The 225,000-nt window shown below is 44.2% G+C and overlaps 19 protein-coding genes across 28 annotated transcripts in view; 8 read left to right on the top strand and 11 right to left on the bottom strand.

Moving 5' to 3' along the window:
* The window catches only part of naa60 (N-alpha-acetyltransferase 60, NatF catalytic subunit), a gene marked incomplete at its 5' end in the record, with an annotated part of 5,638 nt that extends 1,884 nt beyond the window's left edge, over positions 1-3,754 (bottom strand). Inside the window, 5 exons of the mRNA XM_079233663.1 lie at positions 1-38; positions 865-1,099; positions 2,085-2,181; positions 2,624-2,753; positions 3,645-3,754. The exon at positions 1-38 is cut by the window's left edge and continues 129 nt beyond it. Of these exons, the coding sequence (XP_079089789.1) occupies positions 1-38; positions 865-1,099; positions 2,085-2,181; positions 2,624-2,753; positions 3,645-3,754 (610 nt within the window). The remainder of the gene's footprint in view (positions 39-864; positions 1,100-2,084; positions 2,182-2,623; positions 2,754-3,644) is intronic.
* A 6,060-nt stretch (positions 3,755-9,814) lies between these two features.
* Positions 9,815-15,919, top strand: LOC306750115 (deoxyribonuclease-1-like; the record flags this gene model as incomplete). Its single annotated transcript, XM_079233510.1, has 8 exons — positions 9,815-9,952; positions 12,808-12,896; positions 13,002-13,082; positions 13,487-13,557; positions 14,154-14,266; positions 14,373-14,527; positions 14,746-14,839; positions 15,869-15,919. The coding sequence occupies 8 exons, from the start codon at positions 9,815-9,817 to the stop codon at positions 15,917-15,919; spliced, it is 792 nt and encodes a 263-aa protein (XP_079089636.1).
* Positions 15,920-33,018: 17,099 nt separating this feature from the next.
* On the top strand, positions 33,019-37,589 carry LOC306750275 (deoxyribonuclease-1-like; the record flags this gene model as incomplete). Its single annotated transcript, XM_079233676.1, has 8 exons — positions 33,019-33,156; positions 33,997-34,085; positions 34,187-34,267; positions 34,905-35,020; positions 35,306-35,418; positions 35,525-35,679; positions 35,863-35,956; positions 37,491-37,589. The coding sequence occupies 8 exons, from the start codon at positions 33,019-33,021 to the stop codon at positions 37,554-37,556; spliced, it is 852 nt and encodes a 283-aa protein (XP_079089802.1). The 3' UTR covers positions 37,557-37,589.
* Positions 37,590-37,857: 268 nt separating this feature from the next.
* On the bottom strand, positions 37,858-42,045 carry eci1 (enoyl-CoA delta isomerase 1). The gene is made up of 7 exons (XM_079232799.1): positions 41,938-42,045; positions 40,498-40,623; positions 40,112-40,239; positions 39,774-39,920; positions 39,568-39,689; positions 38,740-38,918; positions 37,858-38,515 (listed from the first exon to the last, which is right to left on the bottom strand). The coding sequence occupies exons 1-7, from the start codon at positions 41,978-41,980 to the stop codon at positions 38,349-38,351; spliced, it is 912 nt and encodes a 303-aa protein (XP_079088925.1). The 5' UTR covers positions 41,981-42,045; the 3' UTR covers positions 37,858-38,348.
* A 2,036-nt stretch (positions 42,046-44,081) lies between these two features.
* Positions 44,082-50,956, top strand: LOC306750118 (growth hormone secretagogue receptor type 1; the record flags this gene model as incomplete). Its single annotated transcript, XM_079233513.1, has 8 exons — positions 44,082-44,208; positions 44,758-44,933; positions 45,292-45,568; positions 45,941-46,129; positions 46,793-46,872; positions 47,158-47,384; positions 49,694-49,769; positions 50,804-50,956. 8 exons carry the CDS (start codon positions 44,082-44,084, stop codon positions 50,954-50,956), a joined length of 1,305 nt encoding a protein of 434 aa, XP_079089639.1.
* An 18,109-nt stretch (positions 50,957-69,065) lies between these two features.
* LOC306749399 (histone acetyltransferase KAT7-like) lies at positions 69,066-84,537 on the bottom strand (the record flags this gene model as incomplete). Of its 6 annotated transcripts, none has more annotated exons than XM_079232684.1 (15): positions 69,066-69,164; positions 69,314-69,420; positions 71,767-71,913; positions 72,241-72,334; positions 72,585-72,725; positions 73,323-73,412; positions 74,502-74,693; positions 75,555-75,665; positions 75,778-75,876; positions 77,310-77,396; positions 77,854-77,936; positions 78,036-78,317; positions 79,979-80,188; positions 82,438-82,582; positions 84,514-84,537. In XM_079232684.1, the coding sequence occupies 15 exons, from the start codon at positions 84,526-84,528 to the stop codon at positions 69,066-69,068; spliced, it is 1,902 nt and encodes a 633-aa protein (XP_079088810.1). The 6 variants fall into 6 exon arrangements, with proteins under 6 accessions (XP_079088810.1, XP_079088809.1, XP_079088808.1 ...); XM_079232683.1 differs by having other exon boundaries at positions 79,979-80,203; XM_079232682.1 differs by having other exon boundaries at positions 78,036-78,320; positions 79,979-80,203.
* A 791-nt stretch (positions 84,538-85,328) lies between these two features.
* Positions 85,329-95,701, top strand: aldh16a1 (aldehyde dehydrogenase 16 family, member A1). The gene is made up of 17 exons (XM_079232544.1): positions 85,329-85,450; positions 86,871-86,970; positions 87,063-87,189; positions 87,266-87,423; positions 87,532-87,609; positions 88,318-88,505; positions 88,648-88,806; positions 89,402-89,560; positions 89,739-89,895; positions 90,091-90,166; positions 90,542-90,647; positions 90,726-90,865; positions 91,635-91,805; positions 92,770-92,974; positions 93,101-93,286; positions 93,957-94,082; positions 94,233-95,701. The coding sequence occupies exons 1-17, from the start codon at positions 85,361-85,363 to the stop codon at positions 94,398-94,400; spliced, it is 2,394 nt and encodes a 797-aa protein (XP_079088670.1). The 5' UTR covers positions 85,329-85,360; the 3' UTR covers positions 94,401-95,701.
* Positions 95,702-97,699: 1,998 nt separating this feature from the next.
* On the top strand, positions 97,700-99,270 carry LOC306749932 (ferritin, middle subunit). The gene is made up of 4 exons (XM_079233288.1): positions 97,700-98,001; positions 98,481-98,627; positions 98,713-98,838; positions 98,953-99,270. The coding sequence occupies exons 1-4, from the start codon at positions 97,900-97,902 to the stop codon at positions 99,106-99,108; spliced, it is 531 nt and encodes a 176-aa protein (XP_079089414.1). The 5' UTR covers positions 97,700-97,899; the 3' UTR covers positions 99,109-99,270.
* Positions 99,271-101,904: 2,634 nt separating this feature from the next.
* On the top strand, positions 101,905-104,397 carry trir (telomerase RNA component interacting RNase). Its single transcript, XM_079232618.1, has 3 exons — positions 101,905-102,662; positions 103,050-103,121; positions 103,214-104,397. The coding sequence occupies exons 1-3, from the start codon at positions 102,375-102,377 to the stop codon at positions 103,319-103,321; spliced, it is 468 nt and encodes a 155-aa protein (XP_079088744.1). The 5' UTR covers positions 101,905-102,374; the 3' UTR covers positions 103,322-104,397.
* Positions 104,398-104,400: 3 nt separating this feature from the next.
* On the bottom strand, positions 104,401-113,849 carry ubn2b (ubinuclein 2b; the record flags this gene model as incomplete). Its single annotated transcript, XM_079232617.1, has 18 exons — positions 113,309-113,849; positions 112,365-112,493; positions 112,145-112,246; positions 111,102-111,233; positions 110,835-110,941; positions 109,661-110,207; positions 109,415-109,485; positions 109,190-109,319; positions 108,920-109,026; positions 108,707-108,817; positions 108,147-108,290; positions 107,975-108,025; positions 107,837-107,879; positions 107,059-107,469; positions 105,859-106,761; positions 105,151-105,358; positions 104,674-104,742; positions 104,401-104,447 (listed from the first exon to the last, which is right to left on the bottom strand). The coding sequence occupies exons 1-18, from the start codon at positions 113,654-113,656 to the stop codon at positions 104,401-104,403; spliced, it is 3,660 nt and encodes a 1,219-aa protein (XP_079088743.1). The 5' UTR covers positions 113,657-113,849.
* Positions 113,850-116,151: 2,302 nt separating this feature from the next.
* Positions 116,152-118,742, bottom strand: rpsa (ribosomal protein SA). 4 transcript variants are annotated; one of them, XM_079233719.1, is made up of 8 exons: positions 118,682-118,742; positions 117,978-118,146; positions 117,751-117,869; positions 117,202-117,447; positions 116,803-116,931; positions 116,536-116,698; positions 116,404-116,427; positions 116,152-116,283 (listed from the first exon to the last, which is right to left on the bottom strand). In XM_079233719.1, the coding sequence occupies exons 2-8, from the start codon at positions 118,108-118,110 to the stop codon at positions 116,192-116,194; spliced, it is 906 nt and encodes a 301-aa protein (XP_079089845.1). In that variant the 5' UTR covers positions 118,111-118,146; positions 118,682-118,742; the 3' UTR covers positions 116,152-116,191. The 4 variants fall into 4 exon arrangements, with proteins under 4 accessions (XP_079089845.1, XP_079089843.1, XP_079089844.1 ...); XM_079233717.1 differs by having other exon boundaries at positions 116,152-116,286; XM_079233718.1 differs by having other exon boundaries at positions 116,404-116,430.
* Positions 118,743-120,211: 1,469 nt separating this feature from the next.
* LOC306749288 (mitochondrial glycine transporter A-like) lies at positions 120,212-123,165 on the bottom strand. The gene is made up of 7 exons (XM_079232560.1): positions 123,063-123,165; positions 122,181-122,305; positions 121,933-122,017; positions 121,666-121,845; positions 121,282-121,450; positions 121,008-121,168; positions 120,212-120,906 (listed from the first exon to the last, which is right to left on the bottom strand). Exons 1-7 carry the CDS (start codon positions 123,075-123,077, stop codon positions 120,784-120,786), a joined length of 858 nt encoding a protein of 285 aa, XP_079088686.1. The 5' UTR covers positions 123,078-123,165; the 3' UTR covers positions 120,212-120,783.
* A 2,120-nt stretch (positions 123,166-125,285) lies between these two features.
* Positions 125,286-153,975, bottom strand: LOC306749516 (myosin-9-like). Of its 2 annotated transcripts, none has more exons than XM_079232823.1 (40): positions 153,762-153,975; positions 143,404-143,735; positions 141,500-141,656; positions 140,342-140,369; positions 140,131-140,224; positions 137,975-138,067; positions 137,805-137,868; positions 137,532-137,630; positions 137,307-137,450; positions 137,115-137,210; positions 136,691-136,962; positions 136,419-136,592; positions 136,094-136,267; positions 135,868-135,982; positions 134,621-134,805; positions 134,253-134,374; positions 134,090-134,159; positions 133,844-134,004; positions 133,632-133,740; positions 133,420-133,551; positions 133,058-133,264; positions 132,839-132,976; positions 132,485-132,608; positions 132,163-132,334; positions 131,862-132,074; positions 131,623-131,767; positions 131,334-131,540; positions 131,035-131,139; positions 130,413-130,565; positions 130,030-130,278; positions 129,726-129,938; positions 129,421-129,633; positions 128,495-128,656; positions 128,259-128,387; positions 128,077-128,165; positions 127,864-127,987; positions 127,495-127,703; positions 127,292-127,400; positions 127,017-127,189; positions 125,286-126,892 (listed from the first exon to the last, which is right to left on the bottom strand). In XM_079232823.1, the coding sequence occupies exons 2-40, from the start codon at positions 143,728-143,730 to the stop codon at positions 126,784-126,786; spliced, it is 5,859 nt and encodes a 1,952-aa protein (XP_079088949.1). In that variant the 5' UTR covers positions 143,731-143,735; positions 153,762-153,975; the 3' UTR covers positions 125,286-126,783. The 2 variants fall into 2 exon arrangements, with proteins under 2 accessions (XP_079088949.1, XP_079088948.1); XM_079232822.1 differs by having other exon boundaries at positions 143,404-143,738.
* Positions 153,976-159,540: 5,565 nt separating this feature from the next.
* Positions 159,541-163,786, bottom strand: txn2 (thioredoxin 2). The gene is made up of 4 exons (XM_079232737.1): positions 163,738-163,786; positions 162,352-162,629; positions 161,135-161,258; positions 159,541-160,361 (listed from the first exon to the last, which is right to left on the bottom strand). The coding sequence occupies exons 2-4, from the start codon at positions 162,627-162,629 to the stop codon at positions 160,245-160,247; spliced, it is 519 nt and encodes a 172-aa protein (XP_079088863.1). The 5' UTR covers positions 163,738-163,786; the 3' UTR covers positions 159,541-160,244.
* Positions 163,787-173,774: 9,988 nt separating this feature from the next.
* On the top strand, positions 173,775-178,943 carry LOC306749487 (CCN family member 1; the record flags this gene model as incomplete). Its single annotated transcript, XM_079232791.1, has 5 exons — positions 173,775-173,828; positions 175,425-175,641; positions 176,264-176,695; positions 177,216-177,394; positions 178,638-178,943. The coding sequence occupies exons 1-5, from the start codon at positions 173,778-173,780 to the stop codon at positions 178,941-178,943; spliced, it is 1,185 nt and encodes a 394-aa protein (XP_079088917.1). The 5' UTR covers positions 173,775-173,777.
* A 2,269-nt stretch (positions 178,944-181,212) lies between these two features.
* On the bottom strand, positions 181,213-186,226 carry LOC306750051 (ATP-dependent RNA helicase DDX39A). The gene is made up of 10 exons (XM_079233434.1): positions 186,184-186,226; positions 185,074-185,290; positions 184,767-184,894; positions 184,298-184,574; positions 184,066-184,184; positions 183,764-183,895; positions 182,916-183,025; positions 182,540-182,684; positions 182,237-182,384; positions 181,213-181,938 (listed from the first exon to the last, which is right to left on the bottom strand). The coding sequence occupies exons 2-10, from the start codon at positions 185,279-185,281 to the stop codon at positions 181,922-181,924; spliced, it is 1,284 nt and encodes a 427-aa protein (XP_079089560.1). The 5' UTR covers positions 185,282-185,290; positions 186,184-186,226; the 3' UTR covers positions 181,213-181,921.
* An 8,109-nt stretch (positions 186,227-194,335) lies between these two features.
* On the bottom strand, positions 194,336-199,183 carry LOC306750326 (volume-regulated anion channel subunit LRRC8D-like; the record flags this gene model as incomplete). The annotated part of the gene is made up of 5 exons (XM_079233735.1): positions 194,336-195,458; positions 195,552-195,929; positions 196,605-196,855; positions 197,455-198,045; positions 198,836-199,183. 5 exons carry the CDS (start codon positions 199,181-199,183, stop codon positions 194,336-194,338), a joined length of 2,691 nt encoding a protein of 896 aa, XP_079089861.1.
* Positions 199,184-210,437: 11,254 nt separating this feature from the next.
* LOC306750119 (uncharacterized protein) lies at positions 210,438-213,284 on the top strand (the record flags this gene model as incomplete). Its single annotated transcript, XM_079233514.1, has 5 exons — positions 210,438-210,696; positions 210,894-211,063; positions 212,598-212,738; positions 212,846-213,011; positions 213,091-213,284. The coding sequence occupies 5 exons, from the start codon at positions 210,438-210,440 to the stop codon at positions 213,282-213,284; spliced, it is 930 nt and encodes a 309-aa protein (XP_079089640.1).
* A 3,329-nt stretch (positions 213,285-216,613) lies between these two features.
* Positions 216,614-225,000, bottom strand: part of LOC306750120 (transforming growth factor beta receptor type 3-like) — a gene marked incomplete at both ends in the record, with an annotated part of 10,817 nt that continues 2,430 nt past the window's right edge. The window contains 10 exon segments of the mRNA XM_079233515.1: positions 216,614-216,732; positions 216,813-217,032; positions 217,558-218,034; positions 218,220-218,444; positions 218,531-218,614; positions 219,521-219,676; positions 220,648-220,799; positions 221,019-221,217; positions 224,466-224,610; positions 224,724-224,895. Of these exon segments, the coding sequence (XP_079089641.1) occupies positions 216,614-216,732; positions 216,813-217,032; positions 217,558-218,034; positions 218,220-218,444; positions 218,531-218,614; positions 219,521-219,676; positions 220,648-220,799; positions 221,019-221,217; positions 224,466-224,610; positions 224,724-224,895 (1,949 nt within the window).

The following is a 225,000-nucleotide window of genomic DNA, read 5'->3' on the forward strand; positions in this document are numbered from 1 at the left end:
GGCTGGCCAGGGCGGAGCCGATGTGCTGGATATAGTCAGTGGGACAGGAAGTCAAAGAAAATGGGAGCATTTATATTTAGAGATGAAGTCATCGTCAGTTCCTTGGCTGAATCCGTTTTTTCCCGATTTCTTTAAAAGTTGGACAATTACAATTGTCTGTTTTTCGCCACCATCCCGGAATATAATTTAAATTCTTCTGAAGTCGGTGAAAACCATATATTTTGTTAAATGATATTGTTTTACTTTGTTATTTGCACAAAACACACCAATTAAAATGATTAGGAAGTAAATTAATGTATTTGCTTTGATAAAAAAACAAATCCTGTCATCGGTAGTTTTAATTATATCTAAAATAAATTAAATTAAAAATGATTAAATGAATTAATCAAATAAAAAGATAAAAACAGCTTAGACCTGCTGCTCTGCAGTTGAATTCCCTCTCTAATATATATTTTTAGTGCTGTGAAAGCATCTCCTTGAAACAACTGGATTTATCCAAGTTTCTCGTCAAAAGCTACACTTTACATGATTACATTTGAACACATCACGATGGCTTATCATTTTACTGAGTAGAGCTTGAACGCATCAAAATACAAAGTCAATGCAACTTCCGTTAACGTTAGCCGTTTAGCTCTGGGATGAATTAATAACAATATAATCAATGTCTGACTAAGTTTGTTGTTCCACATGTTTTGTAGGTTTTTCCTCTACGGCTTAATTTCGGACTTGCAGTCGTGACAAATTGCCAGCTTTGTGTCTTCTTCGCTCGCGCCGAAGAACGTCCACAGATGACATGACGCGTGTGTGTGGAAACATGAGTGTGTGTATATTATCTCCTCATTGCTGCGTCCACAAAAAGGATATAATATCGTCCAGGGCGGATGACCCCCGTTGATGTAGAGCACGTATGTGAACCCGTCTTTGAGGACGCCTCGTATGGAGTAGTAGTAGGGAAGGTAGTGGTGCTGCCGGAAGTCCCTGTTCTCGTAGAAGTGGATGGCAGTGTTGTTGGTGGTGAGCACGTGCAGGTAGATGGCCTTGCAGTGGTCCTGGGCCGTGGTCGAGATGTGCTCCTTCAGACTGTCCAGCAGTAGGGAGCCTGGATGGGTAGAAAGGAGACGCACAATTAACTCAATTTCTGTTGGCCACTGGACTCTGAAACTTTCCTTTTTATTTAACCTTTACAGTAACAGATAAAAACTAGTTGAGATAAAAACACAAAACAGAAGAGATTACATTTTAAAAAACGGACGATTTATGGTAAAAGCTTTGGTCAACTTTTGTTTAAACCTGGTTGGAGAGATGAGGGAGTCTAGATTTTGTCTAGTTTGGGTGTCATTCCAAGAGCCAAAATAAAAACAGTCGGTCCACAAAGGTGGCACTGTCGATTATTAGCTCTGAGCCCGGAGGCATTCTGAACAAATACAAACAGAACGTTCTTGTAATTCAAAATATAGCGACGCTGCATCCTGTGCACAGCAAGTGAAGGCCGACCGATGTGCTGGAGCCAGAGTTTCAAACACACCTCAAAGCGGCACGATGAAGTGGGTCCAGTAAGGCAAAACGTGGGACATGCAAATGACTTAATGGTATCACTGTAGTCCGGCTGTGACAACCAGACGTTTGCGATGCTGTCGGCTCCGTATCATCTGATGTGTGCTTTCACATTTTAATTTACAGTCTGTCCTCGGTGGCGTATTTATTTAATATATAATATAAAGGTCTGATAACATTGGCTGGACCAGTATTTCAATACATTTAAATCCGCTCAACCGTCATCATTTTGACATCCGTCTATGACTGGGGGCCTGTTTGTTTGTTTTGTACCGAAAACGTAAAACGTTGATGATTCTCAGACAAGTTGTGAAGTCGAGTGGAGTGTCTGTTACTGAACGCATTTACGGGCGAGGATGAAGTCATCGTCGGAGTCACGTCGTCGATAAGCGGCAGAAACGACAACGACCAACTTCCAGTGGGATTCAGCGGTTTGTGCAGGCTGTAGGATGCTCGTTTGAGCAGAAGTGCCAAAAGCGATGCATATCCAATGCACAAAGTGTGTGTGAGAGCCGGTGGGGGAAAGGTACCTATGCCATGTTTCCTGAAATCTTTGACCACTCCCAAGCTCAGGATGTAGGCTACCTGTGTGTCCACAGGGAAACTTGAGGCCAGGATGTCTCCATCCTAACACACACACACACACACACACACACACACACACACACACACACACACACACACAGAGTGAGAGAAAATCACAGATCAAGATGCACATTACAGTTTTCTTCTCCCATCCAGACTTTTCAATTAAAAACTACATTCAATTCAGTACTAATCCTCTCAAAAGGATCTTTCAATTGGCTCAGTCGCTGTCCGCCTTAATGAGCTTCTGTGAGCTCCCTCATCAGCACACCATCTTTATCCGGTTCATCTAACTACAGTCTTAAAACAGATTCTACGATGTGCACGTGTCTCAATTCAGACATTTCCAAACGGTGCAGACTGAGAGCGGATAAACTGAACTAACGACACACTCAATGAGGCCACTTCTACAGAGCACATCCTGTGTGTGTGTGTGTGTGTGTGTGTGTGTGTGTGTGTGTGTGTGTGTGTGTGTGTATCGTACCTCTTTGTGTACTTTGGTCCGGCCTTTGATTTCGGCCACAATCATTCCCACGATGCCCCCTCTGAAGGTGGCCGCGAGGGAGAAGAACTTCTTGTTGGAGGTGATGTCCTGATACCATGAGTCTGGGTACCTGCGGGCGAAGGTCAGAAGGGTAAGTGTTCACGCACGAATGAATCCCATAATGCAGAACCATAGTTCATAAGCACAAATTCTGGCAGGAAACTATGACATTGGTTGTTTAATTTAGTTGTTTCTGAGCTTCTAACTTTGTCTCAAAAGTCTGGATATACATATATTATATAGTAAGTAAAGTTAGTTATGTGAATTTGTGGTGTCTTGTAAGCACATGCAGGTTTAATGCTTAACACAATAATAAAAACTTTTTTAATTCCTTCCTCTAGTCCAGGGGTGTGCAAACCTTTTGTGATGAAGGGCCATTATTAAATGTTCACGTTAATCTTGTTTATTTAACATTAGGTTTAATTATGACACCACATCGAAGATGTTTTCTGGTAATTCAACAAATAAATAGTCTATTTGAAATTGTTTTGTATACCTTTGTGTGAAATAAGTACTTGACAAGTAAAAAGTACAGAGTATTTTCTCATTTTAATTAAGAACTAGAGTACAAATTAATCACAGTCTGATAAATCAGAGTTAGTATTTGTCCATTATTATCAATAAAGAGGACACAATTGTGTATGATTCCATTAAAAGACGATAAACTGTCATATTGAATTATTGCCCCAACTACAGCGTGCCGGGGGTGGCACACCAGATGTTTTCCAGTTTTCCAGTGGCCAGCATTGTGAACGCCCCAAAATACAATCAATATTCGTGCCATCGTCAACTAATGTGGGACACGAGTGCAGTGAATAAGCGCATATTAATTTTGTTGTGTGCCTACGACGTATGTACAAATGTTCAATGACAATTAGCACTTTCGGACCTCGATGCAAATCTGACAAATTATTTTAAACGCTGACAACTCCCAACCGGGGCGGTGACCTGTGACTCTTACTCGATTGGGAACCAATCCCCACAGAGCAGCTTGACATTCTCTATGTCATCCTGGCAGAGGAAGCGGAGCTGGACTTCACTGAGAGCTGTGGGAGACACAACGTCACTCATTCACACCTGCAGGGACCGACAGAGAGCGGGGAAAGGTTTGTTAATAGGTGTGTTTATGTAGTTTCACTTGTGATTAATTGAAATACAAAGTATCACTTTGGGGGTGAAGCATTCCTTTAAAAAATGTCAAGGATTTTCTAAATATTCATTAGTTGCAACCTCAATCTGTACTGATAACTCTTTTTTGTACTACTATAATAGTAAGGCTGCAATTAGATGAATGTATGTATTGTTTGGGGCCATAATGACATCAAAATGTGTCACTAGAAATCCACCACAATGCAAGGAAGCACAGCTAATTCTTACATGCTGCTCTATGTAGTGGTTGGAGTGCAGCATTTAGAGCATTTATTCTACATCTACTGACATGTTGTTTATGGTGTCGAACAGATTCACAGACTAGAAAAAAGTGAAGAGACACCAAATCAGGAGTGAATGGTTATTGACAGCACGCACAAACAATCAATCCTATTAATCCTACTGAAAGCATATTGAAAAATAAACGTCACCAGAGCATGCATTGTGTGCATCTCGAAAAGAAAACAGAAATGATTTCATACAAAACCAGTCCGACTTAAATGAGTCACAATATCACGAGCCGACAATCCAAATAAACGAGCATATTATTTCTGACTACATTACCCATGTACCCCAAACTATCATTATAACGCTTCATGTCATCAACCCATGTCCTATTGTGTTGGTCTGCTTGTGTTACTAGCAACTAGTAATCCTATGTTTGACCTCCACGTCCATGCGTACAACTAAAACGACACACTAAAGCTCTGACAGCAACCAGGCTAACCCTAGTTATAGCTAGCGAAGCTAACATACCTCGTTTCAACACTCGCACCGGAGGAAAGTCGAGGAGGAAGATGCTCCCGGGGTGTCTGGCGGGAATGGCCGCTACTCCGGACACAGCATGACCAAACACCAGTTTGTTCGCGACTCTCAATGCCGTGTCATTTCTGTGGCGGTGCTACACGGGCTGCTAAGCTAGCCGAAAGCTATCCCCGCTTAGGTAACAGCTGGATGTTTTCTTCCTGTTTGTGACTGCTACACGACCGACGTCACGCGGGGTTCTTCTTCTACGCTTAAAATCGGTCGGTGTTAAAACACAGGAGCGCTCTATCGCCACCTACTGGCGCTGAACCCAAATAAATAGACTCGCTTGTCCTGTTTCCTTATTGCTGTGCTGCAACCGATGTTAGAATGAGTAATACTCAAATATTGTTTCTTGAGTACAAGTAGAAATACTGTTACAAGAAAAAAATCCTGCATTTAAATTAAAAGTAATGAAATTGCCAACAAAAAGCTCACTTTATAGTCCGATATAGAACTTTCTAGACCAGGGGTCGGCAACCTTTCCTATCCAAAGAGCCATTTTGGTCTATTTTTCACCAAATAAAATGTGTGTTATTTGCTATTATATCACACCTTATAAAGTTGTATCTATAGTCATATTATATATACAAAAACTATAGTTTGTTGTATTTATGAAATGATAGAACAAAGGTAAAGACAATTCTTGACATTATTGCCTCTTATAACAATATCAAACTCGTATGAAGAGGAGAAACATTGAGGTCAATTAAACACACAACTATGCAGGTCTCGACCCCTCCCCATATTTGTGGCTCATGGGGTAGAGTGGTCATCCTGTAACAACAAGGTAGCAGGTTGGATACCTGTCCCCACAGTTCGCATGTTGAAGTGTCCTTTAGCAAGACACTGAACCCCCAGTTGCTCAACATTAACTATTTTGTTGGTCGCTCATTTCTCACCACATATCAAGCATACAGGTCAGCCATTGTTGGCAGTAAAAGCAAATTAATACGTCCACGCAGAATGAAACTATTTTTCTCCGTGACTTTTCTTTTTTCATTTATTTATCCATTGACAGTTTACTGAGGGCAGGACTCTGCAAATCATGATTAGCAGTTGACGGCGACGTAATAGGATGTGATGTACATTTTAATAAAAAGAATATATGTACTGTGAAAAAATAAATTGCATGCAGAGCTATGGATTACTACCCCTGAACCACATTATTTGATTCAGATATTGTCATAGTACATGCTCTGCATTTGAGTCTGGCATTTTACCAAACTTGGAACATTAGACGATACAATACCAAACCTGGGAGGAAATACAGAAAACTGGACCACCAAAAGAGGACGTACCTATTGCCACAATAGGAGCACCCGCAGGACAACCAATGGGGAGAGGTCCCAACACTACTCGGCAGACACCCTTATCTAGATATGCCACAGTAGAAACCAGCTGTTTCCAACAGCGGCAGGAACGCAGTAAGCTGCAGCTTAAATGACCGATCCAACCCCCCCCCCTCTACAATTCCCTGTTTCCCTTCATTTCAATTACTTCAAATTATTTTCCTTTTATTCCCCAAGACACCAATGGTGATTAGCACTGATGCCCAGACCTGGCTGTTTGGGGTTCATGTTCTCACTATTCGGTTGATCCGGTTTCCTCCCGCTAAATTAATCTAGATTTAGATTAAAAAAATACTCTATTTGTGGGTTTACTCCAGGTGATCTGGAAATGAAAATGAAACAAAATGAATCTAGAATCTAAATCAAAAGATGAATCTAAAAATAAAAATGTTGTATGGACTTCCATTTAATTAAAGCTATTCTGATATCTGTGGCCACCCCGATGTTCAGGCAAAATAATTTAAAAAAGTAGATATCTACAAATCTGAAGAAGCATTTGTTTGTGTCCGGCAATGTGATATGTTGCAGCAAAGTGCTGTCCCATTAGTATTTACATCATTTCGAGCCCTACAGTTTCTCACACGTCAGTAAGTCCCTGAGGGTTCAGGCTTTTAGGCTTTAAGGGGAAACACACAGGCATCCTGGCAGTCTGGCAGTCTAGCATCCTATCAGTCTCTCTTATCACATATTTTCATATTTCAACAGTCTTACAAACAAAATGCAACTTTCTTGACTTACAAAATGGTCTTAAATTGACAAACGTCATATGTATAAATGGCACAATTGAAACAGGATTAAATAATAATTTGTCTCTCGCCATTGACTACCATACATATTTTTCTTAAGTAAGGTCTGTGATGGGCTGGACTTCACCCTCTACTCAACGTTGTGAAAAGGTGAAACACGTGGTTAACGTGTGCAGTTTTTGGATGTAAACCGAACCGTGGAGCTTCCTTTCCTATCCTCCCCCAAAAATATCCCACTAGATATTATTACATATATATATATATATATATATATATATATATATATATATATATATATATATATATATATATATACACGTATATATATATATATATATATATATATATATATATATATATATATATATATATATATATATATATATACGTATATATATATATAAATAAACATACATACATATCCATCTATATACAAATATACATACATACATACATTTCATTTTTAAAACGATTGCTTCTTTTGGAGTCCATCCACTACATGTGTTTTATGGACTCAGAAGCTCATTCAGTGAGAGACTCTGAGTTCTACTGAACCACTCAGAAGGTTTTTTCTTCCAGCAGCAGTTGGATTTTTGAATGAACCTGTAGATGTGGTTTTTAGATTTAGCATCTTTCTGATGTCAATCATGTTTCATATGGCATTTCTTTTGTTATTTATTCTTTGTAATGTGTTTTTTGTCTGTTGTGCACGGTGGACTGTGTCTGTTGTTGAACAACATTCACTAATTTTCACTATGTTTCAATGATGGCACACCTGCTGTTTACCTGCATGATAAAGTCCTTCCAAACTGTTGACACAAAAACAACAAAAGGATCTCCTCCATGTTGAAGAAATGACATTTACTACTCAAAACACGCATACATGTAAAAATACTTTTTTTTAAATTTTATTTCCATTTTTTTTAGACCAATCCATTAATATAATATTAAAACTGAAGGCCATTTCTCGACTCATCTCTGCCCAACTTTTGAAATATGAATGAATTGAACGTAAAATGAAATTATGAACGTAGCTTAATAAATAAAGTATAATATGTTTTACAATCAAATAATTATCTTTAATTACTTTTTGTGAGTTGTTGGTGAGTTGAATAATTCTAGAAACTAAATCGAATCAAAAGCAGAACTTCTTTGAACTTCTGCTAAGAACTTCTTTGAACTTCTGCTAAGACAATAATAATAATATAATAATGCCGAAGGGCCTCCTTGACCTGAAAACACTGCTGAGAATCATAATTCGTGCAGAGTATTCAACACTATGCACACTTTAATGCAGCTATGTTATGTTACAGTAACATATGTTGGACAGCCTGCTGTTTTGATGTGAATCTCTTATCAGGTGGAGCCCTGGCCTGTCACTGTCAGCTTTAACAATAACAAGCTGCAAGGCCTTGCAGTGAGCAGGCCTCAGCCTGACACAACAGCAAGGCAGAAGTCGAGTATTCAGGTTTGGGGTTCTGCGGGGTCACAGGGATGTTTGTTCAGGGGTGGTTCGATACTCTTTACAGTTTAAAGAATGATATGTGTGTGTGTGTGTGTGTTTTATTTCTTTAATATAATCTAGTGATGCTCAGGGTGGACGAGAACGTGTCTGCTTGAGACCGTGATCCACCTTGCATAAGAGTACAGTATATTGAGCAGATACTCTTGACATATAATCAATGCTTGGCAGGTGTTAATATATAACTTGAAAAGGGTTATAACTATGGTGTTTCTTCAAATAACTTTTTGTATTAAAGTGATGATAAAAAGTTGATTTATACCCTGTACATGTACGAGGACTGAGAGGATGAGCGGAAACGAGGCTGATAGGACTGCGGTGTAAAAAAGGAGAAGTAACACAGGAAAGTGCGGGTGTTCAAGAAAGCCCAGTGCTTCAGCCTCTCAGAAACGAGGGGGGTCCGAGTTGAAATTTGGAACAGAATAATGCGTTTTAGTGGAGTTGCGTTTGAGCGAGTTAGGTGAATAGACGTAGCAATACTTTGGTGTAGTGGAACCAATTAGTTTTGTTATTTGTTGAGGTTGCATTTGTAACTTGTAAATCCTTTTCTATCTTTGGTGAAATAAATATTGATTGATATTGAAGTTTAAATCAGGTCCGCGCGTCCGTAGCCCATTTCTTTGATCTCCTTCAATTCTTGGCATCGAGCCATCAAAAGAGCTCGAGGCAGAGATCCACGTCGACCCGCCCCGGCAGCCCCCGAGGTAAGTCTGAGGTTAATGCATCACGGCTACACACACTGATAAAGATACAGGACACACTTACATCACAGCCACATATTCTTTGTAATGAATTAGAGAGAGCGTTACGGTGACTGGTTGACCTCTGACTGTCCGCTGGACACCGCTGGGTGTCTACGGGTAGAAAGCGGGTTTAATACGTATTAAATCCTCTTGTAAGAGTTTGTCATACATGTATTAATTGTTGGTGGTTTGAGAACAGCCGAGCCGCGCACCTGTCCCCTGTCGAGCCTGGATTCGAGCTTCTCTCTCTATCCCTCTTGTGAAATTAAATCCTGAACGTATTTAATTTGTCTATTAAAATATATAAAATAAATAAAGGGTTAACTTGCACTTACACTGCAGTGATAAAGAGCCCACCAGCCTAGACTGTTTAATACAGAGAATACGTTTTTACTCTGGCTGACTAAATGTAACTTACAGACACATTTAATGTCAGATCACCAACACAAAAAGCCACCACACTGGAGTTGATGATGATATTTTACGACCTTTGCACTCGGAATCCCCGCCGGACCAGTGTAACCACAGCAAAAGGATAACCTATTCTCCTGCAATGCCGGAGCAATATTTACCCAGGAGGATCCCCTCATGAAAGGACTCGCAGCTCAATAAACCTGCAGGAACAGGGATCCTGCTGTTGTGTGTCCAGGGGCGTGCAGTGTTGCATGCGTCTCTGATTCCCACCGGGCAGAGAGTCGTTCAGGCTCCCCGGCATGCAGTATAGCTGTTACATGCTGACGGTCCATGTGTCATAAATCAAGATTTACAATGATGTATTTTAAATATCCACATTAATCTGACCTCTTTGGCCCAGGATGCGTTGGGTGTGTGCGTTGGGCGTCTTGCTGGCGCTGCTGCAGCTGTCTGCCTCCCTGACGCTGGGAGCCTTCAACATCCAGGCATTTGGGGACAAGAAAGCTTCCAACCCGACTCTCATGGGTCTCATCAGCAAGGTCTGAACTGTTTTTATCTTTTTCTTTTTCTCAGACTGTGCCTCATTACAAGTACTCACATTTGTAGTGTGAAGATGATACATTTTGAACGGTGTTGAGTAACTAAGCAGCTAGGGGTTAAGTGTCTTGCTAAGGGACATAAGACGTGAACAATGGAGGACTGGGGATAGAACCGGCTACCTTACGGTTACGGGACAACCACTGATCCCCCTGAGCTACAGCGCAGATATTTTGTGTAGATATCCTATTTTACAAATATTACTGGGTAAATTCCATAGCTCAAAAACACAAATACTGACAATTTGTATAATTTATTAATACTATTATAATGTTTTCTTTGGTGGCTCAAGGTGGGGCCAGGCCCCGTGGCCCTCTATTAGCCGCCACTGTACAGCTGTTGAGAGGTATCGAGAGTACTTCCCATGAAGGGCTAGAACAGGGGTCAGCAACCTTTTCTATCCAAAGAGCCACTTTGCCCTTTTTTCCACAAAAAAAAAGTGTCTGGAGCCGCAAAAGCTATTTGATATCAAAGCTTAAGAAGTTGTATATATAGTTATATTATATGTACAACAAACTATAGTGAAATTATAGTTTTAGGTGTTATGAAATTATAGAACAAGAATCAAGACAATTGTTGACATTGTATTGCTATTTGACCTGTTTATAACTATCAAACTCTTAGTCAAAAAAATAGTCATGTGTAGTTTGGCTACATTAAGGTCCATTAAATACACAACTAAGCAGACCTTGAGTCCTATCCATATGTGTGGCTCATGGGGTAGAGTGCTCATCCTGTAACCACAAGGTAGCAGGTTTGATACCTGTCATCCTCACGTGAGGCTTACATTTTAAACGCATATCTTTTGCTACGTTACACTGAGCCTCCTCACTACGGACTTTTAGAGCTCCGCAAACGGAGGAAGAGGATCCGTCTTCACTAGCGGACGCCTCAGTGTCTCATGAGCTGACGCAGAACCAGCAGCAGTAGTTTTGAGTTTGGACACTTGATCCACTTCCTGAAAGTATATCTACTTTGCTCAGTTTGCTGCAGCAGTTGATAAATCGCTCTTCTGCAGCTTGATACTGTTCATCAGATGCTGTGTGCTTGTTCTGGAAGAGTCTTTCAACATTAAATGTTTTGTTGATGCTAACTCCTCGCCACATATCAAGCATACAGGTCAGCAGCATCGTTGGCAGTGAAAGCTAATTAATACGTCCACGCAGAATTAAACTACCTTTCTCTGTTGATAGTTTAGCGAGGGCGGAGCTCTGTGAATCACGAGTAGCACCTGCAGGGGAAGCTGACGTGACAGGATGTGACGCACATTTTAGAATGTTCGCTCTATTCGAATTGTTGTTTTTCGATAACAAATATAAACCTGTGTATGTATACTTCTGTCTATCACGGTGGCCTAGTGGGGGCATAGCGGGTTGGCACGTGAGCGGCCTGGGCTCGATCCCGGGCCCGGACACACTTCAGCTCTCCAATAGACCCAATAAAGGTCAAATAATGAGAGGCAGTGAAGACCAACTCTGTGACCTGACACCTGTGTCTGAGCAATTGCCACCGTGATAGTACTTTTCTTCAGTTGATATATCATTTTTTTTTTTTTTTTTAAATGTACACTTTTTATTGTATATATCGACTGAATTCTCTCGTTCAAATTACACTTTAGTGTGCTCATGTCTCTAAACTAAAAAATGTCACATCAGGGTTGTCGTGCTTAATTAGGTAACAAAATATTTTCAGAAATTCTTAAAAAAAGAACAATTAAAAAAATCTGTATTATTTTTTTAATTGTTCTTTTTTTAAGAATTTCTGAAAATATTTTTTTAAAGAATATTTATGTTTTATTTACTTATTTATTTGACACAAATATAACAAGTAAATGCATAATGACATAACTGGGTTGCAAATGAAACATGAACATTAAAAACCAGAGAAAATAAACAGCATTAAATACGTCTGTATCAATAACCTAGATCAAAGACACAGGTAAATATAACACCTTTACTCTGCGTCTCCTCATGAAGACACGGACCCTTCAGCTGCAGCAGACTCGTGTCTCTGTATTATTAGCAATAGATTAACGCCTGTTGGAGCCAAAATGGGGTTTTATTGTTTGAGGGAATCACGGGGTGGTAGTGGGGACATGTAGTTCCTTTATTTGGACACAGGGTGGCACATTCAGTTAAAAGAGTATACAGGTGAGTGGAACAGGTGATGGGAACAGGTGATGTGAGGCGAAGTAGTTTTCGACCGTGGTCGAGACAGCTTCTCCCTTTCAGCTAATTGTCGTATCCTGTCTCGTGGTAAATTTTCGGGAGACTAATGTAAGATACCTTTAAGCCATGGTGTCACGGATTAAATGTGTGGAAAAGAGACAGTGCTGGAATGGACAATGGATTTGTTTGTGGCAGAACACGCGTCCGAACTTGTTCTCCCGTCCGCCCCCCTAGTGACTCGAATATTTAAATAGGTTAAGGTTTGAGCCTCTACAATAAGTCGAAAACTAAGCTTCATGGGAACGCGTATGGACCGTCGTTCATTGGAACAGGCTGGATTGGAGGCGCTGGACTCAACAGCTGATCAAACGTCACGTGATTCAGCAGCAGGTAGACTTTGCTGGATTCAACCTGCCATGACCAGTGAACTTTATTGTGTAGAATGACCAAAGTAGCCCTTTACTACCTACATTTAATTATGATGAAAAATAGACGATTTGGTGGCTCACCTCTTTAGGTTCTGTTTTCTGCTCGTTTTAGGGGCACGATACTTGATACTAATATAATAAGACCAGCTGCTCCGAGAACTCTGAACTCTCATCAGGTATGTGTTGTTTTGTGTTTCTCAGATTGTCCATCGCTATGACATCATTCTGATCCAGGAGGTCAGAGACAGCGATCTGTCGGCGACCAAAAAACTCATGGAGCACGTCAACAAGTTAGACTGCACCAAGCAGAGCACCAAGCAAAGCACATATGTTTAATGTTACGGTAAAGATAAACAAAAGGGTGTGTGTGTGTGTGTGTGTGTGTGTTTTCGTAGAGATTCTCCTCAGTTCAGGTACATCGTCAGCGAGCCTCTGGGTCGCAGCACCTACAAGGAGAGATATCTCTTCCTCTACAGGTAAACACACAGAAAGGCCAAAACAAGCGATCTTCTGTAGAAGGTCCTCCGTTGAGGCCTCACATCGATGAACAGAAACTGAACTATTTATCCTTCAAAGTTCCATTTATACTTCAGATTTGCACAGTGTCTTTGTCCTTATTGTGAGCGATGGCCTCTGAAGTGAGAGGTATTTGGTAACAGAAATTGGAAACACTCAAATACCTCAACGTGCCTCAAAATTAGTGACATATACTTAGTTACTTCCCACCACTGGTTTAATTAAAGCCGGGTCCAGATACATATTAGCAAAAAAAAAACGCTTCACTTTTGACAGCTTTTTGTATCATTGAATGCAATTCTCAACGAATTCACTTAAAGGGCCAGTGTGCCGTTTTTAGTGGCATCTTGTGGTGAGGTTACAGATTTGAGCCACTGAACACCGCTACCGTCACAGGCGTGTCTCTCTCCAGTCTCTCCCTAAAGCCGATGTTTGGTTTGTCCGTTCTGGGCTTCTGTATAAACATGACGGTGCAACCGAGCATCTCAATATGTAGACATGAAGGGCTCATTCCAAGCTAACGCAAACACAATTCTTAGTTCACGGTGCTTATCCATAAATGGAACTATGTCTGCCAATAGATCTGCTAAATCCTACACACTGGCCCTTTAAAAAAAAAGAAATCACTGTTTTGGGGAAATGAAAATGCATTTATGATATGAAGGGTCACTAAATACTTTATACAGCCTGTAATATATATGGCATACTTTCAAAACAATACTTTTGTACCATAAAATTCAATTTCTGCACAAACTGCTGGCAAATGCAGAATAATCCTATGAAAACTATACCTAAATTATTTTCCTTGGCAAAAAAAGAAGAAGAAAAAAAAAAGGCACGACACATCTGCCCACCACATTCACCAATGGTCAAGTAGTATCTTTCCTCTGCAGGCTGCCATGCATGTTTACGTCAGCCAAATAGTGTTGACATCTCTTTTCTGCAATATCCCAAAATCTAAACTTGTGTCTCCTTTCCTTCACCCGTTTCCCCCCTTCATCCACTCCTTCTTCCCTCCTCCCATTCCATAGCTGTGAGGAACTTTGTTCTGATCCCCCAGCACACCTCTCCAGACTCCGCCGTGAAGGAAGCCGATGCCCTCTATGACGTGGTGACCGATGTCCGCGCCCGCTGGAACACCAATGTGAAGAAAACACACGCAAAATCAATCGAAAAACGAAAAGAATGCATCGGATATTGTTACATATATGAGATGGGGTGTGGTCGAAACTGTTCCTGTCTCCCTGCAGGACATCGTGCTACTGGGCGACTTCAACACAGGCTGCACTTACGTATCCGGCTCCAAATGGCAGAAGATCCGCCTCTTCACGGACAAGAGTTTCCACTGGCTGATCCCCAACGAGGCCGACACGACGGTGTCAGGCTCTAACTGCGCTTACGACAGGTGGGGACACATGCATGGGCACTCAGATGCGCACACACACACACACACACACACACACACACACACCACATCTTTACAAATACCTGAGAAGCTCTGCATACTGTATTTTTCAGACAGATAATGCTAAATCAGATTTCACCCCAGTCATCTTCGAGCTGGTCATCATTTATGTCATCAATAACCATCGTTTTATTCCAACCCTCTTCCTGTATTTGCAGGATTGTGGTCACAGCTGACATGGTGAAGGAAGTGGTGCCCGGCAGTGCTAAGGTCTACAGCTTCATGGTGGACTTGAATCTCAGCCTCAAAGAGGTGAAGACAACCTTTGCTTTAATTCTCCTCTATGATAGGATTCCCATCAGTTGCGATGCAGTAAAAAAGAGTCAATGTCCAAAATGCCGAACTCAAGGCTTCAAAGCGGCAGTCCAGAAACTAACGGGTGACATCACTTCTTATAGACAGTCCATGACCCTGACCAACGGGCCATTCTGACTCTACCGAACCTCTTAACCAATCTGATGATAAGTTAGCAAACTCACGTTGCGTTAGCTAACATTACTTGCGCTTTTGATTTAAATGAAATGTCCAAACGGGAATAATACTTGTCCGTGAACATGATTTCAGATTCACGTCAGATGGCAATGGTGGTTGTTTAACAATGAAGACAACTCCCAAAACAATCTCCCTCTACTTCTCAATATCATTTTGCTATTGATTTGAGAGACTCCTGGATAATTACGTAATGTGTGTTTAAGTTACACTCAACGGTATCGTTCAAGATTTGGGGAAATTATTTGCTTTCTGATGGAGGGTTGGATGAGAAGATTGACTTCACCACTGTCGTGTTTTACAGTCGATATGCAGCTGCAGCCAGCAGGCTGTTAGCTTAGCTTAGCACTAAGAGTGGAAACAGATATCAAAAGTTAGCCTAGCTCTGTCCGGAGGGAACAAAGTCTGCCTCCAAGCATCTGTAAAACTCATTAAATAATCTGCTGGACTGTTTCTTTCCTTTGAGCACTTGCTGGGAAACCGAAGGAGACCCAGACCAGCTGAGCAAATAGTCAAATAAAGCATCTAATCTTTTTTTTTTTTAACCTGTTTTTGTTTGGATTGTTGACTATTCTTTTTTACTTGCACACATACATGCTTGTAATATAGTCAGCAGTTTTGGTTGAAGGGTTGAAACATGCAAAACCAGTACTATATATAGTCCTTTAGCGATTTTGAGGTTTACAACATAATAAACCATTTTGTTTAATCAAGACAATCTTCTGTATGCTTAAGATAGACTAACAAGAAAGGCAAAGGCAAAACCTACTGCATTTTCTCTCTTCCTCTCAGGCAAAGGCTGTCAGCGACCATTTCCCCGTGGAGCTGGAGCTGACTGGCTGAATCTTCACTCCCACAAGTGTTGCAGAAACCTCCAGGCTAAACTGGAATCATGAGCGATCAGTGGGGGTAGCCTTTGCAATCCCACAGCATTAAATTCACAAGACTAAAACAAACTAATAATTTCTGCTATTTTATTATTATTGCTGTTATTTAAAAAATAAAGTTTGATGCAGCACAAACAGAAGTCCGTGCACCTTTTATTGTATCAAGTGGCAGCACAATTTGTAGTGGTAGGTATTGAAATATATTGCACAAAAAAACTGAAGCTTTCTGCATATCATGTGTTAGAAAAAGTGTTACTCGACAGCGGTTGTAAAATCATTAATCAGGCCATTTATTTATGACTTTGTTTGTGTGTGGAGACACATACGGAGGAGGCCGTCTCCCGTACACCACATTTTTGTTCTATTTGACCAATCAAAAGCTGGTATCCTAAGACTGACAGCTTCCCATTAAAACACATGTTTTCCTTTCGCCTTCTTCTTAGGTATTTAACGCTTCTCTCATTTTGTCATATTTGATCTCTGATTTGGGTTTTTCTTCCATTCAGATTAAGCCTCCTCAAAATGTTTTCAGAACAAAATGTTGCTGTACTGCCTGGATCTAGAAAAGCATATGTCTGTATGATTTGGTCTCCCTTATTGGATTTCACCTGTATTGGTACAATGGGTAGAATCCCATCACTTTTACCGGCCCCCGTCTGACCACATGCGTGTAGCGAGACGTGTGCTACTCAATGATGGTTCCTTAAGGTGTCTTGAGTTTGTGTCGACTAATTTCTCTCTTTGGAGGATGTGAAGAACACTGGGATGGTTTAGGCTGCACACCTTGCAAGTCAAGCGCCTATTGAAATCTTTGCTCATATGCCCAACACAAAGGCAGCCGAAACAGGTTCCATTTTTCTTAAGAAAGTTCATCTTGTGCCTGTGTGTCATCTCCTCCAATCGTGGACACATCTCCAGTGTGTGACCTTGAGAGCAACACAAACAACTGGTGTTCTTTGCAGATGAACTCCTTTGTCCTTCTGGCTTCTTCAATGGACGGGGTTGCAATGGGAACAGAAGTTGCAAAGCTACTTGCTTTGAATCTTGGCTGCAGTTCCGATTTGATCCTGTTGATATCTTTGCCTACTGTATGCAGTTGTGTATCCTGAATGTCGCCAAAGATTGGATCAGACACTGTTTTGACTTCATGCTCAATGAATATGACAATATCATTGAAGTGTGCCCTGCGTTTGAGGTTTTCCAGTAGCTCCCATGCAGAGACTCTCCATTTTTCTCTTTGCTTGTATGGAAGCTTCAGAATCACTGCTCTCATAGTCGCTGGCATATCCAGCTCTTTCATGCACTGCATGTCCTCCATTACATTACAGCACTCACGCAGAAAGAGGGCAGAGGCTTGGAGCGATTTGACATCCTCAGGCTTCCCAAAGTGTTCCTGAAGCAGATCCTTGGCTGTAGCATAGCCTCTGTCTGGAGCCATACGCTGACGCACCAGCATGATTTGCTGGTTCTTGAGCTGGTGTGACTTTTTCTGCTTGATTTCCGATTAGAAACATTGGTTTCCACATTGGAAATACTGTTACTGGGTTTTACTTCACTCGCATGATCATTTTCACCATTTACAACCACTTATTCACAGCATCACTAAATTCATGAACACTCAACATTTTTGCTTTGAACCATGTCTCATGTTTCTCCCTTTCTTCATGAGGCAAGATTTGTGACAGATCGATGTTGTTCCTTGGCTTGAGTTGTGTATTTATCAAAGGTACATTACACCTCTGTTTTGTGTTCTCTGTCATGCATTAGGTCTTGAATTGTCCTTTTAAGGTCAGAGGCTTTGTTTAATTTAGCCTTCCGAGTCTTTTGCAGCATGTCCAGTTTGCCCATTAATGCCTTATGTGTTAGTTTAAGAGAACGTTTAGTGACAGATTGTGTTTCCTTTCCACCATTGGCCATGGTGGGATTTGACTGTTTCAGCCATGGTTGGCTCCTTAACAATGGAACCTTAATTTGATACGTTCAGGCCTATATCAGAATCCATCATACATTAAACAATTCAAAATAAACCACCCGTACAGCTCTTATATTTGGCCTACAAGATGGAACCAATGCATTGTATTTATACACAAACAATAAAAGTGCGCACACAACTTTAACATGTCCAGCATGGTAGCGCCACATACCTCTCTGCCTATTCAGAGTTTCTATTGGTCCAAATCGTACCTTGCGTTACGGTGGTGAAGATCAGTTGTCCAATTATACTTCAACGCAAACACCACACACCTGTTCCCATCACCTGGAACTCACCTGTATACTCTTTTAACTGAATGTGCCACCCTGTGTCCAAATAAAGGAATAATACTAATAATACAGAGACACGAGTCTGCTGCAGCTGAAGGGTCCGTGTCTTCATGAGGAGACGCAGAGTAAAGGTGTTATATTTACCTGTGTCTTTGATCTAGGTTATTGATACAGACGTATTTAATGCTGTTTATTTTCTCTGGTTTTTAATGTTCATGTTTCATCTGCAACCCAGTTATGTCATTATGCATTTACTTGTTATATTTGTGTCAAATAAATAAGTAAATAAAACATAAATATTCTTTAAAAAAATATTTTCAGAAATTCTTAAAAAAAGAACAATTAAAAAAAAATACAGATTTTTTTTAATTGTTCTTTTTTTAAGAATTTCTGAAAATATTTTGTTACCTAATTAAGCACGACAACCCTGATGTGACATTTTTTAGTTTAGAGACATGAGCACACTAAAGTGTAATTTGAACGAGAGAATTCAGTCGATATATACAATAAAAAGTGTACATTTAAAAAAAAAAAAAAAATTATATATCAACTGAAGAAAAGTACTATCACGGTGGCAATTGCTCAGACACAGGTGTCAGGTCACAGAGTTGGTCTTCACTGCCTCTCATTATTTGACCTTTATTGGGTCTATTGGAGAGCTGAAGTGTGTCCGGGCCCGGGATCGAGCCCAGGCCGCTCACGTGCCAACCCGCTATGCCCCCACTAGGCCACCGTGATAGACAGAAGTATACATACACAGGTTTATATTTGTTATCGAAAAACAACAATTCGAATAGAGCGACGGGACCAAGCCGCCATTCGGAGGGAGGGAGGGAGGGAGGGAGAGAGAGAGAGAGAGAGAGAGAGAGAGAGAGAGAGAGAGAGAGAGAGAGAGAGAGAGAGAGAGAGAGAGAGAGAGAGAGAGAGAGAGAGAGGGGTGAGGTGAGGCCAGTGACCCGGCCCGGGAGTCGGCCGCACAGGGAGCCGAAGACCGTTTGCCCGCCGTTGTTAGGCCGGTCACGGGCCGGTCTTCAGACCGCTTGGTCTCCTTCGCGCCGGCTCCGGTCTTCTCTGAGTCGGGTTGTTTGTGAATGCAGCCCAAAGTGTGTGATGAACTCCATCTAGTGCAGTAAACCACTGCGATCATCAGCAGACACTCGGGTCTCTGAGGTCACATCAGCTGGAGAATCTGACGTGAAAAATATTCAAACGGGCGGAAGGAGTCACGGGACCCAACATCCGGTTTTCTAAATACTAACTGATATGAATGTGTTCAGAACATTTCTGACCACATCCACATATCTTATGTTGTAATATGCCAAACACGATGTACTGGCCTAACAACGGCGGGCAAACGGTCTTCGGCTCCCTGTGCGACCGACTCCCGGACTCCCAGGCCGGCTGTCACTGGCCTCAGCCCGCCCCTCTTTTTTTTTTTTCTCCCCAGAGTTTGAAAATTAAAATATGCTTAAACAATAAAACCAAAATACGTGTATATTCAACATACCTGTATAATCAACGTCTTTGTAAAGTCAAACACAAACATAATCAGGGAGGAGATACGTTTCTGATCAAACGTAATTGGGAATGCGCATTAGTTCTGGGGGAACGTAATTTTTAGGAGACAGGGTTGCAACGCCTGGAATCCAGACGAGAGCAGGCGGGAGCAGCAGGAGGCGTTGACAAAAAACTGTGGTCAAGTCGGACAGTTTTCCGCTGCCTTCAAAGTAGACACAGGAAGTCACAGAAAAAATGACTTCCTGTTAGTTCCAAACTTTTGTCTACTTGTAGTTTACAGATCACGTTTGGATTCATTCATATGCGTTTATAAATATATATTTATGTAGAAATGTGTGTGTAGCTGCATCCTTTGTTCTTTTTATGTCTGCCTGTGAAATACATTACTACTGGTTTTGATGTGTGTTGGATAAATACGATTTTGTATTAACAACCACACAAGATGTGTTTTTCAATTAAACCGGAGACTAATAGTCAACAATCGAGCGTTGAGTATTACAACTAAACACATCAAATAAGAATGTTCTACAACACGTGGTGTTTGCTGTCCAATCTAAGAGCCAATCAGCTCTCTGGTGTGGCGACAGCAAGGCGTTTCCCATCATGCACTGGGCCACGCAGTCGGTAGAGAGCTACTGCGGCGCCTGGCTGCATCGGCGGCCGCCTTGCTCTCGTGAGATTATCGTTGACCACGTGTGCATGACGTCAGAGCAAGTCGGGACCAAGTCGGACACAAATCTACCCAGCATGCATTGCGCGCTGATCGCCGGCGATCAATTCTGCGCAGAACTGGCTCATCTCAAACGAGCCTAATAGCAACAGCAATCAGCTGTTTTGGCATTGGCAGAGAGATTTGGCACATTTTTCATGGGCGCAACCCACATCCTCAGCTGTGCTGCTCAATGCATGTTCCTCACAAATGAGGCACCATTTAAAAGGGAAATAAACAGGCTTTCCAACGGCATAACCTTTATTGACAAGAAGCATTGTTAGAATAAAGAAATAATCTAGCAAACACAAATTTCCGAGCTTTTTGTTCGTGTGTATATTTATTTTCTGTCACAACAGAGGGGCCGTGGGTTACGACCCCTGAACCACAGAGGTTGCCAAGGTGATCAGCTTGTGTACAGTTTGTGTAGACCAGTGATGTCACAAGAATGTTGTGATGTCACCAACTGTCACAAGCCTGTTCAAATCTTTGACCAAGTTAGATTTGTTCTTTTAACATTTGTTAAACCCCCATTTAAAATATTTTAAATCCCAAAACAAAAACCGGCAAAATGCACCCCAAAGTCCACATGCGTGGCTCCCGTTCTGTTTTCGCCGTGTTCAAACCAACAAACTGGGACAAATCACGTGGGTCTGGCATTTTTCCAAACATGATGGCAGAAATGATACAATACCAAACCATGGAGGAAATACAGAAAACTGGACCGCCAAAAAAGGGTATTTTGTCCAGGCCTGAGTGGGACAGACTGCGGTCCACAGAAAACCAGTCTGGGGTCAAAAAGATCACCAGGCAGGAATCGTTGGAGATTAACCCAAAGCAGTTCTCCAGAGTGGAGGTCAGACGCCGGACCGAACAAACGGAAAAGTGTCAGGAAAAAAGGCTGGACGAAAAGGCGAGGAAGCGTGAGCTGGAAGCAGCTTTGAGACGACAGCTTACCCAGAAGGCTCTTGCAGACTATTATCACCTTCAGCAGATGAAGGCGAAGAAGCAGCTGCTACGACAGAGACAACAGGAGAAGGACGAGAGAGACGGACTCCGGGCACTTCGTCAAGTGTTTGCACAGGGGCAAAGACGCGAGGAAGCCAAGAAAGCGTCGTTAAAGAATAAGAACACGACAGATCGGCTTGAGATCGCCGATCAAAACCGTCTGAGAGAAACGGATGCACAGAGGTACATTATTGAGGAGATGGAAGGGATCGAACCAAAACCAATACGCAGACCAGCCAAGGAGGAGACTGGTTTACTGAGGCGTGTGGCGAGGCCCCAAATCTACTCGGCTGACACGGTGACACCTTTACCTCAATACTCCACCGCGGAAACCCGGCGTATCAAACGGCGACAGGATCTCAATAAGCTGCAGCTCTCGAGGGCTTGAATGGCCGATCCACACCTCCCCCCTCAACAATTCCCTGTTTCCCTTCATTTCTGTTTATGGGCTATAAAAAAATAAACTGAATTGAATTGAATTTCAATTATTTCTAATTATTTTCCTTTTTTTCCAAGACACCTATAGTGATTAGCACTCAAGCCCAGACCCGGCTGCTACGAGTTCATGTTCTCGCTATTCATGGTGGTGCAGCGCCATCAGCTGTTAAACTAAACAGACAGCAGGCGTAAATGCCAAATCCACGGCCCGCCACTGTACATACATACATTTCAATTTTAAAATGAATGTTTCTTTTGAACACATCACATACATATACACATACACACATATACATACATACACATACATATAAACATTGATGGCCAGTTTGTCCCTGACACCAGGCTGAAAGTGTTGGATTCCCTGTCTGCTCGTAAGTCTCCACCCCCGGTTTCCGCCCACTGCCACGCCCCTCTCATTCATCCCAGCTGTTGTGCATTGCCTTGATCACCGGCAGGTGATTTAGGGACCACTGCGTACCTGGCTCATTTGTCGGGTTGTTCCAGTTCCAGTCTGGTTTGCTTCTTCAGGTGAGAGTGGATCACAAGAGCGGTTGAGTTGCCCTCCCGACTCTGGAGCGTAATCCGTCCGGCGTGCTTCAAGAGCAGCCTTCACAAGAGCGGTTGAGTTGCCCTCCCGACTCTGGAGCAGGGGAGGTGGATCTCCTGTGTTCGCTGGACATTACCGTTGGTATTAGTCTGTCTATTCGTTGTGTTTTGTTTTGTCGCAATAAAGTCCACCCTTGGAACTTGAACTGCTGCGTCTGCATTTGGGTTCTCAACACCACACCCCTTCTAACAGAACAACCCAACCAAAGATGACGGACCCAGCCGCCGCAGCAGCATCGCTTGCTGCAGATCAGCTGCAGGGGGCAGTTGCCTCGCAGGGCGCTCTCCTCGGCCAACACCAGCAGGTGTTGCAGGTCTTACTGAACTCCCAGCGTACCATCGGGTCCCAGATGGAGGAGATCGGAGGCTTGTTGCACAACCTCTCGTTGCGCCGCCCCGCCGCCACGGAGCCGGTCCCGGAGGACGAGGAGTCCGCCTGCACCCGTGAGTCCTTTGTTCCCTCTCCTGCGCCTTATGGTGGCGCGTCTGGGGAGTACCGAGGGTTCATGCTCCAGTGTCGGTTTGTTTTCACCCAGCAGCCCGCACGTACGCCTCGGACAATGCGAAGGTGGCATATACGGTGGGTTTGCTACGTGGTAAGGCGCTGGTCTGGGCTGAGGCGTGGCTCCACAGACGCTCTACTCGGGTCTCCTACGAGCGCTTCAAGGAGGCTTTCGAGAGCGTATTCGACCACCCGGTGTACACCCGGGACGTTGTACAGCGCCTGCTCAGTCTCCGCCAGGGGTCCACCAGCGCAGCGGAATACTCCGTGGATTTTCAGATTCTGGCGGCGGAGTCGGGATGGGGGAGTGAGGCGCTGAAGGGAATATACCGCTGCAGTCTGTCGGAGCTTCTGAGAGATGAACTGGCCGTCCGGGACGAACCGGATTCCTTAGAGGAGCTCATCGCTCTCACAGTCAGGATGGACAACCGTATTCGGGAACGCCGTCGGGAGAGGCACTACCGGTCTTCCAGTCCGGTGCGTCAGTTTTCTTCCGCTCCCGGCTCTCAGCCCCCGAGCCCGGTCGGACGGTACGGCCAGGCGCGCGCCCGCTCCCCTTCCTCGGCCCCTCCCCCGTTGGAACCGGAGCCGATGCAGCTCGGGCGGATTCATCTCTCTCAGGAGGAAGGAGAGAGACCTCCGCACAGGAAGCTGCCTGTACTGCGGGGAGTCGGGACACCGCATGGCCGTGTGCTCCGCTCGGCCAAAAGAGAGAGCTCGTCAGTAGGAGTGGGGGTGCTGGCGAGTGGGTCAAGGAGAATTCCCCATTCTGAGTCTCGGTCATTGTTTCCTGCCACCCTGAGGCTGTCATCAGGGCCTGTGCACCTGTCAGCCCTCATTGATTCCGGGGCTGAACAGAACTTTTTGGACACTGACTTCATTAGGAGTCAAGAAATTCCTGTGGAGGCGCTGGAGCGCACTCTGCTGGTGAGCGCATTGGATGGCAGTTCACTGGCAGAGATAACACACTGGACTCAGCCAATTTCCCTGCACGTGTCTGGCAATCACAGTCAGAATACCCGGTTCTATGCGTTTCGGTCCACCCAGACGAGACCCGCCAGTTTGTCGTCGAGGTGGACGCCTCGGACACCGGAGTCGGAGCTGTACTTTCCCAGCGGTCCGCTTCCGACTCCAAGCTCCATCCTTGTGCCTTCTTCTCCCGCAGATTGTCCCCGGCGGAGAGGAATTATGACGTTGGCAACCGCGAACTGTTGGCGGTCAAGTTAGCCTTGGAGGAGTGGAGGCACTGGCTGGAGGGATCGGTGCTTCCCTTCATTGTATGGACCGACCACCACAATTTGGAATACATCCATTCGGCGAGACGCCTCAATTCCCGCCAGGCCCGCTGGGCTTTGTTCTTCACACGCTTCAACTTCACCATCACCTTCCGGCCAGGGCACAAGAACACCAAGCCAGACGCACTCTCCCGTCAGTTTGCTCCGGAGGAGGGAGGTTCTACTCTCGACACCATCCTGCCCGCCTTGTGCGTGCTGGGTGCAGTCACCTGGGAGATTGAGAGGGTGGTACGTGAGGCCCAGCACACCCAGCCTGACCCCGGAGGAGGTCCCCCGAACCTCCTGTTTGTTCCTGAGGCCGCCCATTCCCAAGTCCTGCAGTGGGCCCACGAGTCCCGTCTTTCGGGCCACTCGGGCATCCGCCGAACTATAAACTGGCTCCGCCGCATCTTTTGGTGGCCGTCCCTCGAGGAGGATACGCGTTCGTATGTGCTGGCCTGCACTACGTGCGCCCGCAACAAGGCTTCGCATCGACCTTCCGTGGGGTTACTCAGACCACTTCCTGTGCCCCAATGCCCGTGGTCCCATATCGGTGTGGATTTCGTTACTGGTTTCCCTCCATCTGACACCAACACCGTCATTCTGACGGTTGTGGACCGGTTTTCAAAGGCTGCTCACTTAATTCCCCTGCCCAAGCTTCCATCGGCCCGTGAAACCGCCAATCTGCTAGTTCTACATGTGGTGAGGCTTCATGGCATCCCGGCGGACATAGTTTCGGACCGCGGTCCTCAGTTTTCATCCCAGTTGTGGAAGGCCTTCTGTCACACCCTCGGCGGCACGGCCAGCCTCTCCTCAGGATTCCACCCACAGACTAATGGCCAGACTGAGAGGATGAACCAGGAGCTCGAGGCCATCCTCAGGTGTGTGTCCGCCACCAATCCCTCGTCATGGAGCCGTCACCTTCCGTGGGTCGAGTACGCCCACAATTCCCACACATCTACTGCCACCGTGCTGTCCCCATTTGAGGCCTCTTTGGGTTTTCAGCCTCCCCTGTTCCCCAGCCAGGAGGTTGAGGTTGCCGTACCTTCGGTCCAAAGCAATGCCCGTCGTTGTAGGCGCGTGTGGAGAGAGACTCGGGCCGCTCTACTTCGCACAGCAGAACAGAACAGGAGATCGGCGAATCGACGGCGTGTTCCAGCCCCGGACTACCGTGTTGGTCAATTGGTGTGGCTTTCGACCAAGGACATCCCCCTCCGCACCGAGTGTAGGAAGCTCTCCCCCAGATATGTCGGCCCTTATCCCATCATCTCCATCGTCAACCCGGTGTCGGTCAAACTTCAGCTGCCTCGTTCCATGAGAATTCACCCAGTATTTCATGTCTCTCTCCTCAAGCCCATTGTCTCCAGTCCCTTAAATCCTCCGTCTGTACCCCCTCCACCCCCCCGTCTCATTGAGGGGGGGCCCCGTCTACACGGTCAATCGCCTCCTGGATGTCCGCCGACGGGGTAGGGGATATCAGTAACTGGTAGACTGGGAGGGGTATGGCCCAGAGGAACGGTGCTGGGTGCCCCGTTCTCGGATTCTTGATCCGGGGCTCATTAGAGACTACCATCGACAGAACCCTGGTAGATCCGGTGGTTCGCCAAGAGGCTCCCGTTAAGGGGGGGGGGCACTGTTGGATTCCCTGTCTGCTCGTAAGTCTCCACCCCCGGTTTCCGCCCACTGCCACGCCCCTCTCATTCATCCCAGCTGTTGTGCATTGCCTTGATCACCGGCAGGTGATTTAGGGACCACTGCGTACCTGGCTCATTTGTCGGGTTGTTCCAGTTCCAGTCTGGTTTGCTTCGTCAGGTGAGAGTGGATCACAAGAGCGGTTGAGTTGCCCTCCCGACTCTGGAGCGGAATCAGTCTGGCGTGCTTCAAGAGCATTGACTACAAGAGCGGTTGAGTTGCCCTCCCGACTCTGGAGCGTAATCCGTCCGGCGTGCTTCAAGAGCAGCCTTCACAAGAGCGGTTGAGTTGCCCTCCCGACTCTGGAGCAGGGGAGGTGGATCTCCTGTGTTCGCTGAACATTACCGTTGGTATTAGTCTGTCTATTCGTTGTGTTTTGTTTTGTCGCAATAAAGTCCGCCCTTGGAACTTGAACTGCTGCGTCTGTGCATTTGGGTTCTGAACACCACACCCCTTCTAACAGAGTCAGTATTTGCATCCATACACGTCTGTGCATTGACTTTGTATGTAATCTACTCGCAGCATGATAGCATTAAAATAGTCTGTTTGAAATACCCTCATAGCTTCACTATGTTGAATGGCCTATTTTAAAATAATATACATTATATGACTGGATTATAACTAATGATTTATATGCAAGTGTCACTAACGTTGCAGCTGGTAAAGGCAGAGATAATATTAACACATTTATATATGTATAGCTTTATCTATAAGACAGCATCATTTATTAATTGATTTTTATTTATATTAATAATCAAAATCTACAAGGTATTCCAAAGTTGTCTAATAAACATAGTAGAGTAAAACATGTATTTCTGAATTGTAGTATAGTAGAAGTATACAGTAGCAGAAAATGGAAATACTGAGGCCCACTTAAGTAAATGTTGTCATTTTAGCCACGAGCTGTGACTCCCTGGTTCCATCCATCACGCCGCAATAGAGCATGTCTGAGGTCTCAATGATGGCTCACCTGCTGCTTACCTCCAGGATAAAGTCCTTCTAAACTGCTGACACAAAAAACACAAACATGTTGAAGACATGGCATTTACTACTCAAAACATGCATAATGTGTAACAAATGTCATGTAATATTCCCATAATGAGACCAATCCATTAATATAATATTAAAACTGAAGGCAATTTTTCGACTCATCTCGCCCAACTTTTGAAATATGAATTAATTTGTAAACAATTTGAAAGTAATTTAATAAATAAAGTATAGTATGTTTTACAATCAAATAATTATCTAGAATTACTTTCAGCTTTCATCTTAAAATACATGTTCCACTATGATTGCTACATGACATTGATGTTCATGCATATATGACGTAATTATATTTACAAATGTATCCACTTCTGAAAAAGTAAGTGTATAATAAGTCTATCCTTCAGAAAACAAGTATATCCTCAGGCTGTAGTTTGGGTCACCTTATGGCTCAATACAGGAGAGAGATTTCCTCACACGCGACCTCAAATCAACTCCCATTATCACATATTCACGCCATCTGTTTCCTTCTCACTGCTACTGTGAACGCCGCAGGTGAAAATAGCCTCTGTTGACCACCTGCCCACTCTGGTTCAAGAGGTGAGTTTGACCAGTGGAATTAAACGGATAATAATCCTTAATAACCCGCCTCAGGTGGGTTGTTGGTTGAACAATTCTAGAAACAAAATTGAATCAAACTTCTACTACAAGACTGACACATTGCGACACATAAAACCACCGTGAGCGGCAACAATGCCGAAACTGGGCCTCCTTGACCTGAAAACACAGATTCCCCACCTCCTCCCTTCACCCCTCCCCTCCCGGTCACATGCGCTGTGCAGGTAAATAAAAACCTCCCGAGAGACACCGCCGATGTCTCTGCTCAGACGTTGTGGAGGAGCTTCCAGGGATTCACACACGCGAGACTCTGTGCCCCGCTTACAACAGGCCTTCTCCTTGACCACACGACTCAAGAAGCAGGTAAATATGCACCTTGGACTCTTCTTTCATGCAGAAAGGGTGTTTTGTCACAATAACATGGATGAATGATTTAGTACAACAATAGTGTAAACCTGTTTGCTGCTGCGTAGAATTATGATGTAGAGTATTCAACAATATGCACAGTATCTGTAATGCAGCTATGTTGTGTTACAGTAACACAGAATACGGTTTTTACTCTGGATGACTAAATGTAATTTACAGACACATGTAATGTCAGATCACCAACACAAAAAGCCACCACACTGGAAGCTGATGATGATATTTTACGACCTTTGCACTCACAATCACGGCCGGACCAGTGTAACCACGCAAAAGGATAACCTATTCTCCTGCAATGCCGGAACAATATTTTACCCAGATCCCCTCATGAAACGACTCGCAGCTCAATAAACTTGCAGGAACAGGGATCCTGTGTCCTGTGACCACACTGTAAAATGTAATAGTGCCCCAGACTTACATTAAATTAGTTAACTTTACTTGGCTATCAAAAATATCACTTCTTACTAGTTTTTACCAAGTTACAGTTTCTTGCAGGTCAAAAATAACCAATTTAATAATTGTTTTGAGTAAAGATAACTTGATAGACTCAAGTAATAAATACCGGCTGGGGTCTGAGCTCGTGCAGAAGCCAACATTCAGTCAAGACACGGTGGATCTAGTGGATCAGAAGCTGAGGCAGAAAGACAGCTTGGACTTTGAGTCTCATTTTTTCTTTTGAAGAACAATAAGGTAGGTTATTAAGCAATATAACTGTGTGTAAAATATTGAGTGTGTCTTCCTGCTGCTAATGTTGAGAGACACTTCAACATGTGAACCATGGGGAGACCAGGGATCGAACGTGCAGTGCGTGTTAAGAGACATATTTATTGTTTGTATAGCCAACAACTGATTCCCTGGAGATGTGTTGAAGGTTTGCAAGAGGCTGCAGCAACCGTAAAGTAACATTTACCCAGCATGCAGTTCGGCGGTGTAATTTTATAAATGTACAATTATTAGTGTTGCAAATTGTTTATGTGTCACAAACTGTTGTGTCGTGGTGTTTTGCCCTGTTAAAGAGTGCTAGTTGTGGGTTATTAATTGTTGTTATAAAGTTTTAACCATGACTAAAGTTAAAACCATGACTAAAGCTATAACTTTGACATAAGTAGCTCAGACCACTGTGCCAACACTGTGAACATTACATTTTGGTGCCTGCCCAGGAGGACTGTGTTACGGCTAAGCACCGTATCAGACATGTATCAGATATGTATCAGATATGTCGGTATCAGCACAGCCCTAAGAATACACACAAAGTATATTTCACTTGAAATAATTTAGTTAGAAAATAGTAATTTAGTTAGAAATAGTAATTTGAAATATACTATACTAGTCAAAAGTGAATCTTGAGTAAAGCTTTAAGTACTCCTTACTAATTATTTTTAGTTACTTAAACTCAAGTGTAAGTATACTACACTAAATAAACATGTGTTAGTACAACATACAATACATAGTCAACTTTACTTGCCTGTAACAAGTTTTTAACCGAAACTTGGTTAGACTAAGATAACAGCAGCTGTTCTTATTGAATCAACACCTCCCAACTTCAGTTTCCTGAGTGAAAGAAGAGCGCATAAGAAAGGAGGTGGAGTTGCTATTTTATTTAACCCTAGAACACAAACGTTACAAATAGTCACACTATCACTAACGTTGGGTATATTTCACCCGATATAATGTACCTGATAAAATATACTTTTCATCAAAATATATTAAAATACAACAATACAAGGCAAGTTGAAGTATCATGGGGTGACCCTGAGAAAAGGCTCAAAATATTTGTTTTGTCCTGTGAAGGAAAAGTCTCCCTTCAATGGTCAGTGTTGGGGGTAACGAGTAACAAAGTAACGGATTACAGCAACGTAATTACTATTATAGGCAACGAAGTAAAGTAACGCATTACATTCAACATATTGGTAACTACACTACTTTACTAGACCTCAGTAACGCGCGTTCCTGCGTTACTCAAGACATTTGTACCAGTCCGAAAAGTTTTCTTTTAGTGGCGCGCGAGTCACACGACACTTCCTGATGAACAGTCTGTCACAGGTACGTCCCAAGTCTCTAAACTGCATCCCCGTTTCCCTCAACCAAGCGCGGAGAGAAGACGCGAGGAAATATGTTTTAATAGACATGAGACGTCCTTTCCTCTGAAGCGTCACTGAAGCGACGTAGGTTTCTGATGACTGCGACCGACTGACAGCGGATCACATCTGATCAGCGGATCACATCTGATGAGCTGTTAGTCGCTTTAACAGCTGACGGAGGTTTGTCCGGAGAGTTTTTAGCGAACATTCCAATAAAAATGCACTTAAAATAGCTGATTTAATGGTGTTAAACTACTACTTACATTATGAAAGACACAGTTATCATGAGTGTCAGAGTGGAGATGTTTGTCTGTTACCGTTTAATAATCTGCATTGAGTATTTATATACTGTGATGTGTCCTGCTGACACGCGCAGGATCCATTTCTACTGGCGGAATGAGTCTGATTGTGACATCATTATGAAATAACCCACAATATAAATATAGTTTCTCTTCATTACATGTTGTAAAAAGTGTTTCCTCTCTCCAGCTCTCTGATTTTAATGTCATACATAATACAAGTTATTGAGGGAAACAACAGACACAATCTTAGAAGACAGTAGTGTGTGGTCCTTTTGTGGTTCAGACCTACAATGAACATATTTTAACCAGATGGTGAATAAGAAAACAGATTTAATATATAACTTGAGTTTAATCTGTGATCGTCTTCACTCTGGTATGAAACTCCAGCGATCAGTCCGCTCAGCTGCAGCGTCCAATCACCAAAAGTACCATTTATGTTTCTATCTTTCTTAAACCACTACAATGATTCCTATAACAAGCTGGTTTTGTTCTTAAACATTTGGTTTAGTGGGGTCTCATGTTTCCAAAAGCCTGTTTTCAATGTGTTCTGCTGTTTGACCTGAATGTCCCCACTAAACACAGCCTCTTGTATCCTGTTGTTTGTGGATTTTAAAGTGAGGCATATTTCTTTGGTCAGACAGTGTGAACAGGGTTAATGTTCGTTCAAGTTAATGGCTGAGTTTTATATGCCATTTTGTTTTACATGTTTACAATTACAATACACTATGTGGAAAGGCAAAGGGATGCCCTTTATTGAACATTGAAAATAAAGTGATGAAAGGGCCATGATGTTTGTCCATGTATCCTTACGGTTAATTTGTACATTTGCTTAAAAAAATGGAAAGTAAAGTAACTAGTAGGGTAGTTACTTTTCAAATGCAGTAACTAGTAAAGGAATCTAGTTACAATTTTCAGAAGTAACTAGTAACTTGTAACTAGTTACTTTTTCTGAGTAACTACCCCAACACTGTCAATGGTAAAACCCATCTGGAGTTTTTTCACCCTCTATCAACGTAGGGTGAAAATCACCCGAACACGTGAAGGTTGAGCAGAGAGACACGCCCACCTCCCATAAGACATGCCCACCTTCAATAAGACACGCCCACATTAAATAAGGCATGCCCGACTTCAATAAGACACGCCCACCTTCACTAACGTCAGTGAGCAGCATGAAGCTACATAAAGACCCACGCAACTCAGACAAAAGCAACACAATGAAAATAACGTAACCACAATTGCTTTGGTGAAAATCACCCGACGTTAGTGTTCTAGGGTTTAATGAGTCTCAATGCAAGCAGATGTCTTTTGGTCATTTTACTTCCTTTGAATATGTGGCTCTGAAATCTACTCAAGTTTTATTCCTCAACATTTACAGACCACCTAAATACTGTGCAACCTTCTTTGATGAGTTCACTGAACGGCCGCCTATAAGCTGTATTGATTTTGATTGTGTTGTCATTGTTGGTGATTTTAATATCCATGTTGATAATCCCCAGGACAGAGGGTCTATAGAGCTATGTGGCATCCTTGATAACTATGATCTGACTCAGCATGCAACAGGTCCCACCCACAACACACTCTGGACCTAATCATCACCAAAGGTCTGAACATTTCCAAGGTTGCTGCGACTGATGTTGCATTCTCTGAGTGCAATGTCCCTGCACACAAATGTCCAAACCGAGGTTGTGACAAAGCGTTACATTACTGAAAACACCAGTGAGTGTTTTCAGTAATGTAACCAGTTCTCCTCCACACCAGCCCTCTCTTGCATCTCAGTCATTGAGCTTGTGGATGGCTTCAATTCCAAAGTAAAACATGTTAATGATGCCATTGCACCCACTAAGAAATGCTAAGCCGGTCCGAATAGAGAAAATAATGAAAGATTATTGGCCAATATCGAACCTCCCATTTCTAAGTAAAAAACCTGTTGATGTCTTCCAGTCCGGCTTCCGTCAGCACCACAGTACTGGAACTGCTCTTGTTAAGGTTTTCAACGACAACACAGACCGTGGCAGAACTTCAGTCTTAGTATTACTGGATCTCAGTGCTGCATTCTGCTGGTTTATAAAGCACTGAATGGTGTAGGGCCTAAGTATGTTTGTGATCTGCTGCTACCTCATGAACCATCCCGACCCCTCAGGTCGTCTGGGACGGGTCTACTTTCTGTTCCAAGAGTCAGAACTAAACACGGAGAAGCAGCGTTCAGCTTCAGGTTCCTGAAAGCTGCAGGTCTCTGAGACCCTCAGCTCCTTTAAGTCCACATTGAAGACTTTTCTGTTTGCTGTTGCCTTTAATTGAACCAGATTCAAGGATTTTAATACATTTCTGCATCTCACTACTGCATTTTATTTCTTAAACTGCACTGCAACTTTTATTCTTTTTTTTGCTTTTTGACTGTTTTTTTTATATTTTAAAATGAATGTTCTTAATTGTTTTTAAATCTTGTTTTCTTCTGCATTATGTTTTGATGCTTTTAATGGTTTTATGTGAAGCACTTTGAATCGCCTTGTTGTTGAAATGTGCGATACAAATAAACTTGCCTTGCCTATTTAATGCTGACGTAATGTGTCATAAAATCAAGATTTACAATGATGTATTTTAAATATCTACATTAATCTGACCTCTTTGGCCCAGGATGCGTTGGGTGTGTGCGTTGGGCGTCTTGCTGGCGCTGCTGCAGCTGTCTGCCTCCCTGACGCTGGGAGCCTTCAACATCAAGACCTTTGGTGACAAGAAAGCTTCCAACGCGACTCTCATGGGTCTCATCAGCAAGGTCTGAACTGTTTTACTTTCTTTCTTTTCTCAGACTGTGTCTCATTACAAGTACTCTCATTTGTAGTGTGAAGATGATATATTTTGAACGATGCTGAGTAACTAAAATACCACAAAGTTGACCAACTCCCAATGTAGATCAAAGGGGCACTCACAAAAGGAAGATTAAATAAAACAATGTAAAAAGGATTCTACATTTCCCACAATGCAACCATTTCATAATTTACCCAGACCCTCCTCGCCTGGTAAATTCCCGTTGCTTTTAAAGAATACTTTTCCAGTTTGTAACGCAGGTTTTCCATTTCTACTGTCCAAGCCCGAGCTCATATGACCCTAATGACATCACGGTGACATCATAGGGGTAATGTTCTCCTCCAGTGCCACTGAAGACATTATACAGCTGTTTTGAGAGGTATCGAGAGTACTTCTGCAGGGCTAGAAGGATTCTCTAAAGGGACTCTGGTCCTCGGAAACACTACCACCTTTGTCCACAGGGGCCGCCAAAATCAAAACAAAAATAAAGTTTCTTGTAGTAGCTTTAAATAAAGAATCAACACAACAATACACTTTGGTTTTTGTTGTTATTTTATAACCACTAATAAATAAAACACTTTGTATCGGGGCGAGTAAAAAACAACATTAAAGTTGAAGCCTGCCATGACCAGTGAACTTTATTGTGTAGAATGATCAAAGTACCCCTTTACTACCTACATTTAATTATGATGAAAAAGAGACGATTTGGTGGCTCACCTCTTTAGGTTCAATCAACTCATATAATAAGACGCAGCTGCTCCGAGAACTCTGAACTCTCATCAGGTATGTGTTGTTTTGTGTTTCTCAGATTGTCCATCGCTATGACATCATTCTGATCCAGGAGGTCAGAGACAGCGATCTGTCGGCGACCAAAAAACTCATGGAGCACGTCAACAAGTTAGACTGCACCAAGCAGAGCACCAAGCAGAGCACATATGTTTAATATTACGGTAAAGATAAACAAAAGGGTATGTGTGTGTGTGTGTGTGTTTTCGTAGAGATTCTCCTCAGTTCAGGTACATCGTCAGCGAGCCTCTGGGTCGCAGCACCTACAAGGAGAGATATCTCTTCCTCTACAGGTAAACACACAGAAAGGCCAAAACAAGCGATCTTCTGTAGAAGGTCCTCCGTTGAGGCCTCACATCGATGAACAGAAACTGAACTATTTATCCTTCAAAGTTCCATTTATACTTCAGATTTGCACAGTGTCTTTGTCCTTATTGTGAGCGATGGCCTCTGAAGTGAGAGGTATTTGGTAACAGAAATTGGAAACACTCAAATACCTCAACGTGCCTCAAAATTAGTGACATATACTGAGTTACTTCCCACCACTGGTTTAATTAAAGCCGGGTCCAGATACATATTAGCAGACTGAAGGTGGTGATCGTGTGTCACGTGCTGTGCTAGAAAACGCTTCACTTTTGACAGCTTTTCGTGCCGTTGACAGCAATTTCTCAACGAATTCACTTAAAGGGCCAGTGTGCAGGAGATCCATACAATGGCCTTCAGGGAACATGAATAGCGCAAAAGTCTCTCTCTAGAGCCGATGTTTGGTTTGTCCGTTCTGGGCTTCTGTATAAACATGGGCATCTCAATATGTAGACATGAAGGGCTCATTCCAAGCTAACGCAAACACGATTCTTAGTTCACGGTGCTTATCCACAAATGGAAACACAGGACTTACAGACGTGCTCAAGTAGTATCTTTCCTCTGCAGGGAGGAGACGGTGTCCGTGGCTAAAAACTACACCTACGACGACGGCTGTGAGGCGTGCGGGACGGACACCTTCAGCCGAGAGCCCTTCGTCGTCATGTTCACCTCCAAACAAACCGGTAGGCCCTGGGCCAGTGATGTCGATTGCCTCGTTTGTTAGGCGATCGACTGAGAACTAAACACCAGACTTGTGTGAGATTCTGAGGTCAAAGATCTGTTGGTCACCAATGACCTTTTAAAAACCCCACAAAGACTTGTGAATTCTTGCTGCCATGCATATTTACGTCAGCGAAATAGTGTTGACATCTCTTTTCTGCAATATCCCAAAATCTAAACTTGTGTCTCCTTTCCTTCACCCGTTTCCCCCCTTCATCCACTCCTTCTTCCCTCCTCCCATTCCATAGCTGTGAGGAACTTTGTTCTGATCCCCCAGCACACCTCTCCAGACTCCGCCGTGAAGGAAGCCGATGCCCTCTATGACGTGGTGACCGATGTCCGCGCCCGCTGGAACACCAATGTGAAGAAAACACACGCAAAATCAATCGAAAAACGAAAAGAATGCATCGGATATTGTTACAAATATGAGATGGGGTGTGGTCGAAACTGTTCCCGTCTCTCTGCAGGACATCGTGCTACTGGGCGACTTCAACACAGGCTGCACTTACGTATCCGGCTCCAAATGGCAGAAGATCCGCCTCTTCACGGACAAGAGTTTCCACTGGCTGATCCCCAACGAGGCCGACACGACGGTGTCACACACTAACTGCGCTTATGACAGGTGGGGACACATGCATGGGCACTCAGATGCACACACACCACATCTTTACAAATACCTGAGAAGCTCTGCATACGTAAGACAGATAATGCTAAATCAGATTTGACCCCAGTCATCTTCGAGCTGGTCATCATTTATGTCATCAATAACCATCGTTTTATTCCAACCCTCTTCCTGTATTTGCAGGATTGTGGTCACAGCTGACATGGTGAAGGAAGTGGTGCCCGGCAGTGCTAAGGTCTACAACTTCATGGTGGACTTGAATCTCAGCCTCAAAGAGGTGAAGACAACTTTTGCTTTAATTCTCCTCTATGATAGGATTCCCATCAGTTGCGATGCAGTAAAAAAGAGTCAATGTCCAAAATGCCAAACTCAAGGCTTCAAAGCGGCAGTCCAGAAACTAACGGGTGACATCACTTCTTATAGACAGTCCATGACCCTGACCAACGGGCTACCTTCACCCTACCTAACCATCTCGGCCTTAAACAGCTATGCCAAGAAAAGTAGTGGGATTCATAATACCAGGCAGTGAACTCATCTGATGATAAGTTAGCAAACTCACGTTGCGTTAGCTAACATTACTTTTCATTTCAGTGAAATGTCCAAACGGGAATAATACTTGTCCGTGAACATGATTTCAGATTCACGTCAGATGGCAATGGTGGTTGTTTAACAATGAAGACAACTCCCAAAACAATTTCCCTCTACTTCTCGATATCATTTTGCTATTGATTTGAGAGACTCCTAGATAATTACGTAATGTGTGTTTAAGTTACACTCAACGGTATCGTTCAAGATTTGGGGAAATTATTTGCTTTCTGATGGAGGGTTGGATGAGAAGATTGACTTCACCACTGTCGTGTTTTACAGTCGATATGCAGCTGCAGCGAGCAGGCTGTTAGCTTAGCTTAGCACTAAAGCCTAGTTTATGGTTCTCCGTCAGGTCGACGGCGTACCTACGCCGTAGCTACGCCGTCGACGCAGACCCCTACGCCGTAGCCTGACGCGCACCTCCAAAAAATCCTAACTACGCGTCGCGTTGACGCGGACCGTAAGCGCTGTGATTGGTCCGCTCAGAACGTAATTTCCGGCTGTTGCTTTTTCCCAGCCTCGACCGGTTTAGTGGTCGTACAGACCACCTCCGCAAACGTCTTCTCTGTCGCCTGCGCTTCATCATTTGCAATATAAGCATTTGCTCTTCAATATTGATGAGCTCCAACTTTAATGCAGCCGCTCCAACTTGGTCGCCATTGTTTACTGTGACCGGAATTCGGCTATAACCCCTGAAACCACACAGCCACAAAGGCACACCCCTGGCGGCATGGCGGTTAATTGCAGAGCAACGCGGTCCCTCGACGCAGAACTTCGAATGCTCAACGACGGCGTGACGGAGAACCATAAACTAGGCTTAAGAGTGGAAACAGAAAAGTTAGCCTAGCTCTGTCCGGAGGGAACAAAGTCTGCCTCCAAGCATCTGTAAAACTCATTAAATAATCTGCTGGACTGTTTCTTTCTTTTGAGCAGTTGCTGGGAAACCGAAGGTGACCCAGACCAGCCGAGCAAATAATCCGGCTCAAAGCCCCAAATAAAGAATCTAACTTCACCAGTTTTTGTTTGGATTGCTTGACTATTCATTTTTACTTGCACACATACATGCTTGGAATATAGTGCGCAGTTGAAGGGTTGAAACATGCAAAACCAGTACTATATGTAGTCCTTTAGCGATAATAAACCATGTTTTTTAATCAAGGCAATCTTCTGTATGCTTAAGATAGACTAACAAGAAACTTCAAAATGTTCTCTATCCCTCTCAGGCATTGGCTGTCAGCGACCATTTCCCCGTGGAGGTGGAGCTGGTTGGCCCGGCTGCTGCCGCCTGAATCTTCACTCCCACAAGTGTTGCAGAAACCTCCAGGCTGAACTGGAATCATGAGCGATCAGTGGGGGTAGCCTTTGCAATCTCGCAGCATTAAATTCACAAGACTAAAATAAAATAATTTCTGCTATTCTACTATTGTGTCATTACATTTTATTTTTTAAAGCAGCATAAACAGAAGCCCATACACCTGTGTTGTATCAAGTGGCAGCACAATGTGTAGTGGTATTGAAAAATGTTGCACACAAAAAATTAAGCTTTCACGTATCATGACAGCAGCAGCAGCAGTAGTAAAAATGTCTCCGTTGCATTCAAAACAAAAGCGACTTTATTTCTCAATTTGATCATGGAGATAAGTTTTTAAAGATGAAGTACACAGACAAAACTGAACACAAGTAATGTATTCTTTAATCACAAAAATCAATTATCTGAACACATAAAAACCCCCAATGCTTCAGAAATTTCAGGCTAAAAAGCAGTTCAGTCAGGTTATGTAGATTAATCGGTCACAAAGACATCAACCATGGGCTGTTCAAATGCACCCAAGGTTACTTTCATTAGTTATGGTTTTTAATGGTAGGCACTCGGTAGAGACCGGGTCACAGCTTAGCAACCGTAACCGAGCAGGGTAGGTTTGTGAAGTTTGGGATTTCTCTACATTTCAAAGCAGAGTATTCCTTTGTTTTTCTGCTTTTTCCATAAACTTCAAATGTTAGCATGTTCCGCTAACTAGCTTAGTAAATACATCTCAAAATAAATGGGTACGTGTTGATGCTACTTTAACGAAAACTCTCCTCTAGCTCTTTCTCTTTTTAAGCATCGCCATGTACATGCCCAGCGACTTCTGAATGGAGTCTTTGGTGATGAAGTTAACAAAGTGCTGGATGTCGGCCTCTCTGTTGGACGTCAGCTTGTCGATGGTTGGCTTCCTCATCATGGACTTGGTGATCGTTCTGGCGTGGTCTGTGAAGCGGACAGATGAACCATTAGGCTCACCGATTCCAAAAGTGGAGTAAAATAGTATTTGGCTTTTCGCCCCAACATTAATGCAACATAACTGGTACTTTTAGCGGTAGCATCGATAGGGAGCAACAACCCAAAGTCTTACATGCGACTACTCACACTGAAGCTAAAGTGTGGCTGGACTGGCAAGTTCACTGATCATGCATGAAAAGGTGCCAATATACCTGGAATAGCCAACCACTTGGTCATGGTCTGCGTGGCTGTGGCGAGGACCTGGTCTTCAGGTACCAGCTGGTCCACCAGGCCTATCTTCAGGGCCTCTGCCGGGTTGTAGAGCAGCCCTAACTGCAGAGCCAGCTCTGTGGTTCTTTGGCCCACTGTGTTCATCATGGTGTCCTTAAACCTGCAGACAGCAGCAATTGAGTATTTGCGAAACTGCAGCCTTTTGTTGTGAGCTAATCAGTCAAGCTTCCAGTGCTAGCGTGTAGCCCACACTGTCACTAGCTGCATTTCCTGAAGAAATATACATTTTTTGGGGGAAAAGGGTAAATGTCCGTCAAACCAGAGTTAGCGATTGTTGAGAAAGTGGAAAGATGAACCAAGGCCGTTTGAGAGTTTGATTTTCTGTTGAGTTTGAATGAAGTGTGTTTTATGAAGTAACTTTTTGGTCAATGGAGTCTTGCATATTTGGCTTCTACAGCTGCCGTTTCTGGTTAAACAAAAAGGATTGAACTCGTTAACAAAAAGAGGTAACACTAGTTATTGGTGTGCTAACATACTCTGCTAACGTTAACGCAACATGTTTTTACGTAGGAACGTAACATTTTAGAAACGTACATCCCCTTCCAACCTCTCCGTGTAACAAATACCACCGTTACATTTATAACGTTTAACAGAGGCTTCCTCCAAATGCTCAAAACCAGCATGAACATGAAGATCATGAAGGTCGGAGCTGGCCTGGACTTAGCGAAGGGTCAATTATTTCCGACACTCAATCAGGTGGAATAGTGCAGAGTTGTTTGATTTTCTGGAGTCATCCTATAATTCCTTACCAAAAAGGTGCTACGATGCCCAGCTGCGTCTCATTAAGGCCGATGCTGTAACGCGGGTTGTCGGCCATAATCCTGTAGTCACACGTCATGGACATGAGACAGCCGCCTGCAGGGCTGGAACCCTGCGGAGGGAGGGACAAGGTAGGCTACGAGGCAACCTGCGAAACGTTTGATTTATCAAGTTTCTGATGAAGGTGTTTGCGTACATTGATCGCAGCTATGGTGACCATGTTGGAGCCGTAGATTTTCAGCCACATCTCCTGAACGGCTCTCCAGAACTCTCCACAGCGCTCTGGACTCTTCCCGTACATCTCTGTGATGTCCAGGCCGGCTGAGAACACCTTGGGCTGGCTCTGGATTAAAACACACCACACACACACACACGCACGCACACCACACACAATTGTCACACAGTCCAGCAACAAAAATGCTAGCCACACAAATTAAATAACATTCTAAAACATGAAAGAGTATTTACTATAATGCAACTCCAAATACTATTTCTAATGTCATACAAATACAGAGCAGAAAGTTAAGACTGTACCGAGGTGAGGATGAGGCCTCGGCAGCTCTTATCCATCTCCAGCTTCTCCACGCCGATGCAGAGCTCCGTGAGGAAATCTAAACTGAGGCTGTTGACCGGCGGACTCTGCAGGCGCATCACAGCCACACCTACAGAGAGAGAGAGAGAGAGAGAGAGAGAGAGAGAGAGAGAGAGAGAGAGAGAGAGAGAGAGAGAGAGATGCTGGTCTATTACATCAATACCTTTGACATCACTTCTCTGCAAATTCATGTCAAAAGGTAAATAAATTACGACATGGAATGTCAAGTATTTAAAGGCAGCAGTATCTAATTGACATTTCACTGTCACATTTAAGTAGGGAGCTGGACAGCAGACTTTATTGGCTCATCTGTTGGCAAAAGGTTTACCAGTGCTTTGGTCAAAATTCACGTCGATTTTAGGCGTCGAGGAGTTGTTCCTCCGCTGAGCGGCGAGGACAGGAGTTGCACATACTCTGCCATGACTGCTGCAGGAGGATCGCTGGGAAAGAAGACCTGCGCACACGCACACACAGACCCCCACACGCGCACACACACACACACACACACACAGGAAGATCTGTTACAAGAAGTGCATATCCACTAGACACCTACGCAAATCAGAAACAAATTTAAACTTACGATTTAGCTAAAACTATCAACGCCTTACAGTCGTATTATTACAAACTGAAGGTGGTTCCAATTCTTTACATTACACCAATATGTTAAAATAAGGTTGTTGATGCCGTCGCATGTTATGATTAGGTCAACATTATGATCAAGTTACTAAGAATTACACTCAAGACTGTTGGAGTGTAAAGGTGTGATAAGACAAAAAGAGACAGTAAAGTCTAGGGTCGTCTCTAGGAGAGTAAGTCTATGTGCAAGTAGGAAAAACCCTACATCTGCATTATTATTTTTTCTGCAGAGATCGATTTAAAACATTTTTGAAGCACATCGTATTTGGGTGAAATCTTTAATGTCTTCGGTAATGCATAAGCTTAAACTAACAACAATCTAATGGATGTACATCATATACGTAGATGCATTCATAGGAAAATGGTTGGGTAGAAAAACTAAACTGGAGCCGATCAGAAATTCTGGTGCTGATGGACGAGAAATTGACAACACGTATGAAAAGTGATTGCGAACAAATTACACACACGCTTTATTCTTGTACCCCTTATAAATGCAAGAAGAAAAGGGAAACACTGCAAAAAATTCTGTCAAATCAAACAAATCAAAAAGATCCACAATTTAAAAAGCTTTTGTTTTACTGATTTTTTTTGGGAAATAGTTTATTTTTCGGTCATTAGTTAATCAAACAATGAGATAATTAAACTATTTCACCATGAACAATGAGTTTTACATTATTATTTATTTATGTTTTTTCTTCTTCTTTTCTTTTAACAATAAATACAAAATATGTCCAAAAAAGGGTGTGTGTCCACCTCGAAGATGTTCTCTGAACCAATTAAAAGAGACCTGGAACTCTTAAATGTAAGAGCACGTTTTTTAATTTTTAAGTCCTTAAGTTTGAGAATGTGCACGAGCAGAAATCGAACCTGGCTGACCTGAAATGCCCTTCAGCGCGTTACTTTTAATAAGATACGACACGCTGTTGACAGTGAAAGGTACGGCATCGAAGCACAAAACACTACATTATTTAGTTTGCATTAATGTAAAGAAAGGTGCGCATTAAGACCCAACAGGGGGATGTGACCCAGAAGGGAGCCGCAGAAGGCTCTTCTTCGTGTGACCTTTGCTCCAGTTTCTATAGAGACGGCGCTCACGCGCTAACACGGCAGACACGGCGACGTGGGCACAAACCTGACAAGACGCACTTGTTCCTCAACACAGCTCTCAAGGCCATTTCGTCCCTTCAGTGTCTGGTTCAACTCCAAATTAAAGACAAGAAGGAAACACCTTCCGTCTTCTTCTTCTGCTTTAAGTTCAATGGCGGCTTGCAGCTGTCGCTCGTGATGCACTGTCGCCACCTAGTGTCCCGGAGTATGTAGTACTCCCTGGATTACTTCATATCACGATTAGGTAAATAAAGTAATGATTAAATGATAGTACGAATAATAAAGAGGAATAAACACTATAATATACATATATATATTTATATATATATCATATATATATATATATATATTTGAGGGATATATATATATATATATATATATATATATATATATATATATATATATATCCCTCAAATATTGAGTTATCTGTGTGTAATGCTTCTCATCTCCTGTTGTTCCAGAACACCCTCAGGGGCCTCCTTCCCACCTCCCCGTACCAATATTCAGAGCTTCACCTTGTAACTCTGATTGCTGCTGCCACAACCAAATTTCCCCTTGGGGATGAATAAAGTATATATCCTATCCATCCTATCCTTTCTTCCATGTATTTCTGGCAGTGCATGAGAACAAAGTGCCGCACCTAAAAAAACACACAGCAATGTCACAACCCGTCCTCTGCCGCGTTGTGTGATACACTAAAGGGGGCCTTGTGTCTCTGTATCTGCATGACAAAGCAGAGGTGGGTAAAGAAGTGGCCATTAGACCCAATGTATTGGCTTGGGATTACACATCCATCTTTGACCCAAATGCTCTTTACTGACACCTCGAAAAGTCCTGAACACGTCAAAATAATAAGAAAAGAAAACATACAGGCGAAGAGCATACGTCTCTGCAGATTAAGACCCCGCCACAAATGTATTGTGGGTCATAAGTGATGATTGACAGAGATTATTTTTGTCTATGCCTTTGTTTTGTTTTAGGAAATTCCTTCATATTATACATTTAAAGCTCTTGTATTGTAAAAAGCAAGATATTTATCTTAAAAAATAATAATAAGCAGGCCTAAATTCTATATAAATACTGTGAAAGTATCTAAACGCTCAATCCATTGAAAATACACACAGGCGTACCTGATGGTGATGGTGCCTAGCATAGAAATGCAGGAGTATTTTTATATTGCTGCCTTGTTTTTTTTACAAAAGTAAAGGGTCTGAATACTTCCCCCACCACTCCCTATTGTTACACCGTATATTAAAGGAGTGTCTATGTCATGGAAATTAGTTAGCGAGCGTGAAAACACAATGAAAAGGTAATTTTGCAGGCATTTGCGATAAATAGGCCATTTGGCGAACATTTCTTCCGATAAAGTGACGTAGCTTGAAACAGGTAAAGTGCACGGCATCGAGCAGGCGGTAAAAGATGAGACTGAGAGGAGGAAGAGAGAGGAGTGAGTGAGGGGAGAGATAGATGTGTGTGTGTGTGTGTGCGTGTGTGTGTCAGTCACGGCAAAGTGTGTGATCGCGGCAGAGAGACCCACCGCCCAATGAAGCTCCTCTCAATCAGTGAGTATGCTATTTTACATTACGCTAAAGTGTGTTTCATAGCTGAGAACACTAACGTGCAGTTTGGGGTCTGGATTGTTTTGTAGGTGGTTGCAAAGAAAAGTTGTTTTGAATTGTTTCATTCTTATGGATATTGATGGTTACAATAATAAGAGTATAACAACAAAATAAGAAATTTAAATACAATTAAATCTCTGGTCATTGGACCTTAACTGTGTAGAGATTTAAAGTTGTCTTCCCTCGTATGTGTGTAGCAGTTCTTTTGGTTCATCTTTCATGGATTTGGAACTAATAAGGAACATAAACTGAGCATGAAGAGAGGCATTTAGTGTTGATTTAACTGTTCCAGAGTACCTTTATGCATGTCTAACTGCATGTGTGTTTCTTCTTGTTAAGTATACAGTATTACATGCATTTCTATGTGTCATCTCTTGTAAATGTGCACACATGTCCGTTTTCTTTTCCGCTCAGACTCCCCTTCAGTGTTGGCTGTGATTGAGCGACATAGGAAATCCATCGGTGCGCCCTGTAACCCGGGGCACACACACCTCTCCCCCGCTGCTTTCCCCGCTCTCCCTTTTTCTGTCCGACCCCACCGGGCGCCATCATGGATCTTATGGACATGAGCAGTGGCTGCGAAGATGAAAACTGTGGCCACGCATCTGGCTTACCCGAGGACCACTTGGACCAAAAGCACCACTTGGAGGAATCTATGTTTGGATTGATTGAGTTAGGTGGGTAAAAAAAAACAGGTGACAATGTATGCAGTCAATACAAGTTCATACAATCTTCTCAAAGATTTTCCGTGGCTGCGATGTACTCAGCAGTGTGTGTACTGTTAATTCTGGATGAAAGATCGATGATGCGCTCAGCTGTGTTATCACGAACGAGCAGGGGAGTCAGCAGGTTGTAAATATCTACATAATACAGGCAATCAAATGTGTTTTAAGAAAGTGTGGGTCACCGCAACCGAGCGATGGCAGGCAGCCATAACTCGCCAAAGTATTATTCAGTTTGCTGCAGCGGAATGCGAGATTAGCCGCGGACAGACGCTGAGACGCACACTCACTCACGGTCCGATCGCATAATCCTCTGTCGGGGATAAAAAAGAGAAATTAGATTACAAAGTGGGAATGCAACTAATATAGTCTGCTATCCTTTGACTTTACTCTTGTTTGACTTGTTTGACATGCTGCAGTAACATTTTATTTTCCGTTCTGACAATGTGTGGAATGAATCTAAAAGTATTTCTGATAAAAACCTATCCATATTTCACATTCTAGTGTGTGTGACTGTCATTTACATTCCACTGATGCTCTTCGGCTTTCTGGGAAACACACTGACCATCCTGGTGGTTTGGCTCCGCCCTCACATGAGAAGCTCAACCTACCTCTACCTGAGCAGCATGGCTGTCAGTGATCTGTTGATACTCCTCCTGCTGCCTCTGGATCTGTATAAGGTACACACACACACACACACACACACACACACACACACACACACACACACACACACACACACTACACACAGTGTGTGTGTCTCCCTGCCAATTCTGGATTGACGGCATGTTCACTGTCATTCTCACCTTTGTGGAAACTGTCTAGTCAATCCTTTTCTTGGGTTGAAAAATATCACTATTCTCGTTTAAAAAAGCATTCTAACTCCAAATGAAGCAATCAAATAATTGATGCGTGAACTGAGAATATTTAATAAAAGGTCAGCGCACACGTGAGTGTAACCGCTGTGTCATGAAGTGTTAAATAAAGGTGGAAATGAAAGATGGCGTTAGGGTAAAATAATTGCTGTGTCTCTTCCAGCTCTGGAGGCCCAGACCCTGGCCTTTGGGAGACCTTGTCTGCAAGCTGACAATGTTCCTCTCTGAGTGCTGCACCTTCTGCACCATCCTCCACATCACCTTCCTCTCCCTGGAGAGGTACCTGGCGGTCTGCTGGCCAATCACGGCCAAGACCCTGCTGACGCGGCGCCGAACAAGGGTTCTCATTGGTTGCCTATGGCTGAGCGCGGCCATTAGCGCGGCACCGGTGTTCCTCATGGTTGGAGTGGAGGACGTCGGAGGAGAGGAGGGAAGCCTCGGCGAACGGAGGGAGGATGGAGGGCGGATGAGCAAGGAAGGAGAACAGGGAGGGTTTATGGTAGGTGCAGGGGGAAATGGAAGTGGACACATTGGAGGATTAGAGGAACCGGAGTGGGGAGACAGACAGAAAATGGCATGGGGCGAAAGTGTCGGGGAGTTAAAACGGTTCGGAGAGGAAGGGGAGAGCAAAGCGGGAACAGAAGAAAGAGGCGAGAGGAATCAAGGCGATGGTGGAAAAAAGGAATTTGAAAATCAACCAGATGACGGAGGAGGTGGAGAAGAAGGAGAGATGGGAGTTGAGGGCGAGCGGCAAAACAAGATGAAAGAAGATGAGGGAGGAGGACGGGAAGAAGCCGCCATCGACAGACGAGAGTGCCGCTGCACGCAGTACGCCGCCTCCTCCGGCCTGCTGTCGGCCCTGATGGTCGTCTCCAACTTGTACTTCCTGGTGCCCCTCGGCATCCTGGGACTTGTCTACAGCCTGATCGGACGGACGCTGTGCCTCCGTCCACAGAGCAGCCGCAGAGACCAGAGTCACCGGCACACGGTCAAAATGCTGGGTGAGAAGCACGCGAGAAACACACCCAGAGCCTCAGGCGCTTCTTTTTACGATCACAAGAACTCACAGGAACTAGCGGCCGGTGGGGATGATTAACCGTGGTGGGCCCACAGGCATTGACACACTTCTAGCAATGTGGTTGTCAAGCTTGCATTGTTAAAAATATCCGGCTTGATCTACTGTTTCAATGTTGTTTGTATGTAAACAAATAATTAACTAAACTAGTATTTCAACAATGATATCAATCCATATTTCCAGTAGTCTGTCCTACTAAACCGGTTACGTAACAGCTGAAGTTACGTTAGCTTATGTTAGTATGTTAGCTGTTAGCAACTTACTGTTTAAATAACTGATAGTTTTGATTGGACGATGCTACAGATGCCTCCTAACAACCAGTTTAGACATTACTTATGTCTTTATTAGTTATGACATTTCTTTAGTTTTAAGCTTTAATAGACCACTTCAGTTAATCACTAGTTTGATGCAAGCTAGCTACATATATTGCGCACAAATGTAAAGGATTTAAAGGATTCAATTCTGAACAGTATATTGAGGCTAATAGCAGCAGTAGCATCTGTGTTTCTTAGTGTTGGAGACATCTTTTGCCACCTTCAGGTATTGATGATTCTAACGTTCTCCCCCTCTGTGTCTCCACCTTCTCCAGGAGTGATCGTCTTGGCGTTTGTCCTTTGCTGGCTGCCCTTCCACGTGGGTCGCACCATCTTCTATTTTTCAACGAGCTCCATTCCTGACGGACAGGGAGGGCACACGGACACGGACGCACACGCAGACATCAACCCCCTCGCTCATGTCGCCGCAGACGCAGATATCGACGCACGCGCTAAACCCATCAACTGGTCGGATTCGGACGCGCGGCTCGAGGCGCTCTGTGACCTGGAGCGAAACGCGACGCACAAAAATAACACGCGTCATCACGCACCTTCCACCCACAGCGTGACGCCCACCGGCCCGCACGATGACGCCGCGCTCAATGACACGCGTGTCAACGGTACGCACCCACACCCTGACGGGCGCGGGTACTTTTTATACTATCTGACTCAGTATGTCAACCTGGTGTCCTCCGTCCTCTTCTACCTCAGTGCCGCCGTCAACCCGTTGCTGTACAACCTGATGTCCGCCAGGTATCGGCACGCCGTGCGCAGCCTCGTGCACACGCAGTCCCGCCGCCTGCGTGCGCTCACGACGCGCCTCTCCGCGACGCGCCTCTCCGCGACGCGCCAGTCCACGACCACTTTGTGAGCGGCCAACGCAACAGAAACAGACGCGTAGTAGTAGTAGTGCAAAGGCCGTGACCACAGTGGGAGTTTGATGTGCAGAAAAAAAAGGGTGTTTTTAAAAGATTCTAACCTTTCCTCATTCCCATGGCAGCCTATGTCCATGTGACCATTCCTGCGGAAAAGTTAACCGACGCCTCATGGTGGAGACACACCGACAAACGGAAAGTTTTCTCCGGCAGGTTTTTGGCATTGTTTTCAAAATGGCGGCCGGGGGACAAACTTTCTCATATACAGCTAGGCAGTACACTTCCTGGTTTTACTGTTTGATCTGTTTCGATTTTTTTCCACAAACCAGTTCCCTCGCGATGGACTAACTTAATTTGCGTAAAGTTAAGGGTCGAGTCGCGATTATCCAAATTTAGACGCGTTGAAGGGTCAGTGCGCGGCCTCTCTTGCTCTCCATTGTAAATCTGTAGGGTTTACAACGTACGTCAATGGATTTTGTGTATCTCCGCTTTAACTGTGCTTGCATTGATCTGTGGCGCTGTCCTAGCAAACTGATTTTATTAAATTGTTCCTGGGTATATCGCTAGTCGCTAGTCGTAGGTGGTAGGAATCAACCCAGAGTCCATTCCCCCCCGTTGAAAATGGACAAATCGGCGATTGATTCCAGTAAACAGTAACTCCCTGAATGTACATACAGGACGGGAATATTGTCCTCGGATTAGAAACAAACGTCACTCCACTTATTTTAGCTCACTGACAATCTTGCGTCTTAATGTTTGAAAGTAGGGCTAACTCACTTTGAGGATGTGTGTGTTTCATAGTAAATGAGGCACTTTCCACACTATATTTATACAGGAGAAATGGTAGGTTTACGTAGGTACAGCTTAAATTGTGGTGACAGCAGCCTGCTAGAATACATATGTCCACACACACACACACACACACACACACACACACACACACACACACACACACACACACACACACACACAGAATAGGGCTATCATTTTGATTCATGTAGTTTCATACCGGCTGATGTTTTTTTGACGTAATATATATATTACATTAACGTGTCCCTATACTGATATAAATGCCTTTATTTGATTCACACTCGAGGTGTTATCACCTCTGCGTAGGAGGTTATGTTTTCACTGTCTGTCAGCAGGAAACACCTCAGAATGGATTTCCTATAGTTTGGTGGATAGATCGGCCGCGGGGCTGAAGGACAATTGATCTGATTGTGTTGGTAACCCCGGCCTTTGTGCCATGAGTCTGTACCTATATATATATATATATATATATATATATATATATATAGGTACAGACTTGATGACAAACCAAATCAAAATTGAAAAAATGTGTAATTAAAAAAGAATATATCTGTAGTTTACTGAAAGTGTATAATATCATAAATCATTCCGACCTTTTGTATCTGTAATTTTCTTTCTAGTGTCTCACATGTTTTGTAAAATGCAAAAAAATATTAAATGTTTTGCTTGTGTTTGTGTTGTGAGTCATCTCCTGGGATCAATATAGTTATTATCTCTTAGGTATTGTCTGATATTAGACATACACCTGTTTGGGTCATTTACTTGTTGAACTTTGCTTCATATGTAGTTATGTAAAATGTTGGTCGACTTCCCGAATGCTTTGCATTGCATCACGTCTTCTGTCTCACTTGGACAGCCACATCTGACAGCCAGCAGAACTCTGCTCTCTGTGTGTGTGTTGAAAGATGGGAAGCATCGGTATAAATATGGTTAAAGGCTGGATACGGATTGATTTCTGTCTTCTTCCTAATAAAACCTAAATAAAAATATGTGTGTGTACAAAATAAATGAGAGATTTTATATTTACCAAAAATGGCAAATTGTTATTCTCAATTAAAGGCGTGTAAGCAAAGTAAAGCTTTAGACACCAGAAACAACGTAATGTCCCAGCTGCTTTGTTCTTTTTGGAAGATGTGAAAGCAGAAACACAAAAATAAGTCCTGAATCTATTGCTTTTACCTGCATTCGTATTACTGTAGCCAGCTAACCTTTCAAATATTTAGACAGTATGGGGACATTTTGTCCAACCATGGACTGAATATAATCTATTTTTTTCATCTAAATGCAGATAATTGTCATCATAGTTTTCCCGAAATTCAGGGATGTGTCATGCACTGTATAGTGTTTGAGCAGTTTGTTTGCTGTGTGTGTGTGTGTGTGTGTGTGTGTCCTACGTACTTTGTGCCCAGTGACCGAAGCTTCATTTCCTTCTGAATGGTCAGCGACAGCAAACTCTTTTTACTATTGCATGTTTCTCTGCGTTCGTTTAAGTCACCGTGGACGCCGAGATGGGAATGCACTGCAGTACTTCTCCAAAAACCATAGACTGCCTGTACGACACCGCCAGGTATGCAAAGAGGCAGTAAACTGAACACCTATCCCAGAGGGTCGCAGAGGGTCGCAGAGGGCCGCCTTCACCCACGACCTCCACACCCTCTTTGGAGGAAATGCCACGGTCAGGTCATACAAGTATCACTGTCCCTTAATCGTACCTGGAACATTACGGTATCTAAAGTAGAGGATTCCTAAAAGATAAAATCAGGCAATGTGATTCCTTCTCTGGAGGAAATTATCAGGATTCTTCCCAACAAATGACTTTCAGCAATAAAGTAGTATATATATATATATATATATATATATATATATATATATATATATATATATATATATATATATATAGTTCATTAAAGAAGCATGTCCTCTCCTAAACACATTTGTATATCGTCAATAATTCTGCAGTTACATTGTCGAAAAGGTTTTTAAAAAATGTCCAAATGATATGTGTGTGTTGATTCTGTAGGTGAGTTATGGGGCCGTGGGTGTCGTTGCTCTTGCTCTCTCGGTCCTGTTTGAGATGCTAACAATCAACAATAATGTTGAATGCTAAAATATAGTGTTACACTCAAGTGGAGACGAGTCATACGGTCGGTGAACTGACTCAGTAGGGTCAGTAACACAACAACATTTATTTAAGCTTTTCTGAAATGATCCAACATAAGTTAAAGAAGAACAACTGAGGTTGTAGCAAAAGTTTTCTCACTTTCAAACCCAACGTTGCATTAAGGAAAAGAATGTGTTGCTTCTCCTTTTAAAGGTTACACAGACTCTCTTCAGACATTTTGACAAAACCCTGCTGGTCAGTGTTACTGTTATGCTAATATTAGAAGTGAGCAAATACATACAGAACAATATGGTAAAAAACTGATCCACTGAACTTAATCTTAGTAACATTTTACTCACAGTTAAACTACCCACATCACACATATCACAACATGTGGATTCTTGCAAGTTTTTACAGAGAGTATCTGGTCAAATCGGTACTGCTCCTGTCTTTTGTGACGACACATCTCTGAGGAATGTGAGCCACGGGGTTCCCCACAGAGTCTGCGAACGTCGGCCATCCCGCGGACTCTGGTGGACCGCTTCCTGTCGGACCCGAACCTGCAGAAGGGAAAGGAGTTCTTTCAGAGCTCCAGCAAGCACCGTGACGCTCTGATAGCACAGCGAGGACACTTTCAGCTGAGAGCGGTGTGAGAACGACAACTAGTCGAGGCTTCAGAGTGCTGGGGGAATGTCGTATCTTTGTGGGACACCCTCAAAGGTTAGCATCGCACCACCGGTTAACATTTGAATAACATTTGGACCAAGTCAGGACCTGGGTTGAATCTCAGTTGCCGAAGGCGTAAAGTTGATCCCATATGGAATAAAACATTGCTTGCTCTGTCATTTGCTGCAAAAGTATTATTATGTATTGTGTCAGGTTGATCTAGAAATGTTACGAGTCATCAAACTGGCGATGAACGAGTAACACTGTACTGCGGAGATTATGAGCTGATGAATGGCAGCTGTGTGAGACGATTGTAGGCAGGTGTGAAGGTAGACTTGGCCCAGGTTGATGGCAGGACAGGATGAGCCACACACACACACACACACACACACACACACACACACACACACACGGTGTAATAGATGCTCTTTACCACCACGTGGCGCTGTGGTACAAAGGTCTGAAGGGTTCAGTTGAACTTGTAAAGCTCCTGTGAATTCATTTTCAAATTTATGAAGTTTAAGTGTCTCCAAAGTGAATTTTGACAACCCATTAATTAAGCATTATTGAAGAAATAGGAGGTTATTACGTATTTACATTATTGATGCGTTTACCTGAGACCTGATTATGGAACACACTTACATTACAGTGTTGTTGTTGTGTGTGTTTCTGCCTTTTCATTGCATAACTAGTTAAGCACATATAACTTACTTTTGGTTATGATGAGATCACTTTCACTGTTCAATGATTTTAGATCACATTTAGAAGGAGATTTTATAAGATTGTATTTGTATTATTTTTATATTACTGCACTTCTCTGTTGAATATGACTCCACTGTTTCTTCAGTCAGGTACATCACCTTTATACGTGGACTCTGCTCTGTAGCATGAAGTCTGGAAGACTGACCTGTCAATCTGCCCTGCATCATGTTGTGCATTCACTCCGTACAGGTAGATAGGATGAAGCGCTGTGCTTATTTCACTGTGTGATGCACAGCGTCTCAGTTTGTTCCCAAAGGCACAGCGGGGATTTAATTGCTTCAGCTGACACTGGTGGGCTATGGGAGAGCGCTCTGGTCAGGCAAACAAGGTTCCGCTTGAAAAGGGAATGTATATGTCTATATATATATATATGAATGTATCTAATCAATCTTTGTCTTATTTTCCTAAACAACGTGCCTCACACTGCAGTTTTAGATTTGTCAGGTGGCCACAAACACGACTCCAAAATGAAGGCTAACGAGCACGATGACAACTTCATGTGGTGATAAACTGTATTGGGTTGTGTTTGTATCTCTTTTAGTAGTCTGATGCTCCAGATGGTTTCTCTGAGAAACCTTCATTGGAAACTGTTTGGAAAAGGGCCGGCACCATCAAAAAAAGGTGGCAGGTGATGGAATGAAGCATCTGCGAATCAAACTCTCGCTGAAGCCAGTCGGGGAAAAAAGCGTAAAAATGTTTTCCATCGAGAAAAGCCTTCGCTGTCGTTCTTTGCTCGTCTCTCTCCAGTTCTGTTATAAGTGATGCTATTGCAGCATCTACGCTAACCTCTTCAGGAGCAACCATTGCTGTTGAGAAGGAACATTGCCTCTCTGCGTATATAAGGAGTGGACGTAGCCATCGTGAAGTCACCCATTGGTTTGTGGACTGCCGTTTTGAAGCCTCGAGTTTGGCGATTTTACCGTCGCCATGTTGTTTTATGTTTGCAACTGATGAATGGAGGTTACCATATTTGGTACTCCTCACACGATTCAAAGGCATTACTCGATAGCGTGATAGAATCCAGCTGCCGTGCAATGCTGGTACGTTTTTTCCCCCAAGAAGCAAAGAATGTAAATAAAATAAATAATGCGTCTTTAAAATAGACAAATCTCAACTGCTTCAATGAAAATGCAGCATGAAACCCCCCAGGCAGCCCCATATTTCACCCCAGTAACCACCCGATAACAACCAGATGCTTTACCCAGTGCACCTATTAACCCTGGTACTTTAGTGGCTCAGGTACTTCTCTCATGGAAGCTGTTTTTAGATGCCCTTGTCTCCCACCCTCCACTGGTTATTTAAGATCCACTTAATTTTCTTACATTCTGGTGAAAAGACAACAGATCCGGTCTTCTGCGGCACGTGTGCATAAACCGGGTTATCAGCAGAACATGTTCCCCTTATCACTCACTCAGCCCTCACCCTCCTCTCTTAATTGTTGATACAGCTGTGTGCATTTGAAATGTAGCTAATAAATCAAATCATTTAAAGAACCTCTCCATCCTGCTCTCAAGCCTTTGTGAATGTGACCCGGTGGATGCGATCAATCAAACGACGCTTGGTCTGGACTTCATTTATTCATTAATGATAATTGTAGTGACGATATGTAGCGCAGGTGTTCACCAAACAGTCTTTCACCAGTCAGTCATCTGGCTAATAGAAAGGCTATCACTTAGCTTGACATGGGATTCACTGCAGGGCACGATCTTGACTGTGTGTGTGTGTGTGTGTGTGTGTGTGTGTGTGTGTGTGTGTGTGTGTGTGTGTGTGTGTGTGTGTGTGTGTGTTTGTGTGGAGAGACGTAATGAAGTGGGCTTATTTGTTTTGTTTGTTTTTGCCAAGAAATGAATAAGAAGGTTGATAGCACTCTCAAGTTTATACGGTAGATTTGAAGCTGGAGCCAGCAGTTGGCTAGCTTAGCTTAAAACTTTAGCATAAAGAACTAGCTAGCCTGGCTCTGGTCAAAGATAACAAAAATGTGCCTTGCAGCACTTCTAAAGCTAAATAAATTGCATTCATGCATTATACATTTTGTTTGTTTAAGCCATACAGAAACGTTAGGGTAAAAACACCAACTGTTCAATTCACGGGGGGTCGGACTATTTCCTGGCTGGGACCTGTAACTTTCTAGAGTCTCTGCTTGTTTCCTCGCAGATGCTCCCAGTGTTTTTTGTATGAATTAAACAAACAAGTTAATTAGAAGATATGGTGGAGAGCCATCTGTTCTTCTCCCGTTTCCACTCTTTATGCTAAACTTAAGCTAAGCTAGCAGCGGTAGCATCGTCTTAACCGTGCAGATATTTCACATGATTTTAAAACTATTTTCCTCCGATGTTTGACAGCGGTGACAAATGTGGATTATTGGGCTTATCGTGAAGCTGAGGTGGAAGAGAAAAATGCATGCAATTACTTTCTACTCTCTCTTTCTCTTGCGTGGAAACAATAATGCGAACAGTACTGAGCGCAATTAGCAAAAACAAACCAGCAAGTGTTTCATGGAATTGATCCCGAGGCATGATGCAATGTGGAAATTAGCTGCATGTATCTCTCCTTCTGGCACAAACTCAATACCCCTCTTCCATTCCAGTGGACCTAAGAGCTACGTTTAAGGAGCCGGTTCTTCAAAGGGATTCATTTCTGCTTCCATCCAGCGACATATGGATGTAAATTATCTCCATATATGCGTCAATAAACTCGATGCAAGCTTGCACACGCAGTCAGCATATTCACACTTGAGAGAAATAAACACAAGCGTGTACGCAATGCACGCACATGTACGCACATGGACGTTAAAATGCCCACCCACAACACACAGATCTCTCTCTCTCTCTCTCTCTCTCTCTCTCTCTCTCTCTCTCTCTCTCTCTCTCTCTCTCTCTCTCTCTCTCTCTCTGAGCCCCCAGCAAGACAAAGATCTCCACAGCAAATGATTGAGCAATCTAATTATAAAGTGTGGGGGCCATCCAGTAGTTTACTACCAGTATTTATTACCTGTAGTGGTGCTGCTCAGCAGTAGGGACCTGTAACATATGGAGCAAATTAATGCAATATGGAGTCAGAGCTTCTGGGCTAAAACAGCTGGGATGACAAGTTTGAGGAAGATGTACACATGCATGCAGTTGCGTCCTCTCTGAAGGGAACAATTGTGTTTTTTGCTGCCATTTCTTAGCCTGGGATAATGCTTCAATTGCTTTGGATATATATCTGACTTGAAAGGAAACTTTACCCTACGGTGAGCCAGAATTTGAGTGGTCCAAAACCAGGTCTGGTTTAAAATTTAAAAAATGATTTTTCTAAACACCTCTGATGAACGTATGTATGGCTGGTGGAACAATTTGGACTTTACAGTGAACCTTAAAAATACTTTACCTTTTTCTCATTTATTTGTTTTATGTTGAGACAAACATAAGTCATCTAACAGCATAAACCTACCTACCTACCTACATGAACCTACCTACCTACCTACATATACCTACCTACCTACCTACCTACCTACCTACATATACCTACCTACCTACATGAACCTACCTACCTACCTACATATACCTACCTACCTACCTACCTACATATACCTACCTACCTACCTACCTACATGAACCTACCTACATGAACCTACCTACCTACCTACCTACATATACCTACCTACCTACCTACATATACCTACCTACCTACATATACCTACCTACCTACCTACCTACATATACCTACCTACCTACCTACATATACCTACCTACATGTACCTACCTACCTACCTACATATACCTACCTACCTACCTACATATACCTACCTACATATACCTACCTACCTACCTACATATACCTACCTACCTACCTACCTACATATACCTACCTACCTACCTACCTACATGAACCTACCTACATGAACCTACCTACCTACCTACCTACATATACCTACCTACCTACATATACCTACCTACCTACCTACCTACATATACCTACCTACCTACCTACCTACATATACCTACCTACATGTACCTACCTACCTACCTACATATACCTACCTACCTACCTACATATACCTACCTACATATACCTACCTACCTACCTACATATACCTACCTACCTACCTACCTACCTACCTACCTACATATACCTACCTACCTACCTACCTACCTACATATACCTACCTACCTACCTACATATACCTACCTACATATACCTACCTACATATACCTACCTACATGCCTACTTACCTACATATACCTACCTACCTACCTACATGCCTACTTACCTACATATACCTACCTACCTACCTACCTACATATACCTATCTACATGCCTACTTACCTACATATACCTACCTACCTACCTACCTACATATACCTATCTACATGCCTACTTACCTACATATACCTACCTACCTACCTACCTACATATACCTACCTACCTATCTACATGCCTACTTACCTACATATACCTACCTACCTACCTGCACTGATACCGCCTGTCTGTCTGTATTCCCTTTCGATTCCAATAAACCACAAATATCATCCCGCCTGCCTCACATAGTTATAAAATGAGTATAGTAAAAACATTCAGAGCTAAGTCGTGCACACGCTGGTATTCAGCATGAACCGAAGCACTACAATTGGGTAAAACAATGACATCTGGTGACAGTTACAAGTCATTGTACCAGCAGCATTTATCAACGTGATAGGAAAAATATCACAATACCAGACTATAAACAAACAAAGTGACATACACACATGAGTAAAGAAAGTTACAAACAGTTCAAAATGAAGCAATGCCGCATTAAAGGGAGCAGTTCGCCTCGTCAGCGCTGACGTCGTGCTGTTGTCTGCACTCGGTTCTCAGTATTAGACTGACAGCGAGGGACAATTACAGTGGTGAGATGAACCTGATCGGACAAATGAAAGCTGATCGCATTTGCAGTAAAAAGAAATATTCGCAGCCCGACAAGAAGCTGCCCTCTTGTCACCTCTGGGTGTTCCTGTTCGATTTGAACCTGCCGCTACTCGTTTACAAAGCAGTGCACAGAAACGTCCTATTTGTCTTTTTGTTTGTCACAAAATACATTTTTCAGCTTAGTATGTTTTGGTTGTTCATATGACTGCATTCATTTTCCTCTTCTGGGTAACACTATTGTGTCGATATTATTATTATTATTATTATTATTCTTAGAGTCGGGAGGAAAACGTCGGGAGGAATTTCCCTTAAATGGATTGGAGAACACTTGTAGTGTGTTGGCCTTTCCCACCAGGTGTGTTGTGTTTTTCCCTGCAGGAAGTGGTGACAGACAGTGAGCGACGCCTCCTATTTAGTTTACTGAAAATTGCTCCCTTGGTGGGTAACAGGATTTAAGCCTAGCTTCATCTTTTTGCTCACGGGTCATTGCAAAAAGTGAAAGCAATAAGCAACGAAAGGAGCAAAGAAAAATGAAAAGAAATGCTGATTTTTCTTATATATTGGGCGGCTAAAAATACACATGTTGCTCATCTACAAAGCTCATCCTGCAGAGTCAAATCTCTAACAGAGCTCGGCCAGAACTTGAATCTTTAATTAATTAATTAATTAATTAAAGTTTGACTGAAATATAAAGACATGTATTTGCAACTTGGGCCATGCATTTATCAGTAAAGGTATTTCAAAAATATGATTTCTTCTAAATCTGCTCTAGTCCTTAGTTTCCCTCTTTAACAAGTGTCGATTTACAGTGTTTGTAGTCGTAGGATGTTGAATTATTAATATCCACAAAAACTTCACACTCACATTGTTTATGTAATTCTCTTTCCGAATCCAGGCATTGCCAATAAATGTAGAAAGCGCTGTTTTAAAGTCACATGCTTTGAAGTCTATAGATATGGTAGAATGTAAGACTATGCAAATATTATTGTTAGTATAATGGAAGCCATACATCCTAAAATCATGTTCTAAAGCCTGCTATTGACCTTTCAACAAGTATGTGAGTCATAATCATCATCATCATGGTAGAATGGTTAAACATAACTGAGTCAATGACTTGGTGATTTTGTCCCGTGGACCGTGCAGCAGCCCAGCGTCACGCCAACGCAGGCGGTATTCAGGACGAGGCACAAGTTTGACTAAAGTGTGGACCATTTCATAGTCGTAAACATCAACATTTAAAATGTGTTGCAGTGAAAGGAGGATTAAAAAGAAGGAAGCGTCATTACATCATCGGGACAGCATTCCAATTTCCCGTTGGAGCCAGACGTTGGAGCCAGACGTTGGTGCCAGTTCTATTGACGTTTACGAGGCGGGGATGCCAAGTCCTGCTATAAACCATCATATCTGTGTTGTTTCACCTTTTGACTGAAGAATTTTCACACCATTAAAAATACAAAGCACCGTTCATGATGTTGACTGATATTTAGTTTTCCCTCACCAACACCGCTGCTCCATGTCTGTCTGTTGATTTAACAGAGATTCATAAGGACTTTAAACTTCAGAGGGACGCTACGGTGTGAATACGGTATCAAGGGGCTGCTGTTTATTGCAGTGAAAAATCAAATATCCCTCATCACGAAGCAACATTAGAACTCTTAAAACAGCTACGTCTTGCCACTTCCAAACAATTCAAAATATACAAGCTATCTGAGGTAATATACATCGACTCCAGTATGTCAAACGCTAGCTAGTTAAAGCCAAAAGATTTACACATGATTCTGGCTTCTGTGGTAATAACCTGTTCAACTGACAGATCATAAAAGAGGAGACGCCGTTCATCTCAAAGTCGGCCGAACTGAATGTTTACACACTTCAATGTGAGTTCAGTGATGTAACGACTCCTCCTCCTGTTATATAGTTCTGGTTGCAGTGGATGTCAATGACAAAAGCAGACAGGAAGTAAACATGGACCCAAGCTGTTGCCTAGCATTGCAACACGGGTCCATTCAACAAAAGATATAGACCTCTACAACAAAAGATCTACACAACAAAAGAAACAAAAACATATTTTTTATTTTTGCTTTAACACACATTTAATTACATTTCAAGTGACAATTGAGCATTGTCTGGATGCAAATGTCCGACCTGCTTTCCCCGAGTGTAATCACACCAAGCTGAAATGTGACAATCTCTGATGATATCCTTATCCTTAACTCTCTGTTCGGTTTCACAAGCTTTCGTCTCATTGTGTTCGTTTACCTGTGCAGTGAACCACAATGGTGTCAGCTCCATATCAAACCGTGTGCTTCACACACAAACTGACTGTGATTCTCTCAGATGGTTAACCCCCACATTGGTGATAAGAGTAGACTTTCTTCATCAATATCGTTTATAGTTGCCTCAGGCTTGCCTTCTGAGGATACACTGAGCTCCTCCTGTCCTGCTCCATCCGAATGAATTCATGTCCCATTAATGCAAGTCATACTTTACCTTCATCACCGGAGTCTCTGTGCTTTCTCGTCTCTCTGGTTTCCAGGGTTCGTGGTTATACCCGGACCGTGGTTGTGCCCCCGTCTGACACACCCACTGCTACTATTGTTATTATTATCATTAGTCACATTTCTATTAATGTTACTGCTTATTGCTACTGTTTTTATTTTTGTCTCTTTTCAGAGGAAAGGGACAATGGACAGATGATATCGTATAACGTACAGATGGTAAAAATCCACTGAGGCTAATTTGCGATATTGCGATATACAAATAACTCTTTCATTTTTAACAGTTGCTGATTGTCAAAGGAGACTGATTGCAGCTAGTATTTTTTTCCTTAATCTAAACTCCAACCACTATCCTTAGATAAGTGGATGCATAAATTACTAATCAGTGGAGAACCATAGTTGATGCCGCAGTTAAAGACGACTGATTGAAGGTCAGCTCCATGATCCTGAAGCGGAATTGTTCGGGAATGGAAGACCAAAGCTTATCAATGTGACTCAGGATGTGAACTCCCGGTTGACAAAGGGTGTCACTTTTCATTAAAATATATTTAGAGATAATGCTTCGACAATGAGGAACATGTCGCAGGTTCTTTGGCAAACTTGAATCACGCGCACCACATTGCTTTCAAAACATAATTCCCATAATTCCCTCCATCCCTCTTTAGCCGTGACATCAGGAGGAATCGAGTCCTTTGGAGAAGCTCAGAAAACTCGCTTGTGATCATAAACGTTAAGAGTTGAGAGTTGAGCCCTCGTGAAGGGAACTTGTGTGTTTGCGGTACCGGCAAAATGGAGTGGTTCTTGGAAAATGATTGATGCGAAAGTAGAAACAGAGCTTCCTCTCCTCTAGCCTGGTGGCATCCATTTGTCAAACATGACGTTGCTATTGATATTGATATTTTAACCACCGAGACCACAGCCCCGCTAGTGATTCCGATAGGCTGCAGTGATTTTAGCTAAATGCTAACATCAACATGCTAAGAAACTGATGAATATGATTGGGGATTGGACTACACATAGTAGACCAGTGGCTCCCTAACTCTTTTTGGCCTGTGACCCTTTAAAATGAAGCAATGTATGCTTCGGGCTAAAAGATTATGGCCTCGGTGTGAAGTTGAAATGTCAGCAGTTCAACTAAAGTAGGTATTTTTGTGAGGCCTGAAGAGTTGAAAGTGTATTCTAAAGGTATACGTTGCAACAATTCCCTTCAAAAACAAAGCATATAGACTTATATGAAATAAATCCCTCTCAGTCAGAAGTGTGTGACGGCGGAGATCCATGTCTGTATTTTCTTCTTATTTTTCCGTCACCTTCCCGCTTAAAAAAAACAACCGAAAATAACATTTTATTCTTCAGATTCACAGCTTCGTTGTCACTAACGACAGTCCCTCTCTTCATTCACACTCGTCGCTCGCTAGCCCTACGCTTGCTTGTTGAACACTGTTTACCAACAGCAAACGAACATTTGATCACATATTATACCTTTTTTAAAGATGATAAAAAAAAGTCAGAAATAAATCCACGAATAAAATACACTTTATGGAAGAGATTGGGTTTTTCTTACTTCTTTAACCACCTAGCGACCCCTCAGATTTACCTTGGGACCCATTGGGGGTGAGGGTTCCAAACCACAGGTTGGGAAACTCTGTGGTAGACATAGTTATATGTCCGAGAATGGACCTATCAAAGAAAGTCACAGTGCTAACAGTGTTGACTATAATTTCATGAAAAGCTGTTGCCTCACTGATGATCCAGTATGAATCACGCCATCCTGGGCCACGCACCTGCAGAGGCGCACAAAGGAAGCATGAATACATCACAGCTGAAGGTGACACAAAACATGACGTGTTGTTCAGGCTCGACGGCAGGCCTGAAATCGAGAATATCACCGTGTATTATTTGTGAATTGGTTTGGCATATTGCAAGTCTGCAGCCTGTAGTCTGTAGCCTATAACACACACTGCTGGAGTGTCATGCAGCAGCTTCCTCTCTGTTCTTTCAAACCACATTTAGCTGCTTCAGGAGCTCTTCCATCATGTGCCTCAAAAGAAAAGTCAACACGTCAACACATCCATCCTTCCCAGTTTTTAAAGTGCTCAATTAGCTTTAGATAATAAGTTGATTCACTGTCTATGCACATTACGTCTGAGTCAGACAAAAATGAACAAAAACAAGAAGAAGCGTGGCCTGCAGGATATATATTTACTTTAATCTGAGGTTGGACCGAGTGGGCGGGGCCAGCAGACTTTATAAGAGCAAACGGAGACCTTCGCTCGGGAGCAACGCGCCAAGCGCACAACCAAACACTTCTTCTTCTTCTTCTTCCTCTTTTTCTTTTTCTTCTTCCTCTTGGTGTGAAGCTATTTGGCTCCTGCATGCGTCAGAACCTGCGTCCATTTTTGTTCTGTTAGCCCTGAGGTGACGATGGAGGCTCTGAAGTTCGCCGTCGTGTTGTCGGTGGTCGTGTTCGTGCAGGTGTTCGGCGCGCTGGGCATCCCGCTCTCCAACGAGGACGAGGACGGGGAGATCTGGACGGTGGAGAACTGGCAGGTAAACGGCACCAGAGACGTGGTTAGAGATGGATTCATGGTTTTTTATTAGGTTAAGAAGAAGAAAAAACGTGTATAGCTCTATAGCGGAGTTTATTTGAAGAAAAGGATCTGTGGATAAAAACACTTTCCGTGCGTAATGATAAAAAAACTTGACTATGACTATGACATAATAATCCAAACACATTCTAACTGTGACTTTAATGGCGCCTGTGGAAGTTAATATTGCGTCTAATTTTGCACCATTTCTTCAAACATTTAACAGATGATTTCTCAGTTTCCCCCACTTCAGATTTAAGTTAAATCTCCAAAGGCGCCCCACCCATCCCAAGTTATGGGGGAGTTTTTGACTATTTCAGGCAGTTGAAAAGTGGAACGAGGATGTCGACTCAAAAAATAGAAAAAAAATAGTTTGACAATCTTAAATTGTCAATTTTTTTGTATTTGTATTGATGGATCGAGCATTATTTCGCAGAGACGTCACAGTATTTCTCCTGCAGAGAGTCATGCTCTACGGCTGCAGGTACAACTCAGGGCAAAGAAAGTGTTCGGGTCCGACCATCGCGTTATCTCGGAGACTCTGATGAGTGGATCGATATGTTTATCTTATTTTTATATTTCTGTATCACTTCATCTTTTCTCTCGTCTGGACTTTGAGAGATGGAGAGAATGTTCAGAGACGTTTCAGTTCGTGCAATTAAACTGAAACTTGAATTGTGGGGGACAGAGGTAGGCTTTTTGAAAAGTGTGTGTGTGTGCGTGTGTGTGTGTGTGTGTGTGTGTGTGTGTGTGTGTGTGTGTGTGTGTGTGTGTGTGTGTGTGTCGTTAATTCCAATACTTTTAAATCTGCTACTTCCTCAGTTTCAGCACCATGGACAGCACCAGTTCAGAGGTTGGATGACTTACAGGACTTCACAACCGTCCTGTAACAAACGTTGCGATGACTCACAACGTGTGTGTGTGTGTGTGTGTGTGTGTGTGTGTGTGTGTGTGTGTGTGTGTGTGTGTGTGTGTGCAGGGCTACCCGCTAGAGAGAGGAATAACCATCCAGCTGGCAGACCTCATTAAGCGGTCCAAAACGCAGCAGTTCCACGGCCTGATGGGAAGAAGCTCGGGTAAAAAAACAGAATGAGCAAAAACATACTTGTACTTTGTTGGAATATTTATGGAACAGTGACTGTATTTTTTTTAAGTAGCCCTATTGTATTACCGTACATATTAAAACAATGATATTTCCAGTAATATTTGCACTGAAAGTTGTAGTTTATCCATTGTACTGTTAGGACGAAGACATATGATCCCTCTTTTCATTTCAGGCGCATCTCAACCTGTGAGACTGGGCAAGAAAAGTGAGTGATCCAACCAAACGAAAGACTATAGTGTTCCCGACAGTCTTAATAATAATTTGGTTTCTTTTCACACTCGTTTCTGCATATTTTCATCAGGAAATAAAGGGGAGATGTTTGTTGGACTCATGGGCAGGAGGAGTTTAGGTGGAGGTAAGGAAAACTCCTTGACGTTATTCTGTTTTATGATATTTTTCATTTTGTGCTTGAAAGTGTCAGATCTGATTATTATTATTCATCGCGTGTAAACATTTTATTCTTCATGCCTTGTTGGTGTCAGCTCCTAAGTCTAATATTTAGCTGTTTCGCTCTCTTTTTTTCCAGATGAAGAAAAGGAATGGAATTCTGACTCTTACTAACAAACTACCGAAAATCACCATAATGAAAGCTGAGATTCAACTACAGCGTATAATTCAGTCCCATGTTGTTGATCAACAGGACGTCACACAGTCTGACCAGGGCAGAAGGTCTTAATTTAATCTGCTGAAAATCACCGAAATCATCGCCTATCCATCACTATAATCTTCATTGTTATCAATAATATTCAGTCATATTTAAATCTATGTACATGTAAGCCTTGTGTCTTTCAAGGGATTTTGCTTCTTTCATGCCAGATCCATTAAAGCTGAAAACATTAGCCAAGTGTGTCTTTATTCTGTGTTGCCACTGGAAAGAACAATGCAGGTGAAAAGAGTGTAATTTCATATCGTCAAGAGGAACCAGCGTAACAAATCATTATCTTTATCGCTGATTTGGGTGAAGGATTTGCTTTCATTATTGAGGAGAAGGAAAATCATATAATTCCATGATATAGTGTTTGCATCATGTTGTAGCTTAATGAATAAAACATTATTTTGTTCACATTGTTGTCTGCACTTACTTTTGCTCTGAACGAATACATATTTACACATTTCTGATGTTGTTTTTGAAGAGAAAGTGCGTTACAGCCTGAGCTATTCCTACTTCTAACTGGTATTAAACAATTGGTAAACTGATCTTACATCATATCCCTTAAAGGAGCTCTCCAGGGATTTAGATTTGGGGACACAACAGTCAAAGAACAGTCATCTGCTGACTTTTAGTCAGTGGGTAAAACTCCAAAAACAATGGTTAAATTGATGAAGTACCACTTTAAAGAACAAGTTAATTAATTATGAATGTTTTGCCGCATAGACCTGAAAATATTTATTGACCATTTTCCATAGTATACCCAGAGTTTTACATTTTCTATTGATTGACCGTGCAGTCCTTGGGATGCACAAACAAGGATGTTTTTCAAAAATACCCACGTGACATATCTTTGAAATAAAAAATAAAGGCCTGAATGGAACATTTATTGCCAGCGATCATTGCGACATTGATCATCTTCACAGAGTCGACCGCCATGTTTCTACGGGAGCCCAGAACGGACAAACCAAACACTGGGTCTAGAGGGCCGTTCACGTCCCCTGAAGGCCACCGTAGTCCTCCGACGCGCTTGTGAAGGGTTTATTCATTCGGTCATAATCTGCAACCTCATTGCTCGATGCCACAGAATCTTTCACACTGCTCCTTTTCGTTTGTGATTATCATCATTAAAGAAAGAGGTCAACCTAAAATAATTTTTTGATGACAAGAAATAAATCTCAGCAAGACAATGAGTTAATACGGTCTGTATAAAGACTTTAAAAGTTACTTTTAATAAAGTCTATTTCTAATTTATAAGCACTGACCTCAGAATCCCTGTTGTAAAAAAAGGGACTATAATCATTTCTACCCACAATGCCCTCAACCCTCGCACTGAACCCCCTCCAGAGGGGACGTGTCATGGCCACATTACAGTTTACGCGCACCGGGTCATGATAAAGACCCATGAGTCCACGAAGGCTGTTATAAAGTATTGCCTCTATTATACATGTCAGTTAGGTTATTATTAATACACATTTAAAATGGTTTAAGTAACCCCTTAAATGACCCTCTTATCATACGAAGCAACACACACACGACCAAGCTGCGCCTTTTGTTTCACCACTTGCATTTATTGAAGGGGAGCGAAGGCGGAGAAGCAAGTACAAAAGCACAACCGAGCTACATTTCGACGCCGCGCTACTTTTGTGCGTCGCTGCTTAAATAGGTAGCGTTTGGGGTGCGTTTCAAGTGCTGCGGTACTACAACAGCTCACTGGCGGCCTATGGAAGGTGACGGAAAGCCAACAGGTGTGTTAATAACCAGCGAGGTGCTCTGAAGCCGCTCATCTATAGCTGCCACTGGCTCGGAGAAAAACGGCAAGACATCAGGATGAAAAGACAGACGGACAAACAAAAACAAAAAAACATTAAAAGGGAAATTTCACACGAATACATTGCGATCGATTTGTGATCTTGTAGTGTTCAAATTCATGGTTTAATTAGACTTTTTCCAATCAAGAAAAAAAAAAAAAAAATACATTCAGGTCCCTTTTCTGCTAATGCGAGAACAGAAAGCATTCTCTCTGCTAATGATGGATTGTATGTTAAGTATCCGTACAACATGGCAGCCCAGTCATACCTACGCAGGGAATACAAAAGCTTGACAAAAGCAAAAAGTACAGCCAAGAACAAGATCGGCCCAGTCGTGTACGGTTCATCGTCATCAAGATGTGTGTGTGTGTGTGTGTTTTTATGGTGGATTTTTTCCCCTGTGAAAGTGCACTTTATTTTAAATGCACTTAAGATTTGGCGAGACGACCCACTCCCTACAGCCACGAGTAAATCCAGTAGCCCGTCTCGGAGAGGTTTTGATGAGAACAGGTGCTAAAGTGGATGAACGTTGTCCTTTGAAACGCGTGGCCTGTTTGACCCCATCCACAGAATTAGAGAAAATCATCATAGAAATCTACAGATGGCTGAAAGAAAAAACATCACAATAAAAAAAAAAAGTTAAAAAAGCAAGAGACACAGAAACACTTCTCCAACCTTATAGAATTTTAAAGGCAACCTTTCTTATACCGTGAAGGAAGAAATGTAACTCTAGGCTGTTAAAGGGAAGATTCCTCCACACATGAACGTTGTGACACAAAAGCGACAAAACAAAAAAGCATTTGGAAAAAGAAAAGAAAAGATGATTCAATCTGACATTGTTGGCAACACACCTCCGATTTCACAGCCAACTGCTGTCTAGGCTCAAGTGCAATGTTTAAAGGACTAGTTCCACATATGAATTAATATGAGAAGAATGATTTCACTCTATATTGGTTATATTTGTAGCTAGCGCCAACAGCCTGTTAGCTTAGCATAAGCTTAACAATCCATTTGTCTCTAGTCTTTGTGCTAAGCTACGCTAACTGGCTGCAGCTTTTTTTTTATTTAGAGAGTGGTGTCGATTTTCTCGCCTAACTCTAGGCAAGAAAGTGAATATGCGCATTTCCCCAAATGCCAAACCACTCCAACGATTCTCACAAGCTGGTTGCTAAGTTGACATATGAAGATTCTCAATAAAATACAGTGTTTTCAAATCACACACAGTTTTGCTGAAAAGACCAAAATAATAATACAAAATGCTAATTGGTCTAATTGGAAAAAATTGTTGTATTTTCCAAACTGCAATTATGGTGGTAAAAAGTAGTGGCAATGTCCAAAAGTGACATGTTTCGATTCAATATCATGTCACTTTTGATAAAAGGAGAGGCGCCTCTGAAATGTAAATTACTTCTGTCATTGTCCTTGTTGATTGGTTGATTGGATTCTTTCCCCTTTACCTTGTAAAGACACATACAATTTGGAGATAAATAATCATATTTACAAGGCAGACGGTTCTATAGAGTAGCAATCCTCTAACTGTCTCTTACGTTATACGCAGTTAACATTTTTCTTTTAAGAATATAAATAGCATACTTTTTTTGTATCTAGTAAAAAAAAAAAAAAAACTCTTGCTGGCTGAACACAGCTATATAGTTTCACATGTAAAGACACAGATTAAAAAAAAGGGGCGGGGGGGGGGGGGACAAGCTTAAAATGGGCTGTTCTAGCTTTTATACAGTGGTAAACCTTAGAGGTAGAAAAAGTATAAAATATCATTGAGAACTTTAACACACAACCACCACAAAAGGACACAGAAAGGACGGCGACGTGTTGAGCTCCGACACAGAGGACGGCTGAGATCCCCCATGAACCTTCACTGTTCGCCGCCAGACTGCAGACGTCAGAAAACAACATGGCCGCCCCGAAGATAAAAGGCTAAAGAGAAGAAGGGAAGACAGGTCGGTCCCGTCCCGGAGACACAACAAGGTCCGAGCACGGCCAATGGCAGCTATAGCTTCCTGACTGGTGCGATGGGTTAAATACTGTCTGTGTGTGTGTGTGTGTGTGTGTGTGTGTGTGTGTGTGTGTGTGTGTGTGTGTGTGTGTGTGTGTGTGTGTGTGTGTGTGTGTGTGTGTGTCGCATGAGAGAGATGCTGAGTTATTGATTAGCTCTGGGTTCAAACAGTCACTGTTAAGAGTCAGATAAATGTCTGTACCCTCTGGCCGGTCCAGCACCATTTTTTTACACAAAAAGAGAATCCGTAAAAGAGACCATCTGACTGTAGATATATTTTTTTAAAGACTTATATTTAAATCATATTTAATTGTAGTGGATGCATGATGAAAGGCAACATCATTCTGCAGCTGATAACCCAATCACTCACACATAAAGTACTACAATATGTGTTGAAACAGTTAAGTGAAGGTTATATTTTTTTACAGAAGAAAAAAAACTCTGGTGTTTCTTAGTCTGATCTAAATAGATTTTCTCTCCTGTGTTCATGTCTTAAGAACAGGATATTTCCTTAAAGTTACTATTTTTTCATCCGTGAAAGCGTCCGTGAATGAGTTTTAATTTCTCAATTACAAAACGTAGAAAGGCAAAACCTTTTTGCTCACTTCTTTAAGTCATAAACACGGGAGATAAAACTATTTGGATCAAACTTAAAAAATGGTTTTCAGAATTAGTTTTTCTCCCTTTCTCTCAGGGCTTCCATACATGTTCATCCTGTTCAAATTTTGTTTTCCAATTCTCAAAGAAATCTGTTTGGGATCTCTCTGTTTAGCCATGTGACCTGAGCTCCTTTTCCTATAAACTGCATTCATTGTTTTTTGGCCCAGGCCGTGACCTGTTTAATCACAGCCAGCTGGTCTGTGTCTGTCAAAATGCATCGCATGAGTCAACGCGCTGCAGACCTGCGTTGTGTCGACCACCTCGAGAGCAGAATGAAAAGCAGCACCGGTTCAATACCGGCTGCCGCAGATTGGGTTAGCGGGTGTGCCTGGCTAACCAAGTGGGAGCAGGTACACTAACAACGCACAATTACTTTCACTTCTCAGACAACAAATGAGGTCAGTGGCGATCTTACGTAGACAGACATCACCGGCCGTTTGCTTAGCTTATTATTTTGTAATTTAGTCACACTGTTCATTGGAAAATGTTAAATCTAAAAATAAAACCGGGAACAGCTGATTCTAACCCCAAAGTGGTCACAATTAAATATATAAAAAAAGACATTATAACATAAATAATCATATTAATAATTTGTGAAATAATAAAAATTCTATACAAATGTTTTAAAAAGCACCATGTAATATATTAATGTAATTTAAGTCAGTAATAGCCAGTGGCATACGGCTGTAGTGTAATATATTGTTTATTGCTCGTATTAGTTTAAATAACTATTTAGGGACAAGCTACGATATGACTTTTGTTTCATTTGCTGCTAAACACAACCATGAATTAACCAACAACATTTTAAGTGTTTATTTCAAAAGAAACACTCCCTAATGACTCTTTTTTTCTCCTATTTTTGTGTAATGCTCAAACAAATACTCTGGCCAGGCATCGTTTCGGTGCTCTCGTCTTGAACCTCATGTTGAGCCACGACGGTGACTGCTGAACCCAGAGTTAGCGGCGGACACAACGAGCTGCTGAAAGGGTTTTGTACAAGAGTGTGTGGGGAAGGTTTAGGCTCAGGGTCTGTGAGCGTGACATTGTGCGGCGGAGGATCGGTCTGTGTGTGTGTGTGTGTGTGCGTGTGTTTCTGGGTTTGTAGTGTGAAAGGAAGCTCCTCTACGTCCCTTTAGGCGGTGTCCATTTTAAGGCTTTGGGGTCAATGGTCTTGCCATTGCCGCGTTTGGTCTCCTTGGCCTTCCAGTCGTCGATAAGGTCCTGCAGAGAGAAAACGCACCTTAGTAGAGCTGTGGGATTCAACTTACATGATAAGCAATCAGCTACCAGCTGGGCAAAGTAGGGATTCCCTACCAAACGGTCAGAACGGCATGAAATACATTTCCAATTTGATGGTTTTTGTTTCCTACCTGTCTCTTTAAAACCAGGTGCTTTCCCTTCCAGTATTTGAGCATCTGGAGGGACTGCAGCGTGCTGACAATATCCACTGGGTTCACCGCCGTCTCCTGACTGATCTCTGTGAACACAAGATTGGGACAAGAGATGGGATCCAGACTCTGATTAAGAAAACTTCAAATCTTCTGCCATGCTAGCGGCTCTGTGAGGCTGTACACAGCAGCGCTAAAAGGCTCACAGTGAGAGAGTTAGATGAGAAGATTGAAACCACTCTCATGTCGGTCAGTAAATGTAAGACTATAGCCAGCAGGTGGTTAGCTTAGCTTAGGATAAAGATAGGTAACAGCTAGCTTATTTCGGCCAGCAGGTAGATAGCTTAGCTTAGAATAAGGATAGGTAACAGCTAGTTTGTTTCTGCCAGCAGGTCGTTAGCTTAGCTTAGGATAAAGATAGGTAACAGCTAGCCTGATTAGGCCAGCAGGTAGTTAGCTTAGGATAAAGATGGGTAACAGCTAGTTTGTTTCGGCCAGCAGGTGGTTATCTTAGCTTAGGATAAAGATAGGTAACAACCAACTTGTTTCGGCCAGTAGGTAGTTAGCTTAGCTTAGAATAAGGATAGGTAACAGCTAGCTTGTTTCTACCAGCAGGCGATCAGCTTAGTTAAGGATAAAGATAGGTAACAGCTAGCCTGATTAGGCCAGCAGGTAGTTAGCTTAGGATAAAGATGTGTAACAGCTAGTTTGTTTCGGCCAGCAGGTGGTTATCTTATCTTAGGATAAAGATAGGTAACAGCTAACTTGTTTCGGCCAGCAGGTAGTTAGCTTAGCTTAGGATAAAGATAGGTAACAGCTAGCTTGTTTCTGCCATCAGGTGATCAGCTTAGCTTAGGATAAAGACTGGAAACAGCTAGCTTGTTTCTGCCAGCAGGTGGTTAGCTTAGCTTAGGATAAAGACTGGAAACAGCTAGCTTGTTTTCGCCTAAAGGAACACCTACCAGCACCTCTAAAGCTCACTAATGACCATGTAATGTCTCGTAGACAATCAGAGATCACAGGGAAACTTTTAGTTCGCTAAACAGTTTTATCATTGTTGAGGCTTGAAACAATACTCAACATAAAAAAAACTTGAACTAAAGTATGACCACATCCAGAGCTTTTTATACAACGTGCATACACAGCGGTATAGCCAGAACTAATCAGAAGGCTCCAGAATGATGCCAAAACCCCCTTTGCACAATGTTCGCTAATCTCTACAGCCGTGGCGGACAATGGCGGAGGCAGAGCGGTCGCATCACAGCAGCACGGAGGGCACGCATTTTGAATGTAGAGTGGAAATGACTGCGAAGAGGTATTTGTATTACTCTGTACGAGTTGAAAAGAAGAGGACACAAAGAGGCCTGGACTGGAGGGAACAGAGTGTTATTACTGAACTATCCGCTCCTTTGTCGCACTGTTGTGATTGCTGTCTGATCTATTATTTGATGCTTTCGCTACCTCTAATAAGTGTGACAAAAAGATGTTTGAATTACTGTGAATCAGTTATTTGTGAAGTGCAATATTGTGTCTTAGTCAAATGGAATTGTCAAGTGAAATTATTTCAAACTAAAAAGTAAATAAATCAAATTGAGTCTATGACCATTTAAGACTTAACTAAATGCTCAAAATCCCGAATAATTTATAAATTGTCATAACTTTAGCAAACCCTTCCTCCAGCAGCATCACCAGGTCAAATTTCCAACACTTTATTTTTTTTTACGAAATACCTTCAAAACTAAAGACCCATCAGCCTCAGCTGTACTTTGTGTTTCATGCATATGATAGCGTGCTATCACGCTAAACTAAGTTGGTGAGCATTATACCTGCTTGACATCACAGCTGTAACTGGGAGCATGTTAGCATACGGACATTTGTTGTCTTTTCAAGTTTACAATCATTTTATAGTTAAAATTCTGAAAATGAATAAATATTTGATAGTTTTGATCAGGACTGAAGTTGGTTATCAGATTTAACTCTGTGAAAGTGGAAAATAATATTTATTAGTAGCTTCTAGTGTCTTTGTCTTGTCTTTTCTCTAGAATGGATACAACCAGGAACAACTAAATGTGTTTGGAGATTTGCTTGAGTTTAAGTCTCGGGTGCATTTATCACCTGAACGCTGACTTGGAGAGGCCACAGTGTTCTCTGGTATTCACAAAAGACGACACACATGAATGCATGCGTCCTGCCTCCTGCTCGCCCTCCAGCCTCCTCAGCCTGCTGCAGTACTACAGCAGCTGTGCGCAGTTTAAAAAAAAAGTAATTATTTTTTTTTTTTTACTGATTCCCAGGTGCGGTGGCAGGAGGCGCATCTGATGACTGCTCTCTATTCCCTAAAAGTTCCACACGCGCACGCGCACACACACACACACACACACACACACACACACACACACACACACACACACACACACACACACACAAGCTCTGACCTTTGATGGAAATCTCTTTGCCTTGAAAGTTGTTCAGGTAGCGCAGCAGCACCTCCTTCCAGTAACTCCGGTAGCTGATGAGGCCCAGGTCAGACAGGGGGCGCTCAGGTGAGCCCACCTTCTCCTCCACTTTGGACAACAGGTAGCCTGAACAGGGCAGATCAGAAAGAACATTTATTATTGTTGGCTACACTCCTCCTCAAGCATTACCTTCTCTCCGTGAGGAAATGTAATAAGCATACAGAAAAAAAGACAAATTAATGACTGTAATAGCCAGAAAACAAGAGTGTGCACCGGTTTCCTCAGAAGGGAAAGTGCTCCAGACAGCCTCCTAAATCTGGTGTTATTGTGCTGCGCAGAAGCCCTTGGCCTGTGTTTTAAGTTTATGAGTCAAAAACACACACACATGCAAGAACACGCAAAGAGGGACACACACACACACACACACACACACACACACAGGTCTGGACTCACTGAAGTCTATGAGCATCTTGCCGTAGCCCTGCCTCATGTACTGCGGCATGGTGAGGATGCAGGACACGTTGTAGTTGAGGAAAGAGTTCTTCTCCTGCAGAGGGAGAATGAATCCGTAAACTGAAATGGGTTTTTCAGCGGCTGGCATCAGTACTGATATTCTGGAATTTGAGGAAGCTGATATTTTGAGCTAATATTTACACAGGCAGAGGATATAGTTTGTGACGGGAAAAAAAAGAAGAAGCTTTTCGTCCGATCTTTACTTTTACCGACCTCATTTTGGCTGTGCATATTCACTTAAGCTGATTTCTTTTTTCTCTGGTAAACACTGGACATTTGCTTACCTTGGAGAAGTATCCGACTAGATGGCAGCCTGTGTTGTCAGCTTCGGTCATGACGTAGAAGAGGAAAGGTTCAACATCGTAATACAGAGTCTTGTGGTCCAGGAAGAGCTTCGCCAGGAGACACAAGTTCTGGCAGTAAATCTGTGAAAGAGAGAGAGAGCAGTGTAATTTACTAAAGTCTCCGGGGAACGCAATGCTGGCTAATCTCACACGGACAGATCCATTAGTTGTAGGAGTATCACATTCAGGCACAACGAAGGTAGCATCACCTTTCCTGAATGCTCACACTGGTGATACTACCCACAGTAAAGGAGCCGGTGTGGGTGCCAGTGATTGCATTCAGAAATGTTCTCATCTTTTAAGTTTGAATGAAATTAACAAGTGATCCAGCCCGATTGACACGTTATGTACAGACAGTCTGCCTTTCACTACAGCGGGAAAAACCCTTGTATTAATATTTCCTAATCGTTTCTAGTCCCCTAAAGAGACCACTAAGACATGTCTTAGTTAGCGGACCAGTTAAATCTGTATAGCACCGACTATGCTGATGACCAAATGTAAATAATGCATGTTCTCATAAACAGCTGAAAAAGGTCATTTCTGACACCTTTGTGCAGTTAGGAGTTCAGCCAGTCCGACTTGGGACGAGTAAGAAAAACTTCCGATAAGAATGTGAAAATGTTCTTGCGTGAAACCCGGCGATACCCAAACCTTCCTCTGGGAAAAGCGCTCCTTTACCTTGTTCTTCTTTCCGTCCACCTCAAAGACAGAGATGTTCCCCTTCCTGTAGATCTCGTCACCTGGAGGGTGCTTCCACACACACTTGGCCTTTACGCGACAAGAGATGAGAGAAAGCAGCGCAGGTTAGTTCATATAGAAGTTAGCCAAACATTTTACTTTTAGTTTCACATGGTGATTGTTCTGGATAGAAAGGGAACAGAGCCAGATATATTCTGACTACACAGGATCCTCCCTGCTTGCTAAATTGCCCTTGTCTTAGATGTTCTTAATTTATGATATAAATTCAAGTTAATGTTGCAAAAATGGCCACATCCAAACCATGGAGCAGAGCTCCCGCTCCGGTCAAAGATCCTCTTTGCTTCTCTCACTCCAATATAGAAACGGTGTGAACTGCATCAGGAGGGGAAGTTATACAGTCTATCTAAATAGAGTCGGCATGGTCTGGGAATACAATTATGAGTCGCCTCAGGCGCCGAGATAGTAAGGTTAGAGTTGGAACTAAGGCCCAGGCTCATTTCGTGCCACAGTCCATTTGCACTTTGATGCTTCAACACCACCGACTGGAAGCTTCAAACTTTTTGGTTATCAATCAAAAGACATTTCAGCCCCGATAAAGTACCGCTTCCTAATCTCACCAGGAAGAATTTGTAGTATTCTATACTGTGTTTTTGACGCTTTTACAAATTATCATGAAAATACTGAAACAGAAGAAAGCCATTTTGTTTCACACTTTTTCTAACGATAGATCATCTCCACAGTGGAAAGACCATTGAAACTTCAAAGAACAGCCAGATATATTAAATATAAATATATATATAAATATATATATATATATATATATATATATATATGAATTAAAGACTTTTACAAATGTAATTGGATTAAAGTACAAGGCCATTTCGGTTGAAGTTTGTGAAACTACACTATGCATAAAATAGCAAAATTAGAAGGCAAAGACGAAGGATTCAGAGGTTTGGTGTGATGTATCAGCCCCACTTTGTATTAATCTGATATTGGACATCTAGGTAAGTCCAATAGAGTGTGGCCCGGAGGAATTGCAAGTACGGTTTCAAGACACATTGCATTGTGGGATTGTAAGTAAAAAAGTACATGAGATTGATTTCGGACACAGCCATGCTCTGACTTCAAAGGACCTGCAGAGAAGGAGCTGCTCACCATGTGCCGCCGCAGAATGGTCTGGCTCTTCATATACTTGAGGCAGAACTCGCACATGTAGAGCCTCCCCAGGCGGGCGTATTCCTCTGGGTATGGGGAATGGTACCACGTGTCCAGCTCGTAGCGGCCGAACACGATGGTCTTTATCATGTTGCTGCCCTCCGACACCTGGCCGGCCAGCCGGAGTTTCTCCTGTAGAGGCCAGGACAGGAGGGACGGGGAGATGGGGGCCAGAAGTGAAAAGAACAGAAAGAGAAGAGAGGACAGAAGAGAAGAGAAAGAAGAAAATATCCTGATTATTCAGGGGAGAGGATCCGGGGAACCAAAGAGCATACAGAGGAAAACCTCAGTGGAGGCAACCAGCCAGATAGATCAACCACGAGATGCAGGAAGAAAGATTTCAATGGGGAACCAATAGGAAAAGGCCTAAAATTAAGCTTTTAAACTAATTTACACGCTTACATGTCGTCTGCAAGTGTTTTTAAGACGTTTTCAGAAGCAAACAGGACATAAGGTTTGTCTCACAAGATTGCCCCTTTGGTACCAAAGTATTTCCAAAATCCGTGAAACTGAAATTAAGACTTAAATAGTGTGAACATGATTTAAGGCCTGAAGATAATTTAAGACTGGCTGCAATGATACCTTGATAAAGAAAGTGCACCTATCTTACGTTTTTGCTTTTATTTAGTAGTGAAATACAAACCAATACAGGCTTGAAACGCCAAATCTGAATCTATTGTGCCGTTTGTAGGAAACCAACTAAAACATACAAAGCCGTCTGTGTGATTGGAGGAGATTAATAACTTCTCATCTGAATGGGTCATAAAGTAACAGAGCAGAAGAAAAACAAAAAAAAACACAGAATAACAGGAAGTGATTGTCCAAACTACCAAAAATATCTCAGACTCGTCCTGCGGCTGCAGAGGAGGGTTTGCTGACTGAAACAGAGAAGAAGAGGAATAATGCAGAAAAGGGGGGGAGGAGGGGATCATAAAACAAAAGGGAAGCGGGAAAGAGTAAGGGAGGGAGGTGAGGATGAGTTTTCTCTCTTACAAGGTCCTCCGAGGCACGTGCCTGAGCTTTCCTGAACAGCTCAAGGTCGTAGTCGCTGGTGATGTTCTCCAGCAGCGGCTCCCGGCTCGCTCCGTGGCTCTGGCGGTGCTCCTGGAAGTGGGGTTTGGGGCGTGGGGGGGAGGGGAAAGACTTTCAAAATATGAACGGGTAAGGATACGGAGGCGTACGAAGGAGTAAACACGCTCGTTTCTCGCACACTTACCATGTACTTGTCCTTCTGCTCCTTATTGAGGCCAGAATTCCTCTTCCTCCTCAGCTCCGTCACCTTCTCCTTGTAGCGCAGCTGGCGGTCTGACGGGGCCTGAGACCACAAAGAGACAAACACTGGAGCAGAAGGCTTTGCACTGCCTGATGAGCCGATATAAATAAATAATGTCTCACTGAGATCTATAAATGTTCTATTAATACTGGTGTTATTGATGTTTTATTACTGCTGGGTGTAATGGAAAAATAAACACAAATTGTTAAGGTTCACGATTGTAAGTAAGTTTCTGTTAACACCAATATCGGCGTCCCACAGGGATTTATACTGGGGCCACTTTTATGTAGTCTTTACATAAAAGATATGCCTGCATCTGAAGAGATCCAGCAATATGCTGACGATACAGTGATCTGTACTCGTGGTTGCACAGACAGCCAACTGCTTACAAACATAGCAACGCAATAAGCCAAATATTAAGGCAAATAGTTGGTCTAATCTACAGGACTTTAGATTTTTAAGAATTTGAATAAACTCTCAAACAGCTATGTTTCAGTAAACGCCCTCTGAGCAGATAAGACTGACATATGGTATTTTATTTCAATCTTTTTATCCATTTTTTCCATTTAATTAATTTCTGTTTCAGATTACTCCCAAGGTTCAGCTGTTTCCTGTCTTGTTTTGTTCTTGAAAATATGAAACATGGGAGATATTTGTTACTTTTGGGTACTGTATTTGTCCTTATGACATAAATATACTTTTGAAAAAAATGCACAGCTATGTTATACATATATGAACTTATCGTCTCACATTAAAAAATTGTTTGACAAGCTGTGCACAGATATATCCTTTAAGCTGGCAGAAAACTACCATATGTTATACTTTGCCATTACTTGTATCCTGCTATTCTATAAAATATGTAATTTTGTTCTGGTTTAGGGGTTTTGGAAAAACTCTAGTTCATTTACAGCCTTTCCTCTGTTGATCAGTGAGCACGGTCTCTGTCAAATGAACCAGTGAGTTACATCAGACCAGGAAGTCCTCTCACACTCACTGTGACTCAACCAACAGCGGCCCGTCATCACTCTGCCTCTGACCCCGCTGCACTGAGGAATCACAGTCTGATCTCAGACCTGAGGTATTACTGCTTTTAACAATGCAGGAATCCCCCCTTCATACACACAGGCACACACACCTTCAGCTCATGATGAAGTGAATCGGACAGGTGAAATTGAGGACGGGTCACAGCTTTCAACTGGATTCACTTGCTCACTTCAGTTAATAAAGAGAATACGATTTCCTGATATTCAGTACGCTTACAATAAGACAATAAGATAATATATATATATATATGTGTGTGTGTGTACATGCATCTGTTTTTAGGTGTGAACATGTGTCACCATGTGTTATACCTGTCTGATGCACTTGCTGTTTATATCTATGTGTGTGTGTGTGTGTGTGTGTGTGTGTGTGTGTGTGTGTGTGTGTGTGTGTGTGTGTGTGTGTGTGTGTGTGTGTGTGTGTGTGTGCATTACCTGGTTTCTTGTGGAGTGTCTATTCTCGTCCTGGCGGTGTGACAGCGTCCTTTCCTCGGCCTGTTTTTCGCGCGTCGATGCCTTGCCCTAACAAAACATCAACACTGTGTCAGCCACCAGCGACTCACAACAACCCCAACAGCGGAGACACAAAATCTAAAAAAGAATTGCAGCAACCCCCTCCGTGTTCCTGGAAGCTTCGCAGCGTGACAACTTCGATTTAAGTCGATTGTTCTCCTTCAGTTTCATGCACTGGACACTTGGTCATAGTGCGATTTCCCATTTCCCACTAAAGAAACTTGGTTTGATTAATGAGTAATATCATAAAAGCAGCAAAAGAAATGTTTTACAGATTTTAGAAATAAAAAAAAAAGGAAAAAAAGGAAGATACAGAAAATACATGAAATGGTGGGAGCTTCCCGTGGGATAAATTTCTGTTTTAAAATAGTCTTTCAACATCGTGGTTTCTTACCCTCGAGTCATTGTTGATATGTCTTTGTGTGTGTATGTGTGTGTGTGTGTGTGTGTGTGTGTGTGTGTGTACCTTGCATTCATCAGCAGAAAGATTGTGGTAGAGAGGACATCCCGATATGGAGAAATGTCTCTCATGCCTCCCTGTTAGATGACCTGAGAGAAAAAGCGGCAGACAGAAAGAGAGAGAGATGTAGGGAGCGGCAACATCTGAGCCGATGAAAGAAAGAAACGTTGCCGTGTTTGTGCCCTCACCCAACGAGTTGCACCCAGGCGTGGGACACTTCATGTTGAAGTTGTAGCTCTCGTGGAAGCGCCGCCGTTTGGGCCGGTGGGAGAGGTCGTGGGCGGCGGCCTCTTTGAGCGACAGCTCTTTGGCCAATCGCTCGTCCTCCTCCTGCGACACTACAACGTCGTTGCTAGAAGACACGTGGTCGTTGCCGGGGCTGGAAACGTCGATGTCGGACTCCGAGGACGGGGCGTTGCCCGTCGGGGTCCGGGGAGGGGTCTCGTCCCGGTCGGCCCCCCGCTTCAGGTCTGCTGAGCCAATCAGGACAAAGGGAATGAGAGGGAATGATTGCAAGGACGACGACCTCGGCATAAATCGGTGGGTTTCAACCGCGAATGAAAAGCCCGAAAGTGGGGGAGGCTTTCATGCTGCCGAGCAAGTGAAAAAAAAAATCCAGATTAAAACTGCTTTCTCATTTTTCAATCATTTTACCACAAATCGATCTAAAGGGCGTTCACTATCGTCTGTAAATGAGACCCCAGACAGATGCAGCTAACACCGGCAGAGAAATCCAATCGTAAAGACAGATGTAACCGCAGCAGAAGACCAAACACTGGCAGGTGATTGGGACATATTGCAGCCCATTTCCTCTCCTATGTCTCGCTGTCACATTGGACTCTTCAAGACGTCGGGGCGGATTTCTTTTAACTCAGAAATTGCAAACCCGTCTTGAGATGTGTGTTACGCCCCAAAGCATCTTTCCTATCACCACATACATTTCTAGTCTAGTCACTTTCCTGAGGAACCCTGCAGGAAGTCCAGCGAACAGAGATGCACAGAGGTACAATATGACAAACTCCATTATTTTGTTAAATCTAACCAAAGAACCTATTGACTTTGAGGCGGGGGAATAGGAAAACGCTGACTCAATTCAAGGTTTTAGGACTCATTCCTGCAGCACTCCTATCCCATCAAATGGTCCGGGTCAATTTGTCACCTATGGAGGAATTAGCCCCCGTTAACATTACATCTGGTGTTCCACAAGGGTCCATTTGAGGGCCCGAGATGTTTTTAATTTGCTCAATGTTTGTAAACTGACATCTAAGATTTTCATTTGTAAGCATCAATATAATTGTTTATGCTCACAGGAATCTTGATAATAGATTTATAGCTATTTGGCTCCTGAATTGTGTGGACTTCTCCTAAAGGAGAGCCATTAACCTCTTAGCCGCTTGGCTTTACATGCATATCTGCTACTGTACGATTCTATTATTGTGTTTAGAGTTGTTAGACTTTTGCTTTGACTTTTCACATTTCAGACTAGCTTGGTTTGCTTTGAAAAATAAAAAAATATGTTTAGGCTGTGTATTATGACATTCCTCTGAATATTGTTTCACTGTGACTCCCAGTTAAGGCAAGAAATGATAACGTCGAACAACCAAATGATCTAAGGCGCAGATATATCTCTTTTATTTATTTAAATGGTTACAGATCAGCACCTTCTACAGGGTCTGAAGTTAGACAACGGATCCTGGTCTCTCCCTGTGAGGTAATTAATTCATCCCAGTTGGAGAAAACAGGATATGTGCCGAGACAAATTTGTCTTCTTTATAGTCAGGAACACACTGTGATCACAGACAGGGCTCATGAGGTTAGCTGAATGGGCACAGAATAAACACGCAGATAGACGCTCTTCTTCCTACTTCCCCTCCTCATCGTCATCTCATTCCTTCTTTTCTCTTCCAGCTTCCTTTTACAACTCCTTCATCTCCTCATCAGCACGACCTTTTACTCTCCCTTTCGCGCTCGCCCTCCTCTCTGACTTTACTGCCTAACAGTGCCTCTGTTTCCACTTTCATAAAAACCCCAAACAGCATCCACTTGTAATGGAAAATGGTTGAAAGCATCCCTTGATGTCATGTATAGGTCCAATATCCAAGACTTATACGGCAAACACTGCCGCTCTCACCATTAGCCTCGGTATCCGAGCCAGACGACCTGCTCTGACGCAGTGGGTATTTTTTGGGTGCGGTATTTGTCGCCCCCTGCTGGCTGCGTGTGATCCTGCGCCCGGAGGAAAAGACCGACGCCGCCACTGCTGCCACTGCTGCCGCCGCCGACTCTGCCGCTGAATCCTGGCCGTCGTCTGGTCCAGTGGCTGCAGGAGAACTGCTCCGCACTGAGCTGCAGTTATCTAGAAGGGAAGAGATCACCTCATGATTTCCAATATGATTGTCGGTACCACCTACAACATAAATATACTGATTAAAGATGAATACACTCAGAAATATCATTTGGACCTTCCTGCTCATGTTTCTTTACATTTAAATGCATTTATTTTCCTTTAGAGCATTGCTACTTTTAGTTGGCGACATTTATGATGGACTTTAAATTGACAACTATTTTGATGATCAATTGATCATTTAAGTCATTTTATCCAGAGACAAATTATTTAGTTTCAGCTCCTACATTGCGAGGATTTGCTTCGACAATTTCTAAAAACGGCACAGCTCTTGGATTTTAATTCAGATATATTGTACTTGTTTGTATATATTTTTACTTTAATATTCTTTTGTATCTATGTATCTTGGTTTTAGAGCATTAGGGTTAGTTTATCTAACTGCATTAAAAGTTTTGCAAATTCTAGATCATTTATTTAAATCATCATTATCATCATTTGTTTAACCTGAGCAGCCTGTAGACTAACTCAATTAAAAAAATTAAAAATGGGAAGAAGAAGACAGAGTTACTTGTTTAAAATTGCCTCAAAGATAAAGAAGAGATTAATCCTGCAGCATAAAAGAACACTGAACCTCTGTATCCGCTTCTTCTTGGGGGGAATAAAAAAAAAAGGCATCTGTGCTTTTTTGATTAAGCCTCTACAGGGACGAGGAGGACAGAGCAGCCAACTTCTCTCACAACAATAAGCAGAGGAAACAGTGTCGCCTTTTACTTCTCCGTTGTAAATCCTCCTCCTGACAGCCACAGCGGAAAGAGGTCACACAGGGGGTAGTGTGTGTGTGTGTGTGTGTGTGTGTGTGTGTGTGTGTGTGTGTGTGTATAGGGGGCAATGTTCCCTCTAATTTTTTTCAGCACTGAGCAAATTTTTTTTTTTCTGAGCGCACATTTCAGCACTGTGAGCAATTCTCAACCACGGGATCTGCCAAAAATGACCACAACTCTGCGTTAGCCATAGGGGATTCAAAGAGATGACAGCAAATGCATCAATATGTATACAAGGTTGATATTTATTCAATATCCTTTATAATGGCTGGACTTTGGGAACATTTTAATGATGGTGTTTTACCAGTCAGTTTAGTTGAACTTAAAGGATCTTTGTTGAACTTCAATAAGGGGAGGTTATGACTGGTTCACTGGTTATGACTGATAATGATATATATATAAAAATAAAAGTATCAAAAGGTGTTTAGTCATTTCTCAGCAGGTACAACATTTAAGTTTAACTTAAGAAAAATGCTAATGCAGTGCTTAACAATAATTATAGGCCTATTAAATTGACATGGTGTCATTTTTCCTAAAGGTAGGATATATAAACAATTTAATAACTTCATGAGCTTCATATTTAAATATGTCTGAAAGTTTCATCCTACCTGTGTTAGTTTGGACTATTTCATCTAGCCACTCATGTTTGAACGTTAGTCAGACCTTTTTCCGGGGCGCCTGCTCTGCCTTTCTTTTCGCCATGATAGCCTATAGCTGCTGGAGCAGGGCCCGCCAAGAGGAGCCTCAACAGCGCCGGCCCGAGCTCATGTGGCGCTCTGGGCGAGCTTCACTCCTGGCGCCCGGAGGAGGACAGCGGGGGTCGGGGTGCTAACGGAGGCAGAGCGCTAGCAGAGGTACAGAGAGCGCATGTCGAGAAACGGGACGCTGATTGGCCAGGAAGACTCGCCACGTCGCATGAAAGATCTTATTATTGCGCAGATGGCTCACTCCTATCTCAGAAACACTGGCGCAAAAAAGATTTTTAACACCTGAAAAAAAATTGTTTGTGCGGTCCTGAAAAATGAGCGCGGTCTGACAAATCTATTGCGCGGCCACTTCGACTGGCCTGCTACTGGCCATCATCCCTCATTCAAATGACACTTAAATTAAATTGCACTGTAAATGTGTGGCTATGTAAGGAATATGTGAGATTAAATGTGTATGAAATGAAGAACATAAATGCACGACAAACTAAAAAGAAAACAAGCAAAAAACTAAAATCGGTGATATAATAAATGGATTTAATTATACACTAAAAAGGGAAACTGGCACAACAAAAAATATATATATACAAATTATACTTCTAACTTTCTAAAGTCCAAGGCAAGAAAATACTTGTGTTAATATATTCGTTTTTTATTAAATGGTTGATATAACCAGGTCGCATGGGTGTCCCATTGAAGTTCAGCCTGAAACGTGTTTTACCTTGTGAGCTCCGGCTGAGGCGCAGGGACGCGCGCGTGAGGCGCGTGCTGCTGCGCCTGTGCGCGCTCTCGGAAGCTTCCGCGTGCTCGAGGTCGGCGGAAAAATCCGAGTCCTCCGTCCCGTCCGAGCTGCTGCCGGCGGTCCTCTGCAAACAACAACAACGTTCATCAGCTGGCAGCGGGGTTAAAGTATCAGACGAGTCAGCAGAAGGATGTGAGGCTGATGTTAGAAAAGCTTTGTGTGTTATTTGTTTGTTTGTTTGTTTTTACCATCGGGTAATTCAACAAAGATCCCATGCTGAGGGAGGAGCATCACCCCTTCCACATCTCCTCCGGCCACAATGGACTTGTCAATAAATTCTCAAAAAAAGCCTCATCGCCATTTGCGGGTACAAGCCGAGCAATGCCGCGCGCATCTATTGTACCAACGCAGTTTGATCACAACGCCTCAGGACACCTTCTGCGTAGATTCCCAGTTCTAATCAATTAAGTGGACTAGAAAGACTGTTACCACACCAACAACTCAGCAGAGACAGATCAACATCCTATAAACTTGTGTCACCTCATCATGTTGTCGAAAGGCTGCCTGTCTGCCACACTGAACGAATGGGGTGATGCTCACCTCACCCCACCAGAGACACATCAACCCGGCAGGGTGGGGGTGGGGCAAGAGGACTCCAGTGCGAGCCAACATGGCATTTGCATTGACATAAAAAAAAACATACTGTACCCTCTGAAATAATAACCCAAACGTGATATTCTAGGAGTAGGCAACACACAATGTTGTTATTATTTATTTGTATTTGTTTTATTGCATAGCTTTTAGGATATTTTTAACGATGTGTAAAGTGACTTTGAGTATTATAATATACAATTATATGTTATATTGTATTGTATTGTAATGATTGACTGAATAAAACACACACATTTTGAGTTTTATGAAAAGAGCTATATACATGAAATGCATTATTACAATGTATCTGTGTTCCACTCGTTGCGCTTAATGTTTAGTTCACAATCATATTCATTTATTCTTCTAATTACTACATATGTCACTTCGATTTTACACAGGGCCACCCAAGGACATACATTAATAGGATATGATGACCCGTTATTGACGCGTGTGGGGTTATAAAGACAGAAAGAAAGAAAAAAAGATGAAAAGAGAGCAATTTTTTTTTAAATTAGGAAAGCAACACCATGAAATAAAATTACATTAAAGCTATTCACAGATACAGATCAAATACAAATACGAAAGCTTTGTACAAATTTAATGTGAATTAATGTGGAAATTGTGCTTAATGAATGCTGCTGTTAGGCTACTTGTCTATTAATGGTAACTAAACATTAACTACATTTAAATAGTACTAGAAGACAGTAACAAACAATATACAAAAATACTGAAAACAAACCGAAATGTGTTTCTACACTACAGCGTGCACCACAGCGCACATTCAACGTTAAGTGCGTTCGACAACTTCACAACAAGAAGCCGAGGGCTTCATTTGCATACGACCAATCACATTGGAGAGGAGGCGGGGTTTAAGAGAGCTGCGCCAATGAGAGCGACGCCTGTCCAGATTCTGGCCAATCGCGGCGTTGTTTTGGTGCGGACGCTTCGTTTTCATCCTCGCACTCAAAGAACAGCCTGTACCCTTTTGCAACAGTTAAAGCTGCTGTTATTGACACGAGTGGAGGTCAGGGTCTCCATGCAGCCCGCCAGCTGGTCAAATATCTCACCAGAATTTCGTAAAAGCCCAAATGTCCAAAGCTCTTCTCACCGCACCACGAGGAAGCGACGCGTCATAAACTGCAGCACATTCGTGCCACTCAGCAACACACGTTAGCTAGCATAGCTTGTTAGCAACAACACAAACCAATGGCTCAGTCGAGGGACTCTGCTAACGTCCGTATTTCAACACAAATCACGACTTATTAGCGGCATCTTGTAGAATGGCATTGCAGCTCACAGGCGGCCAAATGTGTTTCCACAGTTATATGTTTGGCTAACATTAACTGTGACGTTATGTTGTTGTGTGTCAGATCTCCGACTGACTGCTGCAAACATCTGTCTTACCTTTCTTCGGGGCATTCTCAAAGGTGTTACGTGTGTCGCCCGTGGCCGGCTACTACTCCCTACTGTGGGGGGAATTTATTCCAGGTTGTATAAATAATAGGACCAACAAATCACCCGCTTTTGATATGAGCCAACTCAGCTGAAAAGGCGCACCAATTTTTTTCCGCACTTCCTTGTGAGTACGGCGCAAACTCGTTCGTTTTTCGGGTCCGTTGACAAAATGCCTCCGTGCGGAACATGAGGCTGCGGCGGTCCCTTGATTCCACATGTAACGGCGAGAGTGATAAAGTATCTCAACTTTGTAAAATATGGAGTCAACGAATAGTAATTTATGCCAGTTACTAACCTATTATCCAATTCTCTTCTCACAGTAATGACTGCGCTCATGAAAACGAATTAAACACACGTCGCGTAACACAGACCGGAAGCACGTACTAAAACACAACTGGTGTTTTAACAACATTTTAAATACATCTAAAATACATATTTACATTTGTAAAACACACACCCACACACACATGTACACGCTTATACACATTAACGTTGTTTGCTTAAATCCAGAATGAACCCGGACACGACACCGGAAGTAAGTAGAAGGGAATCCTCTCGCTTGTGTCACGTTCATTTCCACAGCGCGAGGTTTCTTAAGTGGGAGGGATGCTAGCGGAACGTTGCATTTTGACGTAGAGTGGGACCTCAGTCGCCTTCCTGCTAGACCTCTCCCAGCAATAACTTGCAACTGCCACATTTACAACTTCAAAGTAAACGTTTTCACCCTTTAACGCCACCGAGAAAACCAACACAAAGCGCCCGGGGAGACTTCCTTCCTCACTCTCTTGTAACTATTATGGCTGGCAGCACCGCCAAGACAGTGCACGATATTTTCCAAAGCATGGAGTACGGACCAGCAGCAACTTCCAGCACTGCCACTGCACAGGTAAAGCTATCCGCTCATGTTCACGACAGAGGGAGAGATTGGAAGGCAAAGGTTTCCATAACACTATTTCATGCTATTTCATCGCAAGCTTTTACTGCACTCTTTGGGGTCAGACCCTTTGACTCATGTGAAGTTCATTAACGGTTCTGCAGCTCACAAGACAGACATGTGACTGAGAATGTGCAGCTCTGGTTATGAAACGTCAAGGGCGAGGCCAGATGTTTGGACACATGTTCCCTCTGAAGGGGATCTTCACACTGACACTCGGGGTCTCTCAAATAAATCCAACAATTAACCTAACGCCAAGACTTCCGGGAAAGTAAGCAGGTGTTAAATGTAGGTTGGTCAGATTGGCATATATATATATATATATATATATATATATATATATATATATATATATATATATATATATATATATATATATACATACACTTTGGCTATACTATAGCACATATAGCAGCACTATACGATAATCATTTGTTGGTCCATGTTGTTTTAGGATTACAAATAACAATTAAAATAGGTGCCATGTCCCAGTAGAGTCTAAATGTGTCGTCCTGGTAGTTTGATGAGACACCTCAGATGGTTCTGTGGTTGACCTCGTCCCTGCAGTCTGTCTTCATACTGGAACAGGAGACTGACTTTTTTCAGGTCACCAAAAGTGTTATAAATGTTAAGTTGGCTGTGGAATATGATGATAATGATGATGTCACATCAGATTCTTCTGCACAGAGAAGGTCAGCTCTGTACTTTGGTCTCCTGTCTGTAAATAGGTGACACGCTCCGCCCTGTTCCCTTTATTTCTGTGGCTTATTTGCTCTCCTTCCAAAGTCAGACGAGCAGTTTTCCACGCCGTCCTGCAAGCTGTGAAGAGATATTCCTGTTCTCTCGCACACAAAGTGTTTTTGAATAAAGTTGTCTTTTTTCAAAACCTTAAACCACCTTGTGCCAGCTAGTGCCTGACGTTGAGCTGAGAGAGATTGCATTTCGTTAACTGGAGGTCTGATGTGTCACTTTTTCAATTAAACCAATTTAATCTATTTTCTTTTTTTTCTTCATACCCACTCGCATATCAAACACAATGGTGCACTTTTTTTTTCTCCATAAAAATGACACAGAGCAAACCTTTTCAAAAGAGTTTAACAAAGTAAGGTCACTGTGAAGTATGTGACGTATATATGAACTGACATCATGTTAAGTGAAATAATAGAAGCCTCAGAGATAATCTTGCATGGCTGTGCAGAGGGATATTAAGCAATGTTTTTTGTTGTGTTTAAAAAGTCAAAATGATCAGCGTTCCAGTCTGAGCTCTATTTACAGTCAATACCTCTGACGGCCGTGTTCCTGGAAAAGTCGCCTGCTGGAACGTGTGTGTGTGTGTGTCGAGTGTCCCCTGACTCTTCCTCCTCCCCACCAGGCCTGGCTGGACCACCATTCCCGTTCTCTGGGCCTGTTCATCGATGGCAAGTTTGTCCGGCCGGCAGACAGACCGAGTCGCTCGCTGTCTGACTCTATAGGTGAGAGCAGCCAGAAAAAAACCAACACAGCTTACACCTGAGGCTCCTTTTCATTATTGTATTTACATGCATGTTTTCCCGCTGCTCTCCAGGCGGTAACCTGTGCAGCACAGTGAACGCCGCGGAGGACGACGTCTCCCAGTGTGCCGCCTCCGCCGTGAAGGGCCACAAGGCCTGGGGGGACCTGAGCTGCCACCAGAGGGCCAAAGTGCTGCTCAGGTAGGAACCAACTCACCCTCTACACACCTCAGGAACCTTCGTCCGTTGGTTTAACGGTCCCCTCCTCTGCCGACAGGTCGGCCAGCGCTCTCGGGCAGCACGGCCCGTGCCTGTCGGAGCTGTGCGAGCTGTGTGAGGCGTCCTGCTCGCCCTCCAGCCTCGTCCGCCTGCTGCAGTACTACAGCAGCTGGGCGCAGCTCCGAGACGCACTCGTCCCCGACTGGACGCCACTGGGTGAGGTTAACATGGGATTTGGTGTTAGTGTTCACTTTCTGTAGAGTTTATTTATTTATTTGTAATTGTTTTTTTAAACCTTTTTTTTTTTTTTTTACTGATTCCCAGGTGTGGTGGCAGTAGGCGCGTCTGATGACTGCTCTCTCTATTCCCTTATGCTCAAAGTTCTACCAGCACTGGCTATGGGTAACACACACACACACACACACACACACACACACACACACACACACACACACACACACACACACACACACACACACACACACACACACACACACACACACACACACACACCAACAGGGACTCCAGGGTAAGAAGTAGGTGTGAAACCACGAAGTTGAAAGACTATTTTAAAAGGGCAAAATATCCTATGGGTAGCTCCCACCATTTCATGTATTTTCTGTTATCTTCCCTTTTTTTGTTGTTGTGTATTTCTGCCAAATGGGTTGCTGCAATTCTTTTTTTTATTTTTACACAATGAAAAAGTTCCCTTATAACGTGTAAGAATATCTCAGGCTGCTACTATTGATTACTCTATTGTTTTCTCATGTGGTCGATTATAACTAACCTTCTGAACACTAAGCAGTTTTGCAATTTTTTTGCTCTTCTGACATTTAACTCTCTGTGGCTTTGAGTTTTCACTGCAATATTAAAAGTCCTGCCTGCACCTCTATGGAAACGGCACGACCATGGCTTTAAGTAAAGAGAGCTCAATAATGTCTTCATGCACAGTGTGAAACCGTTACAACGCCATAAATCATCAGAAACAAGCCTGGATGCAGCCTGCAGTTCGTTTTAAAATTAGTATTTTGGCTAAATTTCCACAAATCTTTCGTCCATAACTGCTCTGAGAGGTGTTTTGAGTTCTGATTTATTCCCGCCTCTTTCTAGGGAACTCCGTCATCGTTGTCCCTGGTCAGAGCAGCGCCCCGCCGGCTCTCCTACTGGCGCAGCTTTTTACGGGAGCAGGGCTTCCTGCCGGGGCTTTGAATGTCCTCACAGGAAGTGACATGTCGCTGTGTGCCAGAGTGGCCCAGAACGCCAGCGTCGGCTACGTCACCTACAGCGGCAACAAGCAGGTGCGCGTGAGGAAACTGTTACATTCACGACCAGAACGTTGACCGCCCTACGATACATTTGTTTATAAAGCTTTCAAAACGGCTTTGAATGTTACCGAACAGTTCCGGCTTTGTTACATTCATATTTCCCCTCTCCTTTCAGGACGGCGTGTTGCTCTGTAAGTCCACAGCGGGGATGGGCGTTCACGTTTCCGTCTCCCCTAACATCGGCGCTCGGTGTCCCTTCATCGTCTTTGAGTCGGCTGACATCGACAGCGCTGTGGACGCGGTGATAGAGACGGCCTTCAAGAAGAAAAGAGAGGTGATGGGCACTAAATAAAATCCACAACAGAGGGATAGACGGGTTCTTACGGTCATGGAAAACCTGGAGAAGTCAATTTTAAAATGTTTATTTCCAGGCCGGGAAAAGTCTTAAATGTAAATCCCAAATGTGTGATATTCATGTGTTCATGTCGTTCATTTACGCTGAGTTTGAAATAATTGAAAAGCTTCAAGAAAGACGCTCAAAACAAAATCATCAAAAGTCATTTAAGGTTTACTGTATGCTTTGGAATTCTCATTGTTAGTTTAAATGCTAAATTTTCTCACTTTCATGTTTATCCCCAGATTTCACAAAATGTTTGGTCATGGAAATTTGGTTTAAAGTCATGAAAAAGTCATGAAATCCACTGGTCAAAATGTGTATGAACCCTGGATAGAGTGTCTCACGCCATCCTATTAGGCCGCTTCTCTTTAAAGGGACAGTTCAGATTTTCTTTGTTAAGTGCTGTACTCCTGTCTGTTTCTCCAAACTGTTTCTCTACGCTGACTACGGATCAGTACCTCGCAGAACCAAACTTAAAAAAACAAATCCAAACCATCCCCTTTAACAGTTTTGCCTTCCTCTGTCCGCGCAGGTCCACTGGGTGCTGTGCGTGCAGGAGAGTGTGCTGAACAGTGTCGTTGCCCGTCTCGGGCTCCGTATGGCGGGGATGAAGTGTGTGGCCCTGCACAGTGAAGGGGACAGAGGCCTGGTGGACGCCGCAGTACGGGACGCTCAGCAGCAGGGGGCGACGGTGAGTCAGAATACACAAAGATCATCTGTGTGTGCACACAGCTGGCTGAGAGGAGAGTAGGTTCACACATTTGTTTTATGTATGCCAAGACCCAAACAGTAGGAACATTAAGGAGTTTAACAATAATAATGAGCCGTGACCTACAGGTTTTCTTACTTTTCCTCTTTCTCCCCTCCAGCTGGTCCAGGCCTGCGCTGCGCCCCCTTCAGGCGCTCAGTACCCGCCCACAGTGCTCTGCGGGGCGGCCCCCTCCTCTCCGTTTGTGGTCGACCCCTCTCCCGGACCCCTGCTGCCTCTCATGACCTTCAGAAGCAACACAGAGGCAGTGGCCCTTGGTGAGGACGCCTCCATGGATGTAGATGGACCGCTAGGTTCCCTTTGAACACTTTGTGAGAGACGTCGTTTAGAGAGCGTGTAGTGGCCTCTACACTGCATTTCTATGGTTTTGTGTTCAATGAAACAGATTTCCGAGGAGTAATTCACTTTGTATTCTACTATTGTGCCACAGTAACGGTCTCTGTTCTACACAGGGAACCACAGTCCTCATGGCCAGGCAGCCTCCATCTGGACTGAAGACCTCATCCTGGCTTTGGAGACGGCGAAGAGGTACCTTCTTCTTTTCCTCTTCCTCTTCTTCAGATATATATATATTTGTTTTTTTAATCTTCCACTTGTTTCCTGACTTCTCTTCTCCCATTTTTCTCTCATATTGTCTTTACAGGCTTATATTTACGATTATTTATAGGCAGCTAAAGACTTGAATGTCCATTCAGTTTCTAACTGCTGCAATAATGGTTTCCTATTAGCCATCTCCTCCCTGAGACTTCTATAGACACTGTTTGAATGTTGTTATTTGCACCGGCGCTGTTCCTGCTTTGACACGTCCAACTGTCTGCTGAGAAAAGGATATTTTACTCCCTACTGAAGTTCTCTCCTCCTCCTTCCTTCCTCCTTCCTCTCTCCTCCTTCCTCTCTCCTCAGTCTGGCAGTTGGCTCAGTGTGGGTGAATTCCCCCTCGGTGTCTGACCCCTGTCTGCCGGTCTCTGGTCACAAAGACAGCGGCACCTGCACTGACGGAGGACAGGAGGTACGTTTGACTCTTTGTGACTTATTCACAGCCTCAGCAGGGAACAAACCTAACGACCTGCTCTCCGCTATCTGCCAGGGTCTTTACCAGTTTCTACGCCCGTCCTCGTCTTCCTCTCCTCCTCTTCCTCGTTCCACCCCTGTCTCTATGGACTACTCCAAGTTTGGAACAGCAGCGTCCCCACTGGTGATCATTCCTGATGACTCGGACCCTTCCAGGTGGGTTTATAATGCTCTGTCTTTTTGTTTTTCTTACTTTAAGTCATGTTTATAAGGTATCACAATGCATCATAGCTGCATAATAAGCACATTGTTAATATATTATAAATATCAGGGGTGTACCAAATGTCTATTTTTATTTTTTTTTTACTTTTTCATAATATCAGAATCAGAACCATTTATTTGCCAGGTATGTTTACACAAACAATTAATTTTTCTTGGCAGAAGCTGCATAACATTAGACGAGACAATCAACAATAACAACATTGCAATATATGTTAAATTAAGTACAAAACAAAGTGCTCAGACAAACAGATAACAGAAATAATAAACAAATATGAAGAATCCTCGATTAAAAACCCTCAATTTGAATAAAGTTATTCATCAGATTGAATAAGTCTTTTTTTCTTTATTCAGTCTTTGTTCTTAAATGAATACAACTCATCAGTGCGTCCCTCCCTTTGTGTGCAGCAAGTGGGAGAGTAGACTCACTTGAAACGGCAACAAATATTTAGTTCCATTAAAAACCTTTTGGATTATACGAGGCTCTGGAATCATTGGAAATGTCTGGATTGCACTCGTCGTAAAAAATCAAAGCAAACAGTATAATACGAATAATATTGTAGCCCAATCTTTATCCTCAGCTGTACATAAATACTGGGTTGAAAGAGAATTGGAGGGGAGTAAGTCATTTAAATATCAGCGTGCATTAATACATGCAGGGTTGATGCATAACTGTCCACATGCTCCCTCCCTCCTCTCCCATCAGCGCTCCAAAGGTCTACCAGCAGTTTGTCGGCGGTAAGCCGTGCAAGTCGGTGTCTGGCTGCAGTGTGGCTGTGCGGGCACCAGGGGGCGCCAGTGTGTTGGCCTACTGTCCCGATGGAGGCCGGAAAGACGTCCGCAACGCGGTGGAGGCCGCTGTCAAAGTCCAGCCTGGGTGAGAGCTTAACCACACAAAGATACACAAACTCTCTCAAGTTGGGTTGAGTCCAACCCCAAAAAACACAAACCAGCAGGAGCCGCCATGAGGGCTGACGTCTGCCATCCTCAACCTCTCCATCACCCAGCAGCAGAGGAAGCGTCGGGGCAGAGGGGTTGTTTAGTCGAATGTGTCAGTCTAATATGCATGAGTCATTGGTTCTTTATCTGACGGAGGTTTGTGCCAGTTAGACTCCATGTCTCTGAATCAGCCTCCAGTCTGGCTCAGCATACTGCTGACTGCGGTGCTTTGTGTTTTCAAAGTCACAAACACACAGTGGACACATTTACACATCCAATATTATAAAGAGCACAGCACTTTTTATTTTTTATTTACCACTGTTTAGTTTTTTTGTCTATTTGGATTTACCTAGGCAATATAAACTGAGTAATGATAAATAATACAAAAAGAAAAGTAATTTGTTCACAACACTAAATACACAGAGCACAGTATTCGTTATAACGTGGCTGAAGGTAAAATGCCTTCTTTTCTTTAAAATAGAAAAAAAAAATCAGGCTACAGATCTTTTGAACTTGTTCTTGCCCAAAATACAACTTTTGGATGTGAGATTTTGACATTATTTCATGTTTTTAGACGCTCACCAGGACACACCTACAAACACAGTACAATCCAGAGAAGCAGCAACGTATTTCACAACCCAATGGGCTGTGCGTGTTTATCACCAGTTAAAGTCCAACTTGAGAAATGTAATGAGTCATATGCAGAACATAAACAAAGCACATGATGATTATGCTGAAATCCAATAAACATACTTCATGTCGGTGCACGTGAACCTTTACAGTAGAGCTCAGTGTGTCTGCAGGACAGTTGTAACCCTCAGTCCCAGTTTAGATATCTCAATAACAGTTAAGATATAGATGTATATAATTGTATTTCTTTAAACGTCCTTCCCCTCCCCTAGCTGGATGAAAAAGAGTGCGTCTGCACGCGCTCAGTCTCTCTACTCTCTGGCTAAAGGCCTGGAGGCAAAGAGGCGGGACCTAGCGGCGTCAATCAAAGTTCAGACCGGCCTCTCGCTGGACGAGGCTGATGAGGAGGTGGAGCTCAGCATCGCCAGACTCAGCGATTGGGCGGCTTACTGTGACAAAATACAAGGAGGATCTCCGGTGAGGCTTTTTTAAATATTATACGAAGTCTCTTAAAAAAATCTTCTCTAATGAAGATCAATTGAGAAGATTGTGAGGAAGCTTGGTTGCATTATTCTGACTGCATTGTTGATCAACTCCCTTCAGTCTCTGCCTCAGTCTGGCTCTGCTCTCTCCCTCCCTGGAGCCCTGGGGGTCGTTGGGGTCGTCCTCCCCGACGACAGTCCCCTCCTCTCCATGGTGACGCTTCTCGGGGCGGCCGTCGGCAATGGCAACGCTGTCGTCATGGTCCCCAGTGAGAAGTATCCGCTTCCGGCCTTGGCTTTCATTCAGGCAAGTGATGAGATGTTAAAACGTGCAGCAAAGCAAGTTGGTCAGAGCAAAAGTTAGAAAAATGCTTCACAATTACACTACATTTCATTTAGCTGACGCTTTTATCCAAAGCGACTTACAATAAGTGCATTCAACCATGAGTACAAACTCAGAACAACAAGAATCAAGAAAGTACAGTTTCTTCAATAAAGTTAAACTACAAAGTGTTATCAGTAAGTAACATTTAAGTGCTACTAAAGTGCTACTACGGTGCTACTTTCCTTATTCAAGGGCGATGGAAGATGTTGAGACAATAAAAGCATTTCCCACAAAATATCAAATGTGCTGTAGAAGAGCAGCGGAAATGAAGAAAAGTAACATTAGCAACAAGTACAAAGCATCAGTTAAAACATGAGGGACGAGAAGCGAGTACGACTTCAGAGGTTTTTAAAAAAGGTCGGTTGAATTGGATGATCTAACAGTGAGAGAGAATTATTAGTACTTTAAATGCTCGGTCTGGGAACATTTCTCTAACAAGTTGGTTGACAGACATCAATATTTGAAATTGAAACGATGAATGAAGCTTCAGACTAGTCGGTACATCCCCGTCTCTAACCGACGATATCAGTCATCGCCGCTCGAAACGCATTTTTATCTGTTTATCTGTAACACTGATTTTCCTCCTCCTCAGGTTCTCCAGTCTTCAGACCTGCCGGCTGGATTGGTAAACATCATCACGGGAAGTAGAGACCAGCTGACGGTGGCTCTGGCTACTCACAGCGTCATAAAGGCCATCTGGTACTGGGGCAGTGCTGAGGTGAGGACTAAACACCGACATACACCAGTGTTTACATTTCAATTTAGGTAAAAAGAGGTGTGGGTTCGGTTAAGTCTCCACTTCAAAATGCAACAGTAGCCCGACCACATATCATCGTCTTCACCCCTGCTCTCTGTGTTGCTGCCGTAGGGCTGTCAGTACCTGCAGCACACCTGCACCAGCCCTCTGAAAACCCTGCGCCTGTCCTGCCAGAAGGAGGCCGGCGGGAAGGCCTGGACTCTGTCTCGTCCCTCGCTCCTAGAGGAGGTGTGGAGAAATGCCGTGCAGTGGAAGAGTGTCTGGATCCCGACTGCATAAAAAGACGAGAGGGAGGGAGAAGGAGGGAGGAAGGTGACAGAACGCTAGACAGCGGGTGGGGAAGAGCTTCAGATATCCACCGTTTAACGTGAAGCCTGTAGAGTTAACTTGTGACCTGTAGGATGTCAGGATCAAACAAATGAACTGTGACCATGAAAAGGTCAAGAGGCAGTGAGATTGAGAAACTGTGAGCAAACAAGAAATGTAATACTCAAGGTCTTATGAGATACTTTGTAAATGAACATGCAACTTTTAAAATGAAGGTAAAATATGAAACTCTGTCCTGTTATCTGTTTAAAATAGAATAGAACAAAATGTTTCCTTCAAAAAGATCCAAATGCGACTTAAAATGAGATCAGCATCAGAGACGGAAGGACATGCAGGTCTTTGGTCGGACAGCTGGGATTTATTTAAGAGGTTACGAGTGAGCAGAATGAGATCATAAGAGGTTAAATATATTAAAATAGTTATATAATATCAGAAAGCAATGAAAAATACAGGAAATACAAGGATTTTTACTAAAAACGTAAAATGCTAATACTTTGAGATCCACATGCCGGCTGAAAAATAACATTAAATATAATGAGTCTGGTTCTCGCTCATCAGATCATTGTTGAGTTTTGATGTTTTGACAGTTAAAGGATATCTCGGACACAGAGCTATCACTGTGTTCCACTATGCATGTTGTGCCAAATGTTTCCAGTACGGGTCGACATTACACGACAACAACACAACAGAAGGCCTGCTGTTCAGTAGAGCGACGGCACGGACCGTTTGACTTTCTACCTCCATCTTCTGCTGTTCTCTGCTTTGTTTATTTGTGTTTTCCCGCCTGATTTGCAGAGGAAACATGTCTGAACTAAAAAAAATAATGATCCTCCTGTTTCTGATTTAAGTGTTATTTTTCTAAGGTCTTTAATTTAGTTGCTTTTGTCTGTGAAACAAGTTAAAAGGTTTTGGCATGTGAGTGTTTCTTGTTGTAATACGGACTAAAAGCACTCGTGTTTTCTTCTAGGTGGGTTTTAATTTGTTCTTGCACTCTAAACACAAGGTTCAGTTATGTAACTTTACTGTCTTGTTTATCTTTTGGCTAGAAATGATTTTTAATTTGCAATCAGGGGAAACAGCTGTCCTTTAGTCATGAACACAGGAGGGAAGGCCATTTAGATCAGACTTACCACTTGTCAATATCTCTGTAAAGGTGCCATTTTTTATAACATCCCTTTTTTCAGTCTACAACCTGAAACCACGTCTGCCTTAGAATTCTGTCTGTGACCGATCAATAAAACGATCAATCTTGTGTCAACGCAGCACTAAATATGCACATGTCCTGCATATCTTTATTACTGTACTTTAATACTGCGTGTACTTTCTGCCCGTGGAAGTACACGCAAGCATTGCCTGTGGTATCTACTTTATTTCCAAGTCCAAGTTCACACCGAAACGTGTGTGTTTCCTGAGAATGACTCTGTTCTGTTTTAGTTTAAATAAGCCTACATTTAAATATTCAATCAAATCTCAATATGGGAATTTATATATTTGTTTTCTTCCCCTGGTCAAGTCTAGTGGGAACACTTTGTTTAAATCAGCAATGAACGTCATCATCTCGGAAACATCCCGTCTGGTTTCAGGATCCTTATTTTTCATGGATCCGTTTGTCTTTATTTTATTTATTTTACTTTCTTGTTCCTTTTTTTTTCTCCAACCGGTTCCAGCCAGCACAGCCCTGAGGTGAAGTTGCCGTCAGACACGCTCTTTGGTCACAAGACTCTGGAATGCTGAGTCACAACAATGACACAGCACAAAGCCTCAGCCGAAGCTGCTCTACCACTTTAGTGCAAGGCCGACTAATCGTGCTACGTGACTCAGCACAACAAAATAAGGACGGGTGCTTTCTGAATTGCTAAGTCACTTTGAGAATGTGAGCACAACCACAGATATTTTACTGTAATGGCTTAAAGTTGGAGTCACTGCAAAACATTCTTTCTATATTTTTAGCTGATGCATAACTACCACAATGTTATACTAGTTACAGTTGGGGAGGAAGTCATATTCACCATTAAATTAGCAGTTTGAAAATTAAACGTAGTTGTTGCAAGTGGAAAACTAATGGGCTCAAAGTGCTGTGTCACTTTATGATAGATGATGTCTTGTGCTATTTACAAAAGTATGATAGTTCAAGTCAAGTGTACACAAGGACAAACCTCAACCTAAAACCTCAGTGTGTGTTTTTGAACTCCTCTTGGAGCCACGGTTTGCTACCGAGGCCGGAAATTATCGGAGCGTGGATTATTTCAAAGTCTGTTCCCTACAGCGGTCGACACATCACAGTTTAATTTAACACCGTCCTCCTTAGGGAGACTTAATGTCACTTCTCTGGCTCGCGTTAAACAAATATGAGGAAGCATTAATACAAATAAGTCATATTGCAACAGGGCTGAGGCTCTTTTAGAAGCATGCGTTTCATTATAAACATAATAATCACTGACAATATGCAAGTACAGCATTCTTCCCACTTTACTTTAGGCAATGCTCAGGCTTTTCAGGCTTTTCAGAATCTGTCGTGTCTCGCAACAGTGCTGTGGTATTGAGTAATGCAATAAAAGAAAAAACACCTCGGTCGAAAAGACATTGTCAGCAGTTTTTAGATGTTATGTTGTATTACGATATAAAATGAGTTTGGCTGTTTAGGGCCAAAGTTAAATACACACCAAGGCCTATTGATGGTCTATCAAAGGCCTTATGGGGAGTATTGGCCAACTATCCAGTGCTCGTTCGGTTTGTAGAGCCAAGGCAAAACCAGAACTCAGTATATAATCCCTCTATAAAAGCTTCATAAACATGTCAAGAGCACTATGACACAGAGGATTGGAAGTTATTCTGCCTCAATACAACAAAAAACAGTGAATACAGGAGAGAATCCCTTAAAAAACCTGAATACTCTTACATAAAGGGAACATTAATTTTACACACATAAATTGCACACTCAACCAATTCTGTATTTTAATTTCAATTAAAAATATAATGCACTTTATTGGTTTTGTTTTGATTGAAAAAGTGCTTCGTCATTGCAGGTGTGAATAAATCAATGGAATATCAAAACTTTCCACGAATGAGGAAGTGAGAGGAAGTAGGAGGAGATGCATCAGCCTCGTCCCTTATCGTCTCACAGCTTTGCCGCTGTCACGTGCTATCCGAGCGCAGTGATTGGCGGAAACGCGTAGTGACGTTGGTGTGTCACGAGCTCGCGCAGTGGTATAAATACAGGCAGCGGAGCAACTGCCATTTCACATCAGGGAGCCTCAAGTAGTTCTTGCTTCAACAGTGTTTGAACGGAACTTCTTCCTTCGTCCCCCGTACTACGACTGCTGCTTCAGCTATCCTGCATTCCGGACACGAGAACAACCTTTACTACTTGAATACACTACCGAGAAAGAAGTCGACGTAAAGCTTTATTTTTGTACCGTTTTGCTAGAAACCCTCAAGAAACCCAGCTAAAATGGAGTCTCAGGTGCGTCAGAACTACCACCGCGACTGCGAGGCCGCCGTCAACAGGATGGTCAACATGGAGCTGTTTGCCTCCTACACCTACACGTCCATGGTGAGAAAAACGGGAATAATGCACTTTAATCTTAAGTAGCAACCTACGTATCAGTGTCTGCTAAGTTAATTATCTGCCTCTATTGTTTAAAAAAATAAGTGGCGTACCGTCATGTTAAATGAAGAAATGTAAAATACAATTGCTTTTATATTAATTTTCTAAGTAATTCAGTGTCCCAGCACTTGCATTGTAGCTTGCTGTTTTCTGTGTTTCTCACTTGTTTATGATGGTTGCCACATAAGGAGTTTTATCCACCACTTCCAGTCGAACATGCTGCGTCGTGCAGCATGGTTTATTATTTATTTTATCCCCAAACTCGATGCTTGACTTGTGTCCAAACCGACTAGACCTTCTGAACTCATGACTCATGTGCCTGACCACTACTAACTACTATTTGTCACAACCCTTTATTTTTAAATGATGGGTGACTTCTGCTAATCACCAGTTTTCTAACCTCCACCTTCCTTCCCTCTTCACAGGCCTTTTACTTCTCCCGTGACGATGTGGCCCTCCAAGGCTTCGCTCATTTCTTCAAGGAGAACAGCGAAGAGGAGAGGGGCCACGCCGACAAGCTGCTGGCCTTCCAGAACAGCCGCGGAGGACGCATCTTCCTCCAGGACCTCAAGGTCGGTGCAGACTGCCGCACGTGTCATTTTGCTCAATGTAGTGTCCGCTCAGTCTGCTATAATTAATTGTTTCCCCCCTCTGTAGAAACCAGACCGCGATGAGTGGGGCAGCGGGCTTGAGGCCATGCAGTGCGCCCTGAAGCTGGAGCTTAGTGTCAACCAGGCCCTGCTGGACCTGCACAAACTGGCTTCTCAACACGCCGACCCACATGTAAGTATGAGCTGGTGCCGAGAGGGCTGCCAGAGAGGGTCCCGGCTGAACCACAAGCTTGTATGACTTGTCGGTGCGTGTAGTAAACTCTTTCTCTCTCGTCCCGTTCCTCAGATGTGTGACTTCCTGGAGACCCACTACCTGAACGAGCAGGTGGAGGCCATCAAGAAGCTGGGTGACTACATCTCCAACCTCTCCCGCATGGACGCCAGCACGAACAAGATGGCGGAGTACCTGTTCGACAAGCACACCCTGGGGAGCAAGCACTAAATGTGCAAAGTCGCAGGATCAAGCCTGGAGTGGAAATGTGGCAGACTCGCAGGCTTTAAACTCATGTTCCATTGAGCGTGTCTTTACATCTAATCTGCTAAAAAACTACTGTGACGGAATGTTTCTAATCTGTTCCTAATCTGAATAAACTTTGAGCTGGAATGTGTTGTCTGATCTGCATCTGTTACGCAACCTGTAGTGTTCACACACAATCATTTATCAAACCAGAGTGCTAGTTAAATTCTCAAATAACTCTTAATCTGTCTAAACTCTTCATGTGTACATTAACGACTACGCCTCCCTAAATTCAACAGAAATGTAATTTAGTCAAAAGAGCGTTGCTCTAGTTTTCTCTTCTCAGCGGGGGCTTTTATTTTCCCCTCGGTTCAACCAAGTGACGGTCCTGATTCCTTCCTTCATTTTTGGAACTGACTAGATCAGGGGATTTTAAAAAGGCACACTATCACTGACTCCAACTGTTAAAGTGGTGCAATAGTTTGAAAGTTTTTTTTTTTTTTTTTTTAATTGGCCTGTGTTGCCAGGAACACACTATACTAAATGTCCAAGTCAAAACCACTATTGTAGTGCACACGTCCAAAGAGTTTTTTTTTTTTTTTTTTTTTAACAAAACTGTCTTATGTGTAGGCGCTGGCATCTGGTGGTTTATTGGAACCAACTGAAATGTCTTTGTGCCAAGCTTGGAGATAAAGTAAAAGTTGAAATACTGTTTAATCTTAAATTATAAATAAAAGCCCAAGTATTTAACTTAAAGCACCAAAGGGAAGTGACAATAACTCAATGTCTAATTTCAGCTTAATATATATTGAACTATTGGTGCATTAATGTGTGCACTGCTTTAATGTAATTTGACATATTGCTTGAGTTTTCCTAGGGATCAATAGTCTGTCCTAACATAACTATACATTTCATTTATTATGTTATATGGATAATCAGAATCTTCAAAGTAACAAGCAACTAAAGAAATCAAGGAGGAGTAAATGCACTTAGTTTTATTATATTTATACAGCCCAGAATCACAAACCACATATTTGCACAAGGTACAGCCAGGGCCTGAAATGAACACTTTCCTCAGCTGATGCTGTTGAAGTGCAGTAAATCTGTTAGTGAGAAGTGTTCAAATTGCAGTGGGGAAAAACTGTTCTTGAAATGGATTTGACTTGGCAGGCTAGGACCGCCGGTGCCTCCGAGAAGAAGCTGGAAGAAGCGGGTGTTCTGTTGTGAGGAAGGGATGAGATGCGTGAGCTAACAGCCTGGATGATATATTCACCGTCTGTGCTGCCGTACCGAACGGTTATGGATGAGAAGAGTATGCTCTCATTGATTGTCAAAGTATAGTGTGTCATTAAAAAAAGACTTTAAAAAAAGTTATAGTATGTCATAAAAATGTCTAGTGTTGTGGTTCTGGCATCCCAGTGTCATGATTGGTTCAAATTGCTGTCTGTGGGTTTTCCCGCCTTTTTCATTGTCTGCAATGCCCGGATTCATTTCACCTGTCCACTCTCCTCCTTGTGTGTATGAAGTTTTCATTACTTTTTTATTGCCAGTTGGTCTTCGTACCTTGTGCTTTGAGTTGCAGCCAGTTGTTCCTCGTGGTTTTGTTTTTTAGTGTTCAGGCTGCCTATGTTTGGGATTTACCTGCCCTCTGCTTCCTGCTACTCATCTGCCGTCACCTGACTCCCCTTGAGCTCTCAGGTTGTAAGCTTTTCTCCACAATACATTGTGGAACTTTTCCTGCTCCCTCCTCATCAACCGATCTGTGTTTGAGTCCAACTCTGCAATTTCCTGTTATAGAACCGTATGTCATTAAAAAAAAGCATTGTATAGTACACCATCAAACGGTCATAGTATAATTCGATTCAATTTACTAATATATATATATATATATACACACATTTTCTATAGAGCTGTTCATGACCACACATATATATAAATACACTATATATATATATAAATACACTATATATATATATATATATATATATATATATATATATATATCTCATTACATATATTAGTAAGTTGAAACAAATTTTCCCAAGTAAAGGTTCGACAAGCAGCACACACATCAAAGAATAGACATTTATCTTGCAATTGTATGGAATTGTCTTTTCAATCTATCAGGGACACAGGCAACACACTTTCACTATAATCCATTTAATCTTATTCCCATATATATATATATATATATATATATATATATATATATATATATATATATATATATATATATATATCTATCTATCTATCTATCTATCTATCTATATATATATATATATATATATATATATATATATATATATATATATATATATATATATATCTCATGTACTCTAGTCTCTTTCCCTTATTTTATTTTTTAAACGAGACATAGTTTCATGTTTATCCTCACGGCAACTTCATATTCCCAGTCAGTTTATATTTTAAGTAAGAAGAAAAACAATACTCTGTTTTCTCGTGATAACGAATTAAATATCAGGTGATCTCGAGATGACGAAATAATTAAATTGTGATCGCTGGATAACAATAACAACAACAAAATGTTTAAGGCTTCCGTAAAATAAGGGAGAAATACATGAGATTATAAATATAGTGGATAACAGCATGTAAATCTACACGTATGTATACGTCTGAATGATTAAACCCAAGCAAAGAAGGACAGTAGTCTCTCACTGTCTGTTAGGATTCTTAAATATCCGGTTCACTTCCGGCACAGCAGAGGGCGCCAGAGCCGCAACGTGACGTCATCACCAGGGGGAAACTAAACATGGCCGACAGCAAGCGCTAGACGACTGAAGTTAGCGAAAAGCGTGTGTAAATTCGGTGAACCGCTTAGACTTTGCTGCAGGTATTTTGACTTTTTGGTACACCGTTACTGTATCGTCGTAGTGGGACACGTCTCACACATGAATTGGAGGTTCAAGTTGAGTTTGTTCGTCTTGCAAAGGCCTCGCCAAACCGGATATTAGCCCGCAGTGTTAGCCACGTTAGCATCCGGACCATCCGGCTTCTGCTTTTGTTTTTGTCGGGAGGGAGTGAAGCCGTGTTTCCGAATCGGACTATAGCCGTTTACGTGGACTGAGTCCGTTTTTTTGGGGGGTATCGTATTGCGGCTGGGGTCCAGCCCGTCTGGCCGCGCGTTAGCAGTGTTGTTCACTTCAAGGCCAACTTGGCAACAAAGCCACACTTTTGCCGACAAACAGACACGTACCCGCCTCGAGCCGCCTCCGGACATTGCGCCTAGCAACATGGATCCAAAGCGCGCGCACGGCAGCAGCGGCAGCAGCGGCGGGGACTCCAGCTCCGGCAGCCCGGCGTCACCCTCCAGCAGCCCGGCGCCGGCCGCCAGCAGAGCCCCGGGGCCCGGGGGGAACTCGTTCGCCAATGACGGCAGCTTCATGGAGATGTTCAAGAAGAAGATGGAGGCGGATGCTGAGAAGAGGAAAAACGAGACGCCGCAAACCGGCAGAGAGGCGAGAGCCACCGAACAAGGACAGACAACAGTGGAAAAGAAGCCCCTTCCCGTGACGAGCTTTGTAAGGGGTTTGGCAGTTGAAAGATGAGATAGTTATATTTCGACACTCATCCAAAGTGGAGCGCCAGGCTTACTGACACTATTTTACATTCTTAAATCATGGCCAATAGTTCAGCAGCATTTGCCTGTAGTATTTCACCCACACACACGCCAGTGATTTGTGTTAAACTTTCCATATGATCTGAACACATTGTGGCAATTTGCATTATTTCTAGACTAGTGAAGACTAAGGATGGATCTTTTTTCTTTTTTTTTAACTGGTGAGGGTTTCGTCGGTGGTGCAGCAAGGAACTAAATGTAGACCTTCTGCTCTGGTGTAGTCTCCTTCATTGAGCGTCCACCTGCGAGGGCTCCTGTAACGGTTTCAGTCTTCTATCCCCTAACCCAGGTGGGGAAGCGCAGAGGCGGCGTGTTCCTAAAGACCGGCATGGTTGCAAAGAAGCTGAAAGACGAAAATGAAGTGAGTGAAGACGATGCTGGGGGTGTCGAGTTTGAACATCTTTATTTGTACAGTCGAGCATTTTAAATCACCTTGCGTTTCTTCTCTTGCAGAGCACACCGGGCAAGAGCGATGCTTGGTCAAAGTACATGGCCGAGGTAAAAAAGTACAAAGCCCACGAGTGTGGCGACGACGATAAGACCAGGCCTCTGGTCAAGTAGGGTTCCACGGTGTGAACGCGAAAGCGACAGTGTTTGAGTGGTTAGGGGACGGCCATCTGGGAGAAGCTCTGAGGACGGCCGGCCAATCCTGAACCTTCTCGTACTGCCAGGTCAAGTCGCCCTTCGCATCAGTCTTTCACGAACTGCGTAGATTGACGGGCCCTTTCCCCCGCTTTCTTTTTGAATTTTGATTTTTTTTTTTCTCTCTCCCTTTTTGTCTTGCTTGTTATTTGTTGGGACTGGTAATCTGATGTCAAAGGGTGTTTTTCGAAACTTGGCATTCATTATTAAATGTGTTCTATTTTGTCATGTCTGGGTTAGAGTTCATTAGCAGTTGGATTTGATTTAATAGCTGATCCAAGGTGTCAATTAAATCTACACTGCCCATTAATGTGTGGTGTTGTGCCTCAGTTTTGTGTTGGCTCCTGGTCCAGATGCTGCTCGTGTTGGTTTGCAATCCCAAAAGCATCCGTCTCACTTCAATGCGAGACTGTCAAAAGTATAAATGTATCAAAGGGCTCCGCTTTGAAGGGAAAGATTTTAATTAAAAGTAGGTTTGAGTTCTATACAGACAATTCAGTCAAGAATCCAAGTACAATGAAAAGGTGTACAGCTCTTGCTCAAAGAGAGAGAGAGAAGAAAAAGCTCATTCTATTTGCAGTTTACATTTCTTACAGGTATCAGTGATAATTACATGATTAAAAACAGCACCAAATAGACACTGACCATGCATCAGCGAGGGAGACATACAGAGAAGGCACGCTCTCAATCCCACCTACCAAACTCATTCACACAAACCTATAAATCCCATTCACTCATTCTCCCTGTCCACAGTGATATAGGTCTATCTTGTAAACATTGACAACCTGTATTTGTCATTTCATTGAACAGTTCTATGAGTAGTATTTAAAAGTTATCAAATCGTTTAAAAAAAGTTATTTAAACTGCTGTGTTCGTGAAAAGTTGAGCTGATCTCGTTCAGATCAAGTATCTTGAAAGTAACAAAGTCCTCATTTCAGATCTGTCCAAACACGTCACATGGTCCTTTCATTAGACAGCGTCTTTGAAATCCAGCTGTATCATAGAGTCTTCCTCTTAGTGTCTCCTCCCTGGCTCTGACTGACATCTGGATGGGAATGATACAGTTTTTGAAATGTCAGTGAAACGCATCGACCGTCAGAAAACATTACGGAGGTCGGACGACAGGTATAAATGGCTACATAAAAAAAAAAAAGGCATGCCGCCACCAACAGACGAGCAGAGAACAGGACGACCAGAGACAGAACACCAGACATTTAGAGAGAGGGAGTAAATGGAGCAGGCTTTTGAGGGAGGGTGGGTTCAGATTTTACCTGAGAAAGCGAGCTGCAAGTGAGGAGGCAGAGTAACCTGAGACCCTGACTGGAGACTCTTATACAGATCTGAGGAGACAGGACAGGGGAACAAGAAAACAAGGAGAGGATAAAGGGGTGGGAGGGAGGAGAGAGCAAGATGGTAGAGAGGTGATGGGCAGGGTGATGACAGCCAAACAGAGGAGGGGGGAGAAATATGTTGGGGGAAATGAAGCAAACAAAATGGAGTTATGCCAAAGGGGAGAAAAATCACAAGCTTACATTTGACACACGATATGATGACAGAACAAACGCTGCTGTGACACAAAAACACAAAACGAAGCCTCTGCAGGAACACAGAAACGGACAACAGGGCAATGCCTGCCCTTGTGTGTGAACACAAATATTCCATCATGGCATCAGATTTGGCGCCTGCCACATTTTTTTTTTTTAAATGTGCGTCTGCGTTTCTGCCCTGTGTGCGTATACGTCACTCACTCTGGGTCAGGGCGGAGAACGATGCATTGCTACTGGCCACCGAGCCGCCGGCCGCCGAGCTGGAGCCCGCCGTGCCCAGTGGGGGCATGTTCAGCAGCTGGGGGAACTGGAAGGGCAGGGACACGGGCACCAGGCCCCCGAGCATCCCGAAGCCCAGGGGCAGCGAGGAGGCCGAGCCCAGCAGGCCGCCGCCGACCGCTGTGGAGACCTGGGCAGAAGAACATTGGCATGTGCAAACACAAAATCAGGGCTGCGGAGTGGACAACACATCCACAACGCAGCCTGGACCGTTTAATTCCCAACTCTCACACAAACAGTTCATCCAAATCACAATAAAAAAAGATAAATAAAAAAGATCTTCCTCTTCAGTCGTATTTGGATTCTTCACTAAAGTATAAGTAGCAGTACCACAATGTGAAACTACTTTGACTGATTAAAGCTAAAGTGGGCGATGATCCAATTACTACGGCTCAGTACATGCAACGGTATTCAATAAGAATGAATTTGGGAGAAATGGACGATGTTTACACGTCAACAATAGAACAAGATAAGAACACCTGAATGTTGCTCAGGATTTGTCATGTTTTTGAGAGGACAGAGCAAACCAGACCCTTTTTTCATTGCTAGGTATGTTTTCTGTTCGCGGTGAAAAGGCAAATAGGAAGCACAAACTGCAGGTTTTTCTCTGGGCATGCTGGTGGTACAAACCTGTGGCAACTGAGAAGAGACGGACGACGCCGGGACAGACGCGACCGGTTTGGCCCCCTGAGGTGTCCCGCCCCCCGGCCTCTGGCGCTGGCCCTGGTTGGCAGAGGCTATCGTGGGGGAGGCACTGGTTCCTGAATGCTTGCTAATGGATATGGTGTTTATAAGGCTGGCGTTGGTGGTGCTGTTGTTGTTGGGCGTCTTCTGGCTGCCTGGAGGAGTGTAGCTGCCTTGCCCCTGCTTGGTTGCTCCTCCTTGGGCTCCTGAGAACGCCGAGCGGAACCCGACTGCGCTTTTGGGAGAGTACTGGTGCATCGGGGGGTTTGCCTGAGACCTGCTTATGGAGATGGAGGGCGAGGAGGTGGTGGTGGTCACGGCGTGGTTGAGGGTGCGCGGCGTGAGTTTGACGATCGGCGGTATGCTGCTGTGGGCCGACTTGGTGAGGGTGGCGTGCATGGGGGTGATGAAGTTGGACTGCGGCCGGGCCTGAACCCCCGGGAGAGTCTGGGTGAGGGACGGGGAGGACTTACTCAGCGGGGTGTGGGGCAGGCGGGGCATCTGGAAGGTTTTGGCGAGCATGTGCGACGAGGTTATGAGTGTGTGTGGCCGAGGCGGAGGCGACGTGATGATGAGCGTGTCGCCGCTGTTGGCTTTATTATTGCTGCCTTTGAGGAGGCCGGACGTGGGGCCCCCCGCCACCTTCGACCCCGGGGCCACGAGCGGGGATGCGGTGGGCGGCGGACGCGGTTTGGGCTGCACCGCCGAGGCCAACATGTTGGCTTTGGCCACGCCCACAACCAACGTCCTCTGAGTGTTCAACACCGAGTGTCTGTGCGCCTGCGCCGCCGCGTTCTTGACGACCGCCATCCCGTCCGCCCGCATCGAGGGCAGCGGCGCCGAGGTGACGGAGAGAGGCCGAGACAGAGAGGCGGAGGTGACAGAGAGAGGACGAGACAGAGAGGCGGAGGTGACGGAGAGAGGACGAGACAGAGAGGCGGAGGTGACGGAGAGAGGACGAGACATAGGGGTGGAGGTGACGGAGAGAGGCCGAGACATAGGGGTGGAGGTGACGGAGAGAGGCCGAGATAGAGAGGTGGAGTTGACAGAAATGGGCCGAGATAGAGAGGTGGAGTTGACGGAAATGGGCCGAGATAGAGAGGTGGAGGTGACGGAGAGAGGCCGAGACAGAGGGGTGGAAGTTACGGAGAGGGTCCGAGACAGAGAGGTGGAGGTGACAGAGAGAGGCCGAGACAGAGAGGTGGAGATGGACGAAGAGGTAGAGATGTAGTGAGGTGCGTTGGAGCCCGTGCTGACGGAGTTCTTCTTCTGCTGCTGCTGGATGAGCGGCGAGACGTGGAGTGAGGAGGGCTTGGCGGCGGCCTTGGGGCCGTCGGGGGACGGCGGGTTGTCCCCGTGGGCGAGGCCCTTGGCCGCGTTGCCGAGGATGGCCAGGGCCTGGGAGATGGAGTCCAGGGACGGGGCCGTCAGATCCTCGTCCAGGGAGTCCAGACAGATGGGCTCGGACGGTGACTGAGGGAGTCGCTTGGCCGCCTGGGCTGCGGGGGAGGGAGTGGTGCCCGCCGAGGCCACGGCCCGCTGGACCCACACGGCCTCCTGGAAGCACACAGCAGCATTTACACAAGCTGGATCTGTTGTAACCGGACTTCATTGAACATCTACATGTCTCATTAAAGTAAAGGTTTGCATTTTTAGAACATTACTCACATACCAGATGTACGTTTATAGATTGTTTTTTTCCCCTCTTAAATACGGATTAAAGAGCTAATTAGTTTTTCTTTTTGCCCAGACAGCATAAAGTCTTTATCCAACAAAGACCGACTTTGGATGACATCAACTTCCTTGTATTAGCGTCAGCTTAATTTTAAATGCATTATGGGCACGCGAGTATTGCTTTAAGACCAACTTGGAGAAAAGCAGTCATGTAAAACTACACCCTTTACTGTGGATGTAAAAGTCTTACCTTTGGCTTGGCCTTGGGAGTAGTGACCATCCTTTTCTTTGCTCTGGAGCAAAAAAAAAACAATACATAAGGGAGTGAAAACAAGTTAGACAGTTAGTTCTGAAGATATCTGTGAATAAAAAAAGTCCTGTGACTCACGTGTAGCCTGTGAGGTGACCGTGAGCCATGATGCTCTCTTTGAACAGCATCCTGTAAAACGGAAATATCAGAAAAGAAAGTTAAAGCCGCGGCGGAAGACGTCGCAAAAGGCATACAGCCCATCTACCATAAACGCTGACCGACGCTAAATAACCCGAGCGGTCACACACACCTGGCCTGCATCCAGCCTTTAGGCCAGAGAAGTTTGACTTCGGTCTCCATGAAGGCTTTGAGGTAGTCCTCCAGAGACAGAGAGTTCTTGCCCTCCAGCTCGTAGCAGCCCAGCTTCACCCGCACCAGGTTGCACAGCAGTAACCTGCAGACAAAAAGGCAATCAAAAATAATATATAGCATCACAGGTACATTATGTAACATGTTCAGTGATGATCCAGCTGGTATGGCAGACCGATATTGCGCCATTTGCTATAATAGGTTAGAAATACTTATTGATTGAAATAACAAATTGATCATATAATAATTAAATAACACAGACTAGCAGCGACTCATTCCGGGTTTCGGACACTTTAGCAGTAACCTGCATGTGCTACCATGTGACGCGACTCATTTTCTATTCTAAATGTTGTCATCCTTAACCTAACATTTCAACGTAAATATGATCCGTAGCTCTTACAGACGGTAACGTTATCAGCTCCGGTGGAGGATTTCGAAATTATTTTTCAGGACATTAAAGACTTTTTCTTAATGCCCCCCTCCTTCTTGAGTGAGACTGACCTGAGTTTGTCATCCCACACAAACTTCTTCCGAGGGCCCATCACCCTCTTCCCTGGCTTCTCCTCGTCGTCATCCTCTGACCCGTTCTTCTCTCCCTCCCCCGACTGCTGCCTGGGAGATAAACATCGTTACATCACAACCTTCATAGAGGACGCACGTGGAAATACGCTGCGACAAACTGTGAGCCGCGGCCGACTCGACAAGCGTCCTCACTTTGCCACCTTGGCGATGCAGTCCATGTTGTAGCGGGCGATCTGCTCCGGCATCACGCTGCACACCGCCAGCTTCAGCTTCAGCAGGGGCGTTCGGAGGCGGTCGTCCTGGGCGACGGGGACGAAAGGCGCAGTCAAAAACAAGCATGCCTGATATACCATCGGACTATGAGCTCCTGTGAATTCTGCACATGACCTTTTTTTTTTTTTTAAGGAAAGCACACACTTCCAAAACCGACACGTCACGATCACACTGCAGAAAGCTGCGCACCTGTATGTTGAGGCTGAGCTTCTTAAGGCGTTTGAGCAGAGCTTCTTTATTGCAGGGCACAAAGGCCTCCAGGTGGGAGTAGACCACCGCACGCACCTCCGTCGGCTGCTCCTGAACCTGCAACTCGATGCTGAAGTAAAGACACAGAGAGACGTGTGTGTCAGAGATTTCAAAGGTGTTGTTGTTGTTTTTCTTATCTTCTTTAAAATCTGAAACGGCACTCACTCCAGCAAGATGTTGTTCATGTCCAGTGTGAAGAATTTCTTCCGGCCCTCTGAGTCAAACAGACGGGACGCCTGTGTGAAAGCGAAGAGCGATGCGATCATAATTCTGTCACAGACTTTTTACTCTATAACATTAGAAATTGAAAATCTTAAAAGGTGTCGGACGGAAGAAGTCATTTGAATTTGTCATCAATCATGTCATCAAGAAAATAACTTTTAGCTGGAGCTCTAATCTAACACTCCGTACCGATCTCAGGTCTTCAATGCGCTTGGCGAGCGGGGCCGGGAGTCCGCCGGGCAAAGGGGGCGGGGCCATCACGTTGCCCGCCTGCGGCAACCTGCTGACGCCGGCTTTGTGGCCCATCGCGAAGGAGCCGTTCTCTCCCTGCAGAGGGCTGGAGGGCTGAGGGGAGTCCAGCATCTCGAAGTCCAAGTCGCCCATCATGTCCTGCAGGATGTCGTTGTTGGTCGAGCCCAGCATCGACATCACGGCCTGGTCGGCGGCCAGGTCCGCCATGTTGCACTCGCTGCCGCCGGCAGCCTTGGCCTGGGCGTTGAGGAGTGCGCTGGTGGCGTTGGGCACCTTGGCGGCAGCAGCGGCGGAGGCGGCGGCGGCAGCAGCTGCAGCGGCAGAGACGGTGGGACGCGGCAAACCCACAGGACCAACGTTCCTCTTACGCATCTCCTCCTTCTCCCTGGTGAAGCGACGCAGCATGTTGGCCAGGTGGATAGAATCCTTCATCAGCTTCTTCCTCTTCTTCTTCTCCGGCCGATGAACGTTCAGGGCCGACACTCTGCCGAGAACGGGAGAGACGAGGAGAGACGATTAATTGAAAGAACATGTATTGAGATCGGGAATTATGGGGCAATCAGGGGAAAAAAGTAATAAATAAATATATATAAAAGATATTTTGCATCATTGTCTGCGTTCCCAAAGATAAAAGCAGCAAATCTTCACACTTGAGAGGCTGCAACTGACATTTTTCCATGAACAAAGACGCGAACAATTAATTAATTAATTAATTAATTAACAGACAAAAGATTCATTTTCTATTAATCAACTAAACAATGTCCTCAACTAATAGATTCAGCCTGTTTTTTTCTGGACAAGCAATAGCTTTTATGTTGGGATACAGAGGAGCATCCGTCACCCTAAAGCACCGTCAAGATGAATCTGGTCCAGAAACTCTTGGCGTGACATTTGAACAGATCTGATAAAAACATGTTTAAATAAAACAACACTTTTTAAACTGTAGCTAAAAGGTAAAGTGGGACTAACATATTTATTCGGTTCTCGCCACCCGACTAAGTGATCGATCCAATCTACGCGGCCGCACAGCAGCCTGCTCACTAAACTGCATTGTTGTGCGCTTCGAAAATATTGGAGAAAAACAACAAGCCCCTGTGATGAAAACACTCACCCGGGCTTTGGTACTTTAATCTTCCTGGGTTTCTTTTCCTCCAGAATTCCACACTCTTGCTTTTTCCGACGTTTCTTAATCACCCGCTCCTCGCCATCTTTCGTCTTCTGCGAAACATGCACGACAGTCGTTTTTTAGTTCCAAGAATGAAAACAAACAACAACAACAACAAAAATTCAGAAAAAGTGACATTATTTGTCTGTTTGTTGTTTACTTGTATGTGCACTCCGCTACATACAAAAAGGGGGCTGAGGAGCTGGAACCTGCCTTGAAGCGATTGTCCTCCGCGCCGGCGTTTTCTCCCTCGGATTCGGACGCCGCTCTGAACTGCAGAGTGCCCGTGTTGATGTAGAAGCCTCCGTGCTTTGTGGTGAGGGAGGCCGGAACCAGCTCGTCGTACTGAGGCCAGGAGACAAGTATAATTACCGTTAGTGCGTCAGCCTTTTTACCGCTGCTTAGAATAACAACAAAGTCTCTTCCACATGATACTTAGCTGTACGTGCACATTATACAAAACTTGCTGCGTTAGTATACAAGTTGGTAATGATTCAAGACGCGATCGAAACGCAACTTCAGACGACTCATTTTACAATGAAACTTAAGTAAAAGCAACATATATCTATTCTTTGTTTTTTAAAGCTGATTGACCAATGAGCAAATAAAAAAAAAAAATCCCAGCATTAAGTATCATTTACATTTCACCTTACTCAAAAAAATAGATAAACAAATAAAACAAGCAGACCTGAGAACTTCGTATAGTAAACTTGACTACACTATTTTAAATCCACTTGAAAAATGTTTTCCCAAACTGGAACACAAAGTGTAACTGAGATCAACCGCATGGGGACAAAACTGCACTTGATCCCAGTGGAGCTGCAACTATCAACTATTGACTCAATCTGCAACTATTTTGATAATCAGGTTTAGAAATTCTGGTTCCAGCTTGTTAAATGTGAATATTTTCTGGCGTCCTCTGTGACAGCAAACTGAAAAGTTATTATTGTCAACAAGAAAACACATTGGAGCTTTGGGAAACACTAATCCACACTTTTCACTGTTTCCTGACTTTTTACAGACCAAACAACTTATCGATTAAATAGTTAATTGATAATGAAAATAATTGGTAGTAACAGCCCAAGATCCCAACCCTCAGCACGAAACCGAAAAGCACACACAAAACCAAAAATTACCCACTTTTTTCCATGTTAATTTAAAGTTTAGGTGGTTTGCTGACCATTACAGAACACAAGTGACCCCATGTGAGTAATGCAGAAAGTGACGTGTGTGTTTTTAGCAAAAAGGGAACTCACAGCCTCTGAATTGTCTATGAAAGGGTCCGTGTCATCGTAGCCATAGCCGATGTCAATGAGGTCCTGCATCCGGTCCTTTTTCTTCTTCTTTGGGACAACACTCTGCAAACGGAGGAAAAACAACAATATAATGAAAAATGCATCTATCAGACATCCTCCTGCATGCACACGGTTACAGCTGTGACCACAGATTCTTACATCTCGAGAGTATGACACTTACATATTTGTTCTCAAACTTCTTGGCCATCGCTTCTACCTCCCGTCTCTCCCGGTCAGCGTCAGCGAAGGGGTCGCTGGGGTCCAGGGGAGGAGCGAGTCCTTTGGGGACCGTTGAAACGGCGAGCTTTACCTGAGGGAATACAATAAGAAATGGAGAAGGTTATGACATGAGAGTGAGTGGCCTTGTTATGTTTATCTTTGTAGAGTGCCATTTCTCATTAAAAAAACCTAAATCAGCAGGATGTCTTTAAAAGGCGGTAGTCAAATTCTAGACTCCTGGGGCTCTTGGATCCACTGATCAAAACATCTGGAGAGGTCTTAATGACTAAACGAGAGCGTGGACTCGTGTCCCGCGTCCACGTCACATCAGAGTACCGGTACTCATAATTACGAGATTCCGACAACACAAATCAAAATGTAATCTTTTTGATTGTTGCGAAAGCTCAAAAATCCTCTGGCCTGAAACTTTGGAACAAAGAAGCCTCAATCTGCACACCTCACATCAGCCAAAGGGAACTGGATAGACATCTCTCCCATACGACTTGAACTAAGCATTTGGGGGTGGTCTCACAGAAGAGGAGGATCCAGTGTTTCTGGGGTTTCACTCTAGGGACTTAAAAGTCAAAATATTATCGAATCATTTTTGTATTGTTGTCTCTTGTAAATCCCCAAATGTTTAAGGAAATGAAAGAAAAAAAACACAACCTGGAAACACTTTCCTGACTTAAATAACCTGCCCATACTTTGCCCCAAGGTCATAACAAACCAACGCATCCTTATTGCGCACAATAATAGCGGTTATTCGCTGGCTAGTAGCATTATCAACGCGATAAACAACGCCTCAAAAGTTTTGAAACCTCAGTCAAAACACTAGCGAAGTGACGCCGGGTCAGCCCGCCTGCCGCCATCATGGTGCCGCACCGTGCGCCTCCGCTCTCCGCTAACCTGAGTGAGACTTGTGTTGACCAGCTCGCCGTAGTTGAACTCGGAGGACCCGCGGTCACTGGGCTCGGCCAGCGGGAGATGGAGGCGCACGGTGGGCTTCGCCTCCGCGGCCTCGGCGTCGCCTCCCGCCGCGTTCACGTTGCCGAACGGACCGCCGCTGCTGCCGCCGCCGCCGCCGCCAACCGTCCCAACCGCCGCCGCGGCACCTCCATCTCCATCTCCATCTTTCCCAAAAGTGATGTCGATGGCCTCGTCTTCGCGGCGGCGCTTCTTGCTGGACTCCGGGGTCGCCGGCGACGTGTTGAAGGTGGAGATGGTGACGAACGGCACCTTCCTCGGCTCTGCCATTTTGACGCGACCGGGCGCGCGACCCTCCTCTGAGCCGCCGCTGCCTGGGGAAGCTAAAAAAACCTGGAGATGGTCGACAAGCAGCGCTCGAGCTCGCTAGTTGCTCTGCTAGCTAGCTAGCTTCCTCAGAATGTGTGCCGCGGGCAACACAAGCACTTTTATCTCCTCGCAGCCCGTTTTAATCCATATAGTATCGTCCCTGGCAGAGCCCGCGTCGCCTACGAGGGACTTAAACACTGAGAAATAACAGTTTTGAGCGCTTCCATGAATTTGGAGGCTAGCTACCGCAAGGAGGATTCTGTAGTAGCCATCTTGATCATTATTATCATTATTCAGTGGCTGGGCGTGCGTATGAAAAGAAAGCGGAAGCCGGGGAGGAAGAGGAGCCGCGTTTGTCCAATGGCAGCGCCGAAACACGCCCACCTGACAGACAAGCGCGAATGTGGAAGGGAATGATTGTTCTGTACGGGCGGGATGTCCCTGAACGCACCACCACTGTTTACTACACAGAGGAATTATATGTGTGATACGTTTTGTGTTTTTATTGCCCTGGTTGCTCGTAGAATCCGGAAATGAAACATTACGACACCCCTAAAGCTAAAGAGGTGCACTTGAGTGAACTTCACCCATTTGCAATTAACTCTTTTATGATGGAAACAGTATGGCAATCCAGATGCAGAGTACAGATTAAGATGTTGCTCACGTTTTAATGTCTGTAGTTAACACTTCTTATTACACTATAAATGTCAAGTTCGGATTGCTTTTTTCTCACATGCAGTTTAATTGTTTTAATAACTTTTTCATTCATTCGTTAAAGCAAAAGGCTTTTTTAATCATCTTCATATGCTATATAAAATAATTACTTTGACATCAGTATTGTTTTGGTGTATTTGTATGTGCTTGTCTATCTGCTCTGATACAGTTGAAGAAAAGAAAAACTACACTGACAACACGCATGTCAAATGAATGCGACAAAATAAAGTGATTTCATAGCAATTAGATATGAATAAGGTGCAATAAATGCCCTTAAAATTAACACAAACCTATGGACAAGAAAAACATATTTTGGTTATTTGGTTAAGAGATTATAGCCTTGCAGCTCGAGTTGAGTCATGTTAATGTTAAATATTTTTTGCATATGAAAATACATAATACATGTCAGACTTTTTGTCCAGCCTCAGTGCTAGTCTTTGTATGAGTAGCAACACCATTCGATCACACAGATTGTATATATACTGTATATATAATCATGTATCAATCTTATTCAAAAGAACTTTAATATGTATCATTAAAAGAGAGGGACTGTAAAACTGTTAGACCCAAACAACAGTATTGGTTGCAGCTTTATGTAAAATCTACCTTAACATACTACAATAAGCCTGTTTTCTCCTGAGCCACCATTATTTTTCAATTATCCACTGAGGTCTTCAGTCAATCAGTAAAAAAATATATCAACAATACAAAAAAAATGTATGTATAAACAGCCACAGTGTGCAATTTCATCTAATTACAAATTATTGCTGTAGTCAGCTGCAAAGACCCACTTTACTTCAATGTACTTGGATGTCACTTGTGTCTTTTATCTCAGTGTTCTAGCCCATTTCTTATGTAAACTGCATCTACGTTGCTTGTCAGGTGACCCTATATTCTGCAATGTGTAGAAGAATGTCTAACTACGAATAAAAACTAAGAAAAGAGATCATATTACTCCTCGCACAGCAATGATCAAATGTAAACTCCTCCTCGCCTACAAAAATCAAACAAAAAGTTTGGAAACTTTTGTTTGGTAGATTATTTCTCTGTAACAATGCTTCTTCGCAATATGTTTTATACAGTTGGAAAGCCTGTTTATCGACTGTGCACTTTATTTTATACTGTAGATGTAATTGTAAATATTCATGCTCCCCGTTAGTGCACTCTTGTTAAACGTTTTGCTCCTCCAGCCAGGACAAATTCCTTGCATGTAAAAACAATAAATCGTTCAGATTCTGATACTTATATATTGACCCTGGTCTTGCGTGACAACCACTGGTGTTATTAGTTGCATTGCCATCTCTTTTGTCCATATCATTACTGTTTTTATTATACTACATCCACTGCTGCAGTTGTAACTTTTCATGCATGCTACCATTACATGATAATTTCTGTCATATGTATTGAATTGGGCTGACAGACCACATTGCACTTTGGTCAGATCATTTTCACCATGACTCCATTTTTCACTTATAATTGTCTCATTATACCTCAATGTAAAAGTCAATGTTGTATTTGGTGATTTTTAAAACTTAACCTAAATAATACAAGTGGAATTTATTCCAACAATCAGCGGTAGGACATATTAGGATTTGTACTATGCTGAATTAACAAAGTGTATTCAGAATACCAATCTTCCGTATTCTAAATGTCACATCGCCTTCAGCTGCAATTTATGTTGACACATTATAACCACCGTTAACCTTCAGTGAATGTCAATTAAAAGCCAACAGAAACAGTCAAAGTGTGAAAACACTGTTTATTGTTGCCAAAGTCAACGCTTTAAGCCCAGTCAGACGTAGCACCGCCCCAGTCAGACGCCTGGGCAGTGGGGGCTGTGGACCAGTCCTCTGTGGCCGGTGTGGTGCTCCAGTCTTCTGCAAAAAAAACAAAAAACATTAAAATGTATTTAGCACCATATAGTGAAATGAACACCTTTAAGTGTTCAGCTAATTTTGGGGGATTTATTTTAAACTCTTTTAAAAAAACCTCACCTGTCTTAACAGCCGGTGCAGGCACTTCTCAAGAAGAAAGAAAGAAAGAATGTTAGTGTCAAACATTCATACAAACATTAAGTGGCAGGTTTTGTAGCAAATTGCCCATCGAAAGGAAACTAGTGATCTTACCGGCAGCAGGGAACTGTTGGATGGGCACAGATGGCACAGCAACACCCTCAGACCAGTCGGCCACCTCGGGCTGAGTGAACTCAGCTGCAGGGGCGCTCCATTCTCCCTGGAACTCCTCCTTACCGACAGCCTTCTCAGCGGCGGCCTGCTCTTCCTTCTCAATCTGCATTGGAAATATGTGCATTAGAGTGTGCAGATCAACATATGCAACCGTCGCATGCAGCAACCTCAAGCCACTGTACAGCTCCTCAAAGTGCACCGTCTTACCTCTTCGGGATCTCTGTAGAAGTACAGATCAGGCATGACCTCCCATGGGTGCTCCCTGGAGATGGTTCCCCTCATCCTGAGAACCTCCCTGGCCAACATCCACCACATCAGACCAACAGAGTGGTGACCCTGTAACAGTCGCACAAAAGTAAATTGCATCAGAAAATTTGTATACCATGCATGTTTCACAAAACATTAAAAAGTTTGGCATTTTGTGGCAAGACCTCTACCTCCACTCTAAGATGTATAGAGAGGCGGAGCGAGGGCAAGCGTTTTAATTTAGCACACATTCTACACCCAGCATTGCACAGACGAGACAGCGCCGGGCTCTAACTGCGTGCAAGGACAACAAACAATCAGATGATGTCAACATATGATCAATTCTTCAGCTGCTCTCACCTTGTTGTTACAGGGGATGGCAATGTCCACATAATTCAGTGGGGAGTCAGTGTTGCACAGGGCAATGGTGGGGATGTTGACGTAGGAAGCCTCAGTCAGTGGCTGATGGTCAGCACGGGGGTCGGTCACAATCAGGAGACGAGGCTCACGGAAAGCTGCCTGGATCTGATTGGTGAATGTACCGGGGGTGAAACGGCCGTGGAAGGTGGTGGCGCCGGTGCAGGAGGCGAACTTCAGCACTGCTCTCTAACGAGGGGCAGAAAGAACCGGTTACAACAAGGATTACAGTTGAATTTTAATTCTTATTAAAACAAATTGAACTGTGGCTCAGGTCACTATCAAACTCCAGTCATGGGACAGCAGTCCTACTGGTGTTAGCGAAAACCCGGCCGGCTCACTCTTGCACACTTCCGACACCTGAACACCGACATCAGTGCCCGGCTTTAAAAGAGTGCTTAATCAGTTCATGACACGCTTTCAATACGTAAACAGGCAAAGACTTAGTCTTCCAGGGGAAAAAAAAAAAAAAAAAAAAAAGTTTAACTTTACCTGTCCGGTGTTCCTGGAGGAGATGACACACACATCAGCTGGATTCTCAATGGCAACAATGGCCCGGGCAGCAAGCAGCAGCTTCTCCCAGGTCCTCTTGAGGTTAACAATGTACACACCTTGTGATTAAGAGAGAACGCCAGGAATAAGGAGACTGTACAACTTCATTGACATTTATAACTTTTAAAAGTAGGACAAAGGTGCAGATAAAGTGTGCTGCCACTCACCGTCACTTTTCCTCTTGTACACGTACTGATCCATCTGGAAGTCCAGGTTGGTACCTCCCAGGTGGGTCCCTGCCGCCAGGAACTTCAGCACATCCTCCTCCTTCATTTGAAGGACATCTAGACCTCCGGACATCGTGGCGCTTTCCCTGAGTTACGATTTATGGGAGAGCTGGGAAGAGGACGACAAAGTGTTGGTCAGAAGCAGCGGCAGGTTTGCGAGCATGTCTGCAGTTTGAGACTTTAATTACACGGTATTGACATAAGGCTAACTATTACTTCATTAATCGGGGAAAAAGACCGGAAGCTAATAGGCTTCGGCGTACTACTGTCTGTACAGACAAACTAAGGTATCCGGGTTAAAGAGCGTAAAAACGTTGAAAATCAAGCGGTTACACTTAACCGTAATCTTACATGTCTAATAGAAAAAGTACAATTTTATTTAATTTCGGTAAGCCGCCAGTATGATCTCATAAGTATTAAGAGTCAGGCGCGAGTGGAGCCCTACGAGATGAGCGCGTGTCAACGGCTAGCAGTTAGCTCTTCCCGTTAGCATATCTTCTTTGGGGTAATTCAACATGAAAAAGACTCGATAGGTCGGGGTTGTGGTGCCTTGTCGCGTGCTTTGTGAGCCGCCGAGCATTAATTTGTCTTCTAGGCGTCATTTAAAGGTTTATTATCGAAATACGACAGTTTAGAAAACTTACCACGAAACAACGCCGTATGGAAATCTGACCACACGGTGAAAAAGAGGGCGCTGGGAGGAAGTGACGCAGTATAAATAGCAGATTCCAAAGCCTGTGATTGGTTGGTTATGGTGAGGGGCGGATATGGTTTCCCGGAGTTCGCCGCTAGGGGGTGATGTCTGCCGTGCGCTGTGCCGACGGGAGCCGAGGTAACCACAGGTCGGGACGGGTATCCCATATTAAGACAGTGGCGTTGGAAAGACCATATTAAGACAATGCGGAGACGTGGACTCTTCGGTGAAAGACTGACCCGTGTTGCAACTGTATATTTGCTCGAGATAATGAGTTCCAAAGGAAAAAAGGAAAAACACAATATGTACACAGTGTCACAACGAGTTGAGAAACTATTTCAATAAAATGTGCAGCGAGTGTATTATACTATAATTCTGAAAGGACACAGAGGCAGATAGATGGGTTCATTGGGAAATTATGTGTTGATTCAAAACTTTTTGGGGGGCAAATGTCCCATTTGAGGCAATGGATCCTACAAATAAGGCTAAAAAAGAAGGAGTGGGAGTGACCCGGTGAATAAACATGTTTTTCTAGTTGTTTTAACCTCCTCAACACATACAGATTCATTTTGATCTGATTTATTCTGCTCCATCGGGCTTTCAAAATTCAGTCACACATTCACATATCAGTCATTTGATGAAACTCAACGGTGGAAAAATACATTGGGTTCAACACTGAGCTATAAAATAGAGTTTAAAAGACAACAATTATTTATATAAAGCTTTCTATTATTCACATATGTATCTAATAAAAACACGTAAACCAAATATAACAGAACTTATATTTCAGCATATATTTCTCTAAGAAGATGCACTTTATTTTCAGCTTTTTTCTATTACAGTGTTTATTGTCACACACCAATCACCAAGTCAAATTCATTGGCAATAAATGGTTTCTAATTCTGATTAATCATTTCAGCAGATAGCTCACACTCAGCACCTTAATATCTTTCTTTAAACCCGACCTCCTCCTTGCCCTTATGTCCTGTTTGACATGATGTCGCCGCTCCCCGTCTGCTGCTTATCTCCACCTCACTGATAAGTCTTTGGCCTTTATGTTCCGGCAGTCTGCTGCAACGTGCCGACTAAAGATGAGTTTTCCTAAACGATTTGTTGTGATTGCATTGTTTTATAATCCGTCCAATTAATGAGAAAAAGCAACAAAGTCCATGTCATGCAGTTCAGATACTTTAACATGAGACTTTAATTGATCACTTTGATTTTCATAGGGAACCTGGCAGTTAAATAAACTTGCACGAGTATGGACACACAACACGCTGGGTTGGAAATGAGCTGAATATTAAAGCCGGTGTAGTCACAGATGAGCCCTGAACAGCCTGGACCAGGATTCAGTGCAACCATAAAAAAACAAGATTCACGTTCCACATAGATATATTCATATATTTATTTTCTTTAACTTCCTTAAAAACGGGAACATCTTTGCATGAAAGTACAAACATCACAACATTTTAAAGGCAGACAAATGTAATGAGTTCATACATGAGCACATATTATTTAATTTGAAAACAAAAAAATAATATAAAACAAACTAGTGTTATTGAAGAGGCATTCAGGAGTCTCTCCTCGTCGTAAACTGTGCGTGCGATAGAACAGCCAGGACAGGTCAAAGTGCACTGAGAGGCCTGAGCTGTATCTGGGACACCGTCTTGAGGAATGGCGAATTGTGTCTCTGCAGGAGACACAGGAAATCACGCCGAGGGGTTTCTGAAACGACCAAATACTCGCAGAGGATCGCAATTATATATATTTTTTACAACTTGATGTGCAATACAGGGCATCATATCATGCCAGCGGTATTTAAAAAAAAAAAAAAAAAGTCAGCTATAAGTCAGAAAAACACGTTCCATGGAGCAAAGTCTCCTCGTCCGTTTTGCGACGGGCCCGTTAGTCTTTAGAGAACGAGTGCAGTCCGCATCTCTTGTGTTGTGGCGAAATATATGCTAAACTCCTGCGAGTACAGCTTCCTGTTCACATTACTGTCTTGACTCCACTTGAGTTGGAGCTCTTCTCTCTTCCCTCCCACCGCCTCCTTCAGGACTCAAGTCCAAAACAAGCCATCATCTGCTCGTACACTGTCCACGCCATGGCGGCGATCATGGTCCTCCTCAGCGCCCGTGGAACGGCCCCTCTGAAGAACCCCTGGAGTCCGTGTTCCTGAGCGAGGGAAGAACAAGGAGGGAGAGTTCAAACTGATGCTCGTCCTGATCGGCCCCTAACAGCAAGACACTACAGCAAAAGAGGAGGGAGAAAGTTACCGTGTAGATGCATCGGATCGCCTCGGCCGTCCTCAGCTGTGGGTTCACTTGGACTTGTGTTTTGACCACGTCGGCAGGCTGGGTGATCAGGGAGGCCAACAGCCCCGCCAGGATGCCACAGCTGAAGTTCGCCAGGGGGGCGGAGGCAGACGTGCCGATTTCTAGACGGAGGATCAGACGGTGGGGTGTTGAGAACAAAAAGAGCCCGACAGTGACCGTATGGTGACGCGCTGCCGGGTGCTGCTGAAGGACCCTCCTCGGGGGGCGCGCCTACCTTTCGGCAGCGAGGCCTTGGTCTGGCTGTAGAACATGACGTAGATGCCAGAGAACGGAACGTCTCTGAGGAGCGTGGCCACCAGGCCGGAGAACAGAGCCGCGGGACCTTCAGTCCGACACACGTGGCGCAGAGCTCCGGTCACGCTGCTATAACTGTACCTGCCACACTGAAACACACACAAACACACACACACTTAAAAAAATGCATATATATATATGCAACAATATCCACTTTTAGATGATTCATATTGTGAAATGACACCCAGTTTAAATCTGTTTCAATACACACACTTGGAACATGTTGATGGTGGTGTTGATGAAGGGTTACAGCAAACAAAGAAGGAGGGAACCACCACCCACCCACCCGTCTGCCGGTGCTTACTTCGAAGCGCGCCTTGATGACAGTGACTGGCAGCATGACGACGCCTGCCACCGCCCGGGCCCCGCCTCCCAGCAGCGCGGCCCCCGGGGCCCCCGGGCTGCTGTCCAGGAAGAAGTGCTGCTTCAGAGAGTAGTAGGAGCTGAAGTAGAGCCCCACTCCCGGGATGGTCCGAGCAAAGGACTGGAGAGGGAGAGAGAGAGAGTCAGAAGAGGGAAAAGCTGCAGCTGCTGGTTTAAAAAAAAAGAAGAAGAAGGAAGATGTTCTCACCGGTGAAACTCCTTTCCACAGTCCCAGCAGCCTCTCTGTTCGCACCACGCTCCGGAGCACTGTCATCATCCCCACTCTGCCCGAGCTGAAAGGGGAAAGAGACATAATGAATACTGCTGTCGTGCAGTATTTCATGCACCGGGGGCCTTGTGCTGTGATGCAACGTTTAACACGGCAGTTTCTTTTGGCAGGAAAACAGGCGATGCGACTGTGTTGGTTTGTGTTTGTGTTTGTGCACACAGACTTACCCGGGCTGCACGCCGCTCTGCAGAGTCTGCAGCCGGGTCTTGACCAGGTCCAGAGGCTGGAAGAGCAGCGTGGAGCAGGTCCCGCTGACGGAGCCGCACACGAAGGCTTTGATGGCTGGGTGGGCCTGAGGGACCAAGGGAACATGAAGAGAGCGCTGCGGATAACGGAGCTTGATTTGTGACACAAAGCCGAGGAAATTAACTGTCTTTGTTGAGCCGCAAAGCGATTTGCAAATCAAATTAATTTCTTTTATGACTAAATTCTTTATAGAATGTATTGTGAAGCAGATATTTTGTTGATGATATGAAGATATTGATAAGACACAAGATGAAACACGTTATCCCTTGCGATAGTTGAGCTGTGGATGACACAAGTGGATGCTGTAGTAGTGATATGATTATTATTATAATAATGTTATGTATTCAAAATAGACGTTTAAATCTCCTACAATTATTTTTGCATATATATTGTTTTGTTAATGACATTTTTTTTATTTTCATATATAGATGATGTTTGGTCGAAAAAGACCCATAAAGCCCGGATGCAAGCACATTTCTACAAATCAGGAAAATATTTATCACACACTTTTTGATTCGAATTTACAGCGACCAGACAATGGAAATAAAGAAATAAAAGCCGTATTATTCAGCTGTGAGGTAACAACACAGTGTGCCTCTGGACTCCCCGTCAGTCCGGTCAGAAAAAGGAGGGTCAAAGAGGTCACAAATATATCAGAATGCTGTTATCTGTCAGACAGGATGCCCTGACCTCAAATTAGACAAAAAACTAGAAGGATGTTCAAACCCCAAAACGATTAATCATCACTTAGACTTATCAGGTAAACAAAAGCGTACAAAATCTCTCCGGCTGGGAAAACTCACCAGTGACATTTCCATAGTTCTTCGGGACGACGAATGTGTTTTTTTTCCTACCCCACACACACGCAAAATCTTCTGTTTTCCTTCGTCAATCTGCCGCTCTGCTTCTGTCCACTCTGAAATGTTTGCACAGCTAGGAAGAAGAGAGAAGTGGCCGTTCAGTCATCAGGCGAGTCTGGTAACTCAGTCATGGCATACATGAGTCACTCTTACAGGTGCATGTGCGTCCTGCTGTCTGTATCAGGAATCAGGCTGCAGATGATTTTATATACACACACACACACACACGGAGCTAAATATACAGATCACCTGACCAACACTGTGCTTCCTATTCCTGACCACCGGACAGACACACAGCTACTCATTGACTAACCAAAGACCGCTGTGGTACATATTAGGATGGATCTGGTGCACATGATGAACTAATGCAGTGTGTGTGTGTGTGTGTTTAGTTGAATCAATATCTGGAGACGGGCAGAATAAGCACATGGGCTCTTTTTCTGAGCAATGTCTCCAAATAGATGTTTGTGGGGTTAAATCTCACTCACACACACACACACACACACACACACACACACACACACACACACACACACACACACCCCTGTAGTTTTGGTTATAATATTAATTTGACTCCTTGTATAAACACACATTCTGCTGCAGCCAAAGAGATTCACTGAAAGGAGAAAAAGGTCAGCAGAAACAGTCCAATCACATAACACCAATATCACTTGACACTCAGGCTGCATGTTCATGATTATTATTATATTATGATGTGTTACACGGTGTGATATCTACTTGTAGGGACAGAATGATTAGCTTGAAACAAAAATAAAGATACTTCAGGTGTGTTTTTCTGTAGCTTACCCTTCTTTAAAAAACAAAACAAAAAGAAAGGACTGCGACACCAGAGCTCGTGAGGCGCGGAACCAGTCAAGCGCTCTCTCCGTCGCGGGGGGCCGCTAAATAACACCGACTAAATAACTTCATGTCAGCGGGAAAACCCTTCTGTCCGACGGCAACGAGCGTCACTGGACACACCTGAGCGTCAGTGGCCTCAGGAGCTCCTGTGCGCTGCCGTTAAAACACGACTTTCGTCTCTTTGGAAACTTAAACCGGCCGGTTCCTGCTCGATGACGCGGCGAGGAAGCCCCGCCCATCTCGGAGGGAGCTGGCTTCTGATTGGTTAAAACGGCGGGCCGTTACGTCGCTCTTAAAGGGGCACCGCTTGATTAAGTACCGGAAAAATAAAACTTAAATAATCAAATAAAATAGAACGTGATAATTTTTTTTGAGACCTTGGTAAAGACTCTTTTTTTAGATTAACAAAGACTATTTCCATCATACAAGAATAACTCAGTCTTTACTGGAGTAAAAGTAACCACTACCACCACAAATTGCTCCTTTAAAAGTAAAAGTCGTCATTTTACTGAAGTAAAAGTACAGAAGAGTTATCAGCAAATAAGTAGAAGTACTTCTGATGCACAATGAGTCCTTACAAAGCGTGATACAATTATAGCATTGCGTCACTTTTATTCATGCACAAAGGTGTTTTGCAAGTGAAACATAATTCATAGTTGCTTTAAAAAAAATATTGATATACAACTAGGGGTAAAATAATGTAGTGGAATAAATATTTTAAAAAAGTTAAATATCCCGTGAGTAGAAAAGTAGCAGAAAATAGAAATATTCAAGTACCTCTTAACTGTACTTAGTCCTCCTGTGCTAAAGTAAATGTACTTAGTCACTTTCCACCACGAGCTGAATTAAATAACTTATGTCCATCATTTGACACGTTTTTCACAAATAGATCCAGTAACACAAACGAATACTTACTACAAACAAAGCGTTGTGGTACTTTAAAGTGGTGCTTCGTCACGTCATGAGGGAAAGTCTACAACTGAAAGTTTTCTTATAGAAGAAACGTGCGTCATATGAAAATAAATTTGAGTTCTCACCCAAATGTCGCCATCCTTGTTTACTATATATTTGAGTCACTGAAGAGAAACCGGTTCAGTCTTGCTGCGCTCCGATTGTCTAATGGGGAGAACCTCTACTGCCCTCTGCTGGTGGAAATACATCATTACACAAACTGTGGTTCAAGAGTCGTCCAGCTCTGGACTTCAAACCTGACTTTAAATACTTAATCCCCAAAGTATTGACAAAAAAATAAAAACACATTAGTATGCGCCATCAACAAAGACACAGGTAGCCGATATGTAGCAGTTTAGAAAGCCTCTTTAATTGCAATAATACCAACATTTCACAACATGATTTTCCATTCCAGAGGTGCAGACAGACAAAACATGACATAATTGAGATGCTGTTTCTTTTTTTGGGGGATTTCATTTGATTTTTAAGTGCGAAAGAGTGATCTTTTTTGTTGTTGTGGTTTTTGTTTTAATCTGTGAGCTGTTATCTTTAACAAACACATTCCTCCCACTTCCCAGCAGTGTGAGCCGAAAGCAGCCCCCGAGCACAGCCTGCATCCTGACGCACAGAGAGCTCCTCTATGAAACCGCTCATCTTTTAGTACAGTGTACATCGGTTACAGTGATACAAGTACGACCCTCACGCCCGTCGCCCTAACACTCAGCTACTCCTCAAGCTGTGCTCTGAGAATACAGTGTGTGCTGCGAGTAATAGACTACCCCATCACCCCGTTTGAACAGAAACAAAAACACCGATAGTGATAATAAAATGTAAAACAAGAAAAAGAATCAATGCATGTCCAGGAAAAAAAAAACCCGCCCAGTGGAATTCAGCTGCATTTAAGGCCTTAGGGTGTGTTGGCAGTCTGTGCGCTTACCGGATGAGCAACGTGCACGAGTCTTTCCAAAACTTCCAAGCTTCTCCGTCAATGAGTCAAAGAAAACACACAAACGCAGTGGTTTATAATGTCGAGGCTTAAGTGTTTTTTCGTTGTTTTTTTTTTTTCAACTCAGTGCAAAATTAAGATATTTCCGCACAGTCACAATCAAAATGCCTTCAGTATGCGTCAATGAGTCTCCAATTGGGTTACCGGAAAAAACGCCTTCAATTTCATTCCCGCGAGAAATGTGTGTGTGTGTAACATTATTAAGCCCAAAAAGCGTAGTCACGAGTACTAACTGCAGCTAAATTGATAGGATACATTTCCGCGTATAAACCTTCATTATAAACTGAAGTGAGAGCGCGAGCATAATAAACATGAAGCACTTCCATTCTTAACCGTGAAAATAATAATACGAAAAACAAAAAAAAAAAAACCTTCGGCATAAAATACAATTCTATAGATTGAGATATTACTTTGGTCCCCTTCCAGTAATCTGTCTTCATCTATGTATACTTCTTTCTTTGTTTTCTCCTTCAATTAGAAAAATAGATCCCAAATCAGGACTATTATAACTGGAATGTTTCCTTACAAAAATATTAGATTTTTTCCCAGAGAATGAAAAAAATGAAGCAAACAAAAAGAAATTTGGGCCCTCCCCCACAAAAAACATAACGTTTGTCAGCATGGCGATTGTCCGAGTTTACTGGCTTCTGTATGTTAAGAATGCATAGATTGTCAACGGTAAAGAGACGAGACGGTCACGGGGCTAAACTTGGAGGAACGGGTGGAACCCCTGTGTCTACGTCTTACTTGTGTGTTCCTCCCCGTTCAGCAGGTACAGTGATGTGTGTGTTTTGGGTCGGCCTAGTCGTGATGCAGGTCTAAGGAGTCGAGTGGCGCTGTGGCGGTTCATTCGGGTTTGGGCTCGGGGGTCTCGGGCTTCGCCTCGCTGTCCTCGTCGCTTTCGATGCCTGTGCGGGTAACGGTGCGGCGCACGGTGAAGGGGAAGTCGCCGCGCCTGAAAAAGAAAAAAAAAGAAAGAGGCGATTACAACTAAACTACAGAAAGCTTAAAGGTTTGTTGGACACATTTGAAGACTTTGTTTCTTCCATTTAGTTTCTTGTATATTGTTTTTTCCCGACCTGAGCTTGTTCTTGAGGGTGGTGACCTCACGGTTCATGACGTCGGCCGACTCCGTGGCGTCCTCCAGCTCCCTCTGCAGCTTCCTCCGGTTGGCGTTGGCCCTCTGAGCCTCTTCCTCAGCCTCCTCCAGCTGGCGCTTCAGCTGCTTCATGCGGGAGTTCAACTTGTCCACCTGCAATTTGGACACGGAACAATGTTAAAGAACCGATCTCCGTTCTCCCGGGCCGGGCTACGACCACCGTTGGCCCGACTGCGGCGACGGAGCAGCTCTGACCTGGTCTTTGTACTGCTCCGTGTTGCGTCTCTCGTCGTCCACCGTCAGGATGACTTCCTTCAGTTTCTTCTCGGTGCGTCTCACGAGCTTGGTGGCGCCCTGCCTCTCCCTGAGTCAAGAGCACAGCGTTCGGTCAGAGTAATGTCACATGATGCGGCGGAGGAACTATTTAGACCTCTGCTCGTGTGTTCCGAGGCTCCCACCTGGTCTCCATGTCCAGCTGTTCCTCCAGCGCAACGATCTTGGACTCCAGGGCGGCCATGTTGGCCTTGTACTTGGACTTGACCGTTCCCTCCAGCTCCTGCAGCTTCAGCTTCAGCTCCTTGTTCTGACGCTCCATCTGGCACCGAGCGCCCTCCACGCGCTGACAGGTACTGCGCTCTGCAGTCAGCTCCACGTTCATCTGGTCAGTCTACAAAAAAAAAGAAAAATAAGTTTGACAGGGACTCTAAGCCTGGGGGTTTGAACAATTTAATAACTTAAAATGCAGCCATTTTCACACCACAAAGGGAAAAATAATCAATGTTTCTTCTGGAATGACTCGATGAGCTGCAGAACTCGTGTCCACAAACCTGCAGCACTGCTTTCTTCAGCCGGTCGTTGGTCAGCTCCGTGTTGCACTGCTCCTCCTCCAGCTCTTCCTCCAACTGAGCGATGCGAGCCTCCAGCCGTCTCTTCTCCTCTGCAACCTGAGCACTGAGAGATGGATCAGAGAACGGTGTCAACAACAGGAGACGCACAGACAGTCCGACTTGTTTATTTGTTTTACTTCAGAGACGTCTTACTTCTTGGTGGCCTGGTTATTGATCTCATCCTGCAGCTCGTCTCTCTCCTGCTGAGCTTGTCTCTTTACTCGCTCTGCGGCGGCCAGCTCCTGCACAGTAGGGTGAACGAGAAGAAGCAATAAGACTCGGTGTGCAACGGAGGCAGAGGAGCACAACAGAGTTGGAGAGGAGCGCGTGCCGACCTCCTGCATCTGGATCATCTCGGCCTCCATGGCCTTCAGCTTCTTCTCCGTCTCCTTGCTCTGAGCGAGGATCTCCTCTCTGGACATGCGGGTGTCCTCCAGCTCCCGGATGAGATCCTTCATCTGGGCCTGCGGAGTCAAGGGGAGTCGGTCAAACAGAGTCGGGGGAAAGCTGTTGATGTGGAAAATAGCTTCTTATTTTTGTTGTATTGAAGACATTTCGACAACTAACTCACTTGGATCTTCTTCAGCTGTTTCAGGGCCTCGTCACGGTTCTTGTTGGCCATGTCGATGCCGGCCTCCAGCTCCTTCAGGTCCAGCTCCAGCTTCTTGCGCCCGGCCACGGCGGCGGAGCGCTGCTTCCTCTCATCCTCCAGCTCCATCTCCATCTCCCGCACCTGATGGAGGCCAGTTTGAGTTTTAGCCACTTCCCAAAACTCAAAACTAAGACACTGCACCTGCATGCTTACTGGAGCCGTATTTAATTTGAATGATTTTAAGTCATCGTTGAGTTCAAATTAGTTAATTGCAGCCATTTAAAGTGTTTAATGTACTGCATCTACTGCAGCCGCCATTTAAAACGCATCACTGTTAGACATTTTCCTCTGAATATGGCAACAGCACGTGCACTTTCATGGCATGCTCAGTTCCAGGCTCCGACTGCTTCCATCAAATAAAAGAGAAAAGGTGAATGAGGCGCATTCTCATTAACTTATGAGCAAATAAACTTGGCTAGAAGTTGGCGCTATAGGCTACTCCAGTCTGTAGTATGCCAGCAAACAGAAGCAGAAGTAGAGGATGCGAACCGAAAACAACTTGTCCGATCGAACACGGTAGTAGTTTGAAATGTTCTTTCATGTCAGCTACTATGGGCCCGTTGCTCTCCAGAGACAGTTGCGTGTTATAGGGATAGCAGAGAAGACGGCGACAGCAGAAACAGCTGTTCAGTCATGTGACTTATATGTTTTCTACGTCCGAATGCATTTCTATAATCCATTTATTGTCTCAAGGTAGTGTAAAAACTTGTTTGCACAATTGAGGAAGTTTTTGACTTTTGCCATTTAAAAAAAAAAAAGCTTGTCTAATGCCATCCTGAAAATGTTTCCAAGGAACAATTGTGTCAACGGGTTTGCACAAACTGCAGGAGTGCAGATGGTTGTACCTGTTTGACCAGCGCCCTCTTCTTCTCCTCGCCCATCTCGTCCCGTCCCGACAGGTCTCTCTCATACTGGGCCTTCATGGCCTGCATGTTGACCTCCAGACGCAGCTTGGCGTCCTCAGTGCCCTGCAGCTCGTCCTCCAGCTCCTCCAGCTGAGTCTTCATCTCTTCCAGCTGCTGCTCCATCGCACGCTTCGCCTTCTCCAGCTCGTGGACCTGCAGGATAAAAAAAAAGGGAGGAACGTTTCGTGACGAGGACATGACGGAGACAAAGACACCTCTGAAAACACTCATCTGTCCACACTTACGCTCTTGCCGACATCGTCCTTAGAGGACACCAGGTCCTCCATCTCGGCGCGCAGCAGTTTGTTGTTGCGGTCCACCTCGTCCTTGATGTCCATCATGGAGTCCAGCTCGCGGGTTAAAGCCAGTGCCCGGGTCTCCTTTTCGCGGGCCTCTGCTTCAGCCTTGTCACGCTCCTCTGCATAGCGGGCAGAAATGTTCTTCTCCTCCGCCAGCATCTGGGCAAAGTCGGGGATGACTCGTGTCAATTCTTTAGATTTCAAGTCCATGAAAGATTAAAGAAGTGTTCAACACAGACACACATCTCACCTGGTCAAACTTCTTCTGCTTCTTCTCCAGGTTGGAGACGATCTGCCGGAGGTGGTCCTGGTCGACCAGCAGGTCGTCCAGCTCCTGCTGGACACGCGTCTTGGTTTTGTCCAACTTCTCGAAGGCAGAACATTTCTCCTCCATGCGCTGGCTCAGGCTCTCCAGATCCCTCTGAAGCCTCTTCTTCCCCTCCTCGGCGGTCTCCAGGCAACCAGAGTCCTGCTCGACCTTCTTCTTCATTTCCAGAAGCTGTACGGAAAGAAGGCGGCGCGTCACTCGAAGATTCAACGCCGTCAGGCTTCATAAAATATCCCTGTTGAGGCAGCAATCGTCCAAATGAACGTCCAAGCTGTGTGCGTGTCTCATGTTAGTTTTTTTCTAACCTGAGCCTGAACGATTTGCAGCTGCTTCTCCACATTCCTCTTGGCCTCCTCTTCCTCCTCCAGCTGTTCTCTCAGGTTGTGCTGCTCGTCCTCCAGCTGGCGCAGACGTGTGCTGTTGGACAGCTTCTGGCGCGTCTCCTCCTGGAGCAGTTCCTGTTGGAAACATGGACGCGTGACGCAGAGTTAGACGTCAGACCATTTGATTTGTGATAATATCAGCAATCTTAAAATGAGAGAAATTTACCTGATCAATTATATGACACATTTGAAAGAATTACTCAAGATTGTGGGTGAAAAAATGTGGGTGAAGGGGGACTTTAATTTGTTTCTTTTAGATGCTTAAGCTTTGCTGTGCAGAATGATGAATGTTTTAAATTAATCTGCTGAAGAGGGAAAGTTTCTCAGCCCATCACCTTAAATATGAGTCTAAGACATTACACATTTCGGCGAGTCTGGATACCGATCGCGGTCCATTAAGAAACCTACTGTTATGCTTCGTCTTAAATGCCCTTGATGTGGGCAGGAAATCTATGAAAATGTGGCTAAAGTATCCAGAGGAACATTTGAATTGAGTTTGTGATGTCGCTGAACATACAGGCGGCTATAAACGGCGAGTGCGTACCTGAACATCCTGCAGCTGGGACTCCACAGCAGAGCAGTCCTTCGTAGCCTTGATGGACTTTCCCTCCACGTCGCTCAGCACGGTGCAGACGTTGTCTAGTTCTGCCTGTGGACAAACGGCAACGAGTGAACCCCCGAACACGTCACCTGATCAGTGTTCAATCCGTATGGACACAGAATAGCCGGTTTCAGAAAGACACCGGTTTAGCATCATTTATTGACCACTGTCGTGGTTCGGCGCACGCGCAGAGATCGGGAATCATCGGTGTTATATCTGCAGGGGCAAACCAAGAGTTGTACCTGCACTTTGGACAGTTTCTCGGCCTGCTCCAGTCTCTGGCGCTCGGTCTCCGAGTGTTTGAGCTGCAGCTCCTGGAACTGGGCTTCGGCCTTCTTCCGGCGATGCTCAGAGTCTCCCTTCGCCTGCATCAGCGTCTGCATCTCAATGACGAGCTCGTTCCTCTCAGACTCCATCGCCTGCTTGGCCTTCTCCATGGACACTTTGTTCTGCAAGTTAATAGTTTCAGCAGTCAATATAACAAATGCGCCTTGAGGGAAAATAGTAGTTCTGATAAAAAGCGGCTCTTACCCTCTTCGCCTGCTCCAGCTGCTCGTTGAGCTCGTCGAAGGCCTGGCCGTGTTTCTGCCTCATCTCAGCCAGCTGCTGTTCGTGAACTTTGGCCTCGTCTTCCAGAGTCCTTTTGAGATGAGTCACCTCGGTCTCACGCTTGGACCTGAGAAGGGAGAGAGAGCGCAGCTTAACCTCATCGTGTCAAGATGGATGACGGACTCAAAATGACGTGGCGGTCTGTAGACCGGTATCTCTACCTGAGCTCCTGCTGAGCGGCGGTGGAGTCCTGAGTGTCCTCCAGCTCCGTCTTGAGGGCCTCCAGCTCTTCTCCCAGGTCCCTGCGGTGTTTCTCGGCCTTGGTGCGCGCCTGCCTCTCCAGATCCAGGTCCTCCTGCAGCTCAGAGAGCTGAGCCTCCATTTCACGGATCTTTTTCTGCGCCAGGTTCTTCTGCGCTGCCTCCTCCTCAATCCTGACGGGAGGAACAGATGAAAGAAAGGCGTAAGTAAAATTACAAAAAAAGATTGATGAAAACAAGGCGCGTGGAGTCCCATACAGACCTGGCCAGAGCAGCCTGGAGCTCTTCCTCCTTCTTGGCCAGTTGGGCACGGAGCTCGTCAATCTGGGCCTGCAGCTCGGCAATCTGGTCGTGGATCTCGTTGAAGTCGCCGTCCAGCTTGCGTCGGTTCTTTTCCAGCTCCTGCCGCTGCTTCTCCTCCCTGCGCAGGCGGTCTGAGAGAGAGAAAAAAAGAGGAACAAATAGTTTATTAGTTTAGTGTATAAAGAGGAGAGAGAAAATGTGGAAACTATAGTAACACCTGTTTAGGACCAGTGGGATATATAATAGCTATAATGTACGTGTCTATCGTGGTCTTTTCCTACCCTCCAGGTCTGTGATCATGGCCTCGTGTTTGGTCTTGAGTTTCTGCAGGCTCTTGGATTTCTCCTCCTCCTCCGTCAGGTTGGTGGTGAACTCAGAGATCCTCTCCTCCAGCAACTTCTTCTCCTGTAAATCACAAAAATAAAAAGGTTTCAACAACAAGTATCCCCAGAGATGACGCACTTTAATTTCTTACATCTGTCTTTAGCAGAAAGGGTTAAATAGAGCGCAGCATTTGTTACTAGCGCCATCTTAGGTTCGTCGGGCCGCTTACACCAAAAAAGAATAACGAGTAACCACGACTCCAGTTGATCAATCTAAGAGTCAGTCACACTAGCGACAGTTCTCATCCTAACCTTATTTAGTTTGCAGTTCTGGTCGTCGAGAACCATGACGTCATCTTCGATCTTCTTCATCTTGGCCTCTATGGTGACCTTCTCCAGCTGAAGCTTCTGTCTGGCCGCTTCCTCCTCGTCCAGCTGCTGCTCCAAGTCCTGCGAGCAGATGAACGTTAGCAAACCAAACCGTATTACCGTACGTGTCTGAGTCAGTGGGCGTCACCGAGTGGAACTTACTCCGATATTCTGCTGCATCTTCTTTTTCTCAGACGAGAGCTGCGAGGCGCGCTCCTCCTCCTCCTCCACGCGGGCCTCCAGGTCGTGGAGGATCTCCTCCAGCTCCTGCTTCCTGGCGGCCAGACGCGCTCTCATCTCCTCCGCCTCGGCGCAGAGTTCCGTCTCGGCCTGAAGCTGTTCCTGCAGAGCCATCTTCTCGCTGCTCAGCTGTAAGCGTGCAAAGAAATGACGGTTAACAGCATTTCTATGATGTTTACACATCTAATGTGAATATTATATGGATGTCTCGTCTACATTTCATACCAATTTCCTGATGAGCAAAAGACAATGAACGAAACAGATTGTGGTTTCTTAAGTTTTACCTGATGCTGCTTCTCCTCCATCTCCTGGAGCTGCTGCTCGGCATACAAATGCTTCTCCTTCACCTTCACCAGCTCGTCATCCTTGGCTTGCATCTCCTCCTCCTGCCTGCTGACTTGCAGCAGAGGCTTCACCTAATGACATAATTAGAGTTAGAAAGGACAACAACAAATATAAATAGATTACCGAGTTCAAGTAGGAGGCTGGGGTTTACCTTGGTGAAGAGCCTCCACCACTGCCAGTTCCTGAGTTTGAGATAAGCGGCGCAGTTCCTCTGGATCACCTTCATCGCGGTCAGCTGCTGCTGTCTCTTGGCAAAAGCCCTACAAAGCAAAATTAGTTTAGAGATGCAGATTTAAAAAAAAGATTTGTTTAAGTGTTGGGGCGTCACATTATTTAACAGTCGGGTCACAGACATCTTCTTACTTGCGGGCCACGTAGCCTCTGCACCAGGCCTGGAAACTGATGATGATGTCCGTGATCTTCATGTCTCTCTCCTCCTCCAGGTGAGCGAGAACTCCGGCCCTGAAGAAAACTTTGCTCTGGCCAATCCGGAACAGGTTGGGATCCAGCTCCAGGCTTTTGATCTGACGGGACAGGAGACGCACCGATCAAATTAAACTGCAGAGGGACTCAGTGTGGAGCTTGGCTCGAATTTAGTGGAGCCCTTACCATGAGCACGCAGGCCTGCTTTCCATCCATGAAGCCCTTGGGGATGGCATTGGGAGTGAGGATTTCATACCTTGGAGAAGAAGCAGATGATAGGATTTATGTTCTGCCGACATACCTCCCAGGGAACGAGGCATGCTGGGAACAGTGTTATCATTCGGTGTACCTCTGTCTGAACTCCTGGAAGACGATGCGGTTGGGGAAGCCCTGTCTGCAGATACGGATCCCCTCCAGCACGCCGTTACACCTGAGCTGGTCCAGGACCAGGTGGGGGTCCAGTTTACCAGCCTGAGAACGGGGAACGTTTACCGTTAAGCAGTGTGAACAGCTCTATTCAACACAGTGGATTATCCAAAAAGTATAGTGAAGATTAGTCGACTAAGAGGGGAAAGCCCTAGTTTTTAGCGTTTCTTTTGTGAAAACGGTGGAACGCAAGTTGTAGTTGGTGTCTGACCAATCAGCACGGGTCAGCCACATTCAAACACCACCCTTAAAATTAGAAAGCACTAATAGCTGCCAGAATTTCTCGGGTACCTTCTTCTCGTGGTTGGGGATGATGCAACGGACAAAGTTGGGGTTGGTGTTCCTCAGAGTGGCCATGAGCTTGGACAGCTGCTCCTTGTACAGCTGGCCCACCGTGCGGAACATACCCTTGCGTGTCTTGAAGGCACCGGGCATGTCGGCCATGGACACCTTATCCAGACCCACGATGCGGTCCACTAAAAAAAACAATAGAGGAGAAACAATATGTAAGAAGCCAGTGGATTTTAAAGTCGAGCATTTGGACCAGGCAAACTCAAACCAAATGCAACAATGACTGATCATTGTGCTTGCCCTTCTTTTTTTTGGTAAACATACACCCGGACAGAGTGGAGGCGGTTCATAACACTAGGACCAGTGAAACACCACAAACAGAGTGAATGCTGAGGGAGACGGGAATCAGGCGTAGGACGACAAGAAAGGAGTTACCAAAAAAAACAAGTGAAGCGTGAAGAGATCACACACCATAACGAAAACAAAACTCAGTGCAGTGAATGGAAGCGGCTGGTCACATTGTTGACGCCACCGGTTTGTCTTAAAGTGAAAACTTATGTGTGATGGTTCCACTGAATACGTGTGTGTCAGGAAAGTGACAAACTGAAGAGGTTGCAGTGTGCATGTATTTACATTTGTTTTGTGGTGATTTACTTTAAAAACACACCAAACCCATGCAGTATATACCCATCGCTGCAGTACCCATGACCAACACCAGGAGTCCCCAAACAACACTATTACACAGGGAGGGAAAAAAGGAGAGTTCAATGACAGGCCACAAGTGGTAAGATGACTAGATTCAGAAACAATCTTTATCTACTGAAAGTTTGAACCCAAAACACAAGTTGGAACATTTAGATGGATGACAGTGGGAAAAAATAATTCATGTTTAAAAACAGACAGCAGGAATAAGAGGGAAGGACGAAATAAATGAAAGAAGAAACCTCGTCACCTGAGTCTGAGTGTAGAATAGGAAAACGGTGATAAAAATAGGCTCTCTGACATTTCTGTACCTCTGAGACCCAGTAAAAGAGAACGAAACAGGGCCGTACAGAGGAAGAAATGGACGGAAAGAAGTGGGATTCGAGAAGGTAAAAACAAAAAGGTCCACACACATACACACCACATGATAAAAGAGCAAAAGAACAAAAAAATAAAAGCACTGAAATGCAAAACCGAAAGCCAACATGAAATGTATATATTCCCTTTTCCGGCAGTGACTCCCGGGTTTATCTCCCTCAACTCACCGTCCTTCCAGAGCTCGGACACAAACTTGTCGGTGGACTGGTTGAGCAGTGAGGCCACGTTGTCGTTCAAGGGGTCCATGTTCTTCATCAGCCACTCGTCTGCCTTGTAGTCCACCTGGGGAGTGACATTAGGGAGGAAGACTCTCTTAGACATTATCATAGAGTTGAAAAAGAGAAAATGTACCGACAACACGATAATGAGAAGGCAGCCTCATGACCCATTTACCTTGCCGGCGTAATGGATGACGCAGAAGTCTGCCTCGTCCTTCAGTTTCTTGGGCTTAAAGAACTTGGGGTGAGTGCCCTGCTCCTGCAGCACCTTCTCCACAAAGCTCTTGTCCGTGGCTTTGGGGAACCAGCACTCCTCATCCAGCAGGGCGAGGATCCCGGGGGGACTGGCCTGCATGCAGAGGGGAGAGTGCAGACCTTGAGGCACGAGAGAGACACTGACGCTTAACACAGTGGAAGAACAAAGAAGTACGCGGGACTTTATGCCGGGTCACGTGGGGAAAACGAGAGCCGTACAGGCGCGCAGGATTTCCAAAACTCACAGGTTTCTCAATGAGCTCGATGCAGGGCTGCAGGTCAAGCCCGAAGTCGATGAAGCTCCACTCGATGCCCTCCCTCTGGTACTCCTCCTGCTCCAGGATGAACATGGTGTGGTTGAAGAGCTGCTGCAGCTTCTCGTTGGTGTAGTTGATGCACAGCTGCTCAAAGGAGTTCAGCTGGAGGGGGGACACAGGAGAGAACCGTCGATCAACAGCACAAATAAAAACACAGGTCGATCCCGCCATGTACTACACCACTTTCAAGTCGGGATTACCTCGAAGATCTCAAATCCAGCGATGTCGAGGATGCCGATGAAGGAGGCTCCCTGCCTCTTGGTCTTGTCCAGGGCTTTGTTGATCCTCATGACGAGCCAGCGGAACATCCTCTCGTATGTGGCCTTGGCCAGAGCCTCGATGGCAAACTCCGCCTGCTCCTGGGTCTGGGCCTTCTGGACGAAGTCTCTGCCCACCTTGATGCGGGGCGACAGGATGGCCCTGGTGAAGTCCGTGACGTTCATTCCCATGAGGTGGCATACCTTCTGGGCAGCTAGAGCGGTGGGAAAGAGGAAGAAAACACAGCACAACGGTGGAGTTGAAAGACGAGCAAAACGAGATTTGAGATGCAACTGCAGGATCATAGACAACTCGTCGAGGTTCTCTGCAGTGCCGACGGCTACTTCGGGTACCGCTCTGACGTACCGGTGTCGTCGGTCATGGCGGCCTGGTCTGTGTGGCGCTCCTTCTTGAAGCTCATGTTCCCGAGCTGCAGCACGGAGGACACCACCTTCAACAAGCCTGAACGAAAAGAACAAACGGGAGCATAAACGTGGTTTCATGTTGCACTGAAATATGTATTCTTTTTTTTTTTAAGTAATTTGCAGTGTGCCTCACCTATTTGCTCATCCTCAGGGATACTCATGATCCTGAAGGCATCCAGGGTCTCTGTAAACAGGTCCTTGTCCTGCTGCCCGGGAATGGTAACGTTCCCGTTTGAGAGGAAACGGTAGTAGTTGTAATTCTCAAGGAGGAGTTCATCTGAGGGGAAAAGGATGGTCGCAGTGAGTCAAGTGCAGAAAAGAGACGATTTGAAACAGAGTTACGCAAAACGTTGCTTACTGCGCAATTTATCTCCGGCCCCCGTGAGCAAGTAGTAGAAGATGTGGAAGGTCCTCTCGTCTTTGGCCTGGCGAATGGCACGGGATTTCTCCAACAAGTCTGGTGGTCAATCGGTCAAGGAAAAAAGGTTTTCCCCGATACCACCGGGGATGTATTTCAAAACCTGTTTCTATTATGTATCGCCTTAAGACACAAAAAGAAAAACAACAAGCACTAAAATGTCTTTAAATCCCCCCCGCAAAAAAGGGGAAGAGATGACAGCATCGAGGATACAAGTTTCAATATTGGCACCGACGATGTAACCGTTGACATCAAAGTTGATCCTGATGAATTTTCCCTGGAGGAGGAAATATCAAAAACAATTAAGAGATGCGAGCAGTCCAGCAGCAAAACGGGCGGTTAATAAAAAGGTCTGAATCAGAAGAGGGGGCTCTAAGTCTTACGAATCTGGAGGAGTTGTCGTTCTTGACCGTCTTGGCGTTGCCAAAGGCCTCGAGGATGGGGTTCGCCTGCAGCAGCTGCTTCTCCAGCTCCCCCTGGACGGACACGAAGAGAACAGCAAGGCAACTTTTTAACACTTTCCTTTTGTCAAGCAATAAATGAGGACGGTTCTCAGCCATGGATTCAGATCCAACCACTGATGCATCGCCAGAACCTCATATTATGATCCGTCATTCATTCAACAGAACTTCATTGGAAGAAATATGCCAACATACTTACGTTCGAGGAGAAGGGAGAACACAGAGTGTACGAAAACATGTAAACATAAAGTGATCAAAGGAGGGATACCAAATACACACGCACACACACAAGCAACACACACATTGCACCCAAGCATTCCCCCCTCCCCCCTACACACACACACACATAACGCCATGTTAGTGCCCAAATCTGCAAACACCCGGAGACCCTGTGACCCTCATCAGTAACCCGTCACCCAATGCAGAATAATCCGGTTAACCCAAAGCACAAAAACAATCAATCAATCATGTTCTGCTTCAATATAAACGTCTTCCTTCAAGCTTTATTTTGATTTACTCATTTATTTCCCCCCAAAATGGGTTGCAAAGCATTTGTCACTGAAAACATGACTATTGCTGCACTAAATTGTAGGTAGAGAGTACATTCTACATGTTGAGTCGAAAATAATTCCAAGCAATGACGTCGTACAACTGTTTTGTCAGAAGTCGTCTGCAATGTGTCATTTATTTATTCATCAATCTTTTCTGAGTGATGCTCCTGGATTATCAATTAATTTCAAACTGTGCTGCACATCTGATTCTGGACTACCATTCTTTCACCGAACCTCTTGATCAATAAAAAAAAAAAAAAAAAAAGTTATGCAAAAAGAGAAAAGCAGTCAAACTTCGGACAGGGTAGCGATACAGATGATGAAAAATTCAACCAGACAAATGTATAAATACACCCAAAAATTGCTGTGTTTTTTTAGGTTTTTCTTCCCCTCAGCAAAGACTCCTCCCTCTTATCCTCCCATTGTCTGGCTGAATTTTTCACAGGAACATAAAACGGCTGCCACCGATCTGCAAACAAACTTCCTCCCTTACTTCCTATTGGCTGGCAGGACACGTCACCTCTGCCCTCGATTTACAAAGTGACTCCCACAACAGTGCGCTCCAGCAAAAAGGGGAAAGGGAGGGAGGGAGGGGAAGGGATGACAGAAGCAGGTGGGGAGGACGAGCGAATGGAAGGGAGAGAGTTAACTCACATGTGACAGGATCGAGCTGTTCTGTTGATGGGAAAAGAGAAATACGACAACCTCAAAAAAAGGGCGTCTGATGGATGTGTGTGTTCATCACTGCGCTGCTTTCAGCGACATTCTGTCATGAAGCAGGCGAGAGAACAGCGGTGCAGCTTCTGACGAGGCGGTGCCGTGAAATCAGCAAACCCGAACGCGGCACACGACCTCTGGCACGCCCGACATTTCATACAGACCGTATGAAATGTCGGGCGTGCCAGAGGCCTTTCTAATCTGCACTACTGTTCCTCGGTGCCTGCTGGGCTGCAGAGAGGGGAAGTTCCACCGTTTCCGGTGGACCGCCATGGGACCTTATCTCCAAAAAACAACATGTGCAATCGTCAACGGCGAGAAAGACATTTTGATCCTGTTGAATTGTGCCATGAAATACACACACATAATGTGTGTGTTTTAAAATGAATTTAATCATTCAAACAGGATCAAACAACAATATTCGTCTTTTTCCATGAAACCATGTACATATTTTTATGAAGTAAGGTCCCATGGACACCGGAAAAGGCCGGGACTTCGCCCCTCTGTTATCTTGATGCCACCCATTTCCCTTTGATGGTTTGAATACAACAATGTGATGAGGGATTAACAATCATGTGCACGAGCAAGTGCACATGCGCGCCGATGCACATCACAAATGAAATATATGGAAAATGTTGTTCCTGGAAGACCAATGCCTTGGAGGAATTTAGGGAATTGTGTCTCACCTGAAAACGAATCGAGGACGAGGCAAAAGGAGGGAGTGAAGTGAGAGATGAAGGAGGGAAGTGATGTAAAAAGAGGAGTGGAAGGAAGGGCTGAGGGACTGTGTGGATGAGAGGCAGGACCGACCTGGTCTTTCTTGGTCTTGTGAGAGGACGCCACGTGGGCCAGATACTGGATGACCTTCTTGGTGTTCTCCGTCTTCCCGGCACCGGACTCTCCTCTAAGAGACGAAGAGAAAAAACAATTGAAGAGAGGGACGGTCTAAAAACAGACAAAACAGCAGAAGACCAGAAGTATCGTTACTCTTAACGTGTCATGTGGATGTTTTTTTACTCACGTGCAAAGAATGGACTGGTCTTCGCGATCTGTGGACAAAATGCAAATGTTTGATTATGCAAAAAACAAAACAACTGCAGAACAACTACTACTTGGTCCAAATGAGCACGCGTTATCGCCAAGACGCATACGTTTTTTATAGTCTGCACAACAGGAAGTGCATTGGCCACAGACAGGAAATTCAATATCCGGCTTCCTGTGATTGTAAAAGAAGTGCTGCCGGGTTTCAAACTAAGCAGCTAATTACCCTTTGCCTCCACTTTGATGGAGCCGAAGTGGAGAGAGGAAAAAAAGAAGACGGCAACAACTGGGTGGTGTGCATGACACAACACAGCCGAAAAACAGGCCGAAAATTAGGCTGCATTAGTACAAATATTTACACAATGAGATTTTTGATAAATAAATGAATCATCAGTAATACGAATTGTAATAAGCAATGCTATAACCATCTGGTAAGTTCAGAGGATGGCAGCATTTTACTGTATCGCAGCCTTTAAAAAGCAGGAGACAACACTTCTAAAATCTAAGATGATACCTAGTTTCATATCGCAATCTAGATACAATAACGGTATACATGTATACAGGCGTCACATGGTTGTGAAAAAACAACCGTAAACTTTTTTTCTTATTTTTTTAACCATGCGACCCCAGAGGGCCTCCGTAGAGCTGAGCTCTGTCGGTCTCAAGAGCAAACTTAATGAGCAAGATTATATTTTTACATCCCCTGTATATTCTTCCAAGGAATGTGGCAAATGAGCTGCATAGGAGTCACACAGGCCTCGTATTCTTTTTTTAATGGAACCTCTTTTAGCTGGAATTGAGAGCGTCGTGTGTTTCTGAGGCCGGTGGGGCGAATAAATCAACACTGTGAGCGTCACAGACAAAATTCTGCAGCAATCGGCCCGGCCCCCCCATTGTCTTCCGTGCAATATACAAGTACAGTTACTGACAAAATAAACCGCCTGTATTGTATATACACAACATAATCCATTGGGAGCCTTATAGTTTATGGCTCTGCGCAGTACCACTTGGAGAACAGTAGCTTCTTTGAAAATGCATCATATTACAAGTTTGGGGACTGCTAAAATATCTGGCAAAGGTTTTAATAAAATAAAAAATACATCCATTTCTTTCCTGCTTATGCAATACCTCGACTTACCCTGCATCATGCTTCTGTAGGACGTGTCCGTGATGGCGTAGATGTGAGGCGGCATTTCGTGCCTCTTCTTGCCCTTGTACATGTCAACGATCTCCTCGGAGTAGATGGGCAGGTTCTTGTAGGGGTTTATGACGACACAGAAGAGACCCGAGTATGTCTGCGGGACGGATGGAGGTGGTATTTAGAAATGCATTAAAAAAAAACTAAAAGAGTGCAGGTGGAGGTGCTACAGGAAGAGGCGTGGTTTGAGTTTAAAATGGGATGAATATAACAATGTTAGGTCTCTATCTGGTGTGCAGATCATGGACTGGGATGCTTCGTATGCTACGTAGTGTGGCGCTTTCCCCAATGAAACACACAAGTTGTGCTCGGCACAGATTCAATAATAAGGCCTTCCCATCCCCCATTGCGACAGAGCTGAAACTTTCCCATGAATTTGGATTTGTTACCCTCCTACATTACATAATCTCAACCACACCCTGCTGCATGTTTCACTGCATTGGCGGAGGCGCTGTGACACCGCTGCCACTTCACAGGTTAGTCATATCTAAAAAAAAAGGTCTACGCAGCAGAATAATCTGCTTTGAACGCTAAAACCCTTCTCCATTCCTCTCTATAAACACTTTTTTCCACTTCTTTTTTCTCTGCGTGCTGCATTCCTGCGCTGCCCTCCCCAACATCTGTACCAGGCATGTCTTCCTCTGTTGTACACGCAGCTCTGTCTTGAGAAACGGATGATCTCAAAAGACTACAGAGCCCGGAGGAGCTCTAACCAAACCGGGGCCTGGATCTCTGGAGGGCTGCATCGATGTGACCGGGTCACACACACACAAACCATAGAGAGCAAATCACTCCCAGCCTACCACATGGGGATAAACAACATGAGTAATTGCAGTTACAACACCATTTACATTCCATGTCCAGCGTTGCAAAAACTGACCCCCTCCCTTAACTCTCTCTTCACATCTCGTACTCTGGAGTGCATTGTTCCCTGCAGCTTCCTGTTTACAAGACAAGTCCAAACACAAGACAGGCTTGCATACCATGAGCGTGTTAGCGGTCTCACTTTGTAGTACAATGGCTTGTCTTCAACAATGGGGCTTAGTGAGATAATTAGGCGGTTGGTTATAGAGATAAATCGGTTTGGAGGCTGGCAATGACTGATTTCTATGATCAGGCGGGGATTTCATAACAATAAAATAAGGGAAATTCTTTCAAACAAATAGGATCACCTCACCCTGATGAGGAAAATAGTCACAACACTGCATTTTATTATTAAAAACATGACATTAACCTAAATCTTCATTAACCCTCTGAACTCTAAAAGTCCAGAATTGAAAAGCATGTTTTCTTATACATCGTTTATAGTAGCCAGAAGCTTTAATTAAAATGTTTGCCCCTAATAAAATCAACAACCAAGTAGAAGTTGCTAAAATGTAAATAGTTTAATGTATATATAGCATGTGGAGCCTCAATTATCTTTCCCCCAACATTGTTACCACTCCCTTGATGTATGGATTACATTTTTTTCTAATTCTTGTAAAATAGATTAACAAAATGTTTTTTTTTTTTAATGATTTATGGTATTGTAACTGTTCTACAGCACAAAAGACATGTTTGAGTTCTCTCTACTTCCAGCCATAAATGTGCCATTTCAAAAGAGTTGCAGGACTTACTATGTATTGCAGTGAAAAAGAAGGCCACAGAAAATTAAATGTGACCGGAAACAAAGAACGCCCCAAAACCGCTTGGCGTTCAGAGGGTTACTCTCTAAAGAAACGTATGGGGGTAAACCAGGAACTAAAATGAGCTCCGAGCATCACTGCTGCAGCAGAATGAGGTTCAATGTATGAATCAATGCTTTGCTGAAGGCGTGTTGCATCTATGACAAGCTTCACACTCACGTAGATGAGACCGGAGTAGTATCGCTCCTTCAGGTTGTGCAGCACCGAGGCCTCGTTCAGGCAGGTGAGCTCGGCCATGTCCTCCACCTTGCTGAACTTGGGCGGGTTCATCTTCTGGATGTCGTCCTTGTTCACCCGGATCTTCTTGCCGGAGTCCGCCAGCTCGACCACGCACTCGTCGCCGCGCTCCTCCTTCACGGAGCCGCACTCGAAGCCCAGGCGCTCCGAGGGCACCCACACCAGCTTCTTGGTGGCCCAGTCGGCCTGAGCCAGCGGGTTGTTGACCACATTGCGGTCCACGTACAGGAACTTGTCTGCGGCGGACATGGTGGCTGCTTCAGGAGGAGAAAGAGAGAAAGATAGTTTGTGGTTAATGCTGGGAAATAAAAGATCAGAAACGCAGACGTCAAACCACGAAAAACATTAAATGAATTCAGATGTAAATGTTTGTTATCTATCACCAAGTCATAAAAAATGCATGAAATGGTGCACGTCCTCACTAATGGTTTTGTTAACAGGACTAGACGTTTGCTCCCCTTCCATCTCCAACATGCAATCTCCGGGGAATGACAAGGTCTAAACGGGCCGAACAACAGGAAGAGTCTGCTCAAAGTCATGTCAGGGCGACATAAAACACAAAGCTCTGTGTTACTTCTTGGCAAACTGCTGTAAACACACACAATTTCCAGCTGCTGGACCATCCGAGGGACAGAGAAGAAACATTAGAAACATTTGCCCAGCAGATGTGCCTCCAGTTGGGCCGAGCGCTCCAGCAAACTGTCTGTCCGCTGGTGGGAAGCCTGTGAGGGAGCGTGTCTTTTGTCGTTGTTTTCTGCTGGTTGATCGACTATATTCTCAGAGGGCAATCTTGGGAGAGAGAGCTGAAACCGCTGCATGGTGTATGTCAACCAAATAGTTCCAGGAGACTAAACCCAGCAACTAAAAACGGGAAAACAAAAGTCTCTTTTTTGCTTAACCAATAGCTTTTGTTTTGCTTCAGAGGAACCGCAAAGATAAAGGATCAAAAGGACACAGCGACTTAATGTTCTTTAGCATTTAATATTAACCGTTTCCTGGTTCTGTCTCTGATTTAGTAAATAATTGTTTTGTGTGTTCAAACTGGATGAACAAAAACACATGTCATTAAAAGCTGCGTGCAGATATGGCATACTAAACAACTACAGTGCAGAAACTAAATATTGAATCCACACAAGCTGCTCTTGCTTTAACACGCCTCTGAAAAGCTTGCACACAACACGTTGTTGACAGGGAGTGCCGATCAGACGGGTATTACCAGTATCGAGGAGGAAAAAAGACAACAAGCCCAACTAAAGAGAGTGCAATTAACTGAGTGTGCTTTCAACGATGCAGCAGACTTCCATCTGCAATTATCATTCCGACCCAGCGGGAGCAGGTTTCTCTCAGCGTTACCTCACCTGCGATGGGAAGACCCAGAGAGCTTCCCCGTGGAGGCTCCTTTGCATGTTGCTGTGTGCACCAAGAAAGATCACAACAGAGGTCGGGTCCAGCCCGTGTTACATCCATCATAGTGTCTGAAATATTGAAATATTAGCTGGAAGTGTTTGGGCTGTGTCCATGAGGGGATTTCTGCAACGCGATGTTGTCCTTTGAGATAAAGTTCTGGGGCCAAACTCTCATTCAACACCGATTGCACAATGCACACAACCACGGGGAAATACATTTATTAATGTACGGCGCATTGTGCAAGAATCATAGTATTAAAAAACTAATAAAAAACATGTGCCTTTCAACAACGTGGGAGAAAACATTGCTTTTACAAGCTTTAAAAATTGTATAGCTTGAACCTAGACGGTCATATTTTTTCAGATGATTACAGTGGATGAACCTAATAGTCTCTCTGAAATACCCAAATTTAAGTTGAGAAATGTTTTTTTTAAGTTAGGCCTACTATTTCAGATAACATACTTCAAATTATAGCCAAACTGATTGTAGATTTGAGAATATTTGGGAGCTTAAAAATTCTGATAACACATTTGCAGATATATTTAACACAAATATGGATTAATTATATTATTTATATTGACCGCTTCAAAAAAGTGCTCGCTAGTTTAAATTATTGAATAATTACACCTTTCCTTAAATGACCCAAATTCTAGTAGAAAAGTACTCGAACACATTTCGATATATAAATATACAATAAGTTAATATCGGCAATAGAGACATGGACGTTTCAAGCTCTACTGTTGACAACTGTTCATTTTTAATTGTCATCAACTATCATGAGAATTTCATGGATGACAAAATGCAAACTTTGCAGCATTCCTCGTCTGAACTGAAAGAAAGAAAAAAAAAGACCCTTGAGAAAAGTGAGGCTGCTGCGTTTAACGAGGTTATTATGTCCCGCGTCCTTTCCAGTGCATTAACCCTGATCTGGGAGAGAGACGGCAGAGGGAGAGGCATTCTTCTCATGACCCCCCTGCCTCTCACCGTCCTCCATCATCGCTCCACGTCGGGCCGCGCTACAGCCGGCGTCCATCACCGCTCCAATCTCCCGTTTACCGACCCCATACTGTAGCGGTACGTGGGGCTAATTGGTCCTACTTCACCTCTCAGCTGGCTCCACGCTCCCTCCTCCTATGCCTTCCCTGCCTTCCCTACCTCCCTCCCCTGAATCCTAACCCCTCCCACCCCCCTCTGTTTATCCAGTCTTTTCAGGGTCGCATTCCTCCCATGCGCACCCTTTATCAGGCAGAGACGGCGAGCAGCGGCATTCCACAAATGTCGGTCCTCTGTGCCTCCCCTCTTACTCAGACCTGTTCTCTGGCTTTCCTTCCCGTTTCCTCCCCCATCCTCCCATCCCAGCAGCAGACTATTTGGAACCTTTGTCGACCGAGGGGCGAATCAGCATCAGCACACTCGGAGCCGTTAGTCCCTTTGAGTAAGTTCCCATGCTCCTTTAAAAATGGACATGCATGTTACTCGCTCCAGTGCACTTGGATCAGTTGGCCCCCCATAAAGGGTTGAATATGAGTCATAACTCACTATAATCCCTGTAGCTTTGTTTGGCAAAAACAAGAAGTGAAACAGAACAGGCTGAAAAAGTTCTGTTGCTTTTAGCTTGACATGTTTCCATTATTATAGTCAAGGTAATGGGACACATGTCAGACATTCATTATCAATTAATCTGACAATTAGGGCAGGGCAATATACCGATATGGTTATACAAGACTAGATATCGCCTTTGATTTTTGAATATTGCAACATGGCATACGTGTTGTCTTTTCCTGGTTTCAAAGGCTGCTTTAAGTAATAACGACCCAGACTGTTCCAGCTTTTCTATTATTTGCCTTTACCCACTTGGTCCTTATATTCACATTACTGATGGAAATTAAAAGATTTAATAGTTTGTATATTAGTCAAAGCACCCATTGTTATGTATTTGGTCAAAAAAAAAAATAGTGAAATTTGATTTTCTCCGTATTGCCCTGCCCCACTGCCAATCAACAAAGAGAAAGTCTTCTTTTTTTTGTCCGACCAACAGGCCAAAACCCAAAAGATATTTAGTTTACTATCACATAAAACAATAAAAGGAAATACATTGTAAACTAGGGATTGTTTGATATTTCTGCTTGATAAATGACAGTCAGAAAATGAACGATAAACTATATTGATGATCATCTGAGCATTTCAGCTCTAATTTGGACCTTAACTGTAGCAAAGTCTGTTGATATCTGCCTCCGAGTGACTCACATATTTGCCACAGATAACTCAGTGACACACTTAAAACCACCTCCAGAGAGCGAGGCTAGGTCTAAAAATTACTCCAAAGACTATTCTAGTTTGACAAGCGCCGCTCTATAATTGAAAGTAGAAAAAAGCACAGGGATAAAGAACTGGCATCGGACAACATTAGACATAGGCCTTGCCTAGTGGAGGCTGACCGTTGTAGTAAGACACGGATGTTGACTTGACTTTGAGATAAAACAGTGTTCATTGAAAGGAACCGCTGCTTGGCTCAGGTTCCTGAGGCCGCTGTGCCAAGTCCACCGTAATCCTGTAAGAATCAAGCTTTCTCTGATTCCTTGTCGCTTTGCGACACGCTCAGCTGTGAAAAGAGTTCACCATCTATTCTGTTGAGACCCGTTTACGACGAGATTAGCCGGCCTAGATAATCATAACAAGGATTACTCATTAGTTGAGCACACGGCAGCCGGAGAAAAACTGTCATCCCGCAAAGTTCCCTGAACTTTATGAAATCTGACTGAGATACCATTAAAGGATTAGGTCTTTAAAATAAATACGAAATGCCCAAATGAAAACAAGAGTTGGCAGTGTCCTGTCAAAGCAGCAGCCTTCTTGAAAGAGGAACCGTTAAAATAAGCCGCATGAGGATGAGGACGTTCTCCTCACAGGGACCAGAATGTGGTTACAAGGGGAAGTGATGCAGAAGGCAAAGACTTTAAGGAGGGGGAGGTGGAGGAAGAAGCAGGAGAGAAGAGGAAAAGGAAAAGCTACAATGTGTCTTTTTCAGTCCTGGTTGTCCCGGTTAGAAAGCAGGTCAACCTTGGCCTTCATAAAACTGAGACCATCCCACCCATCACTCAGACTCCCTCCATTCCTTTCCACCTCAGAGACTCTCAGAGTTCCTGTAAAGACCAGGAGACGAGACAACCTCTACCAAAGCATGACCGTGTACAGTCAGACCCCTCCTGCTCCTGCTGAAAGGGAACCCATAAACCAGCTGTGCCGTGTTGACTGCCTCATCGACAGGAAGAATATTAATAGAACGAACGAAAAGTCAATAACGCTGCACTCCCCAACAACATCCCGGCTGGCTTCATCTGAGCCGAGGCTGCACATCTGCTCATCTCACCTCCTCATGCTGCGTTTTATTCACCCTTGTTGTTTTAGCTTCGTTCTGTTGAGATAACCCTTTCTAACAAAACGATATAATCAAGTTCAAGTGTCAGCCCCCTCTTTAGTCTTGGCTTTACCCTCACAGCACAATGATCGACTGACTGAGAGTTCGCTCCCTTGTGAAAGTGAGAGTCGGTGCCAGACAGGGGCTGGAAAGGTACAGACGCAGTCAGAATTCATTGTGGGCTCACACGTCGGCACTCTTTTCTTTTTTTTCCTTTCTTTCCTCTCTCTCTCTCCTTCTGTGGAAGTGGGAAGGGTGGGGCAAGGACGCAAGAGGGGAGGAAAGAGGAAATGACAAACTGAGAAAACTATTTTGCCATTTGTGGAACTTGTGTGCGAGTCTTTCAAAAAAGGAGGGAGGGAAGGTGGCACTTCTTCTCCTTGAGCGCACGCTGTGCGGCTCCGAGAGGCAAAATTAAGCCCTTGCTGGAAAACGGACCGCGCTGCACGACAGATCTCACATCACTTTTCACATTACTTCTCGCATTCCTGCCCCGACCGGGATCCGGTTTCACTTTGAACTGTAAGCTGGCCGATGCCATCTATCGTTTACAACCAGAGGCCCCTGCTATGGACTGAAGCTCTCAGGAACGTTGACTATAACAGAGGCTCCCAGCTCCCAACACCGCCAGTCGTGTACCAAATAAGACAGGATATTAAAACTATTAAGTTATTTAAATGCAGACATATAGGTGGATTTGGCTGGTTTGGTTTATCCATTACTTCAATAAGTCAGTTGTTTGATCAGCACCCTGTGATTGGGAACCACACAAAACTGTGCATATCAAGTTTGATCCATTTCAACTAAATCGGATCAATGCGAGTCAGAAGGCAAACCGATTCAACACTTAAGTCAAATGACAGCTAGAACAGAATTAGAAAAAAGGCGCTGATAAGCACATCATTTCCGGGGTCATAGAACAAATTCCACATCCATCAATCGAACAGCTATCCCGTTACACCACTTAAAGCACTATTGACTGGTTATTTGACAAACCAGAGCAGATACCGGTGTGCCCCATTACTGGAGCAGCCTGCAGTATTTACCCGTAGATAAATAGATAGGTGGTTACGTAAGCCTTTTTTTTTAGCAGACCGTGAAAGAATGCAGAGGGGAGTTAAGATACACATTTCAATATGTCAGCAAAGCTTTTTTTCTGAGGAATGCTAAGCTGGCACAACTAGTTTAAACTCTTTTTTTTGGGGGAAGAAAATCTGCTCCTTTAAATCATCCAATCGCCGGGCTACACTCCCTTCTTTAACCTTTGAGAATTATCATGTGGCTCTTTTGCTATATCACTTCTTATCTTCACCTTAGGGCACTCCTTTTGAGTCATCCACAGACTCCGACTTATCTCGTCAAACAATGCAATCGCCGACCTCCGAGGTCCACATGCCGGATCGACAAGCTGGGCGTCTGGTGCGCGATGCAATTTGGACTGACATGGAAATAAACCGTCCAATGGGAGACGGGAGATGGACGCGTTGCACAGAACGTTCCAAAGTTCACCGTGCAAAAGTGTCTGGTTAGTACTTGCGCAACACATTCACCGCACTTTTCTGTGGAATCACATGCCAGGTGTGCAACACACACACACACACACACTAAAATCTATGGCTTTACATCCAGTTAAAAAATGCATTACATGTCATGTGCACCACAAAGAAAGACTTCCAACTAGCAGAACCGTAGGAAAACTATTTCCTACCAGGAAGTTATGTGGGGGGGAATAGAGAGCCAAGGTGCCGATTATCACTTCAATCTTACACAAACCAGGAAGCTGGGTCATTAAACCGGCAATGCAGAGAGCTCAGTAATCATTGATCGAGGATTACGTCTTCATTTATGCCACAAAACAGAAAGCAGAATAATCTACTGAGCCATAAATAATCATCGGGCCTTAGTCAAGGTCTGTCCGTCCAGACCAAGTCCTTTCTGTGTATTGTCCAAGTCGGAGCGCAACCATTTCCTAGTATTGTTCGCTTCCATTGAAGCCTTACAGGTGCTGAGAGGGGGAGGGCAAGGAAAGGATGGGGTGGTGGCCCAAAAAAAGCAGAGGAAAAGAGGCGGGGCGGGTAGGAGAAAGGTCTGAATAAACAGCTAAAACATGCGGGGAAACCCAGATAACTGAATTAAAAAAGCCACCATTGGAGATATACGCCACATGCAGGACGTGTGCAAGTCTTTGATACTGTCTGCATCACAAAAAAACTCCCACCATCACTACCTACTGAGAAATGTCCGCTCTGCCATGGTTAATTGAGAACCTTAACAGTCTCCGCTCTGACTGGAATGTTTTGCCCGCATGAATGAATCTCAGCTGACTGCGTAGGAAACCAGGCACGACCCCCTCGCTGCTCGACCAATCAACAACATCCATCACTAGGGGCAAGTATCGCTGAAGTAATAAAAAAATGGCACATTTGAACTGGCCAAAATGTAAAAAGAAAAAAAAATTTTAAAAAGTGTGACAAATAGCAAAAAATGCCAAAAGCCTTATTGACATTTTTAAAATAGCTTGTTGTGTCAAAAACAACTGTTCAAAATGAAAAGATGTTGCATTTAAAATAATTTAAAGAGAAAGGAAAAGTTTTTTTTAGAAGCTGCATCAGGGATATTGTTATTATCTTTGTTCAAATAAAAATAACCAATTATCAGAATACTTTCTCGTGATCGACCAATCATTACAGCTCAAGCGTGTTTTTTTTAATACCTCACATTTGTTACAAGAACCTTGAGTTCTCATTTTCAACCAAAGCAAAGGGCCAGTAATCGGTTTCAGCCACGATGACCTGAACTTCAATAAAAAAAAAGAATCTAAACAATCTCAGGCATGGTTGAACGCACACCGCCCCCTTGTTCACATGTTAAGACGCCTGGGTTTCATTTCGTCTAGCCTACAGTACGCAACCCTCCCGGAGAGGGTGAAACACAATGTGGACATGGCTGACACACGAGTGATGGAATGTAACGATCTCCGCGGGGTGCTCCATAACTGCAATGAAACTGGCAACAAGTGAGAGGAGCTGGCCTCCGGGAAAGCCGTTGCTCAATGCACTGCAAGTTCTTAATCCATGACTCAAAACACAATAACAGGACATACTACACGTCAGCCAATGTGCCCCTTTAAGGCTACACATTTACTGACGTGTCTCTTTCTCAAGCAAACGACTGGGCCTGCTCCACGACGGAGTAGAGGTGCATCACCGGAGAGATGGTTTTGATAAAACAAGCAACATATGGCTATATAAACAGACAGTGGTTTGTATTTCTCCGCTACTGTTAGCGTTCCAGCATTAAACATCATTTGCACAATCATTTCTATGTCCGGGTACTCAGTGAGGTTTTATCGCTTCTTGGCAGAAAGCATCAGCTGATCGTAAGCGTATGGTTCTGATTGCTAAAAATTAGAGTGGAGAGATGCCGCTCTCGCTCTCTTTCGGACGCCACGAACACTTTGCGCAATGAGAAGCAGGCTATTCGGGGCGAGCGGGCGCCAGCTATCGATGCCCAGAGGACGGCGTGCTAATGTTCAAGCCGCACACGGCCAAGCGCACAGCGAACGTCAGTAGGGTCGGGCGCAGGCATACCAGAGACTGTTTGCTTCCCAGAGTGCAAACACAATGATGTGCCGTCTGACAGAGCAAACACAAATTGCCCTGACAAAGCACACTTTGTGTAGGTGTGCAAAGACAGGGCACAGTTAGGCACGAGGAGAATGTGACACTTGACGGATCGGAAGGGAGTCTGCGATTGGCCTGTGGGAATGAAACGATTGAGTGGGTTGCTGTCACATTTTTTCTAATTAGGTTAAATTAATGAAGGTTGGTTTCTTGTGATTGTTCATGTACTTGCTGCAAACTGGGGGGAATACAATATAATATTCAGAATATGTTATTCTTTCACTTAATCCAATCTTCACTCCAAATACTTTTACACTTGTTGGAAACACTTAACTTTTTAAACTTAATTTGTCCTTAACAATGTTTGCACTCACCCGTTCTCTAGATATACATTTTACAATTCGGTCTAAACTGCACCAATTTATGTCTGGAAGAGGGATCACACCTCTTTCTCCCTGTCCCGTGTGTCACGGTTTGAGACACCCTCCCAAGCAAAATTGTGATTTGTGACTTCGGGGCTGTATAAATAAAACGGTCCTAACTTGGCTTGATATTGATATATCCCATAAAATCTCTCATGCAGCCTAGGCGATGTTCATCACAGTGGACCGCACTGTAATTACAAGACAAACCTGGTCATTTTCAGCTGGCATTCTTCTTGTGGAGCTCAGAATTCATTCTGGCTAAGTGACACAACAACCAGTGCCTATTAACCCCTGTAAAAAAGTTTGAGTCATCACCAGGCCAGATCTTTTAAAGTGTGTTTCGAGCTGGTCAAAACAGCATTTTTGTACTATGCACCATGGGCTATGAGTGCCAAACGTAATAGCAGGCATTCAAATTCCACACCCCAAACGTATTTAAAGAATGGAAATGTTTTTCTTTTCTCCCTCAGGTCCAATATTGTGCTAAATGTGAATGTTGTACATTTCTATCATCTATTTCAACACTGTCATTTTGGCAAAGTCTCTCTGTTAAACAAGATAATGTTTCGAGAGATTTGATGGTGATAATAATAATAGCACGTATTACAATTGTAGATATGCTCCAACTCATGATGTTGTCCCATTAAGAAGGGGCCCCTCGATGCAACACTAACAAAGTTAACCTCTGTGTGAAATAAATCAGTCAAAAAGGTATTCTTCTTATGCTGGGGGCCCCTTGAAAACAAACCCCTCGAGGGCCCCGGGATGCTTCACAGACTGCATGACATTGGTTCCGTGAGGAGAAGGAGCATAGCCGTTGTTTTTTCTTCAGTCCGCCGGTAAACCACTGACGTCATGCAGCCAGCTAGTCCCAACATCAGCGACCACACACAGCGTCCGTTACTGACCGTTACACGCCAAACTAGAAGTTAAACTACAACCACAAAACGACCCGTGTCCCCGACGGAGCCGGTCTAAACACGCACTTTATCCTCCATGTTCATTACATTCAAACTCTTCACGGGCACCCTTTTCTTTTCCGCAACTCATTCAAGCGAATCACTTCCTGCCTCCACCGTGACGGGTTTTCAGCGTCTCGCGCCAGCTGCCACAACGCCGAGACGGCATTTGACGGCGTACGTCCCGCGTATCACACACACACACACACACGTACGCGTATTTGAAGTTTGAGAACAATAAAGTGTAAAGTCGGGTACTTTATGAAAAGTTTAAGAAACCTCGGTTTTAAATCTGTTGAGGTCCCGCTCCACCCTTTCCTGCGCGGTTGCGGCAGTTGAACTAGCAACCGCGCCGCTTCCTGGTCCGCTGCACTTGCCCGGACTGACGGAAAAAGAGTAACACGGAGAGAGCATGGCGGACAAGCGTGTTTCAAGTTGAGAATATTACCTGCTTTTTTTGGTGGTGCAGGACGCCTTTTTTCCCAGGGAGGGGGTAGCTAAGAGCGGGTATTCAGCGTCGCCGAGAGTCAAACTTCTTTTCCCGTCGACAGCAGCTTCGCAGAGAGTTCAGGGCTAAACTACAGCGCTCGCTTCCTCCCTCTCTTTCTCCACTCCAGTCACTCTTTCTATCGTTTTTTTTCCCTCTTCTCTCCCCCTCTTCCTTCTGCCCTCCCTCCTCTACTGGCTGCTAACTGGTTCGCGTAATTTCACTCGGTACGTAGCCATCCGGAGCCGGGGTGCGGTCCAGGACGAGGCGGGCCCGAGCCCGCGTGCACCGCCCCTCTAGCCAATGGGCTGCCGCGCTCTGATAAACCGCACACTTTGGACCAATCAGAGACGGGGCATAACTGGAGGCGGGACAACCACTGCGCAGGCGAAGCGCGCAGGAAAACCCTGAACTTGAAAGAGTTGGGAGGAGGGAGAGAGGGGTACAGATAAAGCTGTGTTTAATGAGAGAGGTATGTGCATACTAAGGATTTTTATGACCATATAAGTAGCAGTCAACTCTCAGGATGGACTGCATCATCCAGGGCCTCCCTCATGTGTCAACATGGTCTAGTCTGACCACACCATATGCTTTGAAAACAACAAGTGATGCCTCCAACTGATTAAAACTATTCTGCTGTAAGGCTGCCCAATATCAGACTAAAACATTTTACTATATACTCAATAATTTAACCTTTTTGAAACTGTACACTTACTTCTATCTGATATTGGAAAGATGATATCTTTGAATCAATATGATGCCTATGTAATCATAGGTGTCATATTTATAATACAGCACGTTATTTATGCATGTTAGTTTTTCTTTCAAAGTTCCCAAAAGAGGTCAGAAGCAGAACATGGGAGCTCATAAGGATTGAGTGTCTTGGACACTGGATGGATATTGGCCTTGAACCTCTCAAAACATCACATCACTTTTAGAAATAAATAATTTCCACATACTGGCCCCTGTGTCCACCAGGGGAATTTAAATATTGTGTTTATCAACTATATAAACAATTTATGCTGGCTTGAGTTCTTAGATGCAAGTGATTACACCTCATCCAAATACTGAGATATATCCTGTGTGTTTATTTAAAGACTAAGAGATAAAGAAGAGACTGCACTTGAATTTATTTAAATCCACCAGTGCACCTCTCACATAAACGATTACATCAAGAGACCCAACAAGACGTGCAGAAGTGCAGAACAGATTTACTGTCACAGATTTCATCACTCGAAACAGGTAAGCCTAGATTTCGTGACCAGACATGTAGACACTACATGGGAACCGCTGCAGGTGATCATTAAATTAATGTGAAAGGAGAGGAAACATTAGTCTTCACATCACTCCTGATTTGTTTTCGTTGGCAAAAAAAAGGGCCCGACTTGTTCCAGAGAATTGTAAGCAACGGGGAAGACTGGGAGATATATGCGAGATGGAATCAAAGACCAACGGGTGAGTGAAATGAGTGAAACGGGTGAGAAACGGGTGAGTGAAATAATGGCTGTCGAGATGAAAGTTCCGTGTGCACAGAAGAACGGAGCAGAACAATGTGAACCTGTTTGCTTCAAAATCCTCTCCTGGGATTCAGACTGGGTGTTCTGAGCCCAGTTTGCAGAGCCAATGCACATGACACAACAGGAAGGGAGCCATTAGCGTTGGAAAAGAATGTAAAAAATGATCATTTACATTTGGTGGTACATGGTAATTATAGTTGGCAAGCCAGAAGAAAAGCCTTAATGTAAATGAGACAAATAAATGGTTGCAATCGTTACCGGAAAGTAACGGATGAATGTAACGGATTAACAGTTTGAATAGTTTACCAAAAGTAATGAATAAATGATTGGATGTCTTCTGCCACTAGTAAATGCTAACTTAAAGAGGAACACCACCTAAATTAAAAGTCCCATGTTGTAAAAGGGAGATGTTCATGTCTTTTTTTAAATTATTAGTATAAGTTATAGCAGGTCAAAGGGATATAATAACTACACACAATATATAGACCATTTCACTGCTTTTAGGAAACATTCTTCATGTCCCAGTTTATTTCTGGTTGCAGTGTATGAGCTGACAGGAAGTAAACGTGTGCCCAGCCCTGTAAATGGGCGGGATATGTCTCCTTTAAGTATTCAAATATGTTATTTCCATTGCCGATCAAAGTTCAAGTCTCAAAGCCATAAACCAGAGAAGTTGTGATGCCAAGTTGTGTGCCCAACTCCCCAATTCATTGTCTATGGGGCAGCGATACTCGATGACATCACAGATTTGAGTTTTAGCACTCTAGCTTTTTGGATTAGGGAGAATGTTGTTTATGTTTACTAATGATATTTTGGGCTGCCCCTCGACCTTGGGCATGACTTGTATGAATTTAGAAAATGGGCAAAATCATTGTAAACGTTGACCATTCAAATGAATGAAAAAAATGAACTTTTGTTTAGTTGATGGTATTAAATAATGTCCTGCTTAAAACAAATTGTGCAGGGGTTATGTGAGTTAATCTGGGTTAAATCTGGGTAGAGGGAAGAAGAAGAAGAAGAAGAAGAAGAAGAAGAAGAAGAAGAAGAAGAAGAAGAAGAAGAAGCACTGGATGAGAGAGGAATAAAGGAAGTGTAAAGGTCATTCCATTCTTGACCTCTTTATGTTTCGTCTCCCCTTCCACATGTTTAGGAGGAATCAAGAAACAGATGTGGCGGCTCTGGATGTCCACGGATAAATGACGGCCTTTGATAAGGCCTGATGCAAATATCGCCTCATCAAATCAAATAGCACAGCCACACAAAGGGCAACCCTAGACCCAGAGAAGTCATATCATGACAAGGGCTCAGGTATGGCCGGCATCCACTCGGCAAACATAGGAAAATCATGTGATTTACGTCCACCGCGTGTCATCACGAAAGGAATGCGCCCTGTGCGTGTTTTCCTCCACGTTGAGCAGCTGGGCATCACGTGCACGTGGAGCCGAGCCGTCAAACACTCGGCGGCGCGCCTGCCTTTGGAAAAGTTCAATAAATCTCTCACTCTCTTTCTCTCAATCTGGGATGGATGGGAAATGTCCAAAATGTTCAGGGGGGAGGTCAAAGGTCACCAGCCCAAAGCCCCCCACCCCACCCCGGCCCGGCACCCGTTACTTGAGCGGGACCAGATGCTGAGAGAAGAGAAGGGAGGAAAAAAAGAGAGGGACTTCAAATAAACAAATTTCTAAAACATAACAAAAAAAAAAATCACGTGTAACAAAAACCCTTGTGCTGCAAAAAAAAAAGAAGTTCACAAAATACTCAACGATGGCCGGAGACGCCAAACAAACACAAGTGGGCACAAGGAGAGAGAAATGTGGGATTTGAACCGCGGGCATGTTTTACCAAATATGGACACTTCTGACCTCACTATCTCCCCTCCCTCTCTCCTTCTCACTGTGACCTAGTCTCTCTCTCTCTCTCTCTCTCTCTCTTTCCTTCAGTCAGCGGTAATAGCAGCAGGGTGTGTCTGTAATTCAGGGTGTGTGAAGCCATTATATCAGTCTGTCAGAAAGAAAAGCACCCATTCAGCTGCAGCACGCTGAAGGCACGGTCAAGTCACCGACCACTCTTGCTGTGTAGCTGTGTGTGTGTGTGTGTATGTGTGTGTGTGTGTGTGTGTGTCCTCATGCATGACACGTGTGATATCAGTAGCCCAGATCTGTGTCAAACCTGAGAGTAAGGAGGTTGTTTAACGCTCTGACCCAGTTCCTCTGGCTGTAAACTCTTACCAGACAGAGCCCTTGTGTTTTTTTGTTTGTTCAATACATCACTTCTCAGGTTCATTCACACACACACTTTGGAAGTGTGTGTGTGTGTGTCACCTAAAAGGCCAGAGCCACAAAGAACTATCAAGAGCACATGCAGTTTTTGAGATAATGGGACAACAATGTCTTCTGTCCTTTAAGTCTTGACCCCCCTCCCTGTGTCCAGCACCTCCATCCTCCTCATTTCCTCAGTAATCAGCACACAGGAACACACTCAGGAATGTGGAGTAAAAAAAGCAAAACAAGCACTAAAATGACTATTTGCTAAATTATGATGCAGTCAATATGTTATTTTAAACCGTGTGTGTGTGTGTTGTGTTGCAACAGGGACTGCTCTGTCTGTCTCCGGGTGGTGTTTTGGTCTGGAGAAGAATGGAGAGCAAACAAGGTGGAGGGCAGCATGTGTTTAAAATATAAATACAGCTATGAATTTACTATAAACACAGAATGCCAGATCTGGGTGGTGGTGTTGTTGTTGCCGAGTCTCTCGCTCTCCCACGCACACACACCACCATGAACCTTTCTCTCACACACATACACAACTATGAACCTCTCCCACACACACACAAATTACAAAAAAAACATTTAGATCAGATATTTCATTTATAACAAACACGCAGAAGCCTTTCAGGCGGGACAGAGTTAGTAGAAGAGAAATGAAAACTCTGCTTCTCGACCTGTTTGTTCAGCAGCAACAGCTAGCTTCACTCATGTCTTTTTTTTTGCCTTATATGGTCACAAGAGTGGTTGAGCGAGCAAGAGAGAGAGAGCGCGCGAGGACGGGGGCGTGGTCTATTGTTTCTGGCGGAAGAGGTGTCGGGTTACGTCGAACCTTTGGAGCTTGTCCTCGTCTGCTCAGTCACCTCTCTCTCTTTTTCTCTCACTGAAGGCAGACACAAGAGGATGAGTGGTGAACGTTAACAAAAAAAAAGATGCCTTCACGTCACCTCAGATATCTCCAAACCACGCAGGAATGCCTTTCATCCAACAAACGTCTGAATCACCTGATTACGTAACGTCAAGGGAACCCCCCACTTTTTTTCAATGTGCGTGAACACATCATCAGTAATGATCTAATCAGAGACCCGTCAAAATGAGGTGTACTATAATAAGTCTTTATTTGGTCGGTTAGCAGGTAGTAGGAGAGAAGAGGGGACTGCAGGTGCCTTTATAATAGGTACTCTCCGATTAAAGCGCAAGGGCTCATGGGAATTCTTGCACTTGGTGCGTGCAGCATCACTTCCTGGTTGGGAAGTTATTTCATTTATCTTGCATGAGAGAGGACTTTGCTTGCCTACTATTCCACTGACTGTTGATAGTGTCGCAGTGATAACACATCAACTTATCACTTTTTGGTTTTATAATTGGGAACCATAGAAACCGCCACACACTAGGCGTTGTGTACCAGACGCCTGACTTCTTTACAGTCTAATGGTTTTGGACTGGTGGGAGAGACAATCTGGAAATCAGAGAGGTCAAACGGGTCCAGAGTCCGTCTGCCGTCGACTCTCATGGAGGATGTTTGATCCGGGTGTGAGACTCGAGGCATTATAGGCATGATTAGAGAGACTGTCGATTTGAAGGTGTGTGTGTGTGTGTGGGGGGGGAGGGGGGTCCAATAAGTGGAGGGTGGCATGTGTGGGCGTATCAGTGTCACCGATGAGAGGGGTTGCGTCAGCATGAGCAACATCTACATGCTCAGACAGAAGGCCGAGATGGAGGACAGAAGACACCGACGTCTAATCACACAGGGAATAATTGAGGGCTACTTCAGGTTCATCAGTCAAACACTGTTTTTGTGAAAAGCTCCCATTCATTCCCCTAGTGAGGAAAAACACAGGGAGATTACACAACTATTTCATCATTATCATTTGGGACAATAAAAGCTACGACCATCTTGTTTTTGTTGTTTACCCCCTTTCCCCCCCAGGCACAAACACAATTAAAAACACAAGAACATCTTCTGACTCCTTTATTACTTCACTTGGTCATGTTCCCGGTACATAGAGTTCATTTGAGTAATAAACTAAACCAAACTAGTATTTGCAATTCCCACTTGACTTTAGTCAGGACACACACACACACACACACATACCTTCCTCTCACATCATTTAGGCAGAATGGTGTAAAGCGACCCATGTGTGGCTTTCGCCATGCTCAGAGAAACGCCACCACCTTGTGGACAAAAGCAGGAACTACAGGTTAACACTCACAAGGCTCATTCGGTACGGTCAGCTTTTTAAGTTGAATCCTACCCGCCTGCTAAAACAAAAACGTTCGTCCCTCATGTTTCACAGTACACGTACAGTGCGGCGGCGGCGGGGTTTCCATTCCGCTGACTTTTTACACTTATACGCATGAAGAGCCTGGCTGCTCTCGTGAGGAGTAGAGAGCCGTCACATTACTGAAGAGAAACGGAAACCACAACAAATGGAAGCAAACACCCATCTATAGACAAACAAAAAATGATAATAGAAAGAGACAGAGACAGAAGCATTGACGCAAAGCCGGAGCAGTTCGTCTAGGGATGGGTGTGAGCATTTGATCATTTGAGTGTTTGCCACCTGGGTTCGTGGCTTGGTTTTTTTAAACCGGCTGACGATGGCGGCCGTAATCGCCACACACACACACACAACTGACGGCGGTGAATGGCAGGGTTGGGGTTATTGTCCGAGGACCTTGCCAACAAATGAGTCCAGCTCGTCGTCATCTTTGATCCCCACGAAGTGGTCGACTACGTCCCCTCCCCGTATGGCGATCACCGTTGGGACGGCAGACACCTGCGAACAGTCGTCATGTGTTAGAAGACAATATTGTGACTCAAACATGTATCAACATGAATCCTGTTCAACATTTACTCAAACCACATTCCATCTGTAGTCACTTAACAGCAATCCTCAAAGTCAAAACCGCATTCGGAAGTATCAGAAGTAGAAATAACATTGAAAATGCCTATTTCATACACATTCTGACCAGTGGAGTTTCATGACTTTAAACCAAATTTCCATGACCAAACATTTTGTGAAATCTCGGTGTAAACATGAAAAAAAGAGCGTCTTTCTTTTAAAAGCATATTCATTATTTCAAACTCAACGTAAATGAACGTCATGAACACATGAATATAACACATTTACATGACTTTTCCAGGCCTGGTAGTAACCATTTTAAAATGACTTTTCCAGCTTTTCCATGCCCGTAAGAACCCTGTAATTTTAATGTAAGATATATATAAATCTGATTTTAACAAATGTGGCTGTAATGCAGTAAAAAAAGAGAAGAAATTCAGGAGGCCCACTGACATTTTTCCAATCCATAAATGTAATTTCAGATATTCACAATTTTCATTCTTCGTAGGAAAATGGTCGCTACCTTTGCCATTGATGCATTTGATGAGGTTTTCAAGTTCAGATTTCGGCAATTGCATTTTTGATAATCGGCTCCTTACTAGGAAATACTGAAGTCAGCCATTTTGCCAGATTACCTTTTTGTCCATAAAACCCCAAAAGTCTCAATGGTAGATTCAACAAACGGATTGGGTGTCATCGAGTCTCACCCCGTACTCGATGGCCAGGTCTGTGTGATCGTCTATGTCGACCTTTGCCATGGCAACGCGGCCTTTATGTTTCGCAATGGCCTTCTCCAGCCTCGGCCCAAGGATCTTACAGGGTCCGCACCACCTGAAAAAACAAAAACAGACAGAAGCAAAGACTTAGAGTGAACCACAATGAGATACTTGAGATGTTTAAACATGGGTCAACCAGGTCAAATGCTTCTCACAGTTCACTTAATGTCAGAACCGATCAGCTACGAGATCGGACCACAATTTAGCATCTGGGTGTCACGGACCATATATCTGGGGTTCTGCTTCTCATCCTCAACCAAAAGAATGGAGGTTAGGCCGCCTCACAATTCCTTGCGGAAGCAACATTTAAAGAGATGCGCCTTTGGGCATTTCCTTTGGGCTCTAAATGTTTAGTATTGATGGTTTTTACAGCGATGTGCATCATCGACATGACACCTAATCTGAGTTGATGTCGCAAGCATCCCGACTGTTTGGATCTAGAAACAGTTCTATTGGACAGAGTATATATCGTAGTGTTGTGCAACCTCACATTATTAGAGAGGGGAATACCCCCGGGTCAGTTATTTATACGCGTTTCTATTTTTAACACTGTATGTGACCCCTCTCGTCATTTAAAGAGGCAGGGCAGCTGGAAAACAAGCTCTTTCCCCCTGAGCGCCTAAAACATTTCCCCCCCTTTAATTTAGTGCTTATAGTGCAGTGGTTCTCAAACTGTGGGGCGGGGGTGAGATGTTTTGTCTTTTTTAATAATCCTTTATTAATCCCAGAGTGGTGAAACTATTCTCTGCATTTTACCCATCCTCACACATATCTGCACTCATTTTGTTTGGCGCAAGTTGAACGTTATTATCTTATACTCAGTGCAGAACAGGTCATTTGCAGCCACAATAGGCAATTTGTTTGCCAAATAGGAGTTATTTTTTGCACAGATAGGATTGTATTTGCACTGTTCTAACAAAGTGATTGCACATGTTTTTTGAGTTTTTGTTTGATGGAGCAATCTGGTTTACTTTATTTGAAAAATCACAGATGGAGGAGTCACAAAAATTCAGCATGGACCATTTTGTTAGAATTTTGTTGGGGCATGACATTGTTCTTCCTCCAAAGTGGGGCGTGACAGAAAAAGTTTGAGAACCACTGGTATAGTGTGACAGTCGCTTACTACCAGCCGTCCCCGCGCTACTCACTGTGCATGGAAGTCAACGAGCACGGGCAGCTCGCTCTTGATCACCCGGTCCGTGAAGTCCTCGTGGTCCTGAACGTTGAAGGAGACGCCCCGGCAGGAGGTGTGAGGGAGGGAGCGAGGCAGAGCGTGCGAGGGCGAGAGGAAGGACGCCCGGGTTGCAGCGGACTGCAGGGAGGAGGTGGCAAAAGAAGAAGAGGAAGCGGCGGAGGATGCTGGGAGGCAGTGGATGTCTTTCGCAGAGAGCGTCCAAATTCTGCGCACTAGCAGCCTGTGAGCCATCTGCGTGAGAGACGTTAAGAGGGAAAGCACAGAGGGAGGATGTTGGGTCATAAGAGTTTGGTGTGATTTGAGGCCGGCTTGACGCATACGGCTCCTGTCCCCACAAGAGGAAGCGAGGCGGTATGCTCACAGCCAGTCTGCGTGAATATGACACGGCACCACCAAGCTACACAAACACTGCATTTCAGAGAGAAACGTATGGTGTAAGATGTGTTTTTTATTTTATTGAAACATGTATAAACTTGTAAGTCCACGTGGGCCTGTGCTTAACGATGTCACGGCTTCCCATCATAATAAATGTAATATCTTTGGGCTGATGGACAGACAAAACACCTTATTGATGAATCTAAAGATTTTTTAAATCTCTCTCTCTCTCTCGTAATAATTTTCCAAATACCTAAGCCAAGTATTGAAATTGTATTGTTTTAATAAAAGACAAAGCAAGTATTCACAATTAAGAAAGTGTGTTTTTTGCTGTACAAAAGACAAGCCATTCATGGATTATTATCAGACTTGTTGCAGAAAAATATTCTGTAGATTATCCACATACATTACAGTGACGTCACTGAGATACTTTACTGTCCCGGGATGTTTTAGGAACATGTCTGTGGCTCGTGAGAAAGTTTATTCTGTCACGCGCTTCTTCAGTGACGTTATAAAACCAACTGTCACGTCAGTAAGAAGTGAGGTTAACACCACGGACAGCTCGTTAACTCTCTCTAACACAGCCATGTTGTTGTAACTCTTATGAACACACTAACGCAACGAGGGTGGACCAACAGCCGAGCTAGAAAAAAATAAAACACTCACTGTTTTCTTCGTGAATATTAAACAGAATAAAAATAAAAACGAATAGCTCGTTGTATCCGCGGCTTGTAACGCTTGCTTCGTTTCTACCGACGGCTCGTTGGCCCCAGTAAGTTAACCTACGTTACGTATGCCCGTGCCCTCTTCGTCCTCCCTCCTCTCCTCCTATCCTACTCTCCTAACCTCCTCTCCTAACCTCGCCTCACCCGCCGACAGACACACACTCAAACCGGACAGTCAAAAAGTGAAGGTCCCACCCTGCATACGTGAATTACAGCCATACCGCGCTCCCCGTGTTTACCTTGCTGCTTAGCTGGCGGTGATCTTGGCCTTGGCTGACCACTGAAGTACTTCCGCCTTCGGTTCCGCAGATGAGAAGGAAAAGAGGCTTTATATTGCCTGTTCAGGCTGCAGTGCCGCGAGTAGCGCCCTCGCATGGCCACCCAGGGAAGTGCAGTTTGTGCAAGAGACACAATGGAGGGAAAATACATCTTTGAAGACAGTTTACAGGTATTTATTTTGTCAGCGGAGAAAAGTAACCAAGCACATTTATTAAGGTGCTATGTAAGCACCGTTTTGAAGTACTTGTACTTGATCATTTCCATGTACTTTATAGTTCTACTCTACGACAATGCAGTAGTATCAACATGATTTACTTCATAAGTAATCATTAGAGTTATTCTAAATACTTATTTACACACAAAAAAAATACTTTAGTAGAAATATACAAGTATTATAAGAAAAATGTAGTCAAGGTAACCAAAAGTAAAAGTTTTTGGCCAGTCACTGACTTATAATTATTAATGCACACTATTGATGCATTAACATAACTTTAGGTGGACTTAATTTCAAATGCTTTATATTCTTTTGGGTAGTTAAATCTATAACACTGTTTTATACAGTGATCACATATGTTGTTTGTTACAATGTTATTACCTTTTTTCCCTGTGAAAGGGTTTTTACTATCTTTAATGGGGGAGTTTTTCCTGATCCGATGTGAGGTCCCGGGACAGGGATGTCATGTGTACAGATTGTGAAGCCCTCTGAGGCAAACTTGTATTTGTGATGTTGGGCTATATAAAATAAACTGAATTGAATTATTAGAACATGAATTATCTAAGTATCTAGAGCTGTCAAATAAATAAAGTTATATTGAAGTATAAAGTAGCATGAAATAAAAACACTCAAGTAAAGTACAGCACTTGAGTACATTTATTTAGTTACATTTCGCCACTGCTACCAATTTACAGTGAAGTATTGTAATTTGTACTTCACTGCATGACTATAGTCACTGTATAGATTAAGACCCCTGAGATCCGCTCACTGTGGCCTGTTGGCTGGGCCCCGTTGCTTCTTCGAGGAAAAAAGTCGGTAGCTGCTGCTCGGTTTCAATAATGCTTTATTTCCACATATATACACGTTAATATGTCTCTATGCTTGTATGTGTTAGCATTGTCTTTGTGAAGCACTTTGGTGCAAAACATGTTTGCTATAAATGGAATAAACTCAAAACTTAAGCTTGAAGATTTGACATGAAAGAACATGTGATAAGTGATGTATTTCATTGGTTGGATCCAGTATTCTTCTGTAAATTAATATCGTCCCCTGCCCGCCATCAAGTCATAATTCATTGAGAAGGACTGGGCGATGGACCGCGCCTTTCATGTCCGAGGGGGCAGCGGGATGAAAGGGAGGGACGGTGGGTGGGCTGTTTGGAATAGAGATGGGTGTCATCCTGGGCTCAGAGAAGTCAGACTCCCTCCGGAGAGGGAGGACACAAGTGAACCGTCAGACGGGGAAGATACTCCTCGAGGGAGGATGAGCCCAAAGTCACGCTGGTAAACAGGACCAGACGATGAGGACAGGAGTGCGGAGGAGAGGCCTCGGTTCTTTGAGTCAATTCTACCAAGAGGCATGGTAATTTGTCAGACTCCCTCTGTGTTGTGTGGCTACTCCATTACAACTGCTCTGTTGTCTTTCTTTGTTCACCCTCACTTTGGATCCAAACTCTTTTGAACAGGAATGCGTAAAAGCGTTGCGACGAAAGTTGGAATTTCGAGACCCTCTCTCGTCCTTCGGCCCCCTCCGCTGTTTCACAGCATCGGACCGCCTGGCCTCTCTGCCGGTCTTCCCCCACACCGACGACTCCGCTCTATTTTTTGCAGGTCCAGAGCGGTGCTGCCTGCAGGTGGACACCCCATCGACGCTTTGGATGTGCACGCCTTTACGGACATCCAGATAGGCAACCATGCTGATCCGATTGTGCGTCCACTCTCAGCGTTGAATGCCCCTCAGCCTGAAGTGGACTCAGACCTTCACACAGGAGCTGTGTTCAGGTCAGGGGGTTTTGCCGCCACACGTTCTACAGCGTCAGCGAGCACTCAGGAGGTGCAAAGCGAGCAGCAGGACAGACAGCTGCTTTCTCACCTCTGTCCACCCGCAAGAGCCACTGGCAGAATCAGAGGCAGGCAGGGCAGATGGGTGACTCCGCCGCAGACATCAGAGGATCCTGCGATCAAAGGGAAGCAGCAGCAAAAGGGGAGAAAGAGGAGCTTCAAGGTGGACTGCGCGGGCAAACTGAAATATGCAGCGCCGACACTCAACGAGAAAGAAGAAGATGAGAGGCTCTGTGAGTGGTTACAAAGCCTGGGGGGGGATTCAGTCCCTTCCAGCGGCCAGCGGGGGCTATTTGCATCCAGACGCAGCGGGGTGAGCAGAGAGCAAGAGACAGCAGCGAGCCACAGGCGAGACAGACGCCCCCATTTCCTACCTCCCCTCTGTGAGCCGGGCTCCCTCCTACACCTGCCTCTCCTGCTCCCTGAGAGCTCACCTCTGCCCTCACCCTCAACCAGCGCCTCCCCAAACCCTCCCATCCACCAGCTACCTGTGCCGCTGCTGCAGCCGCTCTCACCCAGGAGGAAGTGAGATGCTGTGGGCCGGCCGGAGAGGGGAGGCCACTGACTACTGATCTGCGTTTGTGTCTTGTTATGTTCCAACTGGTTCTTGATTTATCTCTATATCTTTTCTTCTTTCTGACTAAACCTTGATTACATGCCATCTTGGTTGTTCCCCTCAACAAAAAGTTGGATTAATCAAGTGGTGGACACAATAACATGAACAACAGTACAGTCTGATGCAATCTGGTTTGTTTTTACCTCTGTGAAGATGTTGAGGTTTTGTGGAGTTCTGTATTGTGATGTTTTTTTACTTTGAAATGTTTTAATTTTCCATACAGGGGGAAAACAACCTAAACTGTTTGCATTAGCCCATGTGAGGAGACCACACCAGACAGGGTTACTTGCACCTCTGCAGTAGCCGGAGGCAGGATTATATTTTAAACTACATACTGTATAGCAATATGGAGTCAGTTGTAACGCCTGTACATAATGTGTCACAATTGACTAAGAAGATTAACTAGTTTGCAAGTGGGCAAAGACGTCACAAAAGCTAAAAAGTAGTTGTAGCTAAAAGTATTGGATAAATGGTTTAAATAGAACGCAAAAAGTAATGAATACACACAAGACAGCTGATATGAGTGAATACGCATTACATTAACTAAACGTAACGGAGAGAGCCTACACATTTAAGACAGCTAGGCTAACAGGTAGCCTACACTATTTCGTACGCTAAATGTGATACAAAGGTGAAAAACATTTCAGGTAGCTATTCTAACAGATAGCCTACGCATTTTTGTTAGCAAAAAGTAATTTTAGATAGCCATGGATATACAGTCAAAATGTATACGTTGTCAAAAAGCTAAAATAAGTAGCTCAATAGCGGAAAGCAGTTGAACAAACTAGCAAAAATAAATAGACATTTGAGATACCTTAAATGCAATGCTTACAGTTGAAAATAGTTAGCTTAAAACTAGCTTAATTGTGAGAAGGCAAAAAGCACTGTTGTAGAGGTGTTCATGTGCACGTGTATTAACTGTGGTGCATGAAATGACTTAACAAGTCCCACTTGTTAAGTCATTACGGCGTTGAGAGATATGTTTATTTCAGGCTTCTGGTGTTTGTTATGTCCTGTTTTTTCAGTGTCATGTCATCACCTCTCCAGCAGAGGACGCTGTGCCTGTAACAGACGGGAGGCAGAGGGGGAGATGTTTATTAGACTGTGGCCGTTGGGCCCAAACAGAGCGGTGCTCTGTGTCCCTGCTGAGGTGGGATCTGTGTGTCAGGACCAGAACACACCGGCCTCAGTCCTCCTTACCGCTCGCCCTCGCGTACCCCTCCTGCACATGTTTACCCTCGAACGCAGCCCAAACTGTTTGTGAGTGAGGCTCTTTTTTCAAGGCCTGCCCGCCTCCCCCCCGGCCCTCTTTGCGCCAAATAAACATTGCACCGGAAATTGCAGGGATATCTGGGATTTTTGAGGGGTCCCGGTGGAAAGGAGGAGAGGGCGAGAACAAGGGTGCTCTCTGTGACACCTCGGAGGTGAGGGGAGGGCGAAGACACGGACGGAGGCGGAGGAGGAGGAGGGTGGGATCCAGAGGGTAGGGCGTGACCTTGCCTTGGGTGGTTAGCAGGGTGGGCAGCATCAGCATATCCACTGACGAACAGGTACAGGTGACCCAGTTTCCTTTGACCCCATCGGGGCCCGGCGTGCGTGCTAAGGCTGACCTCGCTAATCACAGAAGGCCCCGACACCCGGCTAAAGGTGGAGAGGAAACCGTCCTCTGTGACGCAGGGCAAACTGTACCGCGTGCCTCCGAACAGGCGATGACCTCCCGGGGTCGTCGTAACCGCTGCACCTGATCGCGCCCATCTTGGCTGCAAGAGTTGGGAATACAACAGCCATTGATGAAGCCGAGGCGTCGGGACAAAGCACGCATGAATGGCAGGGTGTGTGTTCTTTTGACTTTACAGCCCCACCACCACTACCCGCCTTTGTGTGTGAAGTTTTGTCCCAGCTCACTCCCCATAAACCCAGGCTCCTTTAATTGACAATAACATCCCGGTGGTGGAAAAGCACGCAGCTTAAAGCCTGTTGTTGAGCAGTTTGAGCCAAGAAGATGGAAAATTACAGCTGATGACCTTGTGTTTATCTCAATTAGTGTGAAACTCTATCCACAGCGATTTTGCAAGTCCTCATATGTCCTTTTTCTGGTCATCTTTTTTTTAAATCTTGTGATGCCTCCATTTCTTTCAAGGCTTACCACTGGCCTGTAATTGCGATATACTGAGATTGGTGTTCCTTATGTACACCATGCCTTGATTATAGTCAATTAGGCCCAATGCAATATATATCTATATATACATATATAAATACTGTATATATATATATATATATATATATATATATATATATGTATGTGTATATAAATACATGGGAAAACAAGAATTGCACAAATAGAAATTCAAACGAACGCTTTTCCTCATCTGTCCTTGAAGGTTTGAGGCCTTAAATATCTTAAAAGGCAAAGCTACACACCGATGTTTAGCTAGTTTACGTTCGCAGCCACACGTCCGGATGAGAGGGTGAATGTGTGAGGATGAAATGTAGAAAACACCGACAGGAGCGTTTGATGTGCTGACGCAGACACGTGTCCGGGATGACACACCTGACAGCTATGTGAATTTATACGCTTCCGGTCTCCTTTCCGCCGCAACTCTAAACCGATCCGTGTTTCAGTGTTTGGGAAGTCAACAGTGGAGTTCCTGTTCTCGGTTTAAAAATAACTTTGTGACTTAAATTCCTCGCGCCCTTCCTCTCATCCTTTCTTACTGGCATTCTCCCTCTTCTTGTTTTTCTTTCCTATTTCTTCTGTTTTTGGAACAGGCTGTGCCCTCTCTCTTTCTTTCAGCCACCTTATATCGGTCCATGAGACACACACACACACACACACACACACACACACTCATACAAGCACATATACTCTACATACACACGGAGAATGAATGGAGAAACATGTAGGTGACAATAACAATGATGATTATAACAAAAACAAATCTACTTCACTTTGCCAAAGTGGTTGTCTCCTTTTTAAAAACATGTTTTATTTATTTCATTTTCAGAAAGAAGAGCTGTCAAAGCACAATCACAGACAACAATGAGGCGTTCATAGAACTAGACGACTATATACCTCCGCCAACCGCTCATGTTTACTTCCACACTTTATCATTTTATCCTATTAGATATTTGTGTGATATTACCATAATGAGCACATGCATTTTTAAGTTATGTGACAGTGACCTTTGACCAACAAAATCGAATCAATTCCACCTTGAGTGGACGTTTGTGCCAAATTTTGAAGAAATTTGCTCGAGACGTTCCAGAGATGTGAACGGAGCGGACGGACAAACAGACAACCTGACAACGCTCATGCCGGCATGGAGACATTAAAAAAGTTAATAAACAGCATAATAATAACAACTAGTGGGACAAAAGAATATAGGACACAGCAGACAAAGTAATGGTCGTTTAGCACGTTAGCATGCTGCCGTTCGCTAATTAGAGTTCAACACAAAGTACAAGCGAGGCTGATGGGAAAGTCAGCAGAAGTGTGGTGGCGCTAGCAAAGCAGCGCTAGCAAAGCAGCGCAGCCTGCGACAGCTGAAAGCTAAATCATTGGAAAATACGAGAAAGAGTGTGATCTTTTTCTTTTTTTACTTAGAACGCATTTTTTTGTCCTCTGCATTTGGCAAAAAGCACCTTTATGAACCAGCTGCCTTTTCATGTAAATGCATTCTATTGCAAAGTAAGGCTGAAGCGAAATATATTTTTTAGGGGTCATTTTTTTCCTTTATCTAATATTGATTGAAGATAGAGACAGACATTGAACAGTGGATGTTGAGCTTATGTGGTGCTCACCCTAACCATTAGGACACAGGACACCCACAGAGTTTAAATTTAGGACGAGAAAGCACTAAAAGGCCGTCCTACGCTCTCCCGTAAAAGTCAGACAAAGACAAATTACAACAACCTTCCCCTCTTGTGTGACCCCCCGCACACACACACACACACACACACACACACACGCACACACACACACACACACACACACACACACACACACACACACACACACACTCCCACAAAGTGACAACAAAGACACCTGTCCCCTTTCATCGGAGGAGTCTAGAGGGATATTTCCAACGGTGGACAGAGGAGGAAGCTTACACTGCCATGACATAACAAAACGTTGCCGTTTTAAGATGTGCACGTGTACCTGTGCCACATATTTATAATTGTGTGTGTGTGTGTGTGTGTGTGTGTTTGTGTCGCAGCAGGTGTGGCAAGCGGCCTCTGCCAAACAAATACTCCACACCTGCCCTCACGGACACACAAAGCCACTTTTCTGTGTGCCATGAAAAGAATCCCATGTGAAAAGTGAGCTGCTTTTGTTGTTCCACCGTCTCTTGTTCTCTCTTTTTCCTGTTTGTTTGTTTGTTTCTTCTTCTCACTGCCTAATATTTCCCTGGCTCCATGCATGTTCACCTCTGTGTCCCTCAGCCCGAGTCTTGTATTTCCACTGACTTGTTTTTTTATCTGTTTCTCCCCTCCATCACCTATGACTCTTTCATGGTAGCGCCATGGAGCTTTTCCAGCGAACTCCTAAAGCAGACCCGTGTCACTTCGACCGTTGACACATTCTCCGTCAGCTTGGGGCCGTAAAGGTCAGCGTGCGAGGGAAACCTCCCAAGTCTCCAGTATCCCCGAGAGCTAATGAAAGCCTCCACTCTGGTGTGTTGGAAAACCCTGCATGTTTGTTTATTATGTCTAGGATGGAAGCCACCGAGAGACCAAAGTGGAAAAGGACACCGCTCTTTGATGAGTCAATGGAACTTCAAGATGAATACGAGAAGGGGAAAAAACAAACATATTTCTCCCTCGATACTGGGCTTGTTTACACGGGCCGCGTTACATCACCTCCGCACACTGACGGAGAGAAGCGGTTTGTGTGGGAAGAGGATGGAAGTTTGGTGAATACATCATTTTGCTCCCTGTGTAGGCCTCTGTGTGCGTGTGAGCACATTCTGTACGCTGCATACGGTGTGCGCTTTGGGTCAGTACAACCATTATCGCTACAATCGAGCTTGAAAAATAGATAGCCGGCAATGAAAAAAAATTAAATTTCAAAAAAAGCTATTCTGAAGGTATTTCCAGAATCCTCAAAGATTCCTCTGCCGTCTGAATGAAAAAAAAATCTCAACAGTTATTTGATGAGCTGTTATTACATTTGGCACGGACGTAATCACTTTGCAGACTTTCCTTCTCGCGCCACCATCAGGTCCGAATTCTAGTTTTTCTAACACTTTCGTTTATGACCAGATACCGACAAAGCTAACAACGTTCCCATCAGCTTTAGCCGTGCTTTGTATTAGGTGCTAATCAGCAAATGTTAGCATGCTAACGTGCCCACAGACCAGCCCCCCTCCCCCCATATTATTATTAGCTTTATTTTCATTGGTTACTGGATTACATTTCACCCAGATACAACAGATACGTTTTTTCTGATTGGCTATTCGTGTAGCCCATTTCTTTGTTTTGATTGGCTGATGAGTGGCACCTCGCGAAAGAACTCCAGGGGATTCGGGGGAGACGTGCTTGATTCCTCCATGGTGAGGGCAGCGTGACCAGGTCATGTTTGCACACTAAGTAGCCTAGAGGTTTTTTTCATTGTGAGAAATACGATGTGTGGCGGGAGGGCGTGACTTAAGACCGAAATGCGTGACAGTCACGCTCAATGCGTGACACTTGAGAGCCCTGGTAAACAAATAAAAGAATTAATTTAATTTAGTTTGATTTACAACTGGAAAACTGTGTTGAAAATATGTGTTATTGTGCAACAGACCCAGGTGGTTAGAAGATTCTGAAAACATCTTCAGGCCAACTGTCTGGGTTGCATCTAACATATGAGAGGCACAGAATGGAGCTGCTTGTGTGTTGGCTTTTGTACGTGCTCATCGAGTGCCTTTGGAGTGTGTTTCTGATATGCAATCAAGAGTATGTGTTCAAGAGGTGCGCACAGTTGTGTATGTGCAACACCAGCAGACTGAACGCATCATCATGTGACCATTTGGTGAAGTGCCGATTTATGGAGGATGAAGGGGGCGGGGTGGACGACATTTTCCCCGTTAGCACAAATAACCGCATGTCATCCCTCTGCTTAATGATACATTTTAGGGAAACTGCACTCGCAAAACAAAAATTTAACCACCCACAATCCCTCTCTCGCTGAACCTCAACAGGCTGCCCCCATGCCTTGATGCAATGAGCGAGTAGATGCGGAATACGTATTTAAGCCTCTCACACAGAGCATCAGTGTGTGCGTTAGCCACCAGCTCAGGTAGTGCAGATGGCTGGTTTCCTGTGTGCGTGTCTGCGGGGACGACGGGAAGATTACCCAGGCGGTGCTCACCTCCGCTCTGCAAAAAACTTCAAACCAAAGTGGACAAAATTCTCGTCTGTTTACATGGGTTAGCTGTTTGTGCTTGAAGTGTGTGTGTGTGTGTGTGTGTGTGTGTGTGTGTGTGTGTGTGTGTGTGTGTGTGTGTGTGTGTGTGTGTGCAGAGAGAGGTGGCCTGGGAACCTCTGAGTAGGTAAAAGGGATGTGGGGGCTAAAGACAGGATATGGAGGAAGGAAGAGAGAGCGACCAATTGCGCGGGAGATTATCATAACCATTTTCCACATCACTATGCAGTCATAACCCGTGCATGTTCTTTATCTGTCCGGCTCTTGTTTAAAAGTATTTTTATAAAACGGGGGGAAGAAAAGTCCTCGCTGTTTTCCATGGCCGGTCCGGAGTATTAATGTATAGCACAGGATAGCAGCTGAGTATATTTATTTTACTTTTCACAAAGCAGCAGCCCCGGGACAGAGGAATGCGTGTGAAACGGACTTTAAAGCATCAAAAATATTATTTTCGCTCAAACATAAATAAATAAACACCCAGAAGCCAGGTCCTCTTTGGAATGTAGTAATTCTGAATTTTTATGAATGAGTGCATTCATGCTTGGCCACGCCCCCCTCAGCTCTCTCCCGTGTTGGAGCTCCAAGCCCCCCCCCTCCCCCCCCAGCCTCCCCTCCTCGTCGGGATACCTTGGCCGCGCGTGCCTGCCTCCTAATTGGTTGAAGGAAAGGTCCGGGGTGGGCGTGGCCTCCCTAAAAAGCACGGAGGCTGATATAAAACACAAGCCTCAAACTTTGATCGATGAAAATGTACAAAGTGATGGGAGAGAGTCGAGGACCGTCGCCATGTCGGATTTAATCTCTGTGGACAAAAGCTATTGTTTCTGGAGGATTTATTTTCCTGTGATATAAATTGTTTTTTTGTGTGTGTTTATTTTTTTTATTTTTTTACATCTTCTCCTCTTCTATGGGAATCAGCTGACAGCATGGGGATACTGCTGTTATTCGCCGTCTTGCAAGTGGTGACAGTCGGCTTGGTAAGTGCGTGATAAGTTAGTTCTCTGTCACCATTTTTCGCTCCATGCGGGAATAAAGACTCACGTGCACGCGCGCTCCACTGCAACAGCAGCGCGAGCGGATTCGAGTTCCACGCTGTCGCCTTTCTCGCCTCCAGCCTCTGGCTCACATCCCACCGTCCAGCTGCACACGAGTGATAATTCACCTGCCGTACACTTAATGTCTCCTTCCGTGACTAAATGCGTGATGTGCGTGTGTTTTTCGTTGTTGTGTAGAATAAGTCGTAATATCTGGTGTCTTCCAAACCAAACCGGGGGTTCGGGGAACACCAGAGGTCCTTGAGGGATGTCTCAGGGGGTCCGCGGGAAAATAGAGTATCTGGCTAGTTCAGGGTGCTCAAAATAAAACATACAAACGATATACAAATACTCCAAATACTAGCCCTGCACTGAGAATGTCACAAGTATTATTGGCTAAATGTACTGCTCATACTGAATTAAAGGTGAGTGTTGTACTATATTATTGGATTATTGTTAACCGATGCATTAATGTATTTAATTGTACTGTTGTCAAGGTGCTGTTGTGTAGTTTATTCTGTAATAATGCGTGCGTCACACGTGTTGTATGTAAATCGGTGATCTATGAAGTATTTTTCGTGACCGAAGCTGTCAAATGAAATCAAGTTTAGTAAAAAGTACACTTGAGCAATGTGTACTTTACATCCACCCTCCGTTCCTATTCCTACACCTCCACGTCCACAGGTTAGACCCTCACTAAAATGTAAACATACAGATGAAACGTGTTGAGTATTTGAAGGGTTTTCTTAACCCCCCCCCAAAAAAACCTTCACCAATTCACCCTTTTACAAAGTATATGCACATGAGCTTCCATCTCTCTGTGGGTCCAAAATTACCCCGCGGTAATGTTACCCAACAGTGATACGAATGAGATAAAAATACACGGATGAACTCGCTGCACACTATAAGTGTTATGGGGCTTTTAGTGAGGGGATGTTTGGAGTGCCAGGTCAATGCCAGCGACGCGGCGCTCAAAATGGACAGCCATTGTCACCGCATTGCGTAATGTCACATCCTCCTCACCCACACGGGACCCGCGGGAGACCTGGCCCGGGTTCAGACGGTGGCAGCAGAGTCGGGATCCCTTCAGGTGATCTGACTGTGGACAGCCAGACTGGCAGATCTCTGTGATCTAAATACCTGCTTGGAGTTGTTGGAGTGGCTTTAGGGTGTGTGTGTGTGTGTGTGTGTGTGTGTGTGTGTGTGTGTGTGTGTGTGTGTGTGTGTGTGTGTGTGTGTGTGTGTGTGTGTGTGTGTGTGTGTGTGTGTGTGAGACTTTGGGGGCAGAGACCGTACCTTTCATCCCGGCTCGCGCGGCGAATGCCAAGCGGAAGGCGACAGAGGGTCACAGATATCCCTGCGGGGCTCGGGGACAGTGCTGGGTATTCAGCGAATGCTTAAGCCTCGCGCACTTTGAGGAATTTCTGTGATCTGCGTAACATGAGTCAAACTATTGTCCTGCTCGGTTCCCGTGCTTCCTCACATGGACTAAACTAAAGTAACTAAAGTGCTCGCCATGTCCCCCTCTTTCCTGCGTAGGTGACCGGCGGCTGCCCGGCGGCGTGCGAGTGTCCGGCGGCAGGCCCCGCGTCCTGTCCCCCGGGGGTCAGCTCGGTGCCGGACGGCTGCGGCTGCTGCAAGGTGTGCGCCGCTCAGCTCAACCAGGATTGCCACGAAGGACGGCCCTGCGACCACCACAAAGGCCTGGAGTGCAACTACGGCAACGACGTGGGCCGCACCCACGGCATCTGCAGGGGTGGGTATAGCACAGAGGTGGCGGGAAAAGGCTGGAGGAGAGAGAGGGGTGAGGGAGGGTCAGACGCAGGGGGGAGCTTTTGGGTTTAGATTGGGCGTCGGGTTTTAGGGTTTAGCTCGGGGTTGAGCGAGGGAATGTGTAACTTCAGGGTGGGGATGCTGGCTTCCGATCCAAGCGGCTGGGGTTTCTCTTTGATAAGGGGGCTTTGGGTTTGAAGCCCGTGCCACGTTTAAAAAAAACAAAAACTGAGCACCTTCATGAGCTGCGACTGAAACCCGGCCAACTCCGGGGATTTGTATAAGTAGATCAGTGTGTACACAAACTGCACAGCGGTATTTTTATTTTATATGTTTGTTTATTTGGGGGTGTTTCTATATAAAGGGGGAGGTATCTGTGGGGAGTCCCACGAAGGGGCAGGACGTTGTAAACAAGTCAAAAATTCCTTTCAGATCTAAGAATAGAGCTCGCTTCATAAATCTGGATATAGTGTGTCCCTCGCTCTCTCTCTCCCTCGCCACTTCCTGTTTGATCTTTCTTTCCGTCACTTAACTGTTTCAAAAAACATTTGAACACGTCTACTTCTTTTGACCAAACTGCCCCCGTCTTCTTCCTCGTCCCTCAGCAAAGGCGGAGGGCCGCTCGTGCGAGTACAACGGGCGGATTTACCAGAACGGCGAGAATTTCCACGCCGGCTGCAAGCACCAGTGCACCTGCATCGACGGAGCGGTGGGCTGCGTGCCGCTCTGCCCGAGCCACGTGCCCCTGGCGTCGCCCTCCTGCCCCGCGCCGCAGCTGGTCAAGGTGCCGGGCCAGTGCTGCCTCACCGTCGACTGCCACGGGGGAACCGCGGTCGTGCACCGCCGACCCCAGCCGCCGGCCTACCCGCCTTACCCCTTCATTCCCTACCCGGCCTACCCCTTCCCGAAGTCTTACCCGAAACCCTACCGGAAGCTGTACCCCTACAAACCCAAAAAGGAGAAGGACGCCCTGGGCAACGAGCTGGTGGAGGTGGGGCGCAAGTGGGCCAAGGCGCGCGGAAACAAGCACCTGGCGGGTGAGCGAGAGGGTGCCGCCGCGTGTCGCCTCAGAGTCCCGTCTGTTTCCTCCGCGCAGTAAAGCATCATGTTTATGTTTTAGCCATTTTAGCTCGCGTTGACGCACAAACGGCCTCACTGTGAGCCTTTTCCTCTGCATCTACGTGTGTGTGTGTGTGTGTGTGTGTGTGTTTGTGTGTGTGTCAGCATTTATGTGAGGCTTGTTTTCCACTGGCTCCTTGCACACCAGAGGTGCTCTCACACAGCACATACCTCTGTCACCCAGCTTTCCCCTCTCTGTAATCGCCCTCTCTATGCGTCAGTGTTGCCTGTTGCAGTGAATGAAGCTAGTGTGCTTCGCATCTCCGGACCTCTCCTTTCCCCTCTCTCTCCCACCGGCCCTTTCTCTCCCCGGGCCCCCCACCCATCCTCCCACCCCGCGGCTTTACTTTTAGCCGATGTCGCTCCTCTTTCTCCGACTGTCCATGCTTTCGCATCGCCCATCGTCCTCTCACGCGCCCTCTGTTTCATCTCTCGCAGCCTGGAGGCAGGTGGATGACCAGTGTGTGGTTCAGACTACTTCCTGGTCCCAGTGTTCTCGGAGCTGTGGGATGGGCGTCTCCTCTCGGGTCACCAACGACAACGCCCGGTGTAAGCTGATCAAGGAGACGCGTCTGTGCAACATCCGGCCCTGCAGATCCATGTCCATCCCCGTCAAGGTGAGGACTGTGTGTGTGTGTGTGTGTGTGGTGGGGCTTTTTAAGATTCTCGTAAAGGGATGGATAGACGGCACCATGCCGAGTAGATTCAGCAAATGATTGCTCTTAAGGGGTCAGATTGGTATTAATATCACTGCTTGGACACAGACCCCCGCCCCTGGATCCCTTCTCTGTTGCTGGAGCCCTTTCTGGTCCATTCGTTCTATTCACGGTTCTGTTGCCGTGTGGGGAAACTTCCTCAGCAGGGTGACGACGGAGCCCCTTTAAGACCACGATTCCTCTGCTCGTGCTCAGGTCATGGTTGGCCCACTGCTTAAACGATTAGTCCCAAATTTTGGGGAAATACCTGTAATCACTGTCTGCCGCTGGAGTATTGATGAGAAGACTGATACCACTCTCATATCTGTAGGGTAAAGATGAAGCCGCGGCTGATTAGCTTAGCTTAGCACAACGAATGGAAATGTGGCGAAACTGCTAGCTCGTCACCTTGAAAGCACTGAAGCTAATCAAAGCTGTAGATCTTGTTTGTTTAAACCTAAAGTGTAAAAATTACATGGTGCCATTTTACAAGGGAGTGCTGGACTATTTCTTTGCTTCCGAGTCTCTGCTGGGTGCCTGGCAACTGCTCGGAGGCAGGAAGTAGTCCAGCAAATGCCACGCTTTAGTCACAATTTTTAGAAACACAATTTTTTTTTTTGTTTCCAACCCAACAAAAACTTAATTTCCTAAGAACTCTCCCCTGGTTTGTCTGCGGGGGTTCGGAGGTCGCCCACGCCGGACCAGCGACGCTGCGGCTGTCAGCTGCACTCTGCTGGCTCTTTGCTATGCATTTTGAAGAGCACTTTATTCGCCCACTGTGTCGCTCTCTCATCTCTCGCATTTCAAAACACAACACCCTCAAAAACACTCTCGCCGTGAGGCTGATGGGTTGTTACGCACCTGTTCCTCCCAATGTTTGCGGAGCTGTGGGTGTTAATGTGCGTCAGTGTCAATCCTTAACTATTGCCGGCATGTTCCTCTCTCTCCGGCGCTTTGTTTTGTTCCCCCGCTCTGTGATTAACTACATTAACTTTGTTTTTTCACGTCCAAGGGCTTGAGCCATGAGTCATTTAATTTAGCTGGACAGCGACCTGCATCACAGCTGCACCCGAGAAAAAGATGTTTACTTGCATGACAAATGTTCTCATGCATTAAAAACTGAATCCACTCTTTCCGTCTTCTGTCCCCCCCCCCCCCTCTGCAGAAAGGAAGGAAGTGCTCCCGCACCCACAAGGCCCCCGAGCCCCACCGCCTGTCCTACGCGGGCTGCAGGAGCACCCGCCTGTACAGGCCCAACTACTGCGGCGTGTGCCGGGACGGCCGCTGCTGCTCGCCGCGTCGCACGCGCACCGCCAGCGTGGCCTTCGGTTGCCCGGACGGCGAGCGCTTCAGCCGGTCCGTGATGTTCATCCAGTCCTGCAAGTGCAGCGACGAGTGCAACCACCTCAACGAGGCCGCCATGCCGCCTCAGCGGTGGCTCTACGGGGACACGCACAAGTTCATCGACTAGCGGTGTCGCCCCTTCCTCCCCACACCTCCCACCCCGACCTACATTCCCTCACAATTAAACTAAAGACACCAACTTCCCCCATAGTGGTCCCCCATTATAGAATAGCTGTCCTGTAAAGTGTATCTTTAAGTAGACGCAAGCGAGGTGAACAAGTCGAATCATCTTATCTGACATTATTTCGGGAGGAACGGGGAGAAGGAGGAGGATCCGACGGGAGCAAAGTAACCAGCTCCGGCTTTAGTGTAGATACAGAGAGTTGTTTCTGGCCCGGCCAGACGGCGACAGACTGCGACAAAAACCTTTACGGAAAACGTGGACGCAACCAGCCGCCATGTTGCTGCCGTGCACCAAAAATGTCCCCTGAACACTTGAGACTTTAGTTGGGGACGCTGGGGCAAGAGCTGATGCTGACACGCTGACACACACACACACACACACTGGCATAACTGATTCACACCAGTCACAGAGTAACAGGTCCGGCCGATAAGGGAGCTGGTCCGGCGTTGCTTTGGAGTCAAATATGAAGAAGAAAAAATCTGTGCGTTCCCAACAACGCAGTATTGATGAACCAAATGAAGACTTGACGGCGGAAGATGGAGGAGCATCTCGGATGTCTCTCCCAGGAGCGCAGCTCGTGTCTTTTTATGGTATTTATTCACTGGTATTTATTGTTGAGACAGACGCAAGGACACGGTGGCTTGCCACCAGGGAAGGGCGGCGCTGCTATGTTTGGAGGGCCAGCGTGGCTGAATGGTCGGCGGGGTGGGGGACTAAACAGCTGAGAGCTGTCAGCCATGAGAGGACTCCCACAGATCCGGGGCTTGAACCCTCCCCTCAGGGTCACATTGGAGGTCACAGCGGTCAGAAAGCTGCATCTGATGGACGATGGAGGCTTCGGTAGAAGAGGTATGTACTCGGGGGAAAAGACCAGAGTTGAACCCGATGGGTCGAGGCTTTGTACGCATTAGTGTGGAATATGTGAACACGGTTGTTTACACAGCTGGACTCATCCCATGCCTTTGCCTCCGCGAGAAACTGAGGCATTTAGCAAGCACCAGAAGAACAAGCCTGGGATTCTGGCGCCGAGACGTCGACCGCCCGATTCTGCGCAAATTACAATCCTGACTGTCGACGACGGCGAGAGACGATCGGCCACTCTTAAAAATGTGCAGAAAAAAAAACGCGGAGCGCGCTGACGTAAAACATGTAATTTGTGACTTGGCGGGCGGAACCACAGGCGCCCCGGGCCTGTAATAGAGCGGCACGCCGGCTCGGAGAAAACTAAAACGATAAGTCTGTGCTTCTTCCATGTTTTCAGTGGCGTCTGCTTCTGAGGAATGCTGACGAAGGCTGCGGCTACTGGACGTCAGTCACAACTTATTCCCTAGGACATTTTTGGAGGAGGGGGAATTCAGTAGTATTCTGTCAAAGTCCTTTGGCGTGACTGAAGAGCCCAACGCGTCTCACTTAACTGGGACTTGGGTTCAAGTTTGCGCACCTTTACGACGGCCCGGATTCACGACCTTTGATCTCATGGAAAGGTGACAGAGGGACTGAATACACATTTGAAATGGGTAATTCTAAAAATCATTTGACCGTTTCATCATTGCAAAGATGAGAAAGTGGTTTAGATTTTTTTTTCTCCTTCAGTTTGCTGTGAAACTGGAAAGTATTTGCATTTTCTACCATCTTGGCTACAGTAGGCTTATTTATTTTTTTTTGCCTAAACTTTACATGACTGTAATTGTTCACCATGTTGCTATTTGCCTTTGTAGACGCTGTGGTTTTGGAACTGTATGTCTAGTTTTGATAAGGACACTAGAGCAGCTATGTACAGATGCATCGTTACCTTTGTAGTTCTCTCTGCTGTATAAAGGGCCAATCCTTTTACAGAGTTATACTGAAGTAGTCCATGTAGAGTTTAGCACTGAACAAAGTGGGGTTCAGGTCCTTTATGAGCATTAAGTGCCAATTTGAAAGCATGATTGTATGTCTACTAGTGTACAGCAACACCATCTGCAATAATAAAGTCATGCTTTTTAAAAGGTCTCGTAAAAAAACTGAATATTTCTGTTGTAAACTGTTGCTGGATTTTGAAAAGTTTATCATTTTGCATTTTTAATAAAGATATTTTCCCCTCACACTGTTGTACCAGTGATTATTTATTCTCAAAGACTACAGCCATGCCAACAGCTGAGACTACTTTGGTAAAGTATGAGTTTCGAGCTGAAGGCAAATAAGCATTCTACTGACAGTTACGATGCTAATAGCATTACCATGCTTACATTTACTAATTGGCACTAAAAGTAAAATACGATTATCTTATCTGAGAAGTGAAATCTTTTTAAAATCCTAAAATAACATACAGAGTAACAATTATACCATGTGTTAATGACAATCTATGATCAAACTTGGCAAACGCACCATTAGGATTTTGAGTGATTGTTTATTGAGGCATTCAATTAGAAATTCAAAGAAAGAGCTGCCATGTGAGCCAAAAATTTACTTCACTATCCCTCCATGGCGTTTTAAAAAGACCAACTGTTGCAGCGGGGAAAAATACATAACACCAAACCTCCTATACAGACTAGTTTGACAATAAAAAGGGCTAAAAATCACTTACATGTTCCTCAGAACTACTTTTCTACACGTTTCCCTGCAGCTCTGCTTGAGATTAAATTGACTGAATGTGGAGAAGAGACGATAGCCTCACAAGAGACCACAACAGTAAAAATGGCATTTTATAAAAAGTTTTAATTCCATTGCGCAAAAAAAACAACCCCCCCCCTCCAAACAAACAGTAAAAGACAAATAAAAAAAAACGACCATATCCCGCTTCACCCTCCCCCCGAAACGGACAATAAAAATAAAGGTTTGGTGAACATTGGGAACGAGCAGAGCCTTCAAATCAACGGCGAAACACGTCTACTTCCAAACACGAGATCCATGAAGAGGAGACTTCGGCTTGGCTGGAGGACTCATCTGGACTGCTCGACTAAACGGGGACAGAGGAGGAGAGACGAGTTGAGCGAGGGAAAGACAGCTGAGCATACCAACTTTTCAGCGACAGGTTAAACGTGTGCGGGCCGTTTCCATTTTGACGAGAGCCGCGCAGTTACATGGCAGCAACAACTGCAGGCTCTAGTTGCCAAGATGAGTCTAAAAAGGTTGATTACAGCAGCGATCTTTAGCTCCTGGATTAAAACAGCTGTTTTGACAGCAAAGTGCTTTGAGTCCATTTATCCACAAATTACAATCATTCCAACAGGGCATTCGGAAACGCGAGGGCTTACTGTAAGAGGAGATGTCGATCTCATCCGGCAGCTCGGCCACGTTGACCTCGAAGCGGTCCTGCACGTCGTTCAGGGTCTTGGCATCGGTCTCGTCCGACACGAAGGTTATAGCCAGGCCTTTTGTGCCAAAACGACCGGCACGGGCAACCTGACGGGTGCAGAGAAAGGTCAGGGTGAGTGAACCAGCTACTAAATACATACAACTAAAATACACAACTTATGGAGACTCAAAAAAGAGAAAAAAGGCCTTGTTAAACCAACTTCACAGAATGCAAAGCCGCGACAAAGGAAAGCAGTTCTTACCCTGTGCAAATAGGTGTCAGAATCTTCTGGCATGTCGTAGTTGAAGACGATGTTGACCCGCTCGATGTCCATCCCTCGGCCAAAGAGGTTGGTGGCCACCAGGATCCGCCTTTGGAAGTCCTTGAACTGCTGATAGCGAGACAGCCTGCGGAGCAAGAAGGGGGCAGAGCCCAAAGGGAGTCATCAACACAGCTGCTGGAGGCATTACTGGACTGCAGCCTCCGCTCTTTGAAGGCAACGATGTGTTGAGTTAACTGATGAGGCCTCACGCTCCATAAACATACTCGGCATTCAGAGCTCAATGGAGCGTATGTTTACGAGAGCGGACATATCAGTGGGGGGAGATGTGTGTGTGTGTGCACGAGTCTCTTCTCACCTCTCCTCCTGAGCCATCCCCCTGTGGATGGCGATGGCAGGGAAATTCTGTTCCACCAGAAGCTGGGCCAGAGCGACACAGCGCTGGACTGACTTGACGAAGATCACCACCTAGAGGCGACGCAAAGACGTTGAAATGAGGGAGCAGATACACATGAAGCCTTCGGGCGTGTGATGGTTTCATTCAGAGACCGACTCCAGGGATCTCAGACAGTGGAAGTTATCGCAGTGACTGAATAGTTTTTATTATTATTTATGTATGACAACTTTTTGCCAAGAGTAAGACATGAAAGTGATGTAAGTCTTTTAATCCACATTCGATTTAAGGCCACAGACAGCTAGCTGAGCAAAAGGAGAGCAGACGGGAACAGGGAAAATCAGCTTACCAGCTCAATAAAAAGCACGCTGATTTATTAAATGGTGCATCTCGTTTCTTGTACAAAAATGGCTTCTTGTTTGGGAACAGTAACCTGCTTTAGTTGCCACTGGCTAGCCCAAAGCATAAGCCCAGGACAAAAAAAAAATAGGCATCCTTTTTTAAAGTTTTTTCCACCATTCCAGTGTTGCCATTGGATAGTGACAATGAACAGGCAGACAGGAAAGGGGGGAAGAGACAGAATTGAAGTATAATTTTCTGAAACCATTCAGCCGCTACGGTGCTCCGACATAAAATAAAGTAAAGCAACATTTCAAGCTCTGTAATCCCAAACTTTCTGTGGAAAACCAGGCCTTTAATGACAAGTGATTTCTTTTCGATAGCCCCTTCTATGTTTGACGACAACAATTCAGGTGATATACTATGCCAAAACGCTACTGGTTGTGCATCGTGGAATAGTGCCGTCGCTTTACCTGGTTGAACTCCAACACGTCCAGCAGGTCAAAGAGCTTGCGGTTCTTCTCGCTGTCCTTCAGCTTGCAGTAGTATTGTTGCAGGCCGTGGAGTGTCAGTTTTGTCTCGTCGTCCACAAATACTTCCATGGGCTGCACGGGACAAGACGACAGAGGGACACGTTAGGTAAACTTGTTGAGTTTCCGGTCACGTCACCAGCAAGTGGGCAAAACGTGTCAAATTCAAACGTGCTGACGCCTTTTCTTGCGGATAAAACCGTTCTGTGAAATCCTGAAGTAACGATACTCCATCGATCACTTACATCCTGCATGAACTTGCGGCAGACTGGTCGAATCTCCTTGCTCAGAGTGGCACTGAACATCATGACCTGCTTCTCATGGGGCGTAATCTTGAAGATGTCTTGTACGTCACGCCTCATGTCTGGTTCGCAGAGAGAAGTCAGATAGATACACATTAATACAGAATTAAATGGGGTGCGTAACCTAATACACCGAAGCGGAATCAATGAGAAGAAACATTTAACAACAACTCACCTAGCTGCTCCAACATTTTGTCACACTCATCCAGGACAAAGTGCTTGACGTTCTTCAGGGCGAGGGTCTTGTTGCGGATAAGAGCGAGGATGCGGCCCGGCGTTCCGACCACGATGTGAGGGCAGTTCTTCTTCAAGACATCCTCGTCCTTCTTGATGGCCATGCCGCCAAAGAACACGGCCGCCTTTACCGAGGACATGTACTTGGAGAAGCGCTCGTACTCTTTGCTGATTTGGAAGGCCAGCTCTCGCGTGTGGCACATGACTAATACAGACACCTTGAGGAGATAGACGCAAGAGAAGGACAATTCAGATACTTTGCCTCCTGTCTATTAAATGCATTTGTGTATATTAGGCATGTGGGCTCTACTTAATGCAAGCCACAAGTTTAAAGTTGAAGGCAGTCTATGGCAATGTTTCCTTCACTTAATCCAACACATAGACCGATTGTGTTGAATGTGCGTACTGACCTGTCCGTCAACAGGTTCAATCTGCTGCAGTGTGGCCAGCACAAACACTGCCGTCTTGCCCATACCAGACTTAGCTTGGCACAGGATGTCCATGCCCAGGATAGCTTGTGGGATGCATTCATGCTGAACTAAAGCAAACAAACAGAACATTTTAAGCCAGTGTATTTGTGTTATCATTAGAACAACAAGTATTTCAAGCTTTAAACTGTGTGCCGATATTGTTTTATTTGTATTCATGAGATATATCTGGGAAGTTCATGCAACGATAATAAAGTAAGGGGTAAGTTAAGGCGAAAATGTCCCTCACCTTCAGACGGATGCTCAAAACCACAGTCAATGATGGCGCGGAGGAGCTCTGGTTTGAGCAGAAAGTCTCTGAAGCCAGAGCTGTGGATGGAGACGTAGGAGCCCTTCACCTCCTTCTTTCCTGCAGGGACTGCACTCTCGGGGGCTCCCTGGGGCTCTTCATCCTCTTCGTAGTCGAGCAGCTCGTTGTCAACATCATTCTCTGCCATTGTGTCTGTCTAAAACAAGGAAAACAGAAGAGTTTGGTCTTTAATCATTATCAGTTCCCTCATCTACCATGGCTGAACCCTTTCTCTTGGGTTTAAAGGGGGGCTGGTAACTGAGCCCAGCTGTTGCCACTCTTTGTGCCAAGTTTTACTGCTAGTTTTAAAGTACATTGAGATAAGATCGTTGAGGAAAAAGTTGCATTCGTATTAATTATTCCATTGTAGGTTTGGTTTGCGCAAATAGTGGAACTAGTGCTGCTGTAAACTAACTAACGTTGTTGTGTTCAGCCCGCAAAACTCATTGTAAGACGTGAGGCCATTGAATGAGCTATGCTAGCTAGTTTAGCAAAGAAAGGAGTCTCCGTATGAAATAATGTCGACATTACGGCTTTGTAAACTAATTACTCCCTTCCTACACACGAGTATCGCGTACAGACCTGTTCAGGCGAAGCCTCGGGGTTTACGTTAGCCGACGTTCTCCGATGCACCAAACCGGTTAGCATCTGAATCGTTTACAACACTGGGAAGCTTTTGTGTTGCATAACCAGTGCTAACGTGGCGAGCTAACGTGCTACACGGCAGCAAACCATTTAGATAATGGACCGGCTGCACCAGACATTTCTCTTCTGAATTAAGTTATTAGCAATAAGACACATTACGCGGAAAATCGAAAAGTCTAACTACGCAGTCTGAACATGATTAAATATGAGGGAGGCTGTAGCGCTGGCGAAGCTAACGAATGCTAGCTCAGTGACGGTTAGCTCCTGAATGAAACAACGAAGGAAGCCGTTTCGTTCCCGACGAGATACTTTGTTGAAATACACAAACGTATGATTTCCTGAAGGCCAGTCGAAGTTTTGAGAACTCCCTCGTCGCAACAATGAAACATATTATTGGACTCTTACCTTGTCGGTGTTAGCTACGCGTCAATCTGAAGATACAAACCGCATGGGGAGGCCTCGGTTCGTTTATACGAGTGACCGGATGTCCCGCCTACGCTGAAAGCTTCGATATCATTGGTGGATTCATACGACAATCGACCGAAGCGGCCAGCGATTGGACAAAAAGTGTGTCGCAGTCCACCGCAGTATAAAAAAGCGGGATACAGCAGTATGTATGGAGGACCCCGGTAGTGAAATACATATTAGATAAATAAATAATCAGGCAAGAAATGCATGCATTAATATTGCGCATATTGTATGTATATATATATATATATGTATTTTTATATTTATCGATCTCTCTCTCTCTCTCTCTTGATGCTTTGCACAACGTAGCTCTGGACTTCAAGCCGAGGCCAGGCAAGAGGAGGAGACCATTTACACCGGAGTTAGACTGTCAGACCTGAAGTGACCACACTTTACACCTCCCACCGACCCCTGTACTTTCAGTTCTTATTATAATATTTAATTAAAAAAATGTGCTAAATTTGAAAGTCATGTCATTAATATTCAACAAAGAATTAGTTGCTATGAAAATATTTAGTGGACGATTTTGTTGGAAGATGTTTAATTAGCAATAGCCTCTATTAAAACTCCAATATCAAACATTAATTGGTAACTCATTAACACCAGTTAGCAAACACAAAAATTAATTCAAGGTGAATAAATACAATTAAACTACATGTGGGCCACTTGTTGGGAAAGACAACACATTAATAATGCAAACTTTACAGCATGGTGGTGTAGTGACTACTCGTATCTTTACTGTAGCATCATGAATTATCTTCAGGCTGTGAGTAAATGCTTCTTCTTTTTTTTTCCTTCTGTTTATATTTGACATTTTACAAATCATCACATTTCAAATCATCACATTTCATCACAACTGAAAATGAAATGAGCTAAACTTAAAAAAAATTGGACCAACGCCCGAGATGCATCCCATCTAACATCGAGTTCGACTAGTGCGATTTAAGATGTGGGACAACAGGAGGATGACTCTTGATTGTGACATTATAAAATAACCCACAATATAAATATAGTTTCTCTTCATTACGTGTTGTAAAAAGTGTTTCCTGTCTCCAGCTCTCTCTGATTTTAATGTCATACATAATACAAGTTATTGAGGGAAACAGTTGAAATCTTTGAAGACAGTTGTTTGTGGTCCTTTTATTATGCAGACCTACAATGAACATATTTTAACCAGATGGTGAATAAGAAAACAGATATAATATATAACTCGAGTTTAATCTGTGATCGTCTTCACTCTGGTATGAAACTCCAGCGATCAGTCCGCTCAGCTGCAGCGTCCAATCACATAACAGATGAACAGCGAGGGGGCGTGTCCGGCGTCAAAACACTTCCTGGAAGCCTGCTCTCGGGGCCCCTCGATCATGGCTCCTCCGATTTCCCTCCTCGCTCCTCGATCCTCGCTCCTCCGAGCAGAATAAGAGCTTCGGGATGGCCGTCAAGATGGCGGCGCAGAACCACTTCTGGTTCAATCGAGGATCGAGGAGCGAGGAAACGACCATTTAGAGACTTGAGATGTACCCTGTGAATCTGTGAGCAAGAGAGGGCCTCAAGCGAGAATGCATAAGCTGTTTTTGTGATCAACTTTTTATTAAATACTTTTTAATTATACCTCATCACATTCCGGACTATTACTTCCCATGATCACCCGGGATTTAAAGAATACTTTTCATTACAAACACCTGATGGCATGTGTTTAAAGTGTGTTTTAGTGTCATGTTGCTTCCCCTGCTGAGGTTAAATCTTGATGACTGGCTACTGAATATTAACCCATTCCAACATAAACACATGTGTATGAATGAAGTATATTCTTTATATAATGATGTAAGAAACAGTCCGTTTCATTGGATTTGGCTGAGAGAAGCAGGTGAAGTAAAGAGACTTTCTGGCTTCACTAACAGTAGTTTGTGAATCAGAACCATTTATTTGCCAGGTCTGTTTTACACATATGAAGAATTGGTCTTGGAGGGTGGTGCATACATTAGACCAACAACAACAATCAACACAGTGCAATAGAAACATACTACATTTACAATAGAATATAACATAAAGTGCACAGAGAAACAGATAGCAGTACTGTAAACAAGTCTACTGTAGGTGTGTGTTAAAGTGTAATGTTAAAGTTGAACAAAAATGATTTTCTGACCACAACATTACACATTATGCCAAAATGAATCCACACAAAAAATAAAAAATAAAAGTATCACTGATCAAATACATTGTTCTCACAACAAACTTTATTATTTTTTTAATAATAAACTGAGAGGAGTCTCTTAACAAAAATGTTGGGCTTGCTTAACTGGCCAGCCAGATTTGAAATTGACAATATAAGAAGCAAACACAACAACTGCTATTGCCAATAGTCTGACCATCAATCATTTTTACGCCAGTTAATTTTTCAAGGCATGCAACTTAGGTTTGAGCTGCTTTCTTCCATCATCTAAATTTAAGAGGACAACCTGGATGAACTCAAAGAAGCCACTCGGCTTCGCCGGATAGCGCATATTGAGAGCATAGATCAAGCCATACACCACAAGTGCATCAGTCCAAGATCTGAGAGACATTACAACCTGATCCTCCAGGATGACTGAGACATGGAGAGGTTGAAAGGGAATCCCTGCAGCCGTGTCCTCTTCAGCCACCACGCCCTCCTGCAATGCTTCGAGCTCCTCCTCCTGAGAGAGGGAGTACACATGAGGTCCAGAACATGTGGACCAAACACGTCAACTATGATAGGCTAATAAATAAGATATATACCTTTGATGGTACTGGGAAACATACCAAATTAGTGTGCTAATAAATATTCACAGGTGTAGAATAAAACAGTTCACAATGGTATGGTAGAGGGAAGACACTTGATTGCAGAGGTGGGACAAAATCATCAAGTCTAAGTCTCAAGTCAAGGCAGGCCTCCTTTCTGTCAATTCTGCGATGGGAGGTGCTAATGTCAGAATCTCTTCTCTTCAGAGTGGAAAGGTGCGCTCCAGCATCTCCTTCCTTCTGGTCTCCAGGATGTCCTTGTTCTCACTACGGGGATGTTAGGGAGGAACTGGACTTCCCCTCTTCTGGGTCGTTTAATGTTGGCCCGGGGTGGTACACCCTCTTCCAGTTTCCTGTAACTGGAATGAAATGTTCTCTGCATTTGTGAGAGTTATATGTTGAGTAGACATTGGTAAGGGATAAACAGTAGAATACTGGCCATGTTGGATTCTGTAATGTCTCAAAAAACAGACTTTGATGGGACTAGAAAAAGCACATAACTTACATTTCCACATGACCTGGGTCCAGGAGCTCAGCCACAACTGATATGAAAATAAACCGGTCAATTTATTAAAGTTAGGCTTTAAAGAAAGAAGAAAAACGTGGCTAACATAAGGCAGTAATGTTAGTTTGGTATAATTGTGTATTAGCAACAAATATGTTGAATGCCTTAAATTAAAATCAACCATTTTTATATTAAAATCTCAATCCCATTGTCCTAACTGCACAAGTGGTGAAAACCCCATGTGAATGAAACGGACTGAACGATATCACCACGTGGAGCCCAGCACAAGTTCATGCTAACGTTAACCATGTGAAGCCACAAATGTATTGAATGCCTTAAATTAAATCAACCGTTGGATATCACTTTAATATTAAAATCTCAATCCCATTGTCCTAACTGCGCAAGTGGTGACAATTGCATGTGAATGAAACAAACTGAATATATCACCATGTATAGCCCTGCACAATCATGCTAACGGTAGCAATGCTAAAACGTGGAGCCCAGCACAATCATGCTAACGTTAACCATGTTAAGCCTCTTCGGTAACATTAATTTAAGCTAACAGCCGATTACAGTCACTTAATGAACTTGCACTCAGGCATTGTAATTTGGATGGAAAAATCATGTGCAGATGTCAACAACTCCAATGGGTGAAAAAGACAACTTGTTTGCAGACAAACTCCACGTTAAGAGAAAGAGCTTTGAGACAGTACAGGCTTTCCTTACAGTAATGTTAACGCAAGCTAGTAAAAGAGAACCGCCTTACCTTACTTTGTTTAAGGACAGCATATGGGGTTAAACCACCGAAGAACTGGGTTGTGAGTTCCTATCTCTCTCTTCACTTTAACGTCAGTCCCAGACAGACAGACGTGTTGAAGTCCTCTCCTCCCGGCGGAGCTGGGTCCACGTGCCGTCCCGTTACGCGGGTTAAGCCGGGCACACAAACAGCAGCATGTGTGTGCGCTGCGGTGATGTGAATATATTGCTTGTGCTAAAGTATTGACCTGGAACGTCATTGCTGTATACATGCCATTAATATTCAATAAATAACTAGTTGCTATGAAAAGATTTAGTGGACTAAAACATTGTTGGATGTTTAATTAGCTTCAACACCAAGCTAAACAGAAAGGCAAAGCAATAGCCTCTATTAAAACTCCAATAATGTGTAAATGTTTTTTTTCTTCTGTTTATTTTTGCCATTTTACAAATCATCACAAAACAAATCAATCAAAACACAAAACATCACTAAACTTAAAAAAAAAAATTGGGTCCCGGCCCCAGATGCATCTCATCTAACATCTTGGTAGTGCGATTTAACACTCGTGTGGCGCTGGTGCCTACAGGCCGAGTAGCGTCCTGTAGGGAGCAGCCCGTTCTGAGTGCGTTTTCACACCCCCACCGAGAACTGTTCTACTCCGCTGGACTGCGGCCGTCTCACTCACGGCCCCGTCTCAGCCATGCCTGGCTGTAGGACCGCAGTGAACAATGCTCCCGCTAGTAGTGGAGCAGAGGTCCCGCTACAGAGATGTCTGCAGAGGGAGACCTATCCAGTTGAGCCGTTCACACTCAGACAATGCTGCGCCCGGATTCGGAGTCGAACCCGGAGCTCCCGAGTGAAGGGCGAACGCACTAACCTGTGAACTGTGATGTTAGACAATATCATATGAGTACGAGTGTATATTTATCCTGGTTGTATTGGTTTTGTTACGCAATAGTTGCTTGAGTAAGTTATACCAGAAGACGAAATAAACAAAAAAGACAAACTGCGTGGACTCTAAATCTGGCCTCTAAGTAATCTGGCTGTCCTGGAGCCTTCATATTTGCATTTTTTTAAATAAAATAAAAAAGATTTAAAAAAATGTAACACGGTGCTCTGATTGGTGCAAACTCCACACACCAGAGGTGTACTCCTTTGATTACTTGGGTACTTGGGAAGTCAATTAAAAAAAAATGTCATGAAAGAAAACTAAATATTTTAGATTATGTCAACTCAGAATAAGGGAGAAAAAGAGGTGTGTCTCAAGTTTGAGAACACTGAATGTATCAGAACCACAGGGAGCCAGCAGGTGTCAGTGAAGATTCAAGATTCAAGATGTTTTTACTGTCATATGCACAGATAACAGAGTTATTCTATACAATGCAATGCTTATTTTGCTGGGTCCTCCTAACACACATAATTAGATTCAACTTAAGGTAAAACATTAATAAAAATAAGGCACAAAATATAAAAGATATAACAGTATTGCACAAATAATAGTATAATATACTAATAATAATATAATAATAATAATATTAATATATATTATATAAATATTAACTATAATCATTAATATAATAATAAATACATACAAATATGATAATAGTATTAGTATTGTTCTGTGTATAAAGTGCACTATGCATTGCTACAATGTCCAATGTTCACCAGCCTGATGGCCTGCAGGTAGAAACTGTTGGTCAGTCTCGTGGTTCTGGACTTGGTTCCTGTGTCTGCCTGATGGCAGGAGGGAGAAGAGTGTGTGTTGTGTCCCTGATGATGTGGTGTGTTGTGTCCCTGATGATGTGGCGTGTTGTGTCCCTGATGATGTGGTGTGTTGTGTCCCTGATGATGTGGTGTGTTGTGTCCCTGATGATGTGGTGTGTTGTGTCCCTGATGGTGTGATGTGTTGTGTCCCTGATGATGTGGTGTGTTGTGTCCCTGATGGTGTGATGTGTTGTGTCCCTGATGATGTGATGTGTTGTGTCCTTGATGGTGTGGTGTGTTGTGTCCCTGATGATGTGATGTGTTGTGTCCCTGATGATGTGGTGTGTTGTGTCCCTGATGGTGTGATATGTTGTGTCCCTGATGATGTGGGCTGCTCTCCTGGTTGCCCTAGTGGAGTAAATGTCTTGTAGAGGGTAAAGCTGCTCCAGAGATGTACTGTGCAGTTTTTATCACACGCTGGATGCCTTCCTGTCCTGCAGTGCAGCTTCCACACTGTGATGGAGCTGGTAAGGACCTCAGCCTTCTTGTGAAATACAGTCGCTGCTGGGCCTTTTGATGTTCTGCAGTGCGTTGTGAGACCAGGTGAGGTCCTCGCTGATGTGCGTTCCAAGGAATTTAAAGGTTTTCACCCTTTCCACCTCTGTCCCACCCATGTGAAGTGGTGCGTGCTGCACCGTCTTCCTCCTTGGGTCGATAATCATCTCCTTGGTCTCGTCTGCGTTCAAGGAGAGATCATTATCCCGACACCAGGCCACAGGTTCCTCCACCTCTCGTCTGTTCGCCGTCTCAGCCCCACCAGTGATCTTGACCGTCGTATCATCCGCAAACTTGATGATGCTGGTGTTTTCCTGGGAGGCCCCACAGTTGTATGTGAAGAGGGTGTACAGCCCTGGGGGTCCCTGTGCTTCACTGTGTGAAGCCCAGAACACAATAAAAGTGAGTACTGTATTTGCTCTGTGCTGATTCACCATCGGCATTTACACAATCATAAAGGGGGGAAACAAATGTGAGTCCATGTCTCTCAGCATTTACCCAACAGTGATTTCTCTCCTGGTGCTTACTGGAGTGAAGCACCTCCATAGATCTTCAATAAACATTGCACTTAAAAAATACAAAGTAAAAGCCTTATTTGTTATTTTAATTATTTTTGTTGTTGTTGCAATTACCAAGACAAAAACACTGGTACTTGTGGCGCAGTTATTGAAAGTGCTGACTCATGCAGCCCAGCTATACGTATGATGGTTGTCTTCACAGCACCTGAAGAGTGCATCTAAGTATAATTTAATATAACTAAATATCAATGTTATACTTTTAAATCATAAACTGGTCTTTGAATGACTCAAGCTGATGACTATAAAATCTGATATTTTATTTTTTATATATACTATAGTGCTTAGATAGACCATACATAGACACATCCCATTTCTCAATAAGCTTAGCACCCGTTATTAATCAAATATGGAAGCATTACTGTACAAACCTCTGTGTGTGTATATCTGGCAAACCAGCAGTGACTGTTATTCATTTAATTTTGTATTTATTTGATTGAATTCATGGATTCATTCATTTTCTTCTCGCCTCTTTCTGTGATGCCAAAAAGGTAAATACAAATATGTAAGTTGTTCTGGTGTGGAGTCAATAACCTGCTGGAAATAATCTGAATTATTTCCGAATTGATAGCATGTTAACACTTTTGGAGTAATTTTCACAATAAAGTGACCAAACAGGAGCAATTAAAAATAAACATGTTTATTGTTCTTTATACTATGTATAATACTTTTTTTAGACTTTAGTGTATTTATCGTCAAGTTATCACTAATTTGAGTAGTTTCTGTATTAATGATATACACTTTGTTATCCAACAACACAAATCTTTGTGCCATGTTGTAATCAGAGAGATCCCTGCAAGAAATACTTTGTGAATGTTTTTTTATCCACAATTGTTATTCAACCCTACAACACACACAGATGGTCTCCTCATCTATCTCAGGAAAAAACAAGTTGTCTACAGTAGTGGTGTATTTTGCATGTTGTAGTCCATTTACTATAAATAATGTACTCAGTGTAACTGCAAAGTGTACACAGCATATTGCTTTGTACACTTGTGAAGGCATTATTTAATCTTCCTGAAAGCCTTTGGTTGCCACTAATTTAGTTCAGTAATTAGTGTGGTATGAAACTCATGTGCAGAATGTGTACTATCAAGAAACGTGTACTAATAATAGTTATTAAAGCCTCACATTAAAATGACCAATAGGAAAGCTGCCTTCTAAAAGAACAGATGGTCAACGTTTTGCCGAAAGCCTCGCAAAAGCAAATCCTGCAAATCCGTGTTAGGAGAGCTATATCTGTGACTCCAGAGCGGAAGAGAAACTCCACTGTGTAGGACAGAAGTATGGGAAGCTGTCCGAATCTGGGCGGGAATGTCCCTCTGACTGAGTACCAGAGGGGGCGCGAGAACGGCTCAGGAAGTCGCGGACCTGTGGAGGCAAAGAAAGAAACAGCCAGTCTTCCACGAGGAGACCACCTCCGTGCAGCCCTGAGCAGCAGCCCAGCTCGGCCGGCAGTTCCTCCAGACTGTTGCTGCGCAAGTCCAACCTGCGCAACCGACTTAAAGCCGCGACCCCGCTGGGTAACGAGCTGAGAGAGTTGCGAGCCACATTAAGGATGTGCAGCTCCAAACAGCTGCTGAAGAGCTGAGGAGGGAGGCTCTCCACCCGGTTCCCGCTGATGTCCAGCTCTGTAAGCAGCTGCAGCGCCTTTACCTCTGCGGGCAGCACCTGCAGCAGGTTACCAGCCAGCAGGAGCCTGCGAAGGCGGCGGAGAGTGAAGAGCGCTGGGGGGAGGCTCTGAAGCTGGTTGTTGGAGAGGTCCAGGAGCTCCAGGCCTCGCAGCACACCGACGCTGGCCGGCAGCGCCAGAACGCGGTTGTAGGCGAGCCGGAGGCAAGAAAGACGCCGCAGGTGAGCCAGGCTCAGCAGCTCCTCCAGAGTCCTCAAGTTATTGCGCTGCAGGTCGAGCGTCCGCAGGTTGGCGAGAGCCAGCAGGGCCGAGGGCAAACGCTCCAGCCGGCAGTCCTGCAGCAGCAGCTCGGTCAGGTCGGCCATGCGCTTCAGGCCCGTCAGCACGAGCAGCCTGGTGCCCTCGTTGTAGATCTCCAGCCTCGCCAAGCTGCCGGCCACCTCGCACAGCTCCGCGGGGATCCGCTGGAGCGTGCCTCGGATCACCAGCACGCGGAGGTGACGCAGCTGGCGGAGGCTCCCCAAGGCCCAGCCGCGGCCCACCCCGCCGTCAGTGCTCAGGCGGCCGGAGAGGTGGAGCTCGTGCAGGCTGCGGAGGGAGAGGACCCAGCTGGGGATCTCTGACGCCTGAGTAAAGGTGAGGTGGAGGACCTCCAGATGCTCCTGGAGGACTCTGAGTGCACCGGGATCCACCGCTGCTGTGCAGTGATAGAGGTGGAGCTCCCTGTTGGGTGAATAAACAATAAAAGACTTGTGTATGTACGTCACAGCATTCTTAAAATGTGTTAAATGTGGGTTTCACCACTGCAAACCCCACCTGAGTGAGGTCATGTTGGCCACCTGCGCCGTGAACCTGGCATCAGCGATGAGCTCCAGCTGGAGGACCTGAAGCTGGCTGAGGGTGAAGAGGGCCGGAGGGAGGCGAGGCAGGGCCACCAGCTGCAGTCTGGAGCAGCCCTCCGCGTCCACGCTCGTCATGGCACGCAGCTTCTCCTCCCCCCAGCGCCTCTCCAAGCTTTCCCCCAGCAGCCTGCTCTCACTGACGGGAGACAAAAAGACGGACAGACGCTGGACCAGCAGAGGGTCATACTGGTCCAACATGTGTAAAAGAAAGGCCAGGTCATTCCTCAGGTCGGGAACATCTCTCAGGGAGCACAACTCCTTCAGCGAGTGGAAGGAATACTGCCGCAGAGCGCTAAGTAGGGCACAGAACGAGAAAAATATAAAAAAAGTCGCCCAAAACACAGCTTTAGCTCTAATCCTATTATCAGGCCTCTGGTATGCTTTGAAGGCCATTTGAAAAATCTCTCAAGTCTCAACTAATTATTTAACAAACATTTGACATGTTTATTTTGTTTATACAATGCATCAAATACATAGAGTTACAATAAATCTCTGCCGATAAATTTCAAAAGCTCACAGCAATTAATTGTCCTTTAAGTTTGGTCTCCTCCATTACTCCTTCAGGGTAATATCTGGCTCTCAAGCAGCTAAATGCTACACTAGAGCCACCAGCTAGTCGCTTACTTTGTCTCATATTTCGTGTGGGTATCGTGGGTATATCCAAACTTAATTTTCTGAAAGCAGCTACCTGTTGCTGGAGTGAATCAAAACAGTGAAGATGCGGGCCTTAAAACCAGAACAATGACTCAGAAGAAAACTGAGAAAGCTGAAAGAATTTGCAGAGTTGAGCGCTAACTCTGTGTGGGTCCGTCATTGCAAGCCACCCCTTCAACATTACATGTAGTACATTTATCATTTGTTAATGTATACATATATTTATTAGTGCAGCTTTAAAGTTGTAATCAAAATATACAGTGTTTAGGGTATTTATACACATATCCTTGTTCCTGTACACCAATGCACTAACCTGCGTAAAATCCAGCCGAGGGTGTAAAAGTTGAGCAGGCCGTACAGCCCCAGTAGGGTCAGGTAAGCCACCAGCAGTTTGCGGAGGAGGGAGGAGAGCACATGGATACACTCGAAGGTATCGTAGCCCACCAAGGCCTGCTCCTCAGGGTGACAGGTGTGGGTGAAGGAGAGGGAGCTGAGAAGAGGGATGGTGTAACTCAAGATCAGCGTCACCATCAGCAATTTGAATACCGTCTGAGCCAAGTAGACCTGAAGAGATGAAAGGGAGGTATCATGAAGCAATTGACATAGTTCGATCAAGCCTGATCAAACATTGACTTGTGTTTAAACGCCTGCACTTTTAAAGGTCTTGTGTGTAGGATTCAGCGCCATCTAGAGGTGAGTTTGCTGATTGAGACCAAGTGAAACTTTTCGCGTGTGCCAAGCGTGTAGGTAGGAGAACTCTGGTAGCCGACACGAAAACAAGAAAACGTAAAGAGGCAGATCGAGAGCCAGCGTTGGATTTGACCGCTCTGGGAACCCGTGAAGACGACCTGCTCCCTAACGGCTCATTCTAAGGTCATGAAAACACAACGAATCATATTTTCAGGTGATCATACACTAAAGAAAACATACTTAATTGTAATCAAATGTATTTCTGCCAATAGATACGAGCTTCAATACAATAACTTGACCTTTGAAATAAATAAAAACAGCAGGTTGCAATCAATGTAAAGTCCTATAACATCACATCATAACATTTCTGGGAGGGTAAAGAACTAAAAGAAAATGTTTCACCAGTTAAGCAAACAGACAAAAGACAAAGAAGATGGTACCACATAAATCATCTAGACTTGAGGATCTCTCACCTTATAGATGACATCTGAGCTTTCGCAGTGTGACCGAAATTTCCTGACCCTTTCGAACAGCGCCCTGGCCTGTTCCCCATCGCTCTTATCCAGACTCATGACCTGCCTGGGACTGTCAACCAGGACGCGCTTGGAGGAAGGAAAGTGCACCTGGGACCCGAGGGATATAGACGACATGGCGTAGTTACAGGAGAGTGTGGAGGGACACGGGGAGGGAGGGGCGCCATAGGACGCACTATCCGACCTCTTCAAAAGCGGGCTGTCAGTGCCCGAGTCTATGCTCGTGCGTCCCGTGCGGGTTACCGGGGGTGAAGATGAAGCTGAAGAGGGAGGAGGAGGCTGGGGCGGTCGTCTCTCCTCCACCACCTCCTTCTCTTGGACGCTCTCCTGCCGGACGGCGTGAGACAGGGCCTGAGATGTCCAGGGCGACTCGCAGCACTTTGCCAAGATGGCCAAGAAGTGCTCTATGCGGGCGGAGGTGTGGGGGAAGTGGAGCCAGAAGGAGCCGCTGGCTACCAGCACCAGAGCCTGCAGCATGGCCATGTAGGGGAAGAAGCGGGAGCACAAAGGCAAAGCCTCATGGTAGCACACCTAGACAGATAGAAGATAGACACTTAAACCTACAATAACTCTTGTATTTTGTCCACTTGGAGTTTGTGAACCTGTATATTATATATCATCACTCTTTAACCCCTTGAAAACAGTGGAGCCCTATGGAAGATATTGCTATAAAAACGGTATAATTCACTTCTTCATTTACTCATAACCAGTAACATATAGACTGATATTTACACATCTGAACACACAACTCACATTATACTCTTTTATTATAACACCAAAATGATACAAATAGCCCTAGTGGTTGTAGAGATAAACCTTTTTTAATTTGGGTATGCAATTTTTGCGCAGAGGCCTAAAAATAGGTGGGTTTTAGCAAACATTTACTCAATTACACTTTCGGCTAATACGGAGCAACTTCATCACTTATTTTGAGTTGTTTCTGACCCACTAGTGAAATGCTTCAGTAGCTAAATGCTAGTTGTATCTGTTTAGTGCAGGGCTAGTAGCATGCAGTGTGTTTTTAGAGCTTTGTTGTTGTACAAAAAGCGCAAGAAATGTCTCCTGCGACCAAAAGAAAAATGACACCAGAACCAGAAACAGAAAAGTTGCGGGTCATAGAGCTGAGGGGAGCTGCAATGTCAGGCGATAATTATCTCTGAGTTCATCATTATGAAGAATACCTTTCACATCCATTGTTGATAAAAAAAAAAGAAAATAGAAATGGATTATCGCTCTTTTCAGGGACTTAACAGTCAATCATTTAAATCACGTTCACCTCTGCTGTTGCATCATTTATTAATGACTCGGGCTAGTACAGTACCTGGCTAATGTAAACGTACTGCTGGTAGGCCAGATGTGTGCGTCGACCCCGACCTGTAGAGTGAAGAGTTGGGCCGGCATTGGGTGTAACATTAGCTGGGGGCTTTGAAGATGGAGTCAATGCTTGCCCGCTAGTTGAGGGACTGCGGTTACTGGTGTTCGCAGTGATAACTGGATCCATGGGAATGCACACCACTCGATCCCTGGACAGCTGCTCAGTACAAGCCAGGACGGATGCCATCAGCATCAGCACCACCAGGTAGTCCATGAAGACCTCCCACCAGGGCTTCAACAGTTTACACCGGCTCTGGTGCTGGTTCAGAGGCGCCAGCTCCGACAGGGAAAACATGGCGACCTCTGGGTCCCACAGGGATGACTGAAGAAGAATTGTGAAATAGTAAAGACTTAAACTGAAGTGATGAGTCTGGCTTGAGTCTGGTTTTCACTGTCAGTGTCGACGGGTTAAACAAACAGACATTTCGGTAACAGCAATTAAACTGTAGTATGTGACCGGGGCCTGATCCAGGAGCATCCTGAGCAACAAGAGGATCCTTCCCTAAAACAGGGTTCTTACGGTCATGGAAAACCTGGAAAAGTCCTTGAAAAAAATAAAATCCCAAATTCTTTGGAAAAGTCATGTAAATGTGTTATATTCATGTGTTCATAAAGTTAATTTATTTATTTTAGTTTACTGTATGCTTTGTATTCTCATTGTTAGTTTAAAAACTACATTTACTCACTTTATCATGTTTACACTGAGATTTCACTAAATGTTTGGTCATGGAAATTTGGTTTAAAGTCCTGGAAATCCATTGGTCAGAATGTGTACCCATAGTTTCTAAATCAGCTTCTTGTTATGAATGTTGTGGTCTAGAGGAGGTACAGAGGAGTTTCGTTTATTTCACATGTTTTTCCAGGCATCGATCAGGATTTTGCAATATTTGAATCATGATGTGATGGTAGAACAGAACTGAGTAAGTATTGGTAAGTGAGTTCCCTAAAAAACAACCAGAGATTCTTGCATGTCTTATTATGAATACTTACTGTTACACAGAACACTAAACACAGAGTTTCAGGGAAAATTGCCATTCCACAATTCCATAAAAGAAAAAGAAAAAACATGACATCATCTTTTAGCTTTCAAAGTAGCTATCACAGTTGGACCTTTAAAAAATGTTTGATCAGTAGTTGTAATTTAAGAGTAAACAAAATAAAATTGTACAACATGAAACATCTCTGAAGTCTACTTCTTCTAAAAAATAGAAATATAATTAATAATTAACTTGCACATACCTGATTAAATCTCTGGTTCTCTCTCCCTCTCCCTCCTGGGATCAGCCTACAACCGCTTTACAGAAACCTCATTCCGGCGCTGTCTGGTTCTACCGTGAAACTTACAACAAACTCCTCCTCGGGCCGGCCGACACACAGCTTTTCACCGGTTGCCATGGCAGCGGAGGATGTGTGGCTGAAAAATCTAATTCAGCACGAGAAGCCCATTCAAGACCCGCCCATTGAGGAGGGCTTCACTTTAACTCCTTCAGAACGGACTCTGAGGAAAACATCAGAGGAATATTAGACAAAAATTGCATTTGCAAGAAAACACTAATAATATACTCAAAAATATATTATATATACCAAAAGTAAAATACTTTCTATGCAGAATGGCTCCGCCAGGTTGAGATGAAGTTATTTGTGCCAGAATTACCTTCTTTCATAAAGCCTTTTGTTGGGTAGTTTAACAGGGTTCATACACATGTTGACCAATGGATTTCCATGACTTTTCCATGACTTTAAACCAAATTTCCATGACCAAACATTTTGGTGTATACATGAAAAAGCGAGAAAATGTAGTATTTAAACTAACAATGAGAATACAAAGCACACAGTAAACCTTAAATGACACAAATGAATGAGACAATAGTTTGATTAAAAGAATAAACTTTTATATAGATGCCTGTATGTATGCCTGCTTATATTTTGGGCGTCTTTCTTTTAAATGCATATTCATTATTTTAAACTCAGCGTAAATTAACAACATGAACGTATGAATATAACACATTTCCATGACTTTTCCAAAACTTTTGGGATTTCATTTTTTTCAAGGACTTTTCCAGGTCTGGAAATAACCATTTTAAAATGACTTTTCCAGGTTTTCCATGGCCGTAAGAACCCTGTTTAATCTCTAGCATTTTGTCATGTTTTATAAACTCACTAAGTTTGGATAACCACTGCTCAAGCCTCTTTTCATGAACCCTAAATGTTTTACACCGTTGCATCCAGCATTATCCAGCAGGGGCTGCTGAAGGTACTGCACTGTGAGTTACACTAACGGCAGCATCTGACTCCACACGGCTTACTGATGACCGGGGAGAGTTGTTATGCTGCAGTTATTGTGTGAGTGTGTGTGTGTGTGTGTGTGTGTGTGTGTGTGTGTGTGTGTGTGTGTGTGTGTGTGTGTGTGTTAACACACAGGCATGTCATATGTAACTTTGGATGCTGCTTCCTTTGTATCGGGGTCAAGAAGAATCTGGAGCAAAGACTCAAACTGACAATGAACCACATCGTGATCTATTCTCCACAGCTGGTGTGTGTGCATTTTCTGTGTGTTTACGAGAGTGAACATGTGTGTGTGAGAGTTTTACTCGTCTTGGGGTACAAAAATCTGATCAAACAGTGACATTGTGGGGACTCGCTTTGCTTTTGAGGACCAAATGGGGACAAAATACATGTTTCCTTTATGTTTATTGCTACATTTTATGGTGAAGACTTGGTTTAAGGTTCGGGTAAAGTCAGGATTAGGTCATGGTTAGGAAAGAAGAAAAGACAAGTGGTGCAGTAGTTGTAGCAGAAAGTGAGGCATTTATTGTCACCACAAAGAAGACGAGGTGTGAAGATGTAACTTTGAGGGACAGGGGCAATTTCTTAGATATTGTATTATCACCAGCTTAGCCTACAAAGTCAAGCCTGCTATTGAACCGATTACTGTGTTTTTTAAACTTGTTAAAACTCAAATCAGCAGTGCAATCTCCAGAATCGGACATAAACAGCAAACAGTCTGTAGCCAGTCTGGCTGCATCCTCCTTGAAAGTGCTGCTATAGGCTTAGACTGCTGGGGGACATCTTAGGATACACTGAGCTCCTCTTTCCTCTACTCTCTCTGCTTCTGGATGAATTCATGTCTCTTCATGCACATTACTGACTCTACTTCTTCCCGGGAGCCTCTGTGCTTCATCGCCTCAAGTTTTCGTGGCCGTCTAGAGCCGGTCCTGCCTCCTACCTCCTGTCTCCTACCTCCTGCCTCCTGTCTCCTGTCTCCTGTCTCCTGCCCTGGCCCTGCTGATGCCCCTCCTCTCCCTCTTTCTGCTGACACGGATTGTGGTTATCTGGATCGTGGTCCATGCCTACTACTTATTATATGAATCATTTCTGTCATATTCATGTAATGTATTGTAAATCTGTTAAGTAATTCATTCTAGTCACATGACATCTATTGCTTCTGTCCATCCGGGGAGAGGGATCCTCCTCTGTTACTCTCCCGAAGGCTTCTTCCCTTTTTTTTTTTTTAAATATGAAGTCCTTCATGTGGGTTCAAAGTGTCCTGATGAGACCAACGCAGGATAATGACCTGCTTTATCCGAGAGGCTGTAGTCGAGCAGAGTGGTGCTTTGAGCTAAATGCTAACTTCAGCACACTAACCTGCTCACAATGGTGGTTTATTCAGGAGGTATAACGTTAATCCTCTTCGTTTAGCGGGATAGCATGCTAACTTGCTAACATTTGCTCGTTAGCACAAAACACAAAGTGCAATTGAGTTGAGGCATATGGGAATGTTGTACGTTTTAAAGGTATTTAGCCATAATCTAAAGTGTTGGAAGAATTCAAACTTTGACCTGATGATGAAGCTGGATAGAAGTTAAAACATGTCATCCTGAAGGGAAGATGAATATCCGAACCAAATTTCATGGCAATCCATCCTATAGTTGTCCAGACTTTTCACACAAAACATCAACAACTACAGTGTCATCTTGGATTCAGCAAACAAGGCATTACATTTCTTTGGAAATGTTTGTTTGATCAAAATCTTCTTTAATCATTATATTCTTGAACCTGCATTAGGCAGTGCAACAAGCTGAAAACACAAAACTGACATACGCAGCTTGATAAGATTATGGCTTAAGAGTTAGCAAAGAGTTGTCCGAGCGGCAAGCTCCCGTGCTGAGAAATGCAGCCAAAAACTGCAGTTCCTCAAATGAGCCTGGCTTCAAAAACCACTCAATCCCCACAGACCACATGCCCAACTTTACAGCAGAAACAAACATGTTTACAAAAACGGTTTTGGGCTCTATAGATCTGATTGGCGCTGATTGGCGCTGACTCGCACTTCAACTAAACAGGTAAACAACATAATCATTTACTGAAAAGTCGGTTTGGTTTTAAGGGGACATTGAGGTTCCATGATCTCACTGATGGAGCTGCTTTTTTGTATATCTCTTTCAGGGAACTATGGCTTTATAATTAGACTGCAGAGCTGTGGTGGGGCAAGCTAACATTACAAGGGGCCGATATCCACACCCTCGGTTTCAGAAAAGGCGCGCGGCTTCACACCTCTTCATTTGCAACACACTCAAACACAGCAACAGGCACTGACACAACCGTGCCCATAGGCAGTGATGCTTCGGGTGGGGTTGTGTTATGTGACAGAAGTCACACGTTCCTGTCATACAACTTCACAAGCTTGCAACAGACCTTTGCACATCAAATGGCTAATATCTTTAAACACAAACAGCATGAGGTTCAGGTTCATGTGAAACAATGTGTAACATTCGGTAGAAATGCTGGCTGAAAGTTAACCCTGGCTGTAAAGAAAACTGCTTTTACCCAAAGATACGGTTGTTTGTATCTGGTATTGACTTTCTTTAAGAGTAAATGCATACTTAAAAGTGTTTTTTTTAACTCTAAACTAGATGATATGTCTGTACTTTGATGAAACAATCAATGCTGGTGTTAATGTTAATGACCAATGTGTCATGGTCTAATCAGACCCACATCCTCGCCTCTCCACACAGCATCTATCAGAGATTCGTTTTCAGTAACCACTGTGTAGCATTACAATCACAGCACAAGCCTCTTCTCTCCTTTCTGTGGACTGAAAATGAAGCTATCAGCACATTACAACATCTGGTGAATTCGTGTTGATGACTGATTATCTGGCTGTAGACATATTCTTTCCTACGCTATCATAACAGTGTCTAGTTGAGTCATTAAATTGTTGAATTTGACTAATTTAGTGGTTAGCTGGTGAGCTAGCTGACGTTCGCGTGCTAATTCCCCAATGTTTTAATGCTAACATTACACTGGTTACATCAAATGTAGCCTCTATGGAGAATACAGCCGTGGCGGTCCGTGTCCGGAGCTGGCGACTGTGTTTATAGACAACTCAACAACTATGGATTGCCATGAAGTTTATTATTTATTTATTTTACAAAGACTCATGTGCCACTTTTCCTCCATTTTAGAATACTTTAATGAATGGAAAACTTTTCAACTTCACCATCATCATCATTTCAAATTGAATTTATGACCAAATACCTGCAAAGCTGTTGTCATTCTGATATGAATACAGCTGTACTTTGTGTTTTGTTAGCTAATTAGCTAATGTTAGCATGCTAACATGTTAAACAAACTATGATGAACGCGTTAAACATACGGTACCTGCTGAACATCAGCCCGTTGTTATTGTGTACATGTTAGCATTTAGCTCAAAGCACTAAGGAGCCTACAGTCGAACAAGGAGAGTCTGCATGCTAGCAGCTCTGCATGCAGAGCTGCTAGCATGCAGACTCTCCTTTTTGACGCACTGTCACAGCGACTATGACAATAAGAGTAGGACTACTGTAATATGTAGTCATGCATGTATTCATTATTCCGGCTAGTGGTTATACATTTAGGCTCTCTCTCTTGGTACCAGCACCATTGATTTTGCAGACGTAGGCAGTGGCTTCCTTGGGTACCATGTCACTTGTCAGTTCTCACACCCCCTTACCTCTCTGATGCCCTGCATTATGATACACATCTCAGAGAGCTGGCTGTGTGTGTGGGAGTGGGGATGCCCATCAGTTGACTGAATTTGAGAAGATGTCGTCATTTTCATCATCATCATCATCCTTCTTTCCTTAAATGATGGTGACAGTTCTGGTTTTAATCTGAATCTGCGATGTTTCTCAATCTGAAAGTCATTGATTGAAAAGAGTAGGAGGACGTAATGAGCCGTAATATAGAAACAAAAAATACCTAAGCAACATACTTGTTTCCTGTTCAGTGGAAGGCAGTGTTGATAGTGTCATGGCCTTTGATATAGTGTGATATTGAGAGAAAAGGTACAGTCGAGTTCCCATGGCTATAGTGGATGTAGATTTGTTGTTTGTACATAATGTACTGCAAAGCAATTCCTCTTTTTCTTGTTATCACTGACTCTATTATATCATACACATTTAATATAAAATATATACAGAAGAACATTCCTGCCGACGGCAATAAGACTTTACAACAAGTCACCGCTTGCTAGATCCTCTGTGGATTACTTCATCACTGTATACGTGTATGCTATTACACTTCACATACATACTTTGCATTTTGCACTATCTATTGTTTACATTTAATTTGCTTAATTAATGAATACACTCTGCGGCTGTAAATATATTTCATTCCAGTTAGTTGTATTCTATTCTTTTGTGTATATTTAGATATTACTATGACAAGAAATTTCCTTGGGGATTAATAAAGTATCTATCTATCTATCTATCTATCTATCTATATGTACATTCACACATTTAACACATATAGACATTGCCAGCATCAACATTTCACTAAGCTCTCAGACTTGTACTCCTCTCTTTCCTCCTTTCCTTCCTCTAAAGAGGAAAAGACAGCCCTGCACTGTCCATAACCTTTGTTCTTTTGCAACCAAAGCGAGAAAAAGTTGAAAAGTTGTGAGGAAATGAGTGTAAACATGAGTGGGTGGGGGCGAACTGGTGGCAGCAAGATAGAGAAGCTGCTGGCCGTGAGAAAGTGGCACAGCGCTTCTTGTGTCGAGTCCTCGGACTGAAACCACCGTCAGCCACAGCAGCAACACAGATAAACCCCAAAGTGCTGAGACTGCGGCCTGACAATCTGAAGCTTCTCTTTCTCTGATAATTTGATCTAATGATGTCATTGAGAAAGTACACAATGCGTACACAAATATCAGTCACTTAGATGCGCTCGGTGTCTTAAACAATTCATCATGCTTCTGTGTCATGATGGTATAGAATAGATTGTTTCACTTGATTTCACCTGATGACAACATCAGGACTATTTATTTTACAGATTTTAGAAAGCTTTCTCCAGAACCACAGCAGACATCATACTGTCGTGAAGCTGTTTTCACAGGCTGAGCCGTGCTACTGATGTGCAAACGTCAACCTGAAAGCGACGCTTTGTAACCTTTGCTGAGCAGCAGCCGCGGTGGCCTCAACTGAGAGTTATACAGGATGTCTGTAAATGCTAAAACATAAAAGAACAGGTAAAAGAAGAGTCAATTGATTCTTTTAATCTCTTATACATCCATTTACATCAAAAGTTCACAAGCAATAGCTAACTTTAGCCACCCTAAGCTACTGGGTAAAACCAGTTTTAGCAGAAAAACCTTTGAGTGTGTTGAATTAAGAAGGTGGCGTGTCGTTTCTAATGAATTATAACTTTTCATTTTGAAGAAAAATAAAGTTTTGTCTCTTCTTTCCAAAGCTACAGTCTCCCTTTAATGTGGAGAAGTGGCCACTTTAAGAAGATAAGGATGTAAAACACCAGTTTACTCTCTTTTGGATTAGCAAAAGTTAATATAATTAATATATTAACATCATTATGCTAGTATTTGTTTTAAAGGGGTCAGTAGTCATCATTTGGCTAATTTAGTTAATAGGAACAGTTTTGAAAAAATATATAATTTGATGGTTGGTTGGATGGCAGCTGGCAGTCATATCACACATATACCACATTCCTCCCACGTGGTACACCATAGATACTCAGGGTTAGAGACTGATAAGTGAACATCAGAAACAAAGCAATAGGAAAATGAACCTTTGACTACAGTCACACCAGCTTCTCCCCCTCCTCCTCCTCCTCCTCCTCCCAGAGTTTCAGGTTCCTAGAAAGGAAGTTTTCTACCACCATCGGGGGAACAAGAAGCCCCTGAACCCCCAAAAACTAAACGAGGCAGAAACCCACCAAACCCACCAGCGCGTCTCAGCTCCCTGCAGAGCTCTCGTCTGCTCACCCTGTCACCCTGTCACCCTGTCACCCTGTCAGCCCCTGGGAGAAGGTTGCAAGCCCCCCACCACACCGACCACAGGGCTCTGACATGCCTCTCTTCGTGCACATCAGCTCTGTGTTTATGCCGCTTACACCAGGAGTCAAATGAGATGTTTGCAGAAATACAGCCACATTGAGAAATGTTTTGGTTTCAGCTCACGTCAGCCCTTGATGATTTGATTTTAATCTGAGGTCAGATTCAGACCTCATTACTATCAGATATGCAAAAGTCAAGAAAACAGCTTTTGTTATTATTTAAGAAAGGGTGTGTTTTGTTATTGTCTTATCAAAAAATGGTACCTTTATTAGTCATATTTATTGAGGATCTGAATATTTAAAGATATTATTCTCCTGAAGTTGGGTGGTAAAGTATTTGAGTATAGACTCTCTCAAAGGACTGTGTTCTTCAGTGTTGTTTATGACGTTTATTGAGACTAACTATTGTATTGTAACACTCACACACTTAAATAGTGCAACTTTGTCTTCTATAAAACAATGTTCCTTACAACTTATCTGCATTCTCAACTTCATTGAAAAGGAAACATATTTTCTCTTGTCGCATTTTTAAAACACGTGGCAAATGTTGTAAATAAAAGAATTGAAGAAACCCTAACAAACTATTTGTTTATCTTAAGGCAACAAAACAACGTTGTCAGGTTTTGTAAAACATCATGGTTGCGACTGTGGCTCAGAGCAGGGTCGCCATTCAATCAGAGGAGGATCGGTGGTTCGATACCCGGCTCCGCTAGTCCATGTCGACGTGTCCTTGGGCAAGACTTAACCTTTAAAAAAACCCACCTACTTTTAGGCCTCGAAAATTGCATACCCAAACTAAAAAGTGTGCATCTCTGTAACCACTAGGGCTTTTTAAATAATGTTTGTGTTATAATAAAATGTACACATGTGAGATGTTGTTCAGATGTGTAAATATCAGTCTATATGTTTCTGGTTAAGAGTAAATGAAGATGACACACAGAAAAAATAAAAAGGTTTCAGGTCCGCCTATAAAAAAATCACTTTCAGGATGATAATTTCTTTGAAATGATGCAGCTGTAAGGTCCAACTCTAACACACATCATAGCTCAATATGTGAACATTCTCTCTGCAGGTTCTCTGAGGTTGACTTTGATAAATTGGAGCAGAACAAAGTTAGAGAGGGTTTAGTACAGAGAAATTTGCATTTGCACAAATCTGTGACATTTGAATTTTCTCATGTACCGAACCATATATTTCACTTGTATATTACTTTTGGTGGTCAATACATCCAAATACAGCAGTGTTGGGCTTTCTTTCATAAAACAAGCTATGATTTACAGTTCAATATAACAATCGCTCAGTCTCCCCCCTTAGGGGGGATTATTTTTCAATTGGTTTTAACCTCAAATTGCTCCTGTAGCTGTGCACGGTGTGTGAATGTTGTATTAATGTTACTCTGGCAGGTGGCAACTTGCATGGCAGCCCCTACCATCAGTGTATGAATGGGTGAATGTTGACAATAGTCTTAAAGCGCTTTGAGCAACACTGAGTGGCTTTTTATGGTTCATTTCTGAGAGAACAATGAAGCAAAATTTGATTTCTTACTCCCTTCCAATGTTGGCTTTAAGACTAAAGGGTTCCAGTCCTGTGATTTAATATTGAAACTGTTAATTTGGGTCTGGAAAAAGTGTTATATCACACATTTGGAAATGTTGTATCAAATATCTATACGTGATTGTAGCTTATACATTACTTATAAGATGTCATTCCAGATCTGACTTTAAATAAAAGATGATTTTCAATGTCTTCCTGACAAAAAGGTTAGTCAGGCTATGGTTCAGCGCTCTCCCTCCGCTCACATAAGGAACTGTGTGGAATGACTCGGTGCCACATAAGATCACACACTGACACAGACAGACAGACGCAGACAGACAGACAGGTAAAAAAAGAAGAAGGATCTCAATGTGTGATTGGTGCCTCAATAGTAAAGGTCTACATGTTCACATGAGAAAGATGAGATATTCAAACTTTCCAAAGAATGCACAGCGCATTAATGAGTCCACCCACATGAGTAGTCATTGGAGTTGTATATTCAGCGGTGACACAACCATATTGGCCCCACAGTAATCAAGCTTTCTCTTGACATGACTTTCTCTTGAAATGGGTCCTAAACCTAAAGTGTGGTTGACCAAACCTTTAAAAAGCACCGGGGTGTCGTCCTGCTTTTGTGGACTTTGCTGGACAGAAGCAACAGAGGTAAAACCCCCAAAAGTTATTGAAACAAAGAGGATATTTTTTAAACCTATCTGTTCATTTCTATCAACCTTTTGGGCATTTTTTCCCTCCGATGCTTAAAGACCCACAATCCTCAGCAGCCTTTCGAAATCAAATCAAATCTCTTTGTGTCATGTCCTCAGTCGATGGGTGTGAGAAAGAGAAAAGAGGACGTTGCCACCAACAAAGACACAAGAAGCATTCAGCAGCGCAATACAGAGGTAAGATCATCACTTCAGCTCCGATCTCACTGATATAGAAGGTTATTAGGTTATTTTTTATGTATTGAACCTTTAAGACATTTTCTAAAGAACTACTAAATGTCAAATTCCATCAACTGGCAACTTCTTCTGTCCAATGTCAAGGATGTGAGGGACATTATTTACAATTACATTATTACATAATCAGGTTATTAAATAAGTTATCTTTATTATTACAGACACTCATGCTAAATAAAAATAAAACAGAGCTGGAAAATGATTTGGTAAAAATAGTTGACTATTTTGCAGCGTGATTCTCTTGTGTTCTGTTTTCGTTTTCCTCTTTCTTGTTGACTGTGATATGATGAAATGTTAAAATCAACTAATACCAAAGCAAATTGACACATATTCTATTATGAATGAATACATTTAACACTTGGTAAATACTCTTTATTTATGTTTTATTTAGGTAATGTTGAACTTATGTTCCTAAATTTGAAATAATTCAGCTGTTGTTCTCAATGACTGAACAGCGTACAGTACATGCAGCTCAATTGGAAGTATACAAAGTTTACCACACTGTCAGTTTAGAAGTTGACAAACGCCACAGCCGGGTTATCCTCAGTGAAAGCCCTGAAACCTTGGTGCAGGTGGCGGGCTGTATTTGCTGAGGAAACCTCAAGCTTTGGCATTGTAACTGAACATGTAGCAGCAGGTGTGCGGCATACAAGCGTGACTCGAAATAGCATAGATTTTTCAGACCCCCCCTCCCGGGTTTATTCTGCAGGATTCTCAGTCACAACCATGCCGCGGTCGTTCCTCGTCAGGAGCAAAAGGACTCACCTGCTCGGCCCGTCTAAGGACTCCTACAGACAACACTCCCAGCCCCGGACAGACGCCCACCAGCCTGAGCCGCATGCGACGGGACAGGGCAGGACGTGTCCTGAGGGTGCTGTGAGGCCTTTGACCCCCATGCCAGGGGTCAAAGGCTTGCTGGCTGAGGCCTGCTCACCATGGGAGGGGATGGCAGGCCGCTCTTACAGGGATGAACCCTGGCCTTCAGGTACCCAACACTTTCTAATTATAAGACTTTCTAATTATACAGTAGTGTTCTTTGGATAGTATATCAGTTATAACTGAGTAGTGCATCTCATGATTCAGACTACATCTTTGCTATGCAAATACCCTAAAAATATGATATGAAGAATATTCTCTGTGGACTAAAGTCATTCCCATCATCCTTTCCTATTCGAACAAAAGCCCCCGTGGACAGCAGAGACGTCCCGCTGCCGGTCTCTCCTTGGACGGCGGACAGACGCCAGGCATCTGAACGAGAGAGGCAGCTGGAGGGACTGGTCTACATGTTACTCAACCACACGTCGCACACTGACCTCAAATCCCCCGTCAGCGAGTGTCCTCTCTGTGAAAAGGTAGGAGGCCTCCGCAAGGTGAGAATATTCACATCCTTATTATCTCCGTCGTATCTGCTGCTGTCAAGAAAGAGGAACCTCGGGTGAATAACGATAAAAGTAACTGTCATGACACCGAGCCTGGCAAAAGGCGTTGGTGTTGGCAGTGTAAAATAAAAATATTCACGTGCAGTCTGTGCTGTTGCAATGATTCTTCTTGTGGAGAACGTTTGTGAACAAAGGGGTCACTTGAAAAAGATAAGAGGCTTTACTGCTGCCAGAGGAATGCATGGTGAAAACTGTGGAGCAAAGAAATAGTGCATCTTATTCATGCATTATTTTCACTCAAGCCTCAGTCTTAAACAAATTTTAATAAATCCCAACATTTTAGATGAAGATCCCTTAAATGTGTTAAAACATTCAGACCATGATGTGTTGAAAAAGTTGTATTAGTTTTTGTGGACAAACTCGGGAACGGTGTCACTGTTTTCACTTCAGATCTTTGGCATTTTGTGTTACATACACATTGACACCAATATATATATATATATATATATATATATATATATATATATAGTGCAATAAGCTAATGTCTGTCAGGCTGCTGGTCTAGCTATTCTGTTGAAGGAATATTTCGGGAAATAAGTAAAATATTTGCTTTCTGGCAGGGGACTAGATGAGAAGATTGATACGACGTACATGTTTATATGGTAAATACGATACCAGAGAATGAAGTCGCTCTCTCTCAGTGCACGTTAGTGTCCGATCTTCTCTGCTCATCTCTTTTAGTGCATGTGAGCGTGTCCCACTAGCTAGCTAACGGCCGCCGCGCCGCACTGCTCTCATACGGCGGTTACAGCGAATAACAGCACCCTTGACTAACGGTGTCGTCGCAGAAGCGTAGCCTAGCATCGTTAGCGCTGTTCACATCGTAATCGCTGTTCACATCGTTAGCTCTGGTCGCATCGTTAGCGCTGGTCGCATCGTTAGCGCTGGTCGCATCGTTAGCGCTGGTCGCATCGTTAGCGCTGGTCGCATCGTTAGCGCTAGTCGCATGGTTAGCGCTGGTCGCACCGTTAGCACTGGTCGCATCGTTAGCGCTGGTCGCATCGTTAGCGCTGGTCGCATCGTTAGCGCTAGTCGCATGGTTAGCGCTGGTCGCACCGTTAGCGCTGGTCGCACCGTTAGCTGCTAACTGCTCGCTGCTCTGTTGCCAAGGTCGCCCCCATATGGTAATAGCTCTCACTGCCAGAGTGTGGTGACAAAAGTTCTGAAATTCAGCTTTAAAATTATGCAATTTGTAAAATACATTTTAAAAAAGGAGAAAATCGTAGCTGTAGTTGCTCGGCAATCAGCAGTAACTCCAGTAAGTTACTGATCCCAGCTTAGAAGTAGTAATCAGTGAACTTCACGTGTGCTGATAGGCAGATTGATTCACTGCCACTGTTTCCCCATGTTTTCCAGGCTTTATGCTAAGCTAAGCTAACCGGCAGCACAGACTAGACAGTGGTATCATTCTTCTCATCATTTCCCCCCCTCTCTCTGTCTCCCTCAGTCTCTTTCAGAAGTCTTGATATCCGGAGGCGGCCTTCAGACTCATCTCCACAACACCCTCTGTGTCCCATTGACAAGATCACCGCCCGCCACCGACATGCCCATCGGCTTCAGAGCGATAGGCAGCTACGGTAGAGCTAAGGTACAGTGAGAAAGAAGTAGTTTTATTATTTTCAGTACAAACATCATGACCCATCATGGATTCTCTGGTTTGCCCTCATGTCAAAGTCAACGTGTTTGCGTATCCAGGAGCGTAGCTTCGACTGCAAGGTGTGCGGCAAGGCGTTCAAGCGCTCGTCCACCTTGTCCACGCACCTCCTCATCCACTCGGACACGCGGCCGTACCCCTGCCAGTACTGCGGCAAGAGGTTCCACCAGAAGTCGGACATGAAGAAGCACACCTTCATACACACGGGTGGGTGAACACAGCGGTGGGCAGAACTCGTGCTGTGAAAGTGCTCAAACTCAAACTCGGTGCGCTTTCCTTTCCGCAGGTGAGAAACCACACGTGTGCAAAGTGTGCGGTAAAGGATTCAGCCAGAGTTCCAACCTCATCACCCACAGCCGAAAGCACAGCAGCTACCGGCCCTTCAGCTGCCCCGGCTGTCAGCACAGCTTCCAGCGCGGGGTGGACCTACAGCGCCACCGACAGACGCACTGCGGCTATCCAGGCGTGTATCAAGACTGAGACCACGAGGCGATAAAGTGAAAGCGAAATTTGTAAATATTTTTTCAATCCCTCATAATTTTAAATAAAGTCAGAACGGTAACGTCCTGGATAATAAAACCTGATTGTGTAAGAACGTTACTTGTCGGAGTTTTTTTTATATTTGAAAAGCAACACTTTTTTGTATCTTTCAGGACATGTGTACTATGGGCTGTTTCCCCCCCAGAATGTGCCAGGAAACAGTGTCAAGAGGACCATTATTCAATCACGTTGTGCAATTTTCAGGGAACTATTTTCCTCAGAAAGCTGTGTGTGTGTCTGTTTGTGTGTGTGAGATTTTCCCCATTATTGGAAGTAGCATCCTTAATACACTGCAGCTGGGCTCCCGGCAGAGATGATTGATGATGACACATTCACAGGATGCGCTTCCACTAATGCACGGAGGACAGGACGTCCATTTTTGAAAAAAATTGACAGAAAAAACAGACATATATGTGAAAACTGTAATTTAAAAATATGTTCATGTCAACAGCGGGTTGAGAGGCTGAAAGGGGCTGCGGACTAAACCCGCAGAGAACGAGCGAGCAACTCTGTCCCCCCTCTGCTCTGCGGAGCCTTTTTAGTTTTTACCAACTAATTGTCGTGGTTTTGTGGATGCAGCTTTAATGTTTTGGGCCACTCTCGCTGCTCTCATTAGGATTTAGTTTTCCCCTCCGCAAAAAAGCTCTTAAAAGAAAAAAAAACTGTGCACAACCTGCTCAGCACCACACGGCAGACCGACACTGGCAGAGCCGGTGATCTCTCTTAAAGTAATAAAGGGTGTGCCCCAGGGTTCGGTCCTAGGACCACTTTTATTAAGATGCTGGAAGCTACCGTCTTCGCTCTGTGACACATGCACATGGCCTACTCTTGCTATCTGTCCCCAACGTCCGTCTCAAAATGGGAAAAAGGGGTTTTAGGTTTGCTGCTCCTGCGGCTTGGAATTTGCTGCAGACTGATTTGGGTCTCCGGGAGCCGGTCTCTTTAGGTGTTTTTAAAAATAGATTGAAAGAGCTGGAGGTTCATCTGGTAATGATATGATGACTTGAGTCTTGAGTCTTCGTTTTGTTTTTACTCATGCTGTGATCTAAAAATGTTCTGTCACTTTTATGTCGTATGTCTGAAACTTTGTTTTCATGTGCTGCTGTTCTCTTGGCCAGGACACTCTTGTAAAGGAGATTTGTAATCTCAATGAGGCTTTTCCTGGTTAAATAAATATTACATAAAAAAAACACAGCGGAGCGTTTAGCAGCTGAAGAGTATTTCTCTCAGGAGTAAGCAGACCAAAGTATAACTAAGAGGAGAGTGTGTGTTGAACTCCATCAGGTGCATGCACCGCAACATGAGGACAAATCAGTGTTGCTCCGTTTCGGCTGACATTATACACTGCACATTAGCTTCCTTTGACTTGCATGCGACTTGAGTGAAACAACATGGTCGACACGGATCTCGGCTCATTTATTACATCTTATTTGCCACATAAACATAAACAGAATCCACATACAAATAAATGCCGTTTTTCCAGCTGATTCAGTGACAGCACAAACAGTGGAATTGACTTTGTAAAACACAGACTCTTCAAACAGGCACTCGCAGTGACCGCTAGGTTCACCTTTGACCTCCACGTCTCTTAAAAGGTGACGATGCGGTGACGTGGTTTCTGTTCGAGTCAACCCGACCAAGTTTGGATCCCGTCGAATCCAGACGGACGCGTCCCTCCGTGTGGCGAGTACTTTAGAAATGACACCATGCAGAATGGCTCACGGCAACAAACACACGTTAGTAAGCAATGAGTATTTACTTCGGTCCTCACGGTCTTATTGATGCTGCAGAGCGATGAACGATGCAGGAGAAGTGCACAAACACAGGTCTCACAGCTGTGCCAGCGCACGCACGCACACACACACACACACACACACACACACACACACAAGCTGTTAGAACCTCTGTCCCAGTTCTCATTTGTCAGATTTGCAGGAAATCCTGAGAGAGAGATAAAAGAAGAAAGAAAAAAACATTCGGACCTATCTGGCACACCGGAGTCGAAATCTGCAGGTGTTGCTGATAAATATTCTGGAACTGCCGGCACTTCTAACCACGACAGTTTATTTTAAATAAACCGCTTTGACATTGGGTTGTACTCTGCAGGCTAGTAGGAATGTGGCTAATTTGAACAGAGAGGCAGCTTTACATGCATTTGACTATGAAATGTGATGCAACGTGTTGCTGGCATTCCATTGGAATCATTTGGATGGTATTTTGTGTCAAGTAAATATTAAGATAATTACCAAAAATCGGTGTACTTTTTCAAAGGTAGCCAGAAATAGTTCTCCGCCCACTACTTGTGTTATTAAAGGATTTCTTTAAAGAATTTAATTGAACTGAATGTACTTTCTTTTTGCTGAAAGAGCATGCAGCAAACGGCAAACAACAGAATTTAAATGAGAATCATATAAGTTGGAGCCCAGTCCAGACAGACAGACAGACTAAGTCACACATTTGATGAATCCTCTTTAAAAGAGTGCTCCACTAAATAAGTTCATGTAGTATTGATTCAGCAGAACATCTGTTGTCTCATTCCATGCATTATTCTTCCTTGTCAAAACCTTCCGCCTACATTGCCCATAATGCAACGCGACCACCAACAGTTTAGTCAAAGATCCAGGTGTGTTAGGCTCGTACTTCGGCTAACGTACTGTGTGCGAATGTGCTATTTTTTTTTCTCTCTTTCAAACTTGTAGTCTTAATCCCCAACTGATGCTGACTCGAGTGACATCACTTGAGGCTGATATAGTGCAGTAGTCCTCCCCCAACATAGACTTCGATGCGGGAGCGTCCTCATCAGATCTTACCTCCTACACCGAGGTGGACGACTGGTCAGACGGTGGCGGTGGAGTCCAGGTGTGGCCTTTACGAGTGCGGTCTGTTAAATGACGTTCTCCTCCAAGTGCTGCTGGACGTGCTCCTTCAAAAGACATAATAACAGAGTTCCTTTATACTGTGGAAACCTGCATGGTCATCATGTATTTTAAAAGGAAAAGAAAAAATACATCATTACACATTGTGCAACCACGGCACAATTTAGAATTTCAATTTGGACAGTGCTTCATGCATTGTCCCCAAATTTGGATAAGACGTAAAAAAATTTGCAAATGATCCCAAACCCAAATGACCCCACTAAAATGACCTGACTGTGTTGAATTACTATGATGTTACATGAATCACTGATCAACAGTTGCAAAATGGATATGATGATGACTTTTAATTTGTCCGGTTCATATGTCAAAGGTTCCGGACATTCAAGTCCCTTTTCAGTGGGAGGAGCTGACTTGGTCACCTGTATGATAATAGATGCCCCACAGCCCGGCCATCAGGCAGACGCCCATCACAAAGGCAGCGAACACAATTCCCATCACCGGTCCTGTCGGCACTGCAGAGACACAACGTTCACGAGGCAGAGAGGCAGAGGAGCATCTTAAATAGTCTCAGGGTAACGTGGAAAGGAATTACAGAATAAGTAACACTCACTGCTGTCCACCGGGTCTGGACTGGCCAGTGGGGAGACACTCAGACTCTTGGTTCTTTGGCCGGCATTGGGTGCCAGTTTGGGTGCCAGTTTGGGCGCCAGTTTGGGTGCCAATTTGGGTGCCAGTTTGGGCGCCAGTTTGGGCACCAGTGAACTAATGTACTGGGTGACCAGCATGGGCCTGTAGAGGTTTCTGACCTCACACTGAGATGGGAAACAGGAGAAGGTCTGTAGGTTAGTTGTTCTGTTTTTAGTGTTACAAAGTACAAGTGGATATGATTAATAATTATCTATAATCCTAAAACCATTTGATTTACTTCGTATACTTCCGACCTGTGACAAACTTTCTTTAGGTCTGGCCCTGATTGAATAGTGAACATTTTTAAGTCACATTAAAGTAAAGCAATATTTTTGTCTGTATGTTAAATAGGAAGCTACTGCTAGCAGCTGGTTAGCTTAGCTTCACAGAGGCAGGAAAGAGTTCGCTTGATTGTTTTAACATTTTATACAGAACCAGACGAGCAGTTTCTAGTCTTTATGCTAAGCTAAGCTAACCGGCTGTAGCCTTATATCTAGCATCCACGTGTGAGGGTGGTATCAATCTGCTCGTCTGACTGAACCAGAAAACAAATGTCAAACTCGTCCCTCGATACCGTTGCTAAGAGGCTTCATTCTGCAGCGGTTTTTGTGCAATGAAGCGTAGCCCTAGTGCGCTAACTGTTTGCGTACCTGGTGTCGGGACGATCTAGAAACCAGTGGAGGGATACGTAGCCTGTCCTGACAGTCAGTCTTTACTCTTTCCTCTGTGGGTTCCAATTTGTTCGGGTCAGAGAGGCACAGGCGGAGGCTGCAGTGGAGGAACTGCATCGAGTTGTTAAAAACTGGCCGAAGGATGAAACTAAACCTCAAGGGCCGGATCTCCTCCTCTGCTCCCACGTTTGCGTTCCTCTTTTCCATCCTCTCTGGTGCTTCTCTCCTTCTTCTGTCCAGTCTGTCTGTCTCCTCCTTTTCCTCTTCCACTTCATCACCACCATCCACCTCTTCTTCCTCTTCCTCTTTTGTCTTTGCACTGAGGGTGAGCGAGGGGTCTGAGGAGCAGCCGTCGCTTATGACGGTCCAGAAACAAGACCTGTTCGGGTCCGACAGAGGAGAGACCACACAGGACTTCACCTCCACCACATCTATGAAGGGCCCTTTGGCAGAAATCTGCAATATAACAGATAACAAAACAGCTGTAGTCAATGGCAACGGTGCCATACACTTTCAGAAAGAAAAAAGACAATCACATCAAGGAAGTTCTTGACTTCCAAGAACTTGGTTTTGACAGCCTGCGTCAAATAAACACAGTAAATATACGACACACACGCGCACGCACACACACACACACACACCTCAACGTAGACACGGTGGTCTGCAGTTATGACACAGGGGCCGATCCGGTTCTGCTCGTAGCTCTCAGCGACAAAGAGCTCCAGAAGAAGAGCGGGTGCGGATGTGTTTCCGGGTGTCGGAAGGTGTCTCGGTCCTGGATCGGGCCCCGGGCCCTCGGGTGCCCAGGGGAACGGCCCCGCCGGAGGTGTGTTTACGAGCGTGGGGACTGCTGCCAAACAGCTGAACTGAGAGCAGAGACAGGAGACTGCAGGTTACAAACGTGTCATGAATAATGGAGTATGTCATGAAGAATACTTTACAGATATCTCACATGTATGCCGAGGGGACCTTTGGACTTCCTTTCTGTCTCATTGAGTGCCAGGATGGCCTGAGGCTCGTCTCTCCATAGTAACACCTGCCAGAGAGGAGGGAGACAGAATGGTGGGAGGGTTCATTCACTGCAACTTCAGCACTGAAGGTGTAAGAAAATGTCAATACATATTTGTTGTATTATGTTTTAGTGATACTGTATTGATTCTCAAAGACGCAACACACATGAAAGAATGTGTGGCAGAAAGTGGCTCAGGAACTGTGATAAATGGGATTTAAACATTATGGGGTTGTGTTTTTACACTATGACAGTTTTCCTAAAATAAGATATATAGAACCAGAGCTATTCATTAATATTTCAAATACATCCCAGCCATGTCTCCTCCTATATAGTCTCATCTTTGCAAAGAAACTGCTCCTCATGCAGTGGGAAAAGAAAGAAGTCGCCACAACAAAGATTGGGCTCAGTGACCTCACAGACATTAATAGAAACATGATTATTACCGTTATTACGACAGAGAAAAGATGCATATTTATTTTTACACATTATAGACACATTATTCATTTATTTCCTTTGTTGCTTGCCTCCCTCTTATCTTTTTTCTCACTTAATCTGCCCATTTTTAGGCTTCACGGCCGGCGGTTGTGTTCACGATGACCTGGGTCACAAGTCTCACTGGGAGCAACTTCCACTTTTCAAGTATCTTTTATGTGCCTTGTTTTTTGTTTTTGCCGCTGTCTGGTAAACTTTGAATTCATTTTGAAGTCAGGTGTTTTTCCCTTTGTGCTCTCAAAGCTTCACTCCTTCTTTTCTCCTTCTCCTCCTTCGCTGCCTCTGTTGGTTTATGTCAGTTAATAGAACAAGAATGACATAAAATCTCCCAGAGTTCTTTAAAAGTTAAGTAAAAAACTTAAAAGTGGATTATTTTATGGAGTAAAATAAACATTGGATTGGAGCAGGGTGTAATAGACAACACATTTCTCATCTCACCATGTTTTTGAACTGCACCCCTCTCGGCGGTCCCAGCAGGAGACCCTCAGTCCCACAGGAAATGACTGGAAACACCAACAGGAAGTGACTCCCGTTGGACTGAGCCCGGCATGCCGAGTCTCGCAGAGTCACGGCGGTCACTGGGACAGACGAGCTCTGGAGGGGAGAACTCATGTGAGACGACGCCACTTTCATAGGAATCATTTCTGTATCAGCGGAGAGATGTTTAATAATAACTGCTCGTGCCAGTTTAACACAACTAGGAGTGTACTGCGTCCGTGTGCACGGCAGCACGCTCTCAATGACGGTGGTCACATGTTCAGCATGTGTGATGTTCACCATCTTAGTTTATTGTGCTAGCATGCTAACATCTGCTCGGTAGCACTAACATAAAATACAGCGGGGGCAAAGAGAACTGTCATTCATTTTGTAGTTATTTCATAAATCAAAGTATTGGACAAAGTACAATTTCGACCTGATGATGTCTGAAGATCACCAACATTAAACCAGTTCATCCTGGTGGGACATGAATGTTTGTTCTACATTTCAGGCTGCCGGCCCTAAAGGAGAAAAAAAACCTCTTTGAACAAATAAAAAACCTCAAGCTCGCTTCCGAACCCCTTTGATCTTTTTTCTTTTTATGGTCATTTTGGGGGCTGTGGAGCTGCGAAGCAGTATTATATCAAAACGTAAAGTTGATCAAATATTAGCAAACGTATTATACACGTAGCAGACAGGATCAACATTTGGCGTCCCTTTCGCTCTGTTTCCGATCTCCACTAAACCTCTGAAGGGAAACATCTGGCTCCAGCTGCTCTATGTGTCTGATGTTTGGCAACTAGTCTACGGTGGGTTTATCAGAGTTATTTTTTTAAACTGTTAAAAGACACTAAAACACTGCATAAAGCAGAGTTGTGGGATAATTCCATGTGGGGGTTTTATCATTTTTATATTACAGGCAGCCATCTGATCAATTATTAGTAAAAGCAACATAATGATTAGCAGCTTCACACATGATTCATGGTCAAGATATTCCTAAAAAAAAGCACATTTCATTGATGATGGATATATCAGAGGCAGCCTCTCTGTTTCTGAATCGTTTACGTCTAACACTGAGGGATGAAGACCTGCAGGAGGCGCCGGTCTACGCTCACGCTGAGGCGTCCGTCCTCGCACTGCACCGTGAAACTCTCCCGGCCTCCAGCGTTCAGCCTCTGCCTCAGCCGGCGCTCCTCGGCCCATGGCGGCCTCACGACCGCAGGACTCATCATCACGGCGTCTGCGGCCCAGACGGGGAGGAGACACAGAGACGGAGACGTTACCGTTACACTCACACTTCCAACGGCCCTTTCACTCGCCGTACATGGAGGACATATTGCTGCTTCTCGTTTCTCATCCTCCACCGTAAAGCAAATCATTTCCCCTGTACATGGAGGACACTAGGGCGGATTTCAAAATAAAGCGAGGTCACTCACACCGATGGAAACAAGACACACACACGGGTCCTGACCTGCCCCCGCCAGCTGGATCACAAAGCGATTGGCCAGCTCGGCCTCGGTGTACGAGGTCAGATCGGTGTAGCCGCTCTCTCGGGCCCAGGCCAGAAGGTCAGGTATGGTGGACAGGTCAGAGTTCAGCGTGCTGGACACGGTCAGGTCGGACTCAGGTGGGTAAGGAGGAGACACGCTGTTGGAGGACTACAAGAGAGAGAGAGAGAGAGAGAGAGAGAGACAGAGAGAGAGAGAGACAGAGAGAGAGAGACAGAGAGAGACAGAGAGAGAGAGATGTAATCAAAGTCAAATCAAGTTAACAAGTGATATGCAACATGTGAGAATCCCCGTCGCCCATCCTTTTATCTGATGCAGAGATGTTGTGAAGGTGAGTTACCTGAGGAGGGATGAGGAAGTGGCTACCACCCACAGACTTTATGTAAAAAGTGGGCGGAGCCACTGTGACGTCACTCATTGCTTTGTGGCATCATGAAGCCTGGAGTGCTGTTTTTGCAACCAGTGAACAGAAAAGACCAGATATGTACAGCGGAGGAGTGACGCAGAGACGCCGTTTACGGCTCTGGCAGCGACCTGTCAATCAAAAGGTAGCCCCGCCCTAAAGCGTCCCCTGCTTTATGGTCTGCTGTACTGAATAAGACTTGGAACTAGAGATTGAGACATGAACTCATGTTTACAATGTTTACTGAGGGAATAAATCAAGAGAGAAGTAGTATTTCTTTCTCATTGACTTCTATACAACCAGAGGAGTCGCCCCCTGGTGGTCAGTAGAGAGAATGTACGTTTTAAGACTGGAGGTTGCCTCTACAACCACAGCTGAGCGTGTAGACAATCATGCTCAAAATCAAACTTCATTTTAATCCAAATAATCACCTTATTGATCAATCCAAAATGACCTTACATGAAACACATGAGAATATGTAAAACAGAGCAGTTGGCGGTTTTCCTATTTTCCTATTTTTTATGTAATTACATAAAACAGACAGATACTGGAGTTATTTTTTTGCACAAGTTGCTGAAACAGAAGTCCATCGTGTATTAGTCAAACACAACACCTACAACAGTGTGGCTCGCGTGTGTTTTAATAGACTTGAAATAGTCAACAATAGAGCTCCATGGTCAAACCCCAGCTCTTCAGAACTGCCTTTAATGTTTGACTGTGTGTTCCATGTTCTTATTGTTTTTATAAATTTGTATTTGTTTTATTGCATAGCTTTTAGGATATTTTAAATGTTGTGTAAAGTGACTTTGAGTATTATGAAAAGCGCTGTATAAATTAAATGCATTATTATTATTCATGGTACAGAGGAAATGTATATATCAGGCAATGGCTACATGGGCATTATGTCAGCATAATACATTTATATTTTTTAATAAGCTCAAGAGGTGTTGGCTAACTACAGACCTATCTCGAACCTTCCCTTCCTCTCTAAGATACTGGAGAAGGTAGTCGCAAACCAGTTGTGTGACTTTTTACATAACAATAGTTTATTTGAGAAGTTTCAGTCAGGATTTAGAAAGCATCATAGCACAGAGACAGCACTAGTGACAATTACTAATGACCTTCTAGTTGCATCAGAGAGGGGACTTGTCTCTGTACTGGTCTTGTTAGACCTTAGTGCAGCGTTTGACACCATTGACCATGACATCTTATGACAGAGACTAGACCAGTCGATTGGTATTAAAGGTACAGCACTAAGATGGTTTAAGTCGTATTTATCAGATCGATCTCAGTTTGTATTTGTAAACGATGAGGCCTCGGTTACCACTGCCGTTCGCCATGGAGTTCCACAGGGTTCTGTGCTTGGACCAATTTTTTTCACCTTATATATGCTTCCTTTAGGCAATATTATCAGAAAACACTCCATAAACTTTCACTTTTATGCCGATGATACTCAACTATATCTGTCGATCAAGCCAGATGAAACCCACCAGGTCGCCAAACTTCAAGCGTGTCTTAAAGACATCAAAGCCTGGATGACCTGCAACTTCCTGCTGCTGAACTCGGACAAGACTGAAGTTATTTTACTCGGCCCAGAACACCTCTGAAATCAATTATCTGATGACATGGTTTCTCTGGATGGCATCGCTCTGGCATCTACCACCACCGTAAGGAATCTCAGAGTTATTTTTGACCAGGACCTGTCCTTTGGCTCTCACGTGAAACAGATCTCAAGGATCGCCTTTTTTCACCTACGGAACATCTCAAAGATCCGGCACATCCTGTCTCAACGCGATGCAGAAACATTGATCCACGCATTTGTTACCTCAAGACTGGATTACTGTAACTCCATATTATCAGGCTGCTCCGGTAAATCCCTTGGATCTCTCCAACTGATCCAGAATGCTGCAGCTCGTGTACTAACGAGGACGCGGAAGAGAGATCACATTACTCCTGTACTAGCTGTTCTTCACTGGCTTCCTGTAAGATCAAGAATCATATTTAAAATCCTTCTCCTTACCTACAAAGCCTTAACTGGTGATGCACCATAATATCTTAAGGACCTTATAGTGCCATATTACCCCACGAGAGCATTACGCTCACTGAATGCAGGGTTACTGTGTGTTCCCAGAGTGTTAAAAAGTAGGTTGGGGGCTAGAGCTTTCAGTTATAGGGCTCCTCTTCTGTGGAATCAGCTTCCACTTTCAGTCCGGGGGGCAGGCACGGTCACCTCATTTAAGAGTAGACTTAAGACTTTCCTCTTTGATGGCGCTTATAGTTGGGGCTATTTCAGGCTTATAGTTAGGGCTGTTTCAGGCTTAGTTAAGGCTGGCTTAGGTTTGCCCTGGTCCAGCCCCTAGATATGCTGCTATAGGCCTAGACTGCTGGGGGACATCTTAGGATACACTGAGCTCCTCCTTTCCTTCTCTTCCTCTTTCGCTCCTTCTCTCCTCTTCACCTCTTCTTTCTCTCCTTCTGGATAAATGATTGTCTCTTCAATGCATATTACTAACTCTACTTTCTTTTTCCATGGATTCGTGGCTGCCTGATTCGTGGCTGCCTGATTCGTGGCTGCCTGATTCGTGGCTGCGTGGGGGAGGACCGGGGTACTCCCCCTGCAACCATGGCCCTGCTGATGCAACCATGGCTCTGCTGATGCAACTGGCCTGGAGCCGTCCTGCCAGCTGCCATGGCCCTGCTTTCTCCTCCCACTGCCCCTGGGATGCCCCTCCTCTCTACCTCCTTCTGCTTAATGGGTCGTGGCTATCTGGATCATGGACCATGCATACTACTCATTATATGAATAATTGAATGTGCTGTAACAGATTGTAAAGCCCTCCGAGGCAAACTTGTATTTGTGATGTTGGGCTATATAAAATAAACTGAATTGAATTGAATATTCTACTGTCGGGGAGTTGATGGATGATGAAATAGGACAGTTAGAAGAATACATCGGTTGACATATTCAGACTCAAAAAGGAGACGGGGCCCTTACATGAACGGAGATATGACCCCGGACCCCATGAGCAACGACGGCCCAGTGGACCGGCACCAAGCTACTGAGAATCAGCACAACCGCCTGGCTCTTTGAGTTGACCACCGGGGGCACCAAAGAGACGATCACCTCCACCTGGAGAGAGCTGGAGGAGAGGGAGAAAGAGAGGGAGAGAGAGAGAGAGAGAGAGAGAGAAAAGATTGAACTCAACGTGTCTCGTGCAACAGCCGCCATCATAAGCTCTCACCAGCGTCTCACCCGCAGAGCCCTAAGCCGGCTGAATGGAGCTTGATCACGTGGACTTCGGGGCCGGTCCCACCTGCCGGAGCGTCGGCGCAGCCATGCACTTCCTGCGGCTGCAGGTCGGAGGTCAGGTAGCTGTGAGAGAGGAACATGGACTGCAGCTGGCACACAGCAGGCTGGGTGGGATCTGAAACATGGAGGCAGAGCGATATGAGATATGAGCGGATAACCTCCAGGACACCACACCAGTGCACAGATGTTTAGGTTACAGCAGTGTCTGGGAAACAAGAAG

Source organism: Taurulus bubalis, assembly GCF_910589615.1.
Source record: "Taurulus bubalis genome assembly, chromosome: 17".
NCBI lineage: Eukaryota > Metazoa > Chordata > Actinopteri > Perciformes > Cottidae > Taurulus > Taurulus bubalis.

Bases quoted from the DNA above. Each gene is read 5' to 3' on its own strand.
- eci1 (XM_079232799.1), bottom strand. From the start codon at position 41,980: ATGGCCTTGAGAGCTGTGTTGAGGAACAAGTGCGTCTTGTCAG. The intron at 39,921-40,111 runs GTACAGTCTTAA...GTTTTAATCCAG, and splicing joins GAGGCCTCATCCTCACCTCG to AGCCAGCCCAAGGTGTTCTC. The intron at 39,690-39,773 runs GTACGCAAACAC...CTCCCTCCGCAG, and splicing joins TCACCATAGCTGCGATCAAT to GGTTCCAGCCCTGCAGGCGG.
- aldh16a1 (XM_079232544.1), top strand. From the start codon at position 85,361: ATGGCTGGCAGCACCGCCAAGACAGTGCACGATATTTTCCAAAGCATG. The intron at 85,451-86,870 runs GTAAAGCTATCC...CCTCCCCACCAG, and splicing joins CCAGCACTGCCACTGCACAG to GCCTGGCTGGACCACCATTC. The intron at 88,506-88,647 runs GTGCGCGTGAGG...CTCTCCTTTCAG, and splicing joins CCTACAGCGGCAACAAGCAG to GACGGCGTGTTGCTCTGTAA.
- LOC306749932 (XM_079233288.1), top strand. From the start codon at position 97,900: ATGGAGTCTCAGGTGCGTCAGAACTACCACCGCGACTGCGAGGCCGCC. The intron at 98,002-98,480 runs GTGAGAAAAACG...CCCTCTTCACAG, and splicing joins CCTACACCTACACGTCCATG to GCCTTTTACTTCTCCCGTGA. The intron at 98,839-98,952 runs GTAAGTATGAGC...CCCGTTCCTCAG, and splicing joins CTCAACACGCCGACCCACAT to ATGTGTGACTTCCTGGAGAC.
- trir (XM_079232618.1), top strand. From the start codon at position 102,375: ATGGATCCAAAGCGCGCGCACGGCAGCAGCGGCAGCAGCGGCGGGGAC. The intron at 102,663-103,049 runs GTAAGGGGTTTG...CCCCTAACCCAG, and splicing joins CCCTTCCCGTGACGAGCTTT to GTGGGGAAGCGCAGAGGCGG. The intron at 103,122-103,213 runs GTGAGTGAAGAC...CTTCTCTTGCAG, and splicing joins AGCTGAAAGACGAAAATGAA to AGCACACCGGGCAAGAGCGA.
- rpsa (XM_079233716.1), bottom strand. From the start codon at position 118,110: ATGTCCGGAGGTCTAGATGTCCTTCAAATGAAGGAGGAGGATGTGCTG. The intron at 117,870-117,977 runs GTGAGTGGCAGC...CTTAATCACAAG, and splicing joins GTACAAGAGGAAAAGTGACG to GTGTGTACATTGTTAACCTC. The intron at 116,932-117,201 runs GTGAGAGCAGCT...CGACTGTTACAG, and splicing joins CCATCCCCTGTAACAACAAG to GGTCACCACTCTGTTGGTCT.
- LOC306749288 (XM_079232560.1), bottom strand. The intron at 122,018-122,180 runs GTAAGTCTGTGT...TTCCCCTTTCAG, and splicing joins CAGAGCGGCGTGCAGCCCGG to CTCGGGCAGAGTGGGGATGA. The intron at 120,907-121,007 runs GTAACTTTCTCC...TCCCTCGCTCAG, and splicing joins CGATCCGATGCATCTACACG to GAACACGGACTCCAGGGGTT.
- LOC306749516 (XM_079232823.1), bottom strand. From the start codon at position 143,730: ATGTCCGCCGCAGACAAGTTCCTGTACGTGGACCGCAATGTGGTCAAC. The intron at 131,140-131,333 runs GTACAACTCTTG...GTTTGTCCACAG, and splicing joins AGAAACTGTCCAAAGTGCAG to GCAGAACTAGACAACGTCTG. The intron at 127,704-127,863 runs GTTTGTGGACAC...TTTTTTTTGTAG, and splicing joins TGAAGAAAGCAGTGCTGCAG to ACTGACCAGATGAACGTGGA.
- txn2 (XM_079232737.1), bottom strand. From the start codon at position 162,629: ATGGCTCACAGGCTGCTAGTGCGCAGAATTTGGACGCTCTCTGCGAAA. The intron at 161,259-162,351 runs GTGAGTAGCGCG...TTGTTTTTTCAG, and splicing joins CTCGTTGACTTCCATGCACA to GTGGTGCGGACCCTGTAAGA. The intron at 160,362-161,134 runs GTGAGACTCGAT...GACTGTTCGCAG, and splicing joins ACCTGGCCATCGAGTACGGG to GTGTCTGCCGTCCCAACGGT.
- LOC306750051 (XM_079233434.1), bottom strand. From the start codon at position 185,281: ATGGCAGAGAATGATGTTGACAACGAGCTGCTCGACTACGAAGAGGAT. The intron at 182,685-182,915 runs GTGAGAAGAGAC...CTTGCTCCGCAG, and splicing joins GGGATGGCTCAGGAGGAGAG to GCTGTCTCGCTATCAGCAGT. The intron at 182,385-182,539 runs GTAAGAACTGCT...TGCACCCGTCAG, and splicing joins CTGACACCTATTTGCACAGG to GTTGCCCGTGCCGGTCGTTT.